The sequence below is a fragment of the Dama dama genome, chromosome 11 (assembly GCF_033118175.1).
Source record: "Dama dama isolate Ldn47 chromosome 11, ASM3311817v1, whole genome shotgun sequence".
Lineage (NCBI taxonomy): Eukaryota > Metazoa > Chordata > Mammalia > Artiodactyla > Cervidae > Dama > Dama dama.
In genome coordinates this window covers 38,409,369-38,663,941 of record NC_083691.1, presented here as the reverse complement: position 1 = coordinate 38,663,941, position 254,573 = coordinate 38,409,369, and the positions used below count along the sequence as shown (strand labels likewise).

Sequence of the window (254,573 nt, the reverse complement as noted above, 5' to 3'; positions counted from 1 at the left end):
AGAGTAAAAAGCATCCATCTCTATGTAGCACAAAGAGGGAGAAAATCTTTTTGACCTCTTTTAGAAGTTCTATCACTAAGATCCTAAAGTAAGAATGAGGAATCCAATGGAAATGAACCTGGGCACACAGGTTGGGTGAGTTACTAGCAGGAGGTCAAACACACATTGGTAGACTAGATGAAGGGCATGTGTGGGATCTGAGCAGGGGTCTGGAGTAACCAGAAAAACCATGTGTGCTGAGATGGGCTGAGGAACCGGTTAGGTTCCTGATATAGGCCAACATGGAGTGAGTTCACTGTGGGGCAGAGATGTGAAAGTATGGCTATAAGAGTGGTCCACAGACCAGCAGCCTTAGCACCCCCCTGGAAGTCTGTTAGAAATGCAGAAGCTGGAGTTCCAGCCCAAATCTCTGAGTCAGAGCATGAGTTTTAACTAGATTCATCAGATGATGTCCTATGCATGTTACAATTGGTAATGAGCTGCTCTACAGAATGAGCTTGCAAAGGTTAAATATCTTTAAAAATAAGACTGGTGTGTTTCTGCTGAAGATTAGAAGATCTCTCTTAGGTTCAGTCGTTCAGTCGTGTCCAACTCTTTGCGACCCCATGGACTGCAGCATGCCAGGCTTCCCTGTCCATCACCAACTCCTGGAGCTTACTCAAACTCATGTCCATCGAGTCGGTGATGCCATCCAACCATCTCATCCTCTGCCATCCCCTTCTTCTCATGCCTTCAGTCTTTCCCAGCATCAGGGTCTTTTCCAATGAATCAGTTCTTCCCATCACGTGGCCAAAGTACTGGAGTTTCAGCTTCAGCATCAGTTCTTCCAATGAATATTCAGGACTGATATCCTTTAGGATTGACTGGTTTGATATCCTTGCAGTCCAAGGGACTTTCAAGAGTCTTCTCCAAAACCACAGTTCAAATTCTTCAGGATTCAGCTTTCTTTATAGTACAACTCTCACATCCATATATGACTACTGGAAAAACCATAACTTTGACTGGAAGGATCTTTGTTAGCAAAGTAATGTCTCTGCTTATTAATATGCTGTCTAGGTTGGTCATAGCTTGTCTTCCAAGGAGCAAGTTTCAGTCACCATCTGGAGTGATTTTGAAAGTGAAAGTGAAGTCACTCAGTCGTGTCCGACTCTTTGCGACCCCATGGTCTGTAGTCCACCAGGCTCCTCCGTCCACGGGATTCTCCAGGCAAGAGTACTGGAGTGGGTTGCCATTTCCTTCTTAGAGCCCACTAAAATAAAGTCCCTCACTGTTTCCACTGTTTCCCCATCTACTTGTCATGAAGTGATGGGACTAGATGCCATGATCTTCATTTTTTGAATGTTGAGTCTTAAGCCAGTCTTTTCACTCTCCTCTTTCATTTTCATCAAGAGGTTCTTTAGTTTCTCTTCACTTTCTGCCATAAGGGTGGTATCATCTGTGTATCTGAGGTTATTGATATTTCTCCCAGCAATCTTAATTTCAGCTTGTGCTTCATCCAGCCCAGCATTTTGCATGATGTACTCTGCAGAAGTTAAATACGCAGGATGATGATATACAGCCTTGATGTACTCCTTCCCTGATTTGGAACCAGTCTGTTATTCCATGTCCAGCTCTAATGGTTGCTTCCTGACCTGCATACAGATTTCTCAGGAGGCAGATCAGGTGGTCTGGTATTCCCATCTCTTGAAGAATTTTCCACAGTTTGTTGTGATCCACACAGTAAACGGCCTTGGCATAGTTAATACAGCAGAAGTAGATGTTTTTCTGAAATTCTATTGCTTTTTCTATGATCAAATGGATATTGGCAATTTGATCTCTGGTTCTTCTGCCTTTTCTAAATCCAGCTTGAACATCCGGAAGTTCATGGTTCACGTCCTGTTGAAGCCTAACTTGGAGAATTTTGAGCATTACTTTGCTAGCGTGTGAGATGAGTGCAACTGCGCAGTAGTTTGAACATTCTTTGGCATTGCCCTTCTTTAGGCTGGAATGAAAACTGACCTTTTCCAGTCCTGTGTCCACTGCTGAGTTTTCCAAATTTGTTGACATATTGAGTGCGGCACTTTCACAGCATCATCTTTTAGGATTTGAAATAGCTCAACTGAAATTCCATCACCTCCACTAGCTTTGTTCATAGTGATGCTTCCTAAGGCCCACTTGACTTCACATTCCAGGATGTCTGGCTCTAGGTGAGTGATCACACCATCATTGTTATCTGGGTGCGAAGATCTTTTTTGTACAGGTCTTCTGTGTATTTTTGCCACCTCTTAATATCTTCTGCTTCTGTTAGGTCTATACCATTTCTGTCCTTAACTGTGCTCATCTTTGTATGAAATGTTCCCTTGGTATCTCCAATTTTTATGAAGAGATCTCTAGTCTTTCCCATTCTATTATTTCCCTCTATTTCTTTGCATTGGTCACTGAGGAAGTCTTTCTCATCTCTCCTTGCTCTTCTTTGGAACTCTGCATTCAAATGGGTCTACCTTTCGCTTCTCCTTTGCCTTTCACTTCTCTTCTTTTCACAGCTACTTGTAAGGCTTCCTCAGACAGCCATTTTGCCTTTTTGCATTTCTTTTTCTTGGGGATGGTTTTGATCCCTGCCTCCTACACAGTGTCACAAACCTCTGTCCATAGTTCTTCAGGCACTCTGTCTATCAGATCTAGTCCCTTGAATCTATTTGTTACTAATTGTAAGGGATTTGATTTAGGTCATACCTGAATGGTCTAGTGGTTTTCCCTACTTTCTTTACTTTAAGTCTGAATTTGGCAATAAGGAGTTCATGATCTGAGCCACAGTCAGCTTTCGGTCTTGTTTTTGGTGACTGTACAGAGCTTCTCCATCTTTGGCTGCAAAGAATGTAATCAATCTGATATTGGTATTGACCATCTGGTGATGTCCATGTGTGGAGTTTTCTTTTGTGTTGTTAGAAGAGGGTATTTGCTATGACCAGAGTGTTCTCTTGGAAAAATTGTTAGCCTTTGCCCTGTTTCATTTTGTACTCCAAGGCCAAATTTGCCTGTTACTCTAGGTGTCTCTTGACTTCCTACTTTTGCATTCCAGTCCCCTATGATGAAAAGGATATCTTTTTCAGGTGTTAGTTCTAGAAGGTCTTGTAGGTCTTCATAGAACTGTTCAACTTTAGCTTTTCAGGGAATAGACTTGGATTACTGTGATATTGAATGGTTTGCCTTGGAAATGAACAGAGATCATTCTGTCATTTTTGAGATTGCACCCAAGTATTGCATTTTGGACTCTTCTGTTGACTATGATGGCTACTCCATTTCTTCTAAGGGATTCTTGTCTACAGTAGTAGATATAGTAAAGGTTATCTGTTAATCTCTTAGAGATTAACATATTTTAATTTTAAATATATCTATGTTTTTCTGATTTTAAAAAAGAACATATACTTGTTTTGCTGCTACTGCTAAGTCGCTTCAGTCGTGTCTGACTCTGTGCGACCCCATAGACAGCAGCCCACCAGGCTCTACTGTCCCTGGGATTCTCCAGGCAAGAACACTGGAGTGGGTTGCCATTTCCTTCTCCAATGTGTGAAAGTGAAAAGTGAAAATAAAATCGCTCAGTGGTGTCCGACTCTTTGAGACCCCATGGACTGCAGCCTACCAGGCTCCTCCATCCATGGGATTTTCCAGGCAAGAGTACTGGAGTGGGTTGCTATTGCCTTCTCCGATACTTGTTTTAGAAGTGGGAAATACAGATGTGTGTGAAGAAAACCATAATTCAATAAGATACATGCACCCTAATGTTCCTTGTTGCACTGTTTACAATAGCCAACTACATGGAAACAACCCAAATGTCCATCAGCAGATGAATGGATAAAGAAGATGTGGGTCTTCCCAAGTAGTCCTAGTGATAAAGAACCCACCTGCCAATACAGGAGACAAAAGACCCAGCTCAATTCCTGGGTAGGTAAGATCCTCTGGAGGAATGCATGTCAACCTATTCCAGTATTCTTGCCTGGAAAATTTCATGGACAGAGAAGCCTGTCCATGGGGTCGCAAAGAGTCAGCCACAATGGAAGTGACTTAGTCCACACACACACAAGATGGAATACTCCTCAGCCATAGGAAAAGAATGCTTGGATTTTGTCAAGACCTCCTAACTGGTTTTTCTTGCCTCATTATTGGCTCCCTTCAACGTGTTTTCTGTTTTAACTCTAAATGTTTTAACTCTAAAATGTTTTAATTCTAAACTCCTCCACCTGGGATGAAGGACTCGAGGATTTAATCCCATGTATTTCACAAATCTCTGCCCTCCCCTCTAACCATCCCTTGCTTAAACTCTAATGAACACTTGTGAACTATAGGGAGTCCATTTTAGTCAAACACTAATGATTTCAATCACCAAATCCAGAAAGTTCTAATGGAGAGAAAACCAATTCAACACAAAAATTTTTACTGAAAAGCAGACTGTTTAAAAAAACCTAGGCCCCTCTCAAACATCCCTCACACTTAAACTAATACCCATGTCCTCCCATCACATGAGTGTATTGTTGGTCAGCCATGGTGTTGTCTGGGATAAACATCTGGTAGTAGGGTGAAAAAAATTGCAAGAATTTCAAAGGATGTGGGATTCAAAAGACTAATAAAAGTGTTTCAATAGCAGCTCCAAGAATACAAAAGCCAGTGATAATGGTTATCGAGGAAGAAGCAGAAATCAGCAGGGTGATGTAAGATAGTCACTTCAAAGGAACATGATCTGAAGATCAAGATGTTAAAGCCACAAAGATTTCTACAAAATATCTTAAGTTCACACTGAAAAGAACGATCTTGTGTTATGGAATCATACTATTAAGTCACAAAAATTAGGCCCTTAGAAAAAGAATCTTCTCTGGATTCTCTTTTCATTTGCTGTAAATATTCAAAATGCCAGCCTTTTCCCTTAGGATACAGTCAGGAAAAATGAATGACTGTAAAAGTCAGAATATTGATTACTTTAAGGGGTGTGGTATATAATCTGTGAAATTGCAGGATGGAAATTTGTAGGATGCTGGAATGTTCAATAACCAGGGGTTGTATACATTAATATGTGAAAGTGGTAGTCACTCAGTTGTGTCCAACTCTTTGCAATCCAATGGACTATAGCCTGTCAGGCTCCTCTGTCCATGGAATTCTAGGCAAGAATACATTTCCTTCTCCAGGGAGATCTTCCTGACCCAGGAATCGAACCTGGGTCTCCTGCATTTTAGGCAGATTCTTTACCATTCCTGGTGGCTCAGATGGTATAATATGTGAAAGACAAAATTTTGATGCTTTTAAAATTTAATTGTATGCTGTCTTTCAACAAAAATTTATTGTATGAATTTTCTACTGTTGTTGTAATAAATTACCACAAGTTTAATGACTTGTTTAATAGCACACAGTTATTATCTTTTACTGGGCTAAAATCATGGTGTTGGCAGGGCAGTGCTCCCCTCTGAAGGCTCTAGTGGGGGAAGCTGTATTTTATTTTGCCTTTATGAGCTTCTAGAGGCTTCCTACATTCTCTAGCTCAGAATCTGTCTCCATTTTCAAAGCCAAAAATGGCCATATGATGCCATCTCCTGTTTTTGACTCTCTGCCTCCCACTTCCCCTATTTAATACCCTTGTGATTACACTGGGCCCACCTGAATAACCCAGTAGAGTTTTTCTTTTTTAAAGTTAGTTGGTTAATGGGACTTCCCTGGTAGTCCAGTGACTAAGACTCTGTGTTTCCACTGGGGGCACAGGTTCAATCCCTGATGGAGGAACTAATAGTGTGGTACGGACCCCCTGCCAAAACCCCCAAAACAAACAAGCAAAAAAACCTGAAAAACAAAGGCAGTTGGTTAACAACCTTCATTCTCTCTCACCAAGTATCCTGATATACTCACATGTTCCAGGAGATAGGATATGAATGTCATTGAGAAGCTTGTTATCCTACCATAATTATTATCCTATTAGGCTTCCTTGTATTGTTGGAAGAGGGTGTTTGCTATGACCAGTGCCTTCTCTTGGCAAAACTCTATTAGCCTTTGCCCTGTTTCATTCTGTACTCCAAGGCCAAATTTTCCTGTTGCTCCAGATATTTCTTGACTTCCTACTTTTGCCTTCCAGTCCCCTATAAAAAAACGGACATCTTTTTTTGGGTGTTAGCTCTAAAAGGTCTTGTAGGTCTTCATAGAACTGTTCAACTTCAGCTTCTTCAGCATTACTTGTCAGGGCATAGACTTGAATTACCGTGATATTGAATAGTTTGCCTTGGAAATGAACAGAGATCATTCTGTCATTTTTGAGATTGCATCCAAGTATTGCATTTCAGACTCTTCTGTTGACTATGATGGATACTCCATTTCTTCTAAGGGATTCTTGCCCACAGTAGTAGATATAATGGTTATCTGAGTTAAACTCACCCACTTCAGGAGATTTTTGTTCACTGATTCCTAAAATGTCAATGTTCACTCTTGCCATCTCCTGTTTGACCACTTCCAATTTGCCTTGATTCATAGACCTAACATTTCAGATTCCTATGCAATATTGCTCTTTACAGCATCGGACTGTACTTCCATCACCAGTCACACCCACAACTGCATGTTGTTTTTGCTTTGGCTCCATCTCTTCATTCTTTATGTAGTTATTTCTCCACTGATCTCCAATAGCATATTGGGCACCTACCGACCTGGGAAGCTCATCTCTCAGTGTCCTATCTTTTTGCCTTTTCATACTGTTCATGGGGTTCTCAAGGCAAGAATACTGAAGTGGTTTGCCATTCCCTTCTCCAGTGAAACACGTTTCGTGAGAACTCTGACAAAACAAGACTGAGAGCTGACTGTGGCTCAGATCATGAACTCCTTATTGCCAAATTCAGACTTAAAGTAAAGAAAGTAGGGAAAACCACTAGACCATTCAGGTATGACCTAAATCAAATCCCTTACGATTATACAGTGAAAGTGACAAATAGATTCAAGGGATTAGATCTGGTAGACAGAATGCCTGAAGAAATATGGGCAGAGGTTTGTGACATTGTATAGGAGGCAGGGATCAAGACCATCCCCAAGAAAAAGAAATGCAAAAAGGTAAAATGGCTGTCTGAGGAAGCCTTACAAGTAGCTGTGAAAAGAAGAGAAGTGAAAGGCAAAGGAGAAGCAAAAGATAGACCATTTGAATGCAGAGTTCCAAAGAAGAGCAAGGAGAGATGAGAAAGCCTTTCTCAGTGACCAATGCAAGGAAATAGAGGAAAACAATAGAATGGGAAAGACTAGAGATCTCTTCAAGAAAATTAGAGATATCAAGGGAACATTTCATGCAAAGATGGGCTCAATAAAGAACAGAAATGGTGTAGATCTAACAGAAGCAGAAGATATTAAGAAGAGGTGGCAAGAATACACAGAAGAACTGTAGAAAAAAGATCTTCATGACCCAGATAATCACAATAGTGTGATCACTCACCTAGAGCCAGACATCACTATGAACAAAGCCTAGTGGAGGTGATGGAATTTCAGTTGAGCTATTTCAAATCCTAAAAGATGATGCTGTGAAAGTGCCGCACTCAATATGTCAACAAATTTGGAAAACTCAGCAGTGGACACAGGACTGGAAAAGGTCAGTTTTCATTCCAGCCTAGAGAAGGGCAATGCCAAAGAATGTTCAAACTACTGCGCAGTTGCACTCATCTCACACGCTAGCAAAGTAATGCTCAAAATTCTCCAAGTTAGGCTTCAACAGGACATGAACCGTGAACTTCCGGATGTTCAAGCTGGATTTAGAAAAGGCAGAAGAACCAGAGATCAAATTGCCAATATCCATTTGATCATAGAAAAAGCAATAGAATTTCAGAAAAACATCTACTTCTGCTGTATTAACTATGCCAAGGCCGTTTACTGTGTGGATCACAACAAACTGTGGAAAATTCTTCAAGAGATGGGAATACCAGACCACCTGATCTGCCTCCTGAGAAATCTGTATGCAGGTCAGGAAGCAACCATTAGAGCTGGACATGGAACAACAGACTGGTTCCAAATCAGGGAAGGAGTACATCAAGGCTGTATTGTCATCCTGCTTATTAAACTTCTATGCAGTGTACATCATGCAAAATGCTGGGCTGGATGAAGCACAAGCTGAAATTAAGATTGCTGGGAGAAATATCAATAACCTCAGATACACAGATGATACCACTCTTATGGCAGAAAGCAAAGAAGAACTAAACAGCCTCTTGAAGAAAGTCAAAGAGGAGAGTGAAAAGTTGCCTTAAAACTCAACATTCAGAAAACCAAGATCATGGCATCCTGTCCCATTACTTCATGGCAAATAGATGGGAAAACAATGGAAACAGTGACAGATTTTATTTTTGGGGGCTCCAAAATCACTGCAGCTGGTGACTGCAGCCATGAAATTAAAAGACACTTCCTTCTTGGGAGAAAAGTTATGACCAAAGTAGACAGCATATTAAAAAGCAGAGACATTACTTTGCCGACAAAGGTCAGTCTAGTCAAAGCTATGGTTTTTCAGTAGTTATGTATGGATGTGAGAGTTGGACTATAAAGAAAGCTGAGTGCTGAAGAATTGATGCTTTTGAACTGTGGTGTTGGACAAGACTCTTGAGAGTCCTTTGGACTGCAAGGAGATCAAACCAGTCCATCCTAAATGATATCAGTCCTGAATATTCTTTGGAAGAACTGATGCTGAAGCTGAAACTCCAATACTTTGGCCACCTGATGTGAAGAACTGACTTGTTTGAAAAGACCTTGATGCTGGGAAAGATTGAAGGCAGGAGGAGAAGGAGATGACAGAGGATGAGATGGTGGATGGCATCACTGACTCAATAGACATGAGTTTGAGTAAATTCTGGGTGTTGGTGATGGACAGGGAGGCCTGGCATGGTGGAGTCCATGTGGTCGCAAAGAGTCGAAAACAACTGGGCGACTGAACTGACTGAACTGACGGAGACTTCCTTACTTTACAATTAAAATTTTCAAGATGAAGTCCTGAAATGTTTTTTAACTATTCACTATCATATTTGATCGCATTTTCAAGTGGCATCTCCTTAAGTAGACTTTTCCTAGTACCAATTACTCTTGGATAAAAGAGTCCTCCGACTCTAGTGCTCCCATGTAGATAACATGCCTCATGATGATCCAATCTCTTGTCCCAGCCATTCTTTGAAATATAACAGAAAATTTTTAGCTATAATGAATGAGCTACACAGGTTTCTGTGGGGAAAAACATAGCAAAACACATATCAAGAAAGAAAAAAAACCAGCTGTGACTTCCTTTTCAAGGAGCTCAAAAGTCAATTCACCCTTCAAGGAGCAGAGGCTGTTTGACCGCCTTGACCACTCCCAGAAACCTGGCTCTATCGTTGGTGTTGATTGGGCCTTTGTTTTCTGAGAGTTCTGCACTTTACCTGTTACCCCTGCCTCTTGTAGAGACAGTCCAGCAAATGTTCTTCAGTGGTAATGATCCAGCATACATGGAAAGTTTTCCAAAATTTTACACAGTACTTAGAAAAAATATATTTTCTGGGTAAGACAAGGCACACAAGTAAGGTGATTTATATGGCTTTAATTTTAAACAAGATTGACTGGTGAGTCCTCATTCTCTTAACTACATAAGATCTTTAAATTCCATTTTTGAAGCACTGCAGTTATGATGCTGGAGTGGATGGTGCTAAACTACCCGGCAATTTTGTTTTTGTTCTGTTTTTGGCCAGGCCATATAGTTTGTGGGATCTTAGTTCTTAGATCAGGGTTTGAACTCTTGCCCTCTGCAGTGGATACATGGAGTTTTAACCACTGGATCACCAGGGAAGTCCCCTACCTGGCAATTTTGTAATCTTCTGTAATTTCTGGTAATTTTGTAATCCTCTATAATTTCTGGTAATTTTTTAATCCTCTGTAATTTACAGATAAAAAATACCGACATTGAAGCTTCATCACAAATAAGGCAATGGGATGAATGCTGAAAAAACACTAAGTTTGGATTTGACTTACACTTTAAAAAAAAAAGAAAAGAGTTTATGGTATAAAAATGGAAGCTTTTAAACAGAGAGTGTAGTATTGATTTTTCTAGGCCCATCATTGTGAAATTCAAGAACATCAGAGGAACAACAACAAAAAAATTGGGCACACAGATGGAACTGGAAATAAGAATGTTATTGGATTCCCCAACAGCAGCATTGAAAGTGTAAGACAATGGATCAATGCCTTCAAAATTCTGAGTGGAGTTTATTTTTGCCCTGGAATTCTATATTTGTCTCCCTTAAGGCATTGTACCTTCAGTTTCTGAGCCATTCTGGATTTCCACTATGCTTCTCACTTGGATTCTTTCTGGTATCTCCCCCTGCAGGCACTTAAGATTCCTCTTCTTCTTCCTCTGCTAAACCATTTCACATTCCTCTCGATACTTTCTGTTCCCACACCATGTCTGTCTTTTTTTTTTTCCCCTTTGAGAAAACCTTTATTACACATCGTTGAATTAATTTGTTTGAGAAAACAGCACACAAAAAAAGATTTATGTTGTGACTGTAGACTTTGGTTTTGTGTCTTTTTAAGGCATACATTTCCCATTTATTTTAAAATTTTGAACATAGTTGTTTTCCAAAATATTTTTAATGTCAGTTATAGAACTTCTCCCCATGAAACCGCAGTTCCTGACCCTTGAAATACTACTCTTTTCTATGAGACTGAATGTGCCCCCAAGGGACCTGGTGCATCATGCATTTTTCACAAGGCTTTGCAAATACTAATAAATCAATCCTTGTGGGATCAAATATGCATTTGGTAGGCACTTTAATTTTCATAGATATATAGAATACTCTTTCAGCTTTGTCCTTTAATATTAAAGGGAAGGAGAAAACCTATACACAAGTACTAAAAAATCTGATCTTCTCCAGATATCAAAACAGTATCAAATAACAGTTGTCCTTCAGAACCAAGTATGTGACTATTAGCTGATGTTTGTTTTTCCTTTCTCATTCTTTCTTTTGAAAGTGAAATTCACTTAGCTGTGTATGACTTGTGTGACCCCATGGACTGTAGCCTGCCAGGCTCCTCTGCCCATGGAATTTTCCAGACAAGAATACTGGAGTGGGTTGCCATTTCCTACTCCACCATACCATATCTTAATGCAGTCTTAATGAAGATACAATTTGTATTGCTGTTTCTTTTACTTCTTCTTGTTTTGCGGTAATCTGCAAGCAAGCCCATAAGTCTTTCTCTTGCCCCCTTAAGATGGAAAGTTCATCTTTCTTTGTATTACTTATTCATTCAGTCTTTCAGCAGATACTGATTGCTGGTTTCAGCAAGCCTGAGAAAATAAAACAAAGGTAAGCTCCTAATGGCTTTATTACAATCTATTGGCAATTCTAATTCCGTCCTGTTCTTCCCATGCAGGTAGATGACTCAAGGTAGTGCTGAGTCGCTCAGTCATGTCTGGCTGTGCGACCTCATGGACTGTAGCCCTCCAGGCTCCTCTGTCCATGGAGTCTTTCCAGGCAAGAATATTAGAGTGGGTTGCCGTTTTCTCCTCCAGGGGATCTTCACTGACCTACAGATTGGACCTGAGGTTCCTGTGACTCTTGCATTGCTGGTGGATTCTTTATAGCTGAGCCATTGGGGAAGCCCACAGTAGATGACTAGGTCAGGCTTTAATTCTCAGGAAGGCAAAAGAATAAAGCACATTCAAATTGTGAACACTATCTTGTTTCTTATACATTTTCACACCCCATCCCACATCCTCTCAATCCTCACTCTTCATTTGCATTTATCGATGAATTTCTTGTCTTTTGTCAAATGAGTCAGCAAAGATGTAAATGTCCCTTTATTTGACTTGTTTCAATGTGATCCTGAAGCAACAATGCCAGGGATGCTGTACTGAGGTCCACCGTGTCTGTACATATGGTGTGCACATACAAAGCACCTATTTATCTTTTCTGCTCCATCTGGACATGCAGCTGTTGGCTACAAATGCTAATTGGTTGAATGCTTTGTGTACTTTCTTTTACAAAGTTTGAAAGTTTTTTTTTTTTTTAAAACTGAAATTTCTAACATCAATAAAGCTAAAGTTAAAAAGTGAAGCCTCAAAATAAAATATGGTATATGTAATTTATTGAAAAGTTAACTTGAGGAAATTATTTATACAGAATGAAACTTTAAAGTGATACATTTGCTGTGCTGTTCAGTTGCTCAGTCATATCCGACTCTTTGTGACCCCATGGACTGTGCCAGGCTCCATGCGGTTCTCCAGGCAAGAATACTCCAGGCAAAAAATGGGTTGTCATTTCCTTCTCCAGGGGATTTTCTGACCCAGGGATCAAACCCTGTCTCCTGCGTTGGCAGGTGGATTCTCTGCCACTGAGCCACCAGGGAACTGTATAATTCTTCCATTAACTAGTGAGTAAACAAAAGCTTATACAGTATATATATTTTATTCATTCCAAATTGACTTAAAAAACTTCAGAAACTGTTGTTACTGGAGAGTATTTAGAGATGAGGAAAGAATGCACATTAGAGCTTTGAAGAGATTGCTCTCAGGTAGCCGTTTATATCTTGTTAGGTAAAAACGTGAGGGTGGGGATGTTTGCAAGACATTTGCCTTGTGGATTCTAAAAATATGTCCCTTAACCAAAGTTGGGGTTTTCCCCCTTCTCGGTGAATGAATAATTATGCTGCATCTAGTTACTCTGAAAATATCCTGGCCAGTTGTTTTTCATTCATTTTGTTTATTTAATTAATGTTCATTCAAAATGTTTATTAGATAATCAGTGTCAGCTACTGTTTTGGCTGCTAATCTCATTGAGTTTATATTCTTGATAAACAAATAAATTATATGATAATTGTTACACAAAAAGATAATAGGAATAAAGGATTGAAGGTCAGGGCCTGGTGGTGCTCTTTTAGTGAAAGGAGTTGGGGAAATCCTCTTCAGTAAGACGGCATTGGAGCCGAGGCCTAAAGGAAGAGATTGAACCATGTTGATATCTGGAAGGAGAAGCCTTCTAGACAGAAGGAACAGAAAGTACAAAGGCCCTGAGGTGGGAGTGTGCTTGAGAAACGTCAAGGATGCCAATACAGGAAAGGCAAAGTATGAGTGGAAGGGGGACAAAAAGTCCTGAAAGTAAGATCAAGCATCTGTGGAGTCTAGGTCACATGGAACCACTTAGGAAATTTCCATGCAATGCGTCCTATAAGTTCTCAGGCATCTTTTCAACTCTTGAGCAACAATATTTCCAATTGAATTTATATATGCAATAAATGGTACCTGTTAATTTTTTGGACACATAAATGACCTCTACATTGTTAAAATCAATGGTCTTAGTCACCCTATTATTTGACTTCTCAGTGGCACCTGCAGTCATTGATTTCTCCTGCCTCCTTAAAGCATTTCACTTCCTAGTTTTCCCTCTACCTCATTTCTCAGTCTCCTTTGCTGACTCTTCATCATTTTCATTTCTGAATCATGGGGTGTCTCAAGGCCCAGTCCACGGACTTTATCTACTTAAGCCTGCATTGTGAAGTCTTACACTTTTTAATTTAAGTTGATCAAAATGATTATACTTCTGCAATGGTTGGTATTAATGCTGGACTTACTACAAAACTTAAATTCAAAGACAAAATGTTTCCCAAGGATTTGATACATACAACTGTTCATTACAGGGTCACCAAGAATACCGTCTTTAAAATAAAATAGGAGCGACTTCCCTTGTGGTCCAGTGATAAAGAATCCCTCTTGCAATGCAGAGGACATGGGTTCAATCACTGGTCAGGGAACTTGGATCCCACATGCCATGGAGTGACTAAGCCCGAGTGTTGCCATTACTGAGCCAGTGTGCCACAGTTAAGAAATGACACAGCCAAATAAATAAATATTAAGAAAAAGGTGGTTCTAAAAATTAGAAAAATATAGAAAACACTATGGATGCATCACTGTGAACTAATATGACACCATTGCTTAATACCCAAATAATTCTATACTCTGTTTAAAAAATTGGCTGCACAATGTGGCAGCAGCAATTGAATGACTTACTTTTGCAAAATGTTGAAAAGACGGCTTGAAATGTAAATCAAAACAACCAACTTGTTTCAAGCTATTACAGAAGAATCCCTGCCTTAGATAACCAGCAAGGTTGGATTGAAGGTTTGTCATTTAGTTGTCATTTCAGCTCATCACACTGAACATCATCTTGCCTGGGCATCCTTAAGCGGTGACATAAATATATTATGTAACCTACTCATTCTCGGAAAAATCTTTCTTGAGGAAACTCAACTGGCACATAAAAATCTGACCCACTTCTGCTACACTGAAGTCAGTCTCCAAAAATAAAATTGTCATTTGAAGTATGATTGTGAAAACTAAGAACTAAACTTCAAAAAGTTCTCTGATATCAAAGTTTATGAAAATGAGCTAAGATCCTTTTTACCATCTAACTGAATATCGATACTATAGAAAATTGCTACAAAGAGAGGCTATGGAATTACAGTTAAACAAAATCATAAAGAAGAAATAAGGGGATTTCAGAAGGGCAGAATTTTACAGATATCTTGAGTGGCAAGTCAAGATACAAAAACCATGGTGCAAAGATTGCATACATATTTGGAAATAACTATATTTGTGATCAGCAGATTTTATTATAAATAAAAATAAGTATTCCTTTTGTTTAAAGGGTTTAAGGCTAAATCCTGCATTGCCAATTGGAGCAAAAAAACAAAAAACCAAAAACCCCCCACCAACCTGACAGTGACATCTTAGTGAGGAAGGAAATGTGTGAGATTTTAGTTCCCAATGGAAGGGGTAACCACTTAAAAAAAAAATGTGATTTAATAGAAGTGATATTTAGAGAAAAGTATCATTGTGCCTTTTCTAGTATATGACTATCTCCCTGGTTGGTCTTGGAGGAGATTTCAACCTATTACAGAAGCTGTGTGAGAGTAAGAACAAGGTAATACTTCTTTTCTGACATTCTTTGAAATTTACAGCAAGACAGCAGGCTTAAAATCCAGTTAATGGTGGGAGAGAGGGTTTCTGTTTTTTAAGGCCTGAACACGGAGACTGTAGAGGTACTGTAAAGAAGCGACCCCGGTGGGGATGGTGAGGTGGTGAGGCTAAAGCACAGGAAATGCTGGCGATTATGGAAACTCACCTGTTCTAGTTATGGGATTGTGGGGAAAAGCAGAGAGAAAGAATCAGGAAGGAGAGAAGGAGTGTGCTGCAATTGCACATGTTTGACTCTTGGTGTGGACAGTGGGAAGAGACAGGTAAATTGAAGGGAGAGTGGCTTTTCCTGCTTCCAGTTTGAGATTCTGTAGGAGACTCCTGTGGAGAGGCTCCATGCCAATATGGGCCAACCAGCACAGCCAAAGGAGTTATTGGACATGGTCAAGAAGAGAGTAGCTCTAGTTTAGACCCCAAGTCTCCCTTGGGTCCATGCTGAGAGCCAGGGGGCTTGTTATCACACCTGCATTGGAAGGAGCAGGTTGCCCCACAGCAGATATTGGAGGAAGACCAGCTGGCTATGGGACTGCGTGGTGGAGCTGGAAGAAACTCAGGTCTACAGCCAAACAATAGCCAAGAGTAAACTGGAGAAGCATGAGACTGCAGAGAAAAGATCATGTATCCATCAGAGGTAAGTCAGCCGTCGACGCCAGTAGAAAGCCCTTGGACAGTACCAGTCAACCATGCTTCCAGCAGCCGTACAAGCAGATGATGACAGAGGAATGGATGTGACATGACTTCTTCTGATGTGAAATCACATAAACCCCTCTGTCCCTGGGTTCTTTTTACAATTTTTTGAGTGGCAGTAGGGTATAAGGCAACAGAGTTCAAGGCAGTGAGCATTTTTCTCAAAAGTCAGATATTTAATAATGCTTTCTGTCATTGGATAGGTCTAAGGTTTGAAATGAATTCAATAGTAAATCTTTCCCCTTCTGAAACTCAGAGGTTATGGGCTTGCAAGGAGCACAGTTATATCAGCTAAATAAAGGAAAAACACCTTTCTATGTGTATGTAAGTTGTGTATAAAACCTGTGACAGTATTCAGGATAATTATATTTCTATTGTTTTTCATTGTTTGGGTGGGGTTTCCATTTCGTTTTCAAAGCAAAATTTCCAATATTTTACAAATGTATACGAGATTGTGTGCTTAAGCTGTAGTTGAATCAAAACAAGATAAGTTTAACTATGTCTTTCCTCTGTTGACTTTTCCTATGTTCAGCCTGCTTCATTCCTATATATTGCTGATTTGATTTCTGAAGGCATTTGGGTTTATAATTTTGTTTTTAAAGAAATCAAATAGGGAGGAGCCAAGATGGTGGAGGAGTAGGACGGGGAGACGACTTTCTCTCCTACAAATTCATCAAAAGAATAACTGAACGCAGAGCAAACTTCGCAAAACAACTTCTGATCGCTAGCTGAGGTCATCAGGCGCCCAGAAAAGCAGCCCATTGTCTTCAAAAGGAGGTAGGACAAAATATAAAAGATAACAAGTGAGACAAAAGAGCTAAGGACAGAGGTCCGTCCCGGGAAGGGAGTCTTAGGCGGCATTGCTTGGGGTAGGGTCCGGGCCTGAGTGCCCTGAGGACAATCCGAGGGAGCTTCTGTGAGTTGCCAACTTGAACTGTGGGAGACCAAAAGAGAGAGAGTAAATTAACCGGCCGGAACACACTGCCGGCCGTTCGCAGAACAAAGAGACCGAGAGGGTCCAGAGAAGAGCTCGCAGGCTGCGGACCAGCCCAGTCCCGCCGGAGGCAGGAGGCAGGGGGAAGGGGAAGGTCGCGGCGAGACACAGGGCGCAGGCACCCGACCGGCGCGGGTGGGGACTGGGGCTGGGGAAGAGGAGGGCAGAAGGCGCAGGCACCCGACTGGCGCCAGCGGAAACTGAGACTGGGTCCGCGGAAGGGAGTGGGCGCGCCACACCTGGGGAGAGTGCGCCCACCAAGCCCCTGGCTGCCTGGACCGGTCTGACGGGGAAGGCACAGAGAGCAGGCGCAGCTTTTCGTTCCGCGCTTTTGTGGAACACCCGAGGGCTGGAACCTCGCGCAGCGCGGGGCGCGCTCCATATAGAACAGCTGGGAGCCTGAGCAGCGCAGACGGACAAAGCAGCATCAGCCCCTCCCGGCAGTGCCAGCCCGTCCCCGCAGCGCCAGCCCCTCCCCGCAGAGCGACGGAACTAGCTACCTGCATAAGAGTCCACCCCCGCCCGCCTGTGTCAGGGCAGAAATGAGGCTCTGAAGAGACCTGCAAACAGAAGCCAAATAAACACAGGGAACTGCTTCAGAAGGGCCTGGTGCAACAGATTAAAATCCCTCTAGAAAACACCGACTACACCGGAGGAGCCTGTAGATATCGAGAAGCGTAAGCTGGAACGAGGAGCTATCTGAAACTGAGCCGAACCCACACTGACCGCAACAGCTCCAGAGAAACTCCTAGATATAATTTTACTTTTTTCTCTCTTTTTTTTCTTTTTTTATTTTTTCTCTTTTATTTTCCTTTAAAATCCCCTATTACTCCCCCATTACTCCTTAACTTTCATTTCCATAGATTTTTACGATTTTTTTAATTAGGGGGGAAAAATTTTTTTTTTCTTTCTTTTTCTATTTTTTCTTTTTTCTTCTTTTTATCTTTCCTTTTTCTCTTCTATTTTCTATTTTTCTTTTTCTCTTATTTCTTTTAAAGTCCTCTAGTACTCCTCTACTATTCCTTAATTTTCATTTTCAATACACTATAACCTTACAAAAAAAAAAAAAGAGAGAAGCCCTATTTTTAAACCGAAGATTATTCTCTCCCAATCTTGACTCTCTGTTTTCTACCTCAGAACACCTCTATTTCCTCCTTTCCCCTTCTCTTCCCAATCCAATTCTGTGAATCTTTGTAGGTGACTGGGCAACGGAGAACACTCTGGGAACAGACAGCTGAGTAGATCTGTCTCTCTCCTCTTGAGTCCCCCTTTTTTCTCCTCCTGCTCATCTCTATCTCCCTCCTCCCTCTCCTCTTCTTCATGTAACTCTGTGAACCTCTCTGGGTGTCCCTAATGGGGGAGAATCTTTTAGCCATTAACCTAGAAGTTTTCTTATCAGTGCTGTATAGTTGGAGAAGTCCTGAGACTACAGGAAGAATAAAACTGAAATCCAGAGGCAGGAGACTTAAGCCCAAAACCTGAGAACACTAGAAAACTCCTGACTACATGGAACTTTAAGTAATAAGTGACTGTCCAAAAGCCTCCATACCTACACTGAAACCAACCACCACCCAAGAGCCAATAAGTTTTAGAGCAAGACATACCACGCAAATTCTCCAGCAACGCAGGAACATAGACCTGAACATCAACATACAGGCTGCCCAAGGTCACACCTAACACATAGACTCATCTCAAAACTCATTACTGGGCACTCCATTGCTCTCCAAAGAGAAGAAATCAAGTTCCACGCACCAGAACACTGACGCAAGCTTCCCTAACCAGGAAACCTTGAGAAGCCAATCGTCTAACCCCACCCACTGGGTAAATCCTCCACAATAAAAAGGAACCACAGACCTCCAGAACACAGAAAGCCCACTCCAGACACAGCAATCTAAACAAGATGAAAAGGCAAAGAAATACCCAACAGGTAAAGGAACATGAAAAATGCCCACCAAGTCAAACAAAAGAGGAGGAGATAGGGAATCTACCTGAAAAAGAATTTAGAATAATGATAATAAAAATGATCCAAAATCTTGAAAACAAAATGGAGTTACAGATAAATAGCCTGGAAACAAAGATTGAAAAGATTCAAGAACTGTTTAATAAAGACCTAGAAGAAATAAAAAAGAGTCAATTAAAAATGAATAATGCAATGAATGAGATCAAAAACACTTTGGAGGGAACCAAGAGTAGAATAATGGAGGCAGAAGATAGGATAAGTGAGGTAGAAGATAAAATGGTGGAAATAAATGAAGCAGAGAGGAAAAAAGAAAAAAGGATCAAAAGAAATGAGGACAACCTCAGGGACCTCTGGGACACTGTGAAATGCCCCAACATTCGAATCATAGGAGTTCCAGAAGAAGAAGACAAAAAGAAAGGCCATGAGAAAATACTCGAGGAGATAATAGCTGAAAACTTCCCTAAAATGGGGAAGGAAATAGCCACCCAAGTCCAAGAAACCCAGAGAGTCCCAAACAGGATAAACCCAAGGCGAAACACCCCAAGACACATATTAATCAAATTAACAAAGATCAAACACAAAGAACAAATATTAAAAGCAGCAAGGGAGAAACAACAAATAACACACAAAGGGATTCCCATAAGGATAACAGCTGATCTATCAATAGAAACCCTCCAGGCCAGAAGGGAATGGCAGGACGTACTGAAAGTAATGAAAGAGAATAACCTACAACCTAGATTACTGTATCCAGCAAGGATCTCATTCAGATATGAAGGAGAATTTAAAAGCTTTACAGATAAGCAAAAGCTGAGAGAATTCAGCACCACCAAACCAGCTCTTCAGCAAATGCTAAAGGATCTTCTCTAGACAGGAAATGCAGAAAGGTTGTATAAACGTGAACCCAAAACAACAAAGTAAATGGCAACGGGACCACACCTATCAATAATTACCCTAAATGTAAATGGGTTGAATGCCCCAACCAAAAGACAAAGATTGGCTGAATGGATACAAAAACAAGACCCCTATATATGCTGTCTACAAGAGACCCACCTCAAAACAAGAGACACATACAGACTAAAAGTGAAGGGCTGGAAAAAAATATTTCATGCAAACGGAGACCAAAAGAAAGCACGAGTCGCAATACTCATATCAGATAAAATAGACTTTCAAATAAAGGATGTGAAAAGAGACAAAGAAGGACACTACATAATGATCAAAGGATCAATCGAAGAAGAAGATATAACAATTATAAATATATATGCACCCAACATAGGAGCACCGCAATATGTACGGCAAACGCTAACGAGTATGAAAGAGGAAATTAATAGTAACACAATAAGAGTGGGAGACTTTAATACCCCACTCACAACTATGGATAGATCAACTAAACAGAAAATTAACAAGGAAACACAAACCTTGAATGGCACAATGGACCAGCTAGACCTAATTGATATCTATAGGACGTTTCACCCCAAAACAATCAACTTCACCTTTTTCTCAAGTGCACATGGAACCTTCTCCAGAATAGATCACATCCTGGGCCATAAATCTGGTCTTGGAAAATTCAAAAAAATTGAAATCATTCCAGTCATCTTTTCTGACCACAGTGCAGTAAGATTAGATCTCAATTACAGGAAAAAAATTGTAAAAATTCAAACATATGGAGGCTAAATAACATGCTTCTGAATAACCAACAAATCATAGAAGAAATCAAAAAAGAAATCAAAATATGTATAGAAATGAATGAAAATGAAAACACAACAACCCAAAACCTATGGGACACTGTAAAACAGTGCTAAGGGGAAGGTTCATAGCATTACAGGCTTACATCAAGAAACAAGAAAAAAACCAAATAAATAACCTAACTCTACACCTAAAGCAATTAGAGAAGGAAGAAATGAAGAACCCCAGGGTTAGCAGAAGGAAAGAAATCTTAAAAATCAGGGCAGAAATAAATGCAAAAGAAACTAAAGAGACCATAGCAAAAATCAACAAAGCTAAAAGCTGGTTTTTTGAAAAAATAAACAAAATTGACAAACCATTAGCAAGACTCATTAAGAAACAAAGAGAGAAGAACCAAATTAACAAAATTAGAAATGAAAATGGAGAGATCACAACAGACAACAGTGAAATACAAAGGATCATAAGAGACTACTACCAGCAGCTCTATGCCAATAAAATGGACAACTTGGATGAAATGGACAAATTCTTAGAAAAGTATAACTTTCCAAAACTGAACCAGAAAGAAATAGAAGATCTTAACAGACCCATCGCAAGCAAGGAAATCGAAACTGTCATCAAAAATCTTCCAGCAAACAAAAGCCCAGGACCAGATGGCTTCACAGCTGAATTCTACCAAAAATTTAGAGAAGAGCTAACACCTATCTTACTCAAACTCTTCCAGAAAATTGCAGATGAAGGTAAGCTTCCAAACTCATTCTATGAGGCCACCATCACCCTAATTCCAAAGCCAGACAAAGATGCCACAAAAAAAGAAAACTACAGGCCAAAATCACTGATGAACATAGATGCAAAAATCCTTAACAAAATTCTAGCAAACAGAATCCAACAACATATTAAAAAAATCATACACCATGACCAAGTGGGCTTTATCCCAGGAATGCAAGGATTCTTTAATATCCGCAAATCAATCAATGTAATACACCACATTAACAAATTGAAAGATAAAAACCATATGATTATCTCAATAGATGCAGAGAAAGCCTTTGACAAAATTCAACACTCATTTATGATTAAAACTCTCCAAAAAGCAGGAATAGAAGGAACATACCTCAACATAATAAAAGCTATATATGACAAACCCACAGCAAGCATCACCCTCAATGGTGAAAAATTGAAAGCATTTCCCCTGAAATCAGGAACAAGACAAGGGTGCCCACTCTCACCACTACTATTCAACATAGTGTTGGAAGTTTTGGCCACAGCAATCAGAGCAGAAAAAGAAGTAAAAGGAATCCAGATAGGAAAAGAAGAAGTGAAACTCTCACTGTTTGCAGATGACATGATCCTCTATATAGAAAACCTTAAAGACTCTACCAGAAAATTACTAGAGCTAATCAATGAATATAGTAAAGTTGCAGGATATAAAATTAACACACAGAAATCCCTTGCATTCCTATATACTAACAATGAAAAAACAGAAAGAGAAATTAAGGAAACAATACCATTCACCATTGCAACAAAAAGAATAAGATACTTAGGAGTATATCTACCTAAAGAAACAAAAGACCTATACATAGAAAACTATAAAACACTGATGAAAGAAATCAAAGAGGACACAAACAGATGGAGAAACATACCGTGTTCATGGATTGGAAGAATCAATATTGTCAAAATGGCTATTCTACCCAAAGCAATCTATAGATTCAGTGCAATCCCTATCAAGCTACCAACGGTATTTTTCACAGAACTAGACCAAAGAATTTCACAATTTGTATGGAAATACAAAAACCCTCGAATAGCCAAAGTAATCTTGAGAAAGAAGAATGGAACTGGAGGAATCAACCTGCCTGACTTCAGACTCTACTACAAAGCCACAGTCATCAAGACAGTATGGTACTGGCACAAAGACAGAAATATAGATCAATGGAACAGAATAGAAAGCCCAGAGATAAATCCATGAACCTATGGACACCTTATCTTTGACAAAGGAGGCAAGGATATACAATGGAAAAAAGACAACCTCTTTAACAAGTGGTGCTGGGAAAACTGGTCAACCACTTGTAAAAGAATGAAACTAGAACACTTTCTAACACCATACACAAAAATAAACTCAAAATGGATTAAAGATCTAAATGTAAGACCAGAAACTATAAAACTCCTAGAGGAGAACATAGGCAAAACACTCTCCGACATAAATCACAGCAAGATCCTCTATGACCCACCTCCCAGAATATTGGAAATAAAAGCAAAACTAAACAGATGGGACCTAATGAAACTTAAAAGCTTTTGCACTACAAAGGAAACTATAAGTAAGGTGAAAAGACAGCCCTCAGATTGGGAGAAAATAATAGCAAATGAAGAAACAGACAAAGGATTAATCTCAAAAATATACAAGCAACTCCTGAAGCTCAATTCCAGAAAAATAAATGACCCAATCAAAAAATGGGGCAAAGAACTAAACAGACATTTCTCCAAAGAAGACATACAGATGGCTAACAAACACATGAAAAGATGCTCAACATCACTCATTATTAGAGAAATGCAAATCAAAACCACAATGAGGTACCATTACACGCCAGTCAGGATGGCTGCTATCCAAAAGTCTACAAGCAATAAATGCTGGAGAGGGTGTGGAGAAAAGGGAACCCTCTTACACTGTTGGTGGGAATGCAAACTAGTACAGCCACTATGGAAAACAGTGTGGAGATTTCTTAAAAAACTGGAAATAGAACTGCCATAAGACCCAGCAATCCCACTTCTGGGCATACACACTGAGGAAACCAGATCTGAAAGAGACACGTGCACCCCAGTGTTCATCGCAGCACTGTTTATAATAGCCAGGACATGGAAGCAACCTAGATGCCCATCAGCAGATGAATGGATAAGGAAGCTGTGGTACATATACACCATGGAATATTACTCAGCCATTAAAAAGAATTCATTTGAATCAGTCCTAATGAGATGGATGAAACTGGAGCCCCTTATACAGAGTGAAGTAAGCCAGAAAGATAAAGAACATTACAGCATACTAACACATATATATGGAATTTAGAAAGATGGTAACGATAACCCTATATGCAAAACAGAAAAAGAGACACAGAAATACAAAACAGACTTTTGAACTCTGTGGGAGAATGTGAGGGTGGGATATTTCAAAAGAACAGCATGTATACTATCTATGGTGAAACAGATCACCAGCCCAGGTGGGATGCATGAGACAAGTGCTCGGGCCTGGTGCACTGGGAAGACCCAGAGGAATCGGGTGGAGAGGGAGGTGGGAGGGGGGGATCGGGATGGGGAATACGTGTAATTCTATGGCTGATTCATATCAAGGTATGACAAAACCCACTGAAATGTTGTGAAGTAATTAGCCTCCAACTAATAAAAAAAATAAATAAATAAAAAAAAAAAGAAAAAAAAAAAAAAAAAGAAATCAAATAACTCTCCAGGAACAACTTGACCCTGAAAAGAATACAAAGGGTGGAGAGTGAAGAAAACCCATACAGTAAGTAGACTCAGGCATTAAAAGATTCTTTAAGAAATTCCCCAACAATGGACACAAATCCAATTAAAATTCACAGAAGTAGGCTTGTGAGGAATAGGTTTGCCTCATTCCACAAGGGTTTGCGAGAAGGTTATAGTTCCTTACAAAGGTAAGCCTGAGTGTTACACTAAGGGGTCCTTCCTCTTCCTTCTCTCATCCTTCCTTATTCCCTTCCTTCTTTCAACAAATATTGTCAGGTCCAGTGCTGAGCACTGGGGAAATACCTGGGAATAAGATGGGTATGTTGGTACTAATGATATTTAGACGTTTGGGAAGAAGACAAAGAGAAAGCAAATAGAGACATACATAAAGTAAGTGAAAAGTATGTGTACTGAGTCCTCCCCGTGAAGGAAAAGAAACAGGATGCTGAAATGAGAACCATAAGCGGTGGTTGAACGGGGAACCCACTGTGGACTTCACGGGCTAGGAAACCTTTGCTGAGGAATCAAACTTGAACTGAGACTTTAAAGTTAGTGATCTATTTGACCAACTCAGTTTGTTCACGACTTTATTGATTTTAAAGCTAAAAGTTCTGCATCCCTGGAATCCCTTTAGACCTGTGCAAACCTGGGTGGTCAGTCACACTACCTGAAGGATGAGAAGGAGCCGGCTTTACAAACAATAGGAAACAAGCCTTCCAGGAAGAAAGAATCACCAAGTATTGATACAAAGGCTCTGAGGTGGGAAAGAGCTTGCCATGTCAGGGAAGGGTCAGTGCAGGGAGGAAGTGCAAACAGCAAGGTGAGGAGGAAGAGACAGGCAGGGACCAGGTCACCACGTGGAGATCTGGTGAAGAGTTCTGACTTACTTGAGGTACAGTGGGTAGAGAGACATTGATAGGTTTTACTCAGGGAGTGATATGGTTTGATACATTAACAAATCACTTTGGCTGTTTTATGTACAGAGGGGTCAGCGTTAGAAGTCAAGTTGGGATGATAAGGCAATAGCTCAGGTGAGCAGTGAAACTGAAGACTAGGGGACAAGTATGGGATATATGGTGGTGTTGGTGAAGACTCTTGAGAGTCTCTTGGACTGCAAGGAGATCAAACCAGTCAATCCTAAGGGAAATCAGTCCTGAATATTCATTAGAAGGACTGATGCTGAAACTGAAACTCCAATACTTTGGCCACCTGATGCGAAGAGCTGACTCATTGGAAAAGACCCTGATGCTGGGAAAGACTGAAGGCAGAAGGAGAAGGGGACGGCAGAGGATGAGATGGTTAGGTGGCATCACTGACTCAATGGACACGAGTTTGAGTAAGCTCTGGAAGTTGGTAACGGACAGGGAAGCCTGGCGTGCTGCAGTCCCTGGGGTCTCAAAGAGTCAGACATGACTGAGCAACTGAACTGATGGCATATACAGGGGCAGAATGGATAGAATTTACTGCAGGGTGCCTCCCGGGATTCTGATTTGAGCAGCTGATACCTGATTGGCTGCAAAAGGGAAAACTGGAGGAATAAGTGGTACTTTCTGCCTAAATCTCTGCACCTTATATCGACTAGCTATGTGTGTCATAGACAATAGATTTTTAGAACATGTAACTCCTTATAAAGGGCACTTATTCCAGCATTTCAAATATGCTTTTTTACATAAGTTGGAAGTTTAGAGCCATGTGAAGGAGTTGTCATTCCTGAGTTTCTGGTATAACCTAGTTAACATTTATTTTTGGAGGAAAACACTGATTAAGACAGATGATCTGCCAAACAGAGCCAGAGAGGTAAGTGTGGAGATCGCTAGAAGGAAAAAGGTACTCAACATTTCTCTCTGTGGTGTAGACCTCACCACAGCTGTGTTACTTCTAGACCCATAAATCCTGCCTACCATTATAGCTTAGGATATAAAAAGGATAAAATATACACTGCAAAGTCAACAACAGATATGGTGAAAAGTAAAAATTGTGACCCCAAGATTTAGAAGAGTAAAATCATGACAAAGCTAAAATAAGCTAGAGGATAAATATAGAGTGCGAAAATAAGGAGGTGACGAAAGAAGTGTGCAGAAGCAAAATGTTAAAATTTGTTAGAATTTAACTCCAAATCTCCTAGTCCCCAAACATTTGTGGAATGAAGGTCTGGAAAAATTAGTTCCTGTTACTTAAAAACAAAAAAAGACCAAAGCTGACAAGTGACATGAGTTACTCGGGGTGATCTCTGGACTGAAGTAACTCCCACAGGTTAGGAGCAGAGCTTCAGCAGAGCTTGAGGGCAGAGATGGCCTGAAATGCCAGGGTCTGTGATTCTTCAAGTGCCTTTTTAATGCAAGTAACTACAGGTCAACAACAAGTAATCTGCCTGGAGAGTCACTACTAACTGGTGTTAGTAATATTTCTATTGCCCTAATTGCTTCTATTTTTACTGCACAGAAGTGTATAATACAGAAAATACCAGAAGGACAATATTCCTTGAGTATCAATGAATTGTTAACAACTTTGCAACTTCAGCTATAAAAGAGTTATAACTGAGGTAGAGATTGGTGGGAGAGATAGTCCAATCACTCAGTTCTTTTTTTTTTTCTGGGACACTTTTCTCTCTCCTCTTTATGAAACACTCAGCCAACTAAGGTAATGTTAAAAACAAACAGACAAGAACAAAACCACCACTATCCTCCAGGAACCCAGAACAGCCAAAACAATCCTTAAAAAAGAACAAAACTGGAGGACTCACACTTTCTGATTTCAACACTTAGTACAAAGTTAGAGTAATCAAGATAATGCAGTGTTGGCATAAGGATAGAGAGATCAGTGGAGTAGAATTAAGAGTCCGGAAATGAACCCGTACACTTATGGTCATCTGATTTTCAAAAAGGTGCTGAGACTATTCAAATGGGGAAGAAACAATTTTTCAACAAATGGTGCTGGGATGACTGGAGAGCCACATGCAAAAGAATGAAGTTCCTTAATTCACACTATCTAGTTGCCTTGAACATGAGAGAGTTAGGGTGCCTACTCCACAGAGTCCAAAATCCACACCTAACTCTATAGTCTGCCCTCCGTATTCCACATCCTTGGGTTTGACCGACTGGATCATGCAATTCTGTAGTGAATATTTAGTGAAAAAATTCAAGTATAACTGGAGCCTTTCAGTTCAAGCCCGTGTTGTTTATGGGTTAACTGTATAAAGAAATGAACTAAAAATGAAATGTCCAGAGTAGGCAAAGCTATAGATACAGAAAGTTGATTAGTGGTGACTGAGGCAAGGCAGGAGGAGGTCTGAGAGATGAGACATGACTGGCAATCCTCATAACAGCTCCATGTGTGTGAATACTTTTGTAATGTTCATTCTACAGATGAAAAGCAGAGGCAGAGACAACTTACTCACACAGTTAATAAGGAATTGTAGCAGGAATGAAATATCTCCTAGGATTGTTGGGAAGATGCCTTCTCCATGGTAAACACTCAACTTTGGGTAGCTACAAATATCTATACTTTCAACTTGAGTGGTGATTTTTGCCATGCCCTCCTCCAGGGATCTTCCCAACGCAGGAATCCAACCTGCATCTCTGAGGTCTCCTGCATCGACAGATGGGTTCCTTACCACTAGCGCCACCTGGGAAGCCTAGAGTGGTGATTCTTGTATCACAAAGTCAGGAAAGTAGTCATATTGAGTCAAAGCTAAGTCATATTAAGACAAAATTCTACATCATACTTGGGCACACTTTGCTTTCCCTTTTGAGATGTAGCTATTTCTTACATAACTCAGGAGATGAATTTCAAAACTTACATGTGACAGGTGTGTTTCAAATGAAATGGAATCTTACATGTGAATTCTTATAACCTTGCTCAGTTCCTCAAGGTTCCTGGCTCAATCTTCCTGCCTAAATGAGTTTCAAAGGGAAAGAATAAAATATGATTCCAGAAGTGTCTTGACCTCTGGGTAAATTCCTTTTATAGTTTTTTCATATATATAGGAGTGGAATTTATTCATAATGTTAGTAAAAGGGTGAGAAATTTCTTTACACCTCAACACTGTTAAACCATAAATGTCTAATTCTAAGCTCTTGGAGCCAACAAACTCAGAACTTGCATTCATTACTTCAGTAGAATACACTCACAATTTCAGCTCAACCTTAAACAGCTACAGAATCAGTGGAGGCATTGAGCTGGAGATTTGGAGAACAAACTCATGAAAATGAAATAATACTCATTTGGAAAAACATCTGCACAGAATAATGACTTGGACTTTATTTTCCTTGACAAAAAAAAAAAAAAAAAGAATTCAGATGTTCTTAATTGTGCCTTTGGAGATTAAGGTAGAAACCCTTTGAAAGGTCAGGCCAGGACTGGAGGGTGTTGTGGACGGAGGGTGGTGTGGATGGAGGGTGGTGTGGATGAGAATTCTCTTCATTGGAGTATTTTATTTCCTGACATCTGAACTTTCGAGCTGTAGAGTCTGTCATTTTTGGATGGACAAATGTTCTTTTCCAGGAAAGCCTCACTCCACTCTCAGTCCACCCCTATCACCTGAGATGGGCAACACTAGTTTCAATTCTGTCATTTGCAACTAAATGGGTTTGGACAAGTTTGACATCTGAAAATTTCCAATCAGCCAACGGTTGGAATGAACTCTGCTGGCTCGCTTCCGCTCTGTTCCAATAGGAACATTGCTCCATCTGCTGGCAGAAGTTAGCTATCGCCAGGTCTCAAGGATTGTGTGGCAGAAACAGTTTTCAGTCAGACCTGGGGTCGGGGTCTCGCTCCGTGTAAAAGCTGTTTGATATTATTCAAGTTACTTTGCTTTTGTGAGTCTTAATTTTTGCATCTTTAAAATAGTAATGTTAAAAAACTACCTTTCAAGACTGCTTTATGAATAGATGGCCACATAAAAGGTACTTTATAAATGAAAGATATTATCATAAGACCCTTTTGGAGAAGATTCAGCTTGTTCATCAAGCTTTTCAAAATTGTAACATATGATCTTCAATACTGTTGATTTTCTGGATTTGAGAAAACATACATGTGGTATGTCAGCCTAAGAAGCTATTCTTACAGAATGTAGAATAGTAACATGTTATTTGTAAAGTTCTTAAAAATTGTCAGTGAGAAATGCTTAACTTATAGATGCCAAACAGCCCTTTAATAAAATACAGATGCATTAGATAATAAAAGATTCTTTAATAAAATACATATGCATTAGATAAAATATAAATTAATGGCTATTCCCCTAACATGATTATGCAGATATATATTATATAAAGGATATATTCATATATCCCTCACATATATATGATAGTGAGGGAATGTTATGATGGAGAAATGCTAGAAGCATTCTCACTAAGGTAAGGAACAAAGCAAAGATGTCCACTGTTTAACAACATACTGGATGCATTAGTCAGTATATTCATTCGAGGAAAAAATATAAATATTAAAAAAAGAAAAATTCCATTTGCAAGTGATATGATAATACACTTGGAAAACCCAATAGAGTCAGTGATAACACTAATATGAACAAAAGACTTCAGTAAGCTAACAGGCTACAAAACTAATGTAGACAAATTAATAGTGTGTGGGTTTATAGTTGTAACCAATTAGAAGATAAAGGAAGAGAAAATCACATTTACGATAACAGCATAAAAGATAAAAATACTTGAAAAATAAGACAAATGTTCAAAACCCATATGAGGAAAAATGTAAAACATTCCTGAAAGATAAAGTCCTTGATCTTGGATAAGATAACTTGATATCATAAAGATGTAACTTATCCCTTCAGCTCAGTTCAGTCGCTCAGTTGTGTCTGACTGTTTCCACGAACTGCAGCATGCCAGGCCTCCCTGTCCATCACCAACTCCTGGAGCTTACCCAAACTCACGTCCATTGAGTCGGTGATGCCATCCAAACTTCTCATCCTCTGTCATTCCCTTCTCCTCCTGCCTTCAATCTTTCCCAACAGCAGGGTCTTTTCAAGTGAGTCAGCTCTTTGCATCAGGTGGCCAAAATATCGTAGTTTCAGCTTCAAACTTACCCCTAATTTAACACTGCTTCCATAAAATTTCAACAAGTATATTTCTTGAAATTAGATGAATTCATTTTATTTTTTAATTAATTTATCTATTTTAGTTGGAGGCTAATTACTTTATGATATTGTAGTGGTTTTTGCCATACATTGACATGAATCAGTACATGTGTTCCCCATCCTGAACCTCCCTTATACCTCCCTCCCCATCCCACCCCTCAGGGTCATCCCAGTGCATCAGCCCTGAGCACCCTGTCTCGTGCATCGAACCTGGACTGGCGATCTATTTCACATATGATAATATACATGTTTCAATGCTATTCTCTCAAATCATCCCACCCTCGCCTTCTCCCACAAAGTCTAAAAGTCTATTGTTTACATCTGTGTCTCTTTCGCTGTCTCACATATAGGGTCATCATTACCATCCTTTTAAATTCCATATTATGTGTTAATATACTGTATTGGTGTTTTTCTTTCTGACTTACTTCACTCTGTATAATAGGCTCCACTTTCATCCACCTCATTAGAACTGATTCAAATGCATTCTTTTTAATGCTGAGTAATATTCCATTGTGTATATGTACCACAACTTTCTTATCCATTCATCTGCAGATGGACATCTAGGTTGCTTCCATGTCCTGGCTATTGTAAACAGTGCTGAGATGAACATTGGGGTACACGTGTCTCTTTCAATTCTGGTTTCCTTGGTGTGTATGCCCAACAGTGGGATTGCTGGGTCGTATGGCAGTTTGCATGGAAAAGTGAACACACATGCATATATGGGAACCTGGGGGCAGGGAAGAGTCAATGAGGAGAGATAACATTATTAAGTGGGCTCCCCAGGTGGTACAATTGGTAAAGAATCCTCCCACCAACGCAGGAGACACCGGAGCCTCTGGTTTGATCCCTGGATCAGGAAGATCCCCTGGAGAAGGAAATGGCAACCCACTCTAGTGTTCTTGTCTGGAAAATCCCATGGACAGAAGAGCCTAGGGGGCTACAGTTCATGGGGTTGCAAAAAGTTGAACAAAACTGAGCACACACACACACACACACACACACACACACAACCTTGTTAAGTACAAATACACTCTAAATCTTCTATAACTAAAACAATGTGGCATGAATAGATGGGTAGATCTGGAACATAATTGAAAATTCAGAAACAGAACCAAGTTAACTTTACTAATGAGTAAAGTGGCATCTCAAACCATGAGGTTAAAGACAGACTTGTTAAAAAATGGTGTTAGAACAACTGCACAGCTATTTGAAAAAAAATTTTTTTTGAAAAGTGAAATTTTATGAAAAGTGACTAAAGCAAAACCAAAAGACAAGTGACAAACTAGGAAAAATATAATTGCATCATATACTGTAGATAAAGAACTAATTTCCATATTTACAAAGCACTCAAACACCAAGAAATGCAGATTTATAAGCATTAAAAAATACAAGCTCCTTTAAACATATGAACTTTATTTATGAGATGAGAAATGCAAATCAAATCTACAATGAGAAAGTTCTTTCAGCCTTATCGTATGCTTGAAAAGTTCATAATAAATAATTTCAAAAAGCCACATGAAGATATCGTTTCTTACTGACAGATTGGCAAGCATTCAAAAGCATGAAATCATACTTTTCAGTGATCAATTGAGTGAAACTTGGAACTGAGCTGGGTATTAGATGATATAGTCATGTTTTTCCATAACATCTTACAGGAAAAAACTTTTTGGCCAACCCAGTATTATTGTATGAAAGCAAAATTTCTTGGATGTGATTATGGGGTTATGGTTATGAAGGAGTGTATGTTTATGTGTCCTGAGGGAAAAATATTCTCCAGTATTTATGGGTAAGATATGAGGCCTGAAAATCTACTTTCAAATATTTCAGCTCAGTGGAAGCACTGTGTGCTTTTATTATAGACCAGTTCTGATTCAGGGACATTTGGCAATGATTGGAGATATTTCTGTGTCACTACTTGGGAAGGGAATGCTCTAGGAATCTAATGAGTAGAGAACAGGGATACAGTTAAACAGCATACGAAGTACAGAACAGCCCCTAAACAACCCATAATGTCAATAGTGCCAAGGCTTAGAAACCTGATATAGATAAAGCAAATGTGGCTAAAGTTAACAATTGGGTATTCTAGGTGAGTGTATCATTATGCTATTCTTTCAAATTTCTGTATCAGTTCAGTTCAGTTGAGTTCAGTCGCTCAGTCATGTCTGACTCTTTGTGACCCCGTAGACTGCAGCATGCCAGGCCTCCCTGTCCATCACCAACTCCCAGAGTTTACTCAAACTCATCTCCATTGGGTCAGTGATGCCATCCAACCATCTCGTCCTCTGTCTTCCCCTTTTCCTTCTGTCTTCAGTCTTGCCCAGCATCAGGGTCTTTTCCAGTGAGTCAGCTCTTCGCATCAGGTGGCCAAAGTATTGGAGTTTCAGTTTCAGCATTAGTCCTTCCAATGGATATTCAGGATTGATTTCCTTTAGGATTGACTGATTTGATCTCCTTGCAGTCCAAGGGACTCTCAAGGGTCTTCCTCAACACCACAGTTCAAAAGTACCAGTTCTTTGGTGCTCAGCCTTTTTTATGGTCCAGCTCTCACATCCATACATGACTACTGGGAAAACCACAGCTTTAACTATACAGACCTTTGTTGGCAAAGTAATGTCTCTGCTTTTTAATGTGTTGTCTATGTTTGTTATAGCTTTTCTTCCAAGGAGCATGTGTCTTTTAAGTTGAGAAAATGATCAAGCATGACTTTTATAAGGTTCTTTTATAATGTATGTATTTTCTCCCGCGTTTTCACTGATCATCAAGTAGATAATTTTGTCTTTTTAAAACTAAATCAAAACAAGCAAATTGGGAAACCAGAAGTGAATTTCTTCCTTACTTGGCTCAGAGACCCATAGCTAAAATATAGACCTTAGAAAACAGCTATTTAAAAAATTTTCCTTGCCAGGTTAATGTTTATAGTAACACAGCATAATTGGTGTGGTTTGCAAACCTCTAGTTTTGTCTTATTTTATCATCCATTCTGCCCAGATGGCAGGGACTAGGAAGGTGTTGGGAAGTGTGCAATGGTCTACAAAAAAGGGGGGTTATTTTTAGTAGAGTTGACTATAAAAATGCTGAGCTCTAACCAGATCTGACTTGCAGTCTTCATTTGTACTTTGACGCTCTTTGGTCTCATCTCAGTCTCTGCTGTTCTCACTGTTCCTTCTTTTCCCAAATTGTTTTATCATGAAAAATAACAATAGAATGAGTTGATTTCTTGGTATCACTTCCCACTGTACTTTCCATTCCCAGTAAGTCTTGTTTCTCTGCCTTCTCCACCTGTGAAGGCAGGTGTCCAAGTTTTTGTAGGAAGGATGGAACATATGACTAAGAATAAAGAAGTCAGAGCTGTTTTGAATTTCAAAAGACTAAAAGAAAAAGGAAAAGAAAAAGCACAGAAGAAATGAAAGTTTTCATAATCCGGCTTTGAATGCAAAGATCCAGGTACTTGAGAAAAGGGTCTTCTGAATTCCAAAAGATTCACTTTAAATAAATCAAAAACATTGTTTATTAACTGAACTACCATTAAATAGGAAGGATGGAAGATACAACTAAAGTTCAGCATTCCCATTCAAAAGGCGATTGAGGCATTTGCCAGCTAGTAGAAATGTTGCAAGAAGGGGGACCTCTTTTAGGGCCGCAGAGTAATGCTGGCCAAGCAAGAGACTTCACTGGGAAGGGGCGCCTGGGGGAAGAGCAGGAGGTCAGGGGACCCAGGGGAGCTGCTATGCCGTGTGATTCGCAGTCTGAGGTTTTATGGTGATGGGCTTAGTTTCCGGGTTGTCTCTGGCCAATCATCCTGACTCAGGGTCTTCCTTAGTGGTGAGCACATTGCTCAGCCAGGGTGGATTCCAACAAACAGGATTCTGGGAGGTTGGTAGGACATGTGGACTGGCATCTCCTCTTTGCTTTTGATCATTCCTGAGTCCTTCTGATTGATAGTGGCTTGTTAGTTCCATGTTCCTTAATAAGACCTCCTATCCTAAAACAACTCAGGCAAATGGTTACTGTGGTGCTTGGCCAGGGTGAGCTGTTTCTGTCTGTGCTTCCCCTAACAGAAGAAAGAAAGTCAGAGAAGTCTAAGGGAAATTTCTGGGGGTGCCTCTGAGCACCCTTCTCCTACCCACTGGAGAGTAGAAGCCTCCAGACACATCTGAGGGACTTCATGGTAGAACATTCTGTGTTCTTCCAAAGACCTGGGAGAAGGATGTCTTATAACTACAAGGCAGCCACAGCGGAGTGGAAAGGGGCATGCCGAGGGTGTTCAGGCCAAGGGGGCCTGAGGAGAGGCCGGGTCACCCTACGGTGTGACGCTCAGTCAGAAACCATTTTGTGTTCAGTGAGGGTTGTGGAGTTGGGAGTGGAGAGGGGACACACCATGAGACTCAACCTTGGTATTCTCCAGTCATTTCCTGGTTAATTCAAACTCAGCCCTTCATTCCATCTTTTAGGGTTAGGGTTGCTAGGGAAGAAACAGATGCCTGGTTAAATTTGGTTTTCAGATTTTAAAAATGAAAAATTTATGTTTTAGTATAAGTATATCCTATTCGATATTTGGGATATGCTTATAGTAAAATGATTCGCTGTTTATCAAAAATTCAAATTTAACTGGGCAACTTACATTTTTATTTGCTAAATCTGGCAATCCTATTTGGAGTTCCTCTTTTTCCTTTCTCCTTCCTCTTTCTTGGCAACGGGGGCAGAGCAGGAAGCTTGAGTAACAGTTTCTTCTGATACTGTATCCTTTGTCCCTATAATTTGTCTCTTCTGTTGGAACAGTCAGGGCTCAGGGCATGGGGTCCCCCTGCTGCTGCCTCTGGCCCACCGCACATCTCTAGGTTGCTGAAAGGGCTCTGTGGCACCCGCTATTTGGCTTCTGGTTTTGGTTGCCAATTGCAGGGTTCTGCTTGGGGGTTCTTTTGCCTAGTTTTTCAGCTGCTTCTGTAGCATGGGAACCTTCTCAGTGGTCTCCTGCCTGGGCTGAGGAAATTTGAATGTTACTTTTCTCTCTCCATCCCTTCTGGAAGTCCTATTAGAAACTATTAAACGTTTGTATTCTGACTCATAATCTCCAAATCCTTTTCTAAAAACATTTTTTTCTCTCTGTGCTTTGACTCAAATCATTTTTCTATTGTTCTATTTCCCAGTTCACACATGTCTTTTTCTGTGGTATTCTAATCTGCCACTAAACCAATGTATTGAGTTTTCATTTCTGTTGTAATTTTCAGTTTTAGAATTTCCATTTAGTTCTTTTTTAATTATTCATTGAATATTCATGAAAATTCTTCACTGTTATCTCTTTTCTTCATTTTGTCTCCCATTTACCTGGATGTCTCTGGTATCTCAGTTGGTAAAGAATCCACCTGCAATGCAGGAGACCCTGGTTTGATTCCTGGGTTGGGAAGATCCCTTGGAGGAGGGCAAAGCAACCCATTCCAGTATTCTTGCCTGGAGAATCCCCATGGACAGAGGAGCTTGGCAGGCTATAGTCCATGGAGCTGCAAAGAATCAGACATGACTGAGCGACTAAGCACGTAGTATACATAAATACGGTTAGTATATTGTGAGGTTTTTGGCGGCAAACTCCACCAACTCCCTTTGACTTGGGTCCTTTTTCTTGAATTTCCATCATTTAGTTCTGTCTTTCAGTATACTCAGTAGTTATCTATTGGATGCAGACATTGTATCTGGCTCTAGGTGACTTTATCTTCCTCTAGAGGGGAAGTGTCTTCTGCTAGGTCCAGGGGTTTGCTCATCTTAATCAAATTAGAGATTTAGCTGAATTGAGGCTGCAGACAATTTTGTGGGGCCCTCCAGGGGTTTAAATTAAGAACCTGGATGTTCACCTGGGCCCAGGTGGCGCCTCAATTCTAATTCCTATCTCGTCAGCAGTGTGAGGCCATGTGAAAACTCCACTCTGTTTTTCAGAGGCTCTCTGCCTAGCTTCTTAGCCTCCAATTCTGCAGGGCTTCCGAATTTGGCCAATGTCCTAAAACTTAGCTCTCCACCTTCTTGTTGAGCCTTCAAGTCTCCAGTTTTGTCTCTCCAGCACTCTTGAGACCACCCACAGATTTGTTAGAATCCCTGCCTCCCCCACCAAGGCCCTCTATCTTAACAAAAGCCATATTCTTCGTTATTTTTTGCATCACACTTGGAATTGCCAAATGTTTTCAGGAAAAAGAAAGTAGTAGAATATCAACTTACTCTCCAGGTCGTTCCTTCTCCACAATCTTGGCCCTGTAGCTCTGGTTGCTTTGGCAGCTTTCCAATGCCTTTCTATTGATGTTTTCTGTTTTCTGTTTTTTCTACTTATTTGAGGCAGTAGGATTGCTCTTATATATCCTCATTGCATTTTTTTTTTTTTTTGGCCTTATTTTCCCTATCAGTTGCTGACAGAGATGTGATAAAAATCTCCTACTGTGATTATGGATTTCCCTACTTGTTCTTATAATTTTTTATTGGTATGTTTTCATGCTGTATTATTAAATTCACAACATATAAAAAATTTAATCCTTTTTATAATTGTATAGTTTTGTAAAAAATACTCTGGTTATATATTTTTCCTTAAAAAATTTAATTTGTCTGATATAAGTTAGATACATCAACTTTTCTTTTGTTAGTCTTTGCATAGCATATAGTTTTCCATCCTTTTACTTTAAACTTTTCTGTACCCTTAAGTTTTGATGTATCTCTTCTAAAATGCATATAGCTGAACCCAAGTCCCCCTAAAACTGAGTTCCTCTGCTGAGTTTGTGATTAACCTCTCTATTCAAAATTTTACCCCCTTTCTTGTCCCACACGTTTCCCTCAAGATTGAGGAGTATCAAAGAAAAGAAAAGGGGGATTGAAACTGAGCAGAACACTTTGGGGCCCTCCTGGGTAGAAAGCCCCTCTGTGCCCCCTGTTTCTTGTTTGTAGCAAAAGAGTTTACTTTTCTAGTAAACTCTTTCCTAGTTTACTTTTTTTTTTCACCTTTATTTTATTTAATTTTTTTCTTCTAGTTTACTCCTTTCCCTGAGTTTCAAAGAGCAGGCCCACAAGTGGTTACTAATTAGGGAAGTGAGGGAATGCAGAAACAAAGAAAAAGGAGAAGTTAAGAAAAGCAGTGACAATAATTCAGCAATAAAACAGAGCCTGAGTTCCTTCTCAAAGGATATATAGTCTGATGGATGTGGATATCTTTAAGTTGTTCTTCAAGAACTAAGACTCCTCTCCCTCACTCAGGTGGAGTTTGGTGACCACATGTTGAGCACAAGCACTAGCCCCACAGACTGGTTGGACCCAGAAGGTTTGTGATTAAGATTTCTGAAAGCCACTCTGTTACCTCACCACCAACCAATCAGACAAAGTTCATTCATCCTGCAACCCTCACCTCCAAATATTGTCTTTAAAAATGCTTCCTGGAGAGGTATCAGGAAGGAAAGCCGTCAGGGAGTTCTGGACTTTTGAGCGTGAGCTGCCGTACTTCTTGCTTGGTGCCTGCAAGAAATGCTGCATTTCCCTTCACCACAACTTGGTATCAGTAAATTGGCTTTGCTGTGCATCAGGCAAGCAGATTCAAGTTCAGTTTGATAGCATAGTTTAAAAATTCAATCTAACATCTTTGTTTTTCCACTGCAGCTTTTATTACTGCCTTATACTTGGTGTTCATTGAGATTTGTCCACATATTTATACTTTTATTGATTTCTGTTCTTTCCTATACTCCAACCAGATGAAATCTGGGAACACATTCCTTTTACTTTTTCAATGTATGTTTTTAGTTCAAGTCCATTCTTAAAGATCTCTCTCAATTTTTCTTTTCCTGAGCGTGTCCTTGCTTCACTTTCCTTTTTTGAAATATATTTTCTCTGGGAATGTAATTCTGAATTGGTATTTTTCTTTTGGATCCTTTTTCTTAAGATAACATTCCTTTGTTCTTATTAACAAGAAATCATCCAATTATTGTTCATCCAATGGTAGTTTGTCCTTTTTCTTTGACTGCTTTCATTTTTTTCTGTCTTCACTTTTCAGCAGCTTTAGCTTAGTCTTTTGTATAGCATGTTTGCAGATTGCATGGCTTCTTGAATCTGTGACTTAAGATCTTTGATCAGTTCTTAGCTGTCATTGTTTCAAAATTATTTTTACCTCACTCTAAACTTCCTTGTCTTTTTGAACATGTATAGAGTTTCTCACTTCATTATAAATGTTTTCCCACTATTCCCTTTTCTGTATTTTTCCTCCTTTTTCACTCTTTGCATCATTCTGGATATTTTCTTTGTACTTATTTTCAGATTCATTCATACTTTCTCCTCTCTTCAGCTGTGTTTAATCTTCTGCTAAACCAATCTATTGCTTTTTTAACATGTCATTTTATTTTTTAGCTGTAAAATTCCCACTTGGCTCTTTTTATAATTTTCATTTCTCTGCTGAATTTCTCAACATGCATTTTATGTCACTGATTACCTCAAGCTTTGTTATTTTGGAGACTTCATCTGATCACTACAACTTTTTCTATTGTGTTTTTCAACAATGATATTGGTTTTATTCTTTATAATGTCTCCTCCTGTGTGTGTGTGTATACACATCAACATCGATATTTTACAATGCTCTTAGAGATAATATAAAGCCTAAAATGTTGATAATGTTGATATCTTTCTCCAGGAAGAACTTTTCTTTTCTTTGCCAGGGTGTCTAGGGCATTCTTCTTCTGGGATCCAATCATTCCAGTTTCAGAGGCTGAGATGTTTTGAAGGTGCATAGTTTTTCTGTGAGGCCCTATGTACTTCCAGGTCACTTCCTTTCCTAGGGTGCTGTCCTTCTGAGTCCCAAATCATAAGAAAGTAGATTACTAAGGAGAGGGGTTACTGGTTCTCCTTTGCTTAGTGAGTTCTAGATTCCACTCATTGTCCTTGTAGTCTTGCAGGCTTTCAAAATCTATTAAATCTCTCAGCTCCCCCTGCATAAATTGGCAAATGTTTTCACGGCAAGATTAACCTCAATTATTGGCTTACCTCTTTGATTTTCTTTCTTTCCCCAGAAACTGGTCCAATATCTCTTTGTTATCTTATTAGCTCTGGGATGCCTTCAAATAGATTAACCCCCACCCCAATCTGGTTTTCTAATTGTCCTAAGTAGGAAATCTTGTCAGAATTATCTGTTCTGCTACTAGCAGAAATGTAAGTACTATGTATTTAAAATTAATTTCATATAGAACCTCCATATATTTGTAATGGGAGATGTTTTTTGTTAGTCTTAGCCTGTCATGTTGTCTCAACATAAGAACGAATTGTTGAATTTACAAAAGATACTATATAGGGGTTAAAGGAGAAGGAAATGGCAACCCACTCCAGTATTCTTGCCTGGAGAATCCCATGGACAGAGGAACCTGGCAGGCTACAGTCCATGGGGTCACAAGAGTAGGACACGACATAGCGACTACCACCACCATAGGGGTTAAAGGCTTGATATCTGAAGTTGGAGAGATTTGGGTGTAAATAGTAGGTTTACATTTTCTTTTTATGTTTTAGACTGCCTGGCAAAGAATTTAGTGATGCTTTCCAATGGTCTTTAAAAGTCTAATTGTGAAGATGAAGTAAGATAATGTCTTATAAAGCATTTAGCATAGAGTAAGGCAATAATTTAGAAACGAGTTGTTGAAAAAAGAAGTCTTTGCTCTATGGAAAAGAAATCTTAGCTCTATGGAAAGAAAGTCTTAGCTCTATCACTTTAAATAGGGAGATTTGGTGATTATCACCTCAAGCAATTGATCAAATTATACTCCCATGTAGTGCAACAATGGGGTATCACCTGTTTCTTAATGAGGTACAGTAAGAAGTATATTACATCACCTGTGTAGTCTAATTGCTGAATATGTTTTAGCTGAATCAGATCATGAAGGGACAATCAGAGAAATCAGTTACAGAACATTCTATAAGATAACCAACCTGAATTCTTAAAAAAACAAGTCAATATCCTAAAAAACAAAACCAAAGGCATGGAGATATTTCTAGTTAAAAGAGATCAAAGGAATATAAAAAAATGATATGCATAAACCATATCTGGATGTTTAATTGGAAAAAATCTATAAAAGATATTTTTGGAACTACTGGATAAATTTAAATAGGGATTGTAAATTGGATGACTACTGAAATAATATAAAAAGTTTTAGATATGCTAATGAAGTTGTATTAATATTTAGGAGACTACATATTCTTAGGAGATGCATGCTGAAGTATTTAGGGGTAAAGTATCATGTCTGCAACTTATTTTCAATGCTTTGGCAAAAGTAATTAATAAATGTGGAAATGTTAACAAGTAGTAAGCTAGGTGAAGGTCATACAAAGGGTTTTTGTCATATATTTTTATTTTTCTGTGGGTTTGAAATTTTTCAAAATAAAAAGTTGAAGGAATATTCTTGGCTCTTCCATTTGACTTGTTTTCAGATTAGTTTTTAATTTGTTCAAAATAAAAATTTAATGAGTGCCTACTATGTATTACATATTCTTATAGGTGCTGGGAAGTGAGGTTGGACTAGATAGGTAAGATTATTCTCTAATTTTCAGTTCCCTCATGCATAAAATAGATATAGAATAATAGTAACCCCTGCATTAGCTCAATGCTTGGAGCAGAGCAAGCATTCAATAAATGTTGGCTATTATAATTAATCAGCTTTGCCCATTGCTTACCTAATTTCATCCATTTGATGGTTTTGTTCTTTCAGTTCTACTTTAAATAAAAATGTGTGATCTTCCATTGTTATATATTATTCTTTGCAAGTCATTTCCTAGTGTTACTACTCATCTTATTTTTGTTAATATTATTAGGGCATTTGATGTTGTGGAGAGAAGATATTATGTAAAGTCAAAGCAAAGATGAAATTAAAGTGGTTAGGGGTATATTTTTCAAATTAGGCTTCTATACATGACTATTCTAAGGTCTAAAGTTTATATACCCATAGATTTTATTAATGATTATCCTGCTCTAAGATTGGGTTTGCTTCTAAACAGGATTTCACTGCCTCCCACCCCACTGTCTTGCTGGGGCTTCTCTGCGCTTGCACATGGGGTATCTCCTCACAGCCACTCCAGCGCCACATAGCCGCAGCTCCGAGTGCCTGAAGAACTATGGACGGAGGTTTGTGACATTGTACAGGAGGAGGGATCAAGACCATCCGCAAAAAAAAGAAATGCAAAAAAGCAAAATGGTTGTCTGAGGAGGCCTTATAAATAGCTGTGAAAAGAAGAGAAGTGAAAGGCAAAGGAGAAAAGGAAAGATATACCCATTTGAATGCAGAGTTCCAAAGAATAGCAAGGAGATATAAGAAAGCCTTCCTCAGTGATCAAGCAAAGAAATAGAGGAAAACAATAGAAGGGGAAAGACTAAAGATCTCTTCTCTCATAGCTCAAGTTGGTAAAGAATTTGCCTGCAATGCAGGAGACCCTGGTTTGATTCTTGGGTCGGGAAGATCTGCTGGAGAAGGGATAGGCTACCCACTCCAATATTCTCTTGGGTTTCCTTGGTGACTCAGCTGGTAAAGAATCCACCTGCAATGCAGGAGACCTGGGTTTGATCCCTGGGTTGGGAAGATCCCCTGGAGATGGGAAAGGCAACCCACTCCAGTATTCTGGCCTAGAGAATTCCATGGACTATATAGTCCATGGGGTCGCAAAGAGTCGACACAACTGGGTGACTTTCACTCACTCAGAGATCTCTTCAAGAAAATTAGAGATACCAACGGAACATTTCATGCAAAGATGGGCTCAACAAAGGACAAAAATGGTATGGACCTAACAGAAGCAGATGATACTAAGAAGAGGTGACAAGAATACAAGAATACACAGAAGAACTATGCAAAAAAGATCTTCACGACCCAGATAATCACAGTGGTGTGATCACTCACCTAGAGCCAGACATCCTGGAATGCAAAGTCAAGTGGGCCTTAGGAAGCATCATTACAAACAAAGCTAGTGGAGGTGATGGAATTCCAGTTGAGCTATTTCAAATCCTAAAAGATGATGCTGTGAAAGTGCTGCCACTCAATATACCAGCAAATTTGGAAAACTCAGCAGTGTTCATGGGACTGGAAAAGGCCAGTTTTCATTCCAATCCCAAAGAAAGGCAATGCCAAAGAATGCTCAAACTACCACACAATTGCACTCATCTCACACGCTAGTAAAGTAATGCTCAAAATTCTCCAAGCCAGGCTTCAATAGTACATGAAATGTGAACTTCCAGATGTTCAAGCTGGATTTAGAAAAGGCAGAGGAACCAAAAATCAAATTGCCAACATCCGTTGGATCATCAAAAAAGCAAGAGAGTTCCAGAAAAACATCTATTTCTGCTTTAGTGACTATGCCAAAGCCTTTGACTATGTGGATCACAACAAACTGTAGAAAATTCTTCAAGAGATGGGAATGCCAGACCACATAGCCTGCCTCCTGAGAAATCTGTATGCAGGTCAGGAAGCAACAGTTAGAACTGGACATGGAACAACAGACTGGTTCCAAATAGGGAAAGGAGTAAGTCAAGGCTGTATATTGTCACCCTGCTTATTTAACTTACATGCAGAGTACATCATGAGAAACGCTGGGCTGGATGAAGCACAAGCTGGAATCAAGATTGCCAGGAGAAATATCAATAACCTCAGATATGCAGATGACACCACCCTTATGGCAGAAAGTGAAGAAGAACTAAAGAGCCCCTTGATGAAAGTGAAAGAGGAGAGTGAAAAGCTTGGCTTAAAACTCAACATTCAGAAAACTAAGATCATGGCATCTGGTCCCACCACTTCATGGCAAAGAGATGGGGGAAGCAATGGAAACAGCGACCGACTTTATTTTTTTGGGGGCTCCAAAATCACTGTAGATGATTTCATGACTGCAGCCATGAAATTAAAGGATGCTTGTTCCTTGGAAGAAAAGGTATGACCAACCTAGACAGCATATTAAAAAGCAGAGACATTACTTTGCCAACAAACGTCCGTCTAGTCAAAGAGATAGTTTTTCCAGTAGTCATGTATGGATGTGAGAGTTGGACTATAAAGAAAGCTGAGCACCGAAAAATTGATTCTTTTGAACTGTGGTGCTGGAGAAGACTCTTGAAAGTCCCTTGGACTGCAGCAAGATCCAGCCAGTCCATCCTAAAGGAAATCAGTCCTGAATATTCATTGAAAGGACTGATGCTGAAGCTGAAACTCCAATATTTTCGCCACGTGATGGCGAAGAACTGACTCATTTGAAAAGACCCTGATGCTGGGAGGAGAAGGGGACAATGGTTGAATGGTTGGGTAGCATCACTGACCCAATGGACATGAGTTTGAGTAAACTCTGGGAGTTGGTGATGGACAGGGAGGCCTGGCGTGCTGCAGTCTGTGGGGTCGCAAAGAGTTGGACATGACTGAGTGACTGAACTGAACTGAACTGAAGACTGAGTTATAAACTAGAAGCAACTGAAAAAAGGTTGCTAAAAGCAACTACAAAAAACTAGATCTTGAACTGATCAAACATTAAGCAACACTGGAAATTCCTTAATACTCTTCCCTAATAAACTTGCCTCTTTACAGATTGTGTATATATAACATGTTATTTTATCTCTGAGTTAAAGCATTCCTTTTCATTTGAATCCACCCATACACATTCTCAGATGCTAATGACTCGATCTGATAAATGTACAACTCATTCTAAACCCATTCCATAAATTTATCATTAAGTTCCCAATCTTTCCTTTCAGTGTAGACTGTAATCACAGTAATAACTTATTATACAAAGAATTATTTTAATGGTATAAAAATGGTATAAAACAAAACCCAAAGATTACTCATTTAACAATATTTAAAACTGATTGGGGTGATCCAATAAGTAAAAATGAATGATACTTTTGGGTGAAGTACATTTTCAAGTGTTTATTCAAAAAATATTTCTTCTTTCCTATTTTTCTCTTACAGCTTTTAAGAAAGCAAGAATAATTCTTCATACACTAGCATTAATATTAAGCATCCCATATATCTTATGGGTTTGTACATTGCATTTCAGTACAATATTATCTACTAAAATATGTTATTTTTATTTTACATTCTGGGTAGGATTAAAATAAATAATATAAAAATAATTTAACAACTCTATGAAATATCTACTATGTTCCAGGTTTGGGAACACAAAAATAAATAAATGGTCCCTGCCATTAAGCGGCTCACAATCTAACGGGGGAGATACACAAATCAAACAGACAATTTAATATAGTATGACAGCTTTGAGAATGGTGTGTACAAAGAACTACGGAACCTTAAAAGGGTCACTTAATGCAGAATGGTAAGAAGGCAGGAATGGTTTCCAAGCTAAGATGATACACTGTACAAAAGAATTTACGAAGAAGAGAATTAATGGTGAGTGAAAAGAACATTCCTATAGTGGGGATTACCGAATAATCCTAGAGACTGGACTGTCTGATCTTCAAGGTCCCTTCTACCCACAAGAAGATAGTAGGAGATAACCCTAGCGTGCTGCAGTCCATGGGGTCGCAGAGAGTCGGACACAACTGAGTGACTGAACTGAACTGAACTGAACCAATCATCACCTACTTGATTCAACAAAGAGAATCTGTATACAGCAGGACATATTCCTCACATATTCGTTGACTTGTTAAATATTGAGTTCCTGGACTCTTACTTTTCATGCAATAGAGCATAATTTAAGAAGAAAATCCCATACTAACTAAAATGTTTTGTAGTCACGTTACCTATGGTGCTGATCACAGTTTCAGACTGAACAATCTGGTACCACGAATATATCATCTCCTTTTAAGTAAAAGAGAACAAAAGTTAAAGGTTCCTATAAAGCTATAAACTCTAACGAAGTCAAGTATATAGGTTTCTTGTAAATAATATTTTCCTTTCTTTTAAATGTGGAAAAACAAAAAGGAGCTGGTCCTTTTTCTTGGTTATCTACAAGAAGTACACTAGATGGTGCTACAAGATGTCAGAAAGAAGATAAGTTTTACCAAGAAAAACAGTGTGGAGGTTCTGACGGCACTTTCCATACATTTCAGCCCCTGAGAGTATTTCAAGGTTTGTAGGCAAGTAATGGGGAACTTAATCTCACAAATTTTAGTTCTCTGGTTGGACTCATTTAAAATTAAACCACATGTTTAACACAAAATGTTTTCAGTGTTTGACAATTCAATCTGATTCCAGTGAAATGGAAAATTTTAAGTTATTAAAATATACATTTATTATACACTTAAACATATTGCTATTAATTTCATTTAGGGATTTTTCCCATGAGCCTGACTATGTCTACTAATTAATAAATCTCTAAATCAGTTCCTTCACATCGTTTCTTGAATTTTCAAATTATCATTAAGCAGAGAACACTAATAAAACTCTTTGGTCATTAAAATACTGAAGTACTACAACAGACCAACACAAATACATGAAATAATACATTCTGAAATCACCCTATCAGTATAGGATTTTTATATAAATAACATTTCATGATTTTTCCACATTACAGTAAAACCAGAAACATTTAGGTAAAACATTATTTTACCTAAAGTGCAAAATGAAAACAAAGTTTTATTTTTTATATTTTCTATTTAGTTTTAAGTGTTAATAAAAATGCAAACAAAAAAATGGACGGTTAAAGACATACTTTTTATAATCTAAGAGTCATTTTGGTTTTAAACTCTCAAAGTCAGGAGAGTTTTCTGCTTATCTTTCCAATTCTGCTTCTAGAATTTCCCCCCACGTGTCTGCATCCATTGGGTACATGATTTTTTCTGGTAGGCTGATAGGAGAACATATGTTGCTGTATCTACCAGTTAGCCATTCATGTTTCACTTTACTCTTCTGGTAATTCCTCAGTAGTATGACCTGAAAGAAGTAAACCACCATTGTTAATGGCAATCCACTCCAGGATTCTTGCCTGGAGAATTCCACGGAGAGAGGAGCCTGGCTGGCTACAGTCCATGGCAAAGAGTCAGACGTGACTGAGTGGCTAACACTGTTACTACTACCACCACCATTGTTAAAGAAGGTAGTCAGGGGTTGGTGAATGAGTTTGCTTGAAGCTAGAGAAGCTGACTGAAAAGCTGAAAAGATTAAATATTTACATTGATACACACATCTATTAATAAATGTGTGTGTGTGTGCACATACAGAATAGTGTGAGTTACACAGTTTGCTGGGGTTTTTGGATAGGTGGAGTAAAATGAAGTAGCCATTGTGGTTTATGAGGTAAATGCCCCCCAAATTCAAAAGGATAGATGGGAGATATCCTTTTTGCAGGAAAAGAATATAATTCGACTTTAACTCCCAAAGTCAACCCACTCTGTATGTCATTCTGTATATGAAATCCTCCCTCCTTCAAGCCAGAAGGTAGAGTGTGGCTCAAACAGACCACCATATTGTCAAGAGGGCTTCACATTGCAAAGGTTAAACTTACCCTCCAGGGATAACCACTCTCTAGATCGTCATCTATCTCTCTTTGACAGACAGCTCTTACAGTCAGGCAGTGAGCTTTCCACAAGGAGTCGCTGTGTCTTATTGCATGATTCCAGCTCCTGCATGTCACCGAAGCCCTGCACAAGCTCCGGATGTCTAGCTGACTGAAAATTTTAAAAGTAACTTCTGGAGGCAGCAGTTCAACAAAATTATTTTGACACTCTTTTTTTTCCTTTTCAGCATCCACTGAGTTCAATTCTATGTCAGAAACTCTTGAAGCGTGGTTTCTCTTGGAGTTTTTCTTCATAGCTTGGTATTTTAGTGAATTATCCTCATATATAACCTGAAAGGCAAAGGCTAAAAATATTCACTGCCTTTAGATCAGACTGCAGACGCCCCTTTGAGCCAGATACTTTCGTGGTGAGATTTAATGAACTTTAACTTTCTTGATTTGAGCTCTTCAGTCTGTCAAATGGAGCCAGTGATGCTAATCTGGTGTGTCTTCTTACAAGGATGACCAGAGATGATGAGTGAAGAATCTAGCTCTACATCTGAACTGCATGCAGGAGACATGCAACACATGCTACTCCTTTTCTTCTTTTTAGATATTTTTGGTAAATGAGTTTCTTTCTAAACATTTGTTTTTCTACTCCCAAAGAAAATTATCTGAAAAAGAGATGTGATTCTTCACATTCAGTCTATAATTTATTTTTAGTAGTAGAAACAACTATGGTGAGAACACATGCTATTCCAAGTATTGATTGAAAAAAACTTTTGAAAATGTATATGTTTCAGTTCTACTCAACTCATTGAATATTAGTCTGTGGGAACAAATGTCTTGTCTTTAAGTTTTTCACTTATAACTTGTGACTTAATGACAAACCTAATGAACTTTCAGTAGTTTATATAAGAATTGTTTATCTACTTGCACTTAATAGGTAAGTGCTCACATTTGACACAAATGCTGTCTGAAATGGATAAGAGGTTGAGGTCTGGGCTATACTGACAAAATCTCAAATATTCAATTAGTTATAAGAGTTGTGTTTTAGAAATAGCTTCTTGAGGCTATTCCACATGTATAGTTAATTACGAACTAAGATAACTAGTCATTAAGGCCATCAAACAACAGTGACTAACAACTATAAACAATATTTATAACGCATCTAGGTAAAGCACATGACTAAAGATTGAAAGTCCAGTCTGAGCTAATTTACCGAAGGTGCATGGTTTAGGCTCCCGATATCGGTTGAAAGTATGGAGGTATTTTGGCATATAAAGACAGTTCATATTTACTTAAAATCAGTTTATTCCAGTTTGTACTGCCTTTTATAGTGAGGGGTGTTGGTGCAGGAGGGGTTTCAGATATAGCTAATACTTCATTTATCTTAGCTAATGACAAATTCCCCTTTCTAGATGTGCTCAGTTCAGTTCAGTTCAGTTGCTCAGTCGTGTCTGACTCCTTGAGACCCCATGAATTGCAGCACGCCAGGAGGCCCTGTCCATCACCAACTCCCGGAGTTTACGCAAACTCATGTCCATCGAGTTGGTGATGCCATCCAGCCATCTCATCCTCTGTCGTCCCCTTCTCCTCCTGCCCCCAATCCCTCCCAGCATCAGGGTCTTTTCCAATGATCTAGATGTGCTACTCACCTATATATTTCTATACCTGTCAAGACCACAGATGCTCCCGTTCATTTGGTTATGATCCAAGTTGGCTACAGTGGTCAGAATTTTAATGTCTGACTTCAACAGAGGATTTCCTCTTGAGAGTTTGGGGAAGTAAGAAAGCAAACTGCAAAAAATAAGTTCATAAGTCAAGTTTTTGCCTTTCCACCCTCTAGCCCTCATCAATATAAACTAAAGCCAAACTACTCTATTCTTGAAAAGAATCTCATACTAGGAGAAAGTTACTGTGCATTTAAACGCACATTTGTTGTTTCTCCTAAGATCTCCCTAGAGATAAATACGTCCTCCCGTTACAATTATTCCACACGAGGCAGACGAAAGCATTTGAATTTAACAGATGGGGGTGCCTAAACCCCACTAGGCATTTTTCTTCTTCTTAGTCCCATTTTGCCTGGATGTCTAGAAACCTATTCTTTTCTTCCTAAACCAAACTTTGCTAAATTACCTCTCTAATTAGGTGACAGGTCACCCCTCTTTAAGGTGTCACACGGAGGGAGGAATCGTAAAGCAGGGCAGACGCCCGGCTCTCGGGGAGCCTCCACCCCAGGCAGACACTGCACTTAATAGGTAAGTGCACGTCCCATCTGAACCACCCCACGTCCCATCTGAACCACCCTCCTGGCACGCCCGGCGCCGACAGCAGCTGTCGGAGTCCAAAGAATACCTGGGCATTGACAGGTAAACAATAACAACCGTCAGCACCGACTGTCACCGCAGCTCCGGTCGGCCGAGCAAAGGCTGTGCGAGCGCCAGGGCCGCGCCCCGGATTACGCCTGCCAGACGTCAGCGCAAAGGGAAGACCCCCTTCTTCCTACTGGAAAGCTGCTACCTCTCGATCCGCGATTTAAATCGTCCAGAATTCGAATCCTTCCCCCAGTCCCTTTCTTCCCACCCACTCTAGCCCCGCCTTGCTGACTCAGATTTCGCACAGGCGCAGAGAGGGGCGCGCGTTGCCTCTTGGGATTGGTAGTTTTCCAGGGGCGCCTGAGATCGGCAGTGGAGGAGAAGGGAAGGCGTCATGGACTACAAAGACCGGCGTCCTCCGAGCCGGGTGGGCGGTGAGGGGCTGGGGCGGGGGGTGGGGTGGGGGGGGGGGTTGGGTAACCGGGGCTTTTAAAAGACCTATTGGAGGCGGTGTGAAAGGGGATTCCCTGAGTACGTCACTGGCCGGAGTGGAGGGGCGGGATTCGGTCCCCCTCGGTGGGGCCCCAGCTCCGCGCAGCCAGGGCACACTCGAGGGCAGTCTTTGCTTTACCTCCCCCTGTGTTTCTTGGGGCCTGCCTGGGCCTCGCGCCTGTCGCTGGAAGGCGGAAACGGTTGCAGGGTCTCGCCCCTTGCGAAGGGGTCTGTTTAATCCTCGCCGCCATGTCCGGGGGCTTCGAGCTGCAGCCGCAGGACGGCGGCCCCCGGGTGGCCCTGGCGCCCGGGGAGACGGTCATCGGCCGCGGGCCGCTGCTGGGAGTAAGTGTGGCGGGGGTTCGGCGGCCCCGGAGAAACGCGAGGTCCCGGCGGGCTCCTGAGGCCCTCTCTGGGTCCTGCCCGGGTTCCCCACCGCTCCGGCCAGGCCTTTCTGGATTTTAGAAGTTTGAAGGCAGCACGTTTTTCAGTCAACTTGAACTAACTCGCAGACGTTTCCTTCTGCGGCCTTTTAAAAAGCACTGACCTGGATTATCGTCATTAGTGTTTTACCCGGAGGTCGGCAGACTATGGCCCTGACTCCAAATCCAGCCAGCAATTGTTGGGACCCACATACTAAGAATGCTTCTCAGATTTAAAAATGTAAACAAAAAAACCCATATTAGCCTTTAAGGGAGAAGAATTTCTCTAAGGGTTGGGAATATTGCCTGTTAGCTTGGTAAGTCACGATATTTATAGTAGTTTCTGGCCCTTAACAGAAAAAGTCTGCCAACCTCTGATCTTAGTTTTTCTAGAATAATTTCTTGTAAGCTTTGGCCCCTCTGGTGGTACTGCCTAGGCGTTACTTTTATTGTAATAATCTTTTTCAGTAACGTCAGTGACTCACCTTTATGTAGTGTGTAGAATTCCAGGCATTGATCTAAAGACTACCTGTACCAGCTTCTTTAAACCTTTCCAGACTTTCTGAGTTGGGTGCTCTTACCTTCATTGTTCAGATGAGAAAATTGAGCGAGTTATTTAAGGGACACACACACAAGATTTTGGGTAACAGAGTGCAACTGGGTTATGTATTCTTCCTCTGGGGTGTTTAGGAGTTAGAAAACTTGCCTGTAACGTTCTGGAAATTTGTCGATCTCTCACTAAATACATATATATTGTTTTCTCGACATGCAATGTGTCTTGTTTACTGGCCACTTTATGCTGCGCGTCTGCAGACCCTAGCACTGCGGGTGCACACAGAGATAAAGTGGATACTTGCCCTCCAGTTTTCTCATGGACTGCCTGAACAAAGCGTGTCAGTGAGCCTATACCAGGGAGTAAGGAGTCTGGTCACTTACCCTGATTAACCGCCAGTGTCTAAAAGGAACCATTGAACTCTGTGGGAGAATGTGAGGGTGGGATATTTCAAAAGAACAGCATGTATACTATCTATGGTGAAACAGATCACCAGCCCAGGTGGGATGCATGAGACAAGTGCTCCGGCCTGGTGCACTGGGAAGACCCAGAGGAATCGGGTGGAGAGGGAGGTGGGAGCGGGGATTGGGATGGGGAATAAGTGTAAATCCATGGCTGATTCATATCAATGTATGACAAAACCCACTGAAATGTTGTGAAGTGATTGGCCTCCAACTAATAAAAAAAAATAAAATAAAAAAACAAAAAATAAAAAAATAAAAGGAACCATTGGTATTAGTCTTAGGATCCCTTTCCGAGCAGAAAAAGGAAAGGTGGTTCAAGGTGGTGATGGGGAAATTAGTTTTAGAGGAGTGTGAGTGTATGTATATGTAGTGAGATTATTGAGAAACTTCAAGTTCACTTGCTGATTTTTTTTCTTTTCCACCTAAATGTGTATTACTTTTCTCCATAGTCTATTATATACAAACCTTTGGAGTAACTGCTTGGGAGGTTTTCTCTGTTTTCCTTCCTTCCTTATTCCCTTCCGTCTATTCCTCTTTCTCTCTCGCTCCCTACTTCTCTCTCTCATTTTATCTCAATTAGAAATAGAGTATCTGCTTCATCTAGAAATCTTATGTCTGGTTATTAATGAGTTTTAATTTACTCAACAAATCGTATAATTAATGTAGAGTACTATGGATTGGGTTAAATGATGGGTGAATTTTAGGCCTCTGTTTTATAAATTTGGCACCAGGTCACAGACCCTTCATTATTTGTAGCTTGATCTTTGCTAATAGGTTTGCTAATGTGAGACAAGCTTATTTGGTTTCTGTTTTTAAAAATGGTTAGGAATAGGAAGTCAGTTACCTGGTCAGGATTTAGTTTTTCCTTTTTGAATAGTCATTGATGATGAGATTCTGTTGCCAAATTTGGTGGGTATTAGAAGTGAATGATACTAGATGTGTTGAAGGAAAACTTTGAAGAACAAACAAATCACCTTGTGGTTTTCAAGATTTTGGAGCTGACAGGTGTTTCTTCTCTACAGTGTTTTAAAACTCCACATGAGGGCTGCAGTTTCAAACAACAGCAATTCCAGTGAGGGTTTTTTGTTTTTTTTTCATGGTGTGTAAGAGAGCACAGACATAGTTCTAAGTCAGAAAACTCAGGGAGTTTATTTTAAATCAGAAGTGAATAATAATAATCAGGAAGATTTTTTTTTTTACTCTCTTAATTAGTCATGTTTTTTGGAAACAAATTTCACAAACCTTCATGGCCACAACCTTTACGTTTATAATTTCAATGTGTTAAGCATTCTTTGTGGTAAAATAATTTGGCAGTGGGAATGTCTTCATGTCTTTACGGTGGGGGGAAAGCTTAGAACTCTTGTAGATAACAGACCACAGTGAAATTTCATTTTCTTGTGCCCTTTGCTTTAGAGTGAATCCTCAGGGAACCCAAGGTCTTTGTTTACTAAGTTGTAATTCTGGTTCCTGATCACCAAACAAAAGGTTTTGCAGCAGAATGAATCTCCAGGGAATTATCCGGGATGAAAACAGCCAATTCCAAAGGTCACATATTGTATGATTTCACTTACATGATGTTATTGAAATGACAAATTATAAAAATGGGGACTAACGTTGTTGCCAGGGCTTACTGGAGAGGTGAGGGGAGCAAGAAGGGAATCAGGTATGCCTGTAAAACAGTAATGAGGAATTTGTTTTGTATCTTCACTGTGTCAATATCAATATCTGGTTGTGCTGCTGTACTATAGGTTTGCAAGATGTTACTGCTGGGGGAAATGGTGAGCAGTACAAGAGATCTTTTTGTAATAATATCACCATGAACCTACAACTATCTTAAATAAAAAATTAAAGATTTTACAGCATCTCAGCAGAATACCATTAGACCAAATTATTTGCTTTGTGGTTTTTCTTTAATTAAATCTGATTATACTCTTAATGAAAACTACTCTTTCCTGTTTCACATTTTCCTTATTCGATAGCAGGGATTATAGGGCACATTCCTTAATGATCTATTTTCTTCCAAGGAAATAGGATAGCACCAAGTATCTAGTGAGATTTCCTGAAGGCAGATGTAATAGAATCTATTGCTCTAATTAAAAAGGGAAGGGGCGCCCAGTGAGGGGTGGGGATAGTCCTGGCCTCTAGTGCAGACTCTTCACTGGGCATCAGTTAACTACTGTTGTAAGTGTTCCACAAAGTTTATATTAGTACAAAGTAACCACTCCCAAGCCTGGCAACTCTGCACTGTTACTGTGTGTGTGTGCTAAGTCACTTCAGTTGTGTGTGACTCTGTGTGACCCTCCCGACTGTAGCCCGCCAGACTCCTCTGTCTGTGGGATTCTCCAAGCAAGAATACTGGAGTGGGTTATCATGCATTCCTCCAGGGGATCTTCCTGACCCAGGGATCGAACCCCAGTCTCTCATGTCTCCTGCATTGACCGGTGGGTTCTTTACCACTAGTGCCATCTGGGGAGCTCCTGCACTGTTCTTCCTTGTTGCCAAACCTCACTCACTGTCTTGGAATGCTAGTTCTACTTGGTCCAGCAAGATTTGTCCCTGGGGATGTGCCAAGCACTCCTAGCTGCAGGGGAGTTTTGCCCCTCCCTCAGTTATTGAGCCTAGTATAATTCCTGGCACATAGTAGGCCTTCAACACATGATTTCTGTTTCTCAAATCCACTCTTCCAAACCTCATTAAGAGCCTACTTGCAACTTAGGTGTAAAGAGGACAGCATAGAGTTTTGAAGTGGATATAAATATTTTAAAGAGGCAGTGCTGCCAACTGCTAAAGCTTAAGGAGCAACATCGATGATGGATTGTTTACATTTTTCCTATTTTGTTGACTAATTAGCAAACTCAGGAAATAGTTCATGAATATTTAGTTAGATGGGAAGAATGAAGGAGAAATAAGTCCTTGCTTTCAGGAGACTTATAGTTAGTGGGTACGAGAGATACAGAAGCAAGTAACTAGAAAGGGGAGCTAAACAGACCCTTCCAGTGAGTGAAGTGGAAGAGAGTAAGGAAAGTGACATGGAGACGTGATGGATGCCAGCAGTGTCATGAATGACACTGCTCTGGGCTTGGGGGACCACCAGGAGAGGGATCTGTAATGCAGCTTGTGCTGCCTGTCCCCATTCCTGGTAATGGACTAACTATTGGGACCTGGTAACATTGATTTTCCTCTGATTTCCTCTGATATAACCTCTGATTTTTTTAAAAACATTAATTTAAATCAGAGGCTAATTATTTTACAATATTTTGGTTGTTTTTGCCATACATCAGCGTGAATCAGCCACAGGAGTACATGTGTCCCCCATCCTGAACCCCCTCCCACCTCCCTCCCCATGCCATCCCTCTGGGTTGTCCTAGGGCACCAACTTTGAGTGCCCTGTTTTATGCATTAAACTTGCACTATAACCTCTGATTTTTAAAAGGTCACATTAAAAGCTTTTTCAGTACCTTGAGCCAAACAAGAATCCTACATCTACAGAAAGGTGTAGGAAGGAACCCACAATTTAGATCAGGAGGTCCGAGAAGACTTTGTGCAATCAGTGACGTGTTGAGCTGACTTTGAAGTGATAGAACAGCTAGAGTTTTGGTAGGTGGAGAGTGAGTGGTAGGAAGGGAAGGGCCCTTCAGGCTAAATGAATGTATGACTTAAGGCTCTGAGTTTGGAAAGTGTATGGCAAAAAAAAAAAAAGAAAGAAAGAAAGTGTATGGCATATTGAATAATTGGATAAGGGTGAGTAGACTTGTGGGATGGTCACATTACAGCAGTGATTCTGTTTAACTTTTACAAACATTTAACAGTATGCACTAGTTTTCTTTCTTTTTAAAAATAGTCTTTATTAAGTTCACAGCAGAACTGAGCAGAAAATACAGTTCCCAGATACCCTGTGCCCCCACGCATGTACCATGTTCCCCTCTATCAGCATCCCCTACCACGGTGGTGCATTTGATGAACCTGTTTTGGCCTGTCATTATCACCCCAAACCCACAGTTTACACTAAAGTTCACTCTTGGTGTACATTCCATGGATTTTGACTAATATGTAATGACATGTATCTGCCACTGTAGTATTAGAGAATACTGCCTTAAAAATTCTTAATGTTCTGTCTGTTCATCTTTCCTTCCCTCCCCAACCCCTAGCAACTATTGAACTTTAACCATCTGCATAGTTTTACCTGTTGCAGAAAATAATATCGTTGAAATCATACAGTATGTATATGTAGACTTTTTTTCAGATTGGCTTCTTTTCATGTATTTTCATGGTTTTTGAATGATGAGTAATATGTTCCACAGTCTGGATTTTGCAGAGTTTATCCATTTGCCCACCAAAGGATATCTAGGTCACTCCCACATTTTGGCTGTTATAAACATCCATTGCAGGTTTTTGTGTGAACACGTTTCCAGTTCTTGTGGAGACGTGATAATTGGGAGCACAGATGCTGGCAGGTGTGGTGAGAGTGTGTTTAGTGTGGTAAGAAACGGCCAGCTGTCTTCCAAAGTGGCTGCACCATTCTTCATTCCCACCATCAGTGGAGGAGAGCTCCTGTCGTTCATCATCCTCGCCAGCATTTGGTGGTGTCAGTGGTTTGGATTTTGGCCGTTCTAATGGGCGTGTAGTGAATTGCTTTTCATGTGTGTTTATTAAGTCAATGTCTTTAAATTATCATCCCTTGTGAACTATTGGATGTGAATATGCTGCCTTCTCACTTGCCTCCAGACCTCTGTCCAAACTCTTTTCTCTGGTTATTTGATTCTGTAGATAGTTTCTGGGTATCTGTATTTTTAAAAGCTCTGGAGATGATCCTGTTGAGAAACCAGATTTGAAAACCACTTCTAGACGCACTAAGTAGAATGCTTTGCACAGAATAGTCTTTCACAGATGTTTTACCAAAGTCCCAAGTGGAGATTTAGACCCTGTTTTATCTTACTAAGCTGTGTTTATGTTTTTATTCACTATGTTGCCTCTATCGTAACATATTAAAGACAAGGATGATGTTCTCAAATTTGAATAGCATTCACTGTGTAAGCGGAATTGCAAGCCAAACAGGTTGAGTGAGTTGACATTTCAACAGCAGCAAGTCAGCACAATTCCATTATATTGGCTAACAATTCAGCAACCTTGAATTAGAAGCTCAGAAAGTATTGGAATTTACTTTTAAAAGTCTAAATGATCCATATTTCATTACTATTGTGGATTACACAGGTGTTTGTGTGGTAGCCTGATAAACTCACTCTAATTTATACCATTAGTCATAGGAGAAAGTATGTTGACAGGTTTCAAAGGCCACATGCAATATAGTAATAACCTTTTTAAAGAGAGAGAATTGATAAACTGGAGTCTGCCTCTGACTAAAATCAAGTCCATTTTCTCAAACTTGTCCTTTCCTAGTATCAGAATCTGGACTCTGATGCAGCATGTACAATGATAGTAAACATCTTGTATCAACTAGCTTTTGCTCTGTTGTGAAATAAGGTCCGTTTATCATCTAATATTATGGCAGGCTTGGTGTGGATGTGTGAGCTCTGGAGTGTGGTTTGGACCCGATACTGGGAAGCACTCTAGATAAGAAGAGTTTGTGGTGTGTCAACTGGTTTATAGTAAGCAGTCTGTCTTCAGTTTGGCTCTTAATTTTACACTTTACTTACTTGCTACACAATATAAATTTGGGAAAAGAATTTTATGTCAGTTATGCCTAACTAGGTCCCATGCTTCTTTAGGTTTATGTATTTTTTCATAAAGTGGAAGTGAAAATGAAGTCGCTCAGTCGTGTCTGACTCTTTGCAACCCCATGGACTATAGCCTACCAGGCGCCTCCGTCCCTGGGATTTTCCGGGCAAGAGTACTGGAGTGGGTTGCCATTTCCTTCTCCAGTTTTCTCATAATAGAGGCTCAAATCTCATAGCAGATGATTTCCTGTAGTTTTCTACCATGATAGTTTGAATCTGTTGTTGATAGAACAAACCAGGTGATCTTATGTGAAAGTACTGTAAATTATAAAGCATTGTACGAGAAAATTTTTATTATCTCAGTCCTTGATTTGCTATGTAGTTTTTTCTGAAAAAAAAACTAATTTTGCCCCTTCTCCGTTCTTCCGTTTATAGGAACCAGGCTAAATGGTAACGTTGAATTCATGACATATATTATTCCTGTCTATGATATTCAGAAATTTCTCTAGGAAACATTGTCAGAAAAATTAAATGATGTTGATTTTTCAGTAAATACTGTTATTGTTCAGTTATCTGACTCTTTGTGACCCCCGGACTGTAACATGTCAGTAAATATTATATATGGACGAAATGAAAGGTCCAGTAGCTTTTCTACTTCTGCTTTTGCTTTATTCAGGTTTATTTTTATTTTTAGAATTTTAGGAACAAACAAATAGGTCAGAGACCTTGGTTCAAAACACTTAAACGTTTCTGCTGGTAGCATAAGGAACTCTTCATTTTGTTTGACTTTAGTAAATGCCAAAAATAAATATTTGGCAAAGAAATCACAAATGGTTCTTTTAAGCTTTCATGTCTTTTTTTCCTCCACAAACACCATGTCTTAAAAATGGAGAAAACTTCATCATAATACATGAAATACACAATTCAAAACTAAAAAATCGAAGATAAGGGATCCACACTAAAATACAAAAGTGATAACAAAAACAGAGAGCCCTGTCCCCATTCAAGACACAGCATGAAGAATTTAAGCAAAAGGGTTTTTCTGTAGTATCTGAAGAAAAATTACCATCATTTTGGCTGTTGCTAACAAAGGATAGGAGTGATTTCAGTGTATTCTTTAGCCTGTGTATTCAGAATTTCTTTTCTAAGCTTCTGCTGTATGCTATGCAGTTCTTTTAATAGTAAAATGTTCCTGTACTTGAATGCTCAGTTTAGCTAACTTTTCTGTTTTCTAATATTCCTTCTCTGCCTGGCTGAGTATAAAGGAATTTATTGTCAGTGTCCAGTATCAATGTAACAGTTGTTAGAGTAGTGTGTGTTAATCATAATTACTTTGGCTACAAGTAACAAATGTGACAAACAGCAGTGTAATCAAATTCATTTTTCTTCTGTGACAGAATCTCAGGGGCAGTCGGTCCAGGGCTAGTGCAGCTGTTCAAGAAACCGCTGCTCTCTGCTCCTTCTTGGTCGAGCTTTGCATATGGCTTTCCTGTCTGTACTCATAAGGCAGCTGCTGTACTTCAAGGTGTTTACATGTGAGCAGGAAGAAAAGGAGAAAGGAAGAAGGAAAAAGGTGTAGGCCAGTTGAGCCTGTTCCTTTTTACCAGGAACACACAAGTCTTCCTAGACACTCTACTCGGTTTTGAAATATAGTTTTGTTGTTTTGTTAGGTATGGTGAGGCCCACGGACCAGGAGATGATAGTCGTTGAAGAGAGAATTACAATTCCAGAGAGACATAAGGGCCCACTGCGCCACACAGGACCACACAGGATTGGAGGAGGGCAGAAGGCAGAGCTAGGGGAACTGCGGGAAAGCCTTTCTTGTGGTTTTCTTGGAAATGAATGGGCAAGGCAGGGAAACAGTATCATCTAATTTAAATAATTATATGGGACTCTGGGCTATAAGGGCCACCTCTCATTGTCTGATGCTAGCCAGGTGGTTAGGGCAGTGTAAAAATCAGGTAAAGCCAAGATTGGGGTGTGGCTTTGAGTGGCTTTATTTGCATATGAAGGTTGCACTTGCAGGTAAGTCTTTTACTGCCTCTTTAGAAGTAGTCTTTCTCTAGTCAGCAAAGTCTTAGATATCAAAGCATCAGATATAGAAACTAGAAAACATGGTTAATAACACACTCTTTCATTTGTGCTTGGCTTGAACTAAGTATCTGAGCCATCTACAATGATGAGGAATTCTCTGCTTTTGGATGTTTTTAACTGGGTATAATGTTACCCTAAACAAAATTTAAGTAAAATTAGTGTTAAAGAAGAAATGAATAGATATTGATTAAGCAATTAGCAGCATCTGGTATACATGATATATGTGAAGAATTAGCATCTAAAAAGTTTGGGTGTAGTTTATTTATTTATTTTTTTTTTCATTTATTTTTATTAGTTGGAGGCTAGTTACTTTACAATATTGCAGTGATTTTTGCCATACATTGACATGAATCAGCCATGGATTTACATGTGTTCCCCATCCCGATTCCCCCTCCCACCTGCCTGCCCATCATGAGTTACAAATTGAAATGCCTGCGGAGGCCAGGTATTCAGAAGTGGGGTGGGCTAAGTGGAAGATTATAGGGAGTGCTGGGGACTCTGAGGAGATGGAAGGTACGTGTACTCTTCAGAGCACAAATTTTAAAAAGATACTGAGTGATTTCCTGTGTGTTGGCTACCAGTTGGTGGTGCTTAGTCTAAATCAAAGAAGTTTAAGAGAAAAAGTAGATATAACTAATAGAAGCTTATTAATTTCAGTGGCATAGCTGTAAATTGAATCATACTTCAATTATCATGTCACATTGCTTTTATCATGTTTACTGCTTTTTCAGTAACCTAATGATAATCCTTTTAGTACCAAACAAAAATGTATCAACATTTTAAAAATATTAACTATTTTCCTCTCAACTTTTTATTTTGAAAGATTTCAGGCCTGTTGAAAAGTCGAAAAGGCTGGTACAAAAACACCTATGTAACCCTAACTTAGATTAGTTAATTGTTAACATTTTGCCACATTTACTTTCTCTTTATCTGTTGCACATTAGTGAGTTAGCAACAGACAAGCTGTAAATATCTTTTTTTTTTTTTTTTAAAGAAAGCCTTTTATTTTGTATGAGGTATAACTGATTAACAAACAGTGTTGTAATGATTTCAGGTGACCAGGGATGGTACAGCCATCCATATACATGTATCCATTTTCCCCAAACTGTCCTCCCATCCAGGCTGCCACATACCATTGAGCAGAGTTCCATGTGCTAAACGGTAGGTCCTTGTTGATTATCCATTTTAAATATAGCAGTGTGTACATGGCTGTCCCAAACTCCCTAACTGTTCCTTCCCCCATCCTTCCCTCTAGCAACCATAAGTTCATCCTCTAAGTTTTTTCTGTTTTGTGAGTTCAGTTGTATCATTTCTTTTTAGATTCCACATATAAGGGATGTCATACGATATTTCTCCTTCTCTGACTTACTTCACTCAGTATAACACTGTCTATCCATGTTGCTGCAAATGGCAGCTTTTCACTCTTTTCAGTGGCTGACTAGTACAGAGGATGAGATGGCTGGTTGGCATCACCAACTCAATGGACATGAGTTTGAGTAAACTCCGGGAGTTGGTGATAGACAGGGAGGCCTGGCGTGCTGCGATTCACGGGGTCGCAAAGAGTCGGACATGACTGAGCGACTGAAATGAATATTCCATTGTATATATGTACCACATTTTCTTTATCCGTTTTCCTGTTGATGGACATTTACGTTGCTTCCTGGTCCTGTCTATTGTAAACAGTGCCGCAATGAACACTGGGGTGCATGTATCCTTTCAGATCATGTTTTTGTCTGGATATATACCCAGGAGTGGGATTGCAGCATCTTAGGGTAGCTCTATTTTTATTTTTTAAAGGAACTTCCATACTATTCTCCATAGTAAGCCTTTAGTACCTTCTGAAGGATGTTACGCCTTTCAACCTACTCCCAGTAGCCTCTAACCAGTGTACTACTTTGAGTCCTTACATTTCTTCACTTTTCTTTAACCTCTTTCCACTTGCAGACCAACATCATTGTCAATGCACTGCCTACTAAACCCTATGCACTTTATTGTCTGCTGTGAATAGACAACTGGGAATTCACATAACTCGTCTGGTTAGACTTGGGTGTACTCTTAGAATATACAGGACCACATGAAAGTCTGAAGGCTTCTTGAAGCTTTATTTAGGGCTTCAGTTTTCCCAGAATGTCTACTTGCTTAATAGCCAGTCTGTCTTATTTCTAGTTTTTTAGTATGTCCTAGTTTAGACAGTTAAGCTGATGTTGAATCATCTAAAAAAAATGTTTTACATAATGATAACGAGGGAAGAAGTATAGCACTAAGAGCGAAGGTGCCTTTAAATCACAAATCCTGGCCCCTCTCCTTTGCTTATTGGTTCTGTAACCTCTCGGCCGTTCCATTTCTCACCTGTAAAATAAAGATGGTAGTATCTTCCACAGGTTTTGTGATGATGGGAAAAAATATATATGATAAATATAGAACAGTGCTGTGGTCTTGATAAATATTGCCATTACAATTTGTATGTTAATAAAAATGTGTGGGTATTTACTCTGCACAAAAAGCAGTGATTGCTGTTACATAAAGCAGGTCATCAGATCTTTAGGATCTGTTTATGACCTTACTTCTTTAAGCCCCTTACCACCCCCATCCTGAAATTAAAATAAGCTTTAAACATCATTTGTTAAACCTTTAAGCTTTCTATTGAAAAAGCATAAATTACTGTTTTGTATCACTGACTCAATGGACATGAGTTTGATTAACCTCTGGGAGTTGGTGATGGACAGGGAGGCCTGGCATGCTGCAGTCCATGGGGTCGCGAAGAGTCGGACATGACTGAGCGACTGAACTGATTGTTTTGTAACTTACTCGTTATTTAGAGGTGGGGCATAAAAGGGACAGTTGTAGCTGAATGCCTGAATGATGTTGATTTCAGAGACTCTAATTTAAAGTACTTTTGTGGGTACTATAGAAATACACAGCTTGCAGTGAAATCACACTGTTGAAGAAACATGTGTCCACTAGAGGTCATTAAACCTTTATATTATTGCTTTCTGCAAAAATATGGCTTGAAAATGAAGGAAACCCAAGTTGGACTATTACAGGAACTGTAATTATATGTCATGGTTTTATATTTGACAGTTTGTTACTCTGTTGTAGAAGATCAACTTGTATAATTGAAGTTAACAATAAGATATTACTCCCCAAGTTATAAATAGAAACTTCTTACTCCTCGCCCCAGAATAATTTGCAGTTCTTGAAACTATTTCTGAATGATTACATGTAGGTGTAAAGTAATAATACATGACTTTTTCTCATGTATTTATTTTTGTTAATTATGGAATTGGAGTACTAACTGTGAAGAGTGACCTACACAAGCAATTAAAATTCTCTGGACTTTCAATTTCCAATATGTAAAATGTGAATAACATTTATGACAGCATTCATTTAAGTGAAAGTTCTATGCAAATGATAAAATCTGTGTGAATGGTGAAGTGGATTATCAGATGACTGCTGTTTTGGGCCCACTAAGACACATTATGGGAAGAATATAGGAGCCTCCAAATTTCTATCCTCTTTTCTGATTGAATAGGCTAATAGTTTATATTTAATTTTATGAAATAGCCTTTGTAGCTAATAATGGGTGTATTTTAAATAGGCTCAGTGGTAAAAAACCCTCCTGCCAATGCAGCAGCTGCAGGAGATGCCGGTTTGATTCCTGGGTCCGGAAGATCCCCTGGAGGAGGAAATGGCAGCGCATTCCAGTATTCTTGCTGGGATAATCCCAAGGGCAGAGGAACCTGGTAGGCTACAGTTCATGGGATTGCAAAGAGTCAGACAGGACTGAATGAACAAACACACATACACCTGTAAGGTATTTTATTTTTGAAAATGTCCTAAAAATTAACTGTAGCTTTGTGGAAAAGTCACATGTGTGGAATTTATTTCACTGTGATGCTTGATATTACTATTTTTATATAGTCACAGCCATAAGTTTACTTGAGCTTAGCATCACTATGAACAAAGCTAGTGGAGGTGATGAAATTCCAGCTGAACTATTTCAAATTCTAAAAGATGATTCTGTGAAAGTACTGCACTCAATATGCCAGCAAATTTGGAAAACTCAGCAGTGGCCACAGGACTGGAAAAGGTCAGCTTTTATTCCAATCCCAAAGAAAGGCAGTGCCAAAGAATGCTCAAACTACCTCACAGTTGCACTCATCTCACATGCTAGCAAAGTAGTGCTCAAAATTCTCCAAGCCAGGCTTCAGCAATACGTGAACCGTGAACTTCCAGATGTTCAAGCTGGATTTAGAAAAGGCAGAGGAACCAAAAATCAAATTGCCAACATCTGTTGGATCATCGAAAAAATAAGAGAGTTCCAAAAAAACATCTGCTTTATTGACTGTATCAAAGCCTTTGACTGTGTGGATCACAACAAACTGTGGAAAATTCTTCAAGAGGTGGGAATGCCAGACCACCCAACCTGCCTCCTGAGAAATCTGTATGCAGGTCAGGAAGCAACAGTTAGAACTGGACATGGAACAACAGACTGGTTCCAGATTGGGAAAGGAGTACCTCAAGGCTGTATATTGTCACCCTGCTTATTTAACTTCTATGCAGAGTACATCATGAGAAATGCTGGGCTGGATGAAGCACAAGCTGGAATCAAGATTGCCAGGAAAAATATCAATAACCTCAGATATGCAGATGACACCACCCTTATGGCAGAAAGTGAAGAAGAACTAAAGAGCCTCTTGAAAGTGAAAGAGGAGAGTGAAAAAGTTGGCTTAAAGCTCAACATTCAGGAAATCTGAATGGTATCTGGTCCTATCACTTCATGGCAAATAGATGGGGAAACAATGGAAAGTGACTTTATTTGTTTGGGCTCCAAAATCACTGCAGATGGTGTCCTCAGCCATGAAATTAAAAGGCGCTTGCTCCTTGGGAGGAAAGTTATGATCAACCTAGACAGCATATTAAAAAGCAGAGACATTGCTTTGCCCATAAAGGTTCATCTAGTCAAGGCTATGGTTTTTCCAGTGGTCATGTGTGGATGTGAGAGTTGGACTATAAAGCTGAGCGCTGAAGAATTAATGGTTTTGATCTGTTGTGTTGGAGAAGATGCTTAAGAGTCCCTTGAACTGCAAGGAGATCCAACCAGTCCATCCTAAAGGAAGTCAGCCCTGAATACTCATTGGAAGGACTGATGCTGAAGCTGAAACTCCAATACTTTGGCTACGTGATGCGAAGAACTGACTCATTTGAAAAGACCCTGTTGCTGGGAAAAATTGAAGGTGGGAGGAGAAGGGGATGACAGAGGATGAGATGGTTGGATGGCATCACTGACTCAATGGCCATGACCTTAAGTATTCTTGGGAATTTGGTGATGGATAGGGAAGCCTGGCGTGCTGCCATCCATGAGGTGGCAAAGAGTTGGACACAACTGAACTGAACTGAACAGCCATAAGTGTGGAATAAAAAAATGAGTACTGATTCCGGAAAGTTTCATATTTTTGCAGAACTAGTAGAACTAGTAGGACTGAACTGAATTGAACTGAGTGGATTTAATTGAATTTAGGCCTTGCTGCAGTCTGTTTTTACTGATAATTTTGGTCCTAATGTGGATAAGGTTAGAGATGAAGTGACAGATACCAAGGTAGTGACGAGATAGGCCAAATAATTATGCTATTAAGTAAAGTTGGTGATTGAAACATTTTCATTACATAAAACTACAAATCATGAAGATAATCTGTCTTAACTGTTGTGTTAATAGCCATGTAGGGAAGGCTTGCTTGGCAATTTCAACACTTAAAAGTGCAAGCAATTTTTAAACTTTGGTGTGCAGAAGTGATTGTGGGCATAAGTAAAACACTGCTTGCAGTAGTTGTCTCAAAGCAGAAAGCAAATGTATTTTTTAAATGTTTCTTCGCTGTAAATATTTGGTTCTCACTGCTCTTCCTGTCTTCCTGCCCTCTTAACTGCTGCTCATGGCTCAACTGCAGGTCTGCTTGATTGGGTCTGCCTGACCCCAGTGCTTATAGTCAAACCTTTTACATTTACCAGACTGCTGCTTGTTAAGATCTTTTGTCCTTATAACACACGGTATATTTTCTGTATTTGAAATGTTTCCTGATACATACATATTATATAGATTTTTTTCTTTCGCATCTTGTTAATTTTATTGATAATCCCTGCTAAAGATATGTCTTGAAACGATCGTGAAAGGTTTTGGGATCTCTTAGGTTCCAAGCTTGAGTCTCTGCTTCACTATTTATTTTTCTGTGACTTTGGGGAGGCCTCTTAATCTCTGAGTTGTTTGCGATATGTATTCAGCAAGGACAGTCATTTCAATATACAGTCATTGAATGAGTAATAGATTTCATATCTAGTCTACTAATTTCAGAAACATTGCTGTGGGGTTTTTTGTTGTTATTGTTTTTTTTGTTTGTTTGTTTGTTTTAGGAAGGTGGCTGTGTTTGAAATGTTAATTTTTTTCCCCCTGTAGATAACAGATAAGAGAGTGTCCAGAAGACATGCCATTCTTGAAGTGGTGGGTGGTAAGCTTCGAATCAAACCGGTAAATATGTCATTAATGATTTATTTTAACCTTTTCTCTCTCACCTTTTTCAAGCTCCTGATTGGAGGGGCTTATTCTTAAAGTTATGAAAATAGGGAATTAATGTTAGAGTGTGTTTCCCTTATTGCCAGAAGATAACTGGGAGATAAAGATCTAAACTGTTTAAGCTTCTTTTTTTCCCATGGGGCAGTGCTACATTTAAGTTGTTAGAATTTTATTGAAAGGTGACTACCAGTTCATGTATGCATTACGATTTTGTTCATGAGTGGATATTACAAAGAAGATTCTATAAGAAAGTACCTACTGTGTAATGGTTAGTTTTGGGGGGATGGGGCAGCAACCAAAGTCACTTAAGTGTTCTAGGCTTGTTTTAGTGGATTTCTATACCTAGGATATTTTCCAAATTGGCTTAAAAAAGATGCTTAGTTGGAGCTGTCCATCCCTGGATGAAAAGTATTCAGATATATTCTGAACTTCTATGACTATTTAAAAGAGTATTGATAATGTAAAATAAATAAAGGTGATTTTATTAATGGAAAATTTCTTCTTTGAGTTAAATTTCATCCGCTATAAAGTGGGTCAGATTTCTGTATGGGAGTTTAATCAATGCTTAATCAAAGAAAGCACCTTTTAGAAAACAGTCTTCACCTTACTTGGTCTTTAGTTAGATTGTGCTTATATAAGTAAACAGTTGTTTTTTGAGCACCAAATCGTGGTAGATACAAAATTAGAAGTTAGAGCAAATATTTCACTTTAGGTTATAGATATAAAACTAAAATTTGGGATGATAACATTTATTTACTTAAATTATACCTTTGTTTATCTTTTAAATATTATCTGGTATAATTTTACTGAACTTTTAGTGTGTGAATTATATACATGAAAAAAAGGTAAATAATTTTACGCTTTTCTTGATACTGTTGTTTTTGACAGCTTAGAATGTCTCATTCTACATCGTAAGTTGTTTAGTGGGAAGTAGAACTCAGGTTCTTTGAACCCTATGCAGTAGGGTTTTTTTTTCCCATCACATTTTCCAAGTCAGGATTTTTTTACCATTTGGTGTTCTTTAAAGAAAAAAATTCATGGAGTTAAAACCAATTGTTGATTTATCTTCACAAAATATTTTGGTGCTTTCAGTTGAATAGAGCTTTAGAACCGAAAGCAATCTTTAATTCAGGTTTATGTATGTGCTCATTTGATTGCGGCCAGAACTGTCATTGCCTATCAGTGGAGAAGAGAATTTCTTATCAGTAAATGGTACTGGGACAGTTTGTTGTTTGTTTGGGGAAAAAAAATTAGACCTTGTACCTCAAACCATACATAAAAATCAATTCCAGCTAAATTAAATGTGAAAGTCAGAATTATAAAACTATTAGAAAATATAAGAGAAAACCTTTATGACCTTAGAGTAGGGAAATATTTTTAAATAAGATATAAAAAGCAGAAACTGTAAAAGAAAGATTGGAAAGAAAAAGCCAATTACATTAAAATTAAGAACCTTTGCTGATCAAAATATAACGAAAATGAAAAATGCCACAGGGAGAAGATACTTAAGACATGTAAAATTGACAAAGGGATGATATCCAAAATTTATAGCAAATGCTTTCAATTAATAAGAAAAAGGTAATCCAGTAGAAAAATGGGCTGAAGACTTGAGTTTCACCTTACAGAAATGAAAATCTGATGGTTAGTAACATGAAAAGCAGGCATACAGTCTTCTTATTAGCTGGGGCAATAAATGAAACCACAGTGAGATACCATTGTACACACAACAGATTGGCAAAAATACAAAGTCTAACAATTTAAGTGTTGGTGAGGATGTAGAACAAGTGGAATAGTGATGAACTGTGGTTGGGAGCTCAAATGGTGCAGCCACTTTGAAAAATAGCTTAGTGTTATTTCCAGAAGTTGAAAGCTTGTATTCCCTCCAAGCCAGACCTCATACATATACAGGATATATATAAGAGCTGTAAGAGTGAAATTGTATGATAGCAAAACACCAGAAGCGACAGAAATTTCCACCAACAGTAAGATCAATAAATATATTGTGATATATTCATTTAATGAAATACCGAACAATGAAGATACTGTGAAAGCTGAGAAAATATAGATTAAAATCTGTAACAAAGTATTGAATGATGAAAGCATGCATTGGAAGAATATATATAGTATGGCTCCATTTATATAAGATTAAAAATCCTGCAAAATTAACAATATATTCTGTGGTCAGACATAGGTGGTGAATAGGAAACAGTAAGTACAATAGTCAGGGTAGTTTTGTCTGAGGGAACTGAGAAGAGAGTGAATAGGAAAGACAGGGAACATCAAAGGTAATGGTAATATTCTTCTTAAACTGGGTGGTGGGTCTACACATATTACCTTACATTAGTTACTGCTCTGAAAAATTAATATGGAATATTTATAACATGAAAAAAGTTATGAATACTACAGCAGTTATTTCTGTAATGCCAGACTACCAAACATTGGAAGATACAAAAAAAGTTTTTTTACGGAAATGTGCAGTTCTAGTACTAGAATTTGATTCCTCTTTTAGAAAAATATTTAATTGGGTTTTTGTTTTATTCCCAGAATTATTAAATTAACATTATATTAGTTGAAGGAAAACTGACTCTTGGATTTAGTGACATATGTGTAGTTTCTTTGCTTTATGTAATGCTTGATTTCTTGTTTATATTAATATAGTGTCAATAAAATAACTATCCCCTTGAAATAGATTTATTTATTTAATCAGCCTCTTATTGTTGCTGTACCTTCAAGGTGTAATGTAGAGAAATTTAGAGGAATTCTAATACAGACTTTGGTAATGAAATTTAAGATCAGTAGTAATGAGTATGAGATGGACAGATAACTTCTAGTCTTTATCATAATGCTAAATATCACTTATTCTCTGTTCCTAGTCAATTACAAATTATTTGATCTACTAAAGCAGATTATATATGCACTATAATAAAATGTTGAGAAGTTTTAGTTTAAAAAGTTTTGTAAAATTGCATAAATAAATGTAGCAAATATTTTGTTATGATGATCCCTTCCATAAGCTATATATTTCACAGTTATGTTTATGTAATTAAATATTGTAATGTTATGTGTAAGTAATTAAATATTTTTTTGCTTTCCCTCAAATTAAACAAAAAAACAGCTTTGTCAGTGATACATGAATGCAATTAGGGCAAGAGCTAATTTAGACTTTTAGATTGGATGAATCTGTCTCTTTTTTCCCCTTCTAATATTTCCCTTTAGAAAAGGCTGTAGCACTTAGTAGTTCTAGGAAATAGTGCATGAGGAGATAATATTAACTCATGAGGAGATGATGTTAGCTTTTTTGTGTGTCATTTAAATTTAATCTACAGTCTGGTATCAGCAGGGAGAAAATGCATTATGAAGGCAAAATGACAATGTTCTCTATAAAAGACTGTATCACCAGTGGTTAGTTATATCCTCCGGGTGTTATTTCATTTTAATAAAAACTTACTTCTTGGTTCTTGGATGACTGAAGGAGTAATTCTGTAACTTTAAATTGCAAAGATATTTATTTTTTGCCATTTCATTTTGGTTCTCAAAATATATAGCTTTGAGTGATTGTATTTTTTCTATTGCACAGTGAAATTTCTGAGTTGTGATTATTTTCATCCCATGAAATTAAGACTGTACTTGTAAAATAGCTATTACAGTAGCTTTTCCACGACTCATTTTGTTTATTTTTTTTATTTGTGTATTTTTTTCCCAATAGCATTGACTTTTATTCACTCATGTTATCTGAAATGGTATCTGTTGGATTTAAATGCTCATTAATGTAAATGGCTGAACAAAATCATTTGAATGGATATTCAATCCATTAAAAAAACTCAATATCCCACATAATTAAAGTCATTTCAACATAGCCTCATGACAACTCCCACACCAAAACAGTACTTTATTTTGTAAATTTTGACCCATTATTACTCCCATGTTATTTATGGTCTTTTCAGCTGTCAAGCGTACAAGGTGAAGAAAAAATTTAGTTAGATGGGGGTTGCACCTGGAAAATAAAAGTTCAAGAGAATGAATATTTTGCCATGTTCAGTTAAAAGTGTGCAGTCTGTTACAGGTTGACACATTGATTGACCTGATTTATGCAGAATTAATAAGCTGTTCAGATAGTGTAGCTTTAGTATGCTGCACGTGATACCGGCAGCCTGGGAGTTCATAGATGGACGTGGGACCCAGCAGATTTGAAACATGTATATGGAGTTTAAGAAATTTATTTTCCAGGTGCAATCCCCATCTAACTCATTTTGTTTAAAAAAAACAAACAACTTTCTAAATTAAAAAAAACACACACAATATTGAAGAGCTTTTTTAAATTTTTGACACATTAATCTTTCTTTAATATTTAATGATAACTCCAAGAGAAGGCTATAGGAAATTGATTTGTATTTTAGTTCCATTCCTTCGGGGATAATGCATCCTTTGTACCACTTTGAAGAATACAGCATACTCATTTAACTTCATATTTATAATCACATGGATCTGTGAAAAGGCACATACCTCATGTATACCTCTCATACAGGTAGCTTGTATCTTTTATTTACTGTGGGTTTGGGTTTGCCAGTATTTTCCCTGCCCTTTTCTGCTAGCCTCATTGAAGGAATCAGAGCCTTCCATCTTTTTTTGGTCTCAGAGTTTGAATTTTAAGAAGAATCTTTAAATACATTTAAGTCTGACTTGGGGAAAGAATTGGAATGATTTTTAGTTATTGAATATATTTTTTGAATATAAGTCTAATTCAGTCTGCTTTTCTTTTTTGTTATTAAACACTTTTTAAACAGGCCACACATGCACATAACATACATGCTTTTTTTAAAAAGTCAGTTTAGTATACATTTGAGATAGTTGTCAATTTTGGCCATATTTACAAATATATTAATATTAAAGTATTTATAGTATTCTATTAATTTTTTAAAGTTTTGTTTTATGAGTACTTATGTCATTGTTTTCATTCCAAATATTCTATATATATTCTCCCTTTTTATTAATAGCACTAGATTTTTGTCTACTTTATTACTTAAAAAACTATCTTTTGGATTTCTTGTATACATGGCTTTTTAGTTGGAGTGTACATAGTTTGACATAGTTTTTCTTTTTTTTTAGCTTACTGAATGAGTAATATTTATTTAGATGTTAATTATAGGATCAAACATCAGATCTCTTGAGATGTCACTTTTGTGCTTAGTTTTGGGATCTCCTGGTATGGACATTTTTAGGAAAAGAAAAAGATAATGATGGACCACACAGATTGGCCTACTTTGTGGATGGACTTGCTAAATGCTTAGTATTTAACCACCTACATTTAAATATTAAGTGCTTTCAGCTGAGGAAAAAATACTCACGTTGATTTTTGTTTAACTTTGGGTTTTTGATGTCTTTTTAAAGACATATAATCAGTTTCCTTTCTTAAATATTTAACCTTTTCTTCTCAGAATTTTATGCTTTTGTATTTAACATCTTAGCTTTTGTAAACTTAGGGCTGTATCATTATTTAATATTGTTTAGAAATTCATCTGAATCTTTCAAATACTCATGAACATCATCTTATTTTAACCTATGAGAAGGAAACCTCAGAGTTCAGGCAGAAACTTTGCATATTCGTATTTTGACTGTTGTCCTTCCCGCTACCCAGCATTCCTCACTGGTTACCATAACATATCAAGAAAGGGGAGGCTTCACTTAAAAGGCTGAGGAATAACAGGGAACATTTCCAAGCCCAGCAACGTGCTAAAGCACTCAAAAGCTCTAACCGTATGCCAGAGCGCCACATTGAGAGAGAAATTAGGGGTGGCTGATAACATAATGAAAGGTTAAGTTTCAATTATAACTTAGAAAATATCAAACATTCACAGCTTTTTTTAGGAATATAGTGTTGCATAAATTACACTGCATCTCTATTCTTATGCCATCTTGTTTGTAAAATTTTATATTATTATAGTTTGTAAAATGACTCTGACCCAGTGAAATAAAGTGAAAGTCGCTCAGTTGTGTCCGACTCTTTGCGACCCCATGGACTATGCAGTCCACGGGATTCTCCAGGCCAGAATACTGGAGTGGGTAGCCATTCCCTTCTCCAGGGGGATCTTCCCAAAACCCAGGGATCAAATCCAGGTCTCCCACATTGCAGGCGGATTCTTTACCAGCTGAGTCACAAGGGAAGCCCAGTGAAATAATTAACTACCAAATTTAAGGGCTTCCCCTAGTAGCTCAGAGGAGAAGGGAATGGCAGCTCACTCCAGTACTCTTGCCTGGAAAATCCCATGGACGGAAGACCCTGGTAGGCTACAGTCCATGGGGTTGCTAAGAGCCGGACATGACTGTGCGACTTCACTTTCACTTTTTACTTTCATGCATTTGAGAAGAAAATGGCAACGCACTCCAGTATTCTCGCCTGGAGAGTCCCAGGGATGGAGGAGCCTGGTGGGCTGCCGCCTATGGGGTCGCACAGAATCGAACTCAACTGAAGCGACTTAGCAGCAGCAACAGCTAGTAGCTCAGACAGTAAAGTCTGCCTGCAATGCAGGAGACCCGGGTTTGATCCCTGGGTCAGGAACATGCCTTGGAGAATGAAATGGCAACCCATTCCAGTATTCTTGGCCTGGAGAATCCCATGGACAAAGGAGCCTGGTGGGCTACAGTCCACGGGGTCGCAAAGAGTCAGACACGACTGAGCGACTAACACACACACACCAAATATATATATCCTCTATTTTTAATTTCTAATTCTATCCTTTCCTCCAAATTTTATTTTACTGCTTTTTTATCTTTTTCAGCACAGACAAGAAATAGAAATGTTTCCCCTTGCAGATACACCTGGGAAGGACTTAAGGCTAGATCCTCATGAAATTCAGTTGCTGAAACTAGATAAATTATATTCCTTGCAGCTTTCAGAGTTTTTTCTTTTTTTAAAATTGAGCTTATAGGTAGCAATGCTTATTTTCCTGGCAGCTTTTACTTTAATACTCCCAATCCTGTAGTAGGTCTGCTCCCCACCCTACCTACCCCTCTACTCCCCCACTCCCCACCCCCCACACTAGCCACAGGCCTGGGTTAAATGTACTGTTTGGATGGTTTAGCTTCTAAAATGTAGTCATTTTCCATACACACCGAGGAAACCAGATCTGAAAGAGACACGTGCACCCCAGTGTTCATCACAGCACTGTTTATAATAGCCAGGACATGGAAGCAACCTAGATGCCCATCAGCAGACGAATGGATAAGGAAGCTGTGGTACATATACACCATGGAATATTACTCAGCCATTAAAAAGAATTTAGCTAAATACTTTCTGATTCCTCTACCCAAATTCTATGATTCTGTGGTTAATTTAAAAGTATATTATGGTATTTGAGCAGATGAAGTCATATGAAGTTACAGCTAATGTTACTTGTGTGATTTTCTTGGAATTTTGAAAGCTAGTAAGCTCATGTGCTGAGCTATTGGCCACCAGGAGCTTTTTAGAGGATGAAAGTGGATTCTGTTTAAAATTTAGTTTACCTAATTGTATAGATTATAATTTTAAAAAATCATACAATATGGTATCTTGTAGAAAATGGAATTAACCAATTTTAGGGATGAATCTATTTAAGTGACTCAACAGGTAGCATTTTTAGTAAGTACTTTGGATTGCCAGCCTCACTTCTTGTAGTAAACTATTTGGAACCATTCCTGAGATTATTCATTTAATGACTGACAGTTGAAATATCATTGATTCTTCCTGTTACTAGAGACACCTGTAGTCATTTTAATCATAGACTGTAAGAACTGTGGTAGATAATTATCTGCACCCAGGGACCTTAGAGTCTAGTGGTGATTTGTCAGATGATTATAGGTAATCTTTGACTGATAGAAACTGGTTCCAATAGTTCAAGGAGAAAGGTGGTTGGGATAAGACATTACTGAGGCTGTAGTAAACAATAGGGCATTTTTGAGTAGGTCTTAATGATTGGATCAAAGATTGTATGTATAGGGCAAAGATTTTGGTGTATGAAGGTGGAAGTTGGGGTTGGAAACCTCTGTAGGTTTATGAAGATCCTTCATTTCTATGTTTTTTTATATTGGAGAAGCCTTAGAGGGCTTATGTAGAAAAATGTAAAAAGTAACCCGGGAAGCTGTGAGGGGATAGAAGACTGGGAGACTTGATGTGATGTTAGCACAAGTAAGAAATGCACACAGTGGGTAAGAACTTGAACTAGGGTCATGACTGCAAATGGTAAAAGAGAAATGGACCTGGTATTCTTCAGAGGTAAATGATCTGGAACTTGACATTTGAATGGAATGAAAAAAGGTTATAGATGTTCAGTAAAAGTTTGTGGATATTTTGCTGTGGCTTAATATAGAAACTAAGTCAGAATATATTTACCCTTTAAATACCCTATTCTTTTTCTGTAGAAATAGACATTTTTAAAAAATAAATAAAAAATATAATGGAAAGTAATATACCAAAGTTAATAACAGTATTTGCTTCATGTTTATAATAATATTCTAAACTTACTTATATTTTACTTAGTTTGTATTCCATAAATGATTAAGATTTTTTAAAAGAGAAAGTAACTATATTTAATAAAAATTTTAAACTGAGTTTCCCAATGGAAAGAAAATTTTTGAGGGGTAAAAAGAAAAAAAATACTAATGCATTTCTAGAATTTCAAAATACATTTAAAAAGAAGCCTATTATAAGCTTCCTTAATTTTTCTCTAATTAATATTTTTTACAGTAGTAACAGAAGGTTTTACCTTTTGAATTTATACTCAGTTCAGGTCTTTTCAAACTCACAGTGAATAAGACATATCTTAACACCTATAAATAGTTTAAATGGTTGGGGTCAGAAAAGGTTTTAATGTATGAATGAAAATATGCTTCTGTCTCAAGATACATTCAGTTCAGTCGCCCAGTCGTGTCTGACTCTGCGACCGCATGAATCGCAGCATGCCAGGCCTCCCTGTCCATCACAAACTCCTGGAGTTTACTCAAACACATGTCCATCGAGTCAGTGATGCCATCCAGCCATCTCATCCTCTGTTGTCGCCTTCTCCTCCTGCCCCCAATACCTCCCAGCATCAGGGTCTTTTCCAATGAGTCAACTCTTCGCATGAGGTGGCCAGAGTATTGGAGTTTCAGCTTCAGCATCAATCCTTCCAGTGTTCATTGGACTGGTTGGATCAGATCACCCAGGACTGATCTCCTTCAGGATGGACTGGTTGGATCTCCTTGCAGTCCAAGGGACTCTCAAGAGTCTTCTCCAACACCACAGTTCAAAAGCATCAATTCTTCGATGCTCAGCTTTCTTCACAGTCCAATTCTCACATCTGTACATGACCACTGGAAAAACCATAGCCTTGACTAGACCTTTGTTGGCAAAGTAATGTCTCTGCTTTTTAACATGCTGTCTATGTTGGTCATAACTCTCCTTCCAAGGAGGAAGCATCTTTTAATTTCATGGCTGCAATCACCATCTGCAGTGATTTTGGAGACCCCAAAAGTAAGGTCTGACACTGTTTGCACTGTTTCCCTATCTATTTGCCATGAAGTGATGGGACCAGATGCCATGATCTTAGTTTTCTGAATGTTGAGCTTTAAGCCAATTTTTTCACTCTCCTCTTTCACTTTCATCAAGAGGCTTTTTAGTTCCTCTTCACTTTCTGCATTAATGAATTATAAATAGAAAAATTGAGAATGTTCAGCACATGTCAATCTCAAGGTGATGTTTATGTTGCTGTGCTGGAGAGATGGTTGATGTCTCCAGAAAAAAATGTCATTTAAACTGATAAAGTAGACAGATGGGCGGTAGGGGGAGTTGCTCTATATAAAATTCTTAAAAGAAAAAAAAGAAAATCTGCATTAATGTGGATTGCTTTGTTATATGCTAAAGCTTATTTATTTAAAAGACCCAGTAGTATGGATGACAAGAAGGCTATCTGGAAATGGCTACTTTCAGTTTGATTCTAGTTAGAATTTTTAAGATGCCTTTCAATAGGTCTTAGTTATGGAGGCAGCTCTCGTTGTCTTTGCTAACACGAGGTAATTAGTGGAAACATAACTCAAAATAGTGGCTATTGTAATAGTTTTGACAGTGAGATATATTTGCTTCTTGCAATTTGAATATGGATGATGATCTTCAGAGGGGAGTTTCATTGAAACAAAATAAGATTCTTCTGTGAGGATTTTTTTTTTTAAATAAGGTATGTTGTTTGCTTGAGAAATTTGGTCAGAATTTTCCTTCCCATAGATTCTCATTTTTTAATTATAGTAATTCTTAGGGGAAAATAAACAGTAAAGAATTTTCAAGGGATTAGTGAATTTTGGATAAAAATTGGGGGATGCAGTTTCCATACTGATAATTATTTTTCATGTTTCTCTTTCCAGTGTCCAGTCATCTCTCAAGCAAAGTATCTTTTAACCAGTTAATTAATAACTTTGCTTTTTTCTTTGATTCCTAGAGAAATCAGAAGTATAATACAACTAATTTTTTGTATGGTTAGATTATAATTAAATGGTTCCTTGAAGTGCCAAATTTATTAGACTTTTCAGTGTAAATTTATACTTAAAATTGTTTTGACACTAAAATTTTGAATCAGTTCATATTTAGTTGTATTTTTGTCATGATTTTGAATTATAACATCACTGTATTCTGTTTTTTAAATTTGTTAGCTACACACAAATCCATGTTTTTATCAGTCTTCTGAGAAGAGCCAGCTCTTACCATTGAAGACAAATATGTGGTGCTGGTTGAATCCTGGAGATCATTTTTCTTTCTTAGTTGACAAATACATTTTCTGTGTCTTGTCTACACATTCTGAAATGGAAATGGACTGTACTTTAAGGTAAGATTGCCTGATGAAGTGTGATTAAAGTAAGGATATTTGTAATCTAATTCCTCAGTCATCCACAAAAGCTTCAGTTGAAACCACTCTAGAATTTAAATATGGTGGCAGTGTAGGTCTTTCTTGACGTGTGTCTGTGTGTGAGTGTGTTTCTAGAAAACAGTTGGTTTTGGAAACTTATGCCTCAGTAGTGATTGCTTCTATATATTGCATCTTTTACAAACACTGTGTTTAGAATGCTTTTTCCATCAAATAATAATCAGGATATTTAATGTGAAACTGACTATATTTTCTTAATCTTTTCTTTTTTTAACTTTAAAAATTTTCTTAAGGTATTAACCTCTGGTTTAGACTATACTTGTGTAATTCCTCTTTCTTATAAGAATAACAGAAAATATAAAATAGGGAAACTGATGAAATGAAGCATTACAATAAATAGGTGATGTAAAGTTATAATTAATGCAGTGAGTTTTATTGAGGCAGTCATTAGCAGATTATTTGCCTTTGTTTAGCTTTTAAATTATAGAAGTAGATGGGCAAAATTAGATAGAGTATGTTCTTTGATTGCATTGGTATTAAATTAAAAATCAATAAAAATACAATAACAATATCTAGGAAGATCTTCAAGTATTTTGAAATTAAGCAGCACGTACCAAGTAGCCCATGGGTCCAAGAGAAATCTCAAGGGCAATTAGGAAACATTTTGAACAAAATAATACTGAAAGCATAACAGAAACATTTATGACAGTAGGCATTAGAGGAAAATTTATATTAAATGCTTTTATTAGGAGAGAGGAAAGCTATATAATGAATGCTATATGCTTCTACTTTTAGAAGATTGACAATCAGGAGTAAATTAATCCCAAAAAGGAAATAATAAGAAAAATAAGACTAGAAATCTGTGAATAGAACATAGACAAATAACAAAGAAAATCAACAAAGCCTAAAGTTAGTTCTTTGAAAAGACTAATAAAATTGATGAGACCTTAGTAAGGCTTACTAAGGAAAAAAAAGCTGGGAAACAAATTATCAATACCAGAAATGGAACAGGGGGTATCACTACTGACCCTGCAGAGCTTGAAAGAATAATGAAGAAATTATTATTTAAAATTCTATGGGAGTAAAATTGATGGCCTAAATGAATACATAACATTTCTTGAAAAATACAATTTACAAAAACTGACACAGGAAGCAATAGAAAATCTGGTGAATCCTATATTCATTAAAGAAATTGAGTTCCTAATTTAAGAATTTCCCACAAGGAACTTCACCAGTGAATTCTTTTTAACTGACAAGGAATAAGTAATACCACTATTATACTTTTTTCTCCAAAGTAGAAGAGAGTACACTTCACCACTCATTTTATGAAGCTTTTATAATCCTAATAGCAAAATCAGATAAGAACATTACAAAAGAAGTAAATATAGACACAAATTCCTTATAAGAAAATATTTACAAGTCACAACCAGCAATGTGTAAAAAGACCAAGTGAAATTTGAGAACTGCAAGGTGAGTTTATCATATAAAAATCAATCAATGAAATTTTCTATAACAGATTAAAGAACTGTCATTTCAGTAGATGCATAAAAGCAGTTGTGACAAAAATTTAATACATGTTCATGATTAATTTTTAAAAACCTTAGAGAAAACTTGGAAAAGAAGGAAGTTTCCATCCTATAAAAAAATACTTAATAGTGAAGTATTGGAAAGTTCTCTCTCTACTGTTGGGGGGTAGAGCAGAGATATCCATTTACTGGAGGTCCTAGCCAATCCAGTAAATCAAGAAAAAGAAACAAAGGGCATCATTTGCAGATGACATTATTGTCATCACTCTAAATTCTTTCTGATAGGTTCCCTGTTTCCTCTCCATGTGTTAAGTTTTGTAGTTTTTTACCTTGCTCCTTCATCTGTAACATGATGTCTTTTGTTTCTTTTTGTTTTTGATGGATGAGATTGTGTTCCTGTCTTACTAGTTCTTTGCCTTGAGGTTTCCAAGCAGTAGAGTTTGCAGGCAGTTGGGTGTGGAGATGTGGACCTCTGGAATACCTCAGTCCAGTTAATCTCTCTATACTTCTATAATACACGTCGAAATATTTTAAAATTTGAATCAGAATAGAAAACCTATGTGCTTTGTGTAATATGTTATAAGGACCCTGATTTCAGTATTAACTTTTTGTTCCAACCAGCTATGAATTTAAGAAAGAGGTTTGAAGAACAAAATAACAGTGCAAAAGCTTGTCGTTTCTTCAGGTTCTCATTTTACTCATGTCAGCATGCTTTTCACGTAGTATTTAGATTCTGTATAAATAAAGCCCATTCATAACTGACTTAGAGCTTATGGGTACATACACATTAGCTCTAGTGTGTTCATTTTTCACTCTGTATATGAATTCGTACAATAATGAGATTATTGTACGAAAAGCTGTACTTTTTTCACAACTCAAAGTAAGAGAAAGTGAAAAAAAAGTTTTATATTTTAGTTCAATTAAATTATGACGTATTCCATATAGAAGGGCCAACGTTAATTTTGCATTCCTGTTGCCTTCCCAGGAGTGGGTGCTTAGCAGCCGTTTTGTTGTTAGGTTGCTCAGTCATGTCCGACTCTTTGCAACCCCATGGGCTGCAGCACGCCAGGCCTCTCTGTCCTTCCCTATCTCCCAGAGTTTGCTTAAACTCATGTCCATTGAGTTGATGATGACATCCAACCATCTCATCTTCTGTTGCCCCCTTCTCCTCCTTGGTTTCTTGAATACATGAATGAAATACTTTATAATATTTTCCTCATCTGAATCTCATTGCTGGTAAGCAAGTACAACATTATCTCTCTGGAGTGATTGTTTTCTTTAAAACACTCTTGAGGAAAGGAAAGTAAATCATTTGTACCAAATTATTTTTTCTTTCAAATTGTTAAAGTGCTTAATACTTAGTTTCCATTTAAATAGCTACTTTTAATCACTATTTAATTTTGGACAAAATAATGAAATGTTGATGAAAATGCCATTGTAGTATGAAAACATGCATGTTTATAATTTATTTATAATTATTTTAAACTTTTAGGTCTAGCTCATTCATATTAATTTATTTTGTATTACAGACAAAATATATAACTTATATTTAAATATAACAGACTATAGTTTTAAAAATAATTGCCAAAACAATCTTTATTTTTGTTGAGCTAAAGCTATTTACATATTTATTTTTGGCTGTGCTGAGTCTTTGTTGCTGTGTGTGGGCTTTCTCTAGTTCCGGTGAGTGCAGGCTGCTGTTTGTTGTAGTACATGGTCTTCTTACTGTGGTGGCTTCTCTTGTTTCGGACCACGGGCTCTAGGTGCATAGGCTTCAGTAGTTGTAGCAGGCAAGTACTGGACTTCCAAGCAATCTTTAAAAGGAAGAAAAGAGTTGGAAGATTCACACTTCTCCGTTTCAAAACCAACTACAAAATTACAATAATCAAGACAGTGTGATACTTGTGTAGGAAAGACATATGGATCAATGGAATAGAATTGACAGTCCAGAAATAAACCCTTGCACTATGGCCAATTAATTTACAATGAGAGTGACAAAACAATTAAATGGAGAAAAGAATAACAAATGGTGCTGAGACAAATGCAAAATACTCCTACCTCACCATAAAAAAATAGATCAGAGACCTAACTAAAAGAGCTAAAACTATGAAATCTGTAGGAAAAAACACTTGGATTAGGCAGTGATTTCTTAGATATAACACCAAAAGCACAAGCAAGCAAAAAAGTAGATAAATTGGACTTTATCACAATTAAAAACTTCTGTACTTCTAAGGATGTCATTAAGAATGTAAAAAGATTGACCTCAGAATGAGAGAAAATGTTTGCAAGTCACGTATCTGATAAGGGACTTCTATCCAGAATATATAAAGAACCTTTACAATTCAGTAATAAGAGAACCCAATTTCCAAAATGCATACTGGACTCGAGTAGACATTTCTTCAGAGGAGGTACCCAACTGGCCAATAAGCACATGAAAAAAGATGCTCAACATGAAATGTAAATGAAAGCAACAGTGAGCTCCCATTTCACATTCATTAGGATAGCTACAGTAAGACAGATAGTAAGAAGTGCTGGTGAGGTTGTGGAGAGATTGAAACTCATATATTTTGGTAGTGGGGTTGCAAGTCTTTACTGCCTCTGTGGAACTCATTCTGGCAGTTCCTCAGAAATTTAAATGTAGAGTTATTTGTGACCCAGTAACTCTACTCCTAGGAATATACACAAAAGAACTGAAAACAACTGTATACACAAAAACTTGTATGATTCTATCTATATGAAGTGTCAGAAAATGGACATGCCTAGAGACAGAAAGTAGATGGCAGTTGCCAGGGCTGGAGAAGAGAATAAGTGACTGCTAATGCATATGGTGTGAAAGTGCTGCAGTCAATATGTCAGCAAATTTGGAAAACTCAGCAGTGGCCACAGGACTGGAAAAGGTCATTCCAAAGTTTTCATTCCAATCCCAAAGAAAGGCAATGCCAAGGAATGCTCAAACCACCGCACAATTGCACTCGTCTCACAAGCTAGTAAAGTAATGCTCAAAATTCTGCAAGCCAGACTTCAGCAATACGTGAAGCATGAACTTCCAGATGTTCAAGCAGGTTTTAGAAAAGTCAGAGGAACCAGAGATCAAATTGCCAACATCTGCTGGATCATCAAAAAAGCAAGAGAGTTCCAGAAAAACATGTATTTCTCCTTTATTGACTATGCCAAAGCCTTTGACACTGTGGATCACAGTAAACTGTGGAAAATTCTGAAAGAGATGGGAATACCAGACCACCTGACCTGCCTCCTGAGAAACCTGTATGCAGGTCAGGAAGCAACAGTTAGAACTGAACATGGAAGAACAGACTGGTTCCAAATAGGAAAAGGAGTACGTCAAGGCTGTATATTGTCACCCTGCTTATTTAACTTCTATGCAGAGTACGTCATGAGAAACGCTGGGCTGGAAGAAGCACAAGCTGGACTCAAGATTGCCGGGAGAAATATCAATAACCTGAGATATGCAGATGACACCACCCTTATGGCAGAAAGTGAAGAGGAACTAAAAAACCTCTTGATGAAAGTGAAAGAGGAGAGTGAAAAAGTTGGCTTAAAGCTCAACATTCAGAAAACTAAGATCATGGCATCTGGTCCCATCACTTCATGGCAAGTAGATGGGGAAACAGTAGAAACAGTGTCAGACTTTATTTTTTTGGGTTCCGAAATCACTGCGGATGGTGATTGCAGCCATGAAATTAAAAGACACTTACTCCTTGGAAGGAAAGTTATGACCTACCTAGATAGCATACTAAAAAGCAGAGACATTACTTTGCCAATAAGGTCCGTTTAGCCAAGGCTATGGTTTTTCCAGTGGTCATGTATGGATGTGAGAGTTGGACTATAAAGAAAGCTGAGCGCAGAGGAATTGATGCTTTTGAAGTGTGGTGTTGGAGAAGACTCTTGAGAGTCCCTTGAACTGCAAGGAGATCCAACCAGTCCATCCTAAAGGAGATCAGTCCTGGGTGTTCATTGGAAGGACTGATGCTGAAGCTGAAACTCCAGTACTTTGGCCACCTGATGCGAAGAGCTGACTCATTGGAAAAGACCCTGATGCTGGGAAAGATTGAGGGCAGGAGGAGAAGGGGATGACAGAGGATGAGATGGTTGGATGGCATCACCGACTCGATGGACATGAGTTTGAGTAAACTCCAGGAGTTGGTGATGGACAGGGAGGCCTGGCGTGCTGCAATTCATGGGGTCACAAAGAGTCGGACACGACTGAGCGACTGAACTGAACTGAATGGATATGGAATTTCTTTTTGAGACAGTGAATACATTCCAAAATTAGATATTGGTGATGATTGTACAACTTTGTGAATATACTGAAAACTACTAAATTTTATACTTTTTAGAAGCATGAATTTCATGATTATGTAAATTATGTCTTGATCGCTATTGCCAAAGAAAAGGAGAATTCATTTATCTTTGTTTATTGTATTTAAATTCCAAGTTTTTAATTTTTAACAAATTCTAGTTCACTGTATTATAAATCTGTGGTAGTTGATTGCTCGAGGAAGTATTAATATTTGAAGCTAAAAATAGGAAGATGTTCATGTTACAGTGGCAATATTTATATTTAAATAAAAGTGTACTAAACTCATTTGTACTTTGACCTATTTGGAACTAAATGTTAAATAGAATATCTTTTGGGGTCGGGTGTTTTGTTGTTATATTTATTCTTGGTAAATACTAAAAAATTTCCCTATGGCCATAGGATGTATATTAGTGGATTTATGCCGGAATAGAAAAACTAGAAATGGAATGGATGATGTTGCTCAATTTCTAACACTGTAAGTTGTAAAAAGCCATAGCATTTCTCTAGAGTGGTTCTTAATATTTTTCAAATAAAATAGATGTTAATAAAATTTGAGGGAAAAAATTAGAATTTGGAAGTACACCTGTGTGTTGCGAGTAAAAGATTTGACTGTTTTGTGGGAGTGCAGTTTTATGGGTAAAACAATCATACATTTTCAACTCTGAATCCCCTGTATCTGGCGTAGTATATAACGTACACTAGGTATTTTTAAAATATTTATTGAATGAACAAAAACTGTAGTGTTACACAGAAACTTAGTCTAAGTTTTTTTTTTTGGCTGATTCCTGCCATGAATTCAAGTCTGCCTTTGAGGGAGGTTATTACTAGGAGATAACACAAAACAAATAAGATAAGCCACTAATTATTCTCAGCTAGACAAATTTTAAAAATCTTATATCTTTCATTTTTAAAATTTCCCTTTTACTGAGAAACATTTTACACATATTAAAATTTACCCCCTTTAAATGTATAATTTGATGTAGTTTGACAAATTTATATAGTCATGTAGGAACCACCACAATGAGATATAAAACATTGTAATTTCCTCCCAAAATTCCGTCTTGCCTCTTTGTGGTCATTCTTCTCCCCCACCCCAGCTTCTGGTGACTACCAGTCTGATTTCTGTCCTTTAAGCTTTACACCTTCAGAATGCCACATAAATGGATTTATATGATACATACTTTTGTGTCTGGCTTCTTTCACTTAGCAAACTGCCTTTGAAATTCCCAAGATATTGTATAATCAGTACTTTTTTCCTTTTTATTTCTGAGTAGTATTTCCATCTACATTTTCAAATTGCCAAAAAGATAAGTTTGTTGATTCCTGTCTATGCATACATAAAGAATAATGATTTAGAACTTTGGGTGATCTTACCACACTTTGCAGCAAGTAGGAGGCAGTTAGTTCTGCTATCCACATATGACCTTGGATGCTCCTTTGTTGGACTACAAGTTGGGAGATTTCACAAGTGGCTGTAATGGCCAGGACCTCAGTAGCAGGTGTGTGTGAACTTGACCTCAGGGTTCTGTTTTTCCTTCAAGAGCCTAACTAGTTTAGCTGATGTTCTTACAGTTTGCATTTTCTCTTTGGAAACTTGGAGGTGATCTTAACCTTTTTAGACAATCTGGACTTATTTGCTTATTTACTAAATAAGGAAATAGCTCTTCATCCTTCATAGAGATGGCTACTGCCCATCTTATAAATAGCTGTGGTTTCTATAGCATGTGGTTTCCCATGCTTTGGGAAGATTAATGTGATGGTGATACAGTAGGCAGAACATGAAGAACATATTCTAGTCTGTGTATTTTATTCTGGTGTACTATAATCTGCTTTTTGTCTTCCTAAGTCTGATAAAAGTAGCGTGACTCATTAGTTAGATATACTTGGGAGAATCACATAATGTCATGGTACGCAATAGAAGTGTTTTTAGTTTAAATGATTAATAAATGAATTTCAATTGTATTTTATAGAAATAGTCAAATGCTTGATGAAGATGATATATTGAATGAAACACCAAAATCTTCCTCAGTTGATTTGCCCGATAAAACACCCAGTGCCCCACAACTGGGAGGAATAGAAACAGCAAAGACCCAGACCACTGCAAATAATGCGGTAAGAAATTTAAGATCTTATCCATTTATAACATGTTACTTAAGTTGTATTGAGGAGAGAATACAACTGATATTAGACATATCTTGACAAAATTGCTAGCGTTGACCTGCTTTTCCTGTTTTTAAGTAAAGCTCTAGAGAAGGTCACACTAGACCAACCCTTCAGCTAAGAGAAATGTTGAATTTCTTCCTTTGAGAAATTTAACTAATTCAGTCCACAGCTGGGTTTTTTAATGGTAGCTTTCTTCAAAGTATATCGTTGTGACGTTTCATTAAGGATGCAGGATTATTTTTAGCAATTAATAGGTGCCTTTTAGTCTTTCATAGGTGAAAGTAGAGACTTGAGTCAGCAACAGCCAAATCCTTCCCAGAGGAAAAGAATCCTCCCAGCATGGATGTTGACAGAAAATTCAAGTGATCAGAACCTTTCAGTCATCAGTGAAGGTAGGTTTTGTTTTAAGAAAATATTTGACAGAATATGAAAGTTTTGAACAAGTGAAGATAAAATTGTAGTTGTATATGTGTGTAGCTTAGCCTAACATTTCTTTAGGAGTCTTCATGAAGTTTAATTTAAATCATAAATTATTATTTTATGCCATTTATCAAACACCATGCTACTACTTACTATTATTTTTTAATTTTTTATTCTTTTAGCAGCTTAAAACAATACCCATTATTAGCTCACAGTTTTAAAGTCTGGGCAGATTTGACTTAGTTGTCTTGTTGAGATTTTCGCTAAACAAATCCAAGTGTCAGGCTGGGCTCTGACCTGGGTGTCATGGGATATACACTTACAAGATCATTTCAGTTTTTATGGAGAATTTGCTTCCTTGTAGTCGGAGGACTTGTTTTCCTGCTGACTATTGGCCATGGCTACTCTCAGCTACTGGAGGGCATTTTTCAGTTCTGAACTTCATCTTCAAGGCCAGCATGGCTCAACAGACCTTTCTCCTGCTTTGCATCTAATTTCTCCTTGGTGACCAACTGAGAAAACTCTGCTTAAAGAATTTGTTGATTAGATCAGGCCCATGTACATTATCTTCCAGTTAATTAACTCAGGAGACCCAGAGGAATCGGGTGGAGAGGGAGGTGGGAGGGGGGATCGGGATGGGGAATACGTGTAAATCTATGGCTGATTCATATCAATGTATGACAAAACCCACTGAAAAAAATAAATAAATAAATAAAGGGGAAAAAAAAAAACTTTCACACAGAAACAAAAATAAATAAATAAATAAAACGATGGAAAAAAAAACTGATATGGATAAACTGATATGTAAGCTTAAAAATAGGTGCAACATTTATTTTGCCATATAACCAAACACAATCATGGGTATGATATTGCATTCACAGTCCTGGGGATTAGGGCAGGAAATCTTTGGGAGAGGTCATTTTATAATTCTGCAGACCACACTAATGTCTCTCTACCTGTCCACTCTCCTAATATTAATATATCATAATTTAAACATTATCTTAATATTTAACTTTTGTCACTGTCCCAAATTGTAGTGTCATTAAGTGTGATTAAAAACTGTGTGAATGTCTTAGAAGTCTACCATTATTTTGTTGCTATGGTATAAATTGTAGAAAGGAAATTACTTGATCAGAAACTACAAGTATTAAAGGATCATGACATGTTAACTAAAATACTCCCTTTGTACTACAGTGAAAAAAAAAAAACATTTTGAAAAATTGTTTCCTATCAACTCTAGGTTTCACCCATAACAATATGTGCCATTTATATATGTAAAAAAATAGTAAAAGTAAATGTAGAAGAGGTAGGACACCCATTAGTGAGAGAATTCACTGGAGCCCAAATGACAGGGATTGAATCCTAGTTCCTCTGCAAATTCTGCTAATTATTATTATTATTTTATTTTAAATTCTGATGGTTTTTTGATTTATACTAGTTTTAGTTCTGGATGTCATTAAAATAGATTTTCAAACAAATCCGTTAGGGTCATGTCTATGATAAAAGACAAGCACAGTAAAAACATTTCAAATTAAATTTAAAAACTACAAGCACACAATGTTATGTGCTGAAAGAGTCAAAGATGATGAGACCAGTGTTCTAGCACAGTTCATTGTCGTGGCAGATACCGCAGTGATTTATGTCATCTTCTGGATATTCCCATTGATTAAAGATTATTAAACTTTTTGCTACATTGTATTATTCATTCAGCATTTCATTTGCAACTTCTCAGTCATCTGAGGTTTAATTTCTGTTGGCTGCCTGTTTTCCTTCATGTGGGTCACATTTTCCTATTTGCTATTGGATGTTGGATGTTATGAATGAAATAGTATAGAGACTTTAATTTTATATTCTTCTGAATAAATATTTTTATTCTAATAGGCAGTAACTTGGCCTAATAGAAAATAGGAAATTTTCTTCCTGTTTTCTTTTTTTCCCCCAAGATTATGAAAATCTTATGCTTTACTTTTAAAAAAGATATTTTCAAAATTTCATATGATTTTTCACCTACACAAATGCAGGGCATAAAATAATGTGTGATGAAGTCAGTGATGGAAGAGCTGGAGATTCATGTGAGCAAGGATTATTCCTAGCTCACTGCAAGCCTCGATCTCAACTTTGCAGCAGCAGAAGGGGAAGGGGCAGCATATAGGCCACGCCACTCCTTTTAGCTCTGTCTACATTGTCCTAGAAAGGAAAGAAGCATCAGAGCTGATGGAAATTTCATTAAGTTTGTCAACCCATTCCATCCTTTCCTTCTCAGTTAACAACTCAGGGATCTGTACAGAATATTCCTTACTTAAAATACTAATTTGGATTATAGTAGGATCAGAACGATTTTTTGGAAAGAATAGGTTATATATTATGTGTTAAGGGAGATGTGATTTAATCTGGAGCATTTTCACATTTAAATCTTAAGATTTCCTGGTAGGGGTTTTATATATTCCAGGACAGTGGTTTTGAATTCCCTACTCCCCCTATCATTACATGTATATCTTTATCAGTAACATTTCTCATTAAGTGTGGGTCCTCTCCATTTGCAGGAAGGGAGTGGGAATGGGGGATGGTAGTGGAGAGGGGGCAGACACTTCCTCTCATTCTGTAATATAGAAAGAATAACTATTTAACCAAAAATTGACCAGTGTGACTGTCTTCCTTGCAAGCAAGTTCTTTTCTTTCAGAGTTGTTTTGTACTGTAATTGCTCCTATACTATCATTATTACATCACTTATAATTGTCCAAAATATATTTGCTTCCAGTTATGAATATATCCATTTATTTTCACTTGGTAAATGTACCATATAAAATATGAAACACTTTTTTTGACACCTCACCTTGAAAACACAAATGAGAGTAATTTGACATTGCTTTAGACAGGCATATTAAACAGTGTGTGTGTGTGCTAAGTTGCTTTAGTCAGGTCTGACTGTTTGTGACCCTATGGACTATAGCCTGCCAGGCTCCTCTGTCTATGGGATTCTCCAGACAAGAATGCCATGCCCTCCTCCAGGGGATCTCTTCCCGACCCAGGGATGGAACCCCCTATCTCTTATGGCTCCTGCATTGGCAGGCAGGTTCTTTACCACTTGGGAAGCAGCCCCCATTATATAGTCCACAAAGCTAAAGCTTCAAAATAAGTCTTTTCATTTAAGCATTTCTTATAAATTCCTACTTTGGGGAAATATAATAAAAAAGGTTGGTTAACTTTTTTAAAGACAGATTTAGAAGGAAATAACAGTTTAGTACTTGAATCCAGCTAATTAAAGTTTGGAGTACTTTGACTTTTGCTGCTCTGTAGTTTTTATTGTTGTTGTTATGTTCGTTTAAGTAGTTTATCACCCAGATCAATAGACCAATGCTAGTGATTTTTAAAAATCAATTTCCAGGATGCATTTTAGGTTCATTTAGGTATAGGATACTTTAAGTGTTTTACAGCTTTAATACTACATTGTGTTGATTGATCTTTATTTAGACTACCTGAAACCGTCTTGATATTTTTGAACCATCTGTGTCTTTAAATACAGGAAAAATAATAATGTTAATTGATGTTAACTGACTTGACTTACCTAAGATCATAATAAATGGCAGAGATATAATGAGATGTAGCTCTGCCTGACTGTAAAGAACATGCTCTGAACCATAGCACTTTATAGCCACCTAAATTTACCCTCTGTATGTTTTGGAGGTTTAGTTTTGTTTTTGCTTTTTATTTTATTAATATGCCCTTGCATTCTCTTCTAGATCTTTTCTCAGTTTAACTGTTGTTTTAATTCTTATATGTACTTGAATGTTTGCTGTGATCAGGTTATCCTTTCTGTTTTTCAGCTAGTATACTTCTAGTTTATTTAGTTTTCTGGGTCCCCAGGTATTATCCCTTGGATGTTATCATGAATTTCTTAGACCTGAGCTGAAATTTTTTCCATGTCCCTTAGTGATTGGTAAGTGAGTATATTTGGGCAAAGACTCAGAGCTTCCTCTTCTCTTTGCTTATGTCTTCTTCTTTAGCTCTCTAGGGCCCAGGACAGGGTTTAACTCCTAGGGTTTGATGTTCTTGGTAGATTAAAAGGAGCTTTTATATTTTCACTGGTTTCATGCTACCCTTTAGTATTCTTCTTTCCCCATCTTCTAACCCCCAACATGAAGTAATGAAAAGTGACAGATGCTGATAAAGGTTGAAGTAGTAAATAGTCTCCAAACTGTTTGGTTTACATTTAATTTTGTACAGTGAATATTTTTTCTGTGACAATACAGATGATAAATATTTAACTGACATTGTTTAGTTTGATTATAGTTCAGTGTTTACTTAAAGTACGAGTTATTCTGTTTATTTCAAGCAACCTTTTTAAGTGGTCTAACTAATTCTGATTGTTTTTTAGGCTCTTGGATTTTCTAGATGTATAGTCATATCTATAGAATTATGATAATTTTGACTCTTCTGATCTATTTATTGCTTTAAAAGCATTTATTTCATAAGTTAGATCCTATAAGTTTTAAATAAAAATGGATAAAATTGGCATCTCTGTTCCTGATTTTAACAGGAATTGTGTTAGTATTTCAGCATTTAATATGATTGGTATTTGATTCTGATATTCTTATTATGTTTGGGTTGATTGATTCAGGGATAACTTGAATTTTTTGAGAAAATTTTTGTTATAGAAACAGTTCTGCATTTTCATATATTAATGTAATTAATGATGTTGGTAGGTTTCCTATTGTTGCACTATGCTTGTGTTCCTGGGATAAGTTCATTTTATCATGATGGCATATTATTTTATGTTGTTAGATTTATAAATATTTAGGACATTTGCATCTATCTTTGTAAGTATGACTAATATTTTTCTCCATATGTGCCATCCATGTCAGATTTTGACATTATAGGTATGTCAGCATTGTAGAAAATGAATTAAGCGATTTTTTTAATATATGTTCAAGCACAGAAATATCTTTTTTTTTTTAAATAGAACTTTCCTTTATCACAATCTGGGCCTAGTGCCTGCTTCTAGTAGTTGATAGTTCTGGAATAAGATTAGGTTAAGTTGATCAGTAAAAAGAAACACCTCAAAGCAGATTAGAACAACACACATTTAATGTATAAGGAATTATCAATTCAAATTGATGGAGAAAAGATGCATCATTGTTAAATACAATGTGGGAGAATTAGATTTCCATCTGGAAGAAAGTAATAATAGAGCACTCACTGCTCGTGTCACATTTATAAATAAGCTTCTACTGAATTAATAACCAATGTTAAAAATGGAAACTAAGGCATTTGAAGAAAATTTGGGGAAACAGTTTTTTATTACTTCTGGGAGACTTTCCTAAGATGATGGGAAGCCTAGAATAAAGGAAAATTTGACAGACAAATTTTGGTCCAGAAATTCCAATTCTAGATATTTATCCCAGAGAAGTAATAGCATGTATACTTTTAGTCCTGTGTGTATTCTTGTATTTGCTTAAACTTAAGAAAAAGCTGAGAAAAATATATATAAAATTGTTAATATGGCTGTTAGGAGTGGTTTGTTTGAAGGATAAAATTAGATGGATATGATTTTAATGACATATTACATATAGTTGAGCTAGTACTCATGTAGTGTTAGTGTAATTGGCTCATATAAGTAAATGCAGTTAGTAATTGTTCAAAATAAACTGATTTGTAACAATAGCTAATTTCTTTTACATTTTTATCATTTAACTGTACTCATCCTGAATTTAGAAAAATGTATTTTATATACCAGATATAAAGATTGTTATGAGCCATTGGGCTTCCCCTGTGGCTCAGCAGTAAAGAATCCACCTGTGATGCAGGAGACACAGGAGATGCGAGTTTGATCCCTGGGTTGGGAAGATCCCCTGGAGGAGGAAATGGCAACCCACTCCAGTATTCTTGTCAGGAAAATCCCATGGGCTGCAGTCCATAAGGTTTCCAAGAGTTGGACACGACTGAGCACAGCATAACAGACAGATGAGCCAGCTAACTTATTTATCTTATATAGGCTTTGTGAAGAGCATTTAAACAATATCAAAATGACTTCTTGCTATGCAAAAAGAAAGAGCTCTGGCCCCTAGAAGGAATATTTGTAGTATCTCGTTTGGAATTTTAAAGAATTGAATATTACAAATGTATATTTTTAAATTTTAGACTTTTATGTACATCTGTGGCACACGGAATGTGGTAACCTGCCATTTGTGCAGAAACTGTGTCTTATTTATAGTTTTTAGTTCCTAGCATAGTAGACAATATCATAACTGATTATTTCCCTTGGTTTGACAATTCACATCTATTGTGTCATCAAACGATATAGTCAGTTCCATTTAGCTTTATTTCTGACAGTTTCTAAAATGGTAGGAAATGTTGTCCTAATTTAGATTTAAAACAAAGATGTAAGTAATTGAGGCCAAGTTTACTTATTAGTTTATACATGTTTCTTTTGATAAATATATTACTTTTATATTGGTTCAGTGATTTTCATGTTTAATAATATGGATAATATTCTATTAGTCCATATTATCAATTTTTATTATCAATTTCAGGTCCTTTCAATATCCTTTAGAACAGCTCTGAGCAAACCGTAGCCTATGAGCCAAATTCAACCCACTGCCTGTTTCTGTAAAGAAAGTTTTTTTGGAACATAGCCACTCTCATCCATGTATGTATTATCTGTGGTTGCTTTCACACTACAAAGGCAGAATTGGGTAGTTGTGACAAATATACAGCCCATAGTGCTTAAAATATTTATTCTTTGGCTTTTTACAGAAGTTCGCTAACCCTTGCTTTAGAACATTAGAATAGTGACTACAGATTGCCTTACATACCTGTATCCAGGCTCTCAAGGGACCTTTGGACAATTTTCTGTTTATGCTCACAGTTTAATTACTCATACATATTCACTGACTGCCAGTATATGCAGAGTACATCATGAGAAACGCTGGGCTGGATGAAGCACAAGCTGGAATCAAGATTTCCGGGAGAAATATCAATAACCTCAGATTTGCAGATGATACCACCCTTATGGCAGAAAGTGAAGAAGAACTAAAAGGCCTCTTGATGAAAGTGAAAGAGGAGAGTGAAAAAGTTGGTTTAAAGCTCAACATTCAGAAAACTAAGATCGTGGCATCTGGTCTCATCACTTCATGGTAAATAGATGGGGAAACAGTGGCTGACTTTATTTTGGGGGGCTCCAAAATCACTGCAGATGGTGATTGCAGCCATGAAATTAAAAGACACTTACTCCTTGGAAGGAAAGTTATGAGCAGCCTAGACAGCATATTAAAAAGCAGAGACATTACTTTGTCAACAAAGGTCCGTCTAGTCAAGGCTATGGTTTTTCCAGTGGTCATGTATCAGTGTGAGAGTTGGACTATAAAGAAAGCTGAGCACTGAAGAATTGGTGCTTTTGAACTGTGGTGTTGGAGAAGACTCTTGAGAGTCCCTTGAACTGCAAGGAGATCCAACTAGTCCATCCTGAAGGAGATCAGTCCTGGGTGTTCATTGGAAGGACTGATGCTGAAGCTGAAACTCCAATACTTTGGCCACCTGATGCGAAGAGCTGACTCATTGGAAAAGACCCTGATGCTGGGAAAGATTGAGGGCAGGAGGAGAAGGGGATGACAGAGGATGAGATGGTTGGATGGCATCACCGACTCAATGGACATGGGTTTGGGTGGACTCTGGTAGTTGGTGATAGACAGGCAGGCCTGGTTTGCTGCAGTTCATGGGGTCACCAAGAGTCGGACACGACTGAGCAACTGAACTGAACTGAACTGAACTTTGTGTTAGCCGCAGGTCTAGATGCTGGAGACACAAAGTAGGGAATAGTGAAGAAGGCACAGGAAACCTCTGCCCTCATAAATTAGAGAAGAAAGACAACTAACTATGAAGATTTCCCTCTTTAGATCTTTTTTCTTTTCTGATTAGACAGTTCATGAATTTTTTAACAAAATATGATACTGACTTAAGTTTCTCCACTACACTGAACCTTGAATATAAGGGTTATGACAATGCAGTGTCCATTGTTATTGGAGATTTATTTTCTTTTATTAGTTAAGTTTGTAGAGGTTGCTTTCCCTTTTCAGTTATTTTAGGTTTTTAATCTGTCTTTAAGGTAATTTAAGGTGCATTTCTCACTATGGGTGGTAGGGGCTCAGTAAGTATGTGTAAAATTCATTGATTGCTATAGGTCAGATTTTCTGTTAGAAAAATTCATTGCTAAAATTAAGAAACTATATGATAACTAATATACATGTGATACTCTGATAATTTATGGGTCTTACCTGATTTACTTCTCCTAATAACTCCATGAGTTTTTATAATTCCCCTTTTCTAAATGATGAGGCCAAAGTTCAGAGAGGTAAGTTTAAACAGTTAAAGGATGGTGCTTGCCCATCTTGGCCTGGATATCTTCAGGGCTGGAGTTCTTGGCCATGGTGTTGCTTAATACTTCTTGAGATTTGGAAATATGCATTTTCAGATTGGCCTTAATATAGATAGAACTTTAGTTTTTGCTCTTTTATCATTTTTATTTTTGCTTTCATTTCTTTTTTTGGGGGTGTATGGATTATTGATATTTGAAGGTACAGGAGATAATTTTCGTCTTCTTTTTCCTTGTGTTTATGTGCTTGTGTATGATTAAGATAATAATGTAACCCGGGAAAGTGAAAAAGAAAGAGTCTGCAAAGAAAAAACCCAAGTAAACATAACACAGCAAGGAAAAAAGCGGTTAATTTCATCAGGAAGTTCAGAAAGTACATCAGCAGAGGAAGACACAGGAAAAAAGTGCAAAAATGATGATCAGGAAGAGTCTATCATTTCATCCAAGGTGATTTTTAAAATATTCACTATTTGGTTGTTTATTTTCTCCATCAAGTGTTCTAGTTAAGATAATTATATGCTATATATACCAGTGAAAAACCAAAAATGCTTTTTATATCGTTTCTCAAGATTTGTTATTTTGTTTGATTTTGTTGTTTGGCTTTGTAATATAGCACTTGCAATGTAGAAAACAGAGCTATTTAATTTAGAAATTTTCAGACTGAAAAATAGGTGGAGACCACTTGACTCTGGACATAATTTGGTACCTCACTTTTGAAACTCTGGGTTTTTGGTCATTCTCAGGCTGCCTGTCACTACTTTTCTCTTGGTAAATATTAAGAGAGGAACAATTAATGAGTAGTTCTTAACAGCCTGTTGCAGAATTACTTCTGTATTTACTTGCAGTATTTATAAATCTTTTCTATCCTCTTTCAGTTTTTGCTAATTCATTAGAATGGTTTGGCTGACTTAAGCATTCTTTGATACTGGGTACTCTAAGAAAATGAGATTATTGGATGAATTTCAAAAGAAAGGAGGGGAAAAAAAGAGATGACTCTGGGACAAAAAGATCAGGTATTCTTCCTTTCAGGAGAAGAGTGGCTTTAAATGATCATTTTCATGATCCTTGTAGTCCTGTGGCTAAGCTCTGTGGGTCTCCATCTGTTTAGTCTCAGAGAGAGCCAAAGGAATAGGATTGCTTTTAGAATAGTATGCACTGGATTGATTGAAATTTCAGCCACTATCCCAGAGAATCAGGTTTTTTATAGTTCTCCCCTCACTCCTGCCTCCTCTCTAGTGAGAAACAGGATCCTTTCTTCCAGCTAGAAAGCAGGGTCTAATCACTATAGGCTTAACTGTCCTGCTTACTTATGGAGTCAAGCTTAATAAATGAAAACAAAATGTATTCTTACTCACATATATTGACCATAAAAACTTAACTATACATTTTATGTGAATTTTGAGCTCTAATATTCTCTGCTCTACTCTCTAAACATATTATTGACGTAAAGCAAATAGATTTCCAGATATTTCTGCAGCAAAGATGAGTGTATTTGGGATCAGCCAAGAATTGTATTTTGGAGTCTTCAGCCATGGGTGCAAGTTCCTGCACAGCAGAGGAAAGAGAATGCTTTTATAGCCCATAGTAAACAGATTTCATGGGTTTTCATTGGCTGAGTCTTTGCCATGAAGGAAGAGGACTCTTTCTTCTTCCTCTTGCGCTCTGCTGTTATCTCAGGGCATGAGAACGGTACTTTCTGGTCTCCCAACTCTATTAAATTTTTTATATTTCCCCATTTTGGTCAAGATTTTTCTCTGAAAGCATTGCTAATCAAGAGTCAGGTTTTCAGTGACTTTTTGTCCTTTAGTGCCAGGAGGGACCTTTGCTGGGTGTGGCATCTCACATTGGAGTGAAAGTATACAGATTGGAAACCTATTGAAGTCACATTCAAGTATCAAGGAGAGGTAGGAGGAAGAATTTTCAGGCACTTTTAATCTAAACTTTGTATGTTATAAAAATCATAGAGATTGGAGGGTATTGAAGTGTTCTGTCATCATCAAAGGTTTGACAGACAAGCTGCCAACAGGCCTGGTCTGGATATCTTCAGAAAGCTGTCTCATCAGATGTCATCTGCTTCAAATTCTGGGAAATCTTTTCTTTCAGGTCATCAGATAATGTGCAGATCTAGTCAGGGTTTGGTACATTTTTTATATGGGTCATGTGAATCCAAGAGTCTCCTTCTTGGGGTTTGGTGGCACAAAGGCTGGTTAGCAGTACGTGATAGGGGCCTTTCCAGTGAGGTTGGAGAGAGTTACTCTGGAGGTGTTTCTTTCCAATAGACAAAATATCCGGTTTATCAGGTGTATTTTAGGTCATTATCCCCCAAGAGTACACTGTGAAAAGATTGCTCTACTAAAACACAGTTATTTTTAATAGCATTTAGGCTTTTGCTATATTGGAGTGTCTCTCCTTTTACCAGTTGTGAGTCAAAAGAAGCAAGAGCATCCTGTGACTATCTTTAAGTGCGAGAGCTTATGAGTTCTGAAAGGGGTGGATCTGAGATTCAGAATGACCAATGACAATGCTTTTGGCCAAGGCATTTTGGCCCAAATTTTTGGAGGGCCTTTACTAATTTTGGCAACTGAGTAATAATAATGCCATTAGTGCATTCAACTAAACGGGGATTGAGGGTGGTAAGCACAGTGAAAGTGTTGAAAATTGGCCAAATAGCACAGACTTGTTGAAGTACCTGACCAATAAGAAGTGTTCCTTGATTGCCATGAAATTTGAGAGGAATTCCCCTGATAGGGATAATCTTTTCTAAAAGGACTTTAACCACAGAAGAAGCAGTCGCATGTTTGCAAGGGATGCCTGTCTGTGTGTGAAAACACACAGACCATTATGAAAACATATTTGTATCCATGAGCCAGAGCAAGTTTTGAGACCTTGAATGGTTCATTGGGCTGTTTAAATTGTCTGGGAACATCATAAACAAGCTTTCTTGGGTTGTATTTCAGACAAGTGGGACAAGTGAAGTAGATGTTTTTGATGGCCTTGTTAATATTTGCACATCAATATTGATTGATGAATGCTATCATTTTGTCAGTAGACCAGTGGTTTAGTGCATGTACAGTGCTGAAGAATAGGAATTTTAGAGTGTCCAGGAGGACTGGGTTGTTAGTCTAAACCAGAGCTTCCTCTTTTATCAAACCAACAATTTTTAAATTTCCAATCTTGTTTTTCCTTTTCTGAAGCCAGTTGTTAGGCTTCTTTAGTCTCTTTTTTAAAGTTATCATTTGGGAAAATTTCTCTTTGGACCAACAGCCTGCTATTGGCCCCATTGCTATTGGCCCCTTGCTATTGGCAACATTCCCTGCAGAAATGTCATCAAAGTTATTTCCCTTAGTTTCCAGAGACTCAAGTGTAGAATATCCCAGAATATTAGTAATACCTAAAGTGGCAGATAAAAGTATTACATCCAGTAAATATAAGAGTCACTTAAAATTTTATTTCAGCAGGAAGTAAGGAAGTCACATTGCTTCACAGGATTCCAAAATCATAAGCTGCTGTGTAGTGTATAACTATTATATTTGTATATAGTATTGTAAAAGTGTATACCATCAGTATAAATATTGGCCGCTTTGCCCTTGGCTTAAGTACAAGCCCACATGAGAGTGTATAATTCCGCCTGTTTGGCCAAAGTAGCCAAAGGTAAAGGTGCTGCCTCAACAACATCAAAAGGAGTGGCAAAGCATACCTAGCGTCTTTACCATTGTTACCTTTTAAATAAGAATGTCAGTGAACCTTGAGAAGTCAGTGTTACCCGGAGGTCTTTCCTGTAAACCATTATGAGTCAGGAGGTGGTCAGTCAGTGTCCTCTGTGGTGGTCAGTTAGGGGCTTCTTTGGTGGCAGAGGGGAGAAGAGGAGCAGGTCCAGCATAAAGGAGTTATGTGAGGAGAAGTTAATGAAAGGACTTACTTCTTAGGACATAAGGCACCTGATTGAGAAATATTAATTGTGATGAGAATTCAGGAGGGCTTCTACTGCATGATGTACAAAAATGGCTAAAGGGGATCCCGTGATTTTCTTGGTGGTCTTAACCGAAAGAGCAGTAGCCATAATGGCTTTAAGGCAAAGCAGGGTATCCCTGAGCCACAGAGTCCAGTTCCTGGCTGTAATGCAGTGTGGGTTGATGGTGGACCCCTGGTTTTGGGTGAGTACTTCAAGGGCATTTTCTTCCTTTTCATATATAAAAAGGAAAGAAAAAAAGAGAATCTGATAATTGGGATTCTCAAAGGCAGATGGGTTCATGAGACGCAACTTTAAGGCTTTAAAGGCTGTGTTGTTTGGTTCTTTCCTTAAGTTTGAGTCATGATTGTTACTGTTTAGTAACGCCTACATAGGTTTGGCCATAAGAGAGAAATTTGAAATTCAGCTTTGGAAATAACCAACCAGCCCGAGAAGACTTAGCATATAGCAGGGTAGTCTTGGGTTTGGGGAAGCTTAGGATATCATGAAGTGTATCTGGATCTCCTTAAAACTTTTATGCTGATATCAGATGCCCTGAATATCAAACCTGGGTTTGGGTAAACTGTAATTTTTCTTTGATGACCTTATGTTCCTAAAAGCTTTGGCAAGTGGATACTGTCTTTTTGTGAGGAGGCTTGAGAAGGAGAGCAAAGAAGCAAATGAAACACATATTACAACAAAGTAGAACCTCTAGGGAACCTTACATAATCCAGATCAACCTTTAGTATTTGTAAGAAATAAGGATTCTCAGCAAAACCCTGAGTCATTACTGTCCAGGTAAATTGCTTTTCTTCCTAAGTGAGGGCAGAAAGATATTGGTCAGCCTGATCAACTGGAATGGATGTTAGTAATTATGGTATTAGGAACAACAGTGTCAAGGGATAACAATGTTGTTTACTGCTCAGAGATCCTGGAGGAACCTCCACCCTCCGCCCCTAGGTTTTGTTCACCTGACTGGTGTAAGGGTTAGTGAGCCCTTGAGCCTTGTAATGTTCTTTTATGGTCTTTATGCCTTTCAGGGCTTTCTTTTCTTACAGAATATTAACTAAGTCTGGTTAAGTGGTTTTTGAGGGATCTATTTGAATCTTGGGATGTGTGCTGTGAGTTTTGCCGGTATCAACTGGAGATTTTACCCATAAGGGGAGTGGTAACTAGGGACCAGTGATGAGTATTTCCAGATCAGTATTAGCTCTAGTACTATCAGAGGCAAACCAAATAAAAGATGTCAAAGGACCATTTCATTCACCTGGTTCATTACTTTGATAACTGCTGTCAAATTCTAGAATTATTTCCCCTTTTTGGGAAAAAGAAATTCCAGCATGACACTTCATTAAGAAGTCTCAGCCTAATAAATGAGTTGGGGGCCAAGGAACTAAGGAGAAAGGGGTATGCATCTCTCAAAGGGCCGAAGTGAAAGGGAATAGGTTCAGAGACAGGAACCTCTTGAGGCTCGTTAGAAATCCCACTAGTTGATCTGTGTTCGGACTGCTCTATAGTAGTGGTGTTGAGCCCTGAGAGTATGACTTCAGGGTCAGTTAGGACTAGAATAGACTTGTCCCCAATCTGTAGAAATGTTTTTCCAGGTTGACGGAGAGGGGAGACTGGGAAGAGCCCTATTGTTTCTCAGAGTCCTGTCATTGAGAATTGGGCAGATGTTGGAAAGGCTGGTTAGAGGACTGAAGGCATCTGCAGTACTTAACAGTATATTTGTAGCAGTCTCTTTCGAATGTCCTGGCTCTTCGCAATAATAGCAGAAACAGGGAGGGTTTTGGTTTTGTTTGGAGTCTTTAGTTGGTGGTTTGAAGATAGTCTTCCTTTTGGGTGATCCATCTAGAGTTTGAGTGAGCTGGCTTGCCAGATGAGCTAAATATGGAGCTGATAGTTTCCCATTCTGTCCTGGTCCTTTTTACTAGAAAAGAAAGAATCCAGTTCAGTTTTTGTTTAAGTAATAAACATGGGGTTAATAGATACCCAGGTGGAATAAACATCTGAAAGAAGAGTAGAATTTTCCTTTAAAACAATCTGAAGTTGATTGTAATAGTCATGAATAGGATCGTCAGCTTTTTGTGTACAGGCCTGAATTCTGTTCCAATCAACAGGCTTTGAGAAAGCCATAGAAATCACCTGATGAAATTGCCTCATGATCACTGAAGTGTGATCATATACTCGACTTCCCAGGTGGCTCAAGAGTAAAGAATCCACCTGCCAGTGCAGGAGCCACAGGAAACACAGGTTGGATACCTGGGCCTGGAAGATCCCCTGGAGTAGGAAATGGCAACCTACTCCAGTATTCCCCCCAGAATAACCCCATGGATGGAGGAGCCTGGCCAGCTATAGTCCATGAAGTTGCAAAGAGTTGGAAAAGACTGAGCATGCACACATGATCATATAATAAGTTAGTGGTCTGGTCTCTGAGCTGTAATTCTAGAGACCTTTCAAGATTTTCCCAACTAGATGCTTTTATCCAGTGCTGGGCCCAGTCTTCACTGACAAGTATAAAATTAGATGATATATGTCAGAAACCAGGTTGATAAGTTTGAATAACTATATTAAATTCCTCTGCAAATCAATGAGGATCTTCTGTTACTTTGGAAAAGTCTTTGACTATGGCTCACAGTTCAGCTTTAGTCGAAGGAATATAAGAAACTAAGAGTTTAACATCTGGATTCTCAGAAGGCTTAATTTTAAAGGGACAGGTTCTGGCAGTTTCAGAGGAAGAGAGTAAGGAGCGTTTCAGAGAAAATAAGAAGTTTGGCAGGAGAATGAGTGTGAGGTCATTGAGGGTAGAGAGGAGGTGTCGACAGTGTAGAAGAGAAGAGGAAGATTGTGCCAAAGGCGTAGGAACTAAAGCAGAGGCAAGTTGGCACCAGATGTGGAACCTGAGAAAAAGAAGCTAAGGAAGAAAAGCCTGAAGCTTCAGAAACCAGTCTATTTTTCTTTAATCATATGCCTCAGTTAATCTTAAAATCTTATTTTGCAGAGAGGCAATTTTAAACTTCTGATAACATTGGGAAGCTTCAAAATACTAATCAAAATTGTCATTCCATTCAGTCCTGGAAACTTTGAGCTACTGTAATCCATCTTGGCTTTAAGAGAATTAAATTTGGGGATTTCAAAAGTTTCCCACAATGGCCATTGATATTCTAAATTGCCTTTGGTCAGGTTTGTCCATCTAGTTGGAAATGCACATAAAGAAGGACTAGTTTTTAAGCAGAGAATCAGTTGAAGTATCTATTGTGGGGGGTGAGGTAACCTCAAAATATTCAGGTAACTGGAATCTTACTTCTCAGAGGTTTTCTTCTATAATAAAAGAATAATTTTCAAGCAGCTTAAACAATTTACAACTTAAACAGCTCAATTCAAACAGCTTGCAACTCAAACAACTTGCAGGCCTAATAACAGCTGGTTCTAAAGAAATAACTTGGTCCTGTAGAAGCCAAACTAAAAGCTTCTTAGCTGACCTCAGTTGAAACAGTCTGATCTCAAAGTCAGACCAAAGTGCCAAATGGGTACCCTCATGCAGAATAAGGCCTTAACCTGGAAGATTAAAACTCAAAATAGATTCCAAACAAAGCTCAGAGAGCTTCAAATGCAAAGAGGGTATGAGCTCACATCCTGGAGAAACATGTACCTTCAAACTCCAGGATCTGTGAGAAAAAGCAATGATTACAGTGGACTTGATTGTGGATGCTGCACCTGTTTGCTCACCAGCCCTGGAGCTGTTGAAGGTCTTCTCTGATCCCTGTATAGGCCACCAAACTGTTGACCTGAAACAAATGGACTTCCAGATATTTCTCCAGTAAGGATGGGTTTATTTGGGATCAGCAATTTGAGATCTTTAACCTTGGCAAGCCTCTGCTGCAAGCTCCCTCACTGTAAGGGAAGGAGAACCCATAGAGAGAGGAAAAGGAGGTTGGCAGGACTATAGCCAACTAAGAGTCCATGGCTCTTTTATTGGCTGAATCATTGCCAGGAAAGAAGAGGAGTCTTCTTCTTGTTGGGCTTTGCTATCATCACAGGGCTTCATCTTCTATCTAATTGAGGTTTCTTTTTATTGATTCTTTATAATAGCAATATAACTGCCTTTTTTCCCTAAGAAGAGAAATTTTTTTCCCCCCAGAAGAAAATCTGTAGTATACATATCTTACTGTATTTAAAGCAACGCATAAAGTTTGATAATCACAAGTGAAACTTTTAAGAAAGGTCAAGCCTTTTCTGCCAGCTATAAAAACTGCAATCTAGGTTGTTCAGAAAGAAAAAAACTTAAGTTATCAGGAATATCAGAAGATCTAGATGTACAATAAAATCTTTGAAACATTACCAAAAATAGGTTGTTTATTCCTAAAAGCTGGGAGGGAGGTGATATTTTAAGAGTATCTTCATTTGTCTTTAGTACACTAGATTCTTGCCTTGACTGACCAAAATAACAGGAGAGGTAAAGAATATAACTCTTATTTACATAGCTCTCTCTTAATTAAGACTGTATCCCCAGAGCTCCTTAGTGTTGGTTTACTACAACAAGGAATCTTATATCCTTTGCTCCTGATTGGCTATTTGGGTTGTACCATTTATAGCATGTCTCTGATCAGTCCCACAGAAACATCTATTTATTCATTCATTTAATAAGCATTCATTAAGCAAATAGTAGTAATACATGTTAACAACAACGGCTGAAAAATTACCCACAACCATTTATTGAGCTCAGAGACCATTCTAATAATCATTACCCTAAGCAGTCTTTCTGTTATATGTAAGGCAGTATGCTGGAACGTGGGGTTAAATGCATAAAGTTGAAAAAGACATAGTTGATGAGGAGCAAATAGTCTTGTGGGGCACATGATTCCAATCCTAAAATAAAGTGACAACACATTGATTTTTATGGCAATCTTGAGGAGGACCCCATAAACCAGCTTCTAGGGAGGGGTTCCTGAAAGAAGTGACCCTGAGCCAATCCTCAGGACAGTGGGCATGAACCAGGCGTAGGAATCCATCCCAGGTAGATGAGGCAGCAGGTATAAGAGCAGAGAGGGTACAAAGACTATGCTGGGGACCATTGTTCTTAGCATTGTTGGTGCAGAGCTGGGCGGCAGGGCAAGATGAGGATGAAGCTGGTAGTGTGAACGAACTCATTGAAGGAGGACCTTGAAATATTTTCAGCCAGAGATAATCTTATCAGCTTTTCAAAGGAGAGATTTTTAGAGAATAAGATTAAAAACAGAGGGATAAGGTCATTGACACTGTCATGAAGAGAATCTGACTGAGGCACTAATATTAAGTATGATAGGCATGAATTACAGAAATATTTAAGAAACACACTGCAGCACTTGTGTAGATCTGGGGAAAGTAAAGAAGAAATGAAAGATAGTCATCCAAGAAATTTATCCACATCTTCTGGCGAAAACGAGTTGATTATGTTGGCCAAAACTGTGGTACAGAATACAGAGGGAGGATTTCGAATTTGACATTTTGAGTGTGAGATGCATAGAATATTGAGGAAGAAATGTCTAGCTGTTGTTTAGTCACTAGTGTCACTGTTTCCACTTTCCCCCCATCTGTTAGCCATGAAGTGATGGGACTCAGTTTATTTCAGTTCAGTCATTCAGTCTTGTCCAACTCTTTGTGATCCCATGGACTGCAGCAGGCTAGGCCTCTCTGTCCATCACCAACTCCCCGGGTTTACTCACTCATGTCTGTTGAGTGGGTGGTGCCATCCAACCATCTCATCTTCCATTGTCCCCTTCTCCTCCCACTTTCAATCTTTCCCAGCATCAGGGTCTTTTCCAGTGATTCAGTTCTTTGCATCAGGTGGCGTAAGTGTTGGAATTTCAGCTTCAGCATCAATCTTTCCCATGAGTATTCAGGACTGATTTCCTTTAGGATTAACTGGTTGGATCTCCTTGCAGTCCAAGGGTCTCTCAAGAGGCTTCTCCAACACCACAGTTCAAAAGCATCAATTCTTCGGCACTCAGCTTTCTTTATAGTCCAATTCTCACATCCATACATGACTACTGGAAAAGCCATAGTTTTGACTAGATGGACCTTTATTGGCAAAGTAATATCTCTGCTTTTTAATATGCTGTCTAGGTTTGTCATAATTTTTCTTCCAAGGAGTAAGCGTCTTTTAATTTCATGGTTGTAGTCACCATCTGCAGTGATTTTGGAGCCCCCAAAAATAAAGTCTGTCACTGTTTCCACTGTTTCCCCATATATTTGCCATGAAGTGATGGGACCAGATGCCATGATCTTAGTTTTCTGAATGTTGAGCTTTAAGCCAACTTTTTCACTCTCCTCTTTCACTTTCATCAAGAGGCTCTTTAGTTCTTCTTCGCTTTCTGCCATAAGGGTGGTCATCTGCATATCTGAGGTTATTGGTATTTCTCCTGGCAATCTTGATTCCAGTTTGTGCTTCATCCAGCCCGGTGTTTCTCATGATGTACTCTGCATAGAAGTTAAATAAGCAGGGTGACAATATACAGCCCTGACCTACTCCTTTTCCTATTTGAAACCAGTCTGTTGTTACATGTCCAGTTCTAATTGTTGCTTCTTGACCGGCATAAAGGTTTCTCAGGAGGCAAGTCAGCTGGCTTGGTATTCCCATCTCTTTCAGAATTTTCCACAGTTTATTGTGATCCACACAGTCAAAGGCCTTGGTGTAGTCAATAAAGCAGCAGTAGATAAAAGCAAGGAACTCTTGCTTTTTCAGTGATCCAGCGGATGTTGGCAATTTGATCTCTGGTTCCTCTGCCTTTTCTAAATCCAGCTTGAACATCTGGAAGTTCAGGGTTCATGTATGCTGTGAATGAGTTTGAAGTTCAAGAGTGAAGTTAAGGCTGGAGTTGAGAACTTTTTATTCCTTAACATGTGGGAGCTAATATATTGATGCAGGACTTTTAAGATAGTTTATTAGCACAAACATTCTTTCCAAGGGCAGCTTGGAGACAATAGCAAATTGCTTCATTGAGCTTGTTTTAGGGGAAATTCTTTATTCTCTCCTTTGAAGTATATTAAAACTTCAGATGGGGAATTCTCTGGTGGTCTAGACTCAGTGGTTAAGACTCAGTGCTGTCACTGCTGTGGGCCCAGGTTCAACCCCTGGTCTGGGAGCTAAAGATCCCACAAGCTGGAAAAAGAAAAAGAAACCTTCAGAGAGTTGGGAGATAAGGAAGGACTTATTGAGGAACTTAACAGGCTACTTTAATAGCCTTGTTGTTAAGTTTGTTGTTCAGTCACTAAGTCATGTCTGACTCTTTTGTGACCCCTTGTACTGTGGCCCTCCAGGCTTCTCTGTCCATGGATTTCCCAGGCAAGATTACTGGAGTGAACTGCCATTTCCTTCTTCAAGGGATCTTCTCGACCCAGGGATCGAACCCACGTCTCTTGCATTGGCAGGCAGATTTTTTGTTTTACCTGCTCAAATAACCTTAATATAGTACATTTTAGCCAACTTCAAGCACCAAGGTCACCTTCCACCAGCTCCATGCTCCTCAGTTCCTGAGGTCTGTAGCATGTATTTTTATAGAGAGTGTAGGAGATCTGCCTCTTCTGTCATGAATCTCTAGCCGCCTACACTTTATTCTTCACATTTTCATGTCATCTGGGATATAAGCCATGTGGGTCTCAGATATAAAATAAAATGTGGAGCCCTCTGCCTTCCCCTACTTCTTCCAATTACAGAGAACCCTCCATCTTTCCTCTTCTCTCATTTGCCAGTTCAATGACTTGCTCTGGTTCATGAGCTTTTTAACTGACATAGTACGAATTTATGTCTCAGCAAACTTACAAATTACTGCATGTAATGGATTTTTGGGACCATTTATGAATAATTGAAACCACAAATGTTAAATTCTTGAATGCCAAGGGCCTACTGAATATCAATATTTCATGGAGTTCCATAATGAACATTATGAATTCCAGCTTTTATGCCTCTTAAAATATTTGATAACCCCCGATCCATAGTATTGATATCTGTGACTTTATTATTCCTTTCTCTTTTGGAATAAATTAACATGTTAAACATATTCCTTGTGAAAATATTAAAAAAAATAAATCCTTCTTTACATTTCATAGAAGTAGAGAGAGTTGAAATATGATGCTTTATAGTTCATATCTTTTATTGTATTTCTTCTGTATTTGTATTGCTTTTCATTTTGTTTAAATGGTAATATAGTAGATGCTTGTCAAAAATGCATTCAGACGCATGTTAAAGTAAAATGAAAATCTTGATTCGCCTTTTCCTTCCATCTCATTGAGTACTGATATATTGGTTTATGCCCTTCTAAATCTTTTCATTTGGATTTACATAGGTAAGTAATCAAATAGATAGGGAATGTTTTTTTACAACCTAGATAGTGTGTGTGTGTGTGTGTATAATGTATATATATTTTAATTTAAAAAATCCTTGGATATATGTAGAGAGAGATCTACCTCATTCTTTTCAGTCTCTGCACAGTGTTTCATAAATGTATTCTCCTTTATTTAAAGCTTCCCTAGCTGTGTCCTTTTTTCCCCTATAATAAATATGACAGGAGTGGGATATTTTCCCCTCTTGTCCCCAAACTGTTGCTGCTGCCCAACACCCGGGGCAGAAGTACTAACTGTAAGCATCTCATATTTGAAAGGAGCCCTCAGCAGTGAGAGCTAGTCTTTTTACTATGGGACCTTTTGAAAGGGATGAAAAATTCACTGTCCCTCCCCCCTCCAGGCTTTATACTTAGAGAACTGAGACAAAAGAAGGTTGTAAGATTTGGGAGAGTGCTGTGTTTGGTGGAAGAAGTTATTTTCTCCCTTTCTAAAATCAAGAGAAGGGATGTGCTCAAAGAGCATTTATTGTGAAGTTCTGAGATGCCAACAGCAACAAGAGACTGACGTTTTACTGGCCCTGCTTAGCCAGTAAAGATTTGCTCACTTATCCCATTACTACCTGAACAGAGAAAAAGAAAATTGGTGAGAGTTGAGCCAGTCGGGGACTGCAGATAAGGAGGTGGGTCAGGATTGCTGTGTTTCCACCCCACAGTTACAGATCCTGACTAGTTGGGGTCCTATAGTAAAGGGAGATGAGATTGTACTTGAGGTGTACTTGAGCAGCTTGTGGGGAAAGAGTGTATATGTCGGCAGGATGTGGTGTGAATGCCATCAACTGAGGGCCAGCCCCACCTGGTTATCTATTACTATACAAGAACCGTGATTTGATCTAGGTTTTTTTTGCAAGGTCTCTAGTCAGTTTAGATAACATTTGAAAGTTGGCCTACTATATTTCTTAAAAAAGAAAAAACTATGGAAACACCTAAGGATTAGTCTAAAAAAGTCATATTGATAATATCTTCAAGAAATTGCAGCTGTTGGATATCAAATAACATTAAAACCAGCTTTTTCCAGTAGACAGCCAGCATACATGAGTTCTTATTATACGCAGGGGTGAACATTTGTGTGTGTTTTCATCTAATTTCATTCTAATATGTTTTCATCACATCCTTACCATGAGGACTGGAGTTTATCTGAGCAATGTCTCCGTTGCACAAGAAGTATAAGTAATTAAGAGGTTATTTTTAATAGGATAAGACTAGGCTTACTCTTTGTACTTGTGGTAAGTACATATTAAAAAGGTTCTGTAATGCTAATGAGAATACTTACTTGATTCAAAATACCTTTAATTCGTTAAACTGAAACTGTTATTCATACCACTTCAAAGGAATCTTATTTTCTAAGTTGGTCATAAGATAGTTTTCATGTGAATTTTTCTGTGAAGGAGGATCATTTTCATCATTCAGCTGAGGGGAAAAAATCTTGATATAGAGGGTAGAAATAAAGTATTACAGTAGCTTGTAAGAAATTAAAAGAATAGTGCAGAAGAGTGTGGCACATTGTTGAACAGGAAATTTAAGAGCCATGTAGGTTTTGGGGGAAAGATTATATTCAAATGAGCAAGTGTTGGATTTTCTCATGTTTCATTTGTATTTTTCTGGTTATTTTTCGCTGAATGCTTGTCATGATTGTAAAGGTTTGACATAGCTGTAAATTCCTTTTCTAATAACAGATTATTTCAAAGTTATTAAACTAGAGACACAAACAATGATATTTTTAATAACTTTAAAATATGGATCTTAAAATTTTAAAATACACATATTGCACGAATCTTACAGTTTCATGCATTTATGCTTAAATTTACACATTTCCTTTGAAACATGCTTTACTTATGATTTATTTCCTGATTTGTCTTATAGGAAATGCCACAGTCATTTTCTGCAGCCACATTACATAACACAGAGGTAAATAACACTAATACTAATCCACAGAGAAGCAAAATCCCAGTAGAGGCACTTGGTAAGGTTTCTGAACATAAGATCATCACTAAGGGAAGTTCAAATAAAGACAGCATGGCAAGAAGTTGTTCTGAGAGTTGTTCCAGTACCCAGAGCAAGTCTTTCTGTGACGAGCCTCAAAAATCTCATCCTGAATCCAGCTCTAATCTGCCCAGTCCTGAATGTGTGCAGAAGGCAACCGATTCAGTTTCACATGGTTCTGAAGAAAACAAGGTCCAGAGAACGTCCTGCATGTATGGGGCAAACTGCTACAGGTAAAGCGAGATTACAGGTAGCATATAATTCCATTATTTCAATAGCATGTAGCATGTAAATATATGCTGTAGTGTGTTAAAAGACTGATAAGACCCATTGGCCTAAAGGTTAGGAGCTTTATTGTGTTTCTGCTGGTCTATACTTTTTCAGTATGCATTCTAGCAAATCCTTCTAGAGGCTTTTAAAATATAGTGGGGAATTAAATGTTTCATTGTAGATACGCTGACTACTACAAGAATCTGAACTGGGGAATACAGACTTGAAAACAGAATCACTCCGACCTAAATACCTGTTTATTAATGTCTTATTTAGGTGTTAGAAAGATAGCTTCATAAGTAGTTTATGTATACAGTATAACTCTCAAGAGAATTCTAAGTTGTGTTAGGCATCTTATTATACTTGTGCCTTTTCTTTTATATTTTTCTAAAAATGCTTTTAAATCACCATGATGCCTTCTAAAACAACTGAATATATATTTTCTGGATTGATTGGCTACTCCTCTACTTAATTCATTTGATTATATTGTATCATATTTTCTAATTTCATACTTTGTGAATTAGTTTTACGCTGTATGTTTATACTGTGTTTTCTCTATGTTTCATAGCCCTATTTCAGAAGTTTTTCTTTGCTATTGCAACTTATCAAGCTAAATATCTTATGAGTACATTCTAGTATAGTTTATCTTCTATGCAATAGCATTTGTATATCACATATTCTGTTAATTTCTCATTCATCGTATCTCTTTGAAGTGCAGTGCCATTTTAATATTTGAATAACCAATTTTAGCAATTATACTTTATGCATTTATTCACAATTTTGTCTTATTTATGATGGCTTTAGTCCCGCGTATGGACCATAATTGATAAACTTGTGAACTGGAAGTATATAAACCTTCTGTTATTTTGAATTTTTGAAAAATCCTGTTTGGTATTTGTATCAGTTCAGTAGACCTGCCATAACTGAATACCACGGATTAGGTGGTTTAAATAGCAGAAATTTATTACCCCACAGTTCAGGAGGCTAGAAACCTGTGATCAAGGTGTCGGCGCTGAGTTCTCCGGCAGTCTCTCTCACTGGCTTACAGGTGGTGCCTTCTCACTGTGTCCTCACATGGCCTTTCTCTGTGCATGCACATCCCTGGAGCCTCTTCCTCATCTTATAAGGACATCAGTCCTTTGGGGTTAAAGGGCCTACCCTTATGAATTTACTTAATCTGAATTATCTCTTTAAAGGCCCTGCCTCCATATATAGTCACACTAGGGGTTAGGGCTTCAATATATAAGTTTGAGGATGGAGGACACAGTTCAGTCCGTGACAGTGTTCAGCTGGTATTTGTCTTTGTTAAACATGATTTAATGTTCTATCAAGATCATAATGAATTCAGTCATACTTGACAATGACACGTTAATCAGTCATAACTTATGAATATTTTTTTACCTTTTCACTCATTTTGATATACATAATTAATACCCATGAAATATTTGCAACTGAAATCTTGAAGACAGAACGCTCATATATATAATAAAGGGGAAAAAAAACTGAATTGAGTTCTTGTTATACATGTATATCATAGCAGTCAGTTAAATGTATCTTTTTCCCAGCCTCAATGCCACTGCTTCAGCTCATGCCATGATTCCTCTGGAGCTAGTAAATAATCTCCCAAGTCTCCACACTTTCCCTCAGGTTCATATTTCTTCCTCATTCTTGCCTGAATGATCTGACTGAGAAAATAAAAGCAAAGATAAAAAATAAGAGAGAAAAAAAATCTGACAATATCACTCTCTCATACAGAATCCTTCAGTGTCTAAAGGCTGGATTTCTTAGCAGCGTCCAGAAGGCCCTGAACTGCCAGTGATTCTTCAGCTGCACCATGCTGTCAGGCTGTTGTTATGTCCTTTGGATGCGCTGTTCCCGTTTGCTCACTTCTGTCCTGCTGAAAGACTCATTCAGTTCCTTTTTTCATCCTTTTCTGATATGCCTGTTCTTCCCTACATTGCTCAGTCTCTATCCTACACAACTTTTTTCCTCATACAGTTTCTAAAGTGTGCTATTAGATCTGATATTTAATATCATAGGTCAGTTGGTAAAGAATCTGCCTGCAATGCAGGAGGATCAGGTTCGATTCCTGGGTCAGGAAGATCCCCTGGAGAAGGAAATGGCAGTCCACTCCAGTATTCTTGCCTGGAAAATCCCATGGACAGAGGAACCTGGCTGGCTGCAGTCCATGGGATCACAAGAGTCGGACACAACTTAGCGACTAAACCACCACCACCAATTATTTACATGTTCTGTCATAATAGAAAATTATTGCTCAAGAGAAGTCTTATTCTATCCCTTGATATTATGCTATTAACTCCCAAGTCTGTATCTCCAACAGAGATTTCTGTACTAAATTTTAGATCCAGATAATCACTGTTTATATCACAGACACATCAAGTTCAGCCTTGTCTAAAGCAGTCACATCTTCTTTCAATCCTTTGTGAAACTGAAAACGACAAAACAGCATTTAATTTTGTAGAAATTCTTGTTTCCAAAAAACTTGTTTTGAAAGATTTTGTTCTTCTGGGGTCATATAGTTTTTTTTGTTTAATAGCATATGGTTCCATTAGTAAACTGATTTTTAAAAAAATTGGGCAGAAATTGAAACATCTGTTATTAGCATGTAATAAATTAATACTTTAATTAATACTTATAGTTTTATCTGAATAAGATAATAAAAATTATGAGTTAATAGTATATAAAATAAGGTTTTTATCTCTAGTACATGTGCAGTGTCTGAGGACCAAACCTCCCCCTGCGAACAACTAGCAAAGCTGAACACCCATGTTTGAGAACATTAGAGGCAGTCACACTTTAAGGCTTCTTTTTCCCTTGTGGTATTTGCCAAATTTTTAATGTTTCATGCTGAGGGCTAAGAGAACAGGCAGAGCTTTGAGCAGTCTCATAGAGCTTAGGCAACAACAATGGAGTTCAGTATTTGCCAAGCGGGAGGGACCCTGTATGGAAGTTATAGACATTCAGGAGGGAAAATAGAAGCATAATAAAATTGAATATGACTATATAAAGCAGTAATAACTTTTGTGTTATGTAATGTATTTGTTTAAAATACATGAAAATAGTACAGATGTGGTCAGGGATTAAAACAAGTAAATTTTGGCTATAGTTAACAATACCTAAGTGGAAGAATACCATATTTGTTATTTCTTGACTGTCTTAACTTTATGTGGGCTTCCCTAATAGCTCAGTTGGTAAAGAATCCACCTGCAATGCAGGAGACCCCAGTTCAATTCCTGGGTTGGGAATGTTTGCTGGAGAAGGGATAGGTTACCCACTCCATTATCCTTGGGCTTCCCTTGTGGCTCAGCTGGTAAAGAATCCACCTGCAATGTGGGAGACCTGGGTTCGATCCCTGGGTTGAGAAGATCCCCTGGGGAAGGGAAAGGGTACCCACTCCAGTATTCTGGCCTAGAGAATTCCATGGACTATACAGTCTCAAAGAGTCTATACAGTCTCAAAGAGTCAGACACAACTCTTTATGTAGGTCCTCAGAGTTTATCCGTGTTGTAACATGAGTCAGAATTTCTCCTCTTTTTAAGGCTGAATCATATTCTATTTTATGTATATACCTTGTTTTGTTTATCCATTCATCTTTCAGTGGACATTTGGGGTGCTTCCATTTCTTGGCTATTATGAATAATGCTGCTGTGAACTTTGGTATGAAAATAACTCTTTAACATCCTACTTTCAATTATTTTTGCATATAAATCCAGAAGTTGAATTGCTGGATCAATTCCGATTTTAATTTTGTGGGATACCATCATACCATCTTCCATAGCAGGTATACCATTTTATATTTCTGTGAACAATGCACAAAGCATTACAGTTTCTCCACACTTGTTACATTTTCTGCCAACAATACTCAAAAAGTGTTACACTTTCTCACCAACACTTGCTATTTTCTGTTTTTTTGGTGGTGGTCATTTTAATGGGTATGAAGCATGATACATTGTGATTTTGATTTGCATTTCTCTAATGATTACTGACTTTGAGCATCTTTTCTTATACTTATTGCTCATTTGTGTATTGAATAGAAATTTCTTTGGATTATAGACATTCCTTTGCTCATTCGTGATTCAAGGTTTTTTTTTTGGTCATTGAGTGGTACGAGTTTTGTGTATATTCTGATTATTGACCACTCGTTAGGTACATGACTTGTGAATATTTTCTTCCATTCTGTAGGTTGCCTGTTCATTTTATTAAATGCATCCTTAGATACAAAGAAAAGTTAAATTCTGATGTAGTCCAGTTTGCCTAGTTTTACATTTCTTGCCTTTGCATTTGGCAGGATATCTTTGACAAATCCAATGTCTTGAAGCCTTCTCCGATTTTCTCCTAAAAGTTTTGTATTACTATCTTAGGTCATATATTTATGTCTTGGATACATTTTAAGTTAGTTCTGTATATAGTGTGAGAGAAGGGTCCAACTTCATTCTTTTGCATGTGAATATCCTGTTTTCCCAGCACCATTTGTCAAAAAGAGTATTCTTTCCTTTTAGAATGGTCTTGGCACCTTCGTTGAATGGACAAAAAATCATACAATGGAACATTGCACAGTAATAAAAGTATACTGTTGTTACATGAAACAGTATGGAGTAATAATATAAACATAAAAAGTCATTCTCAAAGAAGTGCATATTTCCATTTTAATTCAAGTACAGACAAAACTAATAGACTTTTTTTTTTGGCACTAAGATGTTTTATTTCTTTGTAAAAACAATGTATCAAGAGTAGTTTGAACAGTACTTGTCTTATTCTCTTCACATAACTTATTAAAGATGGAACAAGCATCATTTCTATGCCTGAGCTAGTTGGGGCTTCCCAGGTGGCTCACTGTAAAGAATCTTCCTGCCAAGCAGGAGACTCGGGTTTGATTCGTGGGTTGGGAAGAGCCCCTGGAGGAGGAAATGGCAACCCACTCCAACATTCTTGTCCATGGAAATCCCATGGACAGAAGAGCCTGATGTGCTACAAATAAAAAGAAAAATTGTCATACACTTTTTGAAGTTTTCCTTAGCTTCCAATATTTTATCTTTTGTAGTGAAGTATCTCTGATAATTTCTTTAATGTGAAGATTTTTGCTAGTGTTTCTTCCTCTGAGACATCTCCATTCTTTTGTCCCAACCACTTTTCCAGTTTATGTTGATAAATTAGCTTCACTAAATTCTGTGCTGTGCTGTGATTAGTCGCTTCAGTCAATTCCTACTCTTTGTGACCCCATAGACTGCAGCCTGCCTGGCTCCCCTGTCCATAGGATTCTCCCGGCAAGAATACTTGAGTGGGTTGCCATGCCCTCCTCCAGAGAATATTCCCAACCCAAGGGATCAAACCCGTGTCTCCCACATGTGTAGGCAGATTCTTAACTAACATACTGTTTTATAACATTGCTTCTCAAAGTATGGTCCAGAGGCCCTTGGAGGGCCTGGTCCCCAAGATGCTTTTAGGAAAACTGTTGGGCCAAAACCATTTTCATAATAATGCTTCCTGTGTATATGCCTTTCTGTGGTGATTCTCTCACTCACCAGTGTGCAGTAGAATTTCCCGGAGGCTTATGATTTGTGTTAATGATTGAATGCAGAAGCAGATAGGAGAATCCAAATGCCCTCTGATAAGCCAGACATTATAGAAATTTCTGAAGTATAAAACAGTGTCTCCATCAATGTTTTTTTGGAAGATAGGTATTTATGTTGAGATTTCCCTTTTATGATAATGTGTAAAGGGTTTACTGCTATTTTAAAGTAAATGTATTTTTTAAAAATTTCTCGTTTTTAGTTTCTAATAGATTAAATGTTCTCAGTCGCTCAGTCATGTCCTACTCTTTGCATGTAGCCCATCTGGCTCCTGTGTCCCTGGGAGTTTTCCAAGCAAGAATACTGGAGTGGGTTGCCAATGCCTTCTCCAGGGGATCTTCCTGACCCAGGGATTGAACATGGGGCTCCTGCATTGCAGGTGGATTCTTGCATCTGAGCCACCAGGAAAGCCCTTAAAAGCTATATATGCTTATAATATTTTTATCCTACATATATATTAGTCTACATAGTCTTTTATATATATCCTATTTAAAGTACTGTTTGCAGTTTGTCTGTTGACAATCATGGTCTTTCCCATGTCACCAGAAATTAATTTTGCTACTATGAGAGTTCTGCACTGACTAGTTATCATGAGTTTTATTTTTAACAATGTAGTGTTAGTTCATGTTCTGGAATAATCTGATGTGTATCGTTTGATTTTCTTCTATATCCTAGTATTTTTTCTAGTTCATCTAGAAATCTAGTATATCCTATTAATTATTTTTTCTGACAGTATGTTTGTCACTCTCATAGGAAAAATCCTGTCCATTTTCAACATTTCAGTCACCCTGGTGATAGTGATTATGGAGGTGTAAACATCACGTGTCAAGATGAAGCTGATGACCGGCCTGAATGTCCCTATGGAGCATCTTGTTATAGGTTTGTACACCTGAAATGTTTGATTACATTGCTTTTCTGTTTAATTTTTGTTAACTTACTCAGGAGAAACTACAGGCAAGCTTCTCATCTCAAGCCTTTAACTTTTTTTTAAGCTTCTATAGTTAATAGGTTTTCATTTTATTACTAGGTAGGATTATGATGATTCTTTTAGACAATTCTAGGTTGTTGAAATTATTAACATTAGAAATGCCTGAAATTTTTCCTAACATTCTAACACTGCAAATCAGGTAATTTAAGAACTGTCAATGCTACCCCATTATACATGTTATCCAGACTCCTTCAATTCAGTTCAGTTGCTCAGTCGTGTCTGACTCTTTGCGACCCCATGAACTGCAGCACGCCAGGCCTCCCTGTCCATCACCAACTCCCAGAGTTCATCCAAACTCATGTCCATTGAGTCGGCGATGCCATCCAACCATCTCATCCTCTGTCATCTGCTTCTCCTTCTGCCCTCAATCTTTCCCAGCATCAGGTCTTTTCCAATGAGTCAACTCTTCGCATGAGGTGGCCAAAGTATTGGAGTTTCAGCTTCAGCATCAGTCCTTCCAATGCACACCCAGGACTGATCTCCTTCAGGATGGACTGGTTGGATCTCCTTGCAGTCCAAGGGACTCTCAAGAGTCTTCTCCAACACCTCAATTCAAAAGCATCAATTTTTTGGTGCTCAGCTTTCTTTATAGTCCAACTCTCACATCCATACATGACCACTGGAAAATCTATAGCCTTGACTAGACAGACCTTTGTTGGCAAAGTAATGTTTCTGCTTTTTAATATGCTGTCTAGGTTTGTCATAACTTTCCTTCCAAGGAGTAAGCGTCTTTTAATTTCATGGCTGTAGTCACCATCTGCAGTGATTTTGGAGCCCCCCAAAATAAAGTCAGCCACTGTTTCCCCATCTACTTGCCATGAAGTGATGGGACCAGATGCCGTGATCTTAGTTTTCTGAATGTTGAGCTTTAAGTCAACTTTTTCACTCTCCTCTTTCACTTTCATCAAGAGGCTCTTTAGTTCTTCTTCACTTTCTGCCATAAGGATGGTGTCATCTGCATACCTGAGGTTTTTTATATTTCTCCTGGGAATCTTGATTCCAGCTTGTGCTTCATCCAGCCCAGCGTTTCTCATGATGTACTCTGCATAGAAGTTAAATAAGCAGGGTGACAATATACAGCCTTGACCTACTCCTTTTCCTATTTGGAACCAGCCTGTTGCTCCATGTTCAGTTCTAACTGTTGCTTCCTGACCTGCATAAAGGTTTCTCAGGAGCCAGGTCAGCTGGTCTGGTATTCCCATCTCTTTCAGAATTTTCCACAGTTTATTGTGATCCACACAGTCAAAAGCTTTGGCATAGTCAATAAAGCAGAAGTACATGTTTTTCTGGAACTCTTTGCTTTTTCTATGATCCAGTGGATGTTGGCAATTTGATATCTTGGTTCCTCTGCCTTTTCTAAAACTAGCTTGAATATCTGGAAGTTCACGGTTCACGCATTGCTGAAGCCTGGCTTGGAGAATTTTGAGCTTTGCTTTACTAGCGACGCCTTAGTTTGACATAAATCATTTCAGGATGTTATCTCTGCTCCCTCAACTCCTACCACTCCACCATTCTTGTGACCATGTGAAACTCACCCCTAAAAGAAAACAGTACCACTCCTCCCTCCTTCCATAGTGTCTTGTGCTCATTTGTGTCATGCAGAGTAGAATTTATCTCACAAGGCTCTGTTTGGTTCTTTCCTGGATTGGCTTCTCCTCCAGGCCATGTAAGTTCCTTGACAGTAAGTACTTTTCTATCTGCAACTTTGTTTAATGAATGAATGAACTTGAAATAAATGAAACCACCAAGGAAAGAAGTAGGATTCCATTCTTGGAGAGCTTTAATTCTAGATAGCTATTTTTCTTAGGTGATTTTTGAATACAGGTAACTGAACCCGCTGGCCTTTTTGAAATTGTTACTATTTCTGTGACTTTGTTTTCAATAAGAAAGCAGAGTAAGTTTCTGAGGGTGGAAGAAAAATCAAAAAGCCTGTACCTTACCATTTGAAAATTAAGTGTTCCATTCCAGCAGAGCATCCTACAGATAATAATGACTATGTTGTCATCAACTATATCAATAAACATGAAAATTTAGGAGAAATGACCAAATTTGTAGAAAATACAACTTGTAGAAAAGATACAAGAAAGAAAGTGGGATAATCCTGTAACATTAGAAAAATTGTATATAAAAATAACAGGCTTCCATTAAAGAAATTCTAAGTCCATATGACTTTAATGGCTAATGGCTAATACCCTGGGTGCTCAGATGGTAAAGAATCAGCCTACAATGCAGAAGACTTGGGTTTAATCCCTGGATTGGGAAGAACCCCTGAGAAGGGAATGGCAACCCACTCCTGTATTCTTTCCTGGAGGATTCCATGGACAGAGAAGCCTGGCAGGCTGCAGTCCATGGAGTTGCAAAGAGTTGGACATGAATGAGGGAGTAACACTTTCACTTTCACATACACTTAAAGAAGAAATACTCAATTTTTATTCAGAATGCTAATATTCTAAAAAATGTAGAAGAGAATATATTCCCCAACTTGATACAGAAACTCAGCAAGAATAATATAAGAATGAAAATTTACCTTTGATCTTAGATGTAAATTAAAACAAAAAGGTTCATTAAGTGATTTAAATAATTGGTTTTATTCAAAATGCTTGCTTTGTTTAATATTAAAAAGTAATGTAATTTACTACATATCAGACTAAGTAGAAAATCATATCAGACTAAAAAATCTATATAAAATCATATAATTGTTTCAATAGGTATTTTAAAAAACTGACCATTCATTTATGATAATTCATTTTAAAGTAGGAACAGAAGGAAATGTCTTTAATATAATAAAAGGTTATCTATAAAAAAGTTTATGGCAAATATCTACTTAAAAGTGAGATATTCAACATTTTCTTTCTGATAACAGAAATGAGACAAGAATGCCTTTTCTTACTAATATTATTCAATGTTTTCCTAGTGATCAAGATAGTATAATGAGACAAAAAAAGGAAATGAATAAGGATTGGAAAGGAGAAGTAAGACTTTAATTGTCAACAAATGGTTTTATTATGGAGATAGAAAATGCAAAATAGTCTCTAATGAATTGTAAGTCTTAATAAGTTCTTAGCAAGATTGTTCAATATAAATATCAGTATCCAAGGTGAATTATATTTTTATATTTCAGTCAACAATTGTGAAAAAAAAACTTGAAAGATTTTATCTATAATAGCATCAAAAAGTATCAAGTTCCTAGGAATAAATCTAATAAAAGATGTGAAAGAAACAATTTGTTAGAAAAGCCTAATTATAAAGACTGAAATTTTCACAATTAGAAGATTCAATATTGTTTAAATTACAGTTTCCCCCAAAATTGATTTGTATGCAAACACATTCAAAATCACAAAAGTTTTTGTATAGAAATTTATGATGTGATTCTAAAATTTATATGGATAGAGGGCCCCAAATTGCCAAGACGATATTAAATAAGAAAGTTGGCAGACAGCCCAGGTTGGATGCATGAGGCAGGGCGCTCAGGGCTGGTGCACTGGGATGACCCAGAGGGATGGGATGGGGAGGGAGGTGGGAGGGGGGTTCAGGATGGGGAACACATGTACATCCGTGGCGGATCCATGTCCATGTATGGCAAAAAGCACTACAATATTGCAAAGTAATTAGCTTCCAATTAAAAAAAAAAAAAAGTTGGCAGAACTTGTTATACAGCTACTGTAATTAAGACGGGTCAGTATATGCTCAAAGATAACGTAAGAAGGCCAGAGCAGAGCAGAACCCAAAAACAAACCTCTGCATACACAGGTGACATGTTCATGAAAAGAGTCATTGCAGGCAGTGAGGAAAGTGTGAATTTTTTCAGTTAATTTTATTGGGATACAAGTGTTTAACGAAAAAAAGAAAATTCACACCATAGTCAAAACCTGAATTCTAGATGGATCATAAAACTAAATGTGAAAGAAAACAATAAAGTTTTAAAGATACATATAAGAGAATAATTTCACAATCCCAAAGTAGGAGTTGTTTTCTAAGACAAGATATAAAAAGTAGTAGCTAACAACAGAAATTTACTGTGTAGCACAGGTAACTATATTCAGTATCTTATAATAACCTATAATGGAAAAGAATTGAAAAAATATATATATGTATAACTGAATCACTCTATTTCAATAAAAAATCAATAATTAAAATGGAAAAGTTATTTACTGCATTAAAATTAAGGGTTTTTTCCATCAATAGGCACCATTAAGAGGGTGAAAATAAGCCACAGAGTGAGAAAAAGATAGTTACAGTGACATAATTGACAACAGACTTATATCCTACTGTTCTGTATCCTGAAAGTAGACTTATAAATTGCTATTGTTTTTCTCTTAGTGACATATACAGACTTTTTGCTGAAAAGAACATCTAGAATGAATAAGCATGAAAAATTACTCAGTATCATTACTAATCAGGGAAATTTCACACACTCGCATACACACACATACACACACTCACATACACACAATCTTGAAGTAACTAATTCATTGCTCCCATTTATTCAACAAATATTTCCCAAAGAATCATTAAATATCAAGGACTGATGAAACAGTGTTGAGTGAGATTACTTGTAGAACAAATTTATTTATGTCTGTCTATCTAGATTTTTGGAACAAAACAGCTTTCACAGCTCATGTCAAAATTTGTGGCACTATGATAATAGACCTTTTCATTTTTAAAAAACTTTTGTAATGCAGGCTTTTATATGTATACACAAGTCGGGGCGGGCGGAGGGAGTGTAGAATAAGTTCCCATGAACCTGTAACTCATTTTCAATAATTATCAAGTCATGGTCAGTATTTTTTCATACATATCACATTTCCTTCCATCTTATCCCTATTCCTAGATTATGTTGAAATCATTGTTATCTTTTTAATCCCATTTTATCCATAGTTGTCTTAGATATTCTGTCAGGTATCCCAGTTTCCTTATAGTCTCATTCCCCCCCCCCCCTTTTGTTTCTCCATATTAGGATCCAGTTAAGGTCCATCTATGACAAAACATGGCCATTTTTCTTAAATTATTTAATCAATAGGTTTCTCTTTTCCTTGCAATGCATATGTTGAAGGAAGCTGACTTTTGTTTTGAGGAGTATCCCTTAGTCTGGATTTAGCTGACTGCATTGCCAGATTGTCATTCATTATATTCCCTTGCATTTCCTAGTAATTGTTGGTTAGAGACTAGTTATGTGTTTGTTACAGATCTCTTCCTTCTAGTGGTATTTTGTCTCTGAGATACTACCTGGGTTAGAAATTTTACTCTGCATTTTTCAAAATTCAAATTCAGACCTTAAGCCTCTCAGAGCTCCTCTCAGCAAATATTTCTTGGGAAGAATCTGCCTTGTGTTTGAAATTCCCTGACTTTCTAGACTGTTGTGGTGACAACCCCGTGAGACCATGATAATAAGCTCTACTAGTTTCTCTTTCCTCAAATAGTGTGCCTCCATTTGGTCCAGATCTTATCCTTAGCCTGTGCTAAGAATTGTCAAAGCTCTCTTCGGAAGAGAAGCACGAGTTATTATCAGTTCCCCTAAGAAGGACTTTTTCTCTTTGGAATTTTAGATAATATAAAATTCTCATTGTTCCCACAATTCTCTCATAAATAAAATTTTAACAATATATCAGAGTTGTTTTCCCCACCCCCCCTGGTTGTTAAAACAGAGTATTTGTCTGCCATGATGTCCTACACCCTTTTCAGAAGTAGAATGCAGTATGCCTATTCTTTAGGAGGATAAAAACAAAATGCAAAGCCTTGCTAAGAATAATGATGTAAAAAAATTGCAGCCTTTCTTTCATCACCCTTTATTTCATCAATCACTTTAAAATGGGGACAGAGTAGGGAGTAGTCAAGAGAAATTACTCAGAGGCCGGTGACTCACATGTAATAGCAAAAACTTTCATGTCTGTATCTAAATATATTGATATGTATGTACATTGTGCTTTTCTTCTTCAGCTGTTGAGCTGCTCAAGTGTCCTTGTTTCTACTTGAAGATAAAATCTTAAGTTTTTTTCCCTCATTAATTTTAATTATAGTTTAGAGAGAATGTTAGATGTTATCACTTACTCTGACTATTGTTTTACAGATAAGGGAATGGAGACTAAGAAAGGTTAAATTAGTTGCCTAAGACACGAAAGCTAGTGAGCTCAAAGCCAAGTCTCTTCTCTCCTCCAATTCAGCCTTTCTCTGTGGTATGGCCTGATTCCACCGTTGCTAGTCATGGCTTCTCAAGTATTGCTAGTCCTTGTCTTTTTAGCCAAATGGCAAAATAATATTTTGGAGCTGAAAAAAAGAAAAAAACAGATAAAGTACTTTGATTGAAGAAATTGTGAATTTTTCAAATCAACAAGATCCTAGAAACCAGATTGTAGAAGCATGATATATATTTGTATACCCTTTCTTGTCACATTATAATTTTTAGTTAGGCAGAAAACAGGATCTGGTAGATTCATTTTGTATCATTGCCATAACTAAATTGATAAAATATTATGAACAGTTTATTATTTAACAATCTTGATTTGCAAGAATAAGCTATTGGGTTTTTTTTAGCCTCACACACACATTTCCTGCTGTTAAAAAATGATTTAAAGAAGACAATTTGGATGATACAAATTAACTTTATCTAACACTTCATGAAGCAGTCTCCATTTGGAGAAATGCAAATAGGGTTGAAGACAGGAAGCTGTTAAAGGCTGAAGAATAAAGAACAAGGTAGAGAAAAAGAGAAAATATCTGACTGGCTGGGGCTACACAGTCAACCTTGTTTGGGGTGAGAAGGAACAAGGAAATAAATGTGGAGCCCAGAGTTGGTATGGCCTGTGGGGACTGGCTGATTGGACGCACTGTGTCTCTGATCAGGTAGAGCATGTTCAGGGACCTGAAAGTTACCTTAACTTTGAGTTTGCTGGCATGGCACCCTAGGCAGAAGCAGCTCCATCTTGGGTCTAAATGTTTATTTCAGCAGTGTTGAGAATATAAGCTTATTGTCTCAGAATGAGAAAAATGTTCTAATTTAGCTTGCTTAAAAGAGTTTTTATGTAAATGCATGTCAGATTTTTCCTATCGCCACAGAAGAAAAATATTGAAGCCTCACTGATCATCAAATAAAGCACAAAATCAGCCAGAAATTATTATATTTATAAAGTAAATATATATCAATATATGTGTTCTAAAAGTAAAGTTGTGATATGCCTGTACTCCGTGATGGTTGATTCATTTGAAAGAGGTGAAATTCATGAGCCAAAATATCTTTGCTTTTTATCTTTAAAAATTTGCCTTCACAAAACAGGATTAGAATTATTCTCAGGTAAAAAGTATTCTCTCAAGTGAAATATTAGGTTGGTTTATAATTTGTTTGCTTCCCAGTCTTACCTTCTAATCCCTTGAATGAGTCCAAGTCAGTTTCTTGTTGGTAAATCTAGGTGATCTCAAATGTTGTATTCTACACTGAATAATCTTAATCTTATACACTGCATCAGCTACCTAAATTTATGTGGTATTGTTTTGTATTTGCAAGTATTGTCATCTGCGGTCAAAGTTTTTATCACTATAGAGCAAATATGAAAACATAAAACTGTATGTAGATGGATATACTTAATTTTCAGATATTTTATTCAATGAGTAAGACAGATATGGATCATATGTTAATAAATAAGTTATGCAGTAAAAAGTAAAAATTCCCATATAATATAGGAAGTTGATGTTGAAAAAACCATCCTTAATTATTAAATTTTATTTTTTCCTAAAACTATAGGCGTTACTAACATTTTCTCTGACGTTATACTTTTAAAAATATAACAAAATTAAATCAGCTTGAAAATCGATAATTTGAAAGAACTAGTTCATGGTATCATTTTCAGTATCTTGCCCATTTAACTGATTTTTTCCCTTTTGTGCTATATACTGCAATCTGTCAGAAGGCTCGTTCAGTTTAATGCATTTGATTAGCTTAAGGTACTTGTCTAAATTAGACACTTATTGTCCAGGATAACCCAGTGATTGCTGTGCTTGCCACTGACTCACTTCCTCTGGCGCATAATAGGATTTTATGCAGTGTATTACTCCTGTTTTTATTTGTTAAATTAAGCACTAAACTTAGAATGTATATACACTAAAATGAGCAGAATCCATCTTCAACTGGCTTAGTATCAACATGTAAAGTCAAACTCACATATATTGCCTTAGATTTACAGAACCTTAGGAAGGCATGTATTATACGAATGAAAGTGTTGGTACCTTCATATTTTCCAGAAGCCAGAGCTCCACTATTTTTTTTTAATTGTAATACCTTCTAAGAGGGATGACGTAGGGAAGTGTGTCAGTCACCATGTAAGTGCTCTCATTATAATGAATCTACGACATGATCTGTATGCTGTGAAAGAACACAGTGTTTTTGCCACAAGCATAATTCATTTTTTTAAGCATAATTCATTTTAAAAAACATATATTTGATGTTAAAATTACTATCTTTTGTTATTTGCTGATTCAGATTTATAACTATCATATAAGTGAAAGTGAAAGTCGCTCAGTCATGTCTGACCCTTTGCGACCCCATGGACTATACAGTCCATAGAATTCTTCAGGCCAGAATCCTGGAGTGGCTAGCTGTTTAGAGCCAGGGGATCTTCCCAACCCAGGGATTGAACCCAGGTCTCCTGCATTGTAGGCAGATTGTTTCCCAGCTGAGCCACCAGGAAAGCCCAACTATTATATAAAATCTTTTGCTATTTTCTCTTTTATTTTCAAAGTTTTCCAAGTTATTGCAGTATTATCTTTTGTTTGTTTGTTTTTGCAGTATTATCCTAATCATGTATGCAAATGTACACCTTAAACTACAAAATGCTGATTTTTTGAAGCTGCTTAATAAAAATAGGAACATGTGTATTTAGTATAAATTCATACTATATTATTTGAGGCAAAATAAATGGGTTTTCATAGGGAAACTAATTGCCTCATAGTTGAGGTTCGCAGAATCAGTCATGTCAGGCTGTCGAGTTACGTATAATCAAAGCTGATAACATCACCCATTTTTATAGGACCTGCATATAGAAGTAACCTGTCATGTTCACAATTCTTTAATCATGTATAAGAATACAGTCTTAGAAGAAAGTATCTTAGAGTAAATGTTAATCACTGGTTACACAGTTTTACCTGAAGACATGGCTGTAATTTTTTTTTAAACTTCATTTAGAAGTAACAGTAAAAGCATCAAAAGAGAAATAGTAGTAACAACATTGCTCCTTGATATGTGATGTGTCATGTAGCCTTGGCAAAATGTGCTGGAGTTTTGTTTTTCTTTCTTCTTTATTTGAATGTACATTAACAAATCTGTTTTTCTTTGTTATATTTAGTTAATTGTGCACACACACACACACATATATATAAACACATTTTCAGAGATAGTAAATTGTAATGATTTTAAAATAGCAGATTGATTAATTTCTATTATTTTATGTTGGCTTACTCTTTCAGTAGGATCATATTTTTAATTTTTCTTTTTCTCCTAAATTTGAGACTTAAATATTTGAAATCATAGGATTCATGTTTTTGCTTTAGGTTTTAAAATAAATGTTGAATTTCACTAGTGTAAAATAAATTATTTTGCAATGAAAACAAAAGCATAGTATGATCGTTTACTCCTTGAGTGAATATTGAGCATCAGACATGCTTTTTATAAAAGTTTTTTTTTATAAAGTCTTTCGTAAAAGACTTCTATAAAAGTCCATTTTATAAAAGTTGAGGTGAAACAGTACTTTAGATTCATTTGAAAATTTTGAGTGGTAAGTTTAGTATTAAGTTATCAAATTTTTGGAAGTAAAAGTAAAAATTATTATTCTGTTCTTATCACTGCCTAATTAATCTTTAGGTATCTCTGTGATGGAGAGATAATGAGTTTTTACATCAGCAGACTTAGGTTCTAGTTATGGTTATGCCAATTGTGTAGCAAAACCTTGCATGCCATTTGATTTTCCTGGGCCTTAGTCCTCATGAAAACAAGAAGGTTGAAACATTTGTGCTCTGGGGGCCTCCATTCAATAGTAGGGAAATCTAGAACAGAGAGAAATATAGTCCAGTTCATAAAGTCAGGTCGGTGAACACTCCTGGCTACTCTTCCTCAGCCTTCTTTGCTGTCTCCTTTTTCCTGCCTGTAATTATTGCTGAACCCCGGGGTGCAGTTCTCTGATCCTTTACCTTTGCTGTTCTGTTCTTACTCCCTAGGTGAGCTAATTCAGTGTAATGGCTCCAGACTCATTTGTTTAAGTGCCTCCACTTGGTTGTAAAATAGTTCAGACTTATCCTATCCAACACAGAACTGTTGATTTTTGTCATGAAAACAACTCTTTCCCAAGTGTTTTCCACCTTTGTAAATGATTTCACCATTCTCACACCGAGGCGCCAAACCAAGACGCAACCTTGATCCTTCTCTTTTCTTCACATCACTCATCAGCAGTTCTTACCATTTCAGCCTTTAAAATATGTTTAGAACCTGACCATTTCTTAATTCCTCTGCCTCAGTCATCTAAGTCATAACCACAGTCATCTCAGATCTGGTGTACATACAATAGTAGCTTCTTAACTGACATCCTTATTTCTTATTTTGCCTTTTAATAGTTCATTTCCACACAGCAATCAGAGCAGTTCTCTAAACATGTCATATCAAGTTGATTTCTTATTCAAAATTGTCCAGTAGCCTCACACAAAACTCTTTACCATGGCTCAAATTCTTCTCTGACTTCATTTCCTACTCTTTCCTCTCCCTCATTCCTGTTGAGCTATGCAAGCTTTTTGTATTTGTCCACATACCCTAGCTTGTTCCCACCTCAGGACCTTAGCAAATTTGAAGACATTTTTAATTTTCTCTTTCTGAATGTTTTTCCTTCAGATATGTATTTGTTATTCATATCATTCACAAGACCAGAAATGCTTTCTAAAATGTGTATTTTAAAATATAACAGCTCATAAAAACCTGATGTAGTTATAAGTGTGTATGTCTGTGTTTAAAAACCCAAAGATTAAAAAAAAAAAGTCAAAGAACAGGATTTTGAGGCCTGCTGAGTTACAAAAATGCTATTTATGAAAAAGGTTGTTGTAAATTTTTTATGAATGAACTCTTAAGTATTTCCAATTACTATTAGGAAAAAGTCCTGAGTGGAATTTTGCTACATTGTCCTTGAAAGTTATTTCAGATATTCATATGTTCCCAAAGAGCTGTACAGTATTGCCGCTTAACTTTAACCCAGGGTAATATGAAAAAGACTTTCTGCTGTATTATTAATAACTGATATTTTAAAATAGGATACACATGGGCAAATGTTATAAAATATTCTATAAATATGTGAAGGACGATGGGGGAAATATTCAAGGGTAGTAACTGTATTATTGAAGGAAAATCTCAGCTGTTTAATATTAGCTGGCAGTTACTTTTACCGGCCAACTTTTACATAGAGTTTTCAGACATTGTTGGCTATCTTAAAGTAAAATTAATTTGTTTCTGTAAAAATAATTGACACCTGTAAAATGCTTAATGGTCCACAAATGTTTATGCACATCACTTCATTTAGTACTTCAAACTACCTCTGTGAGGTAGGCAGTATTTTCCATGCTTTACAGATAAGAGTGGAGACTTGTTCACAGGACTTGCCCCGAATCACAAAACCAGTAAACAGTGTAGTTTGAATTCAGCCTCGGTTCTTCTAATCTCGAAACCTTGAACACCTTCTACAGCATAATGCTGGTGATTTAAACTTTAACAAGCCAGATGAGAACAGGTCCAAGTCACCGTGGCATTTGTCCCTAAACCGTATGTGAAGGACTCTGTGTTCCTGTTGACTGGAGTGAGTGAGTGACTAGCGCTAAGTGTCATGTGATGCTGAGCAATCAGTATCTCAGGAACCTGTTTGCAGTGGAGTCCGCTTAATGTGATTGTCAGATTTTCATTGTTTCCTGGGGAGGTAATATGAATTGTTAATGGCAGGAAATTTTAACACATTTTAGCCCTAGGTTTGTGTAAAAAGTTTCCATGAATACTTTGATTATTAACTTTGTAGGTGTGAGCACAGAGCAATTTCAGCATGTGAACATTCTTTTCAACATAATGAGAATAGGCTTGTATCCAACAGAAAAACTGCCTTTCAAAGGAAATTCTTCTAAAAACATCAGGATCCATAGATTATGATTTACTAGAAAAAGAAAAAAAATAAGAAAACTTGTCAGTCTAGAAATGATTGGAACTGCTTTTTGTACCAGCCAATGAGAATTTTAAACTTTGGTTTGTATTGCAAATGATTCTTGCAAATTCAATAATCATTTTGAAATAATAGTAAAGGTAGCAAACAATAGGTGTCTTTTTTTTCCTCTTAAATAGAAAATATTTCATCATTTTGGAAACTCATGTAAAAGCTCAATTAAAAAAACTCTTTGAAGGGAAAGAGTTGATTATATTGTAGTAGGTAGGTAATTTATGAAAAGTATAGTTGAATGCCACCTCATAAAAGGTGCTCTTGTAGGAGCTGTAAAAGATATTTATAATGTAAGAAAAAGCCACAACCTCCAGCAGTTCATTTGACTGATGAGATAATACATACACATGCACACGCACACACACACACACACTCACATTTGTGTTGAAAATTTAAATGACTGCATAAGAAATTATGTGGTGAGTACTAAATGGTAGATACGGACAATATATTCTGGAGGTATTACCCAGTAATTATCAGAGTTGTTTTCCTGAGGAAGGTACTTAGGTAGGTAGTATAATTCTTCCTAAGTATAGTAGGAAGAATATTCTTGGCTGTGAGCAAGTGCCTATCGATGGCAAAAAATCAGAAGCTGTTTTCCCAAAGAAGAAATGAAGGATTGGGCTGCAAATAAAGGTACAGACCAAGATCATGAGGGACCTTGAAGGAGAGGATGATTTAAGGAATTTAACATTCAGAATACTTAATTTTTTTACATTTAAATTGCTATGTAAACAAGATGTCTAAAATTTGTTTTTATTTTGAATATGCTTTTGCCTGTGATGATGTATTTTTGTTTCTGCTTTGGCTTATTTTCTTATTAAAATCTATCCTGTGAGTTATATCATCAAGAAAGAATAAAGTATATTTGAAAATACCCTAAAACAGAAAACTTTTGAACCTATCCCAGAGGATATTTTTTCTTCATTTTCAATAAAATAACTAGCAGAATATTGATATTAATTCTTTTATTTTAAATTGGAAGTTAATTTCTAAGTTAATTTGTGGATTAATTTCTAAGTTAATTTTTTAACTTTGTGGAAGATAATGTCTAAGTTAAATGTGGAAAAGCACCAGCACATCTAGTTTCTTCTGGTCTACATTGCAGTCTTACACCTGCCTTTTAATGAAAATAGTACCAAGTTCTCTTACAAAAGGATAGAAACTGTTAAGGAAACCTTAAAGAAACACCCTTTCCCCCTTTAAGGCAGATGAAAATCTGCACATGGAGCTGAAAATCTTTTCCTTTTCTGAACACAAAATTTCATAACACTTATTTCTGTTCTTCTTTTTTGGAATGTACCAGTGTAAACCTTTCCCGCTATTCATTTATTCTGAAAGGGCTTGCCTTTTCCTAAGTTGAATATGAGGTTAGATTATGTAGATCGGTATATGAGTGCAGCTGTGGATGTGTCCCAAGATAACCACCTTCTGTAACTTTAAGGATGAACCATTACCCCTGTCCCCACCAGGCTTCATTTGGCCTTTTAAAAAGGATACTTTTCCTTTTAGTTTTTCTAACCTGAGAACTGATGTCAGCAGTCTTTTAACTGGTATTTGGTACACAAATTTGTACTTATCTCCATTAACTCACTTGATTTCATTTCTGTGCTTGTTTTTAGATGCTTGAGAGTTTCTAAAGCAGCTTTTGAAGGAGACTCCAGTAGCAAACAATTAATATCACATTGAGCTTTGCAATAATCCTGCTCTGTTCAGGGCAAAGCAGGAAAAGATAGGACTGCTTTCAGACTGCTTTCTGAAAGGAAACGTATTAAAGGAAGGAGAAAAAGCCTTTAAATCGCAAATGACTCTAGATAGATAATAGTGAGGCATCTATGTAGAATGTTAACACTTGAAGAATTTCAATGAGGATATATGGAATTTCTGTGTACCAATCAACTACTTTTCAGTAGTTTGACATTTAGAATAAAAAAAGTTACCAGTATTTTACCACAGTAATAATAACAAAAAGATTTTAAGAATATTACCAAAAATAATCTCAGAGGATCAGCAATTTTTTCTAGATTATTGATGAAAACTACCTCTGGTATTAATGTCTTTCATTTTTCTTTTCTACCTCTCCTGATATCCAACATTAATTGTACTTTAATAAAGATTGAATTAAACAAGCTAATGACCTGTGCCAGCATGTTCAGTGAGGAAAGATCTTCCCACAAAGCATCATGGCAGCTTTGTTCATTTGCAGCTCCCTTCATCACATTTAAGTTGTCCAGTTTATTTCTTTGAACCTTGAGGTTTCTTTTTCATTCAGTCAGATTTGGGTTAATTACCCCAAACACACAGTCTTTTGGTGAATCTTTTCTCCACTTTTCAAAACTGTTGAGTTATGACCCTGATTAATTGTGTGGCTGCACTCTTGTCCTGTGTTTACGCTCATATTGTAGGAAAAGTTACCCCAAAAGAAGAGAGATTAGCAAGAAGAAATGTCGCTGACACCTGACACAGAGCCTCGCATGTGATAAGTGCCCTGTGACTATTTCTTGGACCACTGATGAATGAACAAATGGGCAACAGTAATTACTTACCACCTACTAAGCCCTTAAACTTAAATCCTCTCAACAGCTTCATAGGTCCATCTCAGCCTATGTCTGTTGTCAGCACTCCCCAACTCTCCTTTGTTAGCCCCCTAAGAGAAAGGTAACCACCAAGTGGAGCATGGTGGACCAGTTAATGCTTTGAAGTTTTGCTGCCTGGGCAATTTTGCATTATCTGGAGAATGTCTTATATGTATACAGTGTACCCAAACATTTGTTTAATAAAATGATAGATTGTCAATATATTTAATCAAAAGTAGATATTCGAACAGTGGTTTCTATTTGACTTTGGGATATGTTGTTATATGTTTCTCAATGCATATTGACTTTCTTATTTTCTCATAACAGTTGATTGGTATCATTTGGAGACACATGACTTGTATGCTTTTGTTTTTGGGTTCTAAAAGAGCCTTAAAAGTATCCTTTTAGATATTACACAAACACACTATTTGATACTTTGTGTTAAGTATTTTATATACTAATTTACATCATATCTTTATGTGATATATGATATTGACATTTTAAAAATACAGTATATTGTATTTTATTTGTCTCATATTGCCTTTCTGTAGAATGTAAGTCAAGAGGGAAGGACTTTGTCTGGTTCACCACACTTTGCATCTAACACTATACCTGGCATGGAGTAGGCACTCAGTAAATGTTGTAATTAAAAATAGGTGCTTTGAACAGCATGGTAACTGTAGTTAACAGCAATAACAAAGCAAATGTTTATCAACAAGAGGCTTATTGCTAATTTTATTTGTAGTTTAGTGAGTGCTCTAGTTTAATTTAAATAGTCTTATTCATTTTTAGTGATTGTCAGACCTGACCTTATATTTGCTTTCTTTTGTTTCTTTCTTTCTTTTTTTAGGAAGAATCCCCAGCACAAGATAGAATATAGACATAGTACATTTCCAGGTAAGTAATTTTACTTGAGGAAACTCAAAATGAAACCTTCAGATGGATTCTCTTGTTAAACCTAGAGACAGTTGCCACTTAATGAGTTTTTAAAAAAATCTCTGCTTCTGTGAATTTGTTGAATTATTGATTTTAATTTTCTTAGATTTAAAAATGATAAATTTTTATATAGAAGATTTTTTCTGCAATCATTGTCTAACAGTGTATATATATTTTCCTTTGTATCTGTTTAAGTTATTTTGTTAGCAGGTACCTTAAAATCTCCAACTGGCCTGAATGATAAAGAGAGCATATTGACTTCTTTTACTGAAAAGTTCAGAAGTAAGGCTAGATTAGACAAGATTTGTTGCTTCAACTCATTAATAATGTCAGTAATGTCACCAATAACCCACTTTCCTTCCATCATATTGTCCTTAGAGGAGTGATTTTTATCCTAAGACTGGCTGCTCTCCCCAGCAAGGATCTATATGCAATCTTATTCAGCTGGGATGATAAGCATCCATGTTAACACCTAAAGAGAGAGAGAAAACAACTTTGATTCTTGCTATTCCTAGGAAAAATCATGAAACTAACTTAAAAAAAAAAACTGGTTTAAATCACATTCTTATTCTTGAATGAATCACTGTGACCACTGATTAGTTTGTTCTACCCTTGGAACCGAAGTAGAGTCTCTTTCTTCAAAACCAGAGATCCTTAATAGAAACTCTTGTTTTGGGGGAAGAGAAGTAGGGGACAAACATCAAAGCAACAACTATCAAATGACCATCAGTCCTGCTTACATCAACCTGTTTTGCCTTCTGTTTCCTTTGCTTCTGAACTCTAGTATTTTTTCCCTTTAATTAATTCTGGCTTCTTTGTATCATTCATATAACGCAGTGGCCAGTTCAGCATCCAGTATGTCTGCCCACAGAGTGAGAGAATAAACTGTATGCCAGGCTATGTCCACATGCATTTGTATATGTATAAACACAGTCAACCTGTAACCAGGTGATAAAAATAATTAATTTCACCACAAGGGAATTCTATTTACTGTTTCTTATTAAAGCACACTTTAGTGTTTTAATACTCCAGATACAAATATGATCACTGTATCTCAGTTAATATGGTATAGAGGTTATATGTTATGCTTTCCTTGCTGAGGCTGTATCTGAAGCTATAGCATTTATGGTTGTTAACTTTCAAAAGTTTCAAAAGTTCAAAAATATTACTTTGAACAATAATATAATAATATTTGATTAAAACTCTGTTTTATTGACAAATTTTAGCATTTTCCCATGAAAGAGCATTTGATAGATTTGTTTATCTTTGTATAAGTAGGAACCATTTATCTGAAAACTGTCAATATACATCATATGGTATTGTTAAAAAGTACCTCAATTTTCTTTGAAAAATCTCTTTGAATTATCATTGAAGTATCTTCGGAATGAAGAACATAATTTTAGAATATTTAGCTTTTTTTTAAGAAAAATGTTTATTTCATTGGAAATCCTTTTTTTAAAAATAGGATATTTTAACATAACAGTTTAGCCTTATATATTTAATGTACTTTCTTTTTTTTTTTTTTTTTTGTGAAGTTGCTCAGTCGTGTCCGACTCTTTGTGACCCCCATGGACTGTAGCCTACCAGGCTCCTCAGTCCATGAAATTTTCCAGGCAAGAGTACTGGAGTGGGTTGCCATTTCCTGCTCCATTTAATGTACTTTCAAGAGTTATGTGGCAGTATAGTCAGGATATCTCTTCCCACTGTAAAATGTATAAATTAAACTCTCTGGTGTATTTAAAATTTTATATTATAAGTCTCACTATATTTCTTAGAGATACTTGACATATAATTTTAACATACATGTTTTTATTATTTCCAAAATCCTTAAGGTTTAGCATTACCCAGATTTTAATCTCATTTATGTAATGATTCACTTACACATGCATTTATTCATTTATTATATGACTTCCAAGTGAGCAGAACTACAGAGATACATGAAAACCAGCTGTGGCTCCATATGCTTGTGGTGAGATGCTCTACAATCTTGGAGAAAAGAGATGGAGTACTTTTTGTTACAGTTAATCAGGGTAACTTAGTAAGGGAATTTTAAGTAAAGTTGGTCTTTAAGGTGGTAGGATTTCAATTATCTTTGTTTCTTAGCGTTGGGTAGGTGGGTATAGGATATCCTAGGCAAAGTGAGTAATAGATTGGTCAAGGACATTGAGGTAGAAAATAGTAAGTTGTGTTTGGAATTAGAAGGTGGGTCAGTTTAACTGACAGGGAGAGTCTCTGCAGTTACTGTGAATGAATGATACTCTTGTTCAGTCACTAAGTCATGTCCGACTCTTTGCGACCCCATGGACTGCAGCACATCAGGCATCCCTGTCCTTTACTGTCTCCCAGAGTTTGCTCAAATTCATATCCATTGAGTCAGTGAAGCTCTCTTAAATATCTCACCGTCTGCCGCTCTTTTCTCCTTTTGCCTTCAATCTTTCCCTGCTTCAGCGTCGTTTCCAATGAGTCGGCTCTTCACATCATGTGGCCAAAGTATTGGAGCTTCAGCATCAGTCCTTCCAGTGAATATTCAGGGTTGATTTCCTTTAGGATTGACTGGTTGGATCTCCTTGCTCTCCAAGGGACTCTCAAGAGTCTTCCCCAGCGCCATAGTTCTAAAGCACCCATTCTTCAGTGTTCAGCCTTCTTTGTGGTCCAGCTCTCACATCTGTACATGATACTAGAAAAACCATAGCTTTGACTAGACGGACCTTTGTCAGCAAAGTGATGTCTCTGTTTTTGAATATGCCATCTAGGTTTGTCATAGCTTTTCTTCCAAGGAGCGAGTGTCTCTTAATTTTGTGGCTACAGTCACCGTCTGCAGTGATTTGGGAGCCCAGAAAAAGAAAACCTGTCACTGTTTCAGGAGAAGACAATGGCACCCCACTCCAGTAGTCTTGCCTGGAAAATCCCATGGACGGAGGAGCCTGGTAGGCTGCAGTTCATGGGGTCGCGAAGAGTCAGACATGACTGAACGACTTCACTTTCACTTTTCACTTTTATGCATTGGAGAAGGAAATGGCAACCCACTCCAGTGTTCTTGCCTGGAGAATCCCAGGGACGGGGTCGCACAGAGTCGGACACGACTGAAGTGACTTAGCAGCTGCAGCAGCAGTCACTATTTCAACTTTGTTCCCATCTGTTTACCATGAAGTGATGGCACTGGATGCCATGACCTTAGTATTCTGAATGCTGAGTTTTAAGTCAGCTTTTTCACTCTCCTCTTTTACCTTCATCAAGAGGCTTTTTAGTTCCTCTTCACTTTGTGCCATTAGGGTGACATCATCTGCATATCTGAGAGTGTTGATATTTCTCCTGACCATCTTGATTCCTGCTTGTGTTTCATCCTGCCTGGCATTTCTTATGATGTACTCTGCATATAAGTTAAATAAGCAGGATGACAGTATACAGCCTGTTATACTCCTTTCCCAGTTTGAACCAGTCTATTGTTCCATGTCCAGTTCTAATTGTTGCTTCTTGACCTGCAAACAGGTTTCTCAGGAGACAGGTCAGGTGGTCTGGTATTCCTGTCTCTTTAAGACTTTTCCACAGTTTATTGTGATCCACACAGTCAAAGGCTTTTGCATAGTCAATGAAGCAGAAGTAGATGTTTTTCTGGAAGTCTCTTGCTTTCTCTATGATCTGTTTGTTGACTGTGAATGATACTAGAGGAATGCATTGAAGTCAGATTGTAGAAGTTCTTGAAAGCTAGACCAGGTTATTTGGTGACAAATAACCACACCCACAGCTTAATGATGAGCTGCCCGAATCAGAGTAGAGGAAGCTTTATGGATGTTAGGTCGGTGAATGAAGGACCAGAACCAGGCTGCCATGAGAATGGAAAAACAGGATTTGATACAAGTGAGATTTTGAAAGAAGAGTAATGAGGAATTTCCAACTGATTGGCCGTGGTGTAGGGGATGGGATGAATCAAAGGAAATAGGAATGAATGAAAATTAAAGTACAAATTATCAGGAGCTTCAGTTCAGTTCAATCGCTCAGTCGTGTCCGACTCTTTGCGACCCCATGAATCTCAGCACGCCAGGCCTCCCTGTCCATCACAAACTTCCGGAGTTTGCTCAAACTCATGCCCATCGAGTCAGGGATGCCATCCAGCCATCTCATCCTCTGTTGTGCCCTTCTCCTCCTGCCCCCAACCCCTCCCAGCATCAGGGTCTTTTCCAAAGAATCAACTCTTCACATGAGGTGGCCAAAGATTTGTAGTTTCAGCTTCATATCAGGAGCTTAGAGATGATAATAGAAATCAGGAGGAAAAACCCACCCCACCTCAAATTTAACATGTATAACTTAAAAAAAAACCAAACCCACATACTACCTAGTTTTTCCTCCTGATTTCATATCAGGAGCTTAGAGATGATAATAGAAATCAGGATGAAAAACTAGGTAGTTTGTGGATTTGGTTTTTTTTTAAGTTATACATGTTAAATTTGAGGTGGAGTGTCAATAATCTATAATAAAACAATAAAAGTTATAATAAAGACCCATATACTATGTACCAACTACTCTAGAATTTTACAATATAAAATAACTATGTGAAACTATTTTATTATTTAATTTCTGATTTGTAGCACTTCTAAAACACTTCAGACTAAAATTTTCCCACACATGTAATAATTTATGCCATATATTTTGATTTTTGTAGGTTTGACTGTAATCATCTGTTAAGCTCTTGTTTATCTAATTTGTTTAAAGTTTTACTAGCTTTCCACACTTTTTCAGAGTGCTACATACAGTTTTAGCATAGCATATCGAGTAAAAGAGTAATCAATGCTAGGAAATTTTTATTTTAAACTTTCTTAGCTACCTTACTTGCTGACAACATTTGAAAGAAATTGTCATCAGTGTCATATCACTTGATTATTGGAGTCATTCTCTCTGGCTCCTATTATTATGTGACAGTCATGATTCGAGGGGATCCGTACTATTCATGGCTGAAATTTAGAATGTTCTACCGATCTGAAAACTATTTCAGTATTTCTCTAGTTCTCCAAATGTATGCATACATATGCTTATATAGGCTTTTTTATTTTCAGAAGTAGAAACTAAAAGATCTAGAAAGTAAGCTATTAAGTAAGGTTAGTGATGCTAAATGGGATTTTGTAAACTGCTGCTTACTGTGGGAAAAGCTGAGAGATTTTAGAACATGAAAAAGGCAAATGCAGTGGTGTTTTTAAAAAGAAATAAACTTAATGTATTAATATAATAAAGTGGATAGACCTGCACAAACTGCTTTTCCAAAGTTAAAATATGAATACCCGACTAATAGCTTGGTTCATTACAAAGATCAGTGTTCAGTAGTAAAATGAGGCATTTAAACATCTTTATTCTTGTAGTATGTAGTAAGCTTTCATCTGTAGAAATATTGGGCTAAAATATTTTTCACTTAAATGAAAATTAATACCCTAATTCTAAGATTTACTGGACAAGAAAGGAAAATAAAACCTGAAGAATTATTGATGTTAAACTATAAATCTGCTATGAGACATCTGTCTTCTTATTTCCTGTTACCAGAAAACTATTTGGAGAAAATCAACAATTTGGAAAGATTTTTTCCTCCACATAAACATCTTCCAGCATGCATATAACACAGTGTACTCTTTAGTAGCTCTGCAGACTTGGTTCTTTGGATAGGAACTTGATGGTGAAATTTTAAGTTGTACAGGAAATGTTAGATACAAATTTCTTATAATAGAAATATTATAAATACTTCTGCAAAAAAGAAAATTCAGAAATTACCACATCCTAATAATACCAAATAGTTAATAGCATGTTCTTTCAAATATGTTAAAGAGTTTGTTACTTTTTCTAGAGTTTGTTATTTTTCATTATTATGGTAGAACAGTATTATCCATCACTTTTAAAAATATGTGACAGCTTATTTCTCTTGTGCTGCTTTCAAATAGTCAAGCTGTCAGCCTGTCTGTATGTTTCATATTCCTGTAGAGAAAATGAAGATTCCTGCTTTGTTCTTAAAATTATAACTTTGGGGTTGGAAAGGATCTTTGAGGTCATTTAATCAACATCATTTGATTCACAGATAAAAAGATAAACTCCAATAAATGCCTTGTTCATTGTTAAGGGATTTATGACACAGATCTTTAAACTTCTACCCTCCTAGTATATATCTTTTTCTTAAACCATGTTATTTTTTAGAGACTTCTTACTGGGTGAGAGGACTGGAACATCACAGATAAACAGTCACTAGCAGCCAGAAACTTAAAAGTGACCTAAGTGAAGATAGAGAAAAAAAATGACTGCTTCCGAGCTCACCTTGACTTGGAAGAAACATGCTTATTTCTGATTTCTTAGACATGCTCAACAATTAGGTTTCAAATAAACTATTTGTATTATAAGAAAATGCTAAATGTAGGCTCTTATTTTTCCAAAAATGGCATTATACCGTTTAATTCTGTGGAAATCTATTGGCAGTCACAACTACAAAAAAATAAAGCCACAAAAATTGCTTTTTGCTATTGCTTAAAAATATTAAACACTTATTATTCCATGTCAGGCTCTCACTGTTGTACTTCAGTAAGCTTCTAACCGTGGTGTTCTATGTACAGTGTTGGGATCTTGGTTTGGGATCGTCTGTAATGTGACTCCTCATGACTGAGTTCTCTAAATAACAGGCTTCCTTGTCTGAGAGGGTTTCTTTGAATTTTTTGTGTAGCAAACAGTATTATAGCAAGGTTTATATGAACTTTACTGGCTTCATCACTTTATTTATTTATTTATTTTTTTTTATATCTTTTTTTTTTTTTAAATTTATTTATTTATTTATTTTTTCCAGTGGGTTTTGTCATACATTGATATGAATCCAGATACTCAGATACCATGCTTCAGCTTGCTCAGGGAATACATGCATGGGTGTCTATTCCTGCTTTCTGCAAATGCCCCTTTGCATAAAACTCAATTGTTATGCTAAAGACAGACATTTTATTCATAGGTTATGTGCTAGTCATATTTATTTCAGAACTGTGTTTCCTGAGATTATTCCCATGATTCAAGAAATCATGAAATACAACAACAACAAAAAAAAAAGAAAGAAATCATGAAATAATTCAGATCAACAAGTGCATTCAGCATTTTCTAGTAAATAAAGTTTCATCATCTCTATGGCCCAGATCTACCTTCAGCACTTAAAAAAAAAGCCCTCCCATCTAGATCGCATTTGTATTGTAGAATATTTGAAGTCACTACTACAGAATTTGCTACAAGAGGGTGCATTTAACTGGTTCCACAAAAAATGTCAGCATTCAAAATCCTGTCGTGAAATGTGGACCTGGGACCACTAGGAAGGGACATAGAGCTGAGCTCTGGCACTGACTTGCCCTTGTCGTGACTTTGCCTTGCTCATGTCAAGCAGTTCTTCAGCTGCTTTCACCTAAAGCTCAGAGTGCCATTCACGTGAAGTAGAGGGGCGGGAATACCAGCTACAACGAGTTCTGTTACATATGGTTATTTCAGATTCTAAACCTCTTGCTAAAGGAACATGAGTGTGATGTTATGATTTTATAGATAAAAACAATTTTTTTGATGAAATGAGTGGAATTCTTCTGATTAATATGTTATTATTGCTTCAGCAAATGAACCTATCCAGTAAGTTGCTAAAGATTCCCAGGGCTCATTGAAGCTTAAAGTTCCTTCAGTTATCAGGATTTAAATAAAAGTCTGTAATATAATTCGTTTTGTTGACAGGCAGGCTAGTGATTAAAAGTGTAGGTTATAATAAAGCATTTCTGTAAACTGAAGGTGTTCAGCAGTTGATTTGCATATGGTTCATTTATTCATATATTTAGCAAATATGTGTCTATAAGTGTCTTTTATGTGTTAGGCATTGTTGGAGGAGTTGAGGATACAATAGAGACAGAACCTTGCTCTTGTAGAATTTCACAAAGGTGGACAGTGCACATGTTACCAATTATGTGATGTCACGTAGTGATAACTGCTAAGAAGAAAGATAAGCTGTGTAAGAGGACAGAGGGAAGGAAGCTGTGGGCTTCTCTGGTGGCCCAGACGGTAAAGCATCTGCCTGCAGTCCTGGAGACCCAGGTTCCATCCATGGGTCGGGAAGGTCCCCTGGAGAAGGAGTGGCAACCCACTCCAGTACTCCTGCCTGGAAAATCCTATGGACAGAGGAGCCTAGTAGGCTACTGTCCATGGGGTCACAAAGAGTCAGACACAACTGAACGACTCAAGAGGACAGAATGGCAAGGGTGTGTATTGGGGTGGGAGCAGGTTCCATTTCAAATAGGACAGTAAAAGAAGGACTCTGATAATTTGATATTAGAGCAGAAGGCTGAAGGAGAGACCTAGCCAGGTGATTCTCTGAGGGATGGGTGTGTTAGGCTGTAGGAAGGATGCTTCAGAAGCCCTGGAGATGATCCTGTTGGTTTATTCAAGGAGCAGTGAAGAGAGGATAGACTTGGAACAAAGTGTAAGTGAAGAATGGCAGGTGGGACAAGAAGAGCTAGTGAACCAGTTTTGTAGGGTCCTGAAGGCCAAGAGCTACAATTGAGGAGTTCAGATCTTATTCCGAGTGAGATAAAAGTTATTGGGAGGTTTTTTTGGCTTCTTGGTGAACAAATAAGAATAGAAGTAGGGAACCCACCTAGGAGGATATTGGAATAGACCAGGAAGAAGATGGTATTATTGGATCCAGGGTGTTGGAGTGGATGTGAGAAGTGGTGGATATATTTTGATGGTAGAGCCAATAGGATCTCTTGACATTAAATATTATTGAGGATATTCAAGGATAACTCCAAGGTTTCTTGCCAAGATGATTGGAACGGGCTTCCCTGGTAGCTTAGTGGTAAAGAATCTGCCTGCCAGTGCAGGAGATATGGGTTCAATCCCTGATCCAGGAAGATCCCACATGCTTTGGAACAACTAAACCTACGCACCGCAACTACTGAGCCTGTGCTCCAGAGCCTGGGGTCTGCAGCCTCTGAACCCACGTGCTACAGCTACTGCAGCCCACACGCCCTAGCGCTTGTGCTCCGCAGTGAGAAACGCCACTGCAACGAGAAGCTCTTGTGCCACAGCTGGAGAGTAGCCCCCACTCACTGCATCTCGAGAAAGTCTGCGTAGAACAAAGACCCAGCATAGCCGAAATAAAGTAAATAAAATTAATTAAAAAAAAAACTGGAAGGTTGGAAGAGTCATATATGTTCAAGATTGATAAGAGAATGACCACATTTGGGTGAAGCACCTCAAGAGCTGTGTTCTGGAAGTGTTGCATTTCAGATTTCTGTTAGTCACTAAGTAGAGATGGTACACAGCCAGTGAGATAAATGAGTCTGGAATTTATGCTGTGGTCAGAGCTTAAAATATAAATTTGGGAATTTAGGATATGCAACTAGATGGAATCATCTAAGGACTGTATTTGGAGAAGGAAATGGCAAGCCTGCTCCGTTTTTCTTGCCTGGAGAATCCCATGGACAGAGGAGCCTGGCAGGTTACAGTCCATGGAGTTGCACAGAGTTGGACACCCCTGGGTGACTGAACACAGCCTAAGGAGTATCTTAGAGAAGAGGTCCCAGCCTGAAATTTGGGCACTCCGAAATTTAGAGGTTGAGAAGATGAGGAAGATCCAGCAAAGAAGATGGAGAAGGAACAGCCAATAAAGCAGGAGAACCTGAAATAGTTTCACCTTTATATATATTTTCCTTCTAAATCTGCTAAGCTAATTTCTGAATCTAAAATGAGACTGTTAATTGAGATGGCAGTATTTATATATATGAGATACTTCCAAGAGCAGAATGGCCAAGAACAGAAACATTGCTGTTCTTTCTTCCTCACTCCCTTTCCCTTCTGCAAACTATCCTCTAAATGGTTTTTAACTGTTTTCTGTCATAAAAGTTACATGAGGAATTGAGGTTAGTTAGACATAAAACATGCCTTCAAGAGGCTTACAAGAGATAAGAAGTGTACACAAATAAATATAATCTCAGACTTCCCTCAAGGAACTGATGTGCTTCTTGTGCTAATGAGAATTGTGTGTTTTTGTGTAGCCTTTTTGGCTTTCTGCTACCAAGAAACTTAGGGAGAAATTTGATGCTCAGTCTATATTGATTATGTTAAAAATTGAAGTTGATATACTTACATTCTGCTTTCTTTGTTCTTAATTTCTACTTTTATTTGTGTTATCTCATGATAACACAGGCTTCCCAGGTGGTGCTAGTGATAAAGAATCTGTCTGCCAATGCAGGAGACTAAGGGATATAGGTTTGATCCCTGGGTTGGGAAGACCCCCTGGAGCAGGAAATGGCAACCCACTCCAGTATTCTTGCCTGGAGAATCCCATGAACAGAGAAGCCTGGGGGTTTCCAGTCCATGGGGTCACAGAGAGTCAAACACGACTGAGTGACTAATCCCAGTAAGCACATGATTATAAGCTGTCTCAAATCCTCTTGAAATGAGTAGTGATATTAAGAAGGAAATAACTGTCTGGGCTATGAAAGTTAAAAAGACAAATAAATTACTTTCTTTGTCATCATTCTGCCATGAAAAATTTTCCTATCAAATTTCTTAGCTTTCATTTAAGTTATATCTGTTACATATGAATGTTTTAGGAAGAAGCTAGCTGAAGCATATGTGTGTGCTCAGTCACATCCGACCTTTTGCAACCCTTCGGACTATTGCCCACAAGGCTCCTTTGTCCATGGGATTTTTCAGAGAAGAATACTGTAGTGGGTTGCCATTTCTTCCTCCAGGGGATCTTCCTGACCCAGGGATCAAACCTGCATCTCCTTTGTCTTTTGCATTGCAGGCAGATTCTTTACATGATGAGCCATTGAGGAAACCCCCGCTGAAGCATATTCAAAAGTACAAACATTTTTAACCTTTAAACATTCCACATCACCCTAGGGTCTCTCACTGCCTTATTTTAAACCAACTCTTGCTCTCTGTGAAAAGAAAACAGTGGAATGAGGGAAGAAATTAGTTTTGAGACAGAAGAATTTTAGAATTGTAATTCTACTATCATGATATTATTTAGAAACCTGTAAATTCTGATGGTTGTTACCATAGTAATTCTAGTCTTACCAAAGTGTAAGCTATAAGATCTATAAAGCTAAATTTTTCAAAGTCTGTAAGTTTATATCTCCTCATTTGGTCACAACTCTGGTGTGTCACCTGGAGAAGGAAATGGCAACCCACTCCAGTATTCTTGCCTGGAGAATCCCATGGACAGAGGAGCCTGGTGGGCTCTAGCCCGTGGGGTCACCAGAGTCGGATATGACTGGAGCGACTGAGCGCGCACACACTGGTGTGTCAATCAGATTGTGCTAGCTTTGTGGGATAATAAACAGTCCTCAAATTTCAGTGCCTTATAACAACAAATAGGTGTATTTCTCTGTCATGTTAATATGCATGCATGTAGCTGCATGTTGGCCGTTGCTCTGTCTCATGCTTGTCTCATCCTGAATCCAGGCTGAAGGATCAGCCTCTGTCTGGGGCACACTGTTCTCCTAGCAGAAGGGAAATGGCAATAGCAGAATCACAGAGAGACCCTTAAGGCTTCTCCATGGAAGCCGCTACTTCCACTTACTTTTCTTTGGCCAAGTCTGACGTCAGTGGGAATGGGTAAATAGAATCACATCGCAAGGAGGGACAGTGAGTAACTGGGACAGAAATATATTCTGCCCTTGTGGAAGGTGGTGTAGCTTGATTGTGATATTATTAAGGAATCATTATGATGAATCTCAGAGGACATTTTAATCTTGGAAGCCTCATAGTAGGGGAAGTTTGATTTAAGCAAATGTTAAAAAATAAAATAAAAATAATAGCTTTAGCCCCCTTTCTAGAAATTTGTAATTGTTAGCTATGTATTAAGTAAAATCTTCTTGACAAAGATATTTTACAGTTAGAGATTTCTAAATCCAGGTTGAGTGACAGTTGACGTGCCATGTACTAAACTGTTTTTCAGTGAGAAGCATTTCAGATGAAGATGACAGTGTTGGGCAACCCAATGAGTACAACCTGAATGACAGCTTTATAGATGATGAGGAAGAAGGATACGAGCCAACAGATGAAGATTCTGACTGGGAACCAGAAAAGGAAGACCTAGAGAAGGAAGATATGGAAGGGCTTTTGAAAGAAGCAAAAAAGTTTATGAAAAGAAAAAAGTAACTCCTCTGCAGAAATATACGGCTCACATTTTACTGTTTCTTTATGGAAAAATAATTCAGGAAGCACTTAAGGGACAATTGTTTTTCTGCTTTTTATGGTTACAACTTTAGTATTGACTCTTCACAAATGAAACATTCAAATGTCACCCTTCAGTGTAGTGGATGAAATTTGTTCTGTTGCTTTGCTTTTTCTATGTTATTTCAAACATCTGGAAATAATCAGCAGACAGAGTTAAAAAGAAATAATTGATATTTTTCATGTACTTTATAATAAAAAGTAAACATCATCGATTGCAAAAAAACACAGGTCTTTTTTTCTTTTTTCCAAAGATTCTATCTTTATGTAGAATACTATACAAGTATAACCAGGCAGATTACGTAACTGGTGGGAAAGCATGCTTCTTTCATTCCTGTTGAAGTAATTCTTAAAGCAAAACCAGACTTTAAAAAATACCAGCCATCATATAATGGCTATTATTTTTTCTAATGTCCTAGATGTGAGCTTTGCAATTTCATTGACTACTTTCATTCTTTGAAACTTGGGGAAATTAGTACAAAATGGATACTGAAAATAGATTCAACTAGACTACAGAAATTTCCGCCATGCAGGGAATGTTATTTTGTGTCCCAAGTCTGTAATTTACTATATGTCTGAGTTTAAAAGTAGAAAACCTGAAAGAATTTGACCATTTCTTTTTCAAACAAGTCCTGCCTGATGCTTTTAACTCTCAATATGCTATTCTTAAATTAAGAATATAGGAATTATTTTTAACCATAATTTTCTCAAATTATATTAGTTCTTTTATCCTCAGATGAGAGTATCAAGTTGTCTGCCAGCATTCAAGATTCTGGCCTTTTGTTTCAAGAAGAAACCCCTTCTTCTCCAGTTTTATATAGTATAATATTTCTGCATCTCTGTTCTTGAACTCCTTTAGGCTATGTAATACTCTTCATTTTACATGACTTAGAATCTTTGAAATATAGTTTAGAATCTTTAATTTGGGTTTGTACAAACAGCATAAATATAGCTTTGAAATTGTAAATCATAAACCAAAACTTCCTCGTTAAGCACTAATATTTTATATTCTAAGAGGACCTAAAAATGTATGTCTTAAAAGAGCAGGACAGATTTGTAATTGTTTTCTTAGTGTTTTTAAGTTTATTTTAAAATAATTGCATAATATTAAAATTTACTTATATTACAGCAAGGAAAAGATAAATATTTTTCTATTATCTTTTATTCTAATTTTTTTTCTCTGTTGTTATTTAGAAACTAATTTTCTCTTCTAATGTCCCTTTAGTCTTCAGGGCTTGACAAACCTGTGAAAAAAATTCCTTGAACTTACTTTTACTTTCACTTTGCACAAACTTAATCCTTAAAGTGTTTCTTGATCCATTCATAGATATATCCCAAAGGAATTAAAAACATGTGTCCACATGAAAACTTGTACACAGTGTCCATAGAAACATCATTTGTAACAGTCAAAAAGTGGAAACACCTAAATGTCTTATCAGCTGATATATGGATAAGCAAAATGTAGTCTGTCTTTACAACCAAATATTTTTTGGCGAAAAAAAAAGAAGTGAAGGATTGAAACATGCTACAGCATGGATAAACCTTGGAAAAGTATGGTAAGTGAAAGAAGTCAGACACAAAAGGCCACAAATTGAATAAGCTCAACTATATGAAATATCCGGAATAGGCAAATCCATAGGGATGGAAAGTGAATTGGTAGTTGCCGGGGTCTAGAGAGAAGAAGAGTATCTTTCTGAACTGATAAAAAATGTTCTAAAATTAGTGGTGACAGTGTAAAACTCTGTAAATATACTAAAATCCACTGAATTGTATACTTTCTATGGGGGAATTGTATGGCATATGAATTACAAATATCAAGAAGGCTATGATAAAGAATACAAAAGGTGACATTAGCCTTTTAGAAAGAAAGAAAGGCATTCAATATCAGGATATAGTCTTCTTAGAAGTTATATGATAGCTCATGTTAATTTTTAAGAATAATTTGATGTGCCTTTCATAAACATCCTAAAGACACTTTTGAGTATAACTAATGTGTAAATATTTAACTTCATTGTAATGAAAATTTTCTACTTGGACTATATTTAAGTCTATGATTTTCAAAATAGAGGCAAAAGTGATGAAATTGGCCAGCTCAAAAGCATTGCTAACAAAACTTGATTTAGTTGCTGTCCTAAACAGTGGATTGAGAGCCAACTTTCCTTATCATGGTATTCATAGAATTTAAACTATATGCTAACCTCCTCCTTCAAGCTAAGAATGGTCACATACACTTTTCTCACTAATGTGCTTAATTCTAAAAGCAGATGTCTTTTGTCGACTTCTTGAAGTGAGGTGGGTTTTCTGGGACCTTGGGAAGCTGGAGACATGAAGATTTTCAGTGACACATGGGTACTGATTCTGCTTTTCACCCAGGTTGAGGATGACATTGTTGATACTATTTCTAGAACTAGAAGATCCTAATGATTGTAAACATTCATTATAATGAGAAGAAATAGATTGTGAGCGTAATTTTTCCAGAATGGTGATGTAAAGGTAAATGGATAGTGACTTTCTTCTGATTTATCTGTGCAAAGTTCAGTGTCACCCACACATCCCATGGAGGCAGAAACCACACACCAACGTGCTACATCTAGCCCTGCTCTTTGAGTTCACCTTCTTGTTCCCATTACTTTCTCTTTCTTGAGGAGGAATCTGTAAGAGAGTGTCTGTGTGTGTGTGTTGTCTCCCTGCCAGTCTGCAAACCTACAAAGCTGCTCCTCCACAGTAGGTATTGAAAGAAAAATAATAAAGAATAATTATTACTGAGATCGTTACTGGACATCCTGATATAATGTACACAATAAATTTGATTATCATAAGCAACCACAGTTATACTCTGTTGTGCCCAAGACCCTGTCTTAGGTGCCGGTGATTCAAAGAAGAATAACATGGAGTTTCCGTTTTCAATGTCCTTACAGTCTACTGGGGAAGATAGGAATATTTATTTATCCGGTAACAGTGACTACCAAATACTATGGAGAATACAAAGAAGAAAAGGACATAGCTTCTACAATCAGAGAGCTCGCAAAGGCAGTGAGGCAAATAATATAATGGGTAGAAATGCAATAGTCTGAGAAAGGAATGCTGGAGTATAATTTAAATGGTCTGTCTTGCTGTGTATTGAAATACAGTCTCATTCTTGAGGAAGAGCCTTTGTCTGATTGAGTTGCAAGCTGACCTTGTGGATTTTTTTCATGGAACACAGCTTCTATCTTCAAAAATGACTGGCAGACATACTACAGTTATTCAGAATGGAGTGTGAGGCTGGCATTTTCTCAAAAATGAACTTAGCCTATTTTTTTTTTCCAAGGAAAACAATGAACAGTATACATTATAATTGTAAAAATGAGCTTTCAAACAAAAATTAGAGCTTTAGAAAATTTCGATATGTCACTGAGCTTGTTAGCTCTCCAAAACTTTAAAAACTGTTCTGATGATATTGTTGGTGATCTACTACAGTGAAATGTGTCAACATTTGGAAGATCTACAAAACTGAGCAAGCCAATGTTTTCCAAATGACCAACGCATATTATAAAATCAGGCATGGGTAAAAGATCCCCTCAAAGCATAAGATAGGCCAATGAAACTTAGTGTAACAGAGTCTGTAAAGTTCATTAATATGACTTCAGATTGTGCCTACACATTGTGCCTAACACATTTCAGAAGCTGCTATTTATTTTTGGTGGCCCATCGAAAATAATATTCATAATTCTCTGAAAAGCGTATGAAACTACTTCCTTTTCCAATTACATATCTTTTTAAGCCCTAATTTTCTCTATATACTTCAAGCAAAACAACATACAAGAGTGGACATGAGAATCTAGCTGTCGTCTATTAAGCTAGGCATTAAAGAATGTACAAAAATGTGAAGCAGTGCCACTCATTTTACTAAATTAAAAGTATCATAAAATATATTACTTGTGTTTATATATAATGGGTTATTTTAAAAATCATTAGCAAATAAATTTCTCAATTATAATTACAAAAAAGGTGAGTGTCTATAGATATGACCCTCATAAATGAAAGCTCTTTGGGTCCTCAATAATTTTTATGAGTTAAATCTTAAGTCTCAACATTTTGAGAACCATTTAATTAAGTCACTGTACCAATCAGTGTCAGATTTTATTTTCTTGGGCTTCAAAATCACTGCAGATGGTGACTATAGCTATGAAATTAAAAGATGCTTGCTCCTTGGAAGGAAAGCTGTGACAAACCTAGACAGTGTATTAAAAAGCCGAGACATTAATGAAAAAGGTCTGTCTAGTCAAAGGTATGTTTTTTCCGGTAGTCATGTATGAATATTAGAGTTGGACCATAAAGAAGGCTTAGTGCCAAAGAACTGATGCTTTTGAATTGTGGTGCTGGAGAAGACTCTTGAGAGTCCCTTAGATAGCAAGGAGATCAAACCAGTCAATCCTAAAGGAAATCAACCCTGAATATTCATTGAAAGGACTGATGTTGAAGCTGAAGCTGTAGTACTTATGCCACCTGATGTGAAGAGCTGACTCATTGGAAAAGACCCTAATGTTGGAAAGATTGAAGTCAAAAGTCGAAGGGATGGCAGAGGATGAGATGGTTAGATAGCATCGCTGACTCAGTGGGCAGGAAGTTGAGCAAACTCCAGGAGATAGTGGAAGACAGAGGAGCCTGGTATGCTACAGTTCATGAGGTTGCAATGAGTTGGATATGACTTAGCAACTGAACAACAACAACCACCATTCAGTTAGGCTAGTTGTGGTGGGATAACCCTCAGATCACAGTGCCTTAACACAAGGAAAGTTTTCTTAAGGCAAGATTTTGTGTTGGGTGAATCTTCAAGCCACTGTCTATCATGTGGCAGCTCATCACTCCAGGATTTTGGAAGCTCTCTCATCTTGTAGTTGCACCACTGGAACATGAGACTTACCGATCATGACTACAAGGGGAATAGAGAAAGTGAAGGGTTGTACCCTGTTAATTAAATGCTTCCAGCTAGAAGTGTCACTCATGCTCACAGCCCATTGTCCAGAGGAAGTCACATGGCCTTGCCCACTGAAAGGGACCTCAGAAATACAGTTTTGGTGCCCAAAAAGGATAAGAACCAGATAGAGTGAACACTAGTAATGTCTATAATCCCTAAAGGGGTGAGTGATAAATAGGGGAAAGAGTTGAAGACACGATCTTGAGTGTCAACATTTAAGGAGTAGAAAGATGAAGACTTCAGAGGAATTAGAGGAAGAAAAGGGATGTCAGGAACTTGCTGTGTTGCAGAAGCTAAAAGTAGAGGACTGTTGAAAGAGAAAGCAGCAGACATTGTAGTTGCTGCAGAATGGATACAAGTGCAAGTACTGAGGTTAGATTTGACTTCCTACTTCTTGGCAATAGTTGAGGCTATTAGATGAGAACTTGCACAGACTCTCACCTGTGTCTACCTGTCCCCCAGCTATTCCCATACTCTGTTGTCTTTCCAGATATTACAGATGAATCATCTGTGTTCCTATTTAAAGTCAATCCCCCATATTCAGTCGCCTCTTATATTCTCATGGATTTCACACTGGTTATTCTTCCCTTTTTCTCCCATTTAATCCTTTTTTCCCTATATACTGAATCATTCCTATCACCATATAAATATTTCTTCCATCCTAAAAACAAATGAAATCTTCACACCAATTTCACTTTTCCCTGCAGCTTTACTACTCCATTTCTCTTCTCCCTGTAACAGCAAAATTCCCCGAGTGTTGTCTATACCTGCTGTCACCAATACTTTTCCTCCTTTGAAAGTCTTTTGAGTCAAGCTTTTCTTATCACCTCTCCATTGCAACTGCTGTGGTCAAGAGCATCTGTGATCACTCCTTTAAATCCTATCATCAATTCTCAACCCTCATCCTTCTTGAACTTTCTGCAATGTTTGAAACAAGTCACTCCTACCTCCTTCAGACACATTCTTCATTTTTCTTCTAGGAAATTAGAATATCTCGTGGTTTTTCCTACCTTACTCCTAGTGTCCATTACTGGGTGTTTAGTTTTTTCATGAGCTCTTAATTCTCAGACTACCCTACAGAAGAATCCTTGGTCTTAATTTTCCTATTTACACTCATTTGCTTCATGTAATTTGTTTTTTGTTGTCGTTTTGAAAATAATTCTAAATTTGTAACTCAAGCCTTGACCTCTTCTCTAAATTACAGACTTACATATCCAATTGTCTATTCAACATCCCCACTTGAATGATAGATCTCGAACTTTACAAGTTCAGGACTGAATTCTTTTTTTTTTTTTTTTTCAGGACTGAATTCTAACTGCCTTTTTTTGCTCCCCTGCAAACCTTCCTCTGCTGATTAGGCTAAACAACTTGACATTATTCTTGACCTCCCACTTTCTCCTACACTCAGCAAAATCTTGATGGATCTACTTTCAGAATATATATCCAGAATTTGACTCTATATCTGAACTTCCACTGCTGGCAGCTTGGACTCCCTGCTTCATTCTTACTCTCCTACAGCTATCTTCAGTTCAGTTGCTCCCTCATGTCCAACTCTTTGTGAACCCATGGGCTGCAGCATGCCAGGCTTCCCTGTCTATCACCAACTCCCGGAGCTTACTCAGACTCATGTCCATCAAGTCGGTGATGCCATCCAACCATCTCATCCTCTGTCGTCCCCTTCTCCTCCTGCCCTCAGTCCTTCCCAGGATCAGGGTCTTTTCAAATGAATCAGTTCTTCACATCAGGTGGCCACAGTATTGGAGTTTCAGCTTTAGCATCAGTCCTTCCAATGAATATTCAGGATTGATTTCCTTCAGGATGGACTGGTTGGATCTCCTTGCAGTCCAAGGGACTTTCAAGAGTCTTCTCCAACACCTCAGTTCAAAAGCATCAATTCTTTGGCACTCAGATTTCTTTATAGTCCAACTCTCTATCCATACATGACTACTGGAAAAACCATAGCTTTGACTAGGCAGACTTTGTTGGCTAAGTAATGTGTCTACTTTTTAATATGCTGTCCAGGTTGGTCATAGCTTTTCTTCCAAGGAGCAAGTGTCTTTTAATTTCATGGCTACAGTCACCATCTGCAGTGATTTTGGAGCCCCCCAAAATAAAGTCTGTCACTGTTTCCATTGTTTCCCCATCTATTTGCCATGAAGTGATGGGACCAGATGCTATGATCTTAGTTTTCTGAATGTTGAGTTTAAGCCAACTTTTTCACTTGAATGTTGAGTTTAAGCCAACTTTTTCACTCCTCTTTCACTTTCATCAAGAGTCTCTTTAGTTCTTCTTTGCTTTCTGCCATAAGGGTGGTGTCATTTGCATATCTGAGGTTATTGATATTTCTCCTGGCAATCTTGATTCCAGCTTATGCTTCATCCAGCCCAGCATTTCACATGATGTATATAAGTTAAATAAGCATATAAGTTAAATAAGCAGAGTGACAATATACAGCCTTGATGTACTCCTTTCTGATTTGGAACCAGTCTGTTGTTCCATGTCCATTTTAACTCTTGTTTCTTGACCTGCATACAGATTTCTCAGGAGGCAGGTTAGGTGGTCCCATCTCTTGAAGAATTTTCCACAGTTTGTTGTGACCCACAAAGTCAAAGGCTTTGGTGTAGTCAATAAGCAGATGTCAATGTTTTTCTGGAACTCTCTTGCTTTTTTGATGATCCAACAGATGTTGGCAATTTGATCTCTAGTTCCTCTGCCTTTCCTAAATCCAGCTTGAACATCTGGAAGTTCACAGTTCACATATTGTTGAAGCCTGACTTGGCAAATTTTGAGCATTACTTTGCTAGCATGTGAGATGAGTGCAATTATGCAGTAGTTTGAGCATTCTTGGCATTGCCCTTCTTTGGGATTGGAATGAAAACTGACCTTTTCCAGTCCTGTGGTCACTGCTGAGTTTTGCATGTTTGTTGGCATATTGAGTGCAGCACTTTCATAGCATCATCTTTTAGGATTTGAAATAGCTCAACTGGAATTCCATCACCTCCACCAGCTTTGTTCATAGTAATGCTTCCTAAGGCCCACTTGACTTCGCATTCCAGGATGTCTTACTGTAGGTGAGTGATCATACCATCGTGGTTGTCTGGGTCATGACAACCTTTTTTGTATAGCTCTTCTGTTATATATAGCCTTAATATATAGCTATATATAGCCTTAATTGGTGCTAGTGGTAAAGAACCTGCCTGACAATGCTGGAGACGTAAGAAATGAGAGTTCAGTCCCGGGGTCAGGAAGATACCCTGGTGGAGGCATAGCAACCCACTCCACTGCTCTTTGCTGGAAAATCCCATGGGCTGAGGAGCTTGGCAGGCTACAGTCCATAGGGTTGCAAAGAGTCAGACACAGCTGAAGGGACTTAGCATGCATGCACATACATATTAGGAAAGAGACTACAAATAAAAGACTACAAATGAACTAAGTAGTTTTCTCAAGAAATAAGATGAAAGCATCAAAATAAACCCAAGGAAAATAGAACAGAATTAATAAAGTAAAACTTGGAATAAAAGATTCAAAAAAGCAGTAGACTTGATCAATAATACACAAAAATAATTCTTTAAAATGATTGATAAAATAGACCTGTGGTAAAAAAAAGACAAATATTAGAAACCAAAAGGGTTAGAACTATATACATAAGAATGATGTAAAGTATTTATAATGTAATATGTACAACTTGTTAATAAATTTGTAAATCTAGATAAATGTATGACTTTCTGTAAAAATATAATCAAAATTTACTTTAAAATAGATTTAAAATATGAACAGATCAATAGCTCTAGAGGAAATAGAAAGTATTCAAAACTCTGCTCCTAATGTGGCACTAAATGCTGGGGATTACAAGTAGGGCTATTAAGTCTTTGTTCAGCAAATAGTTCTCCTGTTATAAGGACTATTACAAAGTGTGGAAAGACATAGATAACTCTCCAGTTCTTCAAGTCAGCCAAAGACATCACTGAAAAACTTACAGATTTATTTCAGTTTGAACATAGACATAAATATCCTAAATTATTACTCAACTTGTCTTCAACAGTGCATTAAGATATCATGATGTAGCAGGATTTATGCTGAGAATGTAAGGGTAGTTCAGTGTCAGTTAATCTATGAATGTAATTTATCACATTAACATCACTGATCACATTAAGAAAGGAATAACTGATGATCTCATAAAAATCCAAAAAAAGTACTTGATAATTCAACACTGTTCTTCAGAAAACAAAAAGAAAACACTTGGAAAGCTAGGAGTAGAATTAAACTGCTTTAACTTGATGAAAGTATTTATTGGGTTGGTCAAAAATTTCATTCTTTTTTCTGTAAGATGTTACAGAAAAATCCAGACAAATTGGGTTTTTGGCTAACCCAATATTAGAAATTTACAGCAAACATTACAGTTCATACAGAAACATTAGAAGTATTCCCAGAGAAGAAGTTTGAAATAAGACAAGGGTCTCCATGATCACCTCTACAATTCATGTTCTGAGTATTCCACTCCTGGTAATAGAAATTAAGAGAAATAATAGTTTTCTGTATTGGCTAGGAAAAAAAATGCCTGTTACTATTTGCAACATATTTGGCTACTTAGGAAACACATGAACTGAAAAATTATTAAAATTAACAAGGATATTTTTTAAATTGGCTAGAATCAAGGTCAGCAAAAATTAACAGCTTCCCTTTCTATCTGCAGGAACAAGTTAGAATGTGTATGTGAAAATGTATTCAGCTTTAGCGTACATGGGTACAAATTAATGAGGTTTTCTTTTAACTTTTTATTTTGTATTGGAGTATAGCTGATTATGTAATAGTTTCAGGTGAATAGTGAAGGGCTCTACATATATATGTTTATATGTATATAAACATATACATGTTATGTTTATATATATATATTTATATGTATATATACATACACATACTCAGCCATACATATACACACATGTTTCCCCCAAACTCCCCTCCCAAACAGGTTGCCACATAACATTGAACAGAGTTCCGTGTACTATACAGTAGGTCCTTGTTGGTTATCCATTTCAAATATAGCAGTGTGTACATGTCTGTCCCAGACTCCCTAACTGTTCCTTCCCCCATCCTTCCCCCCAGCAACTAAAAGTACATTCTCTGTGAGACTGTTTCTCTTTTGTAAGTAAGTTCATTTGTATCATTTCTTTTTAAATTCCACATGTGAGTAGTGTCATATAATATTTTTCCTCCTGTGTCTGACTTACTTCACTCAGCATGACAATTTCTGCTGCTGCTACTGCTGCTAAGTCGATTCAGTCGTATCTGACTCTGTGCGACCCCACAGACGGCAGCCCACCAGGCTCCCCCGTCCCTGGGATTCTCCAGGCAAAAACACTGGAGTGGGTTGCCATTGCCTTCTCCAATGCATCAAAGTGAAAAGTGAAAGTGAAGTCACTCAGTCGTGTCCAACTCTTCACAACCTCATAGACTGCAGCTTACCAAGCTCCTCTGTCCATGGGATTTTCCAGGCAAGAGTACTGGAGTGAGTTGCCATTGCCTTCTCCATGACAATTTCTAGGTCCATCTAAATTGCTGCAAATGGCATTATTTCATTCTTTGTAATGGCTGAGTAGAGTCCATTGTATATAGGCTCTACAGCTTCTTTATTCATTCCTCTGTCAATGGACATTTAGGTTTCTTCCATGTCTTGGCTATTGTAAACAGTATTGTAATGAGCATTGGGATGGATGTATCCTTTAAGATCATTTTATGTGATGAAAGAGTTCTTGACTGCCAAGTTTTAAAATCTAAAAATGTTGACAGCTTTCAGTGATAAGGAGGATGGTTCATTGGTCAAGTCTTTCTGGAAGACAATTTAGCTATAGTTATAAATATTTAAAGTGCATGCCCTTTGAGTATGTCCCGATTTTAGGAAACAGTCCTGCAAAAGCATTTGTGTAACAAATTTAAAGATGTAAACAGGTGTAAAGATGAATATTCCACAAAGTCCATTGCAGCTTTGTCACTAATAAGAAAGAAAAAAAAGGAAAAAACCCTTAATTTCCAACTATCAATAGAGAAATAGTTGGATAAATTATGAAGCCACCATATTATGGAGTGTTATACAGCCATGAAGAAGAATGTGTTTGACTTTTGTACAAATATGAAGAGCTCACCAAGAAATGCTATTTCAAAAAAAAGAAATAATTGAATAATGAGGCCAGTATGACTGCATTTATGCAAAGAAGTACTGTGTATATTTATGTACATCTGAATAGAAAAAAACAGGATACAGGTAACTGTTAATAGTACTTACCTGTGAGATTGGGAATGGATGTGGGAAGGGAAGGGGATTAAGGGTGGACTGTCAAATTCGGTCTACATACTAATATATTGCCAGAATATATTATTATATTATAACAAGAATATATTCAAGTACCATTTGTATCCAAAAAAAAAAAAAAAAAAAAAATCATCACTGAGGATCCCCGTTGGTGAAAGTGAAAGAGATAGCAGTGCAGTCCCAAGATAAAGCCCTCAGACACATGCATTATTTCTGCTGCTGTCAAGAATATTTCTGTCATTGAAAACTATTTTAGTGACTAGGACAAATCCCCTCTGTGCCCATGGCTCCTGAGGTTTTACCAAAATATAAATTCAAATAAAAGCAATTTAACTAGTAGAAATGTAGGAGCTTTTACAGATTCAAGGTATACTCTATGCCATGGGTGTCAAACAATGAAGAAATAGGAGAGATTTTACAAAAAAAACTAAGCTAAATTTTCCCAGTTCCCTCCAAATTCCAAGCACTTAACCAATATAACTCCTGGATGATGAGTTTGGAGGAAGCTGTAGAAGAAGGGGCATCATAAGGTGTGACAGGATGAACCAACTCAGTGCTCCATCCTCATCCATTCCTAGAAGGAATCTTTTCCCCTCCTCCTGGCAATCTCTTGGCGTTCCATGGTGTTTAGCATCCATCATAAATACTGAATGACTGGATTCTCTTAGGTGTCTGGTGCTGGAACTCTTCCACTGTGTCAGCATCATTAGGTCAGCAAGCATGCACCCGTGATCGCTGATATCCTATGTATTATCACAGAGCAAGGTCAAAGCCAGGAGGGTTTGCCTATTGGTCCTGAACAATGGATGAGGAAATGCACATTGAAGAATGTGAGCTAATTAAGACCCCAAATAATTCCCATCCCATTCCAGTGCTTAAGTGAGAAGTCCAAAATATTCCCTAATTGTGTCAATGCTAGCTTGTGTGTGTGCTCATTCACTAAGTCTTGCCCAGCTCTCTGTGACCCCGTAGACTGTAGCCCACCAGGCTCTTCTGTTCATGGGATTCTCCAGGCAAAAATACAGGAGTGGGTTGCCATTTCCTCCTCCAGGGGATCCTCCCTCCATCTAGGGATTGAACCAGCATCTCCTGTGTCTCCTGCATTGGCAGGCAGATTCTTTTACCACTGAGCCACCTGGGAAAGCCCTGGAACAAACCATCTATGCTTAAATATTAACCATGCCACCCGGTAAAGAAATGGCCCTTTTATGACTTAGCAGGTTAATTGGTCTGTGAAATAATGTTTGAAATTAGCAGACTGGATAAATTTTCCCTAATCAATGACACATGTTTGTTCCCCCCCAAACCTTTTTTCCAAACTGGCACCGTATCTGTATTCCCCTAAATACTAAAAAAAAATCACAGTTATTTAAGATGTTTTAACAAAACAAAACTATCAGCTTTATCAGAATGACAAAGTTAATGAAATTCCCACATTTTTACTCAACACATCCTTGGTTCATTTTAAAGAACATCTGAAGTTTCCTTAGTGGAGGCTGCCTACTGGTGATGGTCTGTAGGCTCTGAGAACGTGCCCAGGGGTGATTCAGGGGACCATACCCCAACTCCATGATCCTACCTCTCTAACCTCAGCCACTGATGCAGGGTGAACTCAGATTCCACCAGGCCCATCAGGTGCTCCTTCTAGGAAATTTGTCCTGGATGAGAACAGAGAGGAGGAGTCGGAGCTGGGGCGCTTGGCACTGTGGCTATCTTGAGATTGAGTCTCCAGGCCTTTGACTAAATTGCCACAGGGTCTTTTTTAGTTTCCTTAAGCTAGAATTGATGTCTGCTGTATCCAGCAAGAAGAAAAAAAGAACTATTTTAATTATTACCCTATACATTATGATTAAGCTATGTAGTCAACACTACAGTTTTTGTTTAATTAAGGGAATTTTAATCATTGTTACAATCATTCTTCTGTTTTCTTCAAAAATCAGTAATTAAAGAGGTAGGCTGAGATAGAAATGTTGAAAAAAATATTGTCTGTCCTTTAAAACATCTAACACAATGCTTTCAGGTGAACTTCTTGGCATTTTATCAAGTAGTGAGTCTCAAAATGTATTCCGTTATACAGGTGCTATTTCAGTGCTTCCTAAGCTCAAATATGTACAGGGTCTTCTTAAAGGAAGACCCCAGTACACCAGCATTTATTCAGCTGATTAGAGATTTAAGAATAGCTTTAAACTACCAAAGTTGGAAGTGAAAGAAAAAAAACACCAGTGACTCTATTTCATAATAAAACATTACATAAATATGAATTTATGATTACATAGAAATACTGCTGTTGCTAATATTAATAATAAATATTTTTGCAAAGTAAAACAAAGGAAAGTCATTTTCATTAACTTTCTGCTCTGGAAATTTGAAACAACTTTTATCCTGCCTTTGAGGAGGAACTGCATTTCATCCTCAGTAGAGGAGAGAAATCTTGTTTCACTGTAGAATGCCAGCTAATACGTGAGAAGAAATGAGAGAACTAGGAAATCACCATTTTCTGACTTGCCAAGTAATCACAGATTCAGTCAAGCACAATCAACACATCCTGAAAAGTATCACCATATAGAGAACTTACGAATGAGAGAATGAATGTAGCTTTACAATGGGGAGGTAACGTGTCACCACCAGTATGACCTTATGTGCTTCCTGAAGTGATGTTCTTTACCACAATATTTTACTGAATCTAATAAAGCCTTTGAAACTAACTCCCAGGATACAGAAAATAGAGTGGGTAGAGAACCATGGTAAATGACACCACAATAAAGTAGTCAGATAAACACAAAATTTAGGACATTATACCTGATCTCTTAAAAAAAGACAATGTTCTAAAAAGATTGGCGGGGGAGCACTGTAGACTTAAAGAGAATAAAAAGTCATGAGCACCACAAGCATGCACAAATCTTGATTTGATCTTTTTGTGCGGGGGAGGGGGGCAGCTATAAAAGATATTTTAAGGACTATTGGAGAAATTTGAGGGCGTCCCTGGTGGCTCAGCCGTAAAAGAATCCACCTGAAATGTAGGGGACCCAGGTATATGACCTGAATATTAGAGAATTCTTAATTCCTTTGGCTGTGATAATAGCATTTTGATGCTGAAGAAGAATGTTCTTAATTGTAGGAGATATAAACTGAGGTATTTATAGCTGAAGTGGCATAATATATCAATATTTAGCTTCTTTTCAAGCAGTTCCATTTATACTTTTTGCCATTTATACAGTGAAGTTAAGTGAACAATGCAACAAAATAGAGGAAGATAATAGAATGGGAAAGACTAAAGATCTCTTCAAGAAAATTAGAGATACCAAGGGAACATTTCATGCAAAGATGGGCTCAATAAAGGACAGAAACAGCAAGGATCTAACAGAAGCAGAAGAGAATAAGTGGCAAAAATACACAGAAAAACTGTACAAAAATGGTCTTAATGAACCAAATAGCCATGATGGTGTGGTCACGCACCTAGAGCCAGACATCCTGGAATATGAAGTCAAGTGGACTTCAGAAAGCATTACTATGAACAAAGCTAGTGGAAGTGATGGAATTCCTATTGAGCTATTTCAAATCCTAAAAGATGATCCTGTGAAAGTGCTGCACTCAATATGCCAGCAAATTTGGAAAACTCAGCAGTGACCACAGGCCTGGAAGAGGTCAGTTTTCATTCTAATCCCAAAGAAGGGCAATGCCAAAGAACGTTCAAACTACCTCACAATTGTGCTCATTTCACATGCTAGCAAGGTTATGCTCATAATCGTTCAAGCTAGGCTTCAACAATATGTGAACCAAGATTTTCCAGATGTACAAGCTGGATTTAAAAAAGAGGAACCAGAGATCAAATTGCCAACATCTGTTGGATCATAGAGAAAGCAAGAGAATTCCAAAAAACTCTACTTCTGCTTCATTAAATATACTAAAGCCTTTTACTGTGTGGATCACAACAAACTGTGGAAAATTCTTAAAAGGATGGGACTACCAGACCACCTTACCTGCCTCCTGAGAAATCTGCATGCAGGTCAAGAAACAACAGTTAGAACCAGACATGGAACAATGGACTGGTTCAAAATTGGGAAAGGAGCATGTCAAGGCTCTATATTGTCACCTTGCTTACTTAACTTATATATAGAGGACATCATGCTAAATGCAGGACTCAGTGAAGCACAAGCTGGACTCAAGATTGCCAGGAGACATATCATCAACCTCAGATATGCAGAAGATACCATTTAATGGCAGAAAGTGAAGAGGAACTAAAGAACCTCTTAATGCAGGTCAAAGAGGAGAGTGAAAAAGCTGGCTTAAAGCTCAACATTATAAAAACTAAGATTGTGGCATCTGGTCCCATCACTTCATGGCAAATAGATGGAGAAAAAGTGGAAACAATGACAGATTTCATTTTTTTGGCCTCCAAGTTCATTGTGGATGGTGACTGTAGCCATGCAATTAAAAGACACTTGCTCTTTGGAAGAAAAGCTATGACAAACCTAGACAGCATATTAAAAAGCAGAGACATCACTTTCCGACAAAAGTCCATATAGTCTAAGATGTGGTAGTCATGTATGGATGTGAGAGTTGGACCATAAAGAAGGCAGAGTGCTGAAGAATTTATCATTTTGAACTGTGGCGCTGGAGAAGATTCTTGAGAGTCCCTTGAACAGCAAGGAGATTGAACCAGTCAATCCTAAAGGAAATCAACCCTGAATATTCATTGAAAGGATTGATGCTGAAACTGAACTTCCCATACTTTGGCCACCTGATGCCAAGAGTCGGCTCATTGGAAAAGACCCTGATGCTGGGAAAGATTGAGTGCAAGTGGAGAAGGGGTGACAGAGGATGAGATGATGGATGGCATCACTGACTCAGTGGACACGAGTTTGAGCAACTCCGGTGGATAGTGAAGGACAGGGAAGCCAGGTGTGCTGCAGTTCATAGGGTTGCAAAGAGTCGGAGATGACTTAGCAACCAAACAACATATGGATAATGCAAACATGGCAAAAGTGTCAATTAATATGGAATTTAGGTGATAAATATCCAGATGTTCATTATACTATCATTTTAACTTTTCTATGTTTTGAAAAGCTTTCTTTAAAAATCTTAGAACAGAATATTATAGTGGTTTTTGCCATACACTACAAGATTGTAATTAACCTCCAATTAAAATAAATACATTTAAAAAAATCTTAGGACAGAATAAATGAAAATAAAACATGGGGGTGATTTTTTAAATTACAAAATAAATTGATGCATAACTCTATCCTAGTCAATCTGAAGACAGAAGAATTCTGTTAAAAATATAGATTATTTCAAGTTGACCTCATCCTTTAAAATGTTTCACTTTTTTTTGTATTTTGTAGTGCATATAAAATTAATATATTAATATAGTGGTGCATATAAATACTTTATGTCAAGTATTTATGTGAATACTTGATTTAAAAAATATACATGCTCAAAATTTCTTGTTGATGCAATGTGCAATCAAAAACATTTGGAGACTATTTCTGTGCTTAAAACTTCTCATATTTCCGGGTCAACTTTTGAACTGCTACCAAAGCAGGTAGAATAACCCGCTTGTGGGTTTGTAGAGCAGAAAGTAAGCAGGGTAATCAATTAGCAAGAATTTGTTAGGGGGCTTCAATCAAGATTGGGAGTGTTTGGGGGGTGTCTCACTTAAGTGTCATAAGTTAGAATTATGGCTGTACCAAGCAAAATCGCAAAGAGCTCTCTAGACTGTGTTTCTCTGTCTTCAACGACTCATTTGACCTCTTGGAAATTTGGAGTCTATGTAATATGATCAAGATATTTCCTATAGCTGAGCTCCCTATGGCTCTGGCTGCAGTGTTTCCTGGAACTAAGGCTCATGGAAAGATAATAAAATGATAATATATGCACTGTAAAACAGAAAGTCAAAAAATTTAAAGGATGAGGTCAGCTTGAAATAATATTTTTAACAGGATTCTTTTGTCTTCAGATTAACTAGGATAGCTATGTATCACTTTCTTTTGTAATTTAAGAAACCACCCCATGTTTTATTTGCTTTTATTCTAAGATTTTAAAGAAAGTGTTTAAAAAACACAGAAAAGTTAAAATAATGGTATAAATTATTTTATAATTTATTAAATTATACATTTACTATTATAATAAATTAATTCAACATTAATTAACATTTTTGCCATATTTGCATTGTCTGTGTGTATATACGTATAGGTGAAACCATTTAGATCATTGAAGGTGTCCTTGAGGAATGATACTTGAGTCAAGACATGAGTGAAGTAAGGTAGTGGTCACATGTATATCTAGGGGAAAAGTGTTCCCAACAGAGGTAACAAGTACAAAGGCCACAGGCAAGAAGGAGCTTTGGGTGTTCCAGAACCATCAAGAAAATCAGAGTGCTTAAAGTAGAATGAGCAAGGCTGAGGGGAGTAGGAGGCCAGGAGGGGTAAGAGACTTCTTCCTTTAGCAGAGGGCAGAGCTGGTTCATGCCAGATCGTGGGGATGTTCAGAGAAGAGGTGAGCAGTTAGGGTATCTTTTTGGAGATGACAGACTGTGAATTATAGAGAGTAAGTTTTGGAGTTGGGAAGGAGTGAGAGACTGAAATTTGCATATATGTTGAACACATAGGTATTAATATGATACTAGGTGAGATTAATATAAGATACTAGTTGAGAAGTGATCTTAGACCTGACTGAAGCAAACAGGGCTGTGGGGCATGATGAGATGGATCTGATGGAAAATAATTAGCTCTAATTGCAGCCTCCAATTAGACTTTGTCTATGGGCAGCTGAGTCTTTTATGGTGTCCTGAAGGAGAGGAAGAGGAAGCATATTACCAGGGGCATTCAGAACTCACTGGGGTTTCATTATTTCTAACTGAAAGCCCTGTCCCAGCAGGGAAGGATAGTCATATGGGTCCAGTTTCCTTGAGGGTGAGAACTACGTTCTCTTTTTCTTATGCATTTCTTAGCCCCTTGCTGTATACATAGCTGATTTTCACTAAGTGTTTTTTCCAGTGAATTGAATTTAGATCTTGTGACTTTGAGATGAATAATCTAGAACAGAAAGTGACTTGCACTATAGCCAACAGAATTCATTGGAAGGACCGATGCTGAAGCTCCGATACTTTGGCCACCTGATTTGAAGAGCTGATCAGGGAAACATTGCTGGGAATGTTTGTGGGCAAGAGGAAGAAGGAACAACAGAGGATGAGATGGATGAATGGCGTCACAGACTCAATAGACATGAGTCTGAGCAAGCTCCGGGAGATGGTGAAGAAAAGGGAAGCCGAAGCCTGGAGTGCTGCAGTCCATAGGGTCACAAAGAGTTGGATATGACTTAGTGACTGAACGACAACAGAATCCAAAACCATATCAGCTGAGAGGAGATAGATTCACAACACAAGAAACCTTATGACATTTCTATTATAACCATTAATAACACTCATAATATTAAAAACTTAAACACCTCAAATGAAAACAATAGGCTTTTATGCATATTAATAAAACATGTATTGTTTTACATGTATTATGTGTATAAGAGATATTTATTCATGTTAATAAATCATGTATTATTATACATGTGTTGATATTTGTAGAAGAGATACTAAGCTTAAAACCTTCTTTGATGTTCAGTGTGTATTTGAATCTTTGTTTTCCTCCTTAAGGAAAAGAGAAAAACCTTCATATGATTTTTATCTAGTTGTTGTTCAGTTGCTAAGTCTTCTCTGTAATTCCATCTAACTTAAAAATGTAATTTCTTCTCTGGCCATCATTATGCTGGAAAAAAATTAAAAGCTATTGAAAATGTGACTAATCACGCCCTTTCTATAAAGCAGTTTCTTGAATTGATGAGAGGTTAGCTAATATTCCTGAACTTTTCTATAGGGCTCATTAACTCCCTGCCAGACGTTAGCCCCCAGAAAGCATTTCTGTTTCACCGTAATGACTGGAGAATATGTACTGGTTGAAAGTAGTAAAGGTATCATTATCATTTAATTTTATTGCTGGAAAAAGCTTGAGAATTTATTGAGAAGCAATGTAGACTGTGGAAGAATGTTGACTATAATTTGAGACAATGATGGGCTTGTTTCCTCTGTTATGACCCTGTGTGTGAAGAGCCATCAAAAAATATAGAACATTCATCAGTAGGGAGGCAGTCACTTAACCCTAAGGAAATATTAATAATATCAATGTGTAAAGATCAAATAATATTTAAATTTATAATATGCTTAAGATTTTATTTCCAAAAAATCAGAGAAAACAGAGAAGCAGAAAGAACAACATAAAAATCCCCCATAATAATCACCACCACCTCAGACCATCACTGCTGCTTCTCTCTCGGAGCATCCTATTCCCATTTTACAATTGGTAAATTAAAGATTAAAGATGTTAAGTGAGTCCTCCAAAGTTACAGATGAAAAATTAGTAGCAGGGATAGTTGTAGGAGGGGATGGCAGATGATTTAGGCCTTTCTGTCATTCACTCTACATAGTTCCAGTTCTCCCTTCCAGCCTAGGGTTCTTTCTACTTTCTGAAGTGGCCTCTAGGTAGTAGTGGTTTGGTTTAGGTATAGAATTGGTTCACCTGATGCCTGAACCAACTCTCTCACACCTAATCTTATAAACAAAACAAAGACATAAGGTCAGATTTTTATCTCAAGCTTTGACCTTGCTTTAGGGCACTACTTTAGGATGTGGACAGTCATTGACAGATAAATACCATTATCAGCCCTACTGAAATCCATCCTCTTAGTGAACTAAGGTCTTGTTTGCTAGATTTGCTGCTTAAAAGAATGAGAGCTATAAGGGAATAAAATAGGTGCCAACTTGGCATCATTCTTTCAGTGATAAATAAAATATTTCTGAAAGAGGAGTTTCTGATTAAAGATGCAGGGACCCTGTCTCGCTAATTTCAGCCAATTTCCTGCGTCGAAATGTCTTCCTGTCTCTCTCACTGCCAGTGACTGACAGCTGGCTTAATAATTAAATTCAAGGAGTGTTTGCTTTTCTTGACCTTTACTGAGAAATGAGTTTTCAAGCTCTGGACATGAACAGAGTGCTTTAATTTGGGGGAAATAATGTGTTTGCATCATCCCCAGCAAACCGTGGATCTGATTATCTGTGCCATTTCTACATTCCACTTCACAGCAGACTTCCAGAGGATGACTGGTATTGTAGCCTCTCTGTAATTAATTCTGAGCTTTGGCTATCTGCACATTCATTACCTAAGAGAGGGCATGCTTGTTTTTGATTGGATGAATAAAGGCTCTAGCTGACCACTGCTTTCAAGAGCCTTCAAAACCTATTTATTTTGAACACCAGATTTTTCATGTTTTACTAAGGTCTTTTTTCATGCTGGTTCATATGATCAAATAGTTTTGTCAAGTCGTAGTCTTGATTTTCTTGCCTGTCTTCACCTTGCGTCTTTCCTTTCTTTCCCTGTTGCTCTCCATCCCCCTCTACTGGGGAAGATCTGATGGTGCAGCAGTAAAGAGCCCTCTGGTTTAAAGAGTGAACTTCAGGATTTCAAGGGTAAAATGGAGAATAATAGCCATCTCATAGATGTATTGAAAGGATGAGGTCAAACCATGTATGTAATGTGCCCAGCAAGTGCTTGGAGCATGCTGTGATAGATGCTGGATCCATGTAACTGCTGCTACTTTCTTACATATCCAGAGTCTTCTCTATGACCTTGATTTGCTGCTTGGGCTTTGCACGTGGTCTCCCTTCCGTTTTTTTTTTTTTAAACTGTGCACATTTCTCAAATCCTTCAAAGAGAATCAATTTTTTGAGCGAAAACTCCCCTCCCCCCCCTTTATCAGCATTGGTTTAGCTATTTCAGAACATCCTGGGACTCTTTCTTTGGTTAGTCCTTACGCTGAAATTTCTTCAGTCCTTTCCAGACACTGGAAGATTCCACCTCCAAGAACTCAGCTGACTCCAAGGAGGAAACCTCCTTTGTAAATGAAAGGGTGATTCCATTTCTGAGAACTCATCTAAATTGAGTCTAAGGATGAGTAAGGACAAGCCCATAAACCTTAGAGGCCCGTGATGGGGGTACAGGATGTCCAGGCATGTTATGTAAAGCCAAAGTGACCATATAATATACCACCCCACTGGGAAACTTCTGAAAGTGAATGGAGACACTAAAATTATCAGAATTAATTATTTTTAAAATACTTACTTAACCAAAAAATTGGTTTCACTGTATTGGCAGACCGCAAAAGAATTTTATCTAAAACTATTTTTCAAAACTAAAAATCTCTTTAAAAACTTGAATACATAAGAGCATAGAGTAGATCAAAATTTAAAATTCCCTTATAGGTTTTCTTTAATATTAAAAAATAACAAATCCAATCAGACTTATAAAAAGATGGTCAACATCACTTATCATTAGGGAAATGCAAATAAAACCTGCAATGAAATATCACCTCACACCCACTGGGATGGTTACTTTCCAAAAGCAAACTATTATCACAGCAAAACCCAGAAAATTACAAATGTTGATGGTGATATGGAGAAATTTGCACACAAGCGTGTGCACTATTGATGGGATAAAAGATGATGAAGCCATTGTTGAAAACAGTACAGAGGTTCCTTAAAAAATTAAAAATAGGACTGCCACGAGATCCAGCAATTTTACTTCTGGGTATACACGCAAAGGAGTTGAAAGCAGTGACTCAGATATATTTGTATACCCATGTTCATAGCAGCGTCATTTACAATAGCCGAAAGGCAGAAGAAGCTCAAATGTGCACTGACAGATTAATGAATAAACAAAATGTGCTGTACATGCACAATGAGTATTTTCAACTTTAAAACAGAAGGAAATTCTGACACATGCTGCAACATAGATGAACCTTGAAGATACTGTGCTCAGCGAAATAAGCCAGTCACAAAAAGACAAATAGGGTTATGATTCCACTTATTTGAGGTATTAGAGGAGTCAAATTCATAGAGACAGTTTGCCAGGGGTTTGGGGTAGGGAGAGAGTGGGCAATTGTTGTTTATGGATATAGAATTTCAGTTTTGCTAGATAAAAAAGACCTGAGATTTCCTTGTAAAACAATGTGAATATACTTAATATTACTGCACTATACACTTAAAAATGGTTAAGATGATAAATATTACGTTACATGTTTAACACAATTAGAAAGAGGGCAGAAGTGAGAGGAGGAGCCTGGGGAGCACCCCCCATCAACCTTCCTGCAGTTGCCTCACTACCACAACTTCACCTACCCTCTCAACCACCTCTCCAATCCCTCCAACCCCCAATTCCCAAATGGTAGCATCCACCAGCCTTCCCAGCCCAACTCGCAGTCGCCAGTACCTGCTTTAGACTCTGGGACTCAGTTCAGTTCAGTTGCTCAGTCGTGTCCGACTTTGTGACCCCATGAATTGCAGCACCCCAGGCCTCCCTGTCCATCACCAACTCCCGGAGCTTACTCGAACTCATGCCCATTGAGTCAGTGATGCCATCCCACCATCTCATCCTCTGTTGTCCCCTTCTCCTCCCAACTTCAATCTTTCCCAGCATCAGGGTCTTTTCCAATGAGCCGGTTCTTCACATCAGGTGGCCAAAGTACTGGAGTTTCAGCTTCAACATCAGTCATTCTAATGAATATTCAGGACTGATCTCCTTTAGGATGGACTGGTTGGATCTCCTTGCAGGCCAAGGGACTCTCAAGAGTCTTCTCCAACACCACAGTTCAAAAGCATCAATTCTTCGGTGCTCAGCTTTCTTTACAGTCCAACTCTCACATCCATACATGACTACTGGAAAAACCATAGCTTTGACTAGGCAGACTTTTGTTGGCAAAGTAATGTCTCTGCTTTTTAATATGCTATCTAGGTTGGTCATAGCTTTTCTTCCAAGGAGCAAGCGTCTTTTAATTTCATGGCTGCAGTCACCATCTGCAGTGATTTTGGACTGTGGGACTAGGCCCCATTAAAAATTTTTTAAAAGAAAATTCTTCTTATAAGTAGAGACATTTCAAAGCACAATTAGAAAATATCAGTTAAAATTCTCATTTAATTTTTAAAGGTCCTGTAGCATATATAGGAATAAATGTCAATGTTTCTGTTTATAAGCTTTGTTTTCAATGATTGTAATTTACTAAAAGCTTTAAAACTTGACTTATTTTGGTATTATAGTCAGTGACACTTTAATTGCAGATTTTAAATTATTTTATGCTTAAAATGCATCCAAATTTAAAATTTTTTAAAGTTTAATACAATTGTAAGACACTTTAATTTACAAAATTATTCCTTAAGGGCCCCAGTTTTATAAGATCTGATTAACAATAGAAAATAGAGACAATAGATTCTGCCAAGCTAAGGGTTTTTTTTTTTTTTAAATTAATTAGTTAATTTGGCTGTATTGTGTCTTAGTTGTGGCACACAGGGTCTTTGATTTTCATAGCATGTAGAATCTTTAGTTGTGTTATATAAGATCTAGTTCCCTCACCAGGGATCGCGACCCTGGGCCCCTTGTATTGGGAGCGTGGAGTTTTAGCCACTGGACCACCAGGGAAATCCTAAAAGGGCTGTTTTTTATTTGGTATTTAACAATAACTTAATTTTCTGTACTATTCCATATGTACTTATATTTATAAATGTTGTCAACTGCAGCTCCTACGTGGTTTTGTAGAATATTGGACGCTTGAGTATAATTGTGAATTATGTGTGCAAAAAAGTAATTCTAGAGATAGAATTCTCCCCACAATTTTTTTAATTTAGTAAGAGCATAGCTCTTATTACAACACTATGCTCCACTGATATTCAGATTACCAACACACATATCCCCCTCAAACAATTTTATCATAAATGTTGAACTTATTACTTGATTCTATAATGGCATTTAATATAATGGCAAATGTTTGTCTTTGCCAGAATGAAGTTCCAAAAGCTTTACTATGATTCTGTGAGTGTTTTAAAAAACTAGTCAAACCATTATTGGAATCAGTCCAGCTGATTTTCATTTAGAGTCATTTGATGATATCAATGTAAAATACATAAATTTTTTTTCTTTGATAAATGGGGCCTGCCTATATACTAACAGCCATAACTTTGTTTCTACACGTCAAAAAAACTTGAGTTAAAGCAGAGTTAGTTTAGAAATTAAGAATTTAGAAGACTGATCATTTGATCTAAATGAAAAGTTATACTTCACAGAATGATAGGTAAGTGTACCTTCTGCAGTTGGTGATGGCAAATTAGACACAATCTTAAAATAATCTCTAGCTCTTGTAGTAGATACTGATGTTTTTTCAAGAGATATGTATCTTCTTGTTTTCATGTGGTCTGATATCACTATGGCCCCCATAGTAAACATTTATCATCCATTTATCATCAATTTCCCTTAAAAATAATTAGTATTTTCCTTTCTGTAATTTCATTGCTACCAAAAGGTTTTATTGCAAAATAATTTTTTAAAGGCACCAAACCATATTGTAAAGTTTTAAAGCTTCATGTTTTTCTGATGCCTGAATATTCCCATAAATAGACTGTGAGCACCCTGCCCAAGTGACCAGGAGATAAGACTGGTCCCTGCCACATGTTCCCCTTCTTGCCCTCCCTGACTGTGACCTAGTGGCTTTCAATCACCCCAGTGAAATTCACTCACACCTTTCACTTCTGTACTTCACCTTACCCCCCAGTAGAGGCGCTTGTCCACAGGGCCTCACTCTCTCTTGGCTCCCCACCTGCTTGAGAGAGCCCACTCCCCTGGCACTCCTCCTGTGTGCCCCCTGCACATAGTTCTGGGTCTGCCTCTTCTAGGACCTGTGAACATAGTAAATCTCTTGCACATTCATGTCTCTTTGTGGTCTTATTCTCTGTCTGTTCACTGATCAGCTGAAAGACCCATTTTAAGTAATAGAATTATTACAACACACAAACCCTGAAATAAATACACAGATCTGGATTTACACTGTCCCCAAAATAACGAAACTACTATAACACAAGCATTCAGACCACTCTGTATAAACTCCAGGGCAGGACAAGTCAGCCTCTGTTGCCACAGTCCTGTCTATCACTTTTTATGTTTGCCAGGGACCCTGACAGCTGGTGGCAGGAAGCTTGGAGCATCTCACAGGCCACAGCACATGGACCATGGCACAGTTGGCTGGTTTACCAAGGAGCCAGCAGGAACAGAAATGGTGATGACCTGAAGGAGTTACATGACTCTCAAACCTGGTTTTATCTGCCCCTGGAAGCATCATCTATTTACACTTCCATCTGGGCAGATGTTTGAGTTTGTCACTCCTGGTTCTAAAGTATTTTCACCATTCAGTTTTGTGAAGGGTATTTTTGTTTATAATCCTTGGATTTCTTTAGATATTTCTCTCTTTGCTTTCTTTTTCTTGTAGCAGTGTATTATCTAGTTCTATTTTTTATTTATTTTTGTTGTTGAAACATATTTGACTTGAATCACATGTTAGTTGGATACAGTTATATATTATGATTTGATTGCCATTTTAGTGAAAGTTAGCGACTTTATCACATTGCATAATTCTTTCTTTTTAGGAGTTGAAATAGTTGAGTTATAGTCTCTTAGCAAGTTTGGTAATCGTGGTGCAATATGTTACACAAGACTGTGCATTGCATCTCTAAGGTTCATCTACTATTTGTTGTATCTGGATGGTATCTAAGGCTTTCCAGGAAGCGCTAGTGGTACAGAATTCACCTGCCAATGCAGGAGATGCCAGAGATGCAGGTTCAATCCCCAGGTCAGGAAGATCCCCTGGAGAAGGAAATGGCAACCCACTCCAGCATTCTTGCCTGGGAAATTCCGTGGACGAAGGAGCCTAGCGTGTTGCAGAGTCAGACACGAGTGAGCATGCACAAATTCAAGAGATGGTCTCAAATACTTCTTCTATCCATCTACTAACTTTCTCAAGTACTTCTGACAGAAGCAAAGCGCTGCTCCCTTTCCTGCAGTCCAAGGAGAAAGTACAGATGATAAATGACAGCTCAGGAATGTGCACGTTGATTTATCTGTTGTCAAGGCCCATGTTCCGTCCAAGACTCGGTGCTGCCTGGCTCGAATCTAAACCCTGGTGAGAAGAGAGATAATGGATGGCTGTTATAGCCCCTGTTTGTTGAGAGCTGCCAGGTTCCATCATAAGCACTTTAGGTTCCGAAGCACTTCAAAGTTTCAAAGTGGTTGTTTTAAGTTGCTTGGTTTGGGTGATTTTTATGTAGCAATCGATAATTAAAATGATTAATGTTTAATTTGATTCCTTTAACCAACTTCCCAACTTTATTCATCTTTCACTGCTGCCCAAGAAACTTAGCCAGAGAGAAGGGGTGATTCATGGAGACTGGTATACTCATGATTCAGCGTGCGTTAAAGTTTTCCTTTTAAATTTGGAAATGGAAATAATTTTATTCTTCAACCTCACATGGTTGACTAATATGAGTCCACTCCTAAGAGATGGATCAGCTATCATTTGGCCACAAAATCAGGTTGCTGAGGACTGCAGCTGAGTGGTTGTGAACATAGGGAGTTAAAGATTGCCCTGGGAGGGTAAGCCAGGCTTCAGGCCATTTCTTCCAAGAATGCACCTGCTCTTCCACACAAAAAACTCCTCAACATGGGAATAAGAGTAGGAGTTCCAAGGAGCCTAACTCTCCTGGAACCTTGAGATGGCAGAGTCCCACGACTCATCTGTTCTCTGTTTTAGGTTTTAATGGAAGTTGAATGAGGTTGAGGCAGTTGTGGTTAAAGAAATTGAATATTTATGGGCGTGTTAATTATTGATTATTGTATAAAAATTATCCAAAACAATGAACACTTATTATTTCTCCATTTGTATGGGTCAGAAATCTAGGCGTGTCTGAGCTGGGAGCCTCTGGGGTAAGAGCTCTCACAAGACTGCAACCAAAGTGGTCGATGTGGTTGTGTTTATATCAAGGCTCAGCTGGGAGAGTCCACTCCCAAGCTCACTCATATGGAGTGTCAGGCCTTACGTCTTCACTGGCCATTGGCCAGAGACATCAGTTTCTTGCTCCATGAACCCTCGCCCCAAAGAGCAGCTCATATCATCGCAGCTTCCTGGCTCTAGGTCAACTGAGGTAGCAAGAGAGTATGCCCAATACAGAGCCCCAGTCTTTTAAAACCTGATCTCAGAAGTAATGTCATCACTCTTGCTATGTTATATTTATTAGAAGTGAGGCATTAGATATGACCCAGCAATCCCACTCCTGGCCATACACACCGAGGAAACCAGATCTGAAAGAGACACATGCACCCCAATGTTCATCGCAGCACTGTTTACAATTGCCAGGACATGGAAGCAACCTAGATGCCCATCAGCAGACGAATGGATAAGGAAGCTGTGGTACATATACACCATGGAATATTACTCAGCCGTTAAAAAGAATTCATTTGAATCAGTTCTAATGAGATGGATGAAACTGGAGTCCGTTTTACAGAGTGAAGTAAGCCAGAAAGATAAAGACCAATACAGTATACTAATGCATGTATATGGAATTTCAAAAGATGGTAACGATAACCCTATATGCAAAATAGAAAAAGATACACAGAAATACAGAACAGACTTTTGAACTTTGTGGGAGAATGTGAGGGTGGGATGTTCTGAGAGAACAGCATTGAAACAAGTATACTATCAAGGGTGAAACAGATCACCAGCCCAGCTTGGATGCATGAGACAAGTGCTCAGGGCTGGTGCACTGGGATGACCCAGAGGGATCCGATGGGGAGGGAGGCGGGAGGGGGGATCGGGATGGGGAACACATGTAAATCCATGGCTGATTCATGTCAATGTATGGCAAAAACCACTACAATATTGTAAAGTAATTAGCTTCCAACTAATAAAAATAAATGAAAAAAAAAAATAAAATAAATTTTAAAAAACAATAAAAACAGCATGATCATTACTAAATAAGATAACTATTATGTAGTAAAAATTTAATTTGAACCTAAAATTCAGCAATAAAACAAATGAGGACTTCCTATTAAAAAAAAAAAAAAAAGAAGAAGTGAGGCATTAGAACTAGCCTGCTTAAGCAGAAGGGGTTGCATGTGACATGAATACTAGGAAGCAGGGGTCACTGGAGGTCACTTCAGAAACTTCCTTCCACAGCCCTCCTTGTTCTTTTTGAAATTTGTCATGGCTATTCTTGTGGATGAAGTTTAGAATCAGTTTGTCAAATTTAGTAAGGAATTCTATTCTGATTTTTAATGGAAGTGCACAAAATTTATAATTTAATGGGGTGATGCATATTTACAAACCCCTTGAGAAGGAAATGGCAACTCACTCCAATATTCTTGCATGAAGAACCCCATGGAACCTGCAGGCTACAGTCCATGAGATCCCTAAGAGTCAGACATGATGGAGTGACTGAACAGCAGCAGCAGCATATTTACAAAATTCAGTCTCATCCATGAACATACCAGTCCCTCCATCTATTTGGTTCTTCTATATGCATTAGTATCATAGCTTTTAAAATAACACCTTGCATATATATTTCTTATCACTTTTATTTCTAAATACTTCATAATTATTATTGCCTTTGTGAAGGGAACATATATTTCCCTTGCATTTTCTAATTGGTTATGGCTATTGCTATGAATAAGAAAACAACCAAAATTTTCTGTGCTGGCCTTTTATCAGAGCAATTTAATGGAGAGCCTGATTAGTTTTAGCATTTATTTATTAATTAAAAAAAATTTTTTTTAGCATTTATTTTAACACATTCTGAGAGATTTTCTAGTTTTGCCATGATACCATCTGCAAATTATGGCAGCTTTGTTCATTCCTTTCCAATGTTAGCACTTCACTTATTTTTCTTGTTGCATTAAGTGTTGAATGATGGGAACTTGTAGCCAGATTCCTTACCTTGTTCCTGATTTTAACGGGATTGCTTCTAAGGTTTCACCATGAGGTATGGGACTCACTGCCATTATAGATTTAAAAGATCATAGACTTAGAACTTTACAAAGCTTTTGTTCTTTGTATAAATAATTGTATAGAGAAAGAAATGAGGGAGACACAGTAACTTAGTCTTTTTCACATAAAAATCAATGGCTCTTTTTTACAATATTAGCACAACCTAAGGGACGGGGGAGCCTGGTGGGCTGCTGTCTGTGGGGTCGCACAGAGTCGGACACAACTGAAGCGACTTAGCAGCAGCAGCAGCAACAAGAGCTGCTCAAGCCTGTGTTCCCCAGAGCCTGTGCTCCCTAGAGCCTGTGCTCCACAACAAGAGAAGCCACGCCTTGAGAAGCCTGCACTCCTCAACTAGAGAGAAGCCCCCACACGCTGCAGCTAGAGAGAGACTGCATGCAGCAAAGAAGACCCAGGGCAGCCAAAAAATTTTTACATTATTTTAAGCAAGGAGGAAAGGGGTCTCATGACATCAAATTGGGGGAGATAAGACCCAAGACACCCTAAAGGAAGATTAAAGTGGTACTTATGTCATAATTTAGAAACTCCAAGGTCTGCTTAAAAAAAGCATTGATAAGACACACATTATTTGTCCAGAAAAGTATTTGAGAAGGCACCCTGGCATCTCTTCAAGGAGAAGGCTTAGAATTTTACAAAGTTTTGTTTGTAAAGCACTGAAGATCTATAAAAAGATCACGAAGTTGGTCTAGAGGAATAAAATACTAAATAATTCAACTCTTGTGACCTCATGAATTGTTGCCCACCAAGCTCCTCTTCTGTGGGATTTCCCAGGCAAGATACTGGAGTGGGTTGTCATTTCTTTCTCCAGGGCATCTTCCTAACCCAGGGACTGAACCTGCATTTCCTGTATTGCAGGCAGATTCTTTACCACTGCGCCCCCAGGAAAGCCCAAGTAATTCTTTGCTGAGAGGTTAAGATCTGCAAGTAGGTAGTCAGGAAACACCTGGAGTAACAGGCAAATTTAGCCCTGGAGTACAGAATGAAGCAGGGCAAAGGCTAATAGAGTTCTGCAAGAGAATGCACTGGTCATAGCAAACACCCTTTTCCAACAACACAAGAGAAGACTCTACACATGGACATCACCAGATGGTCAACACCGAAATCAGATTGATTATATTCTTTGCAGCCAAAGATGGAGAAGCTCTATACAGTCAGCAAAAACAAGACCGGGAGCTGACTGTGGCTCAGATCATGAACTCCTTATTGCCAAATTCAGATTTAAATGGAAGAAAGTAGGGAAAACCACTAGACCATTCAGGTATGACCTAAATCAAATCCCTTATGATTATACAGTTGAAGTGACAAATAGATTTAAGGGACTAGATCTGATAGACAGAGTGCCTGATGAACTATGGACGGAGGTTTGTGACATTGTACAGGAGACAGGGATTAAGACCATCCCCAGGGAAAAGAAATGCAAAAAGGCAAAATGGCTGTCTGAGGAGGCCTTACAAATAGCTGTGAAAAGAAGAGAAGCTAAAAGCAAAAGAGAAAAGGAAAGATATTCCCATCTGAATGCAGAGTTCCAAAGAATAACAAGGAGAGATAAGAAAGCCTTCCTCAGCGATCAATGCAAAGAAATAGAGGAAAACAACAGAATGGGAAAGACTAGAGATCTCTTCAAGAAAATTAGAGATACCAAGGGAACATGTCATGCAAAGATGGGCTCGATAAAAGACAGAAATGGTACCTAACAGAGGCAGAAGATATTAAGAAGAGGTGGCAAGAATACACAGAAGAACTGTCCAAAAAAATCTTCACGACCCAGATAATCACGATGGTGTGATCACTCACGTAGAGCCACATCCTGGAATGTGAAGTCAAGTGGGCCTTAGAAAGCATCACTACAAACAAAGCTAGTGGAGGTGATGGAATTCCAGTTGAGCTATTTCAAATCCTGAAAGATGATGCTGTGAAAGTACTGCACTCAATATGTCAGCAAATTTGGAAAACTCAGCAGTGGCCGCAGGACTGGAAAAGTTAAGTTTTCATTCCAATCCCAAAGAAAGGCAATGCCAAAGAATGCTCGAATTACTGCACAATTGCACTCATCTCACACGCTAGTAATTCTCCAAGCCAGACTTCAGCAATATGTGAATCATGAACTTCCAGATGTTCAAGGTGGTTTTAGAAAAGGCAGAGGAACCAGAGATCAAATTGCCAACATCTGCTGGATCATCAAAAGAGCTAGAGAGTTCCAGAAAAACATCTATTCCTGCTTTATTGACTATGCCAAAGCCTTTGACTGTGTGGATCACAATAAACTGTGGAAAATTCTTAAAGAGATGGGAATACCAGACCATCTGACCTGCCTCTTGAGAAACCTGTATGCAGGTCAGGAAGCAACAGTTAGAACTGGACATGGAACAACAGACTGGTTCCAAATGCGAAAAGGAGTACGTCAAGACTGCAAGGAGATCCAACCAGTCCATCCTAAAGGTGATCAGTCCTGGGTGTTCATTGGAAGGACTGATGCTGAAGCTGAAACTCCAATACTTTGGCCACCTCATGCAAAGAGTGGACTCATTGGAAAAGACCCTGATGCCGGGAGGGATTGAAGGCAGGAGGAGAAGGGGACGACAGAGGATGAGATGGCTAGATGGCATCACCGACTCGATGAGCATGAGTTTGAGTAAACTCTGGGAGTTGGTGATGGACAGGGAGGCCTGGCGTGCTGCTATTCATGGGGTCACAAAGATTTGGACACAACTGAGCGACTGAACTGAACTGAACAAGGCTGTATACTGTCACCCTGCTTATTTAACTTCTATGCAGAGTACATCATGAGAAACGCTGGGCTGGAAGAAGCACAAGCTGGAATTAAGATTGCCGGGAGAAATATCAATAACCTCAGATATGCAGACGATACCACCCTTATGGCAGAAAGTGAAGAGGAACTAAAAAGCCTCTTGATGAAAGTGAAAGAGGAGAGTGAAAAAGTTGGCTTAAAGCCCAACATTCAGAAAACTAAGATCATGGCATCCGGTCCCATCACTTCATGGCAGATAGATGGGGAAACAGTGGAAACAGTGGCTGACTTTATTTTTCTGGGCTCCAAAATCACTGCAGATGGTGACTGCAGCCATGAAATTAAAAGACGCTTACTCCTTGGAAGGAAAGTTATGACCAACCTAGATAGCATATTTAAAATCAGAGACATTACTTTGCCAACAAAGGTCTGTCTAGTCAAGGCTATGGTTTTTCCAGTGGTCATGTAAGGGTGTGAGAGTTGGATGGTGAAGAAAGCTGAGCACCAAAGAATTGATGCTTTTGAACTGTGGTGTTGGAGAAGACTTGAGAGTCCCTTGGACTGCAAGGAGATCCAACCAGTCCATCCTGAAGGAGATCAGTCCTGGGTGTTCACTGGAAGGACTGATGCTGAAGCTGAAAACTCCAGTACTTTGGCCACCTCATGTGAAGAGCTGACTCATTGGAAAAGACCCTAATGCTGGGAAGGATTGGGGGCGGGAGAAGGAGGGTAAGACAGAGGATAAGATGGCTGGATGTCATCACCGACTCAATGGACAGGGGTTTGGGTAGACTCCGGGAGTTGGTAATGGACAGGGAGGCCTGGCATGCTGCGATTCATGGGGTCGCAGAGTCGGACTTGACTGAGCGACTGAACTGAACTGAAGATCTGCAATGTGTGACGTGAAGTTTTATTGATAGTGGGTCTGTTTTTCTGTATGATAGGTTTCTAGTTAAGTTTACTTTTATTCACAGCTTATGAAGAATTTTTAAAAGAAAAAATGTTTTTTAATTTATCAAATTCTTTAGCGTCTAGTAAGTATGTTTCTTCACCATTCGCTGCTTCATGTAATGAATTACATAGTAGATTTCTAATGCTGAACCATGCTTGTCACCATGGAATATATCCTGGATGTGATTCTTCTACTGTATCCAGTTTTACTAATATTTATCATAAGTTTTTGATCTTTGTTCATAAGGAGGGTGGGTAAATATTTGTGGGGGATTTCCATCATCTGTTACTCACACTTCAGGAGACTTTTTACATAAATCTGGCTTTGTGAACTTTCATAGGAAGAGACTTTACTTTTTCATCTAATCTATAATTATTGTGATTTTTACCTCTTTTGAGTCAATTTTTGTAATTTATAAAATAATGATTCATTTCATCAAGTTTATAAAACTTTACTGTCATATTTTTAAAAATCCTGTACAACCATATTTACTTCCTTTTTTGATTGCTAAAGCTATCGTCTATCAATGATCTGTTTATTTTCTTCAGAAATTTTGTGCCTTTGAAACTTCGCCTTGGAAATGGTAAATGAGGTTTGTAGGTGATTTGAATGTGTGTGATTGTTGCTTGCTTTCCTAGCATTAACTGTTAATTCCTTTATTCTGTTTGCTGTAGCTGCCTCCTCAGATCACTGACCACTGAAAATGCATAATCGAATAGGAAAAATGTTCTAAAATCCAGCCAGACACCTGGATTCTAAGCCTGGTTCCAGAATTTACAAGGTTTGTAAGCCTAAAGCTCAAATACATATCATGTCATGAACAACCCACTCCTCTCAAAGTGACAATTATTATAATAAGGGCCAATGGCCCTAGGTGGGGGACGGTAAGCCATAGTGATGTTTAGTCTCTAGTCTTCCCCTCATTCAAGGAAGGTAACTATAAAAAAGCACTGTTATGAATTGAACTGTGTCCCTGCACCTCGACTGATATTGAAGCTCTAATTCCGAGTACCACAGAATATCACAGACTTGGAAATAGGGATACTGCAGATGTATTTAGTTAAGATGAAGTTATACTAGAGTAGAGTGGACCCCTAATCAAATATGACTGGTGTCCTTAAGAAAAAAATTCATGCTTATGAAAACATTTGGGCACAGGAGAATGCCATGAGAAGATGAAGAGAGAAATAGGGTGATGGTTCCACAATATCACAGATTGCCAGGCTACCACCACGAGTAGAGAGAGACACACGACAGAATCTTCCTCACAGCTCTCAGCTGGGACCAACTTTGCACCTTGATCTCAGGCTTTGAGCTTCCCAAACTGCAAGACCATCAATTTCTGTTTTTTAAGCCACTCAGTTCGTGATGCTTTGTTACTGCAGCAGTAGAAAACTAGCCCTGCATGGGCTCTCAGGGATTATTTCTAGATACCCCAGCATTTCATGCTGCTTGTCTTTGTGAATCATTACAGGCTGTATTAGTCAGCATTTGCAGCAATAATGGAGCATTACTAAGTACCTCAAAGCTTAGTAGCTCAAATCCCAAACAGTTATTTTTCACTTGTGGGTCTGTGGCTGTGGCATTGCTTCATGCTGCTGGTCTGTGCTGGACTTGACAACATGTGGGAAAGATCTAGGTTTCTCTGTCCTCTTGTTTTGGGACCAAGACTGAAGGAGCAGCCACTTTTTAGACATGTTATTTGCAGGTGGAAGATAGGAGTTCAGAAGGCCAAGTCAAACCATGCAAGTGGTCATACTATGTTCATGCACATTCTATTGGCCAAAGCAAGTCCTAAGACTATGCCCAAAGTCAACCCAGGAGGGGCGGGGCTTGTAGTTAATTGAGTTAGCAAAGTATACTCTACCTAGACAAGTATGAACAAATAATTAGTAACAAATAATTCAGACTAGTGCACAGTCAGGCTTAAAATAAGTTTGTTGGTTTGTTTCACAAGATGTCTATATATCTACATCTATATATGCAGTCATATTTGTATTAATCTGTAGAAGTTCTCTGAGCCATCACTTTGATTGTCCTGAAATGCCCTCCCCACCTCCATTTCCCCATTTCTCCTTTCAAAATCTGCATTATTTGGCATGGGGCTTTGCATACATCAAGCAGTCAATAAATGCTTGTTAAATTTATTGTTTAACCTTTTCTTCTTGATGTGACTTGTAAAAAAGTAGCCTTTCAAAAAGCAGGCATTCATAAAAAATGACTGAATTGAATTGAGGACAGGAAAAAGAACAACTCTTTAAATACAGCTGTTGATGGAGACCCAGACAACTTTGTCTGAGTCAAGGATTACAAACAAGAAAGCAGAATACCACCCTACTGAGATTTTCTGATGTCTTTAAGAGCTGATAAGGTAGCCCAATTAATTAAAATATATTTTTTTATTCAATACTTTTCCTTTGAGCTTTATTCATTCTCTCACTCTTTTTATTTGGTGTCTTTTCTAAAAATTACAAGGAAATATAAACAAACTTTTTTCTCTTACAACCAGATCTTCCAGTGGGTAAATTCCAGGCATGTGTATAAAGAAGATCCTCCTCTGGTGACTCTGACGCACAACAGATAATAAAAATCATGTTTTGAGAGGTAACAGAATGAAACCTCAGGAAGCCTATTATTCCACTCCCTACCCCCAAACTTGAGAGTTGGGAGGCCATATTCAGTGCTGTTCCCCAAATCAGTATTTCATTTGCCTCACAAGAATGGGCAGGACATAAACTTGAAGTTCTGGATGCATGAGTTTGAATTCTGGCTCTGCCATTTACTGCCTGTGTGACTTTCTTTTTTTCAGTGTGAAAAGGAACTAACAAGAGGACTTAGCTCATAACATTGTGAGGATTAAGTAAATAATGTGTATACATACAGTGTTGGCACATAACAGGTACTCGATGAACACTTGCTCCTTCCTTAGCAAACCTTGGCATCTGGCTCCAGAGGGGACCAGATCAGGAAGGAAGAGAACACTGTAGAAAAACCTGGATTCTCCCCTTGAGAGTCAGTCCCCTCCATTTCCAGAAATGTGCCTCAGGTAAAAACACTGTGTATAGGTAAAATATTGACTATGAATGCTGTTGTGTTTTTTTTGTTTGTTTTGGTTTGCTTTTATTTTCTAATCTAAAAATTCTATGGGGGAGGGGGTATGAAACTGAATGAATAAAAGACTACAGGGGATTTTTAAAAATCTACTAATTTTGCTGAAGCTTTTGCCTGCTGATTACTCAAATTACTGACTTTTGAACTGGAACTCAATCCTTCCTGCAAAGGTTCCATGATGCTGGCCTTTTATGCCCCATGAAAATGCTGGTCCACTGGCCATGCCCTGTTTCATGCCTTTTCAAATCTGCTGCTGAGCTACTCTACTGAATTTTTCATTTCAGTTACTGTACTTTTCAATTACAGAATATTCTGTATTTGAAGAGATACATTCTTCTTAGTTTCCTTTGTTCTTTCTCTACTGTTCCCTTTAGTTCTTTGAATATATTTTAAACAGCTGATTTAAAATATTTGTCTAGTAAATCCAACATCTGGACTTCCTCAGGTATAGTTTCTATTGATGCTTTTATATGTCACTGGGTATTATTTCTTCATATCCTTTGTAATACTTTGTTGAAAACTGCACTTTTTGAATATTACATGGGCAACTCTGGAAATCAAATTCTCCTCTTTCCTTAGGATTTGTTGTTGTTATTGCTTGCTGTACTTTCGGTCTTTGTTTTTAGTGGCTTTTCTGAATGAATTCTGTAAAGTCTGTATTCTTCATCATGTATGAGTACTGATGTTTCCGGTCTGTTCACTTACTGATTACCTAATGATTTGGGCAGAGATTTTCTTAAACACTTGGAACCAAAAATTCTTACAGCTTTTGCCAATAGTCTGTCCATGTGCTTTGAGGCATACCTTCAACATCCTGTCTGGAAGTTTACAACTCTGTCCTAGGTTCCACCTTTGATTGTGCAGAATCTCAAAGTCTGCCAGAAACAAGAGCTAGGGCCTTCTTGGGTCTCTCTTGGACAGGTACACAGCTCTGGGTGCCTATGTAGCCTTCTATACTCCCAGAAATATTTAGGAACTTTACAAAGTTCTTCCTTCCTTACTCTTTTTTTTCAAGCTTTGAGTTGAGTCTGTTGTTTCCTGAACTTATATCTGTTGCCTCAGGCAGCAGTGGCTAAAATAGTTCCCTGTAATTATTTTTGACAGATGTTCCCTGGGTAGTGGCTAGGTGAGTTTTAAGTTGAGTGAGATGAAGATAGCCATCTTCAAGCCATCTTCCAAGGAGGCACTAGTTGGTGAAATAATGACAGTTCTTTGTGAATGGGGTTTGTTCTGCTCCCTCTGGAACTGAGAATGTGGACTGCTATTTTCAAGGCTGTTACTGAGCTAGTGAGTGAGTGAAGGATTGGGCTAGGGTAAGTTAAAACACCACAAAGCTCACCATTCTAACATAGAATGTTAGCTGTTTTTCTTAAACAAGTGCTCCCCATCTTATTGCATGTCTTTTATTAGTTTCCTAATCAAAAGCTAATTCTAATAGTTTAGGACATTTTTTTCATTGCTTTCCTGGAAGAACATACTTTTGGAGTTACTTACTCTCGTTTTGGTGATATGCTTTCTGACCTTGAGTAACCATACAAATAGTAAACATTTGGAGTTGTTTTTCAGTATGTCAGGCAATGTCGTATCCATTTTCTCATTTCATCCTTATAACAGAATTTGAAATTGAGAAGTAAATATGCCTTTTATAGCTGAGGAATTTTAGGTGTCTTCCAGGCAGCTGCTCTGTCTTCTGTGTCTTCCCAGCTCAACTGTCGTTATCATTAACATTGTGAGTAATATGTTTTCATAGGTAGACCATGAACTACAAGACAGAATACATAATTCTATTTGTACTATTAACATAATTCTTAGATCAAAGTACATGTTTTTGGAATTTAAAAAAATGAACAGTGAATAAAGTTTAACACGTGGGACCTCTTTCCTGATGAATGATTTCATGGAATCCTCCAGTGTTAGGTCCTCAGGGGCTACATAGGGAGGGAAAGGAAGGTGTGGGACTTAGCTTCCTTCCCTAATGTTTCAAACAAAACCAACTCCATATTAGTTTTTTCCAACCATTTTCATTTAACAAATATTAACTGAGCTTCTACTCTGCCGCAGGCCTTGTACTAGCAGCTAAGACCTTAGAAATTAAGACAAACTCCTTGCCATGAAATTTACTTTTCATGGGACAAATAATGAGGCCATAATTTCTATAATTAAATGGAAAAAGCAAAACAAGGCAGGATAAGGTAGGGTACTATAAGACACAGAATTATTTTTAGATAGTGTTACCAGAGATGTCTTTTCTGAGGTGACATTTGAGCAAATATATGGAGGAAATGAAGGATCAGGCCATTTGAGAATGTAGGGGCAGTGCTACAAGCAGAAGAGCAGCAAGTGCCGAGCCCCTGAGGTGGAAGAGAGTTTACCATGAGACGGCAGGCGTGGGCTGAGCAGGGGCAAAGAGCCATGTGTGAGAGAGGTGAGAGCAACCAGGACAGTTCATGGGCTGCCATGGTAGATTTCTTTTGAATAAATAATTCTATAGATAAAGAAAATGCTTAAAATGCAAAATTTTATATTATAATTTGTGATGATTTATGTACTTACTTGCTTCCTTTTTGACCTTTTTTAAAAAATTGAAGTATAGTTAATTTACAGTGTTTTCTTAGTTTCAGATGCACAGCAAAGTGCATCTATATATATGTATATATATAGATCTTAAATATATATATTTCATATATATGTATATTTTTTTTCAAATTCTTTTCCGTTATGAGTTATCATAACATATATGATATATATATATGATATAGTTCCCTGTGCTATGCAGCAGGTCCTCGATGTTTATCTTTTTATTTATATATAGTAGAGTGTATATGTTAATCCCAAACTCATAATTTATCTCTCCACCCCACACCCTATCTTCTCTTCCATCTTTTCCTTTATTTTTTTCTCTTCCATCATTCCTTCTTTTTCTTATATTTATTTTTCTTTCTTTCTTTGTGTTACCCATCAGCAAAGACATCTGGACCATGTTTTCTTTACCTGTGATAAATTTACTACGTGTGTGTGTGTGTGTGTGTGTGTTAGTTGCTCAGTCGTGTCCAACTCTTTGTGACCCCATGGACTGTAGCCCACCAGGTTTCCCTATCCATGGAATTCTCCAGGCAAGAATACTGGAGTGGCCATGCCCTCCTCCAGGGGATCTTCCTGACCCAGGGATCGAAACCGGGTCTCCTGCATTGCAGGTAGATTCTTTACTGTCTGAGCCAACAGGGAAGCCCCACCTGGCACATGAAAGGTACTCAAGAGATATTTTTGAATGAGTGAGAAAATTGAGACCTGTAAGGTAAAGTAGCACTTTCAAGGTCATACCGCTACTTAGTGGCAGAGTAAGAGCCAGACCTACATTTGGTTCAGTTTCCGCTCTTCTCCACATTACTACCATGGAATCAAAAACAGAGCCAAAGTATTTTGCAATTAGTGTGGCTTATTGTTTCCCATTGGAGAAGGAAATGGCAACCCACTCCAGTGTTCTTGCCTGGAGAATCCCAGGGATGGGGTCGCACAGAGTCAGACACGACTGAAGTGACTTAGCAGTAGCAGCGTCGTTTCCTATCACTGCCTCCAAGTATAGTCTAATTGCACAATCACACAGCTACGTCATTAGCAGAAGAGTACTTGCCGAGTGAGTGAGCTGTCTATTGAGAAGAGCAGAAGAGTCCTTGTTCATTGAGTCAGGTGAAAGCTTTCATGCTGCCAGTCAGTATCAAAGACACAATATGTTGTAAAGAACCAAAGGGTATGTTTTGGAAGGTAGGGTGGTGGAGGGCCTGGACCACTGGTACAGTGTCCAGTCAGAGAAGGGTGACTTAGCTGCAAATCTTCTTTAATGAGGGGAAGAGAGAGAAAGGAAAAATAGCATAAAAAATTGTCAAAGTAGAAAACGCCACATTTACTGCTTTGCAGATAAGGGGCCAGAAGGCAGACAGACTCAGAACATACATCATTAAAATGACCTGTTATGCTTTTTGGAGAGCAATAATGTGATTGGCCAAGGCTTGAAGCATCTTTTTCAACGCCAGGGCAGGAGGTCTTCAGTGTCTCCACATGAGATGCAGCCAATTCAGGCAGACTCAGAGCCTGAAATGAATCTGGAAAACAAGAATGCATGTGCTGAGACTGATGGTGTCTTCACCATTCTCGCAGCATTGAATAAGTCCCACAGCAGATCCAACTGCTATCCAAGACAAAGAAAGAGGTGAATTTTCATAGTAGATGGAGCAAGCCAGAGACCCCAAGGGGAAGTCACCAAATCAATAGGTATCTGGTCAGAAGATGGCAGTTGTTATAGTCAGGCCAGTCCAGGTCTCTGTCTATGACTGATGCTTCTACCAGCTCAGCAATGGCAGAAATAGCTTGTGTTGCTGCTGCCTTTCAACCAAGAGTGAGTGGAGTAATTGGAAGTAAGTAACCTTGTCCAGATTTCCACTGGCCCTAATGGCAACATCCAGTGGACTCCATGGATAGAATACCAGACACTCAGTGCACAAAAGCTGCTATCACTCACCCACGACAGAAGATTCTGGAGTTTACATAACAGATTGAGGTTGTACAAACATCCTAGAGGACAACACTGATGAGTAGTTGAAGCTTTCCAGCAGTGCAGATGAACAGCCAACTGCCCACATCAAACAGGCCTTTGAAGAACCAGAAATCTATTCAAATCAGCTACAAAAGTTTTGTACCACTGGGAGTTTTGGGAGGTAGAGCAGGGCAGGATCCCATGGCAACCACAGGACATCTTCAGGGACATGCACCAGGGTCTGAAGGATGTGGAAGTGAAGGGGGATGGCTTCAGTGAGAGTGTGGGCGACTTGATAAAGGTGTGCTCTCCAGCTTCTCCCAGCAGCCACTCAGAGATGGGGGCCATGACCTCAAAGCCCAGGAAGATCATATGATTAATTGGAACAAATTTGGCAGAGCAAATCTCTCAAACTCGATGCCACAAGGAATCATGTAATTTTAGAACTTGAAGGGACCTGGGAGATTCTTAGACATTATGACAAAGCAGAATCCCAGAGAAGGTAGGCAAGCTATACACCACCACCCAGACAAGAACAAAGTAGACATTTGAACCCAGCATGTTAGTCTTCTGGCCTGGTGGTGTTAGTGGTAAAGAACATGCCTATCAATGCAGGAGACATAAGAGACTCTGGTTGGATCCCTGGTGTTGGGAAGATTCCCTGGAGGAGGAAATGGCAACCCACTCCAGTATCTTTGCTTGGAGAATCCCATGGACAGAGGAGCCTAATGGGCTACAGTCCACGGGATCACAAAGAGTCAGACGTGACTGAAGCAACTTAGCACACATGCACTAGTCCTGGAGCCCCTTTACCCAACTGAAGGTAGGATGGAGGAACACAAACTTGGATGCAGATGACCAACTGGCACACTGAGTTGATAAAGCAGACTTTTAAGGACCAAAGATTGATCCAGTAGACAGACTCTGGGCCACAGCCAGCATTTCATTTGCACAAAGTCACCCCTTCCTCTGGGTGGACTTGGGCCACAGGAAGGCCATCAGCTTGGCGTGAGGTGTCTCTGTGTGCCTTCTTGCCCAGCTACTTTGTGTGGGATACACCCTGAACAGTCTCACCCAGCAGCTTGGCAGGTTGAAGAAAAGTTTCAGGGAAGCCCTTGATCTGGAATGATAGTGCAGGAAGTCAGGGAGCTGACTTATTTCCCAGTTTCTGGGGTCTGAGGAAGGGTGAGTCTACACCCCATACACCTTTCCCAATAACTAGCAAGGTACTAAAATTCTATTACAGAGGGTCAATCATGAGGCTTGTGGCTTTATCTCCATAATACATTGGAAACATCCTTTATAAAACAGCTGTGCTGGAGAAGGTGATGTGTGCAAGCACAGTCTGTAGTAGTGAAAAACTGGAAACAATATAAATATCTATCAGTAAAAGATTTTATAAAGAAATTGTAGTATGTCCCTTCATTGGAACACAATACAGCAGCCAAAAAGGATGGAGTAAGTCAATTATATATACAATGGCATGGAAAGGATCACACTGATAAGTGAATAAAGCAAATTGCAGAACAGAACACAAGATATATTATTATCTTATAGAAGTATATATGCGTAAATTCCCTGATGTATTCACATCATTAGACTGGAGTCCAAAGTGAGGTCTATTCCTTTTACAATTCAGAGTAAATGTCAGTGAGCCTATATGTCAGTCCTTTATGAGAATTTCCTTCTTGTCATTCCCTCCAGGAACAAGTCCAGGATTCCCCAGGATACTTTTGGATCCAAAGCCCTGTTCTGTGTGCTCCTGTCCAGCTACTGGAGTCAGAACTCAGATGTGCCCCCTAGAGGCTGGAGGACTCCACACCGTTACTCGACCTGGTTCCTCCAGGGTGTGGAGCTGAGTTCTGTGACTGTCACTGCTTAATCCATGAAACTCAGAGACTCTCATCAGGAGCCTCTCTTCCCCACTGTTGCCTCCAGCACCTGAATGCATCTCTCCCCTATATTGGGTGCCTAGGGCCAGTTCTAGTTATTTTCTTGGCTAGAGGTGGCACTGAGGCCTGCTGCCTAGAACCTGGGACTCCCAACACACCACCAAGCCTTTGCTCAGTCATTCCCATCATCATCAGAGGAAAGTGGAGGAAGGGTCTGACCACATAGTCATCTTGTCTCTCTAAGACCAGGGCAGTTCACTTCCACCACTGGACCTTACATATGGCCCCTCCATGCCTCTGGCCACACACTTCAAGTTCTATCCTCCTGCAGGTCCGAGGCTCACCTATTTCCTGCCTGAGTAAAACTGAGATGCAGAGTAGCTGCATTCCTGTCTTTTCTTCACAGCTTCCAGGAGACAGTCTCTCCAGGGAAAATAGTATGAGCTTGGAATTCTACCAAAGTGCAGATTGCTCAGTCTTCTACCTGGTTTCTTTATTAAAAAAACATACACAGAGAGTCTTCTAACAAACCATGTTCACCAATAGAATATTAGACTAATGCTCTGGCCCTAAGGTGGGTATTTTTTTTTTTTTTGGTAGCACCCTGTGGCAAGCAGGATTTATTTCCCTGAAAAGGGATTGAACCTGTGGCCCCAGCAGTAGAAATACAGAGTCCTAACCACTGAACCACCAGGGAATTCCCATGAGGTGTGTGTTTTGAACATTTGTGACATTATAGTCTACTGTCTACTTGTATTTTAAAATACATTGACATTTGCTAGCATCACATTAATAAATTCTGTATAAAATGATTTTAAGACACTCTGTTCTTAGGAAAATACCTACACCAAACTGCTAGTAATGGGATTAAGGATAAAGGTAAGTGTGAGAATTTGCATTTTCTATACTTCATATGGTTTGAGATTTTGTTCTATAACAACAAATGTTACTTTTGTGATCACAGACAAAACTTAAAGACCTGAAAATATATACTTTATGTACTATGCCCAATCAAATACCATATATGTGTGTTCTTGAGAACACACATTTCTTTGTTCTTGAGAATAGTATATGATGTTAGGGGGAGAGAGAGAGCATGAGCAGGTGCAAGTGAGCATGGCGTCTAGAGACACACCTGAGCTTGGATGAGGCGATGTCATCAACAGGTAAAAAGCTGAGGAGATGAAGTTCTGCCATATAAAATAGCATTTTGGTCTGAACAGCTTCAACTCTTCTCAGACCCTTCCATCTAGGTCATGGCGTCTGCTCTACTTTACCTAAATTACAAAAAGTCACTGCAATGTTGTGAAGTAATTAACCTCCAACTAATAAAAATAAACGGAAAAAAATAATTTAAAAAAAAGTCATGTACTTTGTTTCAGTATTCACTCCTTTCACCCTTTTGGTTAAGTAACGTCGAGAGCAGTTTCATTAGATGAGCTATATCACTACAATCTGGCTTTTGGCCAGTGATAAAAGTGCTTCCAGGTGGTTGCCATGTATATCACTTGTCTCCCATTTCCTCTACACACTCTTGCAAAACCATACACAGACACACACACAGACATGCACACACACACACATAACTTGAAAATGGTCTGAATATAAGGCAGTTTTGTACATTATTCAGTAAAACATGTAAAGGATCAATTACAATTTTTATGTGTAATTTGAATTCAATCTTCTCCTGTGCATTTCTCTACAAGTATAAGAAGCACAGAACTCTGACACTTAACTTTACTTAGAATGACATCATCTTCTTGGCTCTGTGCCTGTGGCTGCAATTCAAGCAAATGTTAGGCAGATCGAAAATCAGAAGAGGGAAAAATGGTTGTGTGAAATCAACTGAATCAACTCACATTTATTATAAAGCAACTCTTGGCAGAATGCAAGAAGGGCTGAAAAATCAGAGAAAGCTTAAGATATTCTCAAAGTGAGAGGGTTTATGTGAATTCTAAAATTAAGCTACTGATCCAGTTTCCATTTTTACAGTCTGTGATTGTAGCTAATTTGGGATAGGCAAAATTGTATCTCATTGTTTTTAGATGAAATTTCTTTGATTACTGGTGAGAGTTAGCACTTTAAAATACATTTTTGTTGTTACTGGCATTTCTTTTCATGAATTGTCTATTTCTATATTTTGCTCATTATTCTTTTGGAGATACCAGCTTTTTCCTTATTATAATGTAACAGTACTTCATATATCAAGAATCTTGACCTTTTGTTTGCAATATTTGCCATAAATATTTTTCCTAGTTTGACATTTAGTTTTGACTTTTGTTTATAGTTTTTCTGACTTTCAAATGTTTTTAATCTATCCATTGCTTTGGAGATCATCTATTACCTTTTTGTCTTTTACTTCCTAAAGCCTTCACCATCACTACTCTGAAATCTCATGAATTTCATAAATTTTTTTATCAGTGCTTTCTTTCAGTTTTTAATCCTTTGAATTTAACTCTTTAATCTTTCCTTATTGCATTTTAGAATACAGTGTGAAATAAAGATCTAAATTAATGATTTCCCTTAATAGTTGATTCTCCTGTTCATTGCATTAATTCACCCTTTTCTCATTTATAAAATTTAAAGCATGATACAAATAATATAGATTCATTTAAAAATAAGAAAAATACAAATATTTGAAATGAGGGAGAGAACACTTGTATTTTCCTTCCATTCTGAGTTGAGTGTTAGCAATTTTAAAGACATTTTCTTCTCTAGAGGATGCATATATTTCTCTTGATGTTTTTCCATTCAGTAATGCATCATGACTATCTTTCCATGTCAATCAATATCCTTTTACAGTACTATGTCCTAAGTAACTTTTCATTGAAATATACTGTACATTTAGAAATATGTATATGACATAAGTACATAAGTACTTATGGATGAATTGAATTTTTACAACTGAACACATTCGTGTAGCCAGCTACCAGATCAAGAAAAAGAATATTACTAGCACCCCCAAAACCTTCAAGATGGCTCTTGCCTGTGATCTTCTTTCTCCAAAGGTAACCACTGTCCTTCTGTCCTGACTCATAACACCATAGATTCATTTCACAGTCCTATTTCTGACAGCTAAATGTATTCCATCATACATAAATGCATCACAATATACTTGCTTTGGGTTAAATTGTGTCCTCCCAAAAGATATTTTGAAAACTTAGCCCCTAGTGCCTGGGAATGTAACCTTATTTGAAATAGGGTCTCTGCAGATGTCATCAAGCTAAGATGAAGTCATTAGGGTGAGTCGTCATCCAGTATGACTAGTGTCCCCACAAGAGGAAAATGCCATATGAAGACAGAGACACACAGAGGAGAAGGCTATGTGACCCTGGAGGCAGAGATGAGAGTGATGCAGCTGCAAGCCAAGGAACACCATGGTTGACAGTCACTGCTGGAATCTAGGGACAGGCAAGGGAGGATTCCAACTAAAGACTCAGAGCGACCATGGCCCTGCCAACACCTTGATTTCAGACGTTAGCCCCCAGACTATGAGAGAATAAATTTCTGTTGCTTTAAGGCACTTAGTTTGTGGTACTTGGCTACGACAACCCCAGGAGACTGATGACCCAGTTTTGATGGCTTTGGCGTTTTTCTAACATTTTGTAATTCTATAGTGTTATGAATACTTACTGTTTTCCTTAGAAGAAACTATAAGAATGAACTATCTAAAACAAAGAATACTAGTAGACAATATGAGTCCAGTGTACTTAGTAAGACAAAGGCTGTGTGTGTATGCTCAGTCATGTCTGACTCTTTTTCACCCCATGGACTGAAGCCCTGTAGCCCACCAGGCTCCTTTATCTATGGGATTTACCAGGCAAGAATACTGGTGTTGGTTGCCATTTCCTCCTCTAGGGGATCTTCTCTACTCAGGCATCAAACCTGTCTCTTGTGTCTCCTGCATTGGCGGATGGCTTCTTTAACACTGTGCCACCTGGGAAGCCCAAAGACAAGACTCAGTTCAGTTCAGTTCAGTTCAGTCACTCAGTCATGTCCAACTCTTTGCGACCCCATGGACTGCAGCCTGCCAGGCTTCCCTGTCCATCAGCAACTCTGGGATGTATCTAGTTCTTAACAGTGGCACACTTTCTGCTCAAACTCATTACCTGCTGCCTTCTTGAACTTTCATATTTTGATATTAGCAGGTAAAATTTCCTCTTATTTCTCTTCTTTTCCCAAACATGTTTGTATGCCATCATCTGTTTACTTTTCCAGATAAACATATGAATAGTTTTGTCACCCACTAAAAGTTGTCAGGGATGGCATCACACCAATTAAATTAACAAGAGATTTGACATCTTTGGTGTGTTTGGGAATGAGAGCATGTCTCTGTGCCTAGCTGAATCTCTCTTCACATCTCCTCCTGAGGGCTTTGGGGAGCTGGAGAGGAAGGGCAGAGCACAGTCCAAATGACCTGCTGAGTGGGCTTTGGGAAGCTGATCAAGCATTGCTGGCTTGAGTATAGGGGAGATCATTGGAAAAGGAGGCAGGTTGAGTTCTGAGCCAGCTCTGGGTGTCTTCCAGGAATCCTTCATTTTTTTTCATGGCATAGAATGAGAGTGTATGCCCAGGGAACAAACCTGATGAAAGCAGAAAATAAGCTGTTTTAGTAAATTTGCCAGGCAGGAGGAATTGTGGCTGAACCCTGGAGCCAAGGATCACGGAAAGAGGGGCAAATTGAGAATAAGTAGTGATGTGAATTGTGGATGTGGCTGGCCAGGGAGGCAAGGGTTGAGCTGAAGTTCAGAAGATTGGATTCCAATCTGAGATCTGAAGTCAGCCCGTTCCCTTGGGCCAGAGGCCTTCCCTCTTGAGCATCAGTTTGCTCCTTTCTCAACATGAGTGCTCACAGAATGACCTCTAAGGCCCTTCCTGAGCTGGGATTCTAAGTGGCATTTGCTAGAGCATCACGGGAGTTGCATGGCTGAAAAAAGCCCAAGATGTTAAATTTTCATGTCTAAATGAATGAACTTAATTATAGAATAATATGATGAAGAAATGCAATTTCAAAGGGCCTTTGGGATGATTCCTACTAGTGAAATGAAGTGAAGTGAAAGTGTAAGTTACTCAATTGTGTCCAACTCTTTGCAACCCCATGGACTGCAACCCACCAGGCTCCTCTGTCCATGGGATTCTCCAGGCAAGAATACTGGAGTGGATAACCTTTCCCTTCTCCAGGGAATCTTCCCAACCCAGAGACTGAACCCAGGTTTCTTGCATTGCAGGCAGATTCTTTGCCATCCGAGCCACCAGGAATAGGAGAGGACAAAAATCCAAGGTAGCTCAAGAACATTATTTAGGGGTGAGGGACACCAAAAAGCACTAAAAAAAATACTTTCCAAACCAGTTCTTTCTTTTGGCTTTCTTTGGTGAGGGCTCCCAGGGATGACATTCTCTCAGGTATTGTGACTTGCTCTGTAGGCGGGATGAGGCAAAGCATGTGCCCCTTGTGGCAGCAGACTCTAATCACACACAAAAAACTTCCATTTTTTGGTGTCTTTGGGACTAGACATTTGGGGAAAAAATGACATTATTGGAGTTCCAAATTTTTAAAAACCCCTTTCCTTTCCTTCTTCTCCTTAGCCTTTTTTTTTTTTTTTAAAATAAAACCTTTTTAGTTCCAGATTGTGCTGTAAGTCTGGGTTTAACACTGTCACAGAGATGAATTATTAAAACTGACCCCCAGATGGTTGTCTGTTTCTCAGATGGAGGGAGCTCCCCTGAAGGCTTTGGCAGAGACTGATCCCTACAGAGGGACCAAGTTCTTCAAAAGAGTCCCCACCAAGACCTGCAGTGCACAGAACCTGCCAGACTGTGTCCGCCTCCAATATTTCCATTTCCCCCAGGGGGGTCCTGGCCAATAAGGTATTCCAATTATGCCCTCCTGACTCCAACTCCAGAAGCCACCCAGCACCTCCCTACTCTGAAGGTCAAAAAGTCTTCATTGTGGCTAACTTTGTTAGCCTCAAGAACCATTTGTTATCAGGTATTAGATGGGGAAATAGGAAAATTCTAATTTTGCATTAGTACCTAGCTTCCAAGATGGCCTCCAAATCAGTTCCCAGTGATCCCCCTCTTGGTATTCACGCACTTGCGAGGTCCCCTCCCACACTATGGCAAGAGGTGTCTGTGAGACAAATACATACTGCAGAAAAGAGGAGGTCAGCTACATGTAATGAGGTCACTTGGGCAGTCTGTAGTGAGCCCCACATGGGTGGGAGGAACTCAAGTCTCCAGCAGCAGCCAGTGAAACCTAGAGGCCTGACAACTTTGTGAGTGAACTTGCAGGTGGATCCCCCTCCACCCCAGTTGAGCCTTCAGATGAGGTATCACCCAGGCCAACAATTTGACATCAATCCCAAGATAAACCTTGAACCTGGAACTGCCCAGCTAAGCCACTCCAAAATTCCTGACCCTGAGAAACTAGGTGAGACCATACCTGTTTTTTGCTTTAAGCTCTGAAGTTTGGGGGTAATTTGGAATGTGGAAATAGATAACTAAAGCACAGTGTGCTTTGCTTTTGATTTTTTGAGTAAATAGGAAGACATACGGAATGAACACATATATGTTATCTGGAATGACAAGTCAACAATTGTCTGAAAAGCCTTTTCTATCTTTCCTTTGTTTGGGGCAGGCCCTGGGAACTGTATGTTTAACCAACACCCCAAATGATTCTAATGATCAGGAATGTCTGAGAAACAGTACAGAGCAGGATTCAAAAATGAATGATATTTGTTTTTCTCTTTCTGACTTAACTTCACTCTGTAAGACAGACTCTAGGTCCACCCACATTTCTACGTATATGGAAGCTAGAAAAAAGATACAGATGAACCTATCTGCAGGGCAGAAATAGAGATGCAGATGCAGAGAACAGACGTGTGAATGGGGCAGGGGAGGGGCTGAATTGGGAGACGGAGATTGACGGTTTGTGCACCGCCACGTGTACAAACACATAGCTAGTGGGAACACGCTGTGTAACACGGGAAGCTCAGTGCTCTGTGATGACCTAGATCCTGGGGTGTGCGGAGGGGAGGGAGACCCAAGAGTGAGGGGATGTATACATATCTATATGTAGTTGATTCACTTCATTGCATAGCAGAAACTAGCAACATTGTCAGGCAACTATACCCCGATTCAAAAAAGAAAAAAGAATGAGACAGAGCCCTTCTTCAGAAACTTCAAGATAAAAAGCAAATTGGTATACAGCAGTACATTCAAAGAGAGCTCTTCGATGGCTTATGTTTGTTTATTTTTTTAAACAATTTTAAGCGTACAATTCAATGACATTAAATGTATTCAGTGTTGTGCAACCATTACCACTATCCATTCCCTTGTCATCAGCCCAAACAGAAATTGTATCCCTTAGACAATTACTCACTATTCTTCCTCCTCATTCTATTCTCTGTCTTCATAAATCTACTTGTTGTAGTGCCTCACATATGTGGAGTCATGAGTGTGTCCTGTTGTGTCTGGCTTTGTTCACTTAACATGTTTTCAAGATTCACCCATGTTGTGTCATGTGTCAAGACTTCATTTTTTCGCCCCATTTTTTTCTACTGTGGTCAAAATACATATAATATTTGGGCTTCCCTCGTGGCTCAGAGGTGAAGATCTGCCTGTCAATGGAGAAAAGATGCCAGTTTGATATTTGGGTCGGGAAGATCCCCTGGAGAAGGAAATAGCAACCCAGTCTAGTATTCTTGCCTGAGAAATTCCACAGACAGAGGAGCCTGGTGGGCTACAGTCCATGGGGTTACAACGAGTCAGACATGACTTAGCGGCTAAACAATAACAACATATAATATTTACCATGTTAACTGTTTTAAGTGTGCAGTTTAGTGAATTAAGTACATTCATATTATTGTGCAACTATTACCACCATCCACCAGCAGAACTTTTTTCATGTTACAAAATTAAAACCCTGTTTGTATGAAATAGGGTTTATCCCCCCAGTCCCTGGCAACTACCATTCTACTTTAGGTCTCTATGATTTTGATGCATCTAGGTACTGCACATAAATGGAATTATGCAGCATTTGTCTTTTTGTGACTGACATTTCAATTAGCATAATGTCCTTAAGGTTCATCCATATCCTATGTCAGAATTTCCATCCTTTTAAAGTCAGAAAAATATTCTGTTGTATGTATAGTACAAGCTATATTTGTATTTATACATTCATCTGTTGATAGACATTTGGGCTGGTTCCACCTTTTGGCTGTTGTGAATAACCTTGCTAAGAATATGGGTGTACAAATATCTCTTTCAGACACTGCTTTCAGTAATTTTGGGGATATATCCAAAGGTGAAATTATTGGATCATATGGTAATTCTTTTTTGTTTTAAATTTTTGTGGTCCTGCTATATTGTTTTCCAGTGTGGCTGCATCACTTTACGTTTCCACCGACTGCACACAAGGGTCCAATTTCTCCACTTCCTCAACAATGCTTTTATACTTCCTTCCTTTCGTAAAGGATGAGATATATTCTAATGTATGCATAACCACATAAAAAAAATTCCATTCATCAGTTGATGAACATTGGGTTGTTTCCACCCTTTAGCCTCTTGTAAACAACGCTGCTGTGAACATTCATGTGCAAGTTATTTGAATCCTGGCTTTGGATATTGTTGGAAGTGGAATTGCTGGATCCTAAGGTACTTAGGAGAAGGAAATGGCACCCCACACCAGTGTTCTTGCCTGGAAAATCCCATGGACGGAGGAGCCTGGTAGGCTGCAGTCCATGGGCTCGCAAAGATTCAGACATGACTGAGAGACTTCACTTTCACTTTTCACTTTTATGCATTGGAAAAGGAAATGGCAACCCACTCCAGTGTTCTTACCTGGAGAATCCCAGGGATGGGGTCGCACAGAGTCGGACACGACTGAAGCGACTTAGCAGCAGTAGCGAGGTACTTCTATAGGGTTTCCCTTGTGGCTCAGCTGGTAAAGAATCTGCCCAATGTGGGAGACCTGGGTTCGATACCTGGGTTAGGAAGGCTGCTGCTGCTGCTGCGTCGCTTCAGTCGTGTCCGACTCTGTGCGACCCCATGGACGGCAGCCCACCAGGCTCCCCTGTCCCTGGGATTCTCCGGGCAAGAACACTGGAGTGGGTTGCCATTTCCTTCTCCAATGCATGAAAGTGAAAAGTGAAAGTGAAGTCGCTCAGTTGTGTCCAACGCCTAGCGACCCCATGGACTGCAGCCCACCAGGCTCCTCCTTCCATGGGATTTTCCAGGCAAGAGTGCTGGAGTGGGGTGCCATTGCCTTCTCCATTAGGAAGGCTACCCAAGGTAATTTATATTTAAGTTCTTGAGAAATCTGTAGACTTTTTGAAGGAGATCGGTGCTCTGGAAGTTAGCTCTGAGCATCCTAGCATTTTGAACAAATATCCCTGGGTAGATGGGTGGATGGGTGGGTAGGGGGGCTCCTCTCTCTCCGGCATCCACACCGCTGCCCTCCCCCAACTTCCTTGCTTTCCGGAAAGCAGTTCTCTGAGCCTCTAACACCGGGGTCAAACGGCTGAAATGGAGCTGACCCCCGCGTCCAGTTAGGCTTGCCCGGGGGAGCGACGTTTGTGTTGCTCCCAGTGTGTCCTGCGAGGGCGGTGTGGGCAGAAGGGGCGGCTCCTCCCGGTTCTTTGAAATCTCGCCGGCTCACCAGCCCGACCGCCCACTCTGGCGATGGCTCCGGGGCAGGCCAGGTGAGCGGCCGAGCAATCCCGAGCCCCGGGGACTGCGGGGTCGGTACCTCGGAGTCGGCGCTGAGCCCGGCTCCCAGCGCCGCCGCCCTTGTTCCCGCCCAGGGCGGTCGTTCCGGAGTCTGAGCCCAGGGAACGCGCGCTCCCTGCGGCGTGTCCTCGGCTCCAGCTTCCTCTCTGCGTCCCCGACACTCCGGCCCAGGGGCGACTCCAGGGTCCCCAGCCGCGGGCTGGCCTGGGCGCCCCTACGTGGCCCCGCCTGGAGCCCAGACCTCCCAGCCTCGGCGTCTCCCGGAGCCTCGCGGACCCGGCGGAGCACGCCTCGCAGAGCCGGCCACCCGGGCCCTGGGCGCCCAGCGGCCCCCGGGGCGGGGACAGCGAGTGCGGGGCGGGGTGGCCTCGCCTCGAAGCCGCGGTCCTCTGATCTGCGGCGGCGAGAGCGCAACTCCTGCCGAGCCTAGCCGGGAGAAAGCCCCGAGCGGGGACCGTGCTCTTCCTGCGGGCTTCTGGGAGCAGCGGCTCGTGTCCTCCGACCCGGGCTAAAGAGCCCAGGACCCCGTCTGCCTGGCTCGGGACTCCGGGATGAATCAGGTACAGAGCGCGCCCTCCGGAGCGATGCTCCAAGGACTCCAGGTGGCACCGGCCGCCGGGGCGCGGGGGCTTTTGAGTGAGAAGGGGAGCTTTCCAAGAGACTCGCACTCGTGCTCTTATCTTCACCAGAGCCGGGCTGCCCGCTCCTTCTGTCCTTAGGCGTAGCCTCTGAGGCTCCGGAGGACAAAGTTGCGAGCCGGAGACGGCTTACCAGCAGGGGCTGCAAAGGGATGCTTCCAGAGATGGGAGGGGTCTGGCCAGGGGGCCGAGCGCTAAACGCTAGGGCTCCAGAGGACAGCGGGTGACAGTGGGGTTCCTCTCCGGGAGGTGGGACTAAAGGAGAAAGAAAAAAGATCGCTGGACAATTTCTCCCCAAATCGCAGAGCTCCTAACACCCGGTCTCCCCAAGAAGTTTTAATGCTCTTTGTTTTAAAATCGTGACTCTGAGTCTTCCAGGTAGCAAGCTTGCAGGGCCTTTTCCAGAGGTGCCCTGCCTCGGAGACACACAGGGCCGGCCAGGGACAAGGGCTGTCCCACCCTGACTGGGTCCTTCCTGCCTGGGTGGCAAGCCTGACACCCTCTGCTGTTTAGGCTCTGGATTCTGCTTCTTAGATCTGACAGGGGCAAAGGGCAGGGCCTGAGAGAGGGGCAGAACTGACGCTCAGAAAAGGAAAAAACTATCTGAGGAAAATAGAGGCGAAGAGTTGGGGGAGAGATGGAACTGGAGCCAAGCCTCCCTGGGGTGCAGAGTCACTTTAGTTCTATCCCCAAAGGCAGGCTCCAGGCATGTCACCTTTGAGGGATGTGGACAGCAAGCTCTCCCGGGGGTCCTTGGAGTCTTCCTGGTGTCTCCCTGTCCCAGGAGCCTCAGACTTCCACATTTCCCCTCCCTCTCCGGATTTCCTGCGCTCCATGGAGCTCTCCAGACTCCAGCCTTCTTATTCTATCCCAGCAACCTGGTCTGATGCTTGCGGACTGTGGGACGGACTGGGTCTGCAGGGAGAGCGCAGGGGACATGGGGACTCTGGCTGGCTCTTGGATCTCTGTCCCCATCGGTGCAGCCGACAACCCCTCCCGATATCCCAGCCCCAGCATGTGCGTCAGGTGGACCCTCCTCTTCCTTGCAGCTGACCGAGGAGGCGTGGGTCCTCACTAGTAATTCCTTGCAGTCCTAGGATGTAACACCCTCCCTCTCCACAGAGCTCAGTGCTTTACAGACATCACTGATCTCTTGCCCTGGAGGATGTCTAAACTCTATCTCAGGACACACAACCATCCCAGGAAGGACTTTGCTCCAGTGTCCCCTTTCTAAGTCACTTGGTGATTAGGCTGGGAATTCAGTCCCTGCAGCCCCTGTCTGGGGACAGGCCTTGGTCAACGCTGTGTGTTGGCTCCTAGGGTCTCAGCTGCCTTGGATGTAGGAATAGGAAACCCAGGGAGAAGAGGGACAGGCAGCTGCTGCATAGGTTCTGTGATTTTAGAGCAGTGTTTTGCCAGAAGGAAGGAGGCCAGCTCATGGAGAGCAGTCAGGTTTGTCTCAAAGCCTTGCTTCTTCAATGGGATTCAGAACAATTTCTTTTAAGCCACAGAATGGGACAATTTCACAAGGACATAGTTCAGGCTGTCAAGACAAGGAAAGGAGTTTGGAGCAGGTCACTTTGGTTCTCTTCAGCCTCCCCACACTCCTTATGTTGGCCCCTGAGAAAAAGTGCAACATTCAGAATCTTCAGTGGAATGGAATTAAAACTTAGTTGGTGCCTGTTTGTCTTTATAGCAATCTAACCTTACCTAAATGAGTGGGTATGTGGTTTGGATTCCTTTGTTTTCTTCCCCTGGTTTCTTTATTTCTATTCCAACCCAATGTTCACTTTGGGCAGGTGGCTAATGGGCCAGCTTAGGTTACAGGATGGCTTTAAATTTGGCCTGGTTTGTGTGTAATGTCTTTGTGTGCCGATTGTGTGTAATGTCTTTCAAAGGCTTAGGATGAAGCTTGGATTCTGGACCCCAAGGATGTTTGCAGGGACACACTGACTCATGAAGGAAAAGCTGAGTTTCGGCAGAAAGGGGAGACCTCAGCCTAGCAACATCGCCCCAGAGGAATTCCCAAGAGTGTGGCTCAAGGCTTCAACCAGCCAGATGGAGATCACCATGGGGGTCATGGATGAGAATGCCACCAACACGTCAACCAACTATTTCCCTCTGCTTGACCCCCTTGGAGCCCAAGCTGTTTCTTTGCCCTTCAACTTCAGCTATGGTGACTATGATATGCCCTTGGATGAAGATGAGGATGTGACCAATTCCCAGACTTTCTTTGCCGCCAAGATTGTCATTGGCATGGCTCTGGTGGGTATCATGCTGGTCTGTGGTATCGGCAACTTCATCTTCATCGCTGCCCTGGCCCGCTACAAGAAGCTACGCAACCTCACCAACCTGCTGATCGCCAACCTGGCCATCTCTGATTTCCTGGTGGCCATTGTCTGCTGCCCCTTTGAGATGGACTACTACGTGGTACGCCAGCTCTCCTGGGAGCATGGCCACGTGCTGTGTGCCTCTGTCAACTACCTGCGCACGGTCTCTCTCTACGTCTCCACCAATGCCCTGCTGGCCATCGCCATCGACAGGTGAGTGGGGGTGGGGACAACCAAGGAAGGACAGTTGTGATTGATGAGAGGTATCTATATTCACCAGAACTGTGGATGAATGCAGGGGCCAAAGGTGGCCCAATTAATGAAAGTGAGAATTCTAGTTTTCCAGCTGTAAGGAGCCAGGAGGTAGTAGAGGCCCCTAGAGTTGGGTAGCCAGAAGGCTTCTGGTCTCTCTGCTATGGGCTTGCTGATAGGTGTTGTATCTGTCCAAGGCCTAGAGGTAGACAGCCATCAGGAGATGTGGAGGGAGAAGTTTAAGTTTCAGGCAGTTACCTCTGGAGTTAACTTGGTAATCTTGAAGGAGGTTTCTATCTCATCAAGACCTACTATACTAAACATGACACCCTACTAATACCAGTTGACTTTTTAATAGTTATTATTATTTTAAAGTTTTTAATTTTATATTGGAGTATAGTAGATTAGGGCTTCCCTGGTGGCTCAGATGGAAAGAATCTGCCTGCAATGTGGGAGACCTGAGTTCGACCACTGGGTTGGAAAGATCCCCTGGAGAAGGGCAAGAATGCTCCAATATTCTTGCCTGGAGAATTCCATGGACAGAGGAGGCTGGCTACAGTCCATAGAGTCACACAGAGTCCGGCACGACTGAGCGACTAACACTACTACTACAATTATAGTAGATTAACAGTGGTAACTCTGGTTTATTTTAAAGAAGGTTGAGGAATTTGTTTTGAAAAAACAAACAAAACAAGTCAAAACAAAGCAAATGCTTACTTACTCTTTTAGTTTTGGTTGCAATAATCAGTTTCCTCCTTTTCATACATTAGCGTGCAACAGTACAGAAGAGCTGATTCTAGTGAAGATAAATAAAAACAGTAAGAGCAGCCTATGCCAATCTTATATCTTCAGGCTTTTCATTTAGTATAATCACCTGTACTAATGGGCCAGAGTGGTTTTTGTGCCCTTGGGACAGTCTTTGAAGGCTCCTCTGCCCAAAGTTGAACTCTTGTTACAAAGCCGTGTTACAGTATAGAGACAGTTACCCTGAGGGTCTGACTGGGCCCCTGTGTACTTGGATCTGAACAGTCTGTCTCTCCCTCTTAACCCAGAGGGCCTGAAGCACAGATGCTGTCTGTGTCCCATGGCCCGAGGGCTCTGGTGGCATCTGGCCCACTCCTTGCAATCGGAACATCCTGGGATTGAGAGCGGGTTGAGAAGGAGCCTGGCTTTAAAACCTAGAAGCATGTCAGAGGGTTAGCACGTTAATCAGCCCTTGGTCTGTCATCTGTAGAAGGTGTTCAGAAGTGTCATCCCTGAAGAAGGCTTGGCTGAGGTCCTCAACGTGAGCCCTGGAGCTCCATGGTGTTCTGTCCACCCATGAACAGATGCTGGGTGACTATGTGGAAGGAGCAGGAGGGGGACAGTCAAGCAGACTATCTGCTTCCCAAGTCCTCCTCACAGCTGTTGAGGAAGATCTCCAGGGACCTTGTCTCTGAACTTTTCTGAAAGTGGAAGCTGCACCATCTCTTTTAGCACATGAGCAGGACAAAACATACGGGGTCATTTGCTGAAGTTTCACTTTAGTAGGACATCTTTTCCCAGGGGGTGCTCCCAGCCACTGCAGCGGGGTAGGTAGATGCCTGCTGTAGGGTGGGCCCCTGCTGCCTGCGTGAGACCCATTTTACCAGGGAGGGGCCTACTTGTGGAAAGGGGTAACACTGGAGGAAGAAGCAGCTTCAAAGGGGAAGGAAGCCAGGGTAAAATCAGGACATCGGGCTATTCTGAACATGTAAGATAATATTACTATTATGTCAATCAGCTCACCTCCATCTACCAAACTCTTTCAAATTCTTATTCAACTTATTCAACTTTCAGCTTGTCTGAAATATTGCAGGCATTTCTCTTATAGTGGGGGTTTTAATTGGGAGCATGCTCTGCATCCTGGGGACTGCTCTTGTTTAGAGTGGTGTTGTGATTGGAAACTTGAACCCAGACACTGGAGGAAACAGTGTTACCTGCACAGGACCACCCAATGGCCTTGGCCGACTAACTGACTGCTCCAAAGCGTCAAGTTCATTTCGTGATGATTGTGATCTTTGTTTCAAATTATTTAGATTTTTATGTGTTTTTCACATGTCAAATTTCATTTTCATGAATAGATTCTTGTTTGACCTCCTGTGTTCAGGATTTGATCAGGGACTTTCAGGTTTGATTTGGTTGTTGGTAACTAGTTTTTATCTTGATATAACAAATATGTCCACAGTTATAAAAATATCTTTAATTTTATGAATTTCTGTAGGAATAGTATGAGCAGTTAGTCTGTTGTTCAGTCACATCCAACTCTTTGTGACCCCATGGACTCTAGCCTGCCAAGCCCCTCTGTCTGAGGAATTCTCCAGGAAAGAATACTGGAGTGGGTTGCCATTTCCTTCTCCAGGGGATCTTCCCAAACCAGAGATCCAACTGGGCTTTCCCACATTGCAGGCAGATTCTGTACCATCTAAGCCACCAGAGAATCCCAAGCAGTTAGTCTACCTGGGTTTAAACTCCTACTGCGCTGTCTATTGGCTTCAGGGTTTTGTTATTTGACCCCTCTCTGCTTCAGATTTCTCATGTATAAAATGAGAATGATAAGAAAACCTAATGTATTGGATTGCTTTAAGGATAACATGAAATAACACATGTAGTTCTTTAGAACAATGCTTAAAGCAGAGTAAGTACTAAATAAACAGCGGATGTTATAATGTGTAAATTATCCTTTAAAGGAACAGTAACAGATAAACTATGACTATTTCTGATTGGCTAGCCTCTTTGCTTTCATCATAGTGGTTGTTTTATGATTTGATTAAAGAAATAATACTACAAAGTTTCTAAGGAATACAGCTCTCAAGCTATAGTAGAACAAAACTATTTATCTCCTACCTGTTCTCTGTCTCTACTGTTGGTTCCATGGTTCTCCCAGGCATCTAACCTGGCAAATCCCTTTTGCCCTTGCTGCTTTTTCCCTTTCTCCACCATTCATTTTATTCCCAGGGCCTGACAGTACCCCCCCACCCCCCCCGCTCCCACCTCCCACTTTTTCAGCAAGGGCTGAACTATCACAGTCTCCTCTTGGTCTTCCTGCCACCAGTGTTTCTCGGCTCTGCCTCTCTGCCAAACCTACTCCCTCACAATCCATCCTAAAGATTCATTCATTCACTCATTTGTTCATTCAAACAATGCATTTTTATAGAGAGCCTTCAATGTGACAAATACTATTACAAACACTGGTGAAATGATGGTGAATAAGCAAAAAAAAAAAAAACTCCCTGCATGCATGGAGCTTGATGGAGAGAGACCAGTCAGGCAAGCAAAGAGGGAAGGTAATTTCAGAACATCAGAAATACTCTTGAGTAAAAGCAAAAATATACATACCCTATAAGGAAAAAGAATCCAAAAAACAAGTACATGTAGGCATAACTGAATCACTTTGCTCTACACCTGAACCTAACGCAACATTGTAAATTAAGTGTTCTTCAATAAGACAGACAGACACACAAGCAAACACTGAGAGTGATGGAGTGTGGGAGATGCTCTAGGTGGGAGTCAGGAAAAGTGTCTCATAAGAGATATTGAAACAGATCTCTGAATGATGGAGGGAAAAAACCTGGCCTTGTAAAGATTGGGAAAGAGTATTCCAGACACAGCGTGCAAAGGCCTCAAGATGGGAGCAAAATTGAAGGTTGTAGGAATAGTCAGAAGGGCCCTGTAGACTGAGGGGAGAAAGTAAGACTACAGCCAAATTAATCTTCTGCCTCATACACCCCTCCCTCTCTTGCTTGAAAGACCTCTAACACCACCATTGTCTACAGAACACGGCTGGAATCTTTTCATCTGCTTTTCCAATGTCTTATTATTGAGCTCCAGACTGCCTGCCAATCTCATGCTGGGTAAACACATTGATGTCCTGTTTTCCAAAAACAGGTTGCAATTTTTTTTGAGAACTGTCACCGTGGCCTATTATGTTTCTGCTCATCCAGGGCTAGGTACTTGTCGAGGGTGAAGTTTTATTAGAATTAAGTGCCCAGAGTTCACAGTCAGCAAAAGGTTATGAAAGAAGTAAGACATGATCCCTGTTCTTGGGAAGTTTGTCATCCAGGGTGCAGGGAGGGGTGAGAACTAACCCGGAAGAGTTGGAGGGGAAGTAAAGCGTCAGTTTGAAATTAAATTTGGAAAAGGGGAAGATCATCTGATACCAGAAAAGTCAAAGGAGGCCTCATGCAGGAGACAGATTATTAACTTGGCTTCAACCAGTGACTATCAGTAAAGAAGAAGAAAGGATTTCCAAGAGGGTAGAATGGTGTTTGCAAAAGCTGAGCGGTGAGAATGCTTGAGGTGAGAGTGAGATCGGGGAGGACAGGAGGTGTGGGGACAGAGCAAAGAGTGTAAGAGAGTAGAGATCAGAAAGAATAGGAGCCTGCTCTAAAAAATAAACAAATGGGACCTAGTTAAACTTAAAAGCTTTTGTACAAAGGAGGAAACTATAAGCAAGGTGACAAGACAATCCTCAGAATGGGAGAGAATAGCAAATGAAGCAACTGACAAAGAACTAGTCTCCAAAATAAACAAGCATATGAAGCTCAATACCAGAAAAGCAAACAACCCAACCCAAAAGTGAGCAGAAAACTTAGACATTTCTCCAAAGAAGACATACAGATGGCTAATAAACACATGAAAAGATGCTCAATATCGCTCATTATTAGAGAAATGCAAATCAAAACTACAATGAGGTATCATCTCATACCCATCAGAATGGCCATCATCAAAAAGTCTACAAACAATAAATGTTGGAGAAGGTGTGGAGAAAAAGGAACCCTCTTACACTGTTGATGGGAATGCAAATTGAAACAGCCACTGTGGAGAACAGACTGGAGATTCCTTAAAATGCTAGGAATAAAACTACCACACAATCCAGCAATCCCACTACTGGGCATATACCTTGAAGAAACCATAGCTGAAGAATACACATGTACCCCAATGTTCATTACAACACTATTTACAACAGCTAGGACATGGAAGCACCCTAGATGTCCATTGACAGATGAATGGATAAAGAAATTATACATATACACAATGGAATATTGCTCAGCTATTAAAAGGAATGCATTTGAGTCAGTTCTAATGAGGTGAATGAACCAAGAGCCTATTATATAAAGCAAAGTAAGCCAGAAAGAGAAAGACAAATACTGTATATTAATGCATATATATGGAATCTAGAAAGACGGTACTGATGAACCTATCCACAGGGCAGCCGTGGAGATGCAGACATAGAGAATAGACTTTTAGGCACAGCATGGGAGAGAGAAGGTGGGATGATTTGAGAGAATAGCATTGAAACATTATACATTACCATATGTAAAGTAGATAGCCAGTGGGAATTTGTTGTATGATACAGGGAACCCAAAGCTGGTGCTCTGGGACAACCTAGAGGGGTGGGATGGGGAGGGCAAGTGGGAAGGAAGTTTAAGACGGATATGTATATCTATGTATACCTATGGCTGATTCATGTTGACATATGGCAGAAACCATCACATTATTGTAAAGTAATTATCCTCCAATTAAAAAACAATAAAATTTTAAAAAAGTAGGACCTTGCTCTACAGGATCACAAAACCTGGGCACCAGGAGTCAGACCTGAGGGTAACAGGAAATTGAGAAAAACCCTTAGAGTGCTCTGTCCCCTAGGTCTGGGTTTTCTCTTTGATGTGGAGACAGCCGCACAATCCTCGGGGTGTATCTTTGGATCTCAGGCATATAGGGCACTGGAGTCCCTTCTTTTACCTGGAATCTAGGGGAAGCTGACCAGTCAGCCTGCCTGTTGGCAGCTCTTCTCTACTGTCTGGATGAGGCAACTAAGGCCGGAGGAACAGCACTCAGCCTTAGGAAGCACCAGTACCTCCTGGTGAGCTTACTGGTTGTTTAAGGAGCAGGTTGTGCATTAGCTGCCCATCCCATGAGCCACCGAGCAGCCACTGTGATCACCATTTCCATGATGAGATCTGGGGCTGAGTCCCGGGGACAGAGAGGGAGCTCCAAGCCTCTTTGCTTAATCACACAACCCACTGCCACCACACAGCTAGTGGCTGGACATTTCTTTGTCTGGCAGCCTTCACTCTTTGTTCTCTGGGAAATGCTGACTCTAAGTGGATCTGAACCTGAGCCACTGTAGTGATAGACACACTGGTCAAGCCAATGGCATACTCCTAAGCAAAGAAAAGTAGTTGCCAACTATCTAACTCCATTTTGAAACATCTATAGGTAGAAACTGACTATGATGAAAAGAAGAGAGGGGCTGCTAGGATTTCAGGAAGGAAGTATGAAGGGTTGCTTGTTCTGGTTGGAAATGGAAAGAACATTGGAGTACTGGAGAACCCATGGGATCTGGAACGAGATAGGGATGGATCTGCATCATAGTTCTGTCAATTACTAGCTGCATGGCTTTTGACAGTTATTTAACTTCTTCACATCTCAGTTTGCTCATCTGTAAGATGGGCATCTTTGCTTCCTTAGCGATAGGGTTGGGGTTATCTAACGAGAAAGCAGATTTAAAAACGCTCTGTAAATTGTAAGCTGCTTTACAAACTTAGGCAAGTATTACTAATAACATGCCTCCCTGGTGGCTCATATAGTAAAGAATCTGCCTGCAATGCAGGAGACCTGGGTTCAATCCCTGGGTTGGGAAGATCCCCTGGAGAAGGGAATGGAAACCCACTCCAGCGTTCTTGCCTGGAGAATCCCATGGACAGAGGGCTTGGTGGGCTACGGTCCATGGGGTCACAAAGAGTCAGACATGACTGAGTGACTTGTACTTACTAATATTGGAGTTCGGAGTATAGCATAGCCAAGGCTGGTGGCTATCCTTGAAACAGTTTTCTGCAATTTGCTTATTGGTAAATATATTTGGAAGACCTCTTACACACCTCCTGGTGCTAACCTTGGGGATGGTGGTGGGGTGATGTCAGGATGAACTGATGGACAGTCACAGATTACCCTGAAGATTAGTGTTGATGCAAAAATGAATAAATCCAATAAAGTAGATCCAATAAACTAGAGCCAAGTAGCAGAGAACTTGCAAATGCAGGATTTGCCAGTAACAGGTGAAAGAAAATTGCTTGCTATACAAAATAGCTCTGAAAAATACATTTTAGGATACTAACAATTTCTTACATATTAACAGTCTATTGTTTATATGCAGTGTCGCTTTGGAGCCTCACAGTATCTCTGTGAGCTTGGAAAGACAGTTGATATTCCCATGTCACAGATAAGGAAATCGAGTCCACAGGGCTAAGAAGATGACAAATTCACATGTTTGTGGCAAAGCTGGGATTAGATTCTTCATATTCTCATTCCTGGATCAGTATTCTCTCTTACATGGTCATTGAAAGAACACTCTGAGTTCGAAACATCATAAAGACTTAGGAAATTACTAGTGGGAAAAGAAGGAATAGAATTGTATAGTGTAAGTTCAGATAGCAAGCAAGTATGAATACAGAAACATTCTTTGACAGAGTAATCAGCAGAATATGGTGGGGTAGATAAGGGAGAGAGATGATGAGAACAAAAGCTCTAAACTCTTAGTTTTTGTTATGACTCAGAGCAGATTGGATGTCCTCCTTACAGCAGGAGCGAAGTGGTCTTCAGGGAGGTCCACTGCATGCATTGACAAAGGCACCGCCAACACGCTGCAGGCATTCCCACTTCACCCTCAGCATCCAGCCCGGGAGACTGGCAAGTATCAGGGTTTGTTGCTGGTGGTAGAACCTGTCAAGCAGTCAGTTGGGTGGCCAGGGTGAACCCAACCCATCCAACTTCATCTAACATCTGGAAGAGAGCAGAAGTCTTGTGCCAATGAACTCTCCAAGTGACATTCAGTGGGGTTGGCTGTCTGTGTTATGGGATGGACAGAAACAGCAGAAATATGATATGAAAAAAAAAAAAGAATGAACCTCCTCTTCCAATCAGAATTCCAAGTAAGATGACCTCAAGGGGATCAGTTGCAAAGAAAACAGAATTGTTTAGCTTTCTTCAGGCCCCTGTCATGTTTGCCCTTGGTTTTACCAGGAATAAGCTGTGGATGCATGAGGATATGTTTATTTCCAGTGTTGATTAGTCATTCCCTCCCACTTCACTTTCCATCTTTCTCCTTCTCCTGCTTCTACCCCCTGCCAGACAGAATGTCTTCCAGGAAATCAGAGCTGTCTGCCTAAGTGTGTGCACTCTCTCTGGGAAGGACGCTTTCATACTGCACGAATGACTCACATCCCCCAGAAAATGCTCTCTCTTCTTTCCTGGACAACTGTGGTAACAGCAGTGTGGTTTAGGGGGAAAGGACAAAACCAATATCTTTTACTGTCTGTTGCTTTGTGGTTCAAAAAACATGTTCATGTGTACTCTCGATTGATTTTCACATCAACCATGTGAGATAGGGTTAAATGTTTTCTATTGAGAGTACTATGGTATATGACCTTGAGAAAGTCAGTCATTTCTCACTAAGCTGCATTTTCCAGCCTGAAAAATAAGATAAATGGTCATGTGCTTTTCTTTCACCTTTGCATGTAGAGCAATGTTTTTAATGTATTTAAAAGTATGGAATGAAAGCAAAACCTTGCCCACTAGTTCTATCAGAAAGGGCAAATTCTCCCAACAAGTCCTTGGAATTATCAAGTCCTATTAACTCAAAACTGTGGGGTAATTAGGATGAATTTCCCTGAAAACAGCATGAACCTGGGAATAGTGCCAGGCTAGAAACCAATAGGAAATGTTATTATTACATTTAATAATAATAGTTACCATTTATTGAGTGTATACCATGTTTAAAACTGTGCCAGAAATTGTGTGTATACTGGCACGTTTAATCTTTAAAAACAAACAGGCAAAAACTTTTGCAGATAAGGAAGTCGAGATTCAGAGAGATTAAACATAAGTTGCCTGTCCTGGGCATATATCTGGAGAAAATGCTAATTCAAAAAGGTACACGCAGCCCTATGTTCACAGCCGTACTATTCATAATAGCCAAGACATGGAAACGACTTAAATGTCCATTGACAGCTGAATGGATAAAGATGTGGTACATACATATAATGGAATATTACTTAGCCATAAACAATGAAATAATGTCACTTGCAGCAAAAAGGGTGGACCTAGAGATTATCATACTCAGTGAAGTAAGTCATAAAGAAAAAGATAAATATCATAAGGTATCACTTGTATGTGGAATCTAAGAAGTGAAGTGAAATGAAGTGGCTCAGTTGTGTCCGACTCTTTGTGACCCCATGCCTACCAGGTTCCTCTGTCCTTAGAATTTTCCAGGTGAGAATACTGGAGTGGGTTGCCATAAAATATGACCTAAATGAACTTATCTATGAAACAGAAGAGACTCACAGATAGAGAGAACAGACTTGTTTTTTCCAAGGGGCAAGGACTGGGGGTTGGGACAGGGATAGATTACCAGTTTGGGATTAGCAGATGCAAACTATTATATATAGAATGGATAAAAAGCAAGATCCTATTGTATAGCACAGGGATGTATATTTGCTATACAGCAGAAATTAACATTGTAAAACAGCTGTCCTTCAATTAAAAATAACTTGCCTGAGGTTGTACAGCTAGTAAGATGTGGGGCTGGAGCTGCCATGCAAGTCTGCCTTTCCCAAGCCCACATACCGTAGGTGCCATTTGATTGTGCCTCAATGTTGCAAAAATAATATCCTCCAGCACTTCCTTACTACATGTTGATACCAACTGTGTCCTTATCCTAGATATCTGGCCATTGTCCACCCGCTGAGACCCCGGATGAAGTATCAAACAGCCACCGGCTTGATTGCTTTGGTGTGGGTGGTGTCCATCCTCATTGCCATACCATCAGCCTACTTCACCACTGAAACGGTCCTCATCATTGTCAAGAGCCAGGAGAAGATTTTCTGTGGCCAGATCTGGCCAGTAGACCAGCAGATCTACTACAAGTCCTACTTCCTCTTCATCTTTGGCATCGAGTTCGTGGGCCCAGTGGTCACCATGACCCTATGCTATGCCAGGATCTCCCGAGAGCTCTGGTTCAAGGCCGTCCCTGGTTTCCAGACGGAGCAGATCCGGAAGCGACTGCGCTGTCGCCGGAAGACCGTCCTGGTGCTCATGTGCATCCTCACAGCGTACGTGCTGTGCTGGGCGCCCTTCTATGGCTTCACCATCGTGCGGGACTTCTTCCCCACAGTGTTTGTGAAGGAGAAACACTATCTCACGGCTTTCTACGTGGTCGAGTGCATTGCCATGAGCAACAGCATGATCAACACCGTGTGCTTCGTGACTGTCAAGAATAACACCATCAAGTACTTCAAGAAGATTATGCTGCTCCACTGGAAGGCTTCTTACAATGACAGTAAGTCCAGTGGGGACCTTGACCTCAAAACCACAGGGGTGCCTGCCACAGAAGAGGTGGACTGCATCAGGCTGAAATAACTCCAGAACAGGACCTTTGGGCCCCTGACAATGTGCTGAAGCCCACACTATCAACCAAGAACTCTAGGTTTGCCGCATAGGGCAAAAGAAATGGACAAATATGTCAGTGCTGTCTTCAGGGAGCTCAGAATCTCTAAAACGGGTGTGACTACTCCATCACCAGTGGCTGACATTCAATTAACATCTAATTTGTGCAAAGTGTAGGCACTGGTGAAATCTATATCTGTTGATGATATTTGATTGGCAGAAAGAAATAGGGATTGAACAAAAACAAACAAACAAAACTGATGGGACATAGTGTGGAATGATGGGTTTTCCAGAAGGGAGCCTGAGTAGTCACTTAAAACTGTGGTCTATATGTTTGTAGGGTGAGGTTCTCTCCGGATCATCTCAGCTACTCATCAGACACTGAGATAACCTATCTCTGGGATTGTTCTTAGGCTTGAGTTCACTCCTAACACTTGCTGGCCTGGGGCAAGAATACAAAGCAGGTTCCTGGCTTTTTCTGCAATCTTCCCTTCTATCCCTGGTCCTGACTCTCACCCTGGGCACTCAGGAAAGAAACATACAAATAGGTGTTGGGGGTCCAGCAGTGAGATTCAGAGACTACAGGCTTATTGAGGGCTTGTCCCTCTTTTTAATCCACCTCCTTTGTTTGGTGTTTTGAATTTGGAAATTTGGAACCAGAAGATCTGATCCAGCCTTGAATCTATCACCTGTATGGGCCTGGATAAGGCCTCTTGGAGGCAATGAAGATGATATAATACCTGTGACAGCTACCAATGAGATGACCGTGAAGAACCAATGAGATAATATATGGGAAAACTCTTTCAACCATGCAAGTAATCAAGAGTGGACTAATAGCTATGTGTAGTGCCCTGGACAAGGAAAACCTTGTCATCTTAGCTTATATATCACAGAATCCTCACCATCTCCCTCTTTCATATTGTTTGTGTGAATTATTCCTTTATCCCTGTTAGCAGTTCTATGTGTGCATTATGTTCCTATTAACAGATTGGTACAATAAGACGATGAAATTTGGTGGCAGAATTGTGAAAGGAAATGGTAGCTAGGTCTCCAGTCAGAAAATGAGCTCAGGGTTTTAGAAACTTCAGAATTGGAGCATCTTTGTGATTGATCATGGAAGTATCAGTCATGCCTGTTCCTAGCCAGCATGAATCTGGGGAATGTGATACTTGTTTCTCAGTCCAGTTTCATCTCATTGGGGTGTATAGATGTGGAATGGATTTATCTTCTTATTAAATAATTCTAGAGCAGCACACCTATTGATATAATGCTATTTAAGTGATGTATGTATGGTGTTTCCCCCTCCAAATGTAGTCAACTCTTTAGTTTTGGTGGCAAAGTTTTTTGTTTTTTGTTTTTTAATAGTTACTGTATTTGCCTGGAAGACATATTTCAAAAACCTGTTTGTTTCTTTTTATTCATCATCCAGAAGATTTACCCTCTGGTTTAACTAGAATACTCTCAGAGAATGAAAACTAATTAAAATATTAGCCTGAAGCCAATCTGGTTTGGGAGGCAATTCTATTGCATTCTAAAACTAGGAAAGTTTAATTTTTGAACTGAAAAATAATAAAATGACATAATTTATTGTCCTTATGTTCATTTTCCATTAGGAATGTTAAACATGAGTTGACTGTATTAAATGGGAGCTTTTTACATGTGACATTCAAACCTCTTCCTGATCAAATATCAAATTTTCACTTGTTTGCCTGTCTGTAATATTTCTAGATATTATGTCTGTTTGTGATTGTACAATGAATGAAAATGTTATTATCAAGTGAAATAAATAGTCTCTCTATATATAATTATTAACCATAGTATTCCTGTAATTTCCTCCCTCCCTCATTCTTTTCCCAGTTACAGTGTGTTGATTTTCTGAGTGAACACTGAATAGATGCTGATTCCATGATCATATGAATTCTGAGAACAATGCTATTTCATGTTCTTCTTGCCTGTGAACTTCTCTCCATCCTAAAGAGATTTAGCTGGTTTATATTTTTTTCCTGTAAATCTACTTTGGTAAAACCATAGCACCTGAGTGCCAAGACTGGAAATCTGAGGACTACTTTATGCTGGTTACATAAACTAAGGCTAAATCTTTGAACAGGCTCAGTGTCCACACATGGAAAATGAGCCAGGAGATGAACCTAGGGTACTACATCTCTTTCAGATTAGCGGCTGAGTCACTGAGCTGAGCGGTGGTCTGTCCAGCTGATGGCTTCTCTAAAACCTGGTATAAAATCCAACAAGGTGGCACTTGTACCTATGTATTTCTTTTCTATTTTCTAAATACTTTCAGTATGCAAAGAGATATGCACATTGTCCCATACAGAAGAATAAAAACATGATTTAAAAAAAATCAAACCATCTCCTAAACCAAAGTAAAAGAGGAGGGCAGGTTTAGAGTAGAACTTTGAGAGGTTTTGCCTAATGAGTATACATTTAAAGAATAATTTCTTAAAGACGTTATGAAATGGCAGTCACCATAGCAAGCCCTGAAGCGTGAAACAAGTTCCATGCTCAGTGTGGAAAAGAATGCTCAAGAAATTGTAAGATTGCCAGAAAATTATAAACACACGTCCTGTTTCTTGAAAAATATGATTAATTTTGGAATGTGTCCACAAAGAATGAATCCAGTTCTCCTTCCTAGAGTGTAAGGATATCAAATTCCAATGATTTATTTTGCAGGTAATGAAACTCAAGTCCAGAGAGGGGAAGAGAAGTTCAATATCACACAGCTGGTAACTGTAAGAGCCAGGGTGAAACCCCAAAGCTCCTGAAGCTCAGTCCAGAGTTTTTCTACCACAGCATTCATGAATGTAGGGAGCATCAATCTTGGAAAGAGAAGGATCCTTTCCAAGAACCCTTGAGAGGACTGTTCATCTCCAGCCTGACCTTCTCTGGAGACCCTTAAAGAGTTTAAGAGACATTCCTGGTTCCTTTGCAAGCCAAGTTTAACTCATCCTACCCCTGGGAACTTTCAGCACAGACATGGAGATCAGGAGGCTTTAGGGAAGAACTCCTAAAAATGTTTATAGCCATTCTTTCTTTAAATGCTCAGTTGGGGATCTCTAGGAATATGAAAGAAAGATATCAGGCCCCTGTCCCTGAGAATAGCTGCCTTGCCCTAGAAAAGCAGAGGAAAGTGATAAAGAAGAGTGGCCTAGTCTGGTGTCCAGATGAAGGGCAGGCCTATGTGTTCAGTGGCATCAGAAGTGAAGATGAGAGGTAAAGAGACTTTGGACAAGGTCAGACTTGAACAGGACAAGTGGGTTGTATAAAAGCAGAAGGCAAGCACTTTACATGGGAAGAGAAACATTACTTTTATCTGCTCCAGTAAACCGAAATTGATCTTTTGCTGGGAGAAAAGGCTTCTCACTCAACAGTAAGATTATCATCCCTGGAAGAGGGAACGAAGCACTGAAAAAAAAGCAGAGACATAAGCAATAGTGCAGGGCTTATCTGAGAGTGGGTTCTGATGGGAGGAGAGCGTGGAGGGGAGAGACAGAAAGCAGCTCTGCGAAGCTGGTCTGTATGGTGGGGTGAAGGAGGCATCTCATTATTAGGTGGAAAAAGTACAGAAAGGATGTGGAGGAGGAAGTGGGAACAAAATCTGGCTGACTTTAAAAAACCTGCAGTGAGGGGCATCCACCATGTGTCAGGGGCTGAGCTGAGCAGGTCACAAGAATTATCTTGCGCAGTCCTCAGAAGAGACCCTCCAAGGTGGGGGTGTGTATGACTCTTACTTCATAGATGAGGAAACAGAGAGCTGCTCAAGGTCACTCAAGGAGTGAATGGTTGAGATTTGAACGCAGGAAGCTCCACTTGTGGGCTCTAGCTTGTGATCACAAGCTTGAGCTTGTGATCAGTCTGTGCTGCAGCCTTTGCATGATCTTCCATGTGCCTTCTAGTATACCAAATAAATGCCTGTCTCCTTTGTGGTAAATCATCTCTTAAGTTAATCAGATTTTCTCAAAATCCAAGAATGACATGAATCCCACCTTCATTTTTCCTTCTCTGAGAAGTTTTTATTACCCTCAGCAGCTGACCCTGATATAGAGTTATTAACCTTTGAATGTCATGGGTGATTCTGACATCTTCTGAAGTTCATAGCCCCTTCTCAAAACAGTGTATTGAATAAAAGGTATTAAATAAAATATACAGGTATGCCAAAAAAATCAATTATATGGACATACTCTTATCAAAATATTTTTTAATTTATAGTATAATTGTATCAATATTTATATTAACTTTTTTAAGTTAAATATTTAAAACCTTAAATTATCAGATTAAGATGAGGGTTATTAACTACCGTGATGGTTGTTGTAACTACCGAAATGGTTGGATGGTATCACCAACTCCATGGGCGTGAATTTGAGCAAGTTCTGGGAGTTGGTGATGGACAGGGAAGCCTGGTGTGCGGCAGCCCATGGGGCTGCAAAAAGTCGGATATGACTGAGCAACTGAACTGAACTGAACTGAATAACTACCATGCTTCCGAAGTAGTGATGAATGTGAGTGACATTTTGAGTTTTCTTTTCAAGCTGCAATGTAATATAAAGTATCTTATCATTTCTCTTGGGAACGGTTTCAGCGACTGTTAATATTCAAGGGATGTGTTGCTTATGTCATAATGGCAGGAATTACTGAAGTCTAATGATAGGTTAGTGAGAATAACAGTGGATTTTTCCCATCAATGTTTGTGCTGTGCTCAGTCATCTCTGACTCTCTGTAACCCCATGGACTGTAGCCCTCAAGGCTCCTCTGTCCATGGAATTCTCCAGGCAAGAATACTGGAGTGGGTTGCCATGCTCTCCTCCAGGGGATCTTCCCAACACAGGGATTGAACCCAGGTCTCCTGGACTGCAGGCAGATTCTTTACTGTCTGAGCCGCCAGGGACGCCCAGCATCAGTATTTATGGCCCCTAAACTGGTTAAGAACACCTACCTGAGAGGGAAGCCAAGGCAAAGACACCTCAGAGTGGGCAGTGGTAGAAATGGAGATGGCAGGAAGGAAGACGCATGTGCATGTGAATGGAATTAAATCAACAGATCTTTTTTGGGAGTACTTTTCTTATAAAAACACCTCTAGAGGCACTGTGGTTCACCCACTGTCCTGTGCCTTCTCAGTGGCCCCAAACCTCATCCATGTGGCAAAAATTCATTCAAGAAGCTAGAGATGGTCTCTTTCCTTATAACCTGGATACTCAGGATTCTTTCATAAAATTATTTAACAATCATATATTGTCTTAGACTGTGAAGTTACAAAAATGAATACGACATAATTTCAGCTCCTGTTCTTTAGCAATTGGTCTCAAAGAGACCAGGCATTTGGTTGATGGAAAACACAAGACAGATTTACCTATCAATGGCTGCTTTGCTTCTCTTGTTTTGTTACTTTTAGGTCTTATATTGGGTTGGCCAAAAAGTTCCCTTGGATTTTTCTGCATGGTGTTCTGGAAAAACCGAAATGAACTTTTGTCCAACCTAATAGTTTTATTTTGTTTCTATTTTCCTCATTTTAATATTGTTGACCCTTTCATACATTCTTGAGTTGAATATACATTTCTTTTATTTATAGTCTTTCTGTGTCTTGTAAGTAACTAAGGGAGCAAGCTCTCTCTCCTTAGAGCTTTACTCTTGGTTGGAAGTGTGGAGTATCCTTATCTCTGAAATATATCTTTTTATTTCATTATGTTTGACAAATGTATTTCTTTCTTCAGAGTTTCCATATTCTCTTTATGTGTTTAAGATTTCCAACATTTGCTGTATTTGTTTCTCTTTGTTCCTTTGATATTTATTTATTCCATAGTAGACTTCATTTTTCTTTTGCAGGATCTCTTTCTTTTTCCTCTTTTTTCTTCTTACTTTCTTTTTTGCATAAATGTGCATTGTTTTCCTGTTTGTTTTTTTTTTTAACTGACCTTGGGCAGAACCAGCTCTACTGCCCAAATACAGTGATTTTATGTCCTCTCTGTTTGTTTCTTCCATTTGAGCTTCAGCTAGATAGTATGTGCTCCATGTTCTGCTTTGCGTAGGATGGGAAGAGAGGACTATTTATAGCCATGATTGGTGGGTTGGGTCTTTTTTCTACTATTTTAAGTCCTATCCTGAGGTTCAGGCTTCCCAGGTGGCACTAGTGGTGAAGAATCTGCCTGACAATGCAGGAAACGTTAAGAGACATTGATTTGACCCCTGGGTCGGGAAGATCCCCTGGAGGAGGACATGGCAGCCCACTGCAGTATTCTTGCCTGGAGAATCCCATGGACAGAAGAGTCTGGCGGGCTACTGTCCATAGTGTCACAAAGAGTCAGACATGACTGAAGTGACTTAGCGCACACACATGCGTCCTGGGATTCACTGTTGCTAAACAGGTGCACATGCTGCCCTTGGATTTTGGGTTGTTCCTTCAACTCAAGGAGAGCCACTGAATCTTCACCTCAGTCAATGATAATCTGCCCTAAGTTTATTATTCCCAATTTCATTTTATTTTTCTCCTCCTATTTCTCTTTCTCCTCCACTAGTCATTCGGTGGAAAAATAGAACTTGAAGGCTTTCATGAAAGGTTTTTCCAGTAGCCATGTATGACTTTGAGAGTTGGACCATAAGGCTGAGCACCAAAAAATTAATGCTTTTGAATTAGTGCTGGAGAAGACTGTTGAGAGTCCTTTGAACAACAAGGAGATCAAATCAGTCAATCCTAAAGGAAATTAACCCCAAATATTCATTGGAAGGACTGATGCTGGAGCTCTAATACTTTGGCTACCTGATACAAAGAACCAGCTCATTGGAAAAGACTCTGATGCTGGGAAAGATTGAAGGCAGGAAGAGAAGGGGGTGACAGAGGATGAGATGGTTGGATGGCATCACTCAATGGACATGAGTTTGAGCAAACTCCAGGAAATAGGGAGGGACAAGGAAGCCTGGCGTGCTGCAGTCCATGGGGTTGCAGAGTCGGACAGTGAATGAACATCAATAACAATTTCTTCTTTGCTTCTCTGAATCCTCCCTCTACTCTGTTCTAGAACCCAGGAGACTGACTTTGGGGTTATACCATTGATAAGCCATATATTGTATTTCTTCTAGCTTCTTGTTGGATTAAGTCAATGGCAGACACTGGCAGAGGGCCAGAGGATAAGACAGAATGAAGATGGGAATTTATTCAGTTGACTCCCAACTTTCCAGATCACAGGGGCTACATTCTATAGCTGTTGGTTCCCTTGGGTACCACTCCTCCCCTTTTCCTTTAGGGCTGGGGGAGATCCTGGCTGCCTTTGTTGCTGGCTTTAGGGAGCTCACTACTCCTGGTTACTTCTTCTTAGTCCTATCTGTACCGTTACAAACCTGTCCTTTATTAAGGATAAACCCCAACCCCGTTTTTCCTGATAGTTCCCTGGCTGGTAGAGTATCAATCACAGCACTATGAATTCTAGTGGAAGAAGGCAATCATGCGTATCTCTTATGGATTACCCACCCAGTAAATTTAAAAACAAGTTCTTATCTAACTTTTAATTTTCTCTTTTTACTAAGTCACTTTTCATTCTCAGAAATATTAACCATGGGTGGTTATTCTTCAAACCTTCTCTTGACTTCTTCCCAGCTGGTGAAAAACAAAATGGTGAATCCTGCAATTTTTCTCATTTCTGGTATGTTATCACTCATAGTAGTGGGAAAAGCTTTTAACCCAGAAAGGAATTTTTAGTTTGTTCCTCTAAGATGTCTACCTCCCACATGCAGTATATACTTCCTTTGTACTATTTTTCAAAATTTCATCTTCTCGCCTTGTTCATGGTACCACTTCTAAAAGATAAACACACACACGCACACACACACACACATATATATACAGTCGTGATATATATCATTAGGTTTTATGGTCCTATGTCTCCTTTACTGTATTTCCCTAAAAGTCCATCATATGTGTTAAGAGTACTATAGGAAGATTAGTACGTTGGAAGGATTTTTTGCCAGAAGAACTAGAACCAGATAGATCATTAGAAAGTTAAAGAAAATGAAAGTCACTCAGTTGTGTCCGACTCTTTGTGACCCCATGGACTGTGTAGCCTGCCAGGCTCCTCTGTCCATGGAATTCTCCAGACCAGACTACTGGAATAGCCATTCCCTTCTCCAAGGGATCTTCAAACCAGGTCTCCCACATTGCAGGCAGATTCTTTACCATCTGAGATCATTAGAAGGAAGTTAAAAATACAAAGGAAGACATGGATGGAGTGAAGGTTTTAAAGTGTTACTGGAGGTAAGGAAAGGGGAGCAGGAAGGGATGATGCTGATGTTTTGAGTTTGGCTGACTGGAAATTCAGGAGGAGGAACTGATTTAAGGGAGGGCAGATAAGTTTATTATTAGATATATTGATTTTGAGGTACTGATAAAATATTTGGCTATATCCATCAAGTTTTTATTGATGAGGAATATAGGAGAAAATTGGAAGTTAGAGAGTGTGGCTACCATCCACACTGAATTATCACGAAGGATCAAACTGTCAAATTAGACTCACAAATTAGAGCTCCTTTTCAGTACCAAGGTTTACTAATGATCTCAAGTCTCAAGAAATCCAGAGGCTTGGGTCAAGGAGGGATTTTCTAGGACAATCTAGCGGCTTCCTACATCCTTTCTATATCAGACATTTCTTTTGCTCCCAAATGAAAGATGAGGTCTCTAACTGAGATTTGTGGGTCATTTCACTGGGTAGGGGATATTTAAAATCTGAAATAGTTCTTTTTTTTTTTTTTTTTAACACAGATCATCACAGGGATTTTGTGATTTTTTTTAGAAGTCTTGACTTGTAAATGCACAAACTGTATTTTCATTTAACATAAGTAATCCTGAAACAGGGTTATCCTGCTAAGAGAATTTTACTGATGAGGACTCTTTTTGTATGAAATCATTCATTGATTATAGATGATCCAGTGATCAAGAGATTTACAAGGAGATTAGACTGAACGATCTGCCTTCTCATCGGCGAACATCCCTCTGATAATATGGAGGGAAGTGGACCACAAACAAGCTGGCGTTACACCTTCCTAGCTCCATACAAACTCGGCAATTGAAGCATTTGAAATGGATAAAGTTGAAAGTACAGAATATAGAGAGAAAAGTAGAATGATCATTCAGAAATAAAAGAAGGAAAAACCAAGAATGAAAAGGGAGAGAGATAGAGAATATTCAGAGAAGAATGAATTTAGTGTGACTGGCAATTTTAGCTTCTTTAACTCATTAATATCCCCTTTTTCCTTAGTAAAAGGACCTTTTATTTCAGAGTAAAGACTATGTTTCCCAGTCTTCCTTGCTGCTAAGGATAAATGTGCGACCAGTAAAACCTAGGGGAAAAGTTATGAAAGTAGAGAATTCATTTCCCTAAACAGGGGAAAGTGCCTTTCTCTTTCCTTTTCAAAATCCCATTATTTAGAATGAGATGTGAAGGCTCCAGCAGCGATCTTGTACAATGAAAATAAGGCTTGCAGTATAGGCTTGGCAGACCGGAGACCTAGAAGGATAATGGACCCATAGTAACTCTGCGGCATCCATTCCAACACTGGACTATCTCTGTATTTCTCCTAAGTGAGATGAAAGTAATTTATTTTAATTTTTTGGTCAAGTAGCTTGCAGGTTCCCCATACTCCCTGCAGTAGAAATAGGGAGTCTTAACCATTGGGCTGCCAGGGAAGTCCTTTATGTTACTATTTAAGGAGGTCTGCTCTTACCTAACTTTGTATCCAGAATGGCTCAGTATCAGCTAGCCTGACTACATTTTGTCTTCCAATGACTGTCTTTTCAATGGAAGTTAGGTTGTCCAACTACCTGAACAGGATTTAAGCTTTCTCCAGTGTATTAGTACCTTAATAAAAACAGAATCTGAACAATTCTAATTGAATCTGTACCACACACATGAGGAAAATTTTTCATCTGACCTTAAGGTGCTTCCTTATCATAGCTAAGCTTTTCTTTTAAAAAAAATAATTTCTTAAATTTTCTTTTCAGCTATTATAACATGGAATATAGTAGTAGTGGTAATGATAATAATAATATACTATACTATTATTTCTAGTTAATCAAGTGTCTCTGTGACTCTATTAAGCACTTTATAAGCATGATTTTATTTACACCTCATAATCCAATAAGATGGGTGGTAATATTGTTGCTGAGAGATGGAACTACCCTATCTGATCTTCCCTTTTTCCCCTCTACTATCTTTGTGTTGAGGAGTGTCTGAGGACAAGGATGCCCCCATTTAGTTGTCTTGTAATGAGAATTCTATCTAAGCATGCAAAGTTTCTGAATTTTTGTCCTTGACTCTAAAGCTAAAAGACCATAGACAGGTCTGGTGGTTCCAATGTCCAGAGGAACTCTCAGCTTCTCCACACTGCTAATTAGAAAAGATCTCAAAGTGACCACTAAATTGGGATCTCTGAGGCTGTGGATAGTAAGTAATGGAACACCTGTGATTCTGTTTCAAAACTGGGCTCTCTGAAGTACAAGAAAGCTAAAATTAATATATTTTGTTGTTGTTGTTGAGAGGTAAGCTTGCAGAAACCCAGGGTTAGAACAGTTCTCAGTATGAGGCATTAAAATGTATGTCTCTAACTCTGACCTTTTTATTTAGGAAGTGGGCCAACCTAAGTCTTCTATGAATTTCAAGGAGGAGCAGTCTGAGCATCAATAAATAATACACAACCTAATGAGTACATTTTGTTTTTTTAACAGCATTGAAAAAGCATGGGACAAAGAAGGTCATCTTCATGTAAACGTACACAGAAGTTTATAGACTCCTTGAATTGGAATAGGCATTTGAGTTTTAGTGTAGTTATTTTTGTATTCCACCAAGAAAAAAAAAATGTCTGTAGACTCTGAAAATGGCAGTTTATGAAACAAGCCACACCTTATTCTTAGTGTACCTCCAGACATGTTAAAAAACTTTTGGATCCTGAGGAGGAGGTCAGGTCTTTAGATAAAATGTCCTCAGGAGTGAGTCAGTGTATCCATGGCAACTTATTTCCAAACCAAAAAATATACCCCTCCCCCAATTGTGAGAGTGCGCTGATATCACATTTGCTTAATGTCATTGTCATTTCATTGTCGCCTGTCTGTAACAGCAAGTCCTCATGTATGATCTTCTTTTGAAGTATTACTGAGGCTCCCCAAGGAAGGTCTAGGTCCCAAAAATTTCTCCTTGGTTTTTGCTCATCACTTCAGCCAGGCTCTCATGCCCACAGTCTACACCAGCTGTTGCTTGAGTCTGTAGGCTGTGCCATCCACAAGGGGGCTCCAGATGACCTGCATGTTGTAGGCACTTGTCTGCCTCTCCTGAGGTCCTTCAACATAGGAGAGAGAGGCTCATCCAGTCTGGGACCAGGCTGCATGCATTTCCTTTGGCACAATTTTCTCATCTCTCACCCAGGGGTTTATTAATATTTCTCTCCCCAGTGGCTCAGCGGTAAAGAATCTGCCTGCAATGCAGGAGCTGCAGGAGACTTGGGTTTGATCGCTGGGTCCAGAAGACCCCCTGGAGGAGGATATGGCAACCCACTCCAGCATCCTTGCCTGGAGAATCCCATGGACAGAGGAGCCTGGCAGGCTACAGTCCATGGGGTCACAGAGAACTGGACACAACGGAAGTGACTTAGTGTGCTTGCATGCACTCACTTACAATCTGAGTTTTTAGTCTTTAATGCATGGGGTGGGGGGGTGGTACCAGCAGTCCACCTCAGCTGACTTGTGCCAGGAAGTCTAATGCCTTCCATTCAGAGGGAGGTAAGGAGCAGTTGCCCCTAATGTGTGGTCTTGAAAACGTGCTATTCAGTCGGTAAATCTTTGGGAAAAATATACATGCACCTCTACTAAAAACGAACTCTTAATTTTAGGGATTATTCGCAAGTCACACTAGGGGTGTGTCTGTTGACAGGGGAGAAGAAAGTTGCTTTTGGTTGTAAGGACATAGTCTCACCAATGATATATCAAATTATATTGTGAAAGCCAAATTTATCTCAGTCTGAAGTATCAACAATCATGTAATGGTGTCTTCTCCATGAACAGTGAACAAGGAGTGGTTATTATTAACATATATACTATACATATATAGTACTGCATGAACTGACACCATCTTGGGCTCTTCCAGATTCTCCTGTCCTTTCAGTGACCCTACCAGGGACTGTACTGTGTAATAAATCACTTCTCTGTGGTCGATGGCTTTGCACTTAATAGATACTGTTTAATCTTTAGGATCAGGTGGCCTCTCTGCCCTGTTCATCTCCAAACAACGATGAAAACCTTCCCTGACGTTCCCAGCACTCGAGAGACTAGTTACCCATTCATGAATTTTTTAAAAAATTAATTAATTTTATTTTAGTTGTGCTTGGTCTTCATTGCTGTGTGCAGACTTTCTCTAGTTGCAATGAGAAGGGCTACTCTCTTGTTGCTGTTCATGGGCTTCTCATTGTGGGGCTTCTCTTATTGTGGAGCCCAAGGGCTTCCCTAGTTGCAGCTTGTGGGCTCTAGAGCACAGTTTCGGTAGTTGTGGCTCACAGGACTAGTTGCTTCATGGCACATGGAATCTTCAGGGATCAAGGATTGAACCCGTGTTCCCTGCATTGGCAGGCAGATTCCTATATACTGTAACACCTGGGAAATGCCCCATTCATTAATTTTCACCTAGGACTGTACTTTCTGTTTCCATAGCATCTACTGCCACCTCCTAGGTTACCTATGAAATTGTCCCCATGGCTCCTTAGCTATGTGGAATGCAGCTTCAAGTGCTTCCAGATCATTGTCCTTGGGATCCTGATCCCACCCTGGAGGTAAGTAACCCTATAATAAATGAATCTATTGATTATATAGAGGTAGCTTCCTCACTTTTTTTTTTTGTCTCAAGATGCCTTCTTGGTTTGATATTCATTTTTCATTCCTTCCTTCCTCTAACAAGTATATAGAATTTACTTTACGTACTGTGATAGGCTGAATACTGGCCCTGAAGATACCCAGGTCCAAATCCCTGGAGCCTGATGCGTGCTTTGTTACATAACAAAGGGACTGTGCAGATGTGACTTAGTCAAAGGTTGTGAGATGAGGAGGTGGTCTTGGATTAGCCAGGTGGACCCTAAATGTAATCACGTGTCCTTATAAGTGGGAAACAGAAGGAGGAAAGGTGGCCCTGTGACCGTGGAAGCTGAGATTGGCGTCACATGCTTTAACGATGGGGAAGAGGGTCCAAGCCAAGGCCACTAGAAGCTGAAGAGAAATGGATTTTCTCTTGAAGTCAGCCCCACCAACACCTTGACTTTAGCCCAGTGAAACTGATTTTTGGACTTCTGACCTTCAGAACCATTAGATGACACCAAACTCTACTGAAGATTACTGCCTGAGACTTTCCTTTTCGACCCTCTCAGATCTGCCTCTAGAATCACTTGTGGGAACTCCAGGGTAGGTCTGGCCTTCATGCAAAGCCCTCAACTCTGGATTCCTTTTGCTGTTGGATTTTAGGCTCCAGTTGCCAAACCTGCCCTGTCATGCTGAAAATGCCTGCCAAGGCCTTCCTTGGGGGACTGCATTTTTAGGGAGTGAGATTATTATTGTGGTAAATGAGATATTTTGACTACCACTGAATTTCTTTTCATTGTCCTCTCTTTACCCATTATTACAATGTAGATAGTCCATAGGAGTTGACAGTCTAAATGAATAAATGCTATTTTTAGAAAAGCCTCCTTCATAGTGTAAAGTCCATCCTTTCTCCTCCTCACCCTCCTCTCCCCACTCCTCCTCGTGTCTTAAAGCTGAGAGAAACTGTCCCAGCTGTGAAAAGGCAGATCAGTTGATCTATTCTTCCTCCAAAAGATTCTCCTTGAACCATCAGTCAAGAACCACTTTCCTTGTCCATCTTTGGTAGGAATATAAATTTGTGCAACCACTATGGAAAACAGTATTGAAATTTTTAAAAAAAACTAAAAATAGAGCTATCATATGCCCCAGCAATTCCACTCCTGGATCAGAAAAAAAACAAAAACACTAATTAGAAAAGATACATGCATTCCAATGTTTAGAGCTGCCTTATTTACAGTAGCCAAGATATGGAAGCAGCTTAAGTGTTGGTCAACAGATGAATGAATAAAGAGGATGTGGTATATACATATATATGTATGTATGTTCATATAATTAAATACTACTCAGCCATAAAAAATAATGAAAGTTTGCCATGTGCAACACCATGGATGGACTTGGAGGGGGGTATTATGCTGGGTAAAATAAACCAGGCAGAGAAATACAAATACTGTATGATATCACTTATATGTGGAATCTAAAAAATAAAACCAGTGAATATGACAAAAAAAGAGGTAGACTCACAGATATAGAGAACAAACTAATGGTTACCTGTGGGGAGAAGGAATAGGAAGGGGTAAGACAGGGATAGGGATTAAGAGGTACAAACTACTATGTACGAAATAAATAAGCTACAAGGACATATAGTACAATACAGGGAATATAGCCAATTTTTTATAATAACTGTAAGTGAAGTATAACCTTAAAAATTGTGAATCACTCTTATATACCTGAAACTTGTATAATATTGTAGTTTGACTATACCTTAATTTAAAAAAACAGAATCACTTTCCTGGAGAATTTAGCTCACTTGGAACTGAGAATGCTTCTCCCTTGGTGTGTCCTAGGGAAAGCATTTTATTTATATGCAGATAACAAGCAAGGCAGCAGCTGACTTGTTTATATACTTAGCTAACAGAGGTGCTGGATTGCTCCTCTTCTGTGCCTGAGGCTCTGACAGAAGGGAGGTGCCTCTGGGGCTCACAGAAGAAATGTCAGAGCATGCTGTTAGTCTAAATATGATGTCTGCAGCTACTCCCTTGAGGGCTTGAGAGCTTAACAAAGATGAAACCAGTTTCTTTTGTTTTGCACAAACTTTTACTTTATTATTTTTCAGATTGAAAATCAGAGAAGCTATAAAAAGTTATTGCAGTTGGAATCATTGTTTTTACCATCTGACATTATTTATTCATTTAACAAATCTTGTATTTAATGCTTACTCTGTATTAGGACCATGTAGGTGTTGGGGATTCAGCAGTGAATAAGACCAAGTTCCAGCCCTTGTGGAGCTTATAGTCTTGATCAATCAATCAATTAAACAAACAACAGCACATGCATAAACATAATTTCTGATAGTGGTAACCATTATTTTTTAAAAAAATAGAGCAGGGTAAAGCGATAGCAAGTGACAATCCATGGAATGAGGTCGAAAGGAATTGGAGGTGGTTTAGGTTGGAGGTCAGGGAAAACTTGGCTTCTTGGAGACTTGAAATGAAGGAGCCAGCTCTGTCAAGATCTGGGAAAAGAGCTTTACAAGCAGAGGATCTAGCAAGTGCAAAGCCCCTGAGGCAGGAGCAAGTTCGTGTGATGTGGAACAGCAAGACTAGTGTGGCCGGAATGTCAGGAGGGAAAGACCAGAATTGCCCTTGGTGAGGAATACATTAGACAATGCAGGACCTCACAGGCCACAGTAACTGTGTGAATTTCATCCTAACTGTGAGGGGAGTTAGCTGGAGAGTTTTAAGCAAGGAATTAATATGGGTCTAAACTAGGGTTTAAAATTAATCATTCTGCCCACTGCACTGAGAATAACTTAGAGTGAGTGGGCCAAGTTTGGAAGCTGGGAGACCAGCTGCAGAGCTATGACTTGCTCTAGCTTCTGGAATACTTCCGTTTCAAGGAGTATGTTTCCATATTTTTAATTGCTAAGGAGATTCATTGGTTCTCTTAATATTCCATTTTAACAGCATTCTCTTCTTGTTCAGCATTCTTATTTTCTTAGATAAAACTTCCCTTATATTACGGAGGATTATATTATTGTTAATTTTTGAAGTTCCATTTTCTAATAATTGCCTTTATTACTAACAAGTGTGTCTAATTTATTATTATTATTGGCTTGGTGGTTAACAGCATAGATTTAAGCCAGATTGCCTGGTTGAAATAGCAGCTTCTCCACTTACTACATGTGTGACCTTGGGCAAGTTACTTACTATCTTTTTGCCTCTGTTTCTTTATTTCAATGGAGATAACAACAGTGTTAACTCAAATGCTGATTATAAGGGTTAAATTAGTAAATTCATATAAAGTACTTAGAATAGTGCCTAGGTCACATATATGCTCCATAAGGGTCAGCTTTTATTTTCTCTATTTGCTTTGGTCTAATTGTTACATTAGATGGTTTCCTCAACTATCTGGGAATTCTTGACTCACTGTACAAACTTATGAATGAGGCTCTAGGCACAGAGGAAAGGCTGGTCTACTGTGGGCATGATTCTAGCATCCCTGCTTAAATTATACCTTTTAGGGAAAAAAATCTAACTTTCTCTTTTCTCTTGGAGTGATCAGGTTCATAGAGAAGGATCTCCCATTCTCCAATTTGGAGATTACAGGCTGAGCTGTGCCATCTTATGAAAAAGAGCTAGAGTTCTCAACATTCAGGCTATAAACTTTCATCTAATCCCCCTGTTTGCAAGTGGTGCCCAACAAGTGTTATCCATTCATCCGTCAACTGTGCTTTATGCCACAAATCCAGAGTTCCCTGTTTAATGATCTCCAAAGAACAGGTCTTCTCCTGGATAAGGTGGGAAAGACATTTAACTGCCTAAGGTTGGGAGAAAATCTGGAGTTCAATTTTCTCTTCCACAGACTTTCCATCTCCTTGTTTTCAGCCTCATCTTTACTCTCACTTCCAAAGTTCCATGTCCACTAATTCCTGGATTTTCTGGGGATTCAGTGTTGCAAACAGGGCTCTTTCTCAAGCTGTTTTCACTGATTTGGGGAATTTTGGCTTCTTGAACACCCAACTCTACCTGTTTTTCAATTTCCAAATACTATTGCTATTGTTCCTCCTTCATTTTTCTTTTCTTTGTTAAAAATTCCTTTGCAGTTGTTTTCATGGGCACTAGGAAGGATCAGAGATACATATGAGTGCTCAATCTATTATTTGTAATTAGATATTCAGTCCCTTATTTATTTATTTATTTTTTTAGAAACTTGAAGCCTGAGGTCCAGGCAGGCTACAAAGCTGGTTGGAGACAACATGGAGGTAGGATTGGGTTCTTTTGGTTGTGGCCAAATGCTCTTTCTACTTGTTTTAGTCTGTTCTGGCATCTATAAAAGAGTATCATAGACAAGGTTACTTGGAAACAACAGAAATTTATTCCTCATGATTCTGGAGGCCAGGAAGTCCAAGATCAAAGTGCTGGCAGGTTCAGTGTCTGATGAGAGCCCAATTCCTGGTTCATAGACAGCTGTCTTTTCACTGTGTCCTCATATGAAGGAGGAGGCAGAAGATAGCTCTGGGGTCTCCTTTATAAGAGCAGTAATCCCATCATCAGGGCTTTACCCTCCCAAAGGCTCCACATCTTAATATCATCATATGGGGCATTAGTGAAAGTGAAAGTGAAATCGTTCAGTCCTGTCCAACTCTTTGCGACCCCGTGGACTGTAGCCTGCCAGGCTCCTCTGTCCATGGGATTCTCCAGGCAAGAATACTGGAGTGGGTTGCCATTTCCTTCTCCATTAGGTTTCAACATATGAATTTTGTGGGAGACACAAACTTGCAGAACATAACATCACTACTACCTCATCCAAATTCAGAATAGCCTCAAGAGACCTGATTTGATAAAGCTTAGCGAATTCCCTTTGTGATCTCAATGGCCAAGATCAAAGAGCCCACTCTGGCCTCCAGGCTGTTTATTAGAGCTTGAAAAGGTTCGATTCTACCTCTGCCCCATCTTCTTACCCACACTTCTTACCCATAAAGTTATCATCTGTGCTTTGGAGAGCAACTATTTTCCCTCACAGTAGGCTAATACCTGTGGGAGGCTCCTCCTTTTTAGAAATTAATTTTCATAAAGATGGTGAAACTCCCCTGAACTGAATCTATCATTGTTCAGTTATTCAGTCATGTCCGACTCTTTGCAACCCCATGGACTGCAGGACATCAGGCTTCCCTATCCATCACCAACTCCTGGAGCTTGCTCAAACTCATGTCCATTGAGTCAGTGAAGCCATCCAACCATCTCATCCTCAGTCGAACCCTTCTCCTCCTGCCTTCAATCTTTATCAGCATCAGGGTATTTTCAAATGAGTCAGTTCTTCGCATCAGGTGGCCGAAGGATTGGAGCTTCAGCTTCAGCATCAGTCCTTCCCATGAATATTCAAGACTGATTTCCTTTAGGATTGACTGGTTTGGTCTCCTTGCTGTCTAAGAGACTTCCAAGAGTCTTCTCCAACACCACAGTTCAAAAGGTCAATTCTTCAGTGCTCAGGTTTCTTTATGGTCCAACTCTCATGTCTATACATGACTACTAGAAAAACCATAGCTTTGATTAGATGGACCTTTGTCAGCAAAGTAATGTCTCTGCTTTTTAATATGCTGTCTAGGTTGGTCATAGCTTTTCTTTTTGCAGTGATTTTGGAGGTCCTAGGAATTTGCTTAAGGTTCTGTAACTAACTCATAGTGGAATTTTAGAAAAACTTAATTCCCCTTCACACAGGGATGCAGAGGATGTTGAAAGTAATTTATTCTTTCAACAGATATTCATTACAGGCCAACTATGTGGCAAGTGGCGCTCTGGATTTTGGAGCTCCTGGGGTAAACAATCAAAGTTTCAGCTTCATGAAGCTCATATTCTAGTGGGGATTGGCAGAGGGAATAAACTAACAAATGAATGAATATATGATGCAGAACGTGAAAAAAAGAAAAAGAAAAGGCTGACAGTGAGCAGGGGGTGATGGCTGTTTTAGATTGATGGTCAAGGAAGTTTTCTTTGAGGAAGTGCACATGACCAGACACCTTAATAAACTGAAAGGAAAAAACTGTGGAAATATCTAGGGCAAATCATTCCAGGTTGAAGGGACTGCAAGTGTAAAAGCCCTGAAAGGGAAAAAAGGCTCAAGTGTTTGAGGAACAGCATGAAGGCCATGGTGGAGGTGCCAAGTGAATAGATGGGGGAAATGGGTGATAGGAACAGGGCAGCCAGAGAGCAAATTCCACAGGATCTTGTAGGTATGGAAGAATATTGGTTTTAAGTGTGCGGAAGATTTGAGTAAGGAAATAACCAACATGAATTGCCCTCACTGCTGTATGTAGAATAGACTGTGGTAGACAAGGGTAGAAGCAGGGGGACCAGTTAGGAAGCAGTAGTCCAAATATGTTATAAATGTATCATAGATGAGGATGGTAATGGTAGACAGGAGGAGAAGTGGATGGGTTCATATTATATTTTGGAAAGCAAAGCTAATCAGACTTCATCAGTATCAGATATGGTATAGAAGGACATAGGAGCAGGTTTTTTTCCTGAAATGCTGGGCAAATGATGACATTTTATGTGATAAAATCACTGAGGATCATCAGGTTTGGGGAGGGTAGTCAACTGAGCATTTGGAAAGACTTAGTTTAAATGTTAATACAGAATAAAGAAGTTAAAAAATCATTTGGGTATACAACTCTAGAGATCACACACAAAAAATTGGAGTTGGAGATAGAAATTTTTGAGCCATCAATGTCCAAACAATATATATTCAATTTTGGATGATCAAAGACTTAAAAATATAAGCAAGAACCATAGGACTTCAAGCAGAAGACAGTAGAATATCTTGAAAATCCTGGGCAGAAACAGACTTTCTAAAAAGTTTTTTACTTTTTTTAACACCAAAACCCTTTTGCATTGAAGTCTAGCTGATTAACAATGTTGTGGTAATTTAAGGTGAACAGTGAAGGGACACCATATATATACATGTATCCTGTATACCATGGCTGATTCATGTCAACATATGGCAAAAATCACAATATTGTAAAGTAATCAGCCTCCAATTAAAATAAATAAATTAAAAAATATATATACATGTATCCATTCTCCCCCAAACCTCCCTTCCATAAGATTGAGCAGAGTTGCATGTGCTATACAATAGGCCTTTGTTGGTTATCCATTTTAAATATAGCAGTGTGTACGTGACCTTCCCTAGCTGTTCCTACCCCTCGGTAATCATAAGTCTATTTTCTAAGTCTGTGGGTCTCTTTCTGAGAAGCATATTTATTAGCACATGAAAAGAGTAACATAAAATAAAAGTTTGATGAGTTGAATTCATCAAAACAAAACATTTTACACATTTAAAGGCATCATTAAGGAAATAGGCAAGTTACAGACTGGGAGAAAATTTTTGCAATACAGAAAACTGACAAGAACTTGAATCCAAAATGTATTTAACAACTCCTAAAATTAACCATAAAAATGACAAGCAACCCAATAAAACACGACAAAAGACTTGTATAGATACTTCACAAAAGATAATATATGATTCATATGTGCTAATAAGCACTTGAAATGTTCTCAAACATCATCAAATATTGAGAAAATGAAAATTAAAACCACAAGATGTCAATTCTCACCAACTGGAATGGGTAAAATAAAAGATATTAGCAATACTATTGTTGTTGTTGTTCAGTCAGTAAGTTGTGTTCAACTCTTTGTGACCCCATGGACTGTAGCACGCCAGGCTCCTCTGTCCTCTCGGAGTTTGCTAAAATTCACTTCCATTGAGTCAGTGATGCTATTTAATCTCGTCCTTTGCTGTCTCCTTCTCCTATTATCTTCACTCTTTCCCAGGGTCAGGGTCTTCTCCAATGAGTCGGCTCTTCACGTCAGGTGGCCAAAGTATTGGAGCTTCACCTTCAGCATCAGTCCTTCCAATGAATATTCAGGGTTGATCTCCTTTAGAATTGACTGGTTTGATCTCCTTGCAGTCCAGGGGACTCTCAAGAGTCTTCTCCAACACCACAGTTAGAAAGCATCAATTCTTTGGCACTCAGCCTCCTTTATGGTTAAACTCTCACATTTGTACATGACTACTGGAAAAACCATAGCTTTGACTATACTGAACTTTATCAGCAAAGTGTTGTCTCTGCTTTTTAATACACTGTCTAGGTTTGTCGTAGCTTTCCTTCCAAGGACCAAGTGACTTTTCATTTCATGGCTGCAGTCACCATCTACAGTGATTTTGGAGCCCCCCCAAAAGAAAATCTATCACTGCTTCCACTTTTCCCCTTCTATTTGCCATGAAGTGATGGGATTGGGTGTCATGATCTTTGTTTTTTTCATGTTGAGCTTCAAGCCAGCTTTTTCACTCTCCTCTTTCACCCTTATCAAGAGGCCCTTTAGTTCCTCTTCGCTTTTCTGCCATTATAGTGGGGTCATCTGCATGTCTGAGGTTATTGATATTTCTCCTAGCAATCTTGATTTCAACTTGTGATTCATCCAGCCCAGCATTTCGCATGATGTACTCTGCATATGAGTTAAATAAACAAGGTGACAATATACACCTTTGCTGTACTACTTTCCCAATTTTGAACCAGTTAGTTGTTCTATGTCCGGTTCTAACTGTTGCTTCCTGACCTGCATACAGGATTTTCAGGAGACAGGTAAAGTGGTCTGGTACTCCCACCTCTTTAAGAATTTCCCACAGTTTGTTATGATACTCACAGTGAAGGAAGTCAACCCTGAATATTCATCGGAAGAACTGATGCTAAAGCTGAAGCTTCAGTACTTTGGCCACCTGATGTGAAGAGCCAACTCATTGGAAAAGACCCTGATGCTGGGGAATATTGAGGGCAGGAGACAGGGTGACAGAGGATGAGGTGGTTGGATGGCATCACTGACTCAATGGGTATGAATTTGAGCAAACTTTCCGTGTGTTCATGGGGTCACAAAGAATCCGACATGACTTAGCAACTGAACAATAGCACAGTCAAAGGCTTTAGTGTAGTCAGTGAAGCAGAAGAAGATGTTTTTCTGGAACTCCCTTGCTTTCTCCATGATCCAACAAATGTTGACAATTTGATCTCTGGTTCTTCTGCCTTTTTGAAACTCAGTTCGTATATCTGGAAGTTCTTGGTTCACATACTGATGAAGGATTTTGAACATAATCTTGCCAGCACATGAAATGAATACAATTATATGGTAGTTTGAGCATTCTTTGGCATTGCTCTTCTCTGGAATTGAAATGAAAATTGACCTTTTCCAATCCTGTGACCACAGTTGAGTTTTCCAAATTTGCTGACATATTAAGTGCAGCACTAACAGCATCATTTTTTAAGATTTTCAATAGCTCACCTGGAATTCTGTCACCTCTACTAGCTTTGTTCTTAGCAATGCTTCCTAAGGCCCACTTGACTTTACCCTCAAAGCTCTAGGTGAGTGACCACACCTTCATAGTTATCCAGGTCATTAGGACATTTTTTGTATAGTTCTTCTGTGGCTCAGAAGGTGTCCAATATGCTGCTGGAGAAGAGCAGAGGCAATTACTAATAACTCCAGAAATAATGAAGTAGCTGTGCCAAAGCAGAAATGGCACTTGGTTGTGGATGTGTCTGGTGGTGAAAGTAAAGCCTGATGCTGTAAAAAAACAATATTGCATAGGAACCTGGAATGTTAGGTCCAGGAATCAAGATAAATTGGACATAGTCAAGCAGGAGATGGCAAGATTGAACATCAACATCTTAGGAATCAGTGAAATAAAATGGACAGGAGTGGGCAAGTTTAATTCAGATGACCATTATATCTACTACTGTGGGCAAGAATCCCTTAAAAGGAATAGAGTAGCCTACAAAAGAGAGCAAAATGAAGTATTTGGGTGCAATATAAAAAATGACAGATGATCTTGTTTCATTTCCAAGGCAAACAATTCAACATCACAGTAATCCAAGTCTGTGCCCCAACCACTGATGCTGAAGAAGTTGAACTTGATTGGTTGTATAAAGACCTATAACACCTTCTAGAACTAATACCAAAAAAACATGTCCTTTTCATCATAGAGGATTGGAATGCAAAAGTCAAGAGACACCAAGAACAATAGTCAAGTTTGGCCTTGGAGTAAAATATGAAGCAGGGCAAAGGCCAACAGAGTTTTGTCAAGAGAGCCCACTGGTCATAGCAAACACCCTCTTCCAACAACACAAGAGTTGACTCTATACATGGACATAACAGATGGTGAATACCAAAATCATGTTGATTATATTCTTTACAGCTGAAGATGGAGAAGCTCTAAAAAGTCAGCAGAAGCAAGACCTGGAACTGACTGGTTCAAATCATCAGCTCCTTAGCAAAATTCAGGCTTAAATTGAAGAAAGTAGGGAAAACAACTTGGAGAAGGAAATGGCAACCCATTCCAGTATTCTTGCCTGGGAAATCCCATTAACAGAAGAGACTTGTGGGCTACAGTCCATGGGATCACAAAGAGTTGGACAGGATTTAGTGACTCAACAACGACAAAAAAGGGAAAACAACTAGGCCATTCAGGTATGACCTAAATCAAATACCTTATAGTTATATAGTGAAGGTGATGAATAGATTCCAGGGATTAGATCTGGTAGACAGAGTGTCTGAGTAACTATGGATGGAGGTTCATAACATGAATAGAAGGCAGAGACCAAAACCATCCCAAAGAAGAAGAAATACAAGAAGGCAAAGTGGTTGTCTGAGGAGGCTTTACAAATGCAAAAGGCAATGCGGAAAGGGAAGGATATACCCAACTGAATGCAGAGTTCCAGAGACTAGCAAGGAGAGAAGTCCTTCTTCAAAGAACAATGCAAAGAAATAGAGGAAAACAATAGAATGGGAAAGACTAGAGATCTCTTCAAGGAAATTAGGGATACCAAGGGAGAATTTCATACATGGATGAACATAATAAAGGACAGAAACAGTAAGGACCTAACAGAAGCAAAAGAGGTTAAGAAGAGGTGGCAAGAGAGACACAGGAGAACTATACAAAAAGGTTCTCAATGACCTGGATAGCCATGATGGTGTGGTCACTCAACTAGAGTCAGACATCCTGAAGTGTGAAGTCAAATGGGCAATACTATACATGTGGACAAAGAACTTCACCTGCCAATTCAGTAAACAAAGGATGTTGTGGCCACCATGCCATTAACCACTACCACCACCCCCAACTGTGTACCTTGAGTGAATTCAGGATGGAGAAAAACCAGGTATTCACCCTAGATAGTTAAGGTACATATCAAAGGAATAATTTCATTAAGCCCAGACATATTCCCATACATAGCAAAGCACTTAAATTCATTAACTTGAGACGTATGTTTCTCTAATTAGTAGTAAAATTTCAATGTTCCACCACCTACTTTTTTTTTTTTTGCTTTTTTATTTTTGGCTTGTTTTTGTTTTGCAGAACCTCTTATATATCCTGGCTTCTCATTACCTTTTTGGGACAGTCCCTCGGAGCTGTCTGAGAGGCTATATCCTGGGTTCAAGTCTTCAGTAAGTCTGTGGAATAAAATGTAATTTTCAATGTTTAGGTTTTATATATATATATTTTTTCAGTCAATGTACATAGCAGGAATGTGGGAGAGGTGTAACTCTCATACATTGCTAGTGGGAATGCAAAATGATATAGCTCCTCCAACAAAATGCTGACTTCTGTGGCCCTTCTTTACAGTTTCCCATAGAAATGATCCCCCTAAATACAACCAATGTCCCATTCTGGGCCACTGAGCCTGTCTAGGCACATAGTTATGCGTGGTGCCCTGTCTCTACCCCCACCACACACACACAAGAAATAATGTTTTAGTTACTCTGTATTTACCAGAAAAATGTGAAATTTCCATTAAAACGTAACCAGATTTGTATCAGTATTTTTTAGGGAGCTGGGTGATCCTGGAGAAATTGCCCATGAGTATAGATAATAAGAACACCCACACTAGCCCACCTTCCCCAGCTCCTCTGAGAAGGAGCACCAAACAGCATTCCCACCACCCATAGGCTCCTCCCGCCTGGTTCCTGACCCAACAGAAGGTAAGAGTGGGAGCCTCAGATAAGGAATTCTATTTTTTTCCCTTTCCTTTGTAGTTTATTATAAGATATTGAAAATAGTTCCCTATGCTATACAGTAGGACCTTGTTTATTTTATATGTAGTAGCATGTATCTGCTAATCTCAGACTCTTAATTTATCCTTCCTACTTTTCCCTTTCATTAACCATAAGTTTGTTTTCTATGTCTATGAGTCTATTTCTGTAAATAAGTTCATCTGTATTATTTTTCTTAGGTTCCACATGTAATGATATCATGTGACATTTATCTTCCTCTGTCTGACTTACCTCACTTACTGTGATAATCTCTACATCCATCCATGTTGTTGCAAACGGCATAATTTCATTCTTTTTTATGTCTGAGTAATAGCCCATTGTACGTAAGTACCACATCTTCTTTATCCATTCATCTGTCAATTGATATTTAGGTTGCTTCTATGTCTTGGTTATTGTAAATAGTGCTGCTATGAACACTGGGGTGTGTGTATCTTTCTGAATTAGAGTTTTCTCTGTATGTATGCCCAGGAGTGGGATTGCTGGATCATATGATAACTCTAGCTTTTTAGGGAACTTTTATATTGTTTTTCATAGTTACTGTACCAGTTTACATTCCTACCAACAGTGTAGGAGGATTCCTTTTTCTCCACACTCTCCCAAGCATTTATTTGTGGAATTTTTGATGATGGCATGGCAGCAATTTAAAGGAAAGCTGACTACAACTGCATTGCTTTTCACCATTTATTCTGTTTTCTCCCTTTTCAAACTAGATTGTGATCTCTCATTTCTGAATCTCTAGAAGTTAGTATATACAGTTTCTAGACTATAATAAGGCATCGTAACCATGATTTTGATTACTTTCATGAGGAACCCATACAAATGGTAGGAAATAGACTGGTTAGAAAATATCACTTGTTCATATTATTCATTTATTTAATATGAGCTATTATTTTCTGTTTATTCATTTTAAATAAATCTTGAGATTTGGGATAAGAATCTGGTTTTTGTAACCCTTGGTTCATTGTTCTTTCCTCTACTGCAAGTAAGTGAGAAGAGAAATACTGTGAATGGCTTATGATCAGGGGCTGGAGTGGGGTGAAAGGACAGATTGTTTGCTTTGGGGTGTGTCTGTGGTCAGTTGATCAGTTGTGCCCAACTCTTTTGTGACCTCCATGGACTGTGGTCTGCCAGGTTCCTTTGTCCATGGGATTTCCCAAGGAAGAATAGTGGTGGTTTGCCACTTCCTTCTCCAGGGGATCTTCCTGACCCAGGGACAGAACCTGTGCCTCATGCATTGGTAGGCAGATAGTTTACCACTGAGCTCCTTGAGGAGGACACGTTGATTACAGAGCTTTCCAGAAGCTATGTTCCTCAAAAGTCAAACTGTGCATCTTCTGTCCTCCTGCCATAAAACACAGTCTCCTGTGCAAGTTTAGGTCAGGTGGGTGGGAACGGGCTTGAATATTAAGGGATCTAGAGAAAATGAAGTCCAGCAACTCATTTCACAGGAGAAGAACTGAAACCAGAGCAGTTAAGCCATCTTCTTCTTCTTCCGTTTTGTGAGAGCTTAGTTCTGTTGAAGCTGATTTTGAATATTGCATCTAATCATCAACTCTGGGCTACAGGCTTAACCGTCATGAGGCTCTCATTTCGTGATAGATAAAGCAGAAAGACAGAGAAGTGGTGTGCTGTGATGAGAAAGTTCTGGCAGGAAATGCGATGGCCAGTTACCACCCATGGCTCTCCAGCTTCTCTCTGCAAGGCTTTTTTTGAACTCTTCTTGCTTTGCCTTCCCATTGACTGATTGAGTCAAGCCTCATTTAAATTGTACTCATTTGCAAAAATGCTCATAATGAAGAAATTCCCAGCTGGCCTGGAACACAGCCTGTGGCTACTTTCTGCCTTCTGCACTGTATCCATTCCCTGGAGGCCTGAACCCATCTGGTGTGGAGAGTTGCAGTAGAAGCAGAAGGAAGTGACCTGTAGGAGCAGGCCATGGGTTAGATGAAATCACATATTATTTGTCTGACACACTGCATGTGTTCAACGTTTGTTAGCTCCTGGTATCGTGGCAGTGACATAAAGCACAGCGCGTGCCTATGTGCATATTCAGTTGTGTCCGACTCTTTGCGACCTCGTGGATTGTCACCCACCAGGCTCCTCTGTACATGGTATTCTCCAGGCAAGAATACTGGGATGGGTTGCCATTTCCCCCTTCAGGTGAATCTTCCTGATCCAGGAGTTTATCCTGGGTTTCCTGTGTCTCCAGCATTGGCAGGCAGATTTTTTACCACTGAGCTACCTGGAAAGACCCTATAAAGCCCAATACAGCAGGTATTTGGCTTCAAAGATTACATATATAACTATTAACCAATCTGAGCTAATGTTTTAATTTGTTCTTCTGTTTTAAAATCTGAACACTGCATGTTGATTCCAAACAGATATTTAATCACTTGTAGCAGTGTGATACAAGCAGATCCCATCTGGAATTGACATCACCACATCTAATATGAAAGGCCCTTTAGACGTGCCTCCCAACAAATGGTGATTTTAAGATAAAGGTCAGTAAAACATGCCTCCCACCATCATATGGTGTTTATCAGGGGCCTGTGTTGTTCCCAGCACCGCTGGCCTGGGCTCTACTGTGCAGCGAAGGGTTTGTTTACTGTCCTGAAACTCCACAGGGGTAAAGCATTTTGAGAGAGAAGCCAGATCTTCAGTGTCGCTGGATTTGGGGTAAGCCTCTAGGTGCTCAACTGAGAACAAAGCTTTCACAGAAAGGTGTGGCTGACTGGGACCTCTCTGCACCTGGCCTGTGAGTCCTCAGGCTTTAAGCAGTAGGAGTAAATGAATGAGCCTGACTCTATCAATAGCTGGAGCAGGACGATCTCGTTCTTGTCTCTCACAGGGACCTGACCTGGAAATTCTTGTTTGGGTGGGGGTGATTGTTCTGGACAGTTACATAAATACCCTACTGAAATTTGAGCGGCAAACAGCAAATGATAGCGGAGGCCAGACCTTTCCCGAGTCATCAGTATTGATGAGAGTTGAGCCACTCAAGGTCTTTGAGACCGCTTGCTCAGTGATTTCACATTAGTTCTGACATTTCCAAGGATTCTCATGGTCTAGGTTAAAGCTGTCATCACTGTGGCCATTTCTAGCAGAAAGGGTTTGGTAATAGCTGTAGTGAAGAAGGGCCACTGAGATTTGTTAGTGCCAGCCTCAGGAAATACCACTCCTGTTTTAAATTTTTTCAATAAAGCCCCTTATCAGATACAAAATTAGTGGAGGGATCTTCCTCTCTATCAAAAAAACAAAAACCTCAATCCTTTCCCAGAGATCCTGTCTTCCTTGTACTATACAGGTGAAATCAAAGAATGCATAAATACTCAACCTCTGATGCTCCTTGTCCACAAGGAAAATTCTGGAAATTCTAGCATTGTTGACTTGGCATTTACCTTTGACCATGTTCTCATCCCCCTTTCTACCCACCTCCCCAGTAGTCATTTCTATTATGAGGATCTAGTTTGTTAGAGAACAGAAATGTAAGATAATCCTGTTTTGAGATCTCTCATATAGAACATAGCACAAAAGAGAGGGACTCATTCTCTCTCATTCCTCTTTAGAACATTGCATGACTCTGGTTCTCCATGGCTCATTGTTCACAGCAGGTAGCCCAGGTGAGTGGTAGTGATGGTCATCTCTGGCAGAGCTTCATTGGAGCAGGATCTGCTTGGAGGAGTAATGACAGCCATAGGTGGGGAAACTGCTGTGGCCAGTGGAGATCTGAAGAGAGACCACGGTGCAGAGATCATGGTGCATGCCTAGGAAGTCATGTAGACACCATGGGAGAGAGATTTCTCTGTGTACACAAAGGATTCAAATTACATTAGGTATAGTCTTTGAACAAATTGAGCTTAACTAAAAATAAAAAAATAAAATAAAAGTCTGTCTGAAACACCTTCAAATAATTGAAAACTAAGCAATATAATTTTTACCTGTAATTTTCTTTTTTTGTACTGTTTTTAGCTGGTTTTAATATCAGGGTAATAGTGACCTCATAGAATAAGTTTGGGAGTGTTCCCTCTTCTTTAATTGTTTGGAATAGTTTGAGAAGGATAAATATTAATACTTCTTTAAATGTTTCTTATAGAATTGACCTGTGAAGGCATCTGGTCTTGGACTTTGCTGGGATTTTTTTAATTGAAAATTCAATTTTATTGCTAGCTATTTCTTCCTGATTCAGTCTTATAAGGGTGTATGTTTCTAGAAATTAATCTATTTCTTCTAGGTTGTTCAATTTGTTGGCATATAATTCTTCATAGTATTCTTTTATGACTATTTGTATTTCTGTGATCTCAGTGGTTACTTCTCTTCTTTCATTTCTTGTTTTACTTAGATCCTCTCTCTTTTCTTCTTGATGAGCCTGGCTAAATGTTTATCAGTTTTGTCTATCTTTTCAAAATATATGGCTTCCCTGGTAGCTCAAGTTGGTAAAGAATCCGCCTGCAATGTAGGGACCCTGGTTCAATTCCTGGGTCAGGAAGATCCCCTGGAGAAGGGATAGGCTATTCACACCAGTATTCTTGGGCTTCCCTGGTGGCTCAGCTCAATGTGGGAGACCTGGTTTCAAAATATAAACTCTTGATTTCATTGTTTTTTTCTATTGTTTTGCTTTTGTGGGTTTTTTTTTTTTTTTTTTTTTTTGGTCTCCATTTATTTCCCCTTTGATTGTTATTCTTCCTTTTTGCTGACTTTGGGCTTTGCTGCTGCTTCTATTTCTAATTTCTTCAGGTTGCTTATTTGAGACCTTTCTTGTTTCTTGAAGTAGATTTGTATCTCTAAAAACCTACCTCCTAGGACTGTTTTTGCTTCGTGCTATAGGTTTTGGGGAGTTGTGTTTTTATTTTCATTTGTCTTGAGCTATTTTCTGATTTCCTCCTTGATTTCTTCATTGACCCATTGGTTTTTCAGTAGCAAATTGATTTCTAGTTTCATACTGTAATTGAAAAAAATGCTTGGTATAATTTCTATCCTCTTTAATTTGTTGAAACTTGTGTTTATCATGTGATCTTATGATTTTAATAGACATCAAGTGGTCCAATAGAATTATCTTGGATCTTGGATTCTTTTTCAGAATAAACATCTCTGAGCCCATCTCAGGCTTACTTCTTTGTAGGATGGGCTGGAGAATCTCCATTTTAGTTGGAACATTTGGAGAATGTTCCATGTGCACTTGAAAAGAATGTATATGCTGCTGTTTTTGGATGGAATGTCCTATAGGTATCTATGAAGAGTCCAACCCAGTAATGTGTCATTTAAAACCACTTTTTCCTTAATGATTTTCTGCCCGGATATGTCATTGATGTAGGTGGGGTGTCAAAGTCCCCTTCTATTATTGTATTATTGTTAGTTTCTTTCTTTATGTCTGTTAATATTTGCTTTACAAATATTTATGTATGCTCAGTCACTTCAGTCATATTCAACTTTTTGCAGCTCCGTGGAGTCTGCCAGGCTCCTCTGTCCATGATATTTTCTAGGCAAGAACACTCAGGTGGGTTGCAAAGCCCTCCTACAGCTGATCTTCCTGACCCAGGGGTCAAATCTGCATCTTGGGCAATGCAGGCAGATTCTTTACCACTGAATCACCCGGGAAGTTCTTTACATATTTGGGTGTTTCTCTATTGGGTGCATATATGTTAATGTGTTAAATCCTCTTCTTGTATTAATCCTTTTATCATTATATAATGTCTTTCTTTGTCTTTTGTTACAGACTTCATTTTAAAGTCTGTTTTGTCTGATATGAATATTGCTACCCCTGCTTTCTTGTCATTTCTGTTTGCATGAAATATCTTTTCTACTCAGGTTCAGTCTGTGTCTTCAGTGTGAGGTGAATCTCTTCACAGTTCTAATATGAGCAGCATATACATGGGCCTTGTTTCTTTATCCAATCAACCACCCTCTGTCTTGGGAGCACTTAGTCTAATGACATTTAAAATAGTTATTGATAGATGTTCACTTATTTTCCATTTTGATATTTGTTTTCTGGTTGTTTTTGTAGTTCGTCACTGTACTTTTCTTCCTTAGTTTCTTCCCTGGTGATTTGATGATTTTCTTTAGTGGTATGCTAGTGTTCCTTTCTCTCTAGTTTTTGTGTATCTATTGCAGATTTTTGATTTGTGGTTACCATGGGATTCATATATGTTGATCTCTAACTATATCTACTTGTTTTAAACTGGTTGTCATTTAAATTCAAACATAGTTTAAAAGATCTACATTTTTACTTCCCTCCCCCACATCTTATGCTTTTGATGTCATATTTTACATTTTTATATTTACCCCTTTACTGTTTATTATAGTTACAGCTGCTTTTACAACCCTTTTTATGTTTATGTCTTTTAATGTTTGGACTAGCTTGTTTAAGAGGTTTCTCTTCTTCAGCCTTTACTATATATTTGTATTTACTAGAGGGATTTTTCCTTTTCTATAGAGGCTTCCTTCTTTTTGTAGCCTTTTCTTTTCCTCTTAGAGAATATACTTTAACTTTTTTTAGGGTCAGTTTAATACTGTTGAACTCTTATTTGTTGCTTGTCTGAAAAGTTCTTCATCTTTCCTTCAATTCTAAATGATATTGTTGTTGGGTAGAGTATCCTAGCTTACTTATCCTAGTTTAAATTTCTTTCCCTTTCAGAACTTAAAATATACCATGCCACTCCCTTCTGGCCTAAAAAGGCCCTGATGCAGAAAAGTCAGCTAGTTTTACAGGGGTTCATTGTCTGTGACCGTTCGTTTGTCTCCTGATGCCTTTAGAATTTTGTCTTTGTCTTTTTTTTTTTTTTAGTCTTTTTAAAGACCTTTATTAAGATGTTTCTTACAAACTGGGGAAAAACTTTTATACCACTAAGAGAAAAATCCTTATTTTATAAGACCATTTAAAAAACACCATTGAGAATTTGATAATAGAACTGTGATAAACTCCAGAGTTCAGGATTTCCAGTTCTTTTCAACTACCCTCTAAAGTAGTACTCAAAGCTTTCTGAAAGAATACCAGATCCAGTCACTCCTACTATAGGTGTTTTAATTAGATTATGTCTTGGTGTAAGTCTGTTTGGGTTCACTTGTTTGGGATTCCCTGTGCTTCCTGTACCTGGATATGTTTCCTTCTTCAGGTTCAGGAGGTTTTCAGCAATTTCATCAGATACACTTTTGAACCACTTCTCTCTTTCTTCTCCTTCTGGGACCCCTATAATACAAATGTGGGTATGCTTGATATCATCCTAGAGATCCCTTAAACTGTTTTCATTTTAAAAATTCATTTATTTATTTAAATTGGAGGATAATTGCAATATTGTGATGGTTTTATCTGTTTTCATTGTTTTAATTTGCTTTTTCTTTTTTTTTCTGTTTTGATTGGTTAATTTCCTTTTTTCTATCTTCTGGATCACTTATGTATTCTTTTGTATCATCTACTCTGCTGTTAGTTCCTTCTGATGTGTTTTTTTTAATTTCAGGTATGTTATTATTCAGTTCTGGCTGGTTCCTTTTTGTATTATGTGTATATAATATTTTCCTAGATAAAACAAATTATGGACATGCTTTTTTTCTCTTGTTTTGTGTGTACTTTGACTAACCCTTGATAATTGGGACAAACTTTGAGTTATTTCCCTTGGTAGGAAATAACCAAGACCATACATTTTCAAGGGGTCTAGCTAAGGTCAGGGGTATACCTGGAACCTTGAAACTGTTTTTCTCATAGCAGCTCTGAGGTAAAGCATTGGTAGATTTGAGCATAAATCAAGCCCTGACCAGTGAGAAGCAGCCTCTAAGTCGCTGAGCTGACATGCCAAGATCTCTTCTCTTGCCAGGGATAGGGTTGATGTACAGACCTCAGGACTGTGGGCTCAGGATGCTGTGTGTGTCATTCAGCACCCTGCCTCATTTTCCTGGTCATCATGAACAATAAACAGCTTGAGCAGGTTCGGAGGTATGACCTTTTTGTCATTGGGTGACTCCTCACCAGCTTAAGAAGGAATGCACTGATATTAGCAAAACCCTTAAGGAAAGGAAACGAGAAAACCAAAAATGAGAAATCAGCAAGACTTCAGAAGTTTGGGTGTGTGCAGTGCTGAATGCCTCCCAATATTGCTATGATTAGTTTCTGAGAATTTTTCAGGAGGATAGAAACTGTGAAGAGAGGGGCACATAATCAGGGCTTTGAGCCTAAGGAAGCAAGGCTCTAGGTACCATTTTAAAAACCAAGCATATTTGGTCAGGTTAATTCTTAGCCTTTCCCCACCACTACTAAATCTGTAAAACAACATAACTTTGACCTGTAGCAACCAGAATAAATGTAAAACATAAAAGAGAATTTTAGAACCTGTGGTTCCTAACCAGGAGATCCAATGGAATCATCTTGGATTCTTTTTCAGAATAAACATCTCTGAGCCCATCTCAGGCTTATGTCTTTGTAGGGTGGGCTGGAGAATCTCCATTTTAGTTGGATTTATCATTGGGAAGACCCTTCTTCTATGTTCATCTTTTGGTGCACTGGGCTTCTTGCGATTTCCCCCGTTGATGTGGATCTAACGTTCCCATCAGCTCACATGTGGCAAGAAAATGGCCCTCTGGTGGCGCTAGTGGTAAAGAATCCACCTGCCAATACAAGAGATGCAAGAGACGCGTTCAATCCTGTGTCGGGAAGATCCCCTGGAGTAGGGAATGGCAACCCATGCCAGTGTTCTTGCCTGGAAGATTCCTTGGACAGAGAAGCCTGGCGGGCTACAATCCATGAAGCTTCAAAGCGTCAGACATGACCGAGCAACTGAGCACACACATGCAAAGCACAGGGCCCCTGGTAATAAGGGGACAGGTGGTTTTCTGATGGGCCAGCAGAGGGAGCTGAGAAACAAGGGCTTTCCTCTTGCTGAATATTCCCGCGGCTATGGAGGAAGAAACTCTTTTCTTAGAGTGAGTGTTAGTCTCTCAGTCATGTCTGGCTCTTTGCGATCCCATGGTCTACAGCCTATCAGGCTCCTCTGTCCATGGACCTCTCCAGGCAAGAATACTGGAGTGGGTAGCCAATGGGTTATAATTTCAGTTCGGTTCACTCAGTCATGTCCAACTCTCCTTGCGACCCCATGGATTGCAGCACGCCAGGCTTCCCTGTCCATCACCAACTCCCAGAGCTTACTCAAACTCATGTCCATTGAGTCAGTGATGCCATCCAACCACCTCATCCTCTGTCATCCCCTTCTCCCGCCTTCAATCTTTCCCAGCATCAGGATCTTCCAATGAGTCAGTTCTTCGCATCAGGTGGCCAAATTATTGAAGCTTCAGCTTCAGCATCAGTCCTTCCAAGGAGTATTCAGGGTTGATTTCCGTTGGGATTGACTGGTTTGATCTCCTTGCAGTCCAAGGGATTCTCAAGAGTCTTCTCAAACACCACAATTCAAAAGCATCAATTCTTCGGCATTTAGCTTTCTTTATGGTCCTACTCTCACACCCATACATGACTACTGGAAAAACCATAGCCTTGACTAGATGGACTTTTGTCAGCAAAATAATGTCTCTGCTTTTTAATATGCTGTCTAGATCTGTCATAGCTTTCCTTCCAAGGAGCAAGCTTAATTTCACGGCTGCAGTCACCATCTGCAGTGATTTTGGAGCCCCAAAAATAAAGTCTGTCACTGTTTCCATTATTTCCCCATCTATTTGCCATAAAGTGATGGGACCTGATGCCATGATCTTCGTTTTTTGAATGTTGAGTTTAAAGCCAGCTTTTGGACTCTCCTCTTTCACTTTCATCAAGAGGCTCTTCGGTTCCTCTTTGCTTTCTGCTATAAGGGTGGTGTCATCTGCATATCTGAAGTTATTGATATTTCTCCTGGTAATCTTGATTCAAGCTTGTGCTTCATCCAGCCAGCATTCCGCATGATGTTCTCTGCATATAAGTTAAATAAGCAGGGTGACAATATACAGCCTTGATGTACTCCTTTCCCAATTTGGAACCAGTCTGCATGTTTGGAACACATTATATGAAAATCTTAATATTCCAGAATTTGGCAAGTGAATGTGCCTGATATTTCATTATCACTGTGCCTTCCTGAGCCAGTCATGTGGTCCTTGTCCTTGTGTGATGGGAAGACAAATATAACACTGTGTCCAAATGTGGACATTCATGCTGCCTATGATCCTCTCTGGGTAGAGACAAAGAGAGCAGAATCAAACTGGATTACAAGACAAAAAGTGGCTAATGCATTTCCCGTTGGATTTTTTTTTTCTAATAAGTTAAAGAATGATTTTCCTTAAAGTAATAGTGTTATTTATTCTTTTTGAGAGGTAGCTTAGTGAAAAGTCTGATGGCAAGTCCTTCCATTAATCCATAAAAAGAGCACTAATTACTCAGAACAGATAGCATGAGGTTGATTTTATGCTAGGTCTACAAAGTGAGTTAAATAGAATAATTTATAAAGGAAGAAGAGAATCGGCCATAGAAAGGGAGGAAAAATATTAATTTAATCTAGCCTTGCAATTGTAAAGAGACATGGAAATACTTTGAAAAAATACAAAACTTGAATTAAGACATCTTGTTGAATAGAATCCATTAAGTTCTTGAGTAAATGGAATAATGACAATAATTTTGTTCTAGTGGCAGAACTTCAGATTATTTCCTGGGTATTAGTGGAGAATGATGACCAGAACCGATGGAACAGAAGTATTATTGGAATAGGAGAGCCTATTCTTTAGATGGTAAATGGGATAATGATTCTAGAGTAAATCAGGCTAAAAACAGTTGTAGGACTTTATCTTAGCCCCTGTGATAAGTCAGACTTGGCATTCTGATTTTTGCATAGATGAACATCAGCCTAGGATTGCTCAGAGTTGTTCCATCTGAAGGACATGATCAGTTTTTGGTCATTCGCTCCCATTCCAGGTGACTCTTGATATCCCACACTACTCTTTCTTTCTGGAAGATGTCCCTGCAGCAGGTAACAGTTTTCTCAAGGTCAAAGCCCTCAGTCGACTTGGTGAAACATTTGTTCCCTGATATGGACTCGGTGTTTGTTTCTAGTTCTTACATAACGAACTGGGATGTCAACTAATGGCTGACCTTCCCCTCGAGATGTAGGTTAAATTACCTTTGACCTTCTAATAACTGGGCCTGTGGAAAGTAAAACAGGATTTCTGCTACATTTCCCTGGGGTGGACCAGTCTTAGTTGCTCTCTGAGTCTCCTCTGCCTCGTTGGCTTCCTGCTTCTTCCTGGGTTGTCTGGGTCAATCCCATGTCAAATGTGAAACAGAGCTGCTTTAGTTTCCACCACAAAAACTCACTCAAACAAGCACGTGTAAGACTCTTAACAGAGAGAAGGACCTGGCGAAATGATGAAGGAGATCCAAGTGAGAGTTCACAGCTCAAAATGCAATTCCTCCTTCTCAATGTCACCCAACTTTCTCTCCTCCTCTCTGCTTTCCAGTGGATTTCCCGAGGAGGTCCAATGACTTCTCCTTTCATTTGTAGGCCATTTCAGCCCTTTTCTCTTGAGTTTTCATTTTGGCCTTGATGGAGCTTCATGCTGAGTAGCAGTAGAGGCGATATTTTTCCTCAGATTCTTTTCAAATTATTTTTCCAAAGGGGAAGAGTCTGCTTCCTCAGACAAATTTTGGTGCAAACCAGAGGTTAATATTTTGTCAACCTCAGGACTTCCCTCGTGGTCCAGTGGTTGAGAATCCCCCTGCCAATGCACGGGACATGGATTCACTCCCTGGTCCAGGTGGATCCCACAAGCCTTGGAACAGCTGAGCTAGTGCACCAGAACTAGTGAGCCTGTGCTCTGGAGCCCTTGAACCACAACTACTAAAGTCCATGTGCCTAGAGTTAGGGCTTCACAACACGAGAAGCTACCAAAATGAGGAGCCTGAGCACCGCAGCAAAGAGTAACCCACACTCACCATGACTAGGGAAAGCCTGTACACAGCAACAAAGGCCCAGTGCAGTCAAAGTAAATAAATAAAATAAAAAGTATAAAAAAACTTTTTTCAAGCTCATGATGATGATTTTAACTCAGTTACTCAATAGCTACTCCCAGCTACATTAAGCTCCATTCACAACTTTGATACTGATACTTAGAAATGGATGATTAGAAAAAGGAAGAGAGGGAAAATGTTCTTTAGTAAGAAAAACACACATTACAGAAGCATTCTTAATAAAGCAATAATACAGATGAAAAGAAAATTCCAATCAGTTCAGATGGGCACATAATCATAATAAAATATCTCATTACTTCTTTCCACCCCCTCTTCTCCCACCTGCTCCCCAGGGGCAGCCACTTTTGACCATTTCTGCTTTTAGTTCATCTGATGGTTACAGTCATAACTTCCCTGAATGAGAGAAATGACTAAGCTCTAAGCATGAGGGTGGACCGTGAGCACTAGAAGGCTTAACTTAAAACACGTGGGCAGGAAGTCAGGTTAGAACTACTTAAAATGCTGAAAGAGGATGGGCCCTTTCACTGTTGGTTGCTTCCTCAAACCCAGTAACCACCACTATCAGCATCACCTGAGAACTCTTCAGAAAAGCGAGTTTTTGGCCCCATCCTGACACTTACTGAACCAGAACTTCTGAGGTGGGATCCAGCAATGGGTGTTTTAACACATACTCCAGGCGATTCTGATGCACACTCAAGTTTGAGAGGTACTGCTCTAAATCAGCCACAGAATCACATTCCTCTTGCCCACGATTAGCTTAGGTTAGACATGTGACCCTGTTATGGCTACTGAGATGTGGCAGGTTTGTTTGAGGGGCTTCTGGGAAAAGAGTGCTTTCTCTTAAAAGGGATGCATGAAAGAATGGGAGCCATCCTTGGTCCTTCTACCAGGTACTATGAGGATGGAACTCCTGCGGCATCTATTGGTGGTGGGATGAAGTGACAGAGTGAACAGGGCGGAGTTGAGAGGTGGAAAGAATCTGATGTCCTAATGATATCCTGGGGCTCTGAAATTAACCATCCTGAAATTATCCTCCCGTGGACTTTTTGTTGTATGCATGGGGGAGGAGAGAGGACAGGAAAATGGACTACTCCGCAGTTTATTTCATAAACATTTGTTCAATCATTTTCATCCCTGAGTCCAGTATCCCTGTTCTGCAGCAGGCTTCTCTTGGACATGTTCTGAGCTGACATCCCTCTGCCAGTATCTATCCCTCTGTATAATTCTAACTATTGACTCGCTTTCAGAGAGTCATGAAAATCCTCAGTCTGCTGATCCTCTCCTATGCTCTCCATTCTTCCTGGTTTTCTTGATTGTCCTTTAGATGAGACTGGGGGAGAGCAGAGCAAGAGAAGGAATATGCTTAGCTTTGCCAACTTGAATCAGAAGTCCCAGTTTGTTTGTGTGTTTGCTCTTGTTGAGACTTGGCACCCATTTTCCCTGGTAACCCATTTCAAAAGGAGAAAGAAAGAGGAAGTGCATAGAGAAAGAGGAGAGCTGTTCAGAGTGGTCTCCTCTGGGACATCCATGTAACCCTTGTGAGGCATTTCCGTATGTGGAAATTATGCTTAACTTTTTCATGCTGTGGCTTCTCCCAAAATGTGGATCCTTCAAGAGAGACAGGACTACTGCAGTGAGTCAGTGCGGCAGTAGAGAAGCCTGGTAGGGCTCCTGAGCTTGTCTTGTGTGGCTTCTACCATTTCCTGGAGCTTGGGACAACATCCTTCCCTCCCAGAAGTAATTGCAACTGAAGTTTCAACTGTCTAGCACAAAAGGATTAAAAACGTGTGTATAGTTTTATCCAAACCCTCAACCACATGAAGTAATCTCTTTTAGCATACATTGATTTATTTATTAATTTTACTGAGTATAGCTGGTTTACAATGCTGTGTTAGTTTCAGGTGTATAGCAAAGTGAATCAATTACGCATATACATATAGTCATTCTTTTTCAGATTCTTCCCCCATACAGGTTATCACATGATGTAATCTTGAAGTAGCACTTACACTGGTGAGAAACCGCCATGGGATCTCTAGAGCCATTTTGGATAGACATCTGTATTCTACTTTATAGAATAATTTTCCAACCTATACTTCTTTCAATCTGATGTGGTTTTGCCACAGCTATTTCAATTTACTCTTTGATCTTAACTGAGCAATACATGTGATTTTTTTTTTTCTCTCTGTAAAGGTCAGAATGTGACATTCTGTTGTTTAGAAGAGCGACCCTGGGTAGTTGAGGATCAACCAGGATGGAGAGGCTTTTTCTGACTCTAGAACTTGGTTAATATATGCCTTTCTTTTTGACCTTCAGATTCTTCCTCTGCAAAAGACAGAGATTAATCACAACTTCTGACAGGCTTGTGGTGCTGAAGCTTGACAGGGGTGGTAGATAACACTGACTGCAACGTTGTGTAAGAAAACTCAAAGGTCTGAAGTATAAGTAAGTACACCATCCCCACCACTGAGAGTGGCAACAATCACTCTATCTTTTAAATTTTCACTTAAAAAGTAGATGCATATTCCCAGATGCATATTTGTTCATCTAAAGCTTGTCTGTAATGCACTGTCAGAAAAGTTTTGTTTTCTTTAAAATGAGAGTGAAATTTTAAAGGCACATTTTAAAACACTCAGTGTAGAGATTTTTATGATTCTCCCTTGCATTTACCCATCTGTGATTTGACATATTTGATAGTGACATACATTCACTCTCTCTTTCCAAAGCCATTAACTTAATTTTCATAAAAAGAGTTTTGCTTTTTTCTTCACACTCATATTTCATTGGTTTAGGTAATCAACTTCATCCTATAATTAGAATAATAAATACAGCTTGTAATGCCTTGGGACACACTCACTTGGGAACAGAGCCAACTGAGTTTATACGTAGAATATACTTGGTAGGAGTGGAAACGAGTGATGCAAGACCTGCCCTGGGCATGCCTCGGACACCTGTCAAGGTTTTATAGAGGACTGGGCAGAGTTGGGAAGGTGCCAAGCAAATGTTTTCCCTTTGTCCTTGTTCACTGTTGGTGGAAATGTAAATTGGTGCAGCCACTATGGAAAACAGTATGGAAGTTCCTTAAAAACGAAAAATAAAATTACCACATGATCCAGCAATTCTACTCTTGGGTGTTTATCTGGAAAAGACAAAAACTCTAATTTGAGAAGATACATGCTCCTTAGTTCGTAGTAGTACTATTTACAATAGCCAAGAGATAGCCAAGCACCCATCAACAGACAATTGGCTTAAGAAGATATATGTGTGTGTGTGTGTATACACGTGCATGCAGGCTCAGTCACTCAGTTATGTCTGACTTTTTGTGACCCTATGGAGTAGTCTGCCAGTCTCCTCTGTCTATGGAATTTCCCTGGGAAGAATACTGGACTAGGGTGCCATTCTGTGGCTTATGCATTGGCAGGTTGATTCTTTACCACTGAGCCACCTGGGAAACCATAAATATGCACCTACACACATTAAAAAGAATGACATATTGCCATTTATAGCAGCTTGGATGGACCTACAAAACATTATACTCAGTGAAGTGAGTCACACAGAGAAAGACAAATATATATGTGGAATCTAAAAAATAATACAAATGCATCTATATATAAAACAGAAACAGACTCACAGACATAGGAAACAAATCTGTGGTTACCAAAGGGGAAAGAGAGAACAGGGGGTAAATTAGGAGTATGGGATTAACAGTTATAAGCTACTATGTAATAAAATCAATAAGCAGCAAGGAAATACCATATAGCACAGGGAACTATATATTCAACATCTTGTAATAACCTATCATGAAAAATAATCTGAAAATATATAGATAATTGAATCACGTTACCATAGACTTGAAACCAACACACTATAGTAAATCAACAATACTTCAATTTTTAAAAATGCGTGTTCCTCTAGAGAGCCTGGCTACTCAAAGGCTGATCTGGGGACCCGCAACTTTGCATCATCTGGAATGTGTTAGCAATGCAGCGTCTCAGGCCTCACCCCAAACCTGAATCGGAATGTTGATTTTGTTTATTTTTAATTCAACAACTTTTCTTACAGTTCACATATTTCATAGAAGAAGGAATGTAGCACACGATCAGGTTGTATGAAAAACAATAAAATGCAGGTTTGTCACAGTTGCTTTACTGACACCTGGGGCCGGCTTTCCCCGACATCAGGCAGAGCAGCTGTGCTTGTCCAAGGCCCCTGAGCAGAGGCAGCCCCGGGCACACTCGCCCAGCCTCCAGGGCAGCGGGAGCAGCAGCTCTCCTTGCCAGAGGTGCACCTGCAGGCTCCTCGGGAGCTGGAGCCGCCAGTGGACAGGAGCGCTGGGCGTCCCTCGGGAGGAGAGCTGAGGCCTGAGGTCCAGAGGAAGTGGGCAAGCACATCCACCGATCTGGTGGGGGGCATACAAGGTTCATTTTAACAAGAACCCTGATAATTCGAAGTCACAGAAAAGTCTGAGAATCACTGCTCCGTGGTTTGCTTTAAGGCCTCTGTTCTTCCCACTCTCGATACTGAAATAGCTATGTGATGGATATGTTATAACCTTGTTCTGAAAAAAAGGGAAAGGTTGTTTTGTTGGAAATTGCCTCCCTGGCCCAAGCCAGTTTATGAACCACCCAAGAAAATCAGTTTTAGAATCTTTGTATGAGTTTTTGCTTGCTCTAATGACAAATGACCACAAACTCAGTAACTTAACCTGGATTTATTCTGAATAATACTGGAGATCAGAACTCCAAAACTGGTCTCGGCTAAATTCAAGGTGTTCGCAGGGCTTCCCTGATGGCTCAGACTGTAAAGAATCTGCCTGCAGTGCAGGAGACCCAGATTCAATCCCTGGATCAGAAAGATCCCTTGGAGAAGGGCGTGGCAACCCACTCCAGTATTCTCACCCAGAGAATGCCACGGACAGAGGAGCCTGGTGGGCTACAGTTCATGGGGTCGCAAACAGTTGGACATGACTGAGTGACTTGCACTTACTTCACTTTCAGCAGAGCTAGTTCCCTCTGAAGTTTCTGAGGGAGGACCGACTGTCTCCTTACCTTTTCCAGCTTCTAGAGGTCACCTGGATTCCTTGGCTTGTGGCACCTTTCTCACCTCACTCCAACCTGTGCTTCCATATTCACATAATCTCCCCATCTCCTTCTTAGAAGACCCCTGGTCATGACACTGGGCCCAGCTGGCTAGTTCAGGATCGTGTTCCCATCTCAAGATCCTTGACTTAATCACGCCTGCCAAGTCCTTTCGCACATTTTCAGTTTCTGGGGATCAGGATGTGGACATCTATAGGCTGACCATTATTCAGCCTTCCACATTGTCGGACATTGTTTTAGGGGCAGTTAGGTGGCTCAGAGGTTAAAGCGTCTGCCTCCAATGTGGGAGACCCGGGTTTGATCCCTGGGTTGGGGAGATCCCCTGGAGAAGGAAATGGTAACCCACTCCAGTATTCTGGCCTGGAGAATCCCATGGACGGAGGAGCCTGGTAGGCTACAGTCCATGGGGTCGCAAAGAGTCAGACACGACTGAGCGACTACTTACTTACTTACTTACTCACTCACTTACTAGCCTTATTATCATTGTGGGCGCGCTGCATGTTAAGTCACTTCAGTTGTGTCCGATTCTTTGCGACTCTGTGGACTGTAGCCCGCCAGGCTCCTCTGTCCATGGGATTCTCCAGGCAAGAATACTGGAGTGGGTTGCCATGCCCTCCTTCAGGGGATTTTCCCCACCAGGAATTGAACCTGCATCTCCTATGTCTCTTTCAGTGGCAAGTAGGTTGTTTACCACTAGCATCACCTGGAAAGTCACTACTTAACAGTGCCTGCTATGTCCTAGCACTTTACATCCATGAAGCCTAATCCTCACAAGAATTGCACACAGTAGATATTATCATCTGGTCCTTGTAGATGAGAAGTCTGGGATTCAGACATCACAGTAACACAGAAACTGTTACCGAGACCCTCATGAGTCCAGACCTACTGAGCACCCCTTGATACCTGGCTTGTTAATTCAGCACGAGTGATGAATCCAGGCTTGTCCAGTTGCCTGTTATGCCCACTGATCTTAAAGCCCATGTTAATTTTGAGAAGAAATTTTGAAATGTTATTCAAAGACCAAAGTGATGGTTTTGGTGAAAAGCCCAAATGACTTCCTGTGCACTATCAACTGACTGATCAGCCCATTTCTAGAAATCACACACCTAGACAGGAAAGGTTTCATCCTTAAAACTGCAAAAGTCAGAAATGCTGTCCCTTGGCAGGACGCAACTTGTGAGATGCCACTCTGATGAGCTTCCAAGGCAAACTGTGGGCAGAGGAATGAAGCTGGGACAGAACAGAGGTGGCAGACATAGAGACGTTTCAGTTTGTTTGTTTTTCTAAGTAAAAAATAGCTCTTACACTTGCTCTGGAAGCTGTGCTATGGGCAGAGGTCAAATTCCTCTCAATATGTGGCCATAATCACCTTGTTATTGGGATCATTTAAAAGGACAAGTTTGAGGACCACAGTTTGCTTTCAGGATTGCCCATCCCCCAGATTCAAACATCCTTTGGCAAAGGTGGGCAAAATCTATGCAACTCTAAAATGTGTAGGCTCTTTTCTGATACACTTACCCCCACTCCCCACCAGATGTTCTGGAATATTTGAAGGTGATCTTGTTAGACTCCTCTGCTTGAGCAATATTATCTTTCAAACCTGAAATAAGCTTTTGTAAAAATCCAGCTGTGCTTACAGACTGAATGCAGAAATACTTACGATATACCCAGGCTCCAAGGTCTTACCATGGGTTAAAGTCTTCATTCTTTTTTCTGCCCAAATGTCTGGAACCGCACATGAAACTCCTTGGTGACAACTTTACTACCATCTCTCCATTAACACTGAAAAGAGTGATGTTTCAAAATGTGTCCAAGTTTTAATCTGTGCTGGCTATGTAAAATTTCATAAACAAAGCTTTTTTGGAATAGCATATAAAGTAGCTGACTCCTTTTATAAAGCTGGCCAAAATGCAGACGTTTTACTGAACTCCTCTTTTTACCATCAGAACTAGCAATCAGAAATGAATTCCTGGGACTTCCCTGGTGGTCCAGTGGCTAAAACTCCATGCTCCCAATGCAGGGGACCTGGGCTGGATCCCTGGTTGCGGAACTAGATCCCACCCCACATACCACAATAAGAGTTTGAACACCACAACGTAAGGGTTCCGCATACCACAATGAAAATGAAAGATCCCAGGTGCCACAACTAAGACCTCACACAGCCAAATAAACACCTTAAAAAGGAAATGAATCCCTATATATAAAATAGATAACCAAGAAAGACTTACTGTATAGCACAGGGAACTATACTCAATATCTTATAATAACATACAAGGGAAGAGAATGTAAAAGAACATGCATATGTTCTTATATGTGTTAATATATGTATATACATATACATAAAACTGAATCACTTTGCTGTACATCTGAAACTAACACAACATTGTATATCAACTGTATTTCAACAGAATTTTTTAAAAAATAAATAAAATTAAAATTAAAAAAAAAGAAATGAGTCCCTTGCTTTATTTTGCATTTTATACTTTCTTTTAAGGATTATATTGTATGTTTTGGGATTATTAAGGTTTGCAAACTCATGGACAAAACATACATGTCTGACCTGACTCTTAAACAAGTTAGCTCTCTAGTCCATGCTTCAGCTTTCTGATCTGTAAAATGGGATGAGTCGTACAAGTTTGTTATGAAAATCATGAGGGGAAAATGGGTTTGCAATGGGTGTGAAAGTCAAACTGTTCTCATCACCAATGTGTGGAGTTAAAGCTACACATGCTCACACCAACTCTTCCCTTCCCTCAGCAGGGTCTGGCTGTACTGTGTGCTATTACTCAATGTGAACCGTGGGTTTTATATCGCCGATGAAATCAGCTGCCCTTGTCATTTCCTGTTCTGGCAGCACCCTGCTGAACATCTTGTGATCTCCGGGGACTAGAAGCTGGCTGACAGAGGATGGGCATAACAATATAGTTGCCCAACTGTTGGATTAGATTTCCTCTCGGTGGCAAAGCTCCAGGTAGACAAGAGACAACACGTTTACCTTTCTGCAACTTGAATCCCTTTCTCTCATCTCGGTGTTGGGATTAGAACACTACCCCCTCCCCACAACACCACTTCCTTCCTCCAGTGTGTCCAGGCTGGTAGAATTGGGTGTGTCATTGTTTGCCCACGTGCTGGGCTGCTGTGGGGAAGGGGAGGGGGGCTTTTTAAACCACAGTGCTGGTTTGTGGTCCAGAATTAGTCACTACTCTCAGCATCTCAGCCCTGCAGTGCTTTGTGGACAGACAGCGCCCTTCCTCACTCCTGTCCACGCCCCTCCCCAACCAACCCAGGTTGGCTTTGCAGCCTCATAGACCATTGAAACAAGGCAGGTCCCTCCTGTTCTCCAAGTGGTAGCTGATACAGCATGAGTTAACTTGTTAGCTATCAGCTTACTTTCGTATTAAATCACATGAAGTGGAGCTTCAAGGACTCTTCAGGACACATCATCTTGCCAATACAAATTATATTCTTCTTCAACCTTTATTAAGAACTTGCTATGTGGCAGACACTGTCTTGAGTGTTTTTGATGTATTGTCTCATCTGATCATCTCATCAGCTCTATGAGATAGATGCTATTACCTTCATTTTGCATATGGGAGAAGTAAAGCTTGGAGAGCTTTAACATGGTTACAGTCACACAGGTAGACTAGTGAGCAAGGAGGATTCAAACCTGGGAGTTGGCTTTAGAGGCCCTGCTCCCCATGGTGACTCCCACCCCAGCTCAGGCTCCTGACCCTCCCAACACCCCACCTGACCCCCCACCAACCTTTCCACATCAGTGATGGGCTCCTGAGCCCTCAAGGACAGCTTTGTGAAGCATTGGGCCAAAGACTCAGGGCAAACACCAGCCGGTGCCAGTAGGTGTGGATGCCCTTGGGCAGGTGGGGAATAGGTGAACCATTTCCCCACTCTCTGCACTGAAGGGAGTGCACTTGGCTTGGGTCCATGTTGAAAAGAGTGTGCTTGGCCTGGGTCCACATTGAGGGGAATGTTTTTGGCCTGGGTACATGTTGAGAGGAGTAAACTTGGCCTGGGTTCACTCTGAGAAGTGTGGGCTTGGCCTGGGTTCACACTTTAGGGAAGTAAACTTCTCTTGGGTTCACACTGCAAGGATTGAGCTTGGCCTGAGTTCACACTGAGGGGAGTGAGCTTGGCCTGGGTTCACACTGAGGGGGGTGAGCTTGGCCTGGGTTCACACTGAGGGGAGTGAGCTTGGCCTGGATTCACACTGAGGGGGGTGAGCTTGGCCTGCATTCACAATGAGAGGAGTGAACTTGGCCTGGGCTCACACTGCAAGGATTGAGCTCAACCTGGGTTCACATTGCAAGGACTGAGCTTGGCTTGGGTTCACACTGAGGGGAGTGCACTCGGCCTGGATTCAGCTGGATGCACGTGGGCCTGTATTGCAGTAGAGGGGCACTACCACCTCTTTGCTCTCTCTTCTTATGGGCAAGTGTGACAGTGCCTGTGTTTTGCTCTTGAGCTGGCCATTCCCGTGCTCACATAGCCCCATGGCTGCAGATGGTAAGGAGAGTGGAATAGACAGCAGATTCTATGATGCTAGGTCCCCTGGGAGGAGTGGTCGTAAATGGAATTTCTCTAGTCAGAGATTTCCAGCACATGATAAAGGGGGTCATTTATCATCTAACTGTGTGTGACCATCCATTTGAGACAGGTGGGCAATTCTGTGGCCTAAAGCAAAGCCCCCTGTTCGGGAGCAGGGAACCTGGGAAGTTCATCTGCTTGTTTTGGTCAGACCCCTGGGGATGGAGGTCTTCTCACTTAGCTGGCAGACAGTGCATTTCTATATCTGATCGATTCCTAGTTGGCCTTCCTGGTCCTTGGTGGCTGTTCCCTCACTGTGCTGGTTCTGAGCACGGATCCGGCAGGCCTCTGGGTGCTATGGGCTCACTGTCATGGCTGCTGTACCCAAAGGCTCCTTGTGGTTTTTCATTCCAAGTATTTTTAGTTTTCAGAAGTGGACCCCCCTGCCCACCCCCGTAGAGCACAATCCAACATTTGCAGCCAAGAGGAGGGAGACCCTGGGTACCCACTGACCCTCCTGCCCATGATCAACCCTGCACAAGTGATGGAACCAGTGTTTCCCCTGGTAAAGTGTGTTGATTTTGAGTAAATGCTGCCTAACTATGTGTGCAGAAGGGCTGGAGGGGGTCCCCAGGGTCGAAAGACAT

The 254,573-nt window shown here is 39.1% G+C and overlaps 3 protein-coding genes across 15 annotated transcripts; 2 read left to right on the top strand and 1 right to left on the bottom strand.

Annotated features, from left to right (window-relative positions):
- Nucleotides 1-43,704: 43,704 nt before the first annotated feature.
- Nucleotides 43,705-48,860, bottom strand: FBXO48 (F-box protein 48). 4 transcript variants are annotated; one of them, XM_061155164.1, is made up of 4 exons: nucleotides 48,605-48,860; nucleotides 47,905-48,046; nucleotides 46,256-46,611; nucleotides 43,705-45,684 (listed from the first exon to the last, which is right to left on the bottom strand). In XM_061155164.1, the coding sequence occupies exons 3-4, from the start codon at nucleotides 46,559-46,561 to the stop codon at nucleotides 45,523-45,525; spliced, it is 468 nt and encodes a 155-aa protein (XP_061011147.1). In that variant the 5' UTR covers nucleotides 46,562-46,611; nucleotides 47,905-48,046; nucleotides 48,605-48,860; the 3' UTR covers nucleotides 43,705-45,522. The 4 variants fall into 4 exon arrangements, 3 of the variants coding, with proteins under 3 accessions (XP_061011147.1, XP_061011146.1, XP_061011148.1); XM_061155163.1 differs by having other exon boundaries at nucleotides 46,256-46,597; nucleotides 48,605-48,858; XR_009694696.1 differs by lacking the exon at nucleotides 46,256-46,611 and having other exon boundaries at nucleotides 45,548-45,684; nucleotides 48,605-48,855.
- A 216-nt stretch (nucleotides 48,861-49,076) lies between these two features.
- On the top strand, nucleotides 49,077-175,253 carry APLF (aprataxin and PNKP like factor). 9 transcript variants are annotated; one of them, XM_061155157.1, is made up of 10 exons: nucleotides 49,077-49,095; nucleotides 64,713-64,784; nucleotides 75,483-75,655; nucleotides 83,509-83,650; nucleotides 83,967-84,093; nucleotides 92,753-92,937; nucleotides 106,681-107,033; nucleotides 113,415-113,540; nucleotides 129,297-129,343; nucleotides 141,330-142,405. In XM_061155157.1, exons 3-10 carry the CDS (start codon nucleotides 75,549-75,551, stop codon nucleotides 141,530-141,532), a joined length of 1,290 nt encoding a protein of 429 aa, XP_061011140.1. In that variant the 5' UTR covers nucleotides 49,077-49,095; nucleotides 64,713-64,784; nucleotides 75,483-75,548; the 3' UTR covers nucleotides 141,533-142,405. The 9 variants fall into 9 exon arrangements, with proteins under 9 accessions (XP_061011140.1, XP_061011144.1, XP_061011137.1 ...); XM_061155154.1 differs by lacking the exon at nucleotides 49,077-49,095 and adding an exon at nucleotides 49,125-49,401 and having other exon boundaries at nucleotides 113,445-113,540; nucleotides 141,330-142,647; XM_061155156.1 differs by lacking the exons at nucleotides 49,077-49,095; nucleotides 141,330-142,405 and adding exons at nucleotides 49,126-49,401; nucleotides 175,163-175,253.
- Nucleotides 175,254-193,195: 17,942 nt separating this feature from the next.
- Nucleotides 193,196-209,228, top strand: PROKR1 (prokineticin receptor 1). 2 transcript variants are annotated; one of them, XM_061155153.1, is made up of 3 exons: nucleotides 193,196-193,313; nucleotides 196,288-196,932; nucleotides 206,712-209,228. In XM_061155153.1, the coding sequence occupies exons 2-3, from the start codon at nucleotides 196,346-196,348 to the stop codon at nucleotides 207,406-207,408; spliced, it is 1,284 nt and encodes a 427-aa protein (XP_061011136.1). In that variant the 5' UTR covers nucleotides 193,196-193,313; nucleotides 196,288-196,345; the 3' UTR covers nucleotides 207,409-209,228. The 2 variants fall into 2 exon arrangements, with proteins under 2 accessions (XP_061011136.1, XP_061011135.1); XM_061155152.1 differs by lacking the exon at nucleotides 193,196-193,313 and adding an exon at nucleotides 193,586-194,311.
- The last annotated feature ends 45,345 nt before the right edge of the window (nucleotides 209,229-254,573 follow it).

Bases quoted from the DNA above. Each gene is read 5' to 3' on its own strand.
- FBXO48 (XM_061155164.1), bottom strand. From the start codon at position 46,561: ATGAAGAAAAACTCCAAGAGAAACCACGCTTCAAGAGTTTCTGACATA. The intron at 45,685-46,255 runs GTAAGTTTAACC...TACTTCTTTCAG, and splicing joins AGAGTGGTTATCCCTGGAGG to GTCATACTACTGAGGAATTA.
- APLF (XM_061155162.1), top strand. From the start codon at position 49,306: ATGTCCGGGGGCTTCGAGCTGCAGCCGCAGGACGGCGGCCCCCGGGTG. The intron at 92,938-106,680 runs GTGATTTTTAAA...TTTGTCTTATAG, and splicing joins AGTCTATCATTTCATCCAAG to GAAATGCCACAGTCATTTTC. The intron at 129,344-141,329 runs GTAAGTAATTTT...ACTGTTTTTCAG, and splicing joins TAGACATAGTACATTTCCAG to TGAGAAGCATTTCAGATGAA.
- PROKR1 (XM_061155153.1), top strand. From the start codon at position 196,346: ATGAAGGAAAAGCTGAGTTTCGGCAGAAAGGGGAGACCTCAGCCTAGC. The intron at 196,933-206,711 runs GTGAGTGGGGGT...TCCTTATCCTAG, and splicing joins CTGGCCATCGCCATCGACAG to ATATCTGGCCATTGTCCACC.